This window comes from Meleagris gallopavo, chromosome 4, assembly GCF_905368555.1.
Source record: "Meleagris gallopavo chromosome 4, MGAL_WU_HG_1.1, whole genome shotgun sequence".
Classification (NCBI taxonomy): domain Eukaryota; kingdom Metazoa; phylum Chordata; class Aves; order Galliformes; family Phasianidae; genus Meleagris; species Meleagris gallopavo.
Genome location: NC_139407.1, coordinates 18,074,304 through 18,362,661, shown reverse-complemented (window position 1 = coordinate 18,362,661; position 288,358 = coordinate 18,074,304). Strand labels below are relative to the sequence as shown.

General features: G+C 37.6%; 2 protein-coding genes and 2 long non-coding RNA genes across 11 annotated transcripts in view; 2 read left to right on the top strand and 2 right to left on the bottom strand.

Moving 5' to 3' along the window:
- The first annotated feature begins 53,153 nt into the window (after positions 1 to 53,153).
- Positions 53,154 to 74,146, top strand: LOC104910659 (uncharacterized). Of its 4 annotated transcripts, none has more exons than XR_014882869.1 (10): positions 53,155 to 54,628; positions 55,017 to 55,095; positions 56,935 to 56,971; positions 58,181 to 58,317; positions 58,820 to 58,889; positions 59,404 to 59,526; positions 60,913 to 60,986; positions 63,806 to 63,919; positions 65,169 to 65,283; positions 72,483 to 74,146. It is a non-coding gene; the product is annotated as an uncharacterized LOC104910659 (long non-coding RNA). The 4 variants fall into 4 exon arrangements; XR_014882870.1 differs by lacking the exon at positions 72,483 to 74,146 and adding an exon at positions 70,067 to 72,476; XR_014882871.1 differs by lacking the exon at positions 72,483 to 74,146 and having other exon boundaries at positions 53,154 to 54,628; positions 60,916 to 60,986; positions 65,169 to 66,454.
- On the bottom strand, positions 58,995 to 228,445 carry DKK2 (dickkopf Wnt signaling pathway inhibitor 2). Of its 5 annotated transcripts, XM_085222309.1 has the most exons (12): positions 209,034 to 228,445; positions 202,886 to 202,996; positions 201,063 to 201,324; positions 198,403 to 198,486; positions 188,644 to 188,707; positions 186,003 to 186,086; positions 176,287 to 176,608; positions 162,263 to 162,302; positions 99,485 to 99,693; positions 63,366 to 63,516; positions 62,032 to 62,181; positions 58,995 to 61,510 (listed from the first exon to the last, which is right to left on the bottom strand). In XM_085222309.1, exons 9-12 carry the CDS (start codon positions 99,617 to 99,619, stop codon positions 61,260 to 61,262), a joined length of 687 nt encoding a protein of 228 aa, XP_085078435.1. In that variant the 5' UTR covers positions 99,620 to 99,693; positions 162,263 to 162,302; positions 176,287 to 176,608; positions 186,003 to 186,086; positions 188,644 to 188,707; positions 198,403 to 198,486; positions 201,063 to 201,324; positions 202,886 to 202,996; positions 209,034 to 228,445; the 3' UTR covers positions 58,995 to 61,259. The 5 variants fall into 5 exon arrangements, with proteins under 5 accessions (XP_085078435.1, XP_085078437.1, XP_085078436.1 ...); XM_085222311.1 differs by lacking the exons at positions 201,063 to 201,324; positions 202,886 to 202,996; positions 209,034 to 228,445 and adding an exon at positions 199,402 to 201,047; XM_085222310.1 differs by lacking the exons at positions 201,063 to 201,324; positions 202,886 to 202,996; positions 209,034 to 228,445 and having other exon boundaries at positions 198,403 to 201,047.
- Positions 228,446 to 228,594: 149 nt separating this feature from the next.
- Positions 228,595 to 265,238, bottom strand: PAPSS1 (3'-phosphoadenosine 5'-phosphosulfate synthase 1). The gene is made up of 12 exons (XM_085222308.1): positions 264,972 to 265,238; positions 257,981 to 258,095; positions 257,270 to 257,505; positions 255,852 to 255,990; positions 254,005 to 254,123; positions 247,004 to 247,117; positions 244,413 to 244,524; positions 242,367 to 242,572; positions 240,730 to 240,865; positions 239,124 to 239,392; positions 236,568 to 236,797; positions 228,595 to 229,436 (listed from the first exon to the last, which is right to left on the bottom strand). The coding sequence occupies exons 1-12, from the start codon at positions 265,029 to 265,031 to the stop codon at positions 229,298 to 229,300; spliced, it is 1,875 nt and encodes a 624-aa protein (XP_085078434.1). The 5' UTR covers positions 265,032 to 265,238; the 3' UTR covers positions 228,595 to 229,297.
- A 22,658-nt stretch (positions 265,239 to 287,896) lies between these two features.
- The window catches only part of LOC146544426 (uncharacterized), a 4,076-nt gene continuing 3,614 nt past the window's right edge, over positions 287,897 to 288,358 (top strand). The window contains exon 1 of the long non-coding RNA XR_014882775.1: positions 287,897 to 288,063. This is a non-coding gene — a long non-coding RNA (uncharacterized LOC146544426). The remainder of the gene's footprint in view (positions 288,064 to 288,358) is intronic.

Below are 288,358 nucleotides of genomic sequence, written 5' to 3'. Positions count from 1 at the left end.
GATCTGGGATGTTTCATGTTTGTTTGGAGAAGTGTTTGACCACAAACGCTTGAGTCTCCAGAAGGGCTGTTGGAAGTGCTATGCTTTCAGACTCCCAGTTCAAGACTTACGCCAGTGTACATCTGCAACTTCATATCTGTTACTGATGTATAAACTTTATCAAGAGATAGGGAACAATATCCTGAAGAATTACCTATGTTCATTACACTACGTCTCCAAACAGTTACAGAAGAAGATTCTCCTCCTCCTAACAGGGTCTGAAATAAGGAACTTGCCTAGTCAGGCAAATTTAATGTGACAACGTACTGTTCATTTTTACTACTGACATGTGGAAGTTTCATTCCAAAACTTAAAGGACATCGTTCTGAAGTCACATAGGTATCATTTCCAAAAATATCTCTTACTGACATTAATACTTCTACCCACATATTTTGGAGTCTCAAGATACTTCCATTATTTATTAATTAATGCTGTACTGGGATGCGATGCTTCTTGTGTATCCCACTGGCTTTCTCTCCTCCTTGAGCTTGTGTAAATCTTCTTGTTTTATAACTGGGAGAATTAAATCTGCTATTGAAATGGGCTTCCATCCATCCCTAGGAGTGCCATAAAAATTTAATGTCTTTGTTATTTAGTGTGCTGTGTAAGTCAGGAATAATTTTCTGTTTTTCATAGCACTGGACAATTTCTTTAGCTCTGTAGGATCCCTATTCCCTACAGTGTTCCCATCTCTCCTAAATAAACTGATGCTGTCTTGTGGCTATAAAGCTATTAGTTTGGAGATGGACAGTTTCACAAAATACGCAGTGTGTGTGGTTAATATTCACAGCACATACTTCATTCATAATTTATCATTAACTTACTCATTTTAATTTTTTCCCCTTGGGGTCTGGAATGCACCAACGTTATCCAGTTTCTCTCTTCTACAGCTCTGGCCATCTGGAACAGACTTGCAATGTGTCTTCACCTCAGCTACACTTTCCCATTTCTCAAAATTTGTAAAGAAAAATTATCAGAGCCAGTGTACTAAAACTAGATAAACAGTAAATGTGGCTTAGTTTTCAGAGTGAAGGCAATTCTGAAGTTATCAAATAAATTCATGAACCTGCCATGATGGCCTCTGATTGGTGAAGAAGAAAGCTGTGTATCTTGTGGCCTGGAGGTTTTGAAACCTGAAGGTTTGGGCTGATTCTTTTTCTGTTTAACATTTGCATTAATGTGTTAATGTGCTTTGAAATGCATCAGCTGCTTCCCTATACTTACCATGCATTGTTGCATATTGCGGAGCAGCCTGGCAGCATGTGAACAGGCTTTCATTCGGCTGCAAGTAAACCAGAAGTACATTCTAACCTGCTGATGAGCATTCAGCTTATGGAATCATGCTGTGGCTGCTCTGAACTGAAAGTCCTTGAAGGGCCAACAGTGAGGATATCTTGTCTTCAGTGCCAGTCACTTCACCCTACAGCTCCATTTCTGTTTTACTAATCTATGGTTATTCCTGAGAAATAGTTACCCTGGTGATTTTCTGCTAGTTTCTATCTATTCAAGATATTTCAATGGTGCTTTGGACAGGGGAGCAAACTTGAAGATAGATTTGTCTTCCCCGTTGCTCGTCTAACTGAAATAATTCATGTTGATACCAACAGCATTTAGCTTTAAAGCATTCTGATCTTTGGCTTTAAGAGTATGTTTGTTCTGTACAACTTACCTGATTAGTCAGCAAGACAAATCTGAAGCCACTTGGTATTTTTCTCAACTGTTGAGATGACCTGTCTGATGACAGTGTGCTAAGGCCTTAAAACTATTTTCCTGTAGAATTATTAGTCTTCTGGCTGTCGACATAGTAGAAAAAAGATGCATCAGAAACATTTTAAGAAGGGTAAGTCTGATTTTGGCTTTGGCTTAGTAAAGTGTGTGACAACATGCTGCAGTTCACCACCATCTGTAAAGCATATCTGTTTATGTAATTATGTGTTTTGCTGGACGTGTCTTCCTCTACACCGTTTGATAATTAAATTTGGTTCCTCGTGATTTGCTGAGCTGCACATACATAAATCCTGCTAGGCATTCATACTACTACACCTGTGCTAGTTCAAAACATACCAAAGATTATTTTCTTTTCCTGCACAGCTCACTCTGCTTGGACTTTCTCCTGGCTTCCATGTCCTATAGATGCACCCCGTGTCTTTTCCCCTTGGTTTGCAGAACAAAAGGTTTTCACAGGCCTCGTGTTGTTGGAAGTCCTATAGTGGGACCTGAAGAGCCACAGTCATAGTACTTCCTCAACATGAAATAAAATTTTTTTTGGACACGATTTGGATGTGTTTGGGAGTGCTAGTATAAAATGACCAGGAGATTTAGTTCTTGAACATCTGAAATATACCCTGCACTCTCCTTCAGTGGCTGGTAACGATTGTCATAAGTTGTATGTTATTACCTTTTGTTTCCTCTTGCTGGCTATAATTTTGTCAGTATAGAATCTCTATTTAAAGGCTCTTTTTTGCACATGTTGAACTTTATTGGATGATAACACTTCTGGGGCATGCTTTATGATATTTCTGGTTTTTGTTATTTGTTTTGTAGAAATAGAGGCGAAAGTAGGGGAATCTCTAAGTCAGGAAAGGAGACTTTTGCACTTCTGCCTAGTTGGAAGTAGAAAAAGATCTTCTTAGCATGTCAATTATTTGACACTATGAATACATGTACTATGAATACATGTACTTGGGGCTAAAAACATGATATGAAGGTTCATAAGAAAACACAAAGGCAATTTCAGCCAGTATCAGCATGGCAGAGCTTCAAGGATGACTAATAATTGTGACCTTTGGAGGAAATGGTATTTTACAAGCACTTGCAATGCAAGTCTCATTTCAAATTACTGTCAGTCTAATTCAGCTCATGGTAGGGGTGCTGGGAGTGCCATGGCACCACTACTGGAAGACACCCAAATTAACTCATTTACTCAACACAGTTGAGCACAAGAGCACCTTGGGAAGAAGTGGATGAGAAACCTGGATAGGACACAGCGTCAGGAAGAGGAATGAGCAAATGGTGTTGATGGTACATGTGTAGGGAAGAAAATGGATGGCCTACAAATGCCAAGTTATAGCCAGAGGAGGTCCTCAGAGACTAGTAAGAGCTTTTGGGACAATGTAAGGTCAGAGCTGTACTGAAGTTTCTCAGATTTCAGCCTGCTAGCAATTGGCTGTTTGCTGGGTTACTCTACAGAGGGAAGCATGACCCCTGCAAGTGGGGTTGGGGCTGTTTTTAAGACTGAGAGTTGGAGATGCAGCTGGAAGAGGAAGTGCGACTGTTGCCGGCTGCTCATCACATCCTTCCTCCCAAAGGTTTTCATCTCTCACAGCTGGCAGCTGACTTGGTTGTGTGGATGACCGTACACCTGGTTAAGCAGAAAAGGATCTAGGCTAGGTTAATTAGCTTAAATCATATGTCTTTGGTAACTTGTATCATTTTGATAGAAAGTAGCTGGAGAGTGTTCTGCCAGGCTGATCGGTGGAAGGGGAACTTCTAGCAGCAGCAAGATGGGGTAGATGGCAGCTGCTTCAGGTGCAGAGCTACTTTAAAAAAAAAAAAAAAAAATCCTAAATGGATCAAGGCAGGCAGAAGAAAGAAATTTATGTGATAGGGCAAGAAAAGATTAAGTAAGAGGAGGAGAGCATAGGTTAGAAATGAGGAAAATAACTTGTGCTCAATCAGTTTGAGATTTTGATGTATTCTTTGAGAGCTCCTGAGCCTGAGAAAGTTACAAGGCTTTGGATAGACTTGCATATGTTTTCTCTTTTGAAAATTTGTTAACATTGTCTATATTAGTGTACCAGTCGAAACCAATTAAAGACCAATTTGGAAACAAAAAATTTAGCGTCTATACTCAGAAAATGCAAACTTCAGATCAACTTCTAAATATTGAAATGTGCATAGTAGTTACATTACTTTCTACTTGCTTCCTTTGCTATTTGTGGGATACTGTTTCTCACTTCTAGCCTTGACCTATAAAGCCATCCCCTGTTCCAGGATGTAATGGTATCAGTTGCCTATCTAATCATGGCTGTTCAAGAGTTAATTACCTTTTGAGTATAACAAGCCAAGAGGAAGGAGAACCAGCACTGCTTTACTCCCTGTGTACACCTTGGTGTGCTTGAATCATTACAGTGTATCACAGGGGAGTTTAGTAGAGAACAGAATGAACATTTTATTTTCTCTAAAGCTTAGAAATCTTTTGTCAAAATTTTAATCAATTTCTACTTTGTGATTTCCCCTCCAAATACCTTATGTGCTAAAGGGACCTATTGTATTTATTCAAATTGGACATTTTTACAAGAACAGCTATTAAGAGGAAGGTCTCAAACTCGGTCCAATTTACTGCGTATCCGGAGGCTTAGCCAAAACTATTATTACATGAAAGAATGAAGGAAATTAAGAACAGGGCCTTCGGAATACCAAATGCCAGTACAATTTTTTTTTTCTCTTAATTTTCTTTCTGTCTAATTAATTCTGTCAGGAGTTTGAAAACAATTAGGCACTAAAAAGGAAAAAAGAGTAAAATAGTCATACCTAATTCTTCTGCGCGTGTTAAATACTTCCATGCTGTGTTGCAGTCATCTTTTGGACTAATGATCTCTCTAGCGGTGCTTCTGGAAAAATCTTGTCCTCAGTTACTGAAAAGTGTAATGAGAGCCTCCTAGATAATAAAATGAAAGGCTGTAAAAGTCAAGGAGTAATGCGGTATAGATCACAGAATGACCTGGGTTGAAAAGGACCTCAAAGATCATTTAGTTTCAACCCCTCTGTTATATGCAGGGTCGCCAACCACTAGACTAGGCTGCCCAGAGACATATCCAGCCTGGCCTTGAATGCCTCCAGGGATGGGGCATATTGTTCAGAAGAAGATAACCTCAAAAAAAGGAATACTATTTGTGTTATTCAGGCAAAAAAAATTGTGAGAAATGTTCACGGAAACCCACAGTATTTTTGTACATAGAGTTCATCAAAAGTAAATGAAATCAGATAGAAATGAGAATGGCTTGTGAGAAGGTGTTTTGTTAGGCCTGATTACTGATGATCTGCTTTACCTGATAATGCTATTGTGATCTCCCCCCTTCCTCTTAGCCTATTTTTTGCACTCCGTTCCTCATGCAATCTCAACATCTGCATGTACTCTGATCAGAGTATAAAGATCGTGGGCTTAATCTAATTTGATTATAATTGTAGGAAACTTCTGCATGGGTAATGATGAGAGCTGGTAGAAGAGAGGACTGTATGTTATCCAAGACTCAAAAACGTGCAGTCTGTTTGAATTCCTCTGCTTTTAAGTTTGAATAAAGTATATGTAAAATCTCACTTCCAGTAAGATTTTAATTACCTCATAAAAATCTGCCTATTTGTATGGAAAGTTGTGTCTGGGTACTGAAAAGCAGAAGAGGTCATAAACTCCCATCACAGTCAAGACTGTGAGGTTAGGAGACTGTGAGTTTAAATTCACATGCAATTCTTTATTGCAAGAGAAACTGAGTGTTTTTACCAAGAAATGCATGTCTCTCTTCCGTATAAGCCTCAGTGACTTCTGATGTAATAGAGTGTTTCCTCCAGGAAGGCTTTTTTACTGTTGTTTTCTGGAGTGCCTGCATGAGGTAATAGTATCTGGCCTATATAGCAAAAGGAAATGTCAGAAGTATTAACGTTCATCCATCAAGAGGACTTCTCTTGTCCCATTTACACTAACCAAGCCTTTTGTGTACACTTGACACAAATATGACTGTATCTTTCTTGGTTGGTAGAAATTTTGGTTTCCTTGCCTTTGGCTGTTAATTTGGAGCATTATTAGTTTTCTATTTTGGCAGGGTTCAGCTTGCTATTGGATGTTTCCTGTGAAGTATTCTAGGAAAAATAGAAAAGTACAAATTGCCTCAGCTGTATCAAGTGGAAGCATTGCGTGGCTGTAACCTTACTGTAGTGTCACTGTGTGTTGGGGGCTGTTGCTTTTGTCTCAACTAATGGCATCTTTCATTTGTATGCTTCCTTGTTTCAGGAAAGACTGTAAGACTTCCTCATGAATGGGAATGAGCTTTTCAGGCTCATTTTTACACAGCTTAAAGGCTCCGTTTTTAACATGCAGACTGGTAATGTGCTCTGCGTAGATGATACGCTGCAAAACAAAACCAAGACCTGAATTACTGCAAGGGTCCACCATGTAGATCTCTGCTCAGGTTGTCTGTGAAAGTACTTTCTTTCTATCCATTAACAAATAAATGTTTTTATTTTGATTCTTAATGAGTGTGGTAGCATCATGGTGGCTGATCTGCTTTGTGGCATGCCTAATTCATGAATTTCACTGAGCATTTCATAAAATTAGGAGGAAAACATTTGTTCTGTTCTCTGAGGAATTTTACAGCCTAAGTGAAAGAGGACAAGCAGGCAAAAGAAGAGATGGGATATACAGGTCAAAAGAGTTTGACTGAAGGTTATATAGATAAGGGGTGCTCCATAACTTCTTTTTTAATTGTTTAAGGTTTGTATATTTTGTGTTAGAATGAGGGTGGAAAAAAAGAGCCAGGAAATTGAGAAAGGCAAAGTGTTGAGTTCTGACCCTCCCTTCTTTAGCTGAGACCTTCTAAGAAAGTCTCTCTGTTATTAAGCAGCTGATAAGAAGTGTTAATCCTGTTCCTCTACTTTAAAAATCAGCCACTTGCACATGTTATGTTTGTAAGTTGATTTCAGTCTTGTAATTGCAGCAAGACTGAAGATGTTCATAATTACAGGCCATCACTACTTAAACTTGTTAAAATAATGTGACCTTTAAGAGTAACTGATATTCTTTCCATCTTGGTAGCATCCTTATTTTGGCTTAGCAAGTAAATATTTAATACAATATTTCACCATTTCATTTTTGTCTAACAGAGAACAAATACATTATTGACATATAAAAGTTCTGTTTGTTGAACAGAATAAATGTAATCCTGCTTTAACGTTGCTGTGTAGATGTCAGTAATGCTCATTTAAATATGAATAATTGAATCAAGATGAGAATATTCTGTCCATCTTCCCTTAACATTCAATAATATTTTTATTACTATTTCAGTTATCAGTTTATCATTCTTCACTGATGCAACATAGTGAATGAAGTGCCGTTCTTATTCATTTCTGGTTTTTTGCTGACTCAAAAGCAGACATCCCTAACAGATTTTTCCTTTTTCTATGTTGCTTGATAGTTGCCCTTTTAATTTTTAATTGTGTGTATTAGTTTTGTAAAACAGGTTGGTCTGATCGTTTAAAATAAGGTGAAATGATAGAGACGAATAAGCAAATAAGCCTAAGAAGAAAAAGAAAGCCTGTTGTGGGCCTATTGCTTCTCAGTTGAAGAGTACAGCGATTACTATCCTTTGACTTTGCAATCTGTTATGAAAAGAAAAAAGCTTGCCATCTTGAACCATTTGTACCTCTGCATAATATGTGAATAATCAAACTATATTGCTATACTTCAACTCTTACAAAACTGTCACAAAAATTTTTGCCCTTACATCTAGCATCCAAAGAAAAAGAGCAAGGGATTTTTTATCTTCACATGATCATTATTTTTCATGGTCTACAATACTCCATATCAAAACACTTAAGATTCTTGGGAAAGGATTCTAATTGTTACAGCTTCTACAAAAAAAGATATTTATTGCATGAATTCCTGCATTTGACTCTTAAAAGCCTTTAGAAACCTGCCAAATCACCTCAGAAAAAAGAAAAAAAAAAAGAAGGGAAAACAAGAAAGTTTTCTAGCTATCTAGCTATGTCAGTGACAAGTGACAGCTATGGGTCAAAGAATAGAGGGACACCCGGGATCAATTATTGGTGCCTGAATTTGATTTTAATCATCTTTGTATGTGAGAGTGAACTAATTTCTTTGTCCTCTGTACAGATGTTTTCATTGGCTGCTAAACAATATTGTTTTGATTTATGAAAGGTCAAAGCAAATTGTTGCAAAGAGGTTGCAAGATATTTCTGTAGTTAATCAAGTCCAAAATTCTTTTCCTTTATGAACGTATGTGTGAGGAAGGTGTGCCACAATGTTTTGTTTTTAAAAAGTATATAGTAGTGTGCTAGTAGTGTGCACTGTGAAAATCTTCCAAAGTTACACTTAGCATACATAATTCGTATGGCTTACAAAGGTATATGATGTTATGTAGACTGATGCATAAACTCACAAAGGGATAAGTGAAACAACAGCTTGAAATCTTCTTGAATAGGTATGTGTAAAGCCAGATTCAGCAGACTTCAATTTGTTAAGTTTCGTCATATATATTGTTTAGAAATAGATCAAGGACAAATGGTAGGTATATGCCAGTAAGGATTAATTTGTGGTGTTTTCATCTACTTTCATTCTTCTATTTCTCAAGAACAGGGATGGTGTGTGTTCTAGCCTGTATGAAGAAAAATGTATTTTCTGGAAAATTCTCATGGATATTAAAATTTTCTTTCCCTGTAGTTCTGCATGGTGCATTACTCTTGCATATTTTGTGCTTCCTTTCACTACAGACTTTCCATTGCCATCAATATATATATAAGAAAACCAGGAGGACCCGGGAGAATGAACGGCATGATTAATATTTGCCTTTTTTTTTTTTTTTTTTTTTCAGAGGTGAAATGGGTAACTACACTATCTCAGTGTTTCACTCTGTCTCTACAAGTTTAAAAAGACAGAGTGTGATAACTTTTTTTCTGTGAGCACCTTGCTCATCCTTACGGTTTCCTGCCACCTTTGACTGATTTCTTACTCTTAGAAATGCACCCATCTTGAGCTTGGAAGAAGTGGTCCTTGAATGTCAACCAGGTCTTGCAGGCCCCCTTATCTTCCCATGCTCTAACCTGCAGATACCTCCGTGTATATCCTTAAAGTTGGCTCTCTGTTTGCTTTATAGTTGTACAGAAACAAAAATCCCTTCTTCTGGGAGGATTGTTACAGTCTCTTAACATCCCTCAGGTAGCTCTATTACAAAGGATCTTACCCTTTCTTGTCAAAATTTGATTTAACTTAGTCCAACAATAACACAGAGAGCAAAAGCAAATGAGTGATTTCTAGAAAATTGAATTCTGCAATTAATAAAGTCTTATTCAAAGAAAACAAGAGGGTTTAGGGCTCCTGCTCTGGAATCAGAAAAACTCATGTTAGATATCAGTTTAGCTTCCACTAAAGTTAGGTTTTATTATTTTTGAGGAGTACAGAATCATATTTTCCGTTTTTTAGATCAGCTTCCTTATTTATAGATTCAGCTTTTTAATGCTTTCTGCTAACCTTATTAACTGCAAGAATTTCACTGTTTTGAGGCTTTCTAATTAGCAGCATCTTATATGTGGCATAAAATCCAGGCAAAATGGCAGATGTCCTTTGTTTTGCTGACCACAGTGTCATCTTAGGGGTGTTAGGTCTGGCTAGATACTACTGTTGTTGCAGTCTCTCAGGTGCTGTACAGGATGATTGTCTCTCTTGTCTAGAGAAGACTGGGGAGTGGAAAAGCTAGTAGTGATATTCAGCCTTCAACAGAGCAAAGATTATTTAAGGAAAAAAAAAAAAAGCTGTGAATAGAGGTTCAGGCTAATGCCTCTTTTTGAGTGTGTGACACTTGTTCAAAGACACAACCTTCAGAAATTCATGGAGCCCTTACTTCTGGAGCTTGGATGTGTTGGAAATAGCATTTCTTTACTTTTGCTTGCGACTGCAGCTGGCTCTAGGACTGATGGTTTTTCTTAGGTGTGGATCTTGTTACTGTGATCTATGTGTATGATACCTTGAGACAAGATAACTCCATGTAGAACATACTATAAACCTCTCCAACTATGAGCTGGTAGTGGAATAGTTTATGAGCAACATATGTTAATGGTGCTCTGTGATATGTGTCAACTGCCTGGGATTTGAGCATTGTCTGAAAGGGTGCTTTGTATTGATTTCAAATTCTTCTTTTTTGAAATATCGCGATTTCTGAGGTTGGGAAGCAGCAAAAAGTTGGTGTCAGCAGTTTTACTTCTCTATGTATTCTGTTCTTGGCAGTATTCCCTGTTGAATACTCTTGACTCTTCAAAGGCAAGTTTGGACAGTTATTGAAAGAGGAATTAGTTTTAATTTGATGAGCCATTGAACATGTTACTGTCACTAAATTGTTGCAGCTCAGTTACAAAATTCCTTGAATTCTCACCAGTTTGTTGCACTAAAGATCTTGTTCCAGGAGCACACACCTGGTACACAAAGCCAAGAACATACCATAAGAATAATTAAAGTCTTAACTGTCTAATCAAAGTTTATTATTTTTCTAGTAACTGTAATACTGACACATATACTTCAAACTAAATCCAGTTAAAATAATTTATAAACAAATTTTCTAGTATCTGTCCCTTTCTCTAATGTTGTATTCACCTTCCTCTTCGCACTCTGGGTCCTAAAGTCAATGGTTTCAATCTTGATAGAGCAGAGGTTTCTGGTGAGCTGTCTGCACCTTGGCTCAGTCTTTCCTTTTGAAGAGTTTGGAGTTGAGTGTGTGAGTTTCTCTCTCCTCACTTTAGAGTCAGTTTGCAGGCATTTTTATGTTTGTTAATGGGGTCTATACCTTACTACATCTTCCATGGTCTGTAATTCCACTTGAGAATTTATGATATGTGGTGTTTTTTGTATGTGATGGAGACGTTCTTTTTTTCTCTTGTTTACCCTTTCATCTGTTTTTTACTCAGCTTTTGAGTCACTGACCACTGGTTACCAGTAGGACCTGGGACCTACAGGATAATCCTGTGGCCCACATGCTGCATTGTGGTTTTGGTTCCCAAACAGTACTGCTGCCTAAAAGTAAGCCTAGCACCCTGGAGTTTTACAGATTAAAATAAAGGTAAAGCAAACTGGGCAGTAGTCATCTAGCAGCCTTCCTCCTGTGTTTTCCGTAGGGGACCATAGCAGGTCTGTGGTCTTGTTGCAGACAAGCAAACATTTTATGAACTTAGCTTCTCTGTGTGAGGTTTGGATTTTTTTCCTCCTACTTGACCAGTCATTGCTTCAACAGAGTTATGACAAAACCTGGAGTTTAGTGGGGCAATGAGGTTCAAAAACTCTGAGAAATCCAGGACCTGGAATTTATTGCCACTAAATTATATAACACTTTTGAGAAATACTTTGAGAAACATGGAAACTGGTTAGGCTATTCTTTAATGAAGAAAATCAAAGATGATGAGTTCTATAGGCAGTATTAAGCTAGTTGTCAGTAATTAGCTTCAGATGAGGTTGCTGTCTTTAATGCTTCCTAACTTTTCTTGGATGAGTTGGAACATATGATGAAAGTGTAATATTTTGGGTGAATGTCTCAGTGCTCCCTGAAAGCAGTCCAACAGGTTGTTTATCCAAGAGGTTTGTAGAGAAACCAGTTGCCTATGCAAATAAAGGAAGAAAAAGAAAAAGAACTGTTCATGCAGCAAAAGGCGTCCTCACATACATTTTATGATGTGGTATTTTAAATGCATCTAAGGGAAAGTCTGTCTAATGAAAGAACAAATATTTTTTGTCTTTTATGTGGATTATGTAATTTGTATGCTTATTGTTTTTTTTTTTCTCCAGTTCAAAGATTTTACTAATTATGAAAACATTAAATAAAAGATGAATGCTTTAAAGAATATAGCTTGTGAAAGTGGTGCCTGATAGTATGCATGTTGGCTTTGTGCTAGTGTGAATACTGCTGGGATTATAGCAGTGCATTCACAATACACACCAGGGCTTCAATGTTTAAAAAACATGCGTAATTTTGATCTGAATGTTTTAGTGAAGCTGTAAGCAGTTTTTTAAAAGATCTTGAATGTAAAGGCACTTAAAATGTTCAGATTTTTCTGTCATATTCACATTTAATAAGTCTTCTAATAGAATGTAAGTTGGGAAGTATAGACTAGGCTTGGTAAGTTGTAGAAAGAGGAAAAAAGTATATTGGAAACTGGGAAAGGTAAGGGCAGATACAAAACAGAAGTAAGCAGCAGGAAGTATTGTCTTAGATCCTCTTACAGATGCTTTATGGAAGAACAGAAGCGCTAAGTGTCTCCCATGGGTGTGAAGAAGTACCTTAGAGCAGACATAACATCTAGAGGGTTGATGCTTCTGTTGGAGTGCTGAGCTGGCAACTGTCACTTTTTTGTGAAGGGTAGCTTGGTCTCTTAGCAATCAGTAGATGGAGACCTGGAGAAAACCCTCAGCCTTAGTTACAGTTCGTACTTGTAGTGGGAAGTGTGAACCCACTAGAGGCTAACATGTCTGAAGCAGAGTTCTGGAGAGCATACTTTGTGGAATAACTGTGGAGGATCACAGAGCAAAGGTCGCCTGCTACATGTTGTTCTGGGGCTTTTGTGGGCGCACTAATCTCTAATTAACAGGATTTTTTTTGGTAGCACACTGAAAATTGACATGTCTGAGCTATTTGGAACAGCAGATACCTTTCCATAGCAACTAGCATGTCTGCCTGACAATTTATCAAGAAAGCACAGCACTGCCCTTACTCCTTGCTTTGTATTTGTATTTGTCAGAACGAAGGCTTGGGTCAAAACCATTTTCATTCTAAAAGACTTGAAATTTTACAGATATGTTTGGTAAGATAATTTACTTTGGTTGGATCTGTGGTAATGATTACTATTCTAGTCATCTTTTTGAGGATTTCTCGTGCATTTAAAAAAACCAACAATTGCTACTTCCATTGTACAGCATCTTCCTTGCAGTAATTGCCAGGAGGTAGAAGCAAAACAGACGAAGGATATTTGCTACCTGGAAATCAGGGGAGTGACTAGTAAATCACTAACTCTCTTTTCTCTTAGCCATGTGTGTCATTTTTTCTTTGCTGAATGTCTTCTTTCTTTCTTTTTTTTTTTTAATCTCTTTTTAGAAAATGATAAATAAAGCTCCCTCTGGTATAAATTTCTATTTGAGTGTATTTGGCATAACACAGGAATCTTAGAAATGACTGAACATCTCTTGCATCTGGAAGATGTCTAAATTATCACCAATAATGTCCCCACTACAAATGACTGAACAAGACTATAAGGCACTGTGTCAAATGTAGCCCAATTCTTTCTGCTGTTAAAAGAAGATCAACCAAAAAACTGAGGTCATTACAGTTTCTTAAGTCCTATGTAAAATAACAGCAATCAAATTTGGAATACTGGCTGTTTTTTAGCCACAAGTTGGCTTGATTTTAAATTGGTTTCAAGAGAGCCTTATCCCCCGTGCATAAACCCATACGTAATAGATTACGTATTCTGTAATAACTGTGGTGTTTATACCCTGGTGATGTTCCACTAAAATGTGCCTGAGATCTTACGGCTGCACTTAGTTGGAGTCATTCAGTTCATGGACTTGCTTGGCGTCTGGGAATTATTCTCTTTTCAAGATGGGCAGAGCCATGCCTAATGATTCTTCTATCCTGCGTGCAGGTGGCCAGCACATTTGATGCAAAATGTCCAGCCATGCTGCTGCTGTCTTCAATTAGGATCCATTCAAATCTGACTCATTTGTTACTGTGAGGCTCTCGTCAACCTGGCTGCTTTCAACCCATAAGTGTTAATGTGGATTTACCACAGTGTGGTTGTCAATCACTCACACCAACACCCCCTTGGCGAGAGCTGCTCCCTAGGCTGAGCTGTGGGGATGGGACTGCTTCATCCAACCTGCAAAATGAGGGACTGCAGTTCTGTTTCTTTGCATCTGTTCCTTTTGTTTTCCGTGGACCATGTAACAATTTACCACCCAAAGAGATGAAGGGGTGTATCCAATGCCTGATGCGTTTGGATACCAGTATAAAGAGAAGATGGTCTGTGGTAAAGTCTTGTGGTTTTGGAAATTGAACTGCTTATTTTATTTTTCCAGCAGGGTAAATCAAAGAAATAAATAGAAAATAAGTGACTTAAAAAAAATAATAATTCATTTTCCATTACCAAGCTTGTACTTGGAGTAATTTATGAGCATGCCTTTATAACCATTCCCTCCACCCCCTATGCGGTTTGCTGCTGTTCCATTTCCAAGGGGCAGAGAAATGGATACTGGTTTGTTTTGTGGACTTGAAGCCATTCTCAGGAAGCCTTTCTACTACTGCTCGCACCACCACGTTCTTGTGTAAGATTCATCACAGCTGTTTGTGGCATAGCATCAGCCACTGCTGCTCAGACCCTGCAGTTGAAAGCATGCCCTTCTGCAGCCTGAAGGCAAGTTAGCCCATCAACTTAATTCTTACAGGACTGTGGCTCTTAATTACTGGGCTCCTGCCGCAGAGGTGATTTAATACCTTTTGAGTCTTTCTGGATCAGGGTTGATAGAAGGTCATATCCCAGCTCAGTTTTTACATTGTCTTTTTTCCCAGTTTAGGCTCTGGTGACACTGATGCAATCCTCACCTTTTTTTTTTTCTTTTTTTTTCTCCCCCTTTCCTGTTCCCCACTTCTGGCTCTTGTAGCTTTGTCTAGACTACAGATGATGTGGGAATAATGGGCAAGTGTGCATGTGTGTACATGTACACGTGCATGCACATGCATTTTATGTCTTATAAACTTCACATTACCTATGTGGAGTACTTCTGCTTCAATGAATGAATTGCGTTAAATCAAAACAGGCTGTGAGGGGGAAACAACAGGAAATGAAAGAACAGCTAAGATAAGGTATTCAGCTGGTTTAATAAAAATGCGGCTGGTACCTCTCTCCATAGATGCTTTGCCTTACTTATATCCTTATATCCACAGTTAGAACAGTGTGGTGATCGGAGAGCTCATTGGGAGCTGGATTTGTGGAGAGAGGTTGCATGGTGACAGACCTGTTACCCAACCTGCTGAACAATTCAGAAGCACTATGCCAGTGTTTCTGCAGGCTTTGAGGATCTGTCTATAGCCCTTGTTTTGTTTCTATGACATCTTTCCCTTAATAGCTTAATGAGAAATGGAATTGATGTATTTTTTTGGTCTTGTTAGATCACGTAAGTACTTGCGCATACAGAAAATATTGTCATCTTATTGTTATACTTGGTCACAATCTGCCATGGTTTTATAGAAAGTGAGATAATTTATTTACTCCCAATTAAACAGCCAAATCACTCTCATAGCCAGAATTTTTAATGATCTGTATTCATGATAAGTCATGAGCTTTAAATATGCAGGGGCATAAAACTTTCATAAGCTTTTTCATTTTGTGTTGCAAATGCAACATTCAGCCATCTCTGTCTTCTACATTGTGTGCAGGGGTGGGAAAATATGAATTCCACTAATGCAAAACACAGCCTGCACACTTGTTTATTCCCCTGGCAGCAAGATGAGAGGGAATGAACTGCATGTGACTAGTACTAGTCACACTATGTCCTACTGGAAGGTATGTTGCTCTGAAGAGGCCGTTACAGGGAATTACACCCGCATGGAGCTGGGCCACCCATCCAAAATCATTAAGCACTTTTTCTGCCCTAATAGGATAGAATCAAACTAGTAGGATAAAAGTATTGAAAGCATTTAGAATGACGGGGAAAATTCAAAGATGTGGAAGTGCCACTAAGTGATAATTCTGGACTTCTCTTGCTAGTTTTCTCCACCATTATCATTTCAATAGACCATCATCTCTCGGATTACGATCTCTTCCTTTGCTTTTTTTTTTTTTTTTTTTTTTTTTTCTTTAAACTGACTCTCTCTTTGGTCTGCTTCATCCCAGTGTAAATTATCATTGTTAAACTGCCCTCTCTGGCATTCTGCAGAGTGTTGTTTCCTGTTTTCCCTCTGCTAGTGGGATACCTTGCACGGTGGGGTCCTTGCAAGTGGCAGGGCTCCAAGACTCAGTCATAATGAAAATAAAAAGGGTATGATACTTCATTATCATTTGCTTTCATCTTGTTGTCAGTAATTGGGTCGGTGTAATGGGTGAGAATATAGACCAATTGCCATGTTTTGATACTTTGAGTCTGGTTTGTAACAATTATCTGTCAAAAGAGCTCCATTAATGCAGGTTAAGGTTATGTGGAAACCGTGTGGCTAACAATATATAATCAAACCCAGAGAAGCCAACTTAATGGTACCCAGATGCTCCACATGATCACTGGCTGATCTGACTATGGCTGCACAATCATTTCTTCCACCTCAACTTGCCTGTGACCAAATAAATTTCTCAATTACCTTCCTTACTGTGCAGCTCTGTGAAAATTCCTGGAGCTACAAAAATTTGTTCCCATAGTGTTCCTTGGAGGAACACTTGGTGATTCTATGGTGCACAAGTGTGGCATAGTCATTCTACAGGAGAGGCTGTCATGCTGGGTTCTTTACTGTACCGTACTTAATTTTTCACTGCTGTGTTGCAAAACCAGATCATTGTGGTAGCCACATGAGATAAGAGAGGTTTATACCTGCTGTGTTCCCAACACATTCTAAATTATGCAGAGTGAAATCATATAGCAGTGAATCTAGCCCAAAAGTTGAAAGTGACTAAAAAAGCCAGTTTCTTATTCTGTTTATTTATTTATTTATTTTACTTTGTGTGTAAACATACCCATATTGATATTTGTTCGCATATGACAGGTTAAGGCATAATTAGCACCTATTGAAATGTAGGCTCAGTATTTTTAGGCAGTTACATAAAAATCCTGAACAAAACAGTTCAATAGTGAGTAGGTGGAACAAAAATTGAGTTAAAGTTTGGAGTGCACTAATTTACATTGTTGGGCTTAGTGGTTTGATATGTCTGCCACCATTCTGTCTTGTCTTTTTTATGGTCTTCTGGGAGGTATTTACATTTTAAAGTAATTTATCTGGAATAATTATTTAGCTGGAGACATTAGTTCACATTTACTTCTAGTGTATTAAAAATCTCTTAATCTCCATGACACTACTGTCTGGCGGGATTCCTCTTTAAAACTTTTTACATTTCACCTCAGTTAAACTGAACTTTGCTTAAGATAACTATGAGCATTAGTTTTCTGAATTATGATGAGCTTTAGTCAACCATGTCTTTCCATCATTTTGTACTGGCATCATCTAGTGACTTCACCGGAAAACTGTTATGTTGGGGTCTCCTTTTAGTCACTCAGTGTTTTTACGAGTGCTTAAACTGGTAGTGTTTATACTGAATATGTTTACTTATTCGTTTGGGTAGAGGCTCCAAAATATTTTTTGTTGCTGTTCTGCACTGAAACCAAAATCTGACCCTGTTTGGTCAGATACCATACAGAAAACCAGTGTATATTATGGAACTGTTCTTGTACCTTTTGGGCATCTGAATCTGCTGCTAATTGAGCAAAGTTTAATAATAATTAAAAAAAAAAAAAACAACAAAAACTGCAAGATCAAACACAATAGATACACATAGTAAGAATAAAACAATGAACAAGAAAAGAAATGGAAGCAGTATGTGTGATGACTGGGCCCAAATCCCTGATAATTTTATGAAGACCCAAAGTTGGCTCTGATTTTTGCCCATTCCAAGAGTGTCCTTGAATAGCTTTTTTTTTCCTGCTAGTATTAATCACTCCTCTTAAGGAAAAAAAATTGAAGTTCTTCTCAGCCTTTCTCTTTTTCCACTTTCAACTAGGCTGAATAAGCCACCCAGTTTTAATGTCCTAACTCTCTGTTCTGATAGCTCTGTTCTGGTTTAAATAAATGTTTTATGAGCGTGGCTGGCGGTCTTCCAGCAGAGGCCTTTCTAGTGTCTTTTACCTGGACACTAATCTTTGTCCCTCTCAAATTTTTCTTAAGATATGTCCAGAGTTGGGTGACATAAATGGCTGAGGTTCACCTTCTCTTTGGACTTTTCTGGCCTCTGTCACTTCCATCTGAAGAGCTCTCACAGTAGAAGTCTACACTAATCCCGTTCCTGATTTTCTGCTCTTATACAAACACACTTTTTTTTTTTTTCTATCGTGTCAATCCTTAGCATTGTTGATTATTATTATTTTTTTTTCCCCCCCTCTTTCCACCCCTCTACTGCACTTATGCTGCTGGCAAATTCACTAGCAAATTCTTCCAAAATGCCACTAAATGAAAATCAATTGGCTCCAAGACTGAACTCTCGAGGAGTTGCACTAACAAACTCCTGGCAGGTCTCATCTTTTCAATACTTTCACACAGTAAGTAGTTATGTCCCCTATCTGATTTTCAGTCCTGGTGCTAATCTCCATTTTTACCACTGAAATAATAACTTCCCTTATGGCACCATATCAAGGGTTTCAGTGAAGTCCAGTAGATTAGATTTTCATTGTTTCTTTTGTCTAGAAAATGAATTACCTTATCTGATAAGATAAAGTGTGCTAGCTGTCTGAAAAATGTTTATGGGCTTGGCTGAGGAGCAAAAGGGACGATGCTACCATCTGTGGGATTAAGACTTGCTGTCGTTGGAGAGTTCTTACTGATTTTTTGATAAGATCTGTGCTAATAAGTATCTCAGATAGAATATTTTGCTTTTTGTTGTTGTTGCTGTTGCTATTGCCTAAATGTTACTGGTAGTTTGCTTTTATTATCTCATTAAATTTTTATCCTTAATAACATTTGACCACTTCAAGTTCATTTTCATGGAGTTTCATCTACTCCCTATTAAGCTTGGTTATCCTCTGGCGATATGATAGTATCTACAATGCGAGTGGAAGAAAATTATGCTAAATGTGTAAAAGAAATTCCTTCAGTTTACTGTAGAGCAGGAAATGGTCTCTATTATCATTACTTGGACTATAAATTAACTACTGAAAACCACTTGGCTCCATTCTCTTGGTTTAAATTCTCTGATACTCTTTATAAAGAATAAGGCTGCATCATCTGGCCTAGTCATTATACCTTATAATTTACTACTCAAATGTTTATTGAGGAGCAGAATAGTTTCTTGTCCTGAGGCTGCACAGTTGCTACTCAGTCTTTTAACAGGGAATGTCAGTCCATTAAGTCTCAGTAAAAGGAGCAATTGAAAATTTGATAGAAAAATTCCATTACAAATTTGGGATTCTTTAGTATCTTGTTGCAGTTATCTGTTTGGTGTTAATCAAATAGCATTGAACCATAGAATGGTTTGGTATGGGAGTGACCTTAAAGGTCACTAAGGACATATTCCACTAGAAGGAAGATCATACTGCATTTTTGCAAAAACAATTGCTTGATCTTGTAGGTCTGAACAGAGTTGCATCAGTGTAATGCATGCAAATAAAGACAGTTACTTAAATACAATATTAATCTTTTCTTCTAGGAATTTATAAAACCAAAGAACGGAAAAAATCCCGTCGCACTTCAAGGGAACAAAATGAGAATTCTGGTGAGTAAATGTGCACTGGATAAATTATGTCTTGCAGCAATAAGTTAAAAGTCACATTATGTTCTGAGACATATATTATTCTCTTGCTTGTTAATGCTGTTGCGATAATACTAATGTTCAAAACTCAGTGACAGTTTTTCTGAAGAATGGTGCCAGTTGTTACACTGGTGAAAATTAGTCTGATAAATTAAATGACAGTGATCCTCTCTCATTTTTTCAACCATGATGAAGTGGTACAGTATTGGATTCCTTTTCAAAAGACTGTCAGATTTTCCAACAACTTTTCAAATTTTTTGATAACTTTCTCAATTTCATAGGAGAGCCCTAATGGTTTGTGCAGGGAGCTAAAACTAGATGCAATAGAATTATTCTTGCAAAAAGAGTACTTAACACCCCATGTGTATGAGATTCAACAATGGGAGTACTGAAAGCTCCTTGTGCAAGTGTTAAGTGTGAAAATGTACTAGGCTTTTGCAGAAGTATCCCCCTATATCTACCTCTTGAGATTTAGAAGCTGATATCTGTTCTGGTTCCTTGACCTGGAGTTTGGTCAAGATGCAATCAGTAAGGACTATTATTTCCTAGTGGCAGGCTGTTGAATATAAAGGCACATGCTCATGTTCATGTGACAAAATGTTAAAATATCAAACCATGGAGAATCGTTAACTTTGAGAAGATGCAATACTTAGAGGTAGACCCACATATTAGAGTCTGGAAAGTATCTTTCTGTGGGTATTTGGGTACTTGTTTGTTACAGAGGGGGAAACTATACTTCTCTGGACAGGTTCCTTACCAGATGTTTCTTACTCTATCAGATGATTGCAGAACCATAGTACATCTGGCTAGTAAAATATCTTTGTATGGTAATATGATTTATTTGGAAAGCATGGTTGAAACTAGTAAGTTTACAGCAATGTGAATAGCTCTTAGAAGTATCTGGATAAAGAGATAGTAAGCTTTGGAACTTAAATTAGATGACTGCTGTGAGATGCTGTGCATACTTACTAGGCATGTTTGTTTATTTTTAAAATTATTGCATTCAGGCAGCCATCTATTTACTTTATGCTATTTTGGTATTTTTTCCTGAGAGTCAAGGGACTTAAATAAACGTGGAGTCTCTCTGGATTATAGTTATGTACTGTTTTATATGTGCTGGAAAGCCATAAGCCTTCAGGCTGAGATAACTGCATAATAAACATATATTTTATGAATAATTTCTTTAACACATGTTGCTTGAGAAAAAGTCCAAGGGGGAGATACTGTTCACCTCTGTCTGCCACAACAGACTTCTATCAAATATAAATTTAGAAGACCTCCACTTGCTCTCCCAATTTTGGAAAGAAAATATTTTACCTGAGGTTTCCTTAAGGTAGCAAGGAGATTTTCTGAATATGTTCTCTCTCAGCTGAAGTGTCAAACAAGCTGGCACTTAAAGAGGAAGGAGGAGGTGTTGCTGGAAGCATGGGAAGGATGCTTTGCATTTTTGCCTGTCAGCTATTGCCTCTGATGAAGCATTGAATATTACTGTGTATGGCGTTTGCAAGGATGTAATGTACTTCTGTGTTATGGTACGTTTATTGGACAGGTATTTGATTGATAGTAAATGCTCTCTAACAAAGCAGCCAAAAAGATAATATGCTGTTTCTGAGAAGCTGAAATTCCTACTATTTCACATGCCAGCTGTGGACTTGCATGTGCTTAACTCCCTCGGCTTTGCTGAGTCCATTAGAAAGTAAAATGCCCTGTCCTTGTCACCTCTTCTGAGCGATTTGTGGATAGTGTTCCCTTTCCAATATCTGGATACTATCAACAAAGTATCCTGCAGTGACATACCACCTATGTATGTCTTATAACAGCTTTCTTGGCCTTGCACGCAACAGCATTGCTACAGCTGCAAGGTGTTATTTTGCCTAGCTCCAGTGAAGGATTAAGTCAAAATGTTTACTTTTTATGTTTTAGGTCCTCTTATCTAAAATTAATTGAAATAAGTAACTGATGTTTGTATTTTAGAGCTTAGTTTCTCCTATGAATTCAGGTAAACTTCAGTGCAGCTGTTCAAATAAAGATTTTCACTTAAGTACTTCATAAACAGAATGGTTCAAAACTTGTTCTTTTATAGATGGTGGTTTAATTATTGAAGGCAAAAAAACCTCTTTCTGACCTTATTATCTTTTCATATTGTATTTAGCCTTTGGCATTAATTTTCACTTACATTTCTTTCCTTTCCTCCTTCTTTACCTTAGCGTGTTCTTAAGAAATTCTAAGGTTTGAAGCTGATTTCCTGTCCCACAGATTAAATTCTAACTAGTAGCTTAAAAGATAATCTTTTCCTTAAAGAATAGTGAAGTTTTACTATCCTCAATTAAAATTTCCTTCAGCTCACATATTATGTCCACCACTGCAGTTAACCTATAACTATAAAAAGTAACTTAAACCATCAAAAAATGAGTTTTGCCATTTACTGCCAAAAAAGAAAACTAAGTAGCAAACTTGAGAGTATTTAATGTTTTGACTAACATATTTTTTTCTGAAATAGTGCCCAACTCACAAATGGAAAATGTACTTTAGCTGTCTCATGTTCTCTCTCTCTCCTCTATGGATTGGGTTTCTTGGTCATACGACAACATTCACAATAAATCATGGGCTCTCTCTTTGGTGAGAACAGATGGATAGTGAGAGGTGCAGCCCAGTCTGTAGAGGAAAGCATGTGGTTGGTGACTTCCACAAGGCAGAACAGCATACAAATGAATGAAAGCTAATACTTTAGTAATGTAGTTTCTCTTCTAGATTTTCATTTGTTATGCTGATAGTTCTAGTGACCTATCAGTAATTTCCCATGGAAAATTGATAGGTTTTGCAGAAATATAGCCATTAACACGGAAAACAAACTTCTGTCAGAAAGAGTTTTAAGGCTGAATGAATGTTGTTCCATTGGAAATTTTGGTCTTGCTGGGAGTAACTTACTGAAGTAGATAGATACTAGCTATGTTTTATGCTGGCTAGGGCTTCTGTATACAGGTAATCCCAAATGGAAACGTAAGGGTAATGAGTATACAGAGAGCTCCATCTTGATCTATAGTTCACGCTGCTCTCTCCAACAAACAGAACATTACATCTGGAATATTATATGACTTTCTTAGTTGTAATGAATGGTAAACTTCCATGATATTTTTTTTCACGGTCTTTTTATTTTTTGATTTATTTGGATATGGAGTTTTTTGTCTGTTACTTTGGGTTTGTAATCAAGATGCATGTTTTAACAAACATGGAGTTTGAGATATATACAAAATCTGGTGCCAGCTGGCTTGAGTAATCCAGAGTTGTACACATGGTGGTTACTTTTTGGCAAGATGATATCAGAGGGAATACACCCTAGGCTCAAATCCAGGCTTTACAGTACAGAGGCTGAAATACACAGCCTGTTAATTTCAACTTGTTTCTTTATACTCTTCAAATTCATTTTATGTTCTCTGAATTTGTATAGCTTGTATATTCTAGATTCTGGTGTTTTGCTTTTCTTGTTTGTTTTTATTTTTCTGTTGCCATTTTTCTGTTGCCAACTTATACTATCTTATAAAGTTATTTCAGCTATGCTGATGAAGGGCAGCTTCACTGCCGGCATTATTAACTGCTGGTATAATATATCCCTAAGCTTGTTTACTTTGCTGGGGAAACAACTTATGTAGATCAGCTTCCAGATATGTAAAGATTTCATAGCTCTGTTTCAGAGACAGAAAAATACCCACAATCTTAAATGTTAAGGTGTGTTCAAGCGTCTTTAAAAATGCAAAGGATTAAAAAATGCCGGGTCTTGTTATAAAAATGTTAAAAACATTTAGGAAAGTGCAATTCTGTGAATGTGGTTTAGTTTCTCTTGTATTATTTATGGGCATTCTGGATGGCTACTTACTCAAATACTTTTGTTTTGGCCTGGCTGAAAAAGTGACATGTTTGCACAGACTGGCAGTAGCCACAGGTAGAATGGTTTTACAGAGCAGCCTTGTGCTGATGACATTGCCTTGATGCCTGGATGAGGGTGACTGAGCTGCCATCTCCACTGGTACTCTATTAGATGAGACCCCGATTTCAGCCTTCAACAGCCATCTTTGCAAGTGTACCATTGTCTACTCCACTCTAAGTTTTAGTCTTTCAGGAATGGTGAAACATCACACTGAGTGCAGGCATGGGCTCAATTTAAACAGATTGCTCATTTCACATTGTAATAACCTGCTCGTGCCCTTGACATTTCCAGTGAATAGAGAATTGGGACATTATCAGTGATTAGTGAGGATGAAAGGAAATACTTTACCTCAGCTGTGGAAGCACCAGCATCTGTTATATTTTAGCTGTTATCTTTGGCCCAGGACCTATAACTGATCTCACAGCTGAGACAGGAACCATATGCATAAAGAAACTCTTTTTAACCCTCTCCTCACCCCTCACTCATGAGCACTCCCTGCATGTGCTAATGTGAGAGCCATTAACGCTCCCTCATCAGGAAATGCCACCTACTAGGCAAAAGGTTAATGACAAATAGAATATTTCTGATGATGGTGCAGGAAGACACGCTTCCTTTCTGTGGTCACAAAGCAACGATATGCCCAAAAGGCCTTATCCAGTTACTCAAGTATCTTATATATACTGTCTGTAGCTATACCAGCTTCTCCCTAGCTCTGGGGTTTCACTCAGGGTTTCATCTTCTCTGGAGAGATTTATATGCAATGGAAATATCAGATTATTAGACTTATCTAAATGAAATATGGATGAAAAGTGATTTGTTAGTTTTAAAGCTGCATTGGTAGTTTAGCAGGTGGTTGATGCATTTAAAATTGATAAATGGTGATGAAAGTTTTATTTTAAAATAAGAAAATCACACAGAGAAGCCATGAAATGTCATGTTGCTAATAATTCTGAATGCTGTAACTATTAAACAGGCTGTGGAATATAAAAATAGAAAACAAAACAAAACAAAAATTCTTCAATTAGAGAGATAAAATGTTTTATGGGTTTCTGTGGTTTTGTACTTCTGTTAATTGTTCCCCACACCATAGTCTTAAGCATACAAACTAACCCCACTCACCCTAAAATTGCCCTGCTAATGTCAGTCAAGAAAGTTTTTTAGCTTTAAGTTCTTAACACATAACTGGTGCTATCAAACCGCTGTACTGCAAGAGTTCCCAAGAACTGATTTGGGAGAAATGAACGGGGAGGGGAAAAAAAAAAAAAAGAAGAAAGCTCTTTACAGTACAAAACCTCATTACCTTTGATGGGATTCTCTTTTTCTGTTGTAGTTTCAGACCAGCACTGCATGCTGTCTTGAGGTGACTCTGTAGAATTCTGTCTTAAATGGAAAAAAAATAAAAACAAAAGCCTAAGGCAAGCCAAAGTAAATATTAATTTTGAAACTATGAACTGATATCCACAATGAAGTAACTTCTTTGGCAGACACCTGCAGTTTGGGGTATATTGTTCATTCTTATATTGAATAAGGAAAGATTTTTGATAATTGGGATAAGAAACAGTGATATGAAACACACTATAAAGATATTTCATGTGAAGTGAATTAAAAAGTAAACTTGTTATATTTCCATTGTAATGATTGATACACTCTTTGACATGACTGTAATGTCCATTTGTACAAATGCCAGATTAGATGCCTCATTTTTGGATGCTTGTAGCATTTTCCTAGTGTTCACGGCTTAAGAAATGCTCACAGTGCTATTGGATAGTGTTGTCTCATTTGGAAGGTAATACTGAATGTTCCCAATGTGTTGTTTCTTCACGTGCCTCTATAAAACTTAATTTAAATTCTACATGTTGTACATCCTATGAAACTAGAGTTAGAGCCATTAACTCACGTATTACATTTATTTTTTTAAGCTGAAACTTAGGGCAAGATGTGCTTTCCAGGTGTTCCCCTAGTAAAGCAATAGAACATGCTACTTGACACACTAAATTGCTTTTTGATGATCAAAATTTATCATTGGTTTCTTGTACTACGGAAACAAACTAGGCAGTTTCAAATGGTACAAAAAAAAATTTGTTCCTGCCGTTTCCTTGTGTAATGTTAACTGTAGAAGGGAGATGTGCCTGCTTTTCAAGGAGGCTGTTTGTAGCCAGTTTCCGCTCACAATAATCGCATGAGAGAATTATTTTTAGCCGTATATTTTAGTGTCAGCCATATATGAAATGTAATGCATAAAGACACCTTCATTTCTTCTGCAGATATTGAGCTTTTGTGGGAGCAGAAACTGAAAAACATTGCAAAGCAAATCAAACAGAACAAAAAAACACAACCAAAATTGCATGTAGCCTATACGGACAACTTCCCACTCATCTACTTGAATGACCTGTTTAGTGTCATGTTGCCTAACACTTCTTATAAGAAGATGCTTTTAGTAGAGATTCTTCATAAAACTTAAGGTTTCTGTGTTAAAGTTCACCTTTTCCTCATTTCTTGCCTTCTGCACTCCTTGCTGAAGAGAAAAATCTCAGGAAAAAAAATTCAATTATAAGTAAATTTCATTCAAGAATTTCAAGTTTATCCGTACAAGAATGAATTCATGTAAAATGTATTGTTTGCTTTTGCTAAAATGACTGATTCAGCTGCTGACAAAGCTGCTGAGAAAGGTGATCTTTCATTGAACATGGGAAATGGAAGTTGAACTATCAGTGTTTTTCTCTGTTGACACCCAGGAAGTCTGGCAGAGAAGGTGGAAACTGCTGTACCAGTGCCCAGATGAACTAGGGTGCAGACAGAGACAGTGTTTCTGGATGATAAGAATATTCTCTCTGTTCCTACTAATGATTCTTTTTAAATGGAAGGAAATGTTAACATGTGCTTTTTATTCATCAAGGGAAAGAGGCTGCAGTGCAGAAGTGTCAATGTGACATGTTTAATGCACAGCTTTTCTACCCTTGCAATTATTAATGACTTTTATAAATAGATGCAGTATAATTTAAAAGGTTTTTTCTTCTTAGACAAGAAGTTGGGGGTTGAATGTAAAGGGAGCCCAATACCTCTTGAAATCTGTGGGAGTTAGATAATTTCAATTTTTTGCCATAATTGTATCCCACCATGATTAGTCCCAAAACGATGTCCAGAGAACAGACAAGAATTTAACTTCAGCTTACATTGAAACCAAATAAATAGATAACTATTATTCTCAGGCATGTTTGTTCCCTTTTTCACAGTGCCAATATACAGGTCAGCAAAGCTTTAGGATTAAAATAAGTGATCCATGAAACTAATTAACAGGTTTACAAATCTTTCTGTATGATCAGACCTTTCTTAATTTTCGTGTCATATGCATGAAGGCCTGTGCAGTTGACAGAAACGTATTACAAGCATAGTGAAAATAAATAATCAAGAATGCTGAGAAATCATAGTCTTATTAAAAATTACTTCAGAAACAGATTAAAAAAAAAATTATTTGCACAATTCCTATACCCCACAACACCTGAAAATTAGATAATTAATTAATATACATCCGACTGTAGGCCCAAAGTCAATTGTTGAAGTCTTTGCCCTAGAGGAAAACCATAAATGAGACAAGGTATTAGAAATGATGGTCAGCTAAAGCTGCTCAAGGATCAGGACAAATGCTCCTAGATGGCAAGAACATCTCGGCAAAATGCATATGCTGTGGTCAAAAGCACACGGAATATACGGTTCATTGCCTGGCTCCACCACCCGACAAATAGCTGTCATTGTTTGTATGTTTATTTGTGCACAGAGAAACAAGCAGGCTCTGGAGCAAGATCTAGGGGTGTTGATTTTTTGCCTTTTTTTTTTTTTTTTTTTTTTTTTTTTTTTTTTTTAAGAGTACTAACTTCAAATGATCTCTAGCTGCAGTTCAGCCTATTGACTTTGAAAGAGTTCTCCAGGGGTAAGCTCATCAAAAGGCTGACATATTTTTCAACAGTTTTAATGGGAACTTTCTGTTCTTCTTGATGATTCTCACTTTGAAGCTAGTGACCATCAGTGTTTGAAATGTTAATTTGTTGTTGAGGAAAAGAATGAAAGAGAAAACTTTACTTGGAACTCATTAGGCCACATCTAGAGTACTCTGTCCTGCTTTGGGGCTGCCACATCTAGAGTACTTTGTCGTGCTTTGGGGATCGAGGACAAGAAAGATACTAACGGACTTGAGCAAGCTCAGCAGAGGGCCATGAGGATGGTCAGGAAATTGGGGCAAGGTCCCACTAAGGCCTAGAAAAGAGCTACTGAAATGCCACCAGGCTCCTTCTCTCCATGGAAGGAGGAGGAAAGACATAAATTTAAATGCGGCACATTCCTATTGGTCATAGAAAAATATTTTTAAATGAAGGCAGTCAAGTCTTGGAACTTGACCAGACAGGCCGTGCAGTCTCTGTTGTTGGAGGAGAAATGCTGGAAGAAAGCCTTCAGTGACATGATGTGGGAAGACTACTTCCCAAATTCATAGAATTGCCCAAGTTGGAAGGGACTCACAAGGATCATCAAATTAAACTCCTAGCTTTGCAAAGGACCACCTGAAATCCAAACTTGATATCTAAGAGCAGCGTCCAAGCGCTCTTTGAACTCTGGCATCTTGGGGCTGTGAGACTGAGGCTGACTCTAGGGAGCCTATTCCATGCCTACCACCCTCTGGTGAAGAGCCTTTTCCTAACTCCCAGCCTGACCCTTCCCTGACACGGTTCTATGCCATTCTCCACTTTTTGGCTGCTTTTCTTGCCATTGAAAGTAAAGAGTGAAACCTCTGCTCATTAAGAACTGATGCCAGAAACAAGCTGGCTGGTACTGTATGGAAGAAGGCAGAATGAAGTCTCGTTTCCCTTTGGAGCTACTCAAAGAAACCAATGCAAGTTACCCTACAAAAGGCCAATAGCAGATTGTTATAATTTCCTGCTTTTGGGCTTCTACTCTAAGAACAGCTCACATGTGACTTGGAAAACTATAGGTAAACAGTTTTCTTTTTTTCTTGCGTTAGTATACTTTTGCCATTATTCAGACAAGTTTTCTATCTATGCTTTCTGTATAACACAGGAATCTACCTCAGATATGAGTAGTTGAAGGATTCACAGTCTCATAATTTGTTTAGATTATTTAATTTTTCAAATTACTGTTACATCTTTAAGTTTGTGTAACCACTTTGGGAAACGTCTGGATCTGAGACCAGCATATCCATTTCTGCAAATAAATAAATAAATAAATAAGGATAAAAATCCTAAGCAACTTATGGAATATCCTCTACTGTAAAATGCTCTTAGGTGCTTTTAAACATTTGCTTGATAAACATAGCTTTTCAAAACTCTTCTTGCTTGACTTTCTGGTTAGGCCTAAAGAGACAAGGAAAAAGCAGGTCCTGATTCATCTTCTGTAGAAGCCATGGCTGCATCATCACAGTTTTCTTCTCTGCTGGCAAGCTCAGCCCCATTGTCATCTACCAAGGTTAAAAGAAGCACAACCCAGCAGGTATACCCATCATTCTTAGATATGTAACCGCACAGAAAGTCATGTGAGTTCACCTGAGAGAATATCTTTTTTTTGTTTGGTTGTTTTTTCTTTTTAACAAGTTTGATGTTTTGGGGAGAGGTAACATTAGCTGAGCTAATAAAGATGAAAAAGAAAAAAAAAAAACAAACATCAGAGTGTGCAGTTCACAAAGACCATGGTAAATGAAAGAGGTCATGGTTAAAGAAGAGAAGTAAAAAGGGGCTGAGTGGAGAATGAAGTTTTTTTAATCCTGGTTTATAACACAGCAATCCTAGTCTTGGCATTTGCTTGAGGCGAGGATGTGCTGCATTTTGCCTCTTCTTTTCCTGAAGTAGGAAAAAATGCATCCCTTGTTTGGCTTAGCTCTCATGAATAGAATTGCTAACAAGATTTCAGAGTCTGAGTGATTCCGAAATTGTTAAAATTACCTTATACTCCAATTTCAATTTTGTTAGCCATTAAATTAAAATAATCTTGAGACTTGGCCTGGAAATGACTTAAAAATCAATGATTAACATAGAATATATTGGCTTTATTTTTTGATGACTAAAACTGACTTTAAATCTGCAGTTTTGTAGAGACAGAGTGAACTTAGCTCCCTTTCCTGCTGCTTCTACTTGCTTACATACCAGAACACATATGTCATAGACTGCTGTGATTTCCATGTTAACAAAATAGTGACCACTTTATGAGCAGCATGGCAATTGAGTGAGAGGCATTCGTTTCAGTCTCTGACTCCTCAAAGCAAACCCTTCTCAGCCAAGTGACCAGAATGTCTTCCTGTCTCATTTTCTGTTTTCCTACCTGACTATCTTGATTTTAGGAGAATGGATCCTTTGAAGCCTCGTGGCTACAATACAGACTTTGATCTCAAAATGCCTCTTCTTGCTAATTTCAAGCAGATTGTTTCTTCTGAGGCTGGATCGAACCAATGCAGGCAGCACATAGAGCTGAAATTCACTGTTCCACGCCTCAAGTTAACATCCTAACCACCAGCCTACATATGTATTAAAAACCCATGCTGGAGTGGAAAACCTCAAATGAGCAATGTCCAATTTGACTGTGACTAAATGAAATTTAATTAGAAATGTTCCAAATAACACTATTCTCTGACTGATAATGCTGAGTTACCAACTCATGATTAAACTCAGACTGTCTCTCTAAACTGGCAGTGGAAAAGTGATTAAAATCTGTTAATTTCTCTTTGAATTCCCCAGCCAACTTCTATTCCCTAAAATCTACTGAGTGATTTGTGCAGGGGAAGTTTAACGATCTCCGTATTAGAAGGTAGCAGGGATGCTTTTTTATTGTCTGGGTCATTTTTGCTGTCCTCCTTGAGTAGGGAAAGAAATCAATCGTGCACCTTCAACTCTTCATTTATTCTATAAACATCTTGAGGGCTGCCTCAGTTTACTTTTTTTTCTGCATAGGAAGTAATCCACTGAATTCAACGTAACAGCCCTCAAGTCTTGCGACATCTGCTTCAGCCAGGCTGGTGGTTTCTGTGGGTGGGCTGGCTGGAGCCTGAGCTAGTGCAACAGGAGCAGAAGTCTTTGGGGCTACCCCAGCTGAGAGCCATAGCTGTGTTCCCATCTCATCTTTTCCCTTCTCTTGCTTGCATGACTGTTAGGGCCCTGGAGAAAACCCCTTGTTCTCAGGACAGGATCATGGCGCGGCACTCTCGTGGGGAACGTTACCATCTGGTGTCAGCAATTCTTGTTGTCCCAACTCTTGGAGCAATTCGTTTTTCCGGAGACATGGGTGGCGGGATTTTCTGTGGCTGATTTCTTTTGTCTCCTTAAACACTCATTCTTCATTGTGAGCCTCATGGGCAGCGGGTCTCCAGCCAAGGCGTGTAAACATGGAGGGGGGCTTTTCCACTAGTAAGCTTTTTACAATAGATGTCTATTTTTCAAAATAAGGAAGGCAGTTTTATAAGGCCTGTGAGTACACATTTCCCAGTCTGCTGCTTCTTAAATTACCAGGAATGCAAAAATAACCAATAGTTTGACCTCTTAAATCACAAATTGGATAGGCTTACCATTAAAGGATGTTGTAAATGTGTTTCCCATTATTTAGTTCATTTGGTGTGTTCAGCCATGAGTTTTGGATGTTTTGTTTTGTGTTGTTTTTTAAATTCTTTACAGAATTTGATAACTTTCCGGGAGTTTGATTAGGTCCTCTGGACCTACAATAAAAGAAACTGAAGACTATTTATAATGAAGGTTGGGTGGAGTTGTAATCATAATATTCTTGCTATAAAAACTAATGAGTTCCTATTATAAAGTACGAGTGTAATGAATGTAGTGACCTTCACAAATAAGATCTATCCATCTTTTATATTTGGTGACTGCAGACAAAGTTTATATAGAGAACTGTCCTGTATCTAGACATGCTGTGCATAGTTTACAAGAGATCACTTTCCTGCCTAGGCAGTAAGTAATTTTCCTTGAAGTTTCTGCAGAGTGGGATCTGTAAAAATTCTGAGTGTTGATCTAAACTTGTTGCTATTTAAATCAACAAAAACTTGGTGCATGTTTTGTGGAAGTCCTGCCTGAGCAATGCAACAGCATGCATCTTGTTTATTGCATCCTGTAAATTTCCTATTTTTCATCCTGATATCTCTTTTAGTTTTTTTTGTCATTGATTGTCTTTTTAATTTATGATCAGCTTTTTAAGCAGAGTTCTGTTCATTGCAGGCATTTCAATACAGAAATAATGGAAGCGAAAGTAATGCTCTGATTTTACAAAGTGTTCATAAAAAGCTTTTTATAAGAGTATATACAAAATATTTGTGGCTGACAGTGAATTTTGGAAAAAAAATTCATTGCTTTCTTATTTTAAACCTTTTTACAATTTTTATTAGAATTATTCTGTCTGCAGTCCCAGTACATTACAAATGGAGCAGGAAGGAGTCCTAATGGAACACGAAGTTCCAAATGTGTTATTAGAATTCCTGCCCTTAATTCTGGATTAATCAAGCTTTGTCTTATCTGCACTTGGGGAGTGAGTCAAGAGAGTAAGTGGCTATATAGCATTCAGACTGTGGTAGGTTTGGTCCCATGCGCATTGCCTACCTATATTGCTATTGTGTTTTGTACTGTAATCAGCAGGACTTCTGTGAAAGCTTGAGCAGCTCCTTAGTGGTTAGTTGCTTTTCATCAGTTAAACATGTACTAAAGCGTTTGCAGAGTGGGGGCTCATCTTTCTTGTGTTGCTGGGTTGGTTCAGTGTGCAGCTTGGAAGGCTCCCCATTGAGAAGGACGGTCATCCTCATTGCTGCCATGCCTCCTTTTGGAGATGAAGGTAGTAGCTGTCCCATGCCTCCCTGGCTTCAGAAGGACTTAGGTGGCTTCATCATAGCTGTGACTGTGCTGTAAAAATATTTAATGCATACACAGTGAGTGATTGCTACCCAGTTGGCTAGAAGGACATTCTTACAAAAGATCAGAGTGTTAGCTGACCAGGCTATGCTTTGAAAGCTCAGTTCTGAAGAGTGAATACAAAATCAAATCCTGATTTCAAAGGGTGAGAATGGTTAGGTGGGGTTTTTTTTTTGTGTTTTTTTTTTTTTTTTTCCCTAAATTTGTAGGACATTTAAAGTGACCTGCTGCCAAGCAGAGGAAATGAAAGCAGGATGAGACAGACAACTGGAAGTGCAGGTGGTTTTACTGCTTTAGTGATGAAACTGTCTTCTGCCTTTGATTCCTTTAAGGGAAGTATGCAGTACAGCAAACCCCTACTTTATTTCAGTGTATGCAAAGGTAAAATGTGTTTCATTAAAATGAGATTCCAAATGTGTTTCATTAAAATAAGATTTGAAAAATACTTAGATGATGACTAGATTCTCAAAGATAGTTTAAAGAAATGTGCACAGCATTCTGTGAACAGATAAAATGTCATCTGTAATTCTTTGGATATACTGCCTGTAATATACACTGTCATCTTCTGTTTAAAGTCTTATCAGTAAAGCATATAGAATAATATTGTTATCAGTAACAGAACATCGTTCTAAAATGACTTTGTCAAATGAAAGGCAGGAATAGATAGTATTTAACTGAGCAGATGCTTTTAATGGAGATATGCAAGAAAAACTCACAAAATGAATGTTCCTAAAATTTTGTTGGACCATGTTTCTACCTTCTTCTAAGATAATGTATCAGGAGAAATTTTACAGCAGAGAAACCTGAAGATGCAGAATTCCACTTTAAGTGGTTCCATAGGTTGGAAGGCTGCTGATATTTCTTGGAGTAGATAGGCTATGTCCACATAATCAGCCTGTGACGAGTAGAGACCAAGAGAAGGCTAGAGAGATCAAATCTCTGAAGTGGATGGAATTAAAAACTGTTTATTGACATGCACAAAAGAGAGGCGAGTCCTCTGCTGTCACAAGCTTTTGACTTTTTTTTTCTATGTACTTTTAGTCAAGTCATTTGAATTTTCTGTATATTTGTTTGGCCTGTACACCCTAGGGTACTCAGCATGTTTCTGTCACTTGAAATACAGCAAAATGCAGTGCAAAAAGACAGCCTGTGACCCTAAGAATTTACCATCTCTGCACTGGACAAGAAAAAACATGCATATGGCGGAGAAAGTAATAAAAGACTATTTGTCTGTAGGACAGCAAGTGGTCTCAGCATGTATTCAACTTAACCCTTGTGAAATTATTTTGGGAGAGCCATCTGTAGAAGCCTTGTGATACACATGTACTGAAATCCTCTGTAAATACCAAGACTTCAGTGCAGCCCAGCTATTTGGACAATAAATCTTTCTGGAACACCTTTTTTGTCCTGTAACAACTCAGACAATGAGTAGAACTAGGATTTGCTGGCAGCTGCTGAGGACAAGGTCTGTTGTACTACCAACATGTGGTTAATTCATGTCAGATCTGTGCACATCGACAGTTAATTCAAATTCATCACATGAGCCTGAAAGTTTATTTATATTCAAGTCTACTCATTGTTATGGAACTATTTGCTCTGGATAGGGTCATTGCACATGAGAGCTTAAGATCTACTCTCTGTACCCATTTATACCGTGTTCCAGGGAAGGTTTGTTGAAAGAAAATGGTAAAGAGTTCAAAACCGAATGTGTACACAGAAGTGATGCATATGTTGTTTAAAAAAAAAAAAAAAAAGATTCAATCAGGTATTGACTAAATACAGATAAGATTTCTCTTTTTTTCTAACAAAAAAAAAAAAAAAGAGAGAAAAAAAAGCAGTGGGCAGTTGCTGCAAAAAGAAGTAAAGAAATGGGAGAATGAATAAGGTGTAATTTACAGTGGAAATCTCTAAATAAAAGCATAAGGAAGTAGATTATCACGACATCCAAAGGGAAAACAAATGGAAGTGAGCTTTTAGGGTCGCAGTGGATAAATACCCTTGAAAGCACACCTCTGATTCCATGGAAAGAGTAAAACAGACAGGCTTAGGTTTGTCTGATGCAGCAGTGAGTTCCTGTTCCAGCCTGAGCAGATTGGTTCCCGTAATGTCCCCGATGACCTGTGAAGCTTCTCTGTCAGTGGAAACAGCAAGAAGGGGGTGAGTGACCTATAGTATCACCTGCCTTTGCTTTCAGTGACAGATGCTAATGCACAGCATCCTGCTTTATACAGGGAGGTGTAACTCACACTTTTGCCTCCCAAAGTGCTTCCAGCCAAATGCCTGTCATTATCAATACAGCTGTCACGCTGATCCTTGTGGGTAAGAGCTAATGGTAGGTGTTCGTTTACTTTATGGAACTTGTGGGGCTTTTATTGCTATGTTGGGTTTTTTTGTTTGTTTGTTTTTTGTTTTTGTTTTTTTTTTTTTTTAAAAAGAAACTACTCAACAATTCCCTTTATAGCCAAGCAGCACATTAGTGCACAGAGTAATAGTGCAATCAAATCCTTCTACGAGGCGGAGGAAAGCAATGCTTCTTTCTTCTAGGAATTTAGCAGCATCCAGTAATCACAGTGATATATGCTAAGTTCATGCATTCTCCTAGGGAGAGAAGGCAAGGGAATAATAACAGATGCTAGGCTGGGTATTGGTCTCTTGTGATAATAAAAACAACACTGAAGGTTTCAAGCGGGGAAGGTCTAAATGCAGAAAGTGTTGGAAGATCTGGTTGAAGATTAGTATTAAACCTCACGTGGGGGATAGGGAGGTGAACTCTTCCATAAATCATCCAGATACTTAATTTGATATCAAACATGAACCTTAACATGTGTCATATAATCTGCTTTAAAACACAGGGGTCTTATTAAAATGGTGTGAGCCAAGGACTGTGCTGATTTAGACAAGTTTGAGCAAGTCCTTTACAAGGCAGAAAACGTACCTTCAATTAGAGTGTTTTCATTTAGAAGCAGAACCTAGGACATTCATACAAATTTTAGGAGTTTCCTCATGAAGGGGATGATCCAGTGCTTGTCAGTGTCATTGCAAAGACTCCTATTGCTCGGTGGAGACAGATTCACCCCTTGGAACATTCAGGTGATGAGGTGGAGAGAGAAGCAGCACTGGAGTATTCATAGTCCAAAACCGGGGCACCTCACATTGGTGTATAAATCTGGATGCTGTAACACCTCTCTTTCCTCTAATTTTTTTATTTTTATTTTTTTTATATATATTTCTTTTTTCATTTCATGATGAATATCTCTTAAAGGGCTCACCATTTCAGACTCAACTGTGAAGTCTTTGGCTCTAGGGCAACCTGCTTCAATGGAGTAGGGGGAAATAGTCCAGGTTTGGAATAAGTACACTGATTATATTGTATCTTTGTGATTAGTACCAAAAAACAACTGGTTGAATAGACCTGTGCCATTGAGTAAGACTTTGTTAGTCTGGATTATGAGCCATGTTTCTCTTGAAAGACAAATTGGCAGTGAAACATGATTTAAGCCATCAGCTAACATGTCGATCCTAAAAAACAAAACAAAAAACCCAACAAGTAGAGTTATATATAGATGTTATATGTATGTACGATAATATGTAATAATATATATATTTAATGACATATACAGATATAATTCATTATATATGTAATAAAATACATGTTATAAAATGTATGTGGAAAGCTAAAATAGATATACAAAGAAGCTTTTGAGTGTGGAAAGAGGAGGATTCTGTTCTGAAGGACAAAATGCATGTTAAGTATTGCTAAAGATGTATCCGTTTATAAAACAGTATCTGTAACAGTTTAAAAATGAAGTAAAATCAAGGAAAGGAGGAACAGCAGGAATTCCTACAGAAAGAGAATTGTTGCAGTTGAATTTTCAAGCTGCCCTGCTTAAGTCAAAGGACACAAATAAACTTCTATACTGACGTTTTACAGAATTCCTACAGGAATGCTCATTTAAAAAAAAAAAAAAAAAAAAAAAAAGGTGGTTCTGGTGCGGTAGAACCATGTTAATCTGCCCTGTGAGAAAAGATTCCTGAAGGAAGCTGGAAATGACAAAGATCTTAATTTGAAGGCAGGAAAATCCTGAACTTCTGTGACCACGGCACAGGGAACTCAGCACTTTTTAAAACCATTTTCGTGTTAAAGATACGGATGATTTATTGCCATTGTTAGATGTAAGGAAACTTTAATCTTCTGGGATACCAGATTGGTATTTCTGATTTAATCAAAACAAACGCATAGAAATAAGGTTATGTCTCTGCAATGTATTTGTTTGACACTATCTTTGTAGTGTTTGAAGATGCAGTTTTTATTTTATTTCTTACATCTTGAAAGTATTTCAGTCCTTTTGTAGAGTCTTTTTTTTTTTTTTTTTTTTTTTTTTTTTTTTTTTTTTTTGGCATCTACAAAGCTCTGTTTCCAAAGTGCTGATCATCGTGAATAATTTATCTTATGACAGGACATGATCCAAGGCTTAACTGAAGCAAGGGGTGCGTTTGTATGGACTTCGGCTCCAACTGGGGCAGTCTCAAAGTATTGCAAAACTGATCCCTCAGCAAGCACTTCAGTTGTACTTCAATTGCCTGGAACTGAGAGAAAAATAAGTGATTTGCTATCTTTCCTCAGGCAGGACAATTTTATTTACTCAACAAAAAGTGATTTGAACGAGACTTTCCATAAAACTTGGTATTAATGTCAGGTTTATAACAATGTCTCATAAATTTTATCAAATCTTAGACACAAACAGGAGCTGTTGGTCATTTCTATTCTTAGAGCACAAAATAATATACTGCTTTAATTGTATCACTTCTTAAATAGGTGGTTTCATAAATATAATACACCAGACTCATAAGGCTCAGTGTGGTTCAAGAAGGTCTGAATGCATTGTTTGCATACAGGTAAGTTTTCATAGTTTCTTTTTCATAGAATCATAGAATCACCAAGGTGGGAAAAGACTGGTAAGATCATCCAGTCCAACCATTCATCTGTAACCAGTATTTCCCACTAAACCATATCCCTCAAGGCAACATTTACACATTTCTTGAACACCTCCAGGTCATTAACTGGCACCTCTCTGGCGGTGGTTTTCGTTTAACCATTTTCTTTGAAATAAAAACAAAAGTGAGTGCATTGTATTTAGCTGGAAAGTCTGTGTTTGGAATAGCTGATTAACTAGTCAGTGTTTTCCACAGAAGGACCTGAAGATGAAAAAGTCAGAACATGAATGTAATGATAAGAGAAGTTTCTCTAAGATAAGAGGAGTATCCTCCATAATGGGGAGAATGTACATGTAGTAGATTGACTTGTGAAGCAAAGCTGATGTTTGAAAGCAAATACAGCAGGTGACTCTCTTCCTTAGCTCTGTGGTTTCTTTGTTGACTGTTCTATGCCTGTTTGTTCTCTTTCTCCATGGTCATGTTCTTTTTTTCTCCACATTCTTCATTCTCTGTCCTAAAAATGGGAATCTCATGCTCTCTGATTCTCTCTCAAATATTCTCTTCAGCATTACTATATGTAACTCTCTTGCTTTAGTTTATTTAAGTGGCTTTGCAGACCCTGTTTTTTGGAGGGGAAGAATTGTATGCCTGCTTTATTGATGTAGAGATGTACGCTTTCTGAGAATACTTAATTCTTTCCTTTATTTGAAAGCACAGCAATCATTACACAGCAGTATCAATGGAAGAATTGTGATGGAAGTACAAAAAAAAAAAAAAAAGTAAAGAGTGAAAAGTAGATTAATAAGCGATAAGAATATTTAAAACTTGCATAGAAATTGCTTCTTTTTTTAATGGAAGATATGTAGTATACATTTGCAATATCTCAAACTCAGCTTCTGAGAGCTGTTTTTAGATTGTGCTTAGGCTGTTTGAGTCTCTATTATGCAAAGGTCGTGAACTGATAAAATCTTGTGTAGTGAAAATTATATGTGAATACGAAATGTTAAATGATACCTAACAGTAGTAATTAAGGCCTATTCTTTCCACTTTTTTCCAGTCTGCGGATAAACAGAAATAAAAACTATGTCGAAGGTATTTTGTTTTATAGCGTCTGTTAGAAAACTTCTAGCAAATTGCTTTTCATTCTTTCTTTTCATTTTGTAGATTAATTACATTGAAATAGAAAAAGAATATATCTAACTGATCAGTAGACAGAAAGTTTCTATATCATAAAAGCAAAACCTGATCTAATTTGAGCTTGTTGGTTGATTCCTGTTGCGGAATGTCTTCTGTACACAGTGATTTGATTTGCATACAAATGCAATGTTTTCCTGCTTGTGAAAACTGTCAGTTAAATTCTAAATATAGACCTCATTTCTAGTTTTTTGAAAGGAGCAATTCTGTGCTTAATGTGATATCCATTGGTTGCAGTAAAACAGTGTACTCAACTTTGGTATCATTTTCAGCTGTCAGAGATATTGCTCTAAAATCCTTTATTTCAATATTTCACCGAAAATATCATCCATGGGAAGTGGTTTTAACTGGTTTACCTATGTGCTTTCTCTAAGTTTATTACATCATGACTGTTACTTACAGACTAAAATTCTTGGTGTTATGAGAAATGTCATTAATGGAGAACAAACAGGCCGTTCTTTGAAGATGTTCATTGTCCTCGATGTAGCCATTTTCTATTTTTAAATCCACACAGTTACCATTCTGTATGTATTTCAGAATAATATCAATTCATGTATAAGATCTTCAGAACTGCAGTTTTTAGGCAAACTCTAATCTCAGGCTACAGAGTGTATTGAGTATAACCTCAAAGCTTTTTGTTTTTGTACAGATTTAAACTGCTTTCGTTTTTTTTAAGGCACTATGGATAGGCTTGTATTCTTAAATCAATGTCTTCATTACTATGCATTTACCATGGGTAGATTGGATCTGCTTATGTGCTGCTGCTTTTATATATAAGAACTGCTACTTTTGCTCACAAGCACTCATGAAGTGAATAGTGCACAATTTGGAGAATCATGCTGTAGAAGCAATTTAGAAGATGTAAATCTTTTTGGAAAAAATTCCAGTAAAAAATCTGCTACAAGTATGAAGAGAATGAACTCTGAATGTTGTAGGAAGATAAAAACAAACATTTGCTGCTTGTGGATTATTTCCTAATTTTTATTCACAATGTTGAAGTATTTATTAACTATTTTTTCTAAAATCTAGGTAACTGAGAACTTCTATAACAGGCCAATAAACTCACTGAATTTTCTCCACCAATATGTCTTACTAATGCTAATGTAAGGCATCTTAATGGTTGGCTTACTGTAAAATCTTGCTTTTGACATTTTAACTAATGCTTGCTGAGTACAAATCTAAGTAATTTAGGTAATTTATTGTTTTTAGTTACACATAATCAACGTTTCTCATCATTACACTCTTGAACAATTCTCTTCTTAAATGGAGAGATTTGGATTTGTTACTTATACTGTGCATACTTTTCCTAGATTGTCTAATACATTGGATACGATTTTATTTTTTGAAATGAGAAGATATGGCGTACATATATCATAGTTCAGCAATCACTTCTTTTATTAAGTTCAAAATTGTTCAGCGTGCAGCCTAGATTAATGCATGTTTATGTTGTGCAAATGAGTCACTAAATTCTTTATCATATAAATCCCTTGTGTGATATTTAAGACAGTGGTTCACACCTTTCTACTACCTCAACAACAATTTTATTTCAGTTTCTAATCCTGAACTGATTCCACATTCATGATTCACCATTGGTGGATTTTCTATTTTGCTTAAAATTCTCATATTGGGGAACATCATCAATTTACATGAGCTTATATTTTGACCTGTGGTTTATGTCCCAGTATTGCTATATTGTTTTATCTGTAAACCTGAGGACTAGAAAGGCCTCAACTAGGGAAAAAGCATTCATATGCTTATTTACACAGCCTGCCCATCTCTCTGCTTCTGTTATTTAACTTGCAGAAATGGGATTGATTGCACTTAACCTATCTCAAACTTTTTTTTTTTTTTTTTTAATAGCACTGTATTAGAAAATTGAGAAGGAAAACACAACATTTAATCTATTTGGCTTTTTAATGTATATTCATAGAAGCTCTGCAGACGTGACTTTGTTAGGAAGCCTTCCTTTTATGCACATTATGTTTGAGCACAAATGAGGCTTAGCATAATCATCTATTGGCAGATATAGACAGCTTGTATCACAACACAGAGCTCTAAAAACCTCTGTTCTCTAACCTTGTAAAGTGCAGTAACAAATATGTTTCCCGTTGTTGCTTCTGCATTGGAGGCATTTGCAAATTTGGAACAAAAATCTTCTTTAGGACTTGATCCAAAACAGATAACATATTGTAATGTTCCTTTAAAAAAACAAAACCTGTTATAATACAGTTGCCAAGTTTGAGAAAGAGCCCAGTTAAACCTATTTAAGTCCTCTCTCATATATCATTAGAGATTTTCCATTCAAAATCTCCCCATTAATGTTATTTATGGACCATTCAAAGTAATATTATTTTATGTTTAGGAGAAATAAAACTTTGGGGATTAAATATTTTACTTGTCAGTGTTCATTCCAGTAAATGTATTTTCCCCCAGCTAAATCCCAGAGTTCTTAAGATAATAGCTTGCATTTGTAAATACTTGTATCGTGACCCTGATCTCTCTTTTCTCATCAAAAATTGAAATAATTATATTCCACAGATAGGTCAGCCAGGCAACCTTTGCTACATTGTCCCACCAGTTTAGGTTTTGCTATAGCTTGAGGCTGACTTTTTTTTTTTTATAGTAAAATTAAGAGTGCAGCTATGTAGAATTGATTCCCTCTAGCAAAATGCTGGCTATGAATTCATTAAAGTGAGGATGATTTTGGTCTACTCTTGATCAAGTCCTTTTGGAGCATACATTGACCAGTGGGTGGACTGGTGGGTTTGAACACAACTTCTGCTGCTCTTCACAGATTATGAAGTAACAGAATCAAGGACTCATCATACAGCTCTGTGCTTTTGTAGGGAAAATCATTTCTACCACTCACAGCCCATTCAGGTACTGGCATCTCTGTATAGGATTGAGGGAGTGGCAGTTTTGGCTGTAATACTCTGTGATGTATAATGATTTTATATCTCATTCTGAGGCTTTCTGAATAAAAATGTGTGTGTTTGTGGTGCGTGGGCCATGAATAGCCAACTCTGTGTATCTGATGTACATCAAACTTACTGCAGATGCATGATGTAGACTTTGCAGCGTGAATTGGTGGTTTTGATGAGTCCATCAAATCCAGCCTGTGCTGAATCTGTTACACTGCTGTGTGGGTTGGTTTTGGTGTAGCAAAGAAACGTAGCACACCTGATGCATGCCGCGCTCCTTGAATGTTGCTGGTTCCCTGTGCCCGAGCCATGGTGTTGGCCTGTATGTGGGCAGTGATGGCTTTTCTGTGACTGTGTGGAGTACTAGACTGCACAGGGTGATGCGTACAAGACCTCTTGGAACAAATACACTTCTAACATAAGGGCAAAATCATTTTTGGCAGCACGAACTTGAAGTTGTCTTTCTCCTGTGGTGGTTTGCCGCTATACTAATGCACTTGTCCACAAGTAGACTTGTAGAATTGTTTGCATTTTAGTCAGTGTAATTTATTATCAGAACCTAAGTTCTCATTCTCACTGTTTTTAAATGAAGCTGATGGTTCTTTAGACTTATACCAAAACCACAGAACAGACTGCGGAAACAAGAAGTGGTTCAAATCATAGCTCACGAGAAAAAAATTATTGTTATTCTGCATTAGTTCCTTGTATTCTTAAAAGGCTGTCTGTAGTGGAGGTTGCTTCTCAGCTACCTGATCTGCAAACCTGCAGGGTCAGTGCAGGACCATGGTGCAGTGCTATCAAGTAGGATCTAGCTGAAACACAGCGGTGGGAGACAGTGGACTGATTTTTCTCCTACAGGAGAAAATTGGAAATGTGTTATCCCAGACTGGAAAGAACAACTGACCAGCAGCTATTTGTTGGAAAGAACTTATGCAGGCAATGAGCCACCAATTTCAGGCTTTGTTTCTCGTCCAAATACAGTATGACACATTTATCAAACAACAAGCAATGACCAGGTCAGAAAATCGTTTTCAAGCCACATGTGCAAGCAGAGGAAGAAGACCATTTCTGACTGATACCCATGATTAATTATGCGATACAAAACCCGACAGGTTGTGGGTTGCTTCACTGATCTGAAGTAGAATTGTGGTGGTGCACTGTTCAGGGACAGACAGGAATAAATTTTAGATTGATTTCGTATGCAGGTTGCCAGGAGGAAAGATTGTTCTTGAGCTGAATAAGGATATTTCATCTGTTAAGTTACTATAAATAAGGCATTTTTCTTGTTGCATACTGTGAATGTATTTAGCATTGTGATATATTTGTGTTGCCGTGGCAACACAATAATGTTATTTTAGTTGTCCTAGGAAACACAGAAACAACACCTGATAGTGGCTGTCATACCCATTTGGATGGACAGATGATTGTTTTCTCTTATGTTCATCAAAAAGTCTTCCATCCCCTACTGTACCTGTAATAACAGAAGTTCTTGTGATCATTATCTTTAAGTAGCCATTCACATAAAAGGGGCCAGGCACTATGTGCATGGAAATATTCAGCCTCTCTGGTAAGGGCTTTCTGTTCAGTGGCAGTGTTCCAACAAGTCACTTTTGCCCTTGCTTAACATCAAACTTGTGAGAGGTCCCACTGAAATGGATGGGGTTGCTCATGTGCTTAGAGTTAACTACATGCGTAAGTGCTTTGCTGGATCGATGCCGAACGACAAGTAAATGACCAGCCTTTGGTTTGGGACAAGCTTTTGAGAACTTGAGAGAATTTGTGGCTATCGATTTTGTTACTGAGAATCTATGGGCTGTTTGTGGGTTTCCAATGTTTCCACCAACTCAGTCATTAAGGAAAGTTTTATTGTTTGGGGAAAAAAAGGTTGGAGGGGCAGCTGAAGGAGAACTGAGTGCTTTACACCATGGGAAGGAATGAGTGTGTTTGTGAGGTTGTTGTGGTTGTTTTCTGGGTGCTTTAACAAATGTTCAGCTTCTGTCTCTTCTGCTACTCTTCTGTGAAAAGGAAAGTGGCAGGCTAACCATCACCATTACATTATTTTATTACTAATGAAGCCTCATTTTTAAATTCTAGCTTTTTGACCACGCGTGTAGCTGTAGACAGAGACTTGATTTTTCCCTGTGCCTCTGTAAGGTCTGATTTCACAGAATGCTATAGCTGAATAATTAAAATTTTTATAAAGAAACTTGAATTAATTTTATAATACTGCCTGCAAATGATAAATATGCAAATATCTTTTCAATAAGTTCAATTTCATATTCTTTTACATATAGTTAGAAAAAAAAATTTTTAGAATGCAGTTTGTGTCTAATATACTCTAGCTCACATATCCATACATATTTACTCATAGTCATTCTCTTATGACCATATTTGAATGCCTGTAGCAAAAGCAAAGCATTTCAGCATGTAGAAATATGTTTAGTCTGTATTTTTACATGGACCAAAGTTCCTGGAAAGAAAAAGTTGATACGTTCAAGCATTAGTCCAGTGTAATGATAAATTTTGATTCCCTATAGATTGCTTAGTGCTGAAAGAAAAAATACCCTGGAATCCTGTTGGCCTTTTTCCCAAAGGGCCTGACCACAGTTACTCCCAGTTTCTGGCTCCATACAGGACTGTCAGTGAGAATAACTGCTCTTTATTCTGTGTAAAGCTTTGCAATTTACCCAAAGCGCAGTGCATGGCCGTGAGACAGAGGCAGGCAGGGAGGAGAAAGGAGCAAAGAGGAGTGACTGGACTTGTACTTCAAGAAATGTTTTTTTTTCCTGGAAGTAGCTTTGTATTTTTTTTAGTATTCCTTACTCCACAGCTATTGTGTGGGTTTTTGTTTTTTTTTAGTTTTTTTCATTCTCTAAGATGAGTAGTGTGTGAAACAGAAGATAGACTATGCAATAGCCTAAGTTTAATGTTGGGAAAGAATGTGTCTGTGAAAGTGTGTTTTTCACTAGAAATGATGTTCAACAGGGGCTTAATTCAGGTAAATAGGCTGATTGGGAAGAAAAAAGAAAGCTTTGGATGCAGTAAATAAGCCCTAAAATTTTTACATGTTTTATTTGCTGGAGAAAGGGCATAGTTGTCTAATTCTTCAGAGAGGGCTTGGGTGTGGTGGACCTTTCTGGCTTCAATCTCGGTGGATGCAGCATTGGGTGTCAATAGCACGCAGAGCAGCACATCTGCATTTTCTGGCTGGGGATAGTTTATTTCATTGCTACATCCGTTTGTGGGGACTAGAGAGAGAGTGAATCTGCTCCTTAGGGGAGGAAATCCAATGAAATGCTTGTGTCAGAGTTGTTCTGTGCTTAGTGCCTAAAGTACATAACGCTCGAAGCATATAATTGAGCGCTGACTTCAGTTCTCTTCCGTATTAAGTTAATTTATGTAAGTTTCTACAATAATGCATTTTAATTTTATGGTGTGAGAGTGAGAAAGTAGTCTTCAGAGTAAAAGTGAAGGCATTCAGCAAAACCTGTGGATACGTGTGATGCTCTCCTACTTCCCTGGCTGACCAAGGATGCAATGCAGGGGCTGTTGAGCCTTGCTGCCGGTGCTTCCTGCAGAGACAGGGGACCTGCCAGGGAATGATTCAGACCACCTGAAGCAAGGGCTGAGTTCGCTCCCAGGGCTGTCAGGAACCTAGCTTCCTAATGTGTAAGCACTTGCTGCAGATGCCTGTAGGAAGTATGAAGTCCTCTGATATTTCTGAGCTGAAGGCTTGAGTCTGCAACTGGTGGACTTCTGCATGTGTAGTAAATCAGCACAGATAAGCATCAGGTTTAGTACTGGATGATGTTTGTTTGTGTGGACTGATTACAATTTACCACCAGAGCTAAATTTATTTTGGGCTTATCATGCAGAGACATTAGTGGAAATCCTGAGGACACTGAAGTTATGGGCAGTATTTCTGCTGACCTAATGCCAGGGCATATAAATGACTGGGCTTCAATCTGTGCTTCAGTTACATGGAGGTAAAGTTAATCTCCCGTCGACTTCAAGGAGCTTGAGGTCTCATATCCATAGAAAGTCCTCTTTCTTTTTTCCCTCTTGGCCTTCTCCAGTAACTTTTCTGACTTTTTTTTTCTATCTTTCATAGCTTAACATCTTTACTGTGCTATCCCACAGAATGCCTAGCACTTTCAGTTTCTCAAACACAAAAGATCTGCCTTTGTGTCATTCAAATCTCCTTGAAACAACTTTCTTTTCTGCAAAACATTCCCAGCAAAACTTTTTGTCTGTGGTGTGATGCTCCTACTGCTTTTATTTTCTTGAATATTTTCTAGTGAATGAGATGTGACAGTAACTTCAATTTAAATATTTCAAGGCATAAATCTTTATCTTGCATCTTGCTGAAATATGAGATGCAGTTACATTTGTGTTTTTTTATTTTTATAATTTTCACCAAAACCAGTTCCCAGTATTGAATCATAACAAAAAAAAAAAAAAAAAAAAAAAAAGAGTACGTTATCTGTGAAGAAATATTATTCTAATACAGGATTGATTCCCGCTGCAATCAAAGGAAATATTCATTGTGTTACGTTGGCATGAAACAAGATAGAAGGATTTTATGATCTGTAATTATCATAATAATTATGGATGTAGTCAGAAATACCATTTGATAAGACCTGATCCTATGCATGACAGCTCTTTTTCTATTCATTTTTAGGCACTTGAGTATGAAAGTATTGGCTAATCTAAACAAGATCAAGAACAAAGACCCATGAAGTACAAAAAGAAGGAAGAAGATATTTAGTCCGTAATAATGAGGTAAGATTAAAATACATAAAAATTCAGTGATGATGAAAGTACTTCTTGAAATAACATAGCTGTCCGAGCAGAACAATGCACATTCCTTTCAGTGGTCAATACTATTGCTATAATCGCTTCAACAAAAGATTGTGTATTGCAAAAAAAAAAACCTTGCCCATTTATTTCAAAGTCAGTTCATACTGACTCTGGGTGAAGTTCTGGCCCCATTAAAGTCAGTGGCGAAACTTTCACTTGATTACATAAGCCTACGATTGTTCCCTCTAAAATTTTGCATTTGTTTTTCTTTTCAACCGGGTGACAAAGATTTAAAAACTGGAAACAGTGTAAGCATAAAACAAGAAATATTCCATTTTTTAATGGAAAACCAAAATGTGAAAATTATGAGTTGCTGCTTAGAAGGTTCAATTCAGAAAAGTTTGGTACTCATATTTTATTCACCAAAATTACTGTACATCTACATCATACTTAAATGCACGCTGGTATTTTCTTTGGCTTCATGAAAAGGTGTGCTTCCTTTGTGGATATGTATTCATCCTTGAAGTAGTGAAAATGAACAGTGCCTCTTGGGTAACCAATTTGAAATGAACTGAATTTGATCTTAGTCCCTTGCGTGGTTTTTCTCATCCCTGTTTCTTTCTGCACTGCCAAGTAGTGATCCAGTAGGAGCTGACTTGTAGAACAGTGGTGCTGAGGACCAGTTTTAGACAGTGAGGAGCTACTTTAGGCAAGCTCTAATTTGCTCCTATTGACTTACTGCCCATTAGCAGCTGGAGCACATCTGCTGCTTTGGTTTCATCCAGAAGGAGTCCAGTTTGCATATTCTGAGGTTGTTCTTGGATATGAACTGAAGCACGGTAAGTGCTTCGAAAGCTTACTCTTGATCCAGACTACATAATGTACGTGTGAATGAAGACTAAGCAGACACACCTCTCGTTGCCTTAGAAAATTTTTCCTTACTTAGAATTTTTCTTTGCTTCTGTCTGTCTTTCTTTCTCAATTAAATTACAGTCATCTTATTCTCCTCTTGTGCTGTAATATTTTCTCTTCCCCACATAATTCCATCCTTGGTCTTTTCTCAATCCATCTGGGCTAGTGCTATATCCTTTACTTCAAAGCAAGAAAAGAGGCATTTCTTTGGCATATGGTGGAAGATATATCATCTATTACATGATAGTCAAACACGCAAACAAATATTTCCAGTCTGTAAATTAGTCTTCTTTATTATGGTCATAAGAAGAAGCATCTATCTTCTTTTCATATATTCACTGTTTTTTGGGATGATGATGATGATGGCCATTAAAGTATACCAGACCTCAGTTAGATATTACAGTGATGAAACAATAAATTGACTTGCACTTATGAGGGTAGGCTTGCTAGGTAAACAAATATGAAGAGAAGACAGCCTAAAGTTGTGTTGGGTACTTATCAAAACTTATATAGTTAGAATAGTCTATAGTTTATTAAACAGTAGTACTGTTTAAGTAGTTCATATGTTCTAAAGGTGAGCGCAATACAGTGCAAAAAGCAAGTATTCAATGAACTTTGATGGAGGTAAGCAAAGAGACAAGTTAAAATGCAGGAAAACACTAAAATTTGCACAAACAAAAGTGAAGTGCTGTGATTAATGATCAGAGAATATTGAAAATACTTTAGGAAAGAGGTGTTGCTGAAAGATAATTTAAGTAAATTGCTAGACCCCAATATCTCATGCCCGAGACTGAGAGGAGAGCTGCAAATTGCTTTGAAGTTTTCTTTGACTATTGCTATCTTCTGCAAGCTCGTGTTGTCTTCTATCCTTCCCACAAATTGCAAGTTTGTAAACTAAGAATTTCCTCACCCAAGAGAGAAGAAACTTGAAATTATTTAAAATGAAGAAGAGCCTGAATGAATTGGCAGTGATGAGCTTAAGGCACAGTACTTGCAGATGAGTTTAACAGTTGGACTACTTAACAGCACTGACATGTATTTATAGCAATGCAGCTAAAGTCACGATCACCTGGGGATTTAATGGGTTTTTACTCATAGAAGTTTGCACTGACAACAATTTGGCCTGGATCAAGTATTTGTTTTACAGGTAATACAATGAGTAACTCATTAAAGTGACAATGAGCAGGCTTCTTAATTGGAGAGAAAATTCAGAATGTGGCAATGTGTGCGAAGGCACAACTCTGCCATCCTCATCTCAGGATATATCCTTCTTGCTCTTGTGGTACTTTACCATGCATCACTATGCTGCCAGCAAGCAATTATTAGCTTATCATTATAACCAAAATTAATATGGGATGAGAATAAACTATACACCGGGGAACTCATTATTTGTCTTCCAGATGCAGGGGGTGAAGAATACATGGGAGTAACTGTTTGCCTTACAATAGTAGTATTCTAATGGCCACAATCCAGGCCCTGACTAATATCTTTGAAATGCTGAGGACAGAAGTTAAACAGGCATCTAGATCCCAGACCTCGCTAGGGAACCACTAATTAGCACATGGAGGGCGAAAAGTGAGGGAAGCACTGAAATTTGAAACCAGGCCAAGAGAATAAAACCCACAGGGCTTGAGGCTATTGCAGGTAATAACAAAGGGACCGTGTCCATAGAAGGGTGAAGGAGAGAGTCCAGGGAAGGGTAAATCAAGAAACCAGAAGATCTGAGGAGGCAGATTGGAATCTGGCAGGAGAGGGTTCTGCTGCATGTTTTGGTCATGACTTAGGGAAGGCACAGTCACCGAGCGATGGATCTGCACGAAGACTTGCCTCGGTCTTTGCTGCATAAGAACGTGTGGAGGAATGATTGTTGGTGCAAGGGGAAGCCATGGAAAGCCATGAGTGCCTGTTCAGAAATCCAGTGGGTAAGAACGTTGCAAAAACTGACGAACACTGTTGGGAGTTTGTTTAATAGCTTTGCTGAAGGAGATTTTGCAGATTTCCACAATGCTGTGTTCTTCTCATAGTGTTTAGTTTTTCATTGTGAATCTTTCTTTTTCTTTTTCTTTTTTTTTGAACTTGTAAACATCTGAACACAAAACAGAAATTTCTCCAACTGTCTGACAGACTGCTGACTTTGGAGGCAAAAGCTCTCAATTTTGGTGTAATTATTCAGTTTAAAAATGATGTTGAGCATAAAAATGTGGGAGTTTGAGACAAACGGGTGTCCGGGTTATGTTCTATTTTCTAGATTTGTAAAAAGCTAAATTTTGTAGGTGTACTATCTCAACAATAAGGAGAAATTCAAAGGAAAAAAAAAAAAAGTTAGAAGCATCTTATTAGTCTATGGCAAAGAATTACAGACTCGTCCAAGAGTATAGATGTCCCATTTAAGTCAAATCACTAATGAGATAAAGCTTCTACATTGTGAGACCGTGGCACTTTCTATCAAAGTTCGGATTGAGAAAAACATCTCATCACTCCCAGAAGCCCATGGAAAGGCTGCTGTTCTTCTTGCAGAGATTTGATTTTGTATGTTATTTAAGAGTCACCAACCAAAGCCAGGCCTAGTTTGCTGGACACTGTGTGATACTGGTACAGTAAGAGAGAATCTCCATGGTGAAAAGATGTGATATAAATACACAAAATGCAAAGGAAATGGAGAGAGGTAGAATATAATTATCAATGTTGTGATGAAAGATGACACTCTAATTCTCTATTTTTGGCAGAGGATTGTTACTTTGGGAATAGAAGAAAAAGGAGAAATCTATGGAAAACAGAAAAGGGGAGGAGAGGAAGATAAGGACAGCTGGGGGGTGAATCAGAGGTGAAGGGACAGGAAAGTGAGAGCAAAACAAGCTTGGATCAGAGGAAATCACCTGTGACTTTTGCCTTTGGGATGTCTGAGTGCCTGTATTCATGCTTCAAGGCAGGGGAACAGGCTCTGTCTTGATCCCTAATGAGCTGTTCTCACTCCTTGGGAGAGAAAGATGGAGGCTTTCAAGTGTAAGGAAGAAATGTTTGTTGCATTTGAGTAAGTGGAGTTACATGGTGCGCAGGATTTATAAGCACTGCAAAAGTAAGTAGACTCTTCCTACGTATAGCATTAGAAGTTTGTTGTTAGGATTTTTTGCTGAAAGTTTGTTTGCTAATGTTGTGAAGGATACAAGTGTTGGAACTGAAACAAGTATTCCAGCAGTCATAAGAAGAACTTGTTTAATGAAAATTACTGAAAAGTTCATCAGAAAATGCAGGAAAGATGAGAAGAAGTCAACATCTCTAAAGATCTTGCTGGATTTGTCTTTTTTTATCTATTATTACACAAATGACAAATTAAAAATGTCCTATAAAGCTGACAGCTTAGGACTTCTGAATATATATCCCCAAATTTAGATTCTTTTTTTCTAGCAAATGTTCATCGTATAGGAAAGAATACAGGGAATTTTGTTTATTTTCCTACAATTATAAATTCAATTTGATTATCATAATCACTGTAATATGATCTCATTCAGAGTCAAGATTAGTTCAACTTACTGCATATATAGGGAAAACTGCAGTAGAAATTTAGCCCTTGATGTTCGATACGCAACATTACATCAATTTAGAGATTGGAGACTTTTTAGTAAGATCTAAATACAAGTATTTGATTGTTGGATACGTAGCTTTAGCTTATGGCTAAGAACCTGCCTTGTCTGAGAATTGCTAAGTAATACAAATATTTCTCTTCATGCTATGAGTTGTCTTGAACATTCCATTGTTTTTGTATTATATAAAGTGGCCATCTTTCCCTGTCTAAGCACTTAGTCTCCTATAACTTAGTGTTCATGCAGATTTTGATCCAGCATTTATCCCAGAACACTATGCTCAGTGAGTAAACACCTGCAAACAAAAAGCAGTAGATGGGCAGATACAATCTGACTTCCTAGGAGATACCTGAACAGTCTTGCTTCCTGGCAGCAGCCTTCCCTGTTCAAAAGTCTGAGCCTCCCTTCCCTTGTAACCACAAAATAACCAAGCTGGGAAGAGGACTGTCCTGTGGCAAAGCAACTTTTTAAAAACTAATTTTTAGATTTTAAAGCATCACATCTCCTTGAGGGTTGCATTGTGTTGGCTGTAAACCATATCACACAATCTTACTGAGCATGGACGTATCATGCTCCTGAGAGCCTGGTTGGGAGTTTTCACAGAATATCCTGAGTTGGAAGGAATCCACAAGGAACATTATGTCCAACTCCTGAACTCTGCAGAGGAGAATTAGTAGGAGGAACGACTAAAATTAAAACCCTATTGCTGAGAGTAGTGTCTAGACGACCCTTGAACTCTGGCAGCTTGGAGCTGTGACCACTTCCCTGGCATTCAAATTTGCACACTATTTTTAGGAAGAGTGTGGAAGCATATGGTCTTTTTCTTTCCTGAGGAGACCCCTCCTCAGGGGCCATGCCATGGCCATGCCTTGCCACCTCACTTGGTGATGTTTGTGGCTCAACTTACGTTGCTGCTCTAGAGTGCAAAGAACCACCTTGGAGGCACCTGTCAAGAGGAAAGAAAGAATGCATATCTTTAGCACATTTCTGCCTCGGGCCTCATTATAGAAAAACAAGGGCTGCCAGTTGGACCAAAGTTAAGCAAAGCTGGAAACTGCTTCTCTGGGAAGAAGTCCAAGACCACCAACCATCTCGAGGACAGAGTATTTTGCCGTCACATCATCAGGACAAGCCGGAGTCCCCTTGGTCATGGCTGGACGTGGACCAGGGTTCTTCAGGTGACAGGTCAGAGGGTTTAAAATTGTCTTGTCACAGTGTCCTGTTCTTCCCCAATCCCAATTAATGGCCTTGTCTCAACCCTTCTCACAGTCGGCTCCACCGCTGTAGCTGGCTGGCCAAAGCCTGCACCTGTCTTCGTCCCCCCTAGCAGGCTGTTTCTAATTCACAGCCCTAGAGTCATCCTTCCAATGGCTGGGGTTAAGTTGCTGCGTTTTCCAGGCAATGATTAAAAAATGAAATTGAAAAATGAGTTTAGCATATGACTGTCATGTCTCACTTATTCATTTATTTTTTTAAAAAGCTGGAAGGTCCATCTACTGCTCGTTTGCCTTGCATATCTGAGAAATGAAATTTAAATTACCATGTTGCTTTAGGAGCAGTTCATAATCCCTGTGTACCCAAGTCCTCCAATTTTCGAGTCCGGAAGAGCAGATAATTGGAATTTCTGCAGTCATCAGAAATGATGTCAAGTGTAAAGACAAGATTGTTGTATGTGGAAACACACAGCTGTAGAACCAGCGATCGTGCCTTTCTGGGAGGAGACTGCAGGATTTGCTTGCATCATCTTGCATGGATTTGCAGGGTGTGTATCTTCTGAGATAACTACAGCTTGATTGATATTCTTGCTGAAAAGGTAAAATCACTTCCCAGAGTTTTTAACAGCCTCAAGTTTACAAAGAGTATGAGTTTTTTACTCTTGGCTTAGAACAGTATTTTTTTTACCTCTTTTTGATTTGCAAACTAGTTATTTTATTTTCAGCTGGCAACAGGCATGGTTTCTATCTTAAGCTGCCCAATCACAGGGGTTTCATGTACTACAAAATGAAAACTGCTGTAGTGTGAGGCAGGACAGTGTTTTCCTTACGTTGTATTTAAGGAATCATGAACAGAGTCTATCCCATCTGATATATTTGTTTGCAATTATATATGGTAGTAAAAATAGTAAAGATAGTAGAGCTTTCATAGTGGACCAGAGTACTGTTATACTAAATGTTGTACAAACACAAAAGAAAAAGTCAGTCCCAGCACCAGAGATTTAGACTTCAAGTAGAGATAAGTGACTGCAGATTGAGAAAGGGAATAGGTCAAACAAGGCAATAAGTCCATACTAGTGCTGCTGTCAGAGATGTTTGTGGATGCCCTGATTGTTTACAGGAATCTCTTCCAGAAAGGATTAATTGAGAAGTAAAAACTTAGGCAGTATTTCACCCTCTCTTATTTCCTGCTGTCCTCCACGTACTGCTTAAACCCCTTGCTTCTATGCAGCACATGTACAGTTCATCTTCCCTGGCTTTACCCATTTGAAAGCTCAATATCTGGTGTAAAATAAGTGTCACTGCTCTACCTTTACTCAGTGGGGAAACAGAGACACGGAACAGACAGACATCTATAGCGGCAGCCTTTACCGTGGGGCAGGTAAAGTATTTTCTTAGCATCTTTTGTCTATGTGGCTAGTTCTGTTGGGTTATCTAACTTTCATACAGTTAGAATTAGCTGAAAGGAATCCTGTGCCAGGTCTCCTTTTTGACTAAATCCCTTGTTAGGTATCTATGCATTTTTCAAGCATTACAAATAATAATTATGAAAATGAAGTTAAACTTCAAATTCCCAAGGATACCCAAAACTACTGCTTCTAGAGGTAATGTATTTGACCCTGAAGTGAACAGGGTTGAGCAGAAGTTGCACTCCATTTCCCATTGCCGATGTTACCCATATAATAACATTTCTGTGATGGGGGCTTAGGCAAAGAGAACCAGATTCTACATTTCTTTCTATGTCCTGAGGAAATTTTCTAAATATGAAGGCCTCAGTATTATTATTTTGGAGAAAAAAAAAATAAATACAGCACAGGTTATGAACACATTATTTGTATAAAATCTATTTTTATCTAGAGTTGACCTAACATGAAAGTCCTTAGTCAATACTGTCAGTACTACTGGGTGTCTTCTACACCCAAATGGAAGTAGTGAAAGCAAATAATTTTAAAAGTCTTCTGCACAGATGTTCCTACCAGCTGTAGTTCTGATGATCTCTAAGCTGCAGCATTTATCTGGGTTCATCCACAGGCACCAGTCTAAATGTCAGCCACGCTGATACAAGTATTTAACTGATGATCATTTTATCAGTTACCATGATTATCTCAAAATGACGAGCACTCTCACTGATTTCCCAAGATGCAAAAGCCTCTGGTGTCTTCAGTGCAGATGTCAAAACTACCCATCAACTCTCTTTAGCTATCCTTTAATGCTGATATGTGCTCCCAGCAAAAAGGACTGTAATGCAAAGACTGTTAAGGAGATCGAGATGTGGTTTTCTATGTTGAAGTACCTTAACGAAGATAAACGAGTAGTTACTAGGTGTCCCCTTAATTTGGCAAAAAAAAAAAAAAAAAAAAAAAAAGTCTAGATAAAAGGAAATGGGAATAAGCCAGATGTGCTTAAGCAAGGATCTAAGCCACCTCCTGTCTTGGTGAGTTCAGACTGAGATTACCATGAGGAACTACTGTTAGAACTCACGCAAATTGTGCTGTAAATGTATGCTCATATGTTTAGAATAGCTAAGTGGCTGAAATACAGTAGCTTTCCACGCACAGAAACAGCACGATAACCTAAGATTGCCTGCTGATACTCAGAATTTTGAATTCTTGTATGAGGTTACCCTCTCACAACCTATCATTATACTATAGCACTTCATCATCATCTTCACAGTCATTTTCTTCCTAAAACAGCCAATAAACCCTCAACCCCCAGGCCCAAACCTCCTAGCTTCTTGTACAGCTTTTTTCCTGCAACTGTTCTCACTGCTGATCTCCAGAGCCTTTTCAGTTCTACAGAAGGCATTTCCTGATTTTGCTTTTGTTTTTCAGGGGAAATGATTCATGCCATGTGGTGACACAAGGGCACTGAATAATAACATTACACAAGTGCTGCGCTTCAGTTGTTCCACTGAATTCTATAGGACTTTCTGTCTATTGGATCACTGGTAAGTCAGGCTCCATATACTGAAAGCATTAATGTTTCAGAGAGATGTAGGAAATGTTTGGGCTGTGCTTAAGGAAACAGGAATTTTAACATTTATTTCAACCTCTTCCAAAGTTCATCTCACATTTCCGTGACCATTTGTGTAATCAATTTGTTGGTGCTCGGTAGAAATTAGAAAAAAAGGATCTGATCTTTCCTCTACATTTTATGTAATCGCTTCTGTTTAACAGAGGTGGAATCGATTCTGCAAACCCTAGCAGATTTTTTTATAAGCAAAAATGTGAAATGATACCGTAGAAGAGAATTATAATTGAACTCCTGTAGGAAAATTACCTCCCTGTTTTGTGTTTAGGACATGTAAAAATTATTTTGATATTTCCTTTTGCCAGCAGAGGAGTCCATTAAATACAGTGAATCTCTTCACTCATGTCAGGGAGACAGTGATAAAGAAGATGACCCTTACTAAAGGTAAGACACAATTTAAGTAATTTTATGTTTTTTTTTACAATGTTTGCATGCAAAAAAAGATTTCTTCATGTGAGCTTATTTTTCTTTTTTTGGCTTATTTTGAGAAGGTTTTTCACCAGTGGTTATAATGACCTTCAAAACATAAATTACATGGCTAAGAGCTCAGATGTGATGGGAACTGCCTTTTTTGTTTGTTTTTTCTTTCTAAATAACTACTTATTTTCAAGTGATCATCATAGCACACCCTAGGTGAACTTGTGTTGCTGTAAACCCTGAAAGTAATACAGCAGTGGACTGCTTACCTTGGTGATGATTTTTAGTGTTGGTGTCATTCAGGTGTTCAGATGGATAGTACTACATACTAAAGCATCTATGCACTTTTACTTTGAGCCATTAGGATAGACTCTGGAAAATACAAAGCAAATGTTAAACAGTTGCACTCTGTCATGAGTCAATTTTAGTTTTCAGCATTAAACTTTAGAGGGAAATTTTCTTCTTTTGATTTCATCTGGTTTTTGAAAGTGTATTTATTCTGTGCATTGCACAGTTAAACATTCTTTGAAACAGAAGAATTGATGCCTCTTTGAGAGAATGAATGTTCATAAAGATTTTCTTTTATCATCACCCATTGTTCTGAAAAGCCATTTCTTACAACATCCATAACTGCTTGGCTAGAGAGAGAAGATGCTATCCAAATTATTTGCAGGTGCTTTTTTCTAAAGCTTTGAGAAGCCATTGAATTCATTAATGTGGCACATTCCAAACGTCCTTGCAAATTTCTTGCAGAACCTTGTCATTCATTATTTGTATGTATATATATGTATTTTTATGACTCCGTTAAAAATTACTATAATGAAGGAAAGAGATTTAGAGATCTAGGCTTACAATTTCACTGAATTATTGAATGTTTGGTTAATACTTGATATAAAAGAAAAAAGCTTGCAACCCTATTGAGTGAATGTTGATGAATCACATATTCTCAGAAACAAAGAATAGCTTGTAAGCAGCAGAAATCAAGCATGCATATGCCGTAGCAATCACACAGCATTTCTGATTTGTTGACCGCTGTTCAACCAAGTTTGATAACAGCAGCAAAGAATTACACTATGAGGTTTGCCAAGGTCTGAAATACTAAGACGTGTGTCAGGAAAACTTCTTGTGTAAATTCCTTACTACTCCTTTTTTAAATGGAATTTTCCTGAAAAGAAAAATGAAGGAAAAAAAAAACAACTGCATGCTTCTTAAAATGTTAATTTCCTCTAAAAGATTTCCTCCACTTCAGGAATCTGGCATGCAGCAAACCACTTCTAAATCAAGCTGCAAGCTGGTACTGTAAAAAAAACAAAGAGTTTATTGGTACCAGACATTTGTAAATAAGTAATTGACACTCATGCTATAACAATGAGCAATTCCAAAAAAAACAGGAAGCTGCCAGGATAAACAAGTTTGCAATGAGCTCCATCCAGTGCTGGATATCCATCAGGGTCAATCCCATCAGTGGTGGTCACAATAACAGCTCTGGGACCAGCTGGAGTTCTGCAGCGCAGCCGTCTCCTGCTTTTGTCTGCTCTTCCATTCAGATCCCTAGCCACGGGCAGGCTGCTAGCTGTGGCAGTGGTATCTGCACAATGTTCTGAGGGCTGGTGACACATCCAAAGCCTTGTGAATAACATCAAACTGTAGGCACTCTTTGGTAGCAGTGAACATGTTAAAAACAGTACTAGAAAATAGGGCATCTGAGCAAAAAGGTTCTGTTCAATGCGTAGCAAAACGTTAATTTAAATGGGAGAGTACAGACCTTCTGAATTAACTCTGTTCTTTCACTGTTGTTTCCTGCAGCTTCAGGTAGATGCTGTGCATCAGACTGGTGAGCAAGGTAAGAAAGCATAACAACTTTTCTTTCTTAGTTTGATCTTAAAACAAACTTAATGACAGCTTTGAATCGAGTGAAACTCTGCCCAATGCAAAAAAAAAAAAAAAAAAAAAAAAGTCATATTCACTTTGTCATGGATTACATGTGAGTTTAGCTTTTTGCATTTATTTTACTTTCCCCAGTATGGACAGTTGTTTTCAGAACAGCTTACCATTCTTTTTTTTTTTTTAATAAAGTCTTACTGTCTATAAAACTCTCTTAGAGTGAATTTTTGAAAGCCTTGGCTTAGAATACCTGAGTTTCTGCTGGCTTTCAAGTTCAGGATACCATTTTTTAAGTAAGTGACTTTACTAGAAAGAAAGGGAACAGGAAGGGATGAAAAAAACTTTTCTTTGAGTGAATTTAATTTTCTGATTGGGGTGAGGATGCAGGTTTGTGAAATTAAGAAGGGCGGGCAGGTTCTTGACAAGGAAAAGTTGAGGAATGTCTTTTCTCACCCCATCGTTCTCCTGTTCAAGAAGGTTCATGTGTCTTGTTGTTTTTCTTTACTATTTTTTTTAAATTAAGACAGAGCAGAAAAGTCAGAAAACAGAAGATGTGATGAATTCCAGTGAATTGTGTTTTAGTGTCAGATGTTGGGTGTACAATGTTGAAAATAAGTACATGAATCTATTTTAATAACTGCTTTAATAAAAAAAAAAAAAAAGTTTTAAATTATAAATACTATGGATTGCAAACAACATAAGACAAAGCAAATTGTACAGTAATAGACATGCGCCCACATATATATTATAAATCAAATATATGCTGCTATGGAGTAGAAATCCATTATTTTTGGAAAGTTAGCAAGTATTTCCAAATAGATGTTGCATTGCTGAGGCTATTCTAGGCTAATAGGAAGAGTATTTGAATTGTTCAGCAGTAATCTCTTCAGTACTTGTGTCATGACAGCAGATTTCTGAAATGTTACTAAGCCAAAGCCGTTCTTAATTCCTTTGATGAGTGCAACAGGGAGTGAGAGCAATTATCTCTAAATTTAGCTGTTCTTTTATTCTTAAACTGATGTATGTTTCCCCAAAATGTTAACAGAGTAGCTTCTAAACACTCAACATTCGGCCTTGCAAAACTGCTTGCATGCCATTCAGTTCAGCTATGTTGCTCAGTGTTTGTGGTGTGCAATGAGCCGCCTGTGCCTATTGTTTTTGTTCCCAGATTAAATCTCTGAAGGCTTTGGCTGTCTCAATCTCCATTGAAGTCACTGGGATCTGGAGACACTCATAACTTTCTTATTACGGTGCTGTTTGCTATACGTGTTAATATGGTCAAAGGAAGACTACCCACCAAAGACTGTAAGGAACAGTAGCAAAAGCTTATTATTTTTTACAAACACTAATGCTACCTGGGGACCATTTCATTCTCCAACTGTACATCTGTTTGAGCAAAGGATTCCCAGAAACAAGTAACAAGAATATTGAGACCGTTGCTCAATAACCACAGCTTTTATTTAGCAATAGTTATTGAGACCTGGCAGGGTTTTCCTGGGCTCAAAACGTGGCTGTTTCTTGTAGCAGTGTTTTCAGTTGGGTCGTATGGATTATTTCATGTTATTAGAGCTGAATGCTACTTATCTACCATTTCAGATTTGCTAGTTTTTTTTATCTTGTAGCAATGTATTTGTATGTTGTAACCCATAGCAAAATGTCATTGTAATTTTAATGTCAGGTGTACCCACTGTGAGTCTCAGATTTGTATTAATATTTGGGGAATGTGTCTGAGCTCTTTCCTTTTTAAGCCTAGTTGAAGCAGTGCATCCAGATGCGTTACTTTCAAATCTTATTCTCAAATGTTTAGGTGGAAATGACGTGATCATTTTAAACTGTGTTTGACTGCAATTCAGCCTACATAGTGCCACGAGACAAGGGTGAGTGGATGCTTTTACTTTTAAGCCAAAGTATATATATTCTTCCAGAAAGAAAGAACTCATTTTCTGAAGCAGCAGGTAAATAAAAAAAATGGGTAAAAGATGTGTGGAGAAATGGGAAAGGACATTTAATATATTTAATCTTATTATACATTTTTCTACATTAGAAGTCAACAGGCTGCAAATATATTTTGCTACAAAGCTTTTTGTAAGAAATATCTCTATAAGAAAATACATCTCATTAAACATTTCCTGTAAATAAATTATCACACATAACTGTGTTTTGTAAGAGGAGAAGGGAGAGGGTCAGATAAGAAGAGCCAAAAATTGCTGAGCCCATTTTTGCAACCCCACAGCTCCATTTGGATTACACTTTCTTGTACACATAGTTACAATGAAGGCAACAGAGCTCCTCTGCTGAGCGTGTGCTGTCAGTGTTAATAACACAGATTTGGTTCCTGTACTTTTTTAATATCTTGAAATTATGCTATTTCTAATCTTATTCCTGTTTCAGGTACACAAGAACTCCTTTGAAATAACCAAAGCGGAGCTCATAGGACTGTGAGATTGAAGTCTAACTGAGACTGTTAAAAAACCCCAGAACAGTCCCTTATGGCAATTAAAAAACTCCTGTAAGGTAAGAGATTTGTGAATTACTCTTAATTTTCTTTCATAACAGTCTAAAGGCAATGTATTCTTATTAGGAAATCTGAGCCTCAGTGGGTGCATAAAGTGTAACTTTAAAACAACCACTGGTGGAGATGTATCAGTGGAAAAAAGTGTTTTAGGTACAGGATGACATGGTCTCAAAACCACATATTGGTGTATATATGTTCAGAACTGATGAAACAGAAAAGTCCTGTGTGTTACAAAATGTGAAACTAAGTAGTTACAAATGCGTAATTACAGATTAGCAGTAGGTCTATTATAAAACCAGACTTCTTAAATATCAGACTCTTTATCAACATCTATACAAAGGAATTAGTTGTGAACAAGTAAATAGACAAAAGTTTAAAATGAGCTGTGAGAAAAAAAGGATAGTCTCCATCCTTCAACTTCTAACTGCTACACAGACAACACAGAGCTGTTTCCATAGTCCAGATACTTCCAGAATTCCTGACAGAAAAATCCAGAGAAGATCCCTTTAGAAGAGATCAAGCTCACGTTACATACATGCCAGAAACCGGTATGCTGCATCATAACATGATGCATAATAAGTCTTTTGTGGCTGTACTGTGTTTTCTTGCATTGTTTTCTGCAGGAGAGGAAGTGCTCACAAGAGCCAACTCTTTTTTTTTTTCTCTTTGCTACCCCTAAAAAACAAATCCATTTGCAGAATGCAATCAGATTTAGCATTAATATCAAACTCTAGCCCATTGCTACCATTGAAAAGTAAAACTTTGAGTTTATAGCAGTACAGTTGAAATTCCCCAAGTGCCTACATCCTCTGGCACAATTTCATATCTCTTAGTGTTAGATATTCAACACTCCGCTATCTTTGGAAATGTCTATAATGCAGGTATGTTTAGGAAAAGAAAGTATATTTAGGTCTAATGAGCAACTGCCTGTATATAATTCTGGATTCAGCATGCATGTATTTGTTTCATCTGTTCAATCCAATGTATACTAGCAGTAAACCGAGACAAATACAAGCGATTAAGTGCCCTACTATGACATTGAACTACATAAAGCATTTCAGTTTGCCTAAATATAGGAAAGAAAACCCTGTTTAAATGACTCTGATTAGAGAAACTGCTTGCTGTCTTGAAATGATGAGATGGCAAGTTTTCACCATTTTGTGAGGGCCTACAAAATTTAGGATTCTTGTAGCAGTCCTGCAAGCATGCTTTCTTTGCTGAAGTGTCAGCCCTGCATGACAAGTGTATGGAGATTCACAGTAACTGTATTTCCATCCCTCGCACCTGCAATGTATAATATTTTAGTCACTGATAATGTGTTGGCAGACAAATCTTCCTGGAATGCACAGCTTCCTATAGGAGTACAATGTATACAATTTATTTAGCAGGCATTGCCATGGTGGAAAACCACTGTAGCCCTTATACTGGCCCCTGGAACATCATGGGACAACACAGCAAGGTAAATGGCATTAATTTCCACTCTACTTATTTGCGTACTAGCATTTCCCACAAACTGTACGAGTTATTTACAGAAAACCTGCACAGTGGGAAATCTCTGGCTGCTCTGGTGTTTTTCACCAGCTCAAAAAGAAATGCATTTGATGTGACTTTTTTCTACTCCCACCTTGTTAATTTAGCCATTCCTCTTTCACATGCAGTCCTCATTTCCCAGCATACTGTAACACATTAAATACAGAAAACCAGTCACTTAATACTTAGAACTATCTACCCTTCAGATTTTCTGACACACGTGAAGTCTTGATTTAGAAGAAGAGGTTGCATCTTTCCATACTTTGCAAGACAGCCCTTTGGCACAGTCACATCGTTGGAAAATCTCTAGTCCATGGGAGCCTTTCTTGCGCTGCTTGGTGCACACCTCCCCCTGATGCAATACAGGCTTGCAAATTTTGGTCCAGAAATGGCGAGCACAGCAGTGTCCCTCAATACAGTCTGATGACCGCAGGCAGGGATCGCCTTCATGTCCTAAAAAGAACAATCAAACTGTTTTACCTCAGGGGAAAATGGAAAAGGACAAATTCAGCGTAGACTGATGCAAATGAAGCTCAGAAAAAGGAGAGATGACATTTCCATCTGTGGCTTTTTTGAAGGACATAAACACAAGAAAAGAGAATGATTTAGGGAAGTTCAGAAAAGTAACTGTTAAGATCTGCCAGAAGACTTAGTAAGGAGAAATTCAGCTACAGGTTTGCAGACAAAATGACAAATGCATAATGACAGTACTCTTACAAGGGGAGGATGTGCACAATCTTGTACAACTGAAAAATGAATTTTCATTCTCCTCTAATACGGGGAAGAAAGGAGATACTATTTCAATCAGAGGAAAGTGGTGGTCAGTATTACCTCGCTTTTAGAATTGTGCTCTGAATTCTCTTAACAGAGATTCACAACCTATGAAATTACTATGTATTGCTGGTGCGTGCTGCTGTATTTAAATAGCAGAATGTTATTGATAGCAGAATGGTGAAGTACAAATGTGATCTTACCTTTAATGTGTGACAGCTTGGACTGAGCCCTCCCTAAGTTTTGCCATCCCAAATCCTTGCTAGCATAATGACTGTTCTTCTTGTTGCGTGGCCCGTCTAATGCAGGGATGTGAGGTGTGAGGATGTTTTCAGTTACTGGTACACAAATACCTGTGAGGAAAAGTCATCAGTTGTAGATTTCAGCAAGAGGAGAAGAAGCTGAGGAACATACTTGTACCAGGATCAGTATTGAGACCATTAAAGTGAGGGGGGTGCTGGTCTCAGCTTCGGTGACTTTCAGCTCTGTCGCTGATCCCTAGCCTGTCTTCACTACAGCTGCACTTCACTCCCTGTCACAGAGTCTTGCAGTCTGACCTCCTGGAGACTGTCTTGGAGACATCTCCTCAGGTCTCAGGAAAAGAGTATGGGAATGCAAATAGTACAATTACAACAGAAACTCCAAGAGGGAGTAACTCAGGGATTCATTGGGTCTGTTTTGCTTCCTTAAGAATATGGGCTCTTTGCAGATTTCCAGAGGATTGAGCAACACTGAAAGTAGTTCTGGAAAAATGCTGTGATTTCTGTCTGTGGCTTCGCCATTTGGGGGGTTTCTCTACAACAAAAGAGGAAACAATCTAGTAGTACAGAGGCCTTAATCATAAAAATACTATTAAAGAAAGCAGGGAAAAGTGTTAAAGATACATTAAAAAACAATTAATTGCTAATGGAGTAAAGGAAATGATATCTATGGCCTCAGGTATGGGTGTGCTTCAGGGAGAGGAGGAAGGAGAAAGAGGCAGGGGAGACTGAACAGCCTCTAGCATGGCACAGCTCTTGGATTTTGGCTCACAATGTACTGTCTGTTGGAGCTGATTCTCTTTTCCCTCCTCTCCTCTCTTTCCCTCTCCTTCCAAGCCTAGCACCACCCAGTTCTACTTTAATATGACAGCCATGAATCCATCACTCTAATTTTACTCTCACGTGGCTGATATTTCTACTTGGCTAGTTCAGCACCAAATTTCCCCTGTCCAGCAGCACAATGGATAGATAACTTTTATACAGACTGATTAGACTGGTTACTTATGCAGTTTTGAAAATAAGATCTTAGTGTTTTTTAGAAACAGAAGAAAAAGATCATTCAACAACTTTTCTAAGCCAAAGGAAAAGGGGAGGACAAGTGGACCTTATAGCTGATGTTATTTTCAATATCTGAAGGGATTTTATCTTGGTTTAGAAAAGGAAATGCAGTCACACAGGAAAAATACCTCTGCTGAGAACACTCAGAAATCTATTTTCAGTAGACACTAACAAAATGCTGATTTTTTTGGAGGGAAAACAAGAAATGAACGACATACCGTTGTTGCAGCGATTCCCCGGGCAGCACATACCATCTCTGTGGCACCGTTTCTTCTTCCTCCGGCATAACATGCACGCAGACGATGCTTGATGAGGACTGTGGCAATACCGCCCAACTTCACATTCCTTGTCATTGGTGCACGGGTAGACCTGGAGGATAAAATAAAAAGTTTGCAGTGACACAGTATATATACTATGTGCAGTATAAGACATATGTAGTACATTATTAAAAAAAAGTTGAAGAAACATACAAGTCAGTTACCATTTACTAAGCTAGGAGATGCAGTTATCTTCACAGCAGCCTTGTCCTTGGGCTCAAGCTGCTGGTGGAGCTGGATCACTGCCTCAAGAATGACAAAACTACAAGCCGTTCCTTTGGTGGTTTCACCTTTTCTTGCCTTAAATATATGCTGTCACAATAGAACTTATATTTTTGTAGGTTTCAAGATACTTGGGCCTCTCATTCATAGACAAGAGTTTAAAATTCCACAATGAAGAGAAACAGAACCAGAGAGTGACTCCTCTCAGTCACTGGAAGCACACTCTGCAACAGGTAACATTTGCATTTAGATAGGAACTCCAAGGAAGCATTTTTCTTTGACAAGTGACAATAGGATAAGAAATTCACATTCTCACAGTGAAAATAGACTCATAAAGGTTGGTAAAGACCAATCATCAACCCATGAACAGTGACTCCACCACCTCTCTGGGCAGCCTGTTCCAATATCTCACCACTCTTTTGAGATCAAAGTTTTCTTAATATTTAACCTGGACCTCCCTTGGCACAACTTAAAGTCATTACCAAGTTGTGCCAGCTTATGAATTTTGAGGCACATCTTCACCAGTCTGGTGCAAGCTTCTTCACAATTGTACCATTCCACTCCAACCCATACCATTCAGACTCCTTGGAAGTGAACAAACATCTCTAATCAGCATTTAGCTTTGATAGCCTTTACTTCATTTAAGTACATACTATTCTCCTTAAGCTTACCAACTGCTGAACAACATCCCTAATATATATATCACAGACTATGTATACAACACAGAATCTCTTGAACATATAATTGACTGAAAGCACAGACACAGACAAACCAATGTTATCTTGTAGAAAAATTGACTGATTCCTAAAAAGAAGATATGAAGGCACTGTATTCTCCCATTAAGAAGAGAAAGGTAAATATTCCTACAAAAGAAGAAAACATGATGCTTTAAAGAGACATAACGACACCACCATTTTCCAGGATCCCTTTTGCTGAATCCCACACAGCTTCAACTATGCTCACTGTCTGCATCTAATTTTACTGCCCATTAAACTAATCATAGATTTTTTTCATTTCTCAAAATTATCCTTGAGGAATTTGTTTAGATAAAAAGATGAGAATAATTTTGGGCATTTTCTGGAAAATGTTTCCACCTCCTCAACTGATTCTCTCCAGCATTTTAAATGAATCAAAGTGTTGCTTTTGCTGTTTTCAAGATGACTATTGCAATTATGTATTCAACACAAACAAAAATCTCAATTGACCAATTTTCTATGTAGAATGATTACTTTTAAAATATTTTTTAATCAAGTCTTGATTATACTGCTCTCAGAAAAGAAAAACTTGGACGATGTTGAGAATTTGCTATGAAAAGTGTTCTTTTAGATAGAGGACGGCCTGTTTCTGTCTGCTATTCTCTTGAAAACTGCAGAAGAAACAAGAGGTCAGATAAAAACACACTAGTGCCTTTAGCTGGAGAGAACCATGCCGGTTTCCATATGATTTCATTAATTGCATTCTTTTTCAAAATTTATTTTACAGTAACTAAAGAGATGGCTGAATATTTCCAGAGTGCTGCTGTTCCATTACTTCTGCCCTATGAATATATGCATCTTTGAAGAATGAATAGAGAGTGCAGCTGTTTGGAGAACTTGACGTATGTAAAAGGCTTTCTCCCTTAAGAATAAGTATTTCCTCTCAAGTTCATCCTCATTCATCAAAGAAGGTCAAATCTTTTAGCTAGGAGCAGTGATAAGAGACAAATGCAAATGCTCACCTTTGTGGTACTCCCAAGGTATAATTGGATTTTCCTTGTTCTAGCAAACCAGACCTAGATAAAGTGCTCTCCCTTCAACCTTTTCCTCATTTTTCCCAGCAAAAAATAATTAATCCTAACAATTATAATATAATTGAATTGGAACCTTACTAAACTAAATAACAGAAAATTCAGAAAAATTGTGTATGAATCTGTGCATGGTTTTACTGAGTTTGGAAAATATTAACACTGCTAGCAGGGGAAAATGCAAATAAAAAACAGATGAACAAGCTGTAACCTGGAGATGAAGGCATTTTATATCCTTGTCTGTCATCAGGACCTTCATAACCGCATCTTTTTTCCAATATGGGCATGTGGTATACACCTGCAACTTGTCAGCAAGAAACCTACTTGCAGTTTTCTTTGGTTCCTCAAATAACTTTTTGAAAAAAGCTGATCCTAAATAGTGTTAATGAATATCTTGCATACCATATCTACTGTCTGTTTTACATACTTATGGCTTTTACGCTGAGTGACATTTAAATGATGCACCTAATTGCTAGCTCTCAACTCAATCTTTGGGAATGGTAGAAGTTACAAAAGACGCTTTAAAAATTGCTGAGATAAGAGACACAACTCATCCTTAAACCTAACTCTCGAGCCCTGGCCTAAGTAAAGATGACATTTCTGAAATTAAAAAGTAATCCAAAACATTTACCTACCTAAGGGAAATGACTGCAGCATACCCACAAATTGTCTTGTGTTACATGCAGATTGTCAAATCTATTCAAAACTCTAAACAACCAGCTGCCAGCCAGCTCCATGAAAAACCTTCTTGCAAATTACCTGATACCATCAATTGCCTTGATCTTTCTTTCAAAACCACCATCTATTTGATATCCTAGTTATCAGTCACGGGGAGCTTAAAATAAAAATGCCTACACAGCCTTGTCTCCTAATCACTAGACATTCATTAGAAATAACTCGCCCCTTTTGCAATGCAATTAATCCATCTTCACAGTATTCAGTGAAAAACGAAACAAAATATAGCGTAGCTAGTCTTGGCTAACAGCAGGGAAAACACGTTCATATTTGTCTGGTTGTCAGTAGTAGTTGAGCATCTTTGTATAAATAAGTATATATATTTTAAAATACAGGAGTAAGAAAGTATATTTGCAGGAAAGCATATACTAAACAATTGTTCATGGACAACTCAAGGTTTTCAGAGTTTCCTACCTCAGAGCCTAAAACACAGTCTTTACACTGAGAGAATAGCAGAGAACATTTCCTATATGCGATGCAAAGACCCAAATCAGTCCCAGATGGAGAGGGAAAAAGCAAGCTGTAAACCAGCTCTACTTCCCCAGCAATGATAACTAATTCTACAAGGCACTTCATCCTTTCACATTCTTCAGCTATACATATCATTTTCGGGTCGTAAATCTCTATCCACTAAACATGGCTTTGATATTATGGGAAACCAGATGAAACTGAGATAAAATACGCAGCACTCCCTGAAGCTGCATTTAAGCAATCTTATTTATTTTTTTTTTTAGCCCAGATTACAGGCAGTCATGTTGTTGTAGCATGGTATAACCTACATTTCCCTGTGATATTCACATTTTCAGATTGTTTAGTTTGACGAAGAGCATTGAAGAAGTAAGATGTTTTCTCCTCAGTCATTCCAATTGTTTTGTATTCTTTTATAAAAGATAGATACTGAAATGGTGCTGCTCTTTCTGAGCCAAGATACCCACTCTATCTACTGACCAAAGCTAACCTTTGCCAGCTGGGTTAGTGCAGCACACAAACATAAATCTTTTCTTTTTAACAGAGAGGGAATATGAAACTCCATTCCTGTCCTTCCTAAATTTACACTCAAAAGAGCAAAAGCACATTACAGAACTATAGAAAATGATGCAGATGATAGAAGGAAAAAACCGTTTTGTTTTTTCCAATCCTTCCAGGACTACCACTAAGGCACTTATTTCTGCATTAAATTCACAGTGAGGTTGAGGAAAGGAGTGACTGTCTAGCTTTCATATCCACCTAATGCCATTCCTTTAGTTTGCAGAGTGTACAGAAGTGAGGCTTATTTTTATCTTTGCCTTCCCTTTTGCCAGAGATCTAATATAGCACCTTTTCTCAGCTAACTGGCAATGAGGCTTTCTCAATAGTTTTCCTGGAGTCATTTACTCTCCTGCAAATTTTATGTGGTCACCCTGAACCACAGAGTTTCACCACAAGCTGAAATAGCACAAGTTCTGGAACCATTGTGCTGTGGAGTCAATCAGCCCCAGTCTCTCTGTCTGGCACTACAAAACATAATGCAGAAGCACAAGGGAGGAAGACAGATGCTGTGATGTGCTGAAGGGTGAGTGAATAGTCTGATGGCAAGCGCTTTATTGAGCTGTGGGAGATAAGGGTTTGAATTTCAGCTTGGCCTCTAGCATATATTTGAAAACAGTATTCCCAGCCAGCGCCCTTAGTCACCAGGCTCTCATTTGCTCATATTATGAGGTCTCATTTGTTTTCATGCTAAAGCTACTCCAATATGGTACTATCAAGATATGTCAGAGAAAAGCAGGAAGAGCAATTGGCATTTTCACCTAAGCTGTGTCATCACTTATCCAGTACAAGTAGTCCTAAACATTGCTGGCTTCAGATCTACCTCCAACACTGTAAAGAAGTGATACGGTAGAACAGATTTCACTACAGGCTCGCCCAGAAGCACCTCACTTTTTTTTGTTGTTTTTTAAATATCGTGAAGTCCAAGTGCACAGTCAGTCCTGACAGATGATCATGGCTACTACTGCTTCCAGCAGAAGAAGCAGCAAGGAGGTTATTCAGTACTCTTTTTCTATGGATGCTGAGCAGCGCTCGAGAATTCTCACATAAGGAAGGGGCTACAAAGGGAAGTGGTGGAGTCACCACCCCTGGACGTATTTTAGAGACATGTGGTTATGGTACATAGCCTTGGTAGTGTTAGATTGGACTTGATGACCTTGAAGGTCTTTCACAACCTAAACGATTCTATGAACAATATGAATGATAAGATAGCTGTGCTTACTGTACTGAACACCTGGTCAGCTTCTCTGTCTAACAGCCGTCAAGTGCTGGTTACTGAGAGCTGTGCTAAAGAACAGAAGAAAAGCCTGTACAGCTGGGAAGTAAGAGCACTGCAAATCTACCACGTCAACCCTTCATTGCATACACAGTTGTCAAAGGGGTGGCAGCTATTGCAAAGTAGAGACAGAGGGCACCAAGGAAGGGACGCACAGATTATCCTTGGAATAGCCTTGATTCCTAGGTATCAGCATATTAGAAATCAAATTTAGGCAACTACACACAGGCTTGTACATTCCTTATGACCCTCTAGTTACTACTACCCCGTGCAAATATCTATACCAGTAGGTTAGGCAGTCACATCCATAAATGCCTTTTTCTGCTGTTAAAAATAAATAAATAAATAAATAAATAATCTGTTTTTAGCTCACCAAAGATTAAGTAAATAATCTGTTTTTAGCTCACCAAAGATTCACACACCATGTTTGTGAGACAGTTTACCAGCAATTGGTACTGCAAATTAGTCTATTACTCACTTCTTCCTAATGAAGAAAAGGTTGTTTTCCCTATTTACATTATTTTTATAAAATTTAAAATAATGACTGTAAAGTGAGCTGAAGCCAACCTCTCTACAGCCAGCGTGCTAGCTGGATGATCACAACTGGCCTGAGCTATAGAGGAGAGAACAACGTTTCCTCCATCCAGCTACAAGATGAGCAATAGAGCTTGTTGGTCATAGTCTCAGGACTGTGCACATTGCTTAATATCCCACAGCCATCAGGCATGATGAAGCAACCAACTGGCTCAATCCTAGTGATCACCTCTGCCCTGCCTAAAGCAGGACAAGGAGGAGAACTCTCTTTCTGATCAAGGACTTTATCCCTGAAGAGTCAACACATGAAATAGCCACAGGGGTGTTGGGTCTGCTTTTGCTTTTCTCTCTCTGAAGAATTAGTTAATCCAAAGTTTTAGAAATAGCCCACAGTCAAGAACATTTATAAAGAAAGCAATTTGTTGAATGACTCCTTGGTTAGACCTGACCCTGAGTGGGGATCTCAACATCCTTTTGTCTTTTACTAGATCTACATTGATGGGACAGATACACACACCACATGTGGCCTGTAGATCTAAATAAATATGTCACACGTAGGATTGTTTCCAATAGCCAATTTAGAGAAGGAATGAAGATTCTATCTGTGAAAATCAATGAGAAGACCTAATGTGCTCTCACAGGACGCAAACCTTTGCAACAATGGAAATAAGAGCACTTCACTCAAAACCACATAAATTGGATAAAGAAAAATGGAAGAAAAAGATAACAAACAAACAGAAAACTCTCTTCTCCTATAGCCTTTTTTTTTTTTCTCCTGCAAGGCAACTGAACTGCTCTCTGATAGCTTCTCAAACATATTCAGACAATCCATGTCTAACTGACAAACTTAGCTCCTCTTTCTCCTAGCTGTGAAACGAGCATTTAAATTAAGATGCAGATGGGAAATGATTGTCATCTAGTACTATTTTGTTTTTAATTCCACATGACAAAAGAGCTTATCAGCAGCCATCTGGAGTAGTACAGTTTTCCCACAGCATTGCTGATGTTGCTATTTTCTATTCTTAGCTCAACACAAGCATAGATGATAGCGATGGATCTCACTGTGCACAAGCAGAATGCCGCAGTTAATTTATCCCATGGAGGAAATCACGCTGTGCTCTCAGACAGCTCCAGACATGGATCCTGGCTCAGACTGATCTCACCAGAAACTCTCAACTCCCTGTGACTGCTATGGCACAGATTGCTCCTGAAAGTAAAACTTTCTGTAGTTGCAATGAAACAAATTTACTCCGTTCAGTTGCCATGATAAGCTTAACAATTCAATTTTTCTTACCAAGCCTCTTTCTTGTTAAAACAATAAACATCTCTAACCCACTTCTCTGCCAGACCGTGAGAGAGAAAAGCACCATCTTCTGCTGCACAGGCACTTTCTTTTAGCAACAACTTATTTTTAACTCTTCAACTTAAAATAACACTGCTGTTTATGAGGTCTGATTCACAGACTGACATAGTGCTACATCATGGATGTGTATGCTGCAGTCTCCAAAGATCATTCCTTCCAACTGCGTGGCTAATGGCCCCAGAAGCCTGCATTATTAAGACAATAAATATTCGTATTTGAAAGTAATACTCAATCTACTGCTAGACCACCAGGGGAAGAACATTTCTAAAACATGCAGTAGTCCAGCTCTCATGACTTGCTAGAGCCAAAGAAAACTCAGATCTTAACAACCCTAAAACAAACCTCAGCGAGGTCTCTCTGAACAGGCAAGGCTGCAGGACTCACTTGGGTCCTGACTCAGGCTTTCCTCAATCCCATCAAAACATCATGGAAAACAACCTCCTGTTCTGCAAGCTTGGAATGAACTATATTTTCAAATAACTTAAAGGCAAGCACACTATACCCAAAATGTATTCATATGTATGTTTTTATGATACAACATAGGACTAACACCAGGATATAGTATATCTATGTATCATAGTTCCCAACGCAGCACATCTATGGGTCTTCCTGTTCTATCACACCTTTAAGACAAATTATCAACCTCAGAATCATATTGGTGTCACTTTACTGAATCATCCCATTTCAGAGAAAACATATTGCATTTCCTCTGCACTGTGCACACTGCATACATGTGCTCAAGTTTTCCCTCCTTCTCATGTTTCATGACCTTGGGATTACCTAGCAGAGCTTCCATCTCAACATTTGGAGAGACCAGGAGCATCCTATGTTGCAAACATGGATCTTGATGGTACCTTACAGAAGTGATTAAAAGAAGCTTCAAAAGTTTGGGGTCAGTTCGACTCCACATTTTACAGGCACTGTCACTGCATGATTCATACTGCCTAGCAAACGACCAGCAGTAGTGTTACAGCAGAGAGCATCAAAACAATGTTAGGTAATCTTTGAAGTCAACAATGTAGTGATAAATCAGTGTGACAGGGAAACTCTAGATTTTATGTCATTTTCAAATGCATCACCAAAGACTGCTTGAAGAATAAAGGTTTGTTAACACACACTTTGTTCTATGTCCAGCCTTTTCAGCAGACTGTTCTTGGCCTTTTATCTCTATCTTTTCCCCACCCCTTTTCTGATGATTTTGCTTTTTAGTTTTGTCTCTAATTGGCTATTTATAATCTGTTTCAGAGTAGGATTCTTCAGGCTTTTTTGATCAGCATGTTTACTGCTATGGATGAACAGTGGGTTGCCAAAAAGAGCTTTCCCTCTGAATCTATTAATTCTAGAAGTATGGGTTATTTTATCCAGACATATTACCAGATGCAAACAGCTAGCAGATGCTACAGCACAGAAAGCACCAGGCATTAAACCACAGGTAGATATTCAGATATTGCGGCTGGGAGTAGAATAACATTGCTGGGAATGGTAGCAAGTTGCTGTTTTTGAACACCTGAATGGGGGTGCTGGGAATCATCTCTGTGCAAGCATACGTTCAGCAAGAAAGATGAGATGACAGCTTTACCTTGTATAGAACTGCTACTGAGGAAATGAACTTCCTTTGCTTTTAAACTTTCACAAAGTCTAGAAAAGAGGGAAACCTTGTCATATTGAAGTCAGTGCAAAAATTCCATTTGCCTGCTCTGAAGTCTGGAGACAGAATGCTTCCAAGTTAGGAACATTTGTGCAATGTCTGCAGTCCTCATCCTGGAAATTATTCATACGTATTCCTTGCAGAATACACTTTACATTGCAGAATGCATAGCATATAAGACACCAGTTTTCAAGATGCAATTTCTCTAGTCCTCCAATTTATAAGGACAGCTCTGAAGAAAACATGAGTTCATGTAAGCTGGAGAGACAGCCAGATGCTGAATGTCTGAGAGGGATGAACCGCAGTCTCCACTTCAGCAGACTGCTGACTGCAATCTGACATTGATACTGAATGTCAGCATTATTAATCCTCTCCCCGATGGTCGTTTGTGTGGGAACACCTGGCTCATATGCTTCTCCTTCTATCCCCAGTTCTTTCTCTACACATCAAAAACCACCACTGTCATCTGAGATTCAAAACACCCCTGGCTCTGTCTCTTCCTACTCTGCATGAAACCCTCTGCAGTGTGATAGTTGTGACCACTCTTTTGGAGGGGGAGAGGTAAAATGAGAGGGACCAAGCCAAGCATCTCCAACTCCAAAGCAACTACAAAGAATGGAAATCAGGCATCAAAGCAAGCTAGCCCAGCTTTACTATCAGAACAGACTATGCACCGGTTCCCACTCTTCTCATCGCAACTGCAGGAAAACTCATGCTATGAGAGCCACAGCTCCTCACCCTGGCCTGCTGCAGCAACAACTGTGCATGTACAAGGGGCCAGCAGTGCCCATGCACAGTGGGACCACCTGCAATGGAGCAGCTGCTCTGGAGAAGAGCTTGGACACAGAACCCTGCAGCTCAGGCAACGTCTGTCTGTGGTTGGACATGCACTGCTGCCTCTTTGACTCTTCAGCTACAGTAAAAGTAAAAATTGTAATATGAGGCTATTAAGGCAAATTATCACACTCTACTCAAAGGAGGACAGAGACGGCAGAAAAGGAAAGGACCCTGACAGACAGTGTCATTAAAAAGTCATCGTGCTCTTATTATATGATTAACTTAGAGCTGCCAACCCAACTTCAGCCTGTGGTAAAAAAGCTTAGCAATCAAGGTTTCAACACTATTTACCATTTTTTTCCTGTTCTTTTAAAATGCTCCTAGCTAATTTTGCACAAACAAGAAAACATGAACACCACAGCAAGGCAAGAATAACTTGTGAGTAAAACCAGATGAACACTAACATATTTACATAGTGTAATGACTTCACTATTAATTCAAACAAACCCAGGCCCCAATTCTCAGAAGACAGCTGAGCACATGCGGTCCAGGAGGCAAGAACAGGGTGGCTCAGACTGCACTGATGTCTGCAGCCCCTGAGCGAGTAGGGGCTGCTCAAAGTTTCAGTCTACAACAGCCACTGAGGGACCATCTTTCATTCCAGACATTGTACTCTGGCTACACCCTCTTCTTGCTCATGAATTAACTATATATAGATCGGATCTGGTCCCCATCCTCAGAATGAGCTGATTCTGCAGCTAAGAATCCTATTTATCCTCCTCCCTGCTACATTTTACCGTATCTTCTGAAAATACATCTTTTAAAGCACACTTTTCTGGTCTGAAAATAATATTCTTTATGTGGATCTATGGAATCTCTTCCTTGTTCCTAGATGTCTTGGAAGTTAATCAACATAAAGTCATTAAAAAGCTTAATCCCCTATGCTTGGCACAACATCAGTCTGAGAACGGTTTCTTTGTAACAGCCTTTGGAATAAATATCCATTCAAGATTTGTTTTTTCCTTATACTGGTCACCCGCACTTTACAGTGGGTGGCCCTTTCATTTATCCCATTACTGTACTTCCACTTCTGAAGCTAAGCCAGACACAGCAACCTGATATTACTTTTTTGTTCGTGCAACTCTACTGTAATGAAAAAGTTCCACATATAACTGATACCTGTTAGGAAAGCCAAAGTAACAGGAACCATGGTTAAAATTACACTGCCTTCTTGACAGCTTTTATTCTGAAGGCTCTGGGTTCTCCAGGAGAACAGTTTGTTGGCATGCATTTCTCACGTTTAGATGCCCCCGACAGCAAACATAGTCAGCCCATTCCTGAATACCTCTCGTTGGTATTGTTTGCATGACAGCCCTGCCCAGAGGCAGAGCTTAGATGCTGTGCTTCCCTGTAATTGTGTGGTCAGTTTTTTAACTGCTGCTCCACCTGATGAGAGTTGGTTTTGTTTGCTACTTTTTCCCCTTTTTCTTTTACACAGATAGAAAGAGAACAAAGGAAGTTAAATGACTTTGCTATGCCAAGCCCACATAAGAAGTCCACATTACACAGGTAACTGTTTTTCAGCCACTGTCCAGTTAACAATAAGATTATTTTCCTTTTTCTGAACTTGTACTCTTCCTTTCAGATGCACCAAATATAAGTGACTCTGTACCTTTGACAATTATCCTCTTTACATGGGGTACAAGTACAGACCAGGACAACCACCCAGTCAAATATGAAAAAATATATTCCTAGTTTCAGGTCTCACTCATGAAGTATATTGTACATAAATAAATTGAATACCTAGAGCATATTTTACAGTTGAACATACTCAGCCTATTCAACAGCTGCCATACATTTCTTAGAGCACAGCTTTCCTTAAGTTCTACTCTGAAAGCAACTGTTGACCATGTGACTGTGACAAAGGAAGATTTCCTCATTTACTTTATTTGCTAGTGTTAATAGATTTAAAGGAGATATGATTTATTATTTTCCTTGTATTTTGCATGCAATCCCAGATGAAGAAGAGGGAAGAGGAAGATTTAATTGATAGGTAAAAATATTTATAACTAGGTCCAGGATTATTCATCTGGCAGCAATGAAGCTATTCAAATGCTCAATGTTCTTTTTTGTTTCTGCTGTAAGAAAACGAATATTTGCAATAGCTTACTATACACAGAACATGATTTACCTCTTAAGCAATGGATTATTGTTACATTGCAAGAAGGCAGAAAAGCAGACCAGACTGATGTGAATGAAAAGTATTTCATTGCTAAAAAGTAATGAAGTAATGCTAGATGGCTTTTCTCAGTTACAAACTATTTTTCTATGTAAAGCAATTCCCTTTCATTTTCCTGCTCTTCAAGTTCTTCAGGAGACAGGGCTGTACAAAATGCATTGCACATGGTACAGGTGGGACCACACATCTCCATGGCAAGGTGCCCTTTGAACCATGTTCTGGAATTATGCTCTGAAGTGCACTCAGGCTCAAGGATTTCTCTCCTCTTCCTCTGAGCCTGCACTTACATCACTGCTGACTGCACACCTCTGAGGAAAGAGTTGCAAAACCCACTAGGCAGCTCTCCATATCTGCAAGATTCTCAATTCATCTCAGTGTTTACAAGTTCCGTGAAAAAGAAAACAAGAACAAAAAAAAAAATCCCACCAAAACTCAGACATTGCAACCTCTCATGTAGACCACTCAGTTCCGAAACAGGAACAATTCCTATCGGCTTTAGATATTTTCCCAAGAAGGAAAACAAGCCCATAGTTCTAACATAACAAAGCATCACCGTTAAAGTGTTAGAGCATCTTCTAAATCAGTTGCTGCTGCAACATAGCATTTTGAATCCTGTCCAGATGAGAATGAGTAGAAAGTTCTCTCCCTAGAAAAACTGAAATGGTATTTTCATTGCTATTCGTAGTAACAGTGGCAACAAATTTATCAGCTTCTACGGCATCCTGCTTTACAGGTGCTAATTCTCCTTTGGAGTGCAGATGCTTAAGCTAACAAAGGCAGGAATAACTCCCTTTGTCCCAGGGGAACGGAAGGCTGCTGCAGAATCCCATTTCCCGCAGTGGGAAGCTGCTGCTCCGAACTCTCCTGTAAATCACTTTCCAGCACCTGGGCTATCTGGGGCCTTGCTGAAGTTATGCCGTTACAAATTTGCATGCATACAGTCATAATGCATTGCAAGCTCTGGTTTTATTCCTGAAAACCTGCTCTTGGTCCCTTTGGTGCACCATTCTCATTTTAATCAACAGAACCTCATTTAAACATGACATTTTCAGAACGTTGCTGAGCGACAAGACAGTGCTCTGCCTTAAAGGGCTGACAGTTAAAATACATACTGTGAAAAGACATGCTTTGTCCCTAAAGGAAAAACATCTTCATCATTATAATTCATAGAATCGTTTGGGTTGGAAGGGACCTTAAAGACCATCTAGTCCCAACTTCTGCCACGGGCTGGGTGCCCCCTACCAAATCATGCTGCCATCCAGCCTGGCCTTTAGTGACTCCAGGGATTGTGCATCCACAGCTTCTCTGGCCTCTCTGGCCATGGCCTCATGGAGAAGAATTTCTTCTTTGTATCTAATCTAAATTAGATACTCCTTGTCCTATAATTACATCTCCTGGTAATTTAAATGATGTACCAAAATTGTTACTTAAGGGTGTCAAGTTCTAGCTGAGCTCAAAACAATACGACATATGAATTGATATTTACCAATTACTTAAAACTTAATCTAACTTGTAGATAGTACATAGTGTACTTACCAAGATTTCATATAATTTAAATAAGTTTGTCTGGGTTTATTCAGTAGAAGAGATCTCTTTTTCAAGTAAACCAATGCAAACATGCTGAGGCCTACAGATTGAATTTGTAAAAGAGCATTGCAGTTCCTGTTATCAGTGTAGACACAGGGAGAAGTCCCTCAGTAAGTCCTACAATACAAGTACTGATCATCAGTTAGGCTTTTGTGTACTGTAAAACTGCTAACTGAACATGCAAATAATACTACATTTCTTTTATGACATTTTTCTAGAAAAATTTTAGAGAATATAAACACTCTTCTCCAAAACATTCCTCTCCAAATATTTTCATATTTTCTCCCGGTTGATATTGACAAGATTAACCATGCTTGATCATGAGATCTGGAGAAATAAAGGAAGAAAATAACACTAATGCAGTTAGACCACTTTTCTTTAGAAACAGAACAAAGTCTGTCTGCACAAGCCTTCAAAGTCATTGAACTCAATATTTCTCCTCTATATTTTCAAGATCTAGATACAAAACCCCATGAAGTGCAAATGGAGACACTGATAAATGTCAGCATTAGCAGCAGTGCTACAATCAATTATACCAAGAAAACCCAGCAGTTTCTAGACTAATGGCCAAAAGGGACTGCATGCTAGGAGCAAACTAGAGAAAAAAGATCCCCTGATGCCTCTTTGAGCTACTTACACAAACCTCTGCTGACCTTCTTTCCTTGTTTCTATTCACTGCCAGCTTCTTTTTACTCAGAGCTAAGCCACAGTTGTTTACCATATACCAAAAGATTCAAGTTAATTATCTTAAAGTCTTCAAGTCAAAGTCCATATGATTTCGAAATGAGAGTCTGTCTTAAGCCTGTCTTTCATGTAAATACACACACACACTCAGTTGAATGGAAAATGCCTGCATGTTACAGATTTGCCAAGGAACGTGCAGTAGTACCCTTATCATTCTTATCGGGTGTAACTCAAGAAAGGCTTTTGAAAAGTTCAAAAGAAAAGCAGCAAACTGTTGTTTTAATGAGGCTCCATTAGGCAGAACTCTGTTCATGACTCTCCCAGATCACTGTTTTCACTAGCACGCTACATGAATAACAGCAAAGCTATTTGTACAGCACTGGCTGTTCGGGTGCAGACTCCTGCTCTGAGAGCGCTGTCTTTTAGACATGCAATCCAGTGCTACTATTATCTTCTATGGAAAAAAAACCCCAACGCACTGGTGCAGAAAACTGCAGAAGAGCAGTTTTGTGGCTGGCCAACAAAGGGTCTTTCCTAAGCCAAAAATCAGAAGAAAGGTCCTAATTTATTTAGGAACTCAAAGGCTAAAAGGCATGGTCTTGCAAGTCTCTTCCTAATGTCTGTAGTTATTGCTGTGGTATGTAATCTCATGTGTTTGCTTCAATGGTTTCACCCACTGAAGACTTAACACTTGAATTAAGATTTGAAGAGCAGACCATAAACATGCGGCAGCACAAAACTATTATGTAGATTACAGGTTAGTTGGAAACACTCACTTCTAAATCAGAGCAATTTGGGAAAAGTAACAAACAAACAAACAAAAATGCAAGCAACTAGTCTGTTTGTTCACAGACGCTATGTGAGTCGATTTTTCTAAAGCAGTACTCATCTGCACCCAAAGTAAAGAGTCATGATCCGACAGTGCCTTCAAAAAGTCAATTTTGTACTTCCAGTACAAAACTCTTGCAAAGCTTAAACAACCTACTTTTATAGGCTAACCAAGCTTATAAATATTTAAGTCATTAAACACGTTTGCAACTCTAAAAATACTTTTAAAACCATTACTGCATTCAGAAATAGCAGCTGTACAGCACTCCATAAATCAACTCTCTTTTCTGCATGTTCTGAGCAAAACCTGTTTAAATTTCAGAGTTAAGATCTCAGTTCAGTACTTGTAGAACAAACACATCTGAGAGAATAAAGCCCACTGCTTTTTGATCCCGAGTCTTTCTTCATATGTAATTACAGCAAAGATTTAGATTGCTCTATGCAGCCACAAAACTTACTCTAGCCCAAAACTCCCACATTCCCTCAATTATGGCTCTGAATATCTGGCTCCTGATGGGAAGATAGAAAATACGTTCAGATCTGTAGTCAAACCCCAGCTAAGAAAGATGCTGGACTGCTTTGCCTCCTGCTTTCAACTCTTCGTTTACCACCAAATTTGAAGAGAGGAAGGGAATCTTGTTTTCAAAAGTCGGAAACTAACAACACTTCAAGCAACAAATGTTACCTCCAAAAGCTCCACCACTTTTTAACATTAAATCGAAACATTACCTAAGAGTTTACAACTGAGAGGTTGACGTAAACTCTCAGAAGAGAACCACCAGAAAACACAAGCAAGAAACAACTTTTAACAAACAAATAAAGAATCTTCTTTTCTGTAAAAGCCTCAAGAATAGCAAAAGGGAAAACTACAATAAAAAGTGCTAAGAATGAGATTTGGGTGCTCTTCAGAGAGTGATTGACATCCATAACCAACACTTTCTTCTAGAAAATCGGGATGTCACAGGTTCTGCCAGGCTATCATGCGACCACATTCAGGATTTCAAGCTTTTGTGCTTGAAAAAGCGTACCATCTATCCTGTATGCACATGCTAAAGCATGAATGCAGCTAAACTGATGATTTGCTTTTTAAAGTCTTCACTTCTCTGAATCTATATGAGCATATAGTGGAGAGAGAACATGGTGGACCACACTGCTGTATGATGAGTAACAACAAAATGCCACAAAGAACACATAATTTGCAAGTATTATTATAGCAACATCATTTGTACTTACAATTTCTTTCAACAGTTTCAGACTAGACCTGTGTTGCCCTAAGCAGACTAGGAATAGGGACTCCAGTGTAAATGCCAGAAGGGTTCAAAATTAGCTCTGTAGTGGATTTACAAAGAATGAAGTCCAAAGACTTTTAGGAAACCAAATTGAAAACACAGCTATTCCAACAAGGAATCTGTATATACTTACATAACAGATATTGGCATACTTGCCATGTAAGAATTGCGTTTGGTTAACGTAGTTAGGAAACTCTTCATTTAAATTTTATTTGTATCTCTCTTTTGAAAGGAGCTTACTATTTTCTTTTTTCTTTTATGGGCCACCACATTACATGTGACCAAATGTACCTATTTAGTGAAAATGGGTTCCATTAGTATGTAATCTTATCCTTGCATTGTTTTCTTCTGAAGGAAAATAATGGGGAACAGGTGGTGATGCTTAGCATCAGGCTCCTGTTTCTAGAATTACAATCTACTGGGAGCCACCAGCAACCTCTGAAAGCTGTCATAAGCACTCGGGAACTAGTAAGATCCAAAGCACACTCAATACATTAAAGTGTCTTTTTGAAAATTTAAGTAGGTGTGACAGGAGAAAACTGGCTGAATGGCACAAGGATCCTAACGTGTCCCTGCAAAAGGTCACAATTTCCTTCTGCATCCCACAATAAATAACTCAACCTGGCCTCCATTTCCACAGCAGAAATTAGACATTTTAAAAATTCAAATAGGTACCATATGCACTATAAACCTTTCTGGTTTAGCATTCAAATGGAACCGCATTCATGTTGATGGAAAATATGGGATTTAGATTCTCCTGAAAGAATATTAAAAAGCTGTTCCTTTACACTTATTTATACCCCCTCAGTGTCACAAAAATAGCTGTGTCGATACGTATCTCCTTGATTTAGTTGAAAACCAACTATGTCACACTGCTCAAATAGGTTTACCCAGTGGGTCTCAACACCACATGACAAATAGGCACTTCTTCCAAATAATTCCATATGACCAACCACTGCATTTTCCAGTGCATTCTTTTGAGTCAGAAATAACACAACAGCATCACTGAGAAAGAGCTAAACAAGCATTTAAAGCCATTCTTTAAAATTTGGCATCAAAGCTGAGGAGACAACATATATTTGGCGCGGCACATTCCAGGGGCATACAACTTTCAAAACGCAGTTATTGAAGGCTGGCTGGTATCCCTGACTTTCTGTACCACATCTGCCAAGATACACACTTGCATGAGGAAATAGTTTATGCAGGTTTGGTCTGCAACGCTGTAGTTTGGGAACAACAGAAATTAAAGGAAGATAAAATTATTTGCAGGGCTAGATTTTCTGATTCTGGAAATTGGCAATCACCCACTGATTTCCACAAATGTCAAGTTACACCAAGTAGTCATATTGTATTTCTTGCGCAGATGTAGAACAGCAGTGTTACATTATGATTACTGCAGTTATTTATTTTGGAATGCCTTAATCAAAGTCAAAGCAGTTCCTGCACATTGAAGTCAGTTGAATTTGGACTAATTTCAGCAAATTTGGGGCTGGAGCATATGCATATTTAGCCATCTTTGGTCTCACCTGAGTTAACTTTCCTTTAAAACAGAAGGCAGCACGATGAGCTTCAATTCTACAGAAATCACATCCTCTTTCAACAGTGCTCAGCGAACTCCTTTACTGTACCTGATTTTCCTCAAAGGTTTAATGCAAAGAGAATCCCCTTTCTCTTAGAGAATATTCCATAAGAAAATGACAAGGTGCCTGTTGTTTTGAAGACACTACACCAGGGAAGCTGCCTTACAGAAGCCGGACAATCTTAGTCTGTGGACTAAGTGTGGACCCAGGAGAGATAGCAAAAGACAGAAGTGTTAGGAAGAGGAAGGCAAATACATTTATTCCCTTTTTGGCATCACATTAACAACAACATTTTTTTATCCTTAAAATTTGCTTTTAGGATGAATAACAACTTTTTGTTTTGTTTTTAAGGAACAATGGGTTTGTAAAAGAAGTCTCAGTCTTAATTAGTCTCTCTACTTGAAATCAGGTTATTGGTGTAAGAGATTATGTTAAAATGCCTCTCATCGGATCTATTCAGAATCAGCAGAGTTCTTAATTTTCTTAATACAGTAAGCATTTCCCCACACTGATGACTCCAGCTAACCTGCATCCAGATACAGTAATGGAAATCCCTTTGGGCTTCTGCAGCACCATTACAGTTCTCAACTAGAAGACAGCCATAGAATTATTATTACTGGTGATGACTGAACCATCAAAATTTCACAATTTTATCCTAGGGAAGGATTCAACTCTAGCAGATGAAATCATCTTCACACTCATCTTGTGAAATGACTAAATTTAAACTTTTAAAAATGACAAACAGAAGTTGATTGAAGGCATTTTTCAAGAAACTTAATTCAGAATCACTCCAAACATCAAACTACTCTTCTAAAGGCATATAGAAAAAGTTGCTATGTTTTTACAGTAATAAGAACGAATACTGACTTTTTTTTTGGTGCAGGGACTAAATGCTTGATTTTCATGAGTCTCATTTGGTGCTCAGCTTTTGTTACCTTCAGTGGATAATGTCTCTGCCATCTTTCTTCAAAGAACAGAAATCTTCATTTTCAAAACCATACGTTGCCAAATACATCTCTCATAAACTGCATCATTCTGAACTAGCTGGGGAAGGGTACATATACAGGAATATACATATTACATGAGGGATGGAGTTCACGGTACTGTGATGTCAACAGTTTGCTGATAAACTCATTACTTTTGCCAGATTGCACTTCTGCATAAGCAGAACACGAGTGCTTCATGGCAACACATTTTGTAGACAAACTGCATTGCCCTACATTTGACACAGTCGTTCACCCCTCTCAGTTTGTAAAATCTGGATCCAATTTTCAAATGAAAGATCACTTTGCCGAACATTTATTTTTACTGTGGAATTACTTTACCAATGTTTGGCAAATAGGCCCTTTTCAACCTTGTAGGTTATTTATTTAGATTTTTTTCTCTTCAAAACGTTGGTGGAAAACATTTGCTCGAGGGGCACCACATGCTTCTGATCTGATGGCTGACTGACTTCTGCTGTCTTAAAAGCACCTTGTCAGCAAGTAGAGACGGGAGGTTAAATGGTTGATACATATCAAAATGAACTGGGAATCACAACCCCAGCTTCAAAAGCCTGTCAGATAAATTGAGCCTCCAGTCTAATTTGGAGTCCTGGGAATTCAGATTCCTATATGCTAAGGAGTTTGCAGAAACAAACTGCTACACTGCAAAGAGATAGATGAGGAAGAACTAAACACTCCAATGCAAAAGCTGAGATGGATGAATCCAACAACAACCTGCTAATAAAAGCACAAATATAGGTTCCCAAAGCTAATATTTCTCCTAGCTACAATAAATCGCAATGAAGGAGAAAGTTTCTTAGAATCGGTAAAAAAAAAAAAAAAAAAAATTGTGAATACAGCACTTTTTTATTGTTGTTGGGATTAGAAATAAAAAAGCTTTTTATCCCAAGAATTTTTATAGGGAAGTGGAGCAGTCTCAATGAAATCTTGCTGTTTCCATTACATTTTTTTTCTGTTTCTACTTAACAATTAAATGCACTCACTCGAGTTCTGAAGCTTCCAGCAACACTGGAACCAGAATATTTTTTTTTAAAGGTTAGAGTTCCGAAACTAGATGTGTTAGATATGTACCTCTAAAAATAATTATTTTCAAGGCAAGTTTAGGAAAACTACTGTGTATTTAACAATATCATTTTCAACCACTGTGCTTCCTACTGGGTTCTTTGACGAATAACATTCTGTATTAATTTCATCCATGTCCTTCCTCCCTGAAAACACTCTGTAAATTACGTAAATTGTCATCTAAGTCATCATCTTCCAAACGTTTTGAGTTCCTGAAAGTATGTATGTATTTCAGAAAAGAGCATTTCCACACACTGGGGAAATTCAGGTGGCATATAAAATCTGTGAACATCCTTTTTCTTCTTAAGCAAAGAAATGCTACTGCAGATACAAAACAATCTCCAAAACTCCAAATCTGTGTTACTCTCACCAGTGCATTTCCAGCAGCAATAGCAATGCTGTGGTGACAAGACGCAAGTAGCAAACCATTGTTTTTATTATGAAGTTATTCACATCTGTATTGCTTTGGGTTGCTGACATTGCACCAGGTAGAGGGGACATGGAAACTTCTCTATTTATGAGTCCATCAATACTCACAAATAGAGGAGATAATCGTTATCAGATGCTCAGTACTAATACAACTTTTTCCTTGAATTTCTTTGTGCGATATCAGCCCACGCATTCAATTGTTTAACAACAATTCTTTGTTTTAAATATATCATCTTACAAAAGCATGATACCACTGTCCTGAAGGAAAAATGTAGAGGTTTAGATTTATTTTTGAAAATGCTTGACTTGAGAAGTGACGCAGACAATGGACTAGAACAGTGAATCAGTTCAGATGGAAAAGACTCGATCATCAAATCCAACCATCCACATAACACTACAAGTCCACTACTAAAACATATCTCTAAACACTACATTCACATATCTCATAAATGCCTTCAGGGATGGGGGGACTCTGCCACCTCCGCCGGCAGCCTGTTCCAAACCCTTTCCATGAAGAAAATATTCCTAACATCCAATCTAAACTTTCCCAGGAGCAATGCGAGTCCACTGCCTCATGTGCTATCCCTGGTTACCCGAGAGAAGAGACCAACATCCACCTCACTGCAACCTCTTTTCAGGTAGTTGAAGGGATCAACGGGGTCTCTCCTAAGCCCCAGTTCCTTCAGGTGCTCCTCATAAATATTGTTTTCTAGATACCTACGACGGCTAGGTAAGTGGGCAGATTTTCAAAAGCCAAAAAAAGAGGATGTTAAAATCTGAGATTTTAACAAGCAGCCAAACTCAGGATAGCAAGTTCCTTCTAACTCAGCTTTAAAGAAGGGAGCAGACTGGACTTGGTTGCAGCTATCTGAATACACGCACCATCTGTGCCACAAACGTTAAAGGACTCATTATGTCAATCATGAGTCACAGGACATCACATCTTGCTCTCAAGCACAGCAGAGAGGCAGTGACTCTGCCAGTCTACTTATTAAGTGTGGGTGGTGGGAAATGTGTTTGAAGAAGCAAGTATTTTAAACACATGTATTAACCATGGCTCTTGACTGGTTGGGAGCTTGCAGCTGGAAGAGGAGATCAAAAGAGTTTTCTGGTGCATTTTTGTTGCTGTTGTTTGTTTTGTTTTTAATACTAACAATTCATTAAACTGAAGCTTGTAACAGGAGACTGAATCTGGGGGGAATGGCAGAGAAAATAGTATTTTCAGGCTATGTGAATTCCCACTTTTCCCTGATGTGGAGGAGATCCCTGTCTTCAAACATCCCCACAAAATTACAAGATGTATTTAAGAAGTTTCTATAAACTGTGAAGATACTCAGACCTACCTATAATGATAATTTAAGAGGAAAGTATTTAATCACAAGCAAAAAAGTACTTCAGGAAGTAACTAAGGAAAGCCATTCCCAACCTGAAACCTTCATTCCAAGTGGTAAATGGCATGAAAATCAGAACCCTTTTTGAAAATGTTTACTTCCCTCAGCTGACCAAATAGTAGCAAAATTGTTTGAAAAGTTTACCCCCACTTATGTGTGCTACATACTTTGTAAATCTGTCCTAAGCCTCTTTGTCTATTTCTTCTTTTTTTTTCCATTTCCTTTTCATTACAGTCATGTTTTCCATTCACTGCAGTGATCTCACTGGAATATTTAATATGTAGTCCAGAAGTCTCCCTGAATGAAAAACCCACTCTGAAGTCCATGGGATTATTCACACTGATTTCAATGGGCACTGTCCTGGACTCTCAAGCTCAGCACAGTATTTTCCCAGCTAATATCTATGTATGCATAGATAAACGAGATAAACGAGGCAACATGAATGCTTACATCAAACCACATATGCTTATGCTACTTGATTAACTGGGTAACAAGCTGCATTATTTATGACACTGATAAGATATGAATTGATGATAGTGATTTATGATGTTGATAATAAATTCCTGATAATTTGCCACTGTGTTTAGTACCTACCAGTGCAATTTCTCTTCCCTGCATTTGTCTCATTTCTGTTTGAACAGTAACATACGGGTCCCACAGCATCATGGGGCAATGAGCCGTATCATGTGAAATAGTAGTTCAGGCTGTCTGATAATTGCACACTGTCTGCTCTTGGTTCTTTTAGGAGAAGAATGAGGGATTGCTCCCCACTCACCTTTTCTATACCATTCCTCTTCTCCCATGGGAATCTCTTTCCCAAGCTGTGTTATGCGTTCCATTTGATTTCTTCTGTGTCAAAGCAGTTCTGCTCTGATCACTCCCACATCTTCCCTCCCCCTTCCAATCCTGTCTTCTTTATACCCTTTTTACAAAAATGCACAGCTACTCAAGATGAGCAAAATGTTTAACTTAAAAGTAGTATAAAATCACCTTTTTTGTTCTCAGTTCCTGATATTCTGCTTGGATTTTTTTTTTTTTCTTTTCCTGTCTCCCTTTGCTGCTGCTTTGTGATAGCTACAGTGACTCTACTTAAGAAGTTATCACTATGTGTGCCTAACTATTGTCACGTTATTCATACATATTGCTCTATACCTACAGAAAGGGAATTTTACCCGTGGTTTTATTTCCCAGATGCTCAGCATACTGAATTTTACTGCAACTCTTTGTGGTCCATTTCAGTTCTTATTGTTCTGGATACATTTCATTAAAAACTTATGTGGCTCACTAATTCTGTTTTCCAGATAAATTTCCAATATGTTGAACAGCATCAGCCTCCAATGATTTGTATGAAATTCCACTTACATCCTCCCTGCATCGCAAAAACTGGCTATTTAGATCTGCTTGTTTTTTTGTTTTTTTTTTTCTCTGTACCCTTATTTCCTATTAGATATTTTACTCTGTTGTGAAAGGGGCTATCCCTTGGCAATTCAGTTTCTTTAAAGCTTTTCTACTTAAGCTGGAGCTCTGTTCACACATGTATTAGAAGAGCAGTGGCAAACTGCTTGCCAGAAAGAGCATCATTTGAGTTAGATCTGTCATTAGCCTAGTAAGAGAGCTCTTTTGAAACATTAACCTTCATGTTATCTTTACAAATAAGATTAAGGCTCAGTAATAAGAGAGCATTTTAGGAGGCAGTCGGGAAGGAAGAGGGGAGCCTCAGCCTCACACATGTTAGCAGGACAGTAGAGTATTTGAGGTTTCTTCTGGAAAATATTCAGGTGGAACATACTGTGAAAATCAACTTTAGAAGAAGCAAATGTTCACAAAATGTCTTCTCGCAGCTACAATTTATGTTAATTTCCTGCCACTGTGGTCATTCTGGATAGGAGGGGATCAAAAGTAAAAGCAATGCAAAACTTTACTAAGTTTTCCCAGCCTACAAGCACAGACTTCCAGTGAAACCAGCAGTCCCAGGAGCATCTGAGCTCCCTGTCCTGTGGTAACACAGACACGTGTCGTATGACCAACAGCACTGCAAGTCACCCTCAGGGCTGGTCCTGTACACTTATGCCACTTCAGCAGCATGGATTGTCCCCAGGGAAATTCTGCCCACCACCACCACCTTCATTCAGCTCTCCTACAAGCTCATCTTCCTTCAGTTGAGGGGTAAAACCTCAAATTTAAGTGCTGCATCTCAAAAGACTTGTATGACAGGGGAAAAAAATAAATTTCAGAAGCAAAACAATATACAGAAACTGAGACCAAGTACTGACCAGTAGAGAATACAATACAGCCGGAAATACAACCAGAAGGAGCACTGGAGGTTGAACCAGGGAAAGAGAGGAAATCAAATCCAGAAACCAAGTGTCAGTGTCAGTTGTGCAATCTGTTTTCACAGAATCATCTAAATCTGAATTAGTGAATTCCACTTCAGCTTTTGCTCCTACCCACCACGACATACACGGTATCTGGGAAATGTGTGAGGCACATCTCTGCAGAACAGCATGAGTCCGGTGCCTCCAAAAGGCCGAAGTCAATACGTTCCTGTGTCAGATGCATGCACCAGGGTAGCCATCCCAGCTGCACAACACATGATGTGTCAACTGCTTTACATAGGGTGGGTCAGGAAGAGGCTCATTAAGGAGAAACTCTACAGCTCTGCTTGCAACATCTTTGCATCCTCGACCAGTTTTACACCAAAGCCAAATTACACTGTTTTCAGAAAAGTGTTATTCTACACGGAGACAGAAATCTCTAGAGAATTGCCAGATGAACAGTGTCTAGTACATTAGATAGACATATGCCACTCATCTTTCATATCATTATTTCATTGTTGAGGAGAAAACATACACTTACCTTTTTAAGTTAAGTGTAATTAATTAAACTTAGTAATGTTTACAACAAAGCATTCCAAATTCTGATTATCGTACATAGGCGATGACAGACAGAGCTTCTCCACGAGTACACTTTGCAGTCAGGGAGTCTCAGCCTAACCATTTCCTCTGAGCTGAATTTCTCTCCTGTCTGGAAAGGCCATGACTCCACTCCCTAGAGGTATATACAAAATAATTCCCTCAAAAACAGTCAGTGGAGTTCAGTACACAAATCCCCTTGAAATTCACCCTATTTATAAACTAAGAGCTAACCTCTGAGATGGCTTTCCACAGAAGTATGGTTCACCAATTGGCTAAGACAGACAATGACAGCACATTTTACAAAGGCTGGAGCATTTGCGTGGCATTTCTGGGCAGTGTGAGCTTGTTCCTGTGGCCACATTTTTTTGGTGCATCTGCTGGGAAGCAGTGCTGGACAGAAGTGAATTACATCATTGCTTTGATTACTGAACAGTCCCCACTGTGGAACTTCCCCACAGTGGACCTGAAAGCTATTCCTGAATAATTGGAGGTACCATCACATAGCTGTTACAGATGATAAACAGTTTAGATTTGCTTTTCCCATCCTTGACCCTTCCGTTGACCTTTCAGCTGTAAAATCGGCCACGGCATTATGTGTGAGAAACAGTGTAAATCCCAGCAAGGCCAATGACAATTGCACTCCCGGAACTCTTACATCACTCTCATATCTGCTTATACAATGAATATGCTGGCTTCTATTTATCCCAAACCTTTAAAACAAAGCTAAAACTGTATTATCCTACTGTTGATCCAGTTCTATAAGAGGAAGATTTTGTGAGTACCTCACTGAGATAAGCACCTGAAAGAAGACACCCCCTCCAGCGTTGAATGGTACCTTGGCTAGTCTGTCCTGTCTGTGATACAAGCCTGTTTATGAAAAATGAAAGATATTTGGAGTGCTAATTTCTGTTCCACAGACAATCTGCAGTCTATTTGCTATTCCTTTTTGGCTTTATTTTTAACGGGGCCTTAAAACATATTTTTCCTTAAAATGACAACATTCTTTTCTGCCCTCTTTGTTCATGGGGCTTTGTGTGCTCATAAACAGTTTAAGAGTTCCCTTCACACCTGTGATGCACATGTGTGCCTGTAATAAAGGCTCTCTTATCTATCCTGCAAGGATAAACTTAACAGCACAGTGTTTAAGAAAAAGCACTGTCCTTGTGATTGCAATAAACAGAAGTAAACCCAAACCTACAGCAGTGACATTAAGGTCTGAGCTAGGAGAGAACTTGACCCATGAAGCTCATTAAAAAATCTGCTCTCTCAGGTACTAGGGGTGTCTCTAGTTTGCACTCTGGGATTTAAACTCTCTGTAACCTGAGTTCATTGAAGTGCACTGGTAATAGAAATCACCACTTGTATTTCAAATGAACATCTGCCTATCAAGTGTCTCCGTGCATTAAGGTCTTTAAAAATTCTACAAGTATTTTTTCATGAAGCCATCCAAAGTCTGGATAGCTTTATTAAATCTAAGCACTGGGTCAAATACATGCTCCTCAGTATGGCAAAATCAGGAGGGAAAGTTAGGAAAAGCTAATCATGAAACTTGGACTTTCAAACTCATTCTTTCAAGCAGCCTCTCCTTTCTTCAGCACTCCAGCCAGTCAATCCTCCTACACTTTGAATGACATCCAAAGATAAAAAAATTTTTACACATTCACTAACCATAACAGTGTTGCCTTTCAGCTTATGATCTGTCTACCCCTGCTGTTTAGTCAATGCTTACACCAAGATGCATACAGATAAACAAATAGGTAAATAAAGCTGGAAATTCCTGCATATGAGACCCTTATAAAAATTTTGCACCACTTTGCACATTTTACATGTTTATACCATACAGAAAATTAGAACTTCCTATTTGTCACATATTCTAGTCACTTCCCTAGAGAAATAAAGGGACAGAGTCTTTCTTATTTCTTCTCCTGGCTCCAGTGTGGGAGCAGAGAGGCCGTGGGGAAGGCGAGCAAACCTGCAGCTCCTGACCAGGCAGCAAATCTTGCTCAAAGATGCAAGGCAGCAGCTTGCATCATCTCAAGGTTTTGCTGCATCCTTCTTTTGGGTCCCTGGACTCCGTGTTCCTTACTTGGAAAATTGTGCCAAAAATGCCAGTTAACATAACCTGAACTATGCTAAAGCCATGCTGCTGCTCAAAGACAGCTCACTCAGAAAACGCCCCCTGGAAGCTCGTTTACACAGTGGGGAGTGGATTGGCATGCAGTAAGACTTCCAAGCCGCGAATTCTCTTTTCAGCTGCCTGCACTGCTCCTGCTGTCCAAGCTCCAAGTTGAGGTCTCAAAAGGAAGAAATCCCCAAGTTGGCCTGACCACAGGACATTTTGGGATCTGCAAGACTGTCTCAGTCTATTTTAACTTAAGCACTGGTACAAAGTCTGAGAGAAATTTATCTTCACAGAGAAAAGCTTAATCTTCTGGTTAGACAACACCACACACTACAATTTGATACTTAGTAAATACTCTCAGAGCTATAATAGTAGTATTTACTTGGTCACTTATCCTTTTAGCAGTAAAAAACAACTGAGACTAAAGTTCAGTTGCAATGTTTTGCAGCTGCTGTGGCGAGGACCCCCTCGGAAAGTAATTTCCAGAGGATTCCTGTTGTTAAAAAACCATTTCCTCAGTGAGGAATGGGGTGTCTGGAAGATAGCAATGGGGACAAAACTAAGCACAGAAGTTTAAAAGCATTCCTGAAGAGCATTTAAAAAACCCTGTATTTATTCAAACAACTGCAAAAACATTTTAAGCTGTTAAGCAGTATAGCCTCTCCACCAAAATACAGACTTGTTGGCCTACCTTTGGATAGATGTTTTTCTTCATTGTCCCTAAAAGGGAAGGTATAGAGGAGAAGGTATAGAGAATGGATGGCAACCTCCTATCTCCCTCAGTCCTCCAACAGCTTCCAGTATTTCCATTCTCAAACACTGACCCACAAGAGTTTCCTGCCCCAAGATCTGGTTGAAATACTTTATTATGAGTAATATACACTGCAAATTTAGTTTTATTGGGAGTAACAGGAACTGAGAGGGTCTGGAAGAACAACTTCAGCCTCACTGAGTAATCTGCAGTGTTTAGCTCACACATCGCAGAGTATGGTTGGTTTGGTAGGTCAGATGGCATCATTATTGCTACCTGAAAGGGTGAAAATCTTACATTTCAGAATTAAAAGTCTGATAAAATTTTCAGACTATGCCAAAAGTGTGAAACACCTGATGTCTACATGTGTACTTGACATCTCCCATCATCACAGGCTGTTGATGTGATGATCCCTCCACACAGAGAACAATAATGATGCCATGGTATTTATCTCTGGAAACACTGCCAAATTTATCATCAGTAAACATACCAGCTGTGCCACCTTTGCTGGTCTGCCAAACAGTCACCCTGTACCCTGTTAGATGACAGCCAGCTTTTTTCTCCCTCCCTGTTTCTTTTGTTATTGTTATCCCCTCACATTACTCAGTGTACACTCTCTCTCTGTGTGAATGTTGTCTGTTAAACATTAAATCACAATCTGGAATTCCTTCTTTGGTAAGGAATGTAATTGTTCTCCCCATCTCTAATGAGGGGATGGTCATTTCACAGCTCCTCTTCCCCTCCCTCCCTCCTGAAGAGCAACAGGGAGACAATGCATGAGAAGGAAGAAAAGTTCCCACCCCACACTCCTCCTCTCAAAGAGACGTAAGTGGCTCACAGCTCAGTCTCTGTATCCTGTGCAACTTAACACCCCAATGTAGAGAAGTGGATAAACTTTTATTTTTATCACAAAAAACAAGAGGGTGTCTTAAGCAAGTCCGCTACGAACCAGAAGGGTGGAAGGCTCTGCTGTTTTGCTGTCAACCCAAAAAAGAAGAAACAAACAAGAAAGGCAAGTCTGTGCTGGCCCTGCCAGCTTAGGTCATCAGAACCAGCCATTTTTAACCCAGATGCTGCTGAAGACACATTGAGGAGATAAAATGCATGCCAAGCCCAAAGTTCCCTAACACCACCTTTTGCTTGCAGCTCTACATCATGTTGGACAGAGGTTTTCCTACTTTAAATCCACACTCTGTAAGAACTTGCTATGAACAGAGATCATATACCCTGCCTGTGGTAGGGGAGTTGGGACTTGATGATCCTTAAGGTCCTTTCCAACCCAAGCTGTTCTGTGATTCCATGGTATGAGCAACAGTACTGCTTTGTTATGCTTCACATGAACAGACCCATGGTAAGAAAATTACAGAAGGCACTGCTGCCCACCAGAAAATCTAACCATCCAGGCAGATGGAGTCTTCCTTAGAACTTGGAGCATTAGAAAGCCCTCAAAAGCTGCTTTTATTTGCAACTTCAGGAAGCAACCTCACTAAGCTATGTGAGATGGGAACCTAGCTCCAATTGAAAAGGACTTAGATATCTATGAACTGACTTGAATACTTGACACTGGCCACCTGGAGTACCATGGTGTCCTCTGTAAAACAACAGAGTTCTGCTGAGAGAGAAGAAAACCAACCAACAACAACAACAAACTCCACCAAACTAAAAGGAGAGGATGAAAGAATATGAAAGCAAAAGGAGTAAGTACAAGATGGCAGCACATCTGTCACTACCTTTTTTTGATACAGATTAAATCTTTCTGACACTTCTGAAAATGAACTCAATTAACTCCAAAGAGATCAGTTACACTAGTTTCATTTCTATTAGTGGCTTTACGAATGATTTGCTCTCTCCCCCCTTTCAGAGCCCTCTTACGCCAAAATACCAAACTTCAGCATCTCTACAGGCTGTCCTGAAGAGATTCACCATTTTGTGTAGGAACACACAATAAAGAACATCCAAAAGCTACTCTGTTCTGTGCAGGGGGGAAAAAAAAAAAAAAAAAAAAAAAGGAAAATAAAGGAGGTTTTTTTTTTTTTTTTTTCCTCAAGAGATGCATTACTTTCAGAGTATTTTCTATCTTTCTACTTACGGTTGAGATTCCAAGAATAAACATTTGCCACATAGCAACATAGGCATGTTCTGTTTGCAATTCTTTTTAACAGGTCCCATTTTCGTCATTTAAGACTTGCAGAAAGAGATCGCACTGACAGAAAGTCTCTGCTTCCCTCCATGAGAGCTGCCAAAATGCACAGAACTGAGCCCTGTCCTCTCGCTCCCTGGCCTGATGAGTACGCCTTTAGAGGCATGCACAGCCTGGTTCACACTTACATGATGCACAGAGAATGAGGCAGAGGGCTCGCATAGTGAAGCAACACCTCATTCTCGAGCATGTGCAGAGCAGTCCACCTTCGCTTACTGCTAAAATCACTAAAGCAGTGCCATTTGCACTGCATATGTGCAACATGCATGTCTCCAAGATTCATTACTGCGCATATGAAAATTCAATCATATCAAAGCTTAGCTTTAAGAAAGTCCCAAGGGGCTGAACCATGTGCTTATGCACTTTGAGGGGGGGAAAAAAACCACCCTTAAATTTTTCTTTTTTTTTTTCTTTTTTGGTAACATTGCCCCAGTCTTTTTTTTTTTTTTTTTAATAAGAATAAAATACATGCTGAATGAGTGAACTCCACATTCCTTCTGTGTGTTTATCCATCCATTTCATAAATCAAGTTTTGTTTCTGTGCAAACACAAGTATATAAATCATAGATGGATTTAGAGTCAATCGCGAGAAAACTAGCTTTAATGAATAAAACTAATTATTTCATTTGAAAACTGCTGTGCTTTTGACATTTAGCACAACAACATGTATACTTTCATGTTCTTTCTCTCTCTACTTTTTGTAGCTCTTTCAAAAGCAGACTATTCTGCAATTTGGAAATCCCACATATTCACCTATTTTCATTACAACTTGAAAATTGCTTTTTTCATGATGCTTTTTATGAAAGTAAATTTGTAATTCAATCAAAAAAGAATTATTGTACTGAATTGTACTGACGTTCTCTAAAATACTTTTTCAAGCAAAGTTCATTAAAAAAAAAATATATATATAAAATGAATCTGCTCTTCCTTCTTTTGTATAGGCCATTCACATCCATGGACGTGAATCTCATAGAAGTTGGTTTCAACTTAGAGATACCAGAAATGCAATGTAATTCATAGTTGAAAGACAAGCATTTTCAAAGGGTCAACTCTCAGTTATCCAAAGCACAATCAAACTGCACACGAAGCTTTACCAGTGGAGCCAAAGCAAGGAGGCAGCTCCTGCTTTTCTTCCTCATTCCAAAACATCACACAAACCTTGACTTCTTGGACCTGTTACCAACATTTGGTGGCTGCCATGCAGACCCTGTTGGCACCATGCACTGATAGGCCAAGGGGGGGCATGCTGCTGGCTGCAACCTCCAGCCCAGGTGGGAAGGAAAGGTCTCTGCTTTGAAGGTGCTCCACAAACCAAAATTTCTACGTGTATAAAGGGTTTTTTTGGATATAGTCTAACAAGAACTACAGAAGTGGAGAGCCACGCAAACAAACAGAAGCAGGAACTTCATGGGACTCCTTTGTGGAGTTAAATTTTTCCAGAACAGCATTTCCAGAGTGATGCACTTGTACAACTGTGGAAGGATAAGACTCAGCTGAGAAGCCATGAGATACAAAGTGCTTGCAAGACACAGCCAGTATTGAGATAATTAAAGACAAAATTAAGCTTGTGCTATACTGGCATCTGCAAAGCATCAGTTAATCAAACAGTGTGCTAATCAGAGTCATTTTTCTGAGGGAAGAATGAAATCAAGCTTCATCATCTTTTCTGTTGTCCTCAGACTTTGACAGACTTTCCAGACAGAAACTAAATTTCCCTAAGTATTTGCACACCAGGCACTGCATCAGAACCCAAGACATTTTCTAGGTGCTACTGCAACATTAGTAGGAAGTAGTGCTAGAGAAGCCACTTTATAGGTGCTTTTGCTCTGTATTAAGACGTCAAATAATAATAACAAATTAAAGTAGGCACCAAAGCATTACCCAGGAAGGAGCTAATACTCCACATCCCATTTTTGCAATCAAGAGACAAGCCACTCAACTATTTAGCAAGACTGCTGCCAGTAAGCCAGTGTTTCCCAGATTCCACAAAGAAGAGCAAAGAATACATTCTCTAGTGACCTCTGCAGATTTAGCAATCCTGTGCTTTTTTGGTTTGGGTTTTTTTCCTGGTATTTTTTCTTTTTTCTTTTTCATTTTTGGACTATTGCTGGATGTAACTTCTAGGTATTGTAATCAATTTATTTTTAATTCAATGGAGAAATAATTCATACTGTCTTGGTTGCTAGCTATTCAAGATATTGTGGTTGCCTTTTTGGTGTCTTTGATACATTCTTTTGTAACGTTCTCAGGGCACTGAAGTCAATTACTAAATTTCATGCTGTTTTACTTGCTACAAAGCACCATCCAAACATTTTCTAGCAAGTCCTTGTGGGTAACTACATCCTGTTTAAGAAGTGCATGCATGTCCACGTGCTGATAGAGATGAGGTCAATGTCAGTGCAGCCATTTTGATTAATGCCTTTATGCTTTGGTCTCTGTAGGCTTAAGCCTCTTAACACAAGAGTAAAAAAAATAAAATCAAATTAAGCCAAGCACATCTGAAACACAAAGACTTCGCTGGTATCTGTCCATCATGCCTCTGTAATGTTATAACTTGTTCCAGCTTTTCTCTCCCTTTTCTCTGTTCCAAACCTCATCCTCTCTCACCCACCCTGCAGACATACCCATCTCCTTTCCTGGCTGTCCTACTTCTTCCCTCACTGCTGCTGCTCCCGCTGTGGGGATGTGGGAGGGCCCGTCCTGGTAGGAGGCACAAACCCAACAAGCTATGTAGTGATGGGGGAAATGGGAGATGCAACCTATTTGGAAGAGTAATGCAAGAATGGCTTTCAGCCAGGGCTTGGGAAAGGTAGAAGGTCATGGAACCTACAGGTTGAAGAAGGGAAATGGCTGGAAATGGAGCTCGGTAGCTCTCAGCCTACCACATCACTGTGCTGGAGGAGGAAACAGTGCTGATCTAGGGAAGAGGAGAGAGGGAACACAACCTGGAGGGAGGAAATCTCAAATGTGGTGAACTGAAATTACTACAGTGCCACCATAAAGAAATCTACGAACAGTTATGACTTGCAATCCTAATTATGATATACAGGCATTTCCCTTTCAGGTGGTGTCACTGTAGCAGAATGACGACACAGTAGAGCTTTCCCTACTAATGCAGTGAAAACTGTATCTAACATGCAGAAAAAGTAACACTGCCAATCCGGCCTCTTTTATTTATGGCTCTATTCACTGCATTTTATTTATTGAGAGAGATGATGTATCCAATATATCCATGACAACTTTCTAGAAGAGGCTAACTACCAAAATGTTGGCTGCTCCCAAAAGTCATTCCTCTAAATCAAGTTGTGAAAGGAAACTGGTGGCAGACAGCATAAAGAACTGAGCCCTCTGAAAAGTAACAATCTCACATGCACCGCACACTACAATTTCTGAGCATTCTTTTCTCTTGTGCACATGCTGTAGACACCTTGTGATTTTCTGTGAAAATGGGAAAACATTAACAGTCTGCAGAAAGGAGAAAACGGAAATAAAAATGAAGAACTGCAATGACAGTGAAGTCTCACTAATTTAGCATATCAGTACTCCTCATTCTCTACTGATCCAAGGCAATAAAGGGAATGAGAACAGAAAATAAATAATATTCCTCAGAAAGACATAAAAAGACAAGTCATGGTAAGATCCGCGCTTGACCTGCCAGTCTCTCTAGCAAGCCAAATCAGCTTACTTTGTTCACACAAAGTAATTTCTATAGTTTGAACTGGAACTTTGCCTGACAACGAAGCACAGGATCTTCCTTTTCTGGGTAGATGTACTGTAACCACCAGCTGAAATACATCAAGACTCCAGATAAGCCATGAACTATTGTATCCGTTGATTTATAGCTGATTAAAAGACTCCCAAGTTGCTCCTAGTCCCAAGAATTAATGTATTAAAGAAACCTTCTGCAAGCCTGTTGGTCTACCAAATAAGATGCTGGCTGTTGGAGCTCCCAGTGGTTTTGGTGACAGTCCTCTGATTTCCACTGCAGGTATCAGCAGATAGGTTACTGCACACCTCAGAGCTGTCACAGCAGCCCTTGCAAAATCTATTAATTTAAGATTCATAACCCTACTCCTTAATAAAATTATTTCCTATTTATACAAATGACTCAATTCACATTACCAAAATATGAAAGGTACTTCCATTTTCAACGTATTATAAATTCCATTAATGCAAAGGATTGTTTTAGAAAAAAAGGCATACACATCTCTATTCTTTTGGCAAATGGCACAGAAAATTTCAATGCAAAGTCCCATAACCTAAACAAATCAATAACTAATCTAATAAAAGAGTAATTTACAGCAATTATTACAATGTCATGTCCTGGTTGAAACCATGTGTCACACCACTGTAAAGAATGCAGCGGCTTACCAATCCAGCAACTAGAAGCAACCAACAATAAAGTCTTGTAGCAAAATAACTTTTTTTTTTTCCTTCTACAGCAATTCTATGTTAATTGTTTTGCCTCAGAGTGGAGGATCGGAAATAATACCTCCAATTACTGCCAGTAAATCTGAGTCGTTTTCGTGATGTACAGCAGTGTGAGAGCACACGGCTCCCAGGGACAGTCCCAGGTAGAGAGAAAGGAATCATGATCAACAGCCTGACAGGAGGTGAGGCTTCACTCCCTGAGAAGCCACAGCCACCAATCCTCAGGGAGTTGCTTGAGGAAAAAGAGCATAGAGAGGCTTCCTCAGGTAAACTCACAGCAAGTGCTACGTACAGGACATCTTAATGTGTGTACCACCTCTTCCAGGATTACAGACACTTAAAATGCTTTCTCTGGCTTGAAGTATACCCTGAGAGTTTGTGCCAGTAGCTAGAAATTTATGGCAAACAATTCATGTTTACACTGGCAAAACCTTGCAAATGTAACTTGTGGTCAGCGCACCCTGTTTTCCAGAAGCTAGGTAAATTACACCCAATCATCCTCATCAATGCGATAAATATACACTCAAGAAATTAGGATGGTGCATGCAAAGAAAGATGGCAAGACTTCTCCAAAAGGCAAAATTACCTATCGTGAGTGGGCTGCACAGCATAGCCTCACAAGGACCTGCACTGAAGCACATGAGACAGGTAACATTCAGTGGGAAAATGACCCTATGTACTGACTTTTGGTGAACACAAACAAAAGAAAAAACAAGGCAAATGTAAAAGAAAGCATACCATGCTCCTGTATTTCCTCAAGGTGATTTTGCATGATATTTATTACAATCTGCACAAGGAAAGAGTGCAGTACTTCAGTAATATGAAACTTGAGCACAGCATCTGTTACTAAACTTTGCTCAGAGGTAAGGAAATGCAACCAAATTCTGGGTGAATTATAAAACAATTGAGTGGCTAGGGAAAAGAAAGCCCGGAGTAGTTTAAAAACAAATTTACCATGTTTGAAAACAAAAACTATTATCATTATTATTATGCCTGCACACAGAACCAAGTGGTAACGTTCAATTATTAGGAAGCTGATATGAAATGTAACAAATTCAGTGGGTCATTTAAATTTGCAGCTTCTCTGCTGTTTTAAGGAGAACGTAGGCAAGACAGAGACCCTTCGGGCACTGAGTATTTTGCCTTTTTAGTGCTGAATGCTGGCAGCTTTCTTGCTGCTACACTGTTTGTTGTTTATGAAAAGCAGCTGTATTTTGAGGTACTAATAATAACCAATAGTATAAAAACTGTGTTTTCTGGAGAAGTCTAACTCCTTCAACACCACAAGTAAGTAACATTCATACTAGAACTAGAGGATCAATAAGGATTGACAGCTTAAAATACTGCTTTTTAGTTTATCAGAAATAAAGAATGTTTCCTATCAGGCTCTCCTATTTTCAGGTAGGCTTAGAAGGAAAGAGATGGCAAAATTCACAACCAAGTCTGATTTTGGTTTTGCTTTTTTTCCATATAGTTGCTATAATCTTTTATTTTTCCATACACTCAAACTTCATATTCAAGTCCGCAACTCACCACCTATCCCAATTGGTTATAACTAAATAAAACTTCCACAACCGATGGAGTGTATACTGGACAAGAAACCTAGAATTTATTTTCTATCATATTAAGCAAATGAACATGCCCTAAGCCATACCGCCGGAACAGAATGCCTGTTCATTCTCACCACAGGGAAAGATATTAGAGATTAATTTAGATCAACTTACTAGGTAAAATTTTTAGAAGCAAATTTGCTTCACCACTAGAAACTTTTCACCTTGTGCCGCCAGATTTTCCTCATCTATTTAAAATTCTACTCATTTACTGTGTGAGAGTTAACAAGAAGTTTCTTCCTTTACTTCCAGCTGTAGGCAGACAAAGAGATACTGAAGATGATTTTCACTAGATTACTCTTTCTTCCATCAGTTATTGATCCTACAGATAAAAATCAAAGGTTTAAGACCTTCCAATGACTACTCTCACAGTTCCTAACACTTATTTTAATATTATCTCGTGCCAGACAACCCTGAAGAAGTTAATTAATGCAACACAATAAAGCTTTGGAAGCAACATGAGAGGGAGACTAGCAATTCTTTGCATATAGCACGCAGACGGACAGACACTTGAGCAATGAAGCAATGTCCTACCTCTCCTTGCCGGTGATAGTGCTTGGGAGGTTTTCTTATCTGCTCTAGCATTTTCCCCTTCTTACTGCTAGCAAGCTTCAGTCCCTGGTGGATACCTGCAGATCTGTTGGTTGCCTGAGTTGGAGCCTCCCCCATCAGGGTGGACTTGATGGAGTTCACCTTGGAGCTGGAGCTGTCTAGCTGGGAGCTCTCCACGATCAGGACCGCGGCTAGTAAGAGGAGACAGCAGGAGCACTTATTCCACATCAGCACGATCATCTCCCCTCCCCCCAGAAGGCTTATCTTTTTTCTTTTGATTTTGATTTTTTTTTCTTTTTTAAGGAAAAGGGGAAACGTTTGGAAAAAATATCTCCCAGTGTTAATAAGGCAACAGATTTCAATGCCACACACTCAAGGAGCTGAGAGAGACGGGAGAAAAGTAATAAAAAAAAAAGAATTCCCTAGGAAAAACAAAAACAAAAATGTGTCAAGTCTATAGGCACTGAGCAACTAAGCGGGTCTGTGAAGTGGTGGCTTTTTCCTCCAGATTCTTGAGCAGTCCAAGCAGTTCTCTAGTAACTCAGAGCAACAGGCTGCGAGGCAGCGCAGCCGGGCAGCTGCCGCCGGCACAGTCCCCAGCACGTTTGTTCAGCTCCAGAGGAAGGGCGGCGAGCAAGTTACTTCCCCCACTCCTCCTCTCCTGCTGTATAAGCCAGCAGAGAGGAAACTCAAACCAGATCCAATCCAAGCAGCACCGGCAGAAGCTGGGCTTCGTTTTCTTTCACTCTCTCTCTCTCCCCCTTCTCTTTACTTTTTATTCCCCTCCTCCTTTTTTTCTGTCTTTTGCCCCAGCCCATGCAGTCAGCGGGAGCGAAAGCACAATGTCTCCTCCTCCTCGTCTTCTTCCTCCTCCTCCTCCTCCTGCTCCTCCAGCCCACCCGTGGCAGGGTCATGAGGCTGGGGGCAGAGGCTTTTGGGCACTCAGGCTGCCTGGCGATCCCCTTGCACTCACAGGGAAATCCAGCAGCTGCTCACTGGCTCTTACTGCTGCTTTGCCCTTCCTGGGATCCACAAGGCAGCCTGCTTGTGCCAAGCGCGTTAAAATTTCAGACTTAAAATTTCATTTTAATTTCATTTCAATAATTCATTTCAATTTTTTTTTTTTTTTTACTCAGTTTCATGTAAGGGGTAAGGAATGACAAACTAAGTAAAATAAGTAACTCCTGATGACATTTGGAAGGAAATGTTTCAAGAAGACCAGAAAGCAGTTTGCAATCTCACAAGACAATGATAAAAGCCAGTCCTTTCTGATTGCTTTAGACTTGACTTTTGCCACCAAACCCTCACCCCTCTCAAGCCCCAAAGCCAGTGCAAGCAGCTAGCAGAATGGCAGGAAAGGCTCTGGCAGCCAATTTTCTTAGAAGCTGACAGCAATCAACACACATACAAATCTGTAAAAGCACAGAGAAATAGGCAACTTGGACATGTATGAGCAGTCTATGTGCCTATGTGCATGGGTAGCCTCACACAAGGGAGTAAGTTGCTCACCCACCTGTTCACACAGGCCCAAGCTGAGATGGGGAAATATAAACCAGTGACAGCTCCCTGATTTCTAATAAGAAGTCAATCCTGAATTTCCTCTTCCTATTATCACTGGCTGACATAGTCACATTTTGTGTTCTTGCTGGGAATAACACAAGTTACAATTCATATCTCTTCATCATGTTCTCCATATAAGTCACAACAGAGGCTTAGTGCTAATCTGCCCCGCTTTATATATGGTACCAAATTCATATAACACCTGCAGGTTTTGCTTCACTGGGTGCTGTAAGACCACATGTTGTATCTGTGCTTTGGCTGTGATATATCACATCTTTATAAAAAAATAAAAATAAAAAAAAAATCCACCTGTGCTTTTTTTTTTTTTTTTTAAAAGAGGAAGCAACAGAAATTTATAAGTCAGCAATGGAGCACTGACCACCAAAGTCGCCTTGGATAAGGGAGGATTACAAAGAAGGTAAAATAAGCTGATGAGACATACAACGAGAATCCATGACAATAAGAAACACAATACGATGACCTCATGCAAGTATCATCCAGCTCTTCTTGAAATACATGGACATGTGTGGTACTGAAGGGAGGCACGTAGCATGTAAAAGGGCCAGAAGACCGTAAGCGTCTGAATTAAATATCTATTAGGAACGTATTAAAATTACATAATAAATATAAGAAGCAAGTTGCATTCAAACTTCCTTGAAGTAAATAAGAGAATCCCCGTAAATTCAGATCCTTAAGAAATGTGAAGACAGTGAGGAAGAAAGCTCAAAGCTTTTCAGACATTCAAAGACAGATACCCAAACTCTTTTTTTTTTTTTTTTAATCACTCTGGATTCAGCTAAGGATGAATAAATCATCTGGATTCAAATGACTTTAAAGATATTAATTTAAAATTAGTAGGTATCCTTCCAACAGAGCAGGACCTATCTTGTAACTTGCTGCTCTGATGGAAGGACAGCTTGCAGCATTTCTGAAGAAACAGGAACAGACTTAGCTTTGCTGTCCCAACAGACTGAATCCAGAGGCAGCAGCAACCCACCTCACTGCAAGGCATCTGCTGAGCAACAAGCTGCTCAATCAGAAGGCTGAGGACTCCAAATATATGTTTTGGGGGAAGCCTTTTCCTCTTTCTCCTTCCTTCCTTCACAAAAGCATGAAGGTGACTACTATAAGATCTTGTTTGCCTCCACAGTATTTGTGCAAAGTATAGATAATACTTGCAGAGAAACAGGGTATCATTTTTTCTTTTAATCAGCATTCGGCCCGAGTTTCAAAGTGGTCAAATGCAGACTCCCAAACTTCACTGTGGATTTCCTATGCTTCTCATTGCAGCAGTTATTATGTTTTTTAAAGACACAGAACTACCTCACAGTATCAACTAAAATAAAATAAAATAAAATAAAAATGGTATAGATGCAAAAATACCAAGAAGCATCTGTAATTTTCAGATGTATGGAGGCACTACAATCTAGAATTTCAAAGGCACAAACAACTTCTAAAGCACGTAAGTACCATGCAGGATCTACCAGAGGAACCAAATACAAAACCTCATACCTTTAACAATATGAAACGCACAATGCAGAGGCTGACCTACTGATGAAAATAGTCTGCCATCAAATCCTCCACTAAGTTTGAGTGGCCAATTTGGAGCAGCTAAAGAGTAGGTATTTGTGTCTGTGTGGTTGATTGCTGGTGTATAACCTGGCAGGTGACTCAGCACCACACAGCTGTTCTCACAGTCTTCCTCTTCTCAGTGGGATGGGGGAGAGAATTGTAAAAAAAAAAAAAAAAATATATATATATATATATATATGAAGTAGAACTTTTGGTTTGAGATAATACTGTTTACTAAGACTTAATATTTACTAAGAGAAAAGGAGAAGGATAATAATTATGACAAATATATATACATGAACGTATATTATAAGTGATGCACAAGCAATTGCTCACCACCCCTCGATCGATGCCCAGCTTGTCCCCCAAGCAGTGGGAGAGAGCAAGATGAACTCCAACCCCCTTCAAAACTCCTTTCTCATGATGTCATACGGTACGGAATTATCCCTTTGGTCAGTTTAAGCCAGCTGTCCTGATTATGTTCCCTCCCAGCAACTTGAGCCCTTTGGTGAGAATGGCCTTGGCTCTGTACAACACTGCTTAGCAGTAACTATAAACATCAGTGTGTTATCAACACTGTTTTTCTCCTAGAACCAAAACACAACATCGTACTAGACACTCTGTTCCATCTGAAACAAAGACATTGGGTAAATGCTTTTTAGTAATATAATCTTTTGCTCAAATCCATATCTAGCAACAAACTGTACAGAACGATGGAAGAATCATTACCCTGAAAATGATACTCAGAGCCAAATGCTATGTAACATACAAGACAGTCACTAGAATGACACGAGACATCATCTAGTACTGCATTACAGAGAGCGAGCCTACTCTATTACCTATACAATCATGAGACTTCTTGGGTTTGTAGATATCAAGAAACCACCATCTCAGCACCTCCCAGCCAGACCCTGTGATTCAGAGAACTTGTGTGCTTATGGCCACCAAACACACAGGAGAGTCCAGGTCCACCCCATCGGAGTTCAGGTGGCTGGTTGGCATAAGCTGTCCTCATGAGTTGGTACCTCCAGTGCCTGGAATCCATTAACACAAACACTCATTAACCACCAGTGAACATCCAGATGCAGATATTGAGAACTGCCTCATTGAGCCACAGTACTGATTAAATCAACAATTACAGGTAATTGTTAAAATGTATTTCAATATGCAATTATGCATTTATACCTCTCTTAGGCTAAATTAACATACATTGTATAAAAAAGTTGGCTTTTCTGTTGTCTTATTTGCATCCTTAAAGAGGAGAGACACAACAGAGTAAAGTTTGAAATTAGATCCAAAACAGGCATTCATACCCTGAACAAAAGTTGGAGGATCAAGTGCTCCAAACATACATTTCTGTTTTACATATGCTTTGGTGTTTCTGTTAATTACACTTACTTACAAATTTAATGAAAAAAATTGAGTGGCCTTAAACAAACAAAGATTTTCATATAATTTTTCCAGTCTCATTACTAACTCTTGCCAAAATCAAAAAAGGCCAATGAAGTATTTCAATGTGTTGATACTTTCATTGAGAATTATTAATATTTTAACTGCTTTTCTACTAACTCTTTATTTTTCTGTATGAAGTTGTGTCTGCCTCTTTATATTTTTTTTGCCAAGGAGTTAAATTAGATTGATTGCAGTCTTTCTTCTTTTCTTCCTTTTTCATTTTTGGGACGCAGACAATGGAATTTGATGGGAAAACATGGAAAAGAAGAGCAATCTTTTTTCTTTTTCCTTTTTTCTCACTCTGCCCCCTTTCCCCCCCTTGAATTTCTTTTCTCCTTTTGCCTCTGAAATTTTTAAGATGAATTGTTTGGAAAAGAGTCTAGAAGAAATGAAATGAAGATAAAAGCAAGAAATAATGGAACATAAGAAATTAATATATTCAATTTAAGGAAGAAAATGCAACACAATAAAATGGGGAGATCCTTCACTAGACCTCCTTCAAAGGGCCAAAATAGTCGACTATAAATGCAAACTACGATAGGTCAGATTATAATCCTGTATATTTTACAGCAACTATATTTTAGGCCCCTTGACTTCAATTGAACTGGTTTTGATTTATACCAGCTTTAGTTCAGACTAATGTCCTATGTTTTTCTTTCTCTTAAATAAACAAAATTACCTGTTCTTCAAATTAAATCTGTTTTTAATTCTATTTAAAGCATTTTGGGATACTTCTTGAATGAAGGACATTCTCTAACATAGAGGTGTATTGTTTTTTTGTTATTATTTTTTTTTGTTTCACCAGCTGCACTGAATTTCCATTGCCCCTTACAGCAACTCTCACAACTTGGCTATGGCCAGATTTCCCTTAACTCTGCCCCTGGGGCCTACTCTGTGCTTTATTTAATTTCTTACTAAAACTACGCAATCAAGACAATCAAGTGATAGCTAGTTTTTCTAAGACTGCAGCACAACAGTACATTTTATTCTAAAAAGCACATATAAGGAGTTCCTTCCTCTCCTCTGTCCTTCATGTCTCTATGGGACAAATTTCGGGTTTGCCTCTTTATTTCTTCACCACCTTTATTTCTTTACCATCATTCAGTTCAAATCAAACTCCAGCAAGCAACTCTTTCCTCCCATAGGGAAGGCTTTACAGTGGGGTACAGGGTCAGGAGACGGCAGGCACTGGATGTCGAATGGGGACAAATAACAAAAGGGGCCCTTTTCCACCAAATGCTTCATGTCCTGGGAATATAGCCCCAGCAAAGTGCCCAGAGGATGGGTTGGGGTGTGCAATTCCCGAAAGAACAGATGGGTGCCAGCTTCAGAAATCCACAGTAATGCAGTCTATGGCCACCAGAAAACTCTTCTCTGCCGGTGGTATTTCCATATTAGCAGCAGGGGAACCATTCTTTAGAGCTAAATCTATTTTCCCACGAGTATTTTAGAGGGCAAGACTTATGAGGAGCACCTGAGGTCGCTTGGTTTGTGCAGTCCAGAGGAGAGGAGGCTAAGGGGAGGACGCATGACAGCTGCAGCTCCTCACAGGCGACAGCAACAGGACCAAAGAGAACAGCATGGAGCTGTGTCAGAGGAGAGTCAGGTGAGGGTTAGGGAAAAGCACTCCATCAGAGGGTGGTTGACATGGAACAGGCTCCCCAGGGCAGTGGGCATGGCCCTGAGATTCCAGAATCCCTTTTGGACAGCCCAGCCACTCATGGAAGTGCTGCATGGCCCAACTGAGCCACAACACAGTCTTAACAGCAGCCAGAGCAGAAGGCACAACCTCAGCCCTGAGAGGTTCTAAATCCTAACTCTATGCTCCTCATGAGCAGGAGGGAGGCAAATGATGCAATAAAACTGTTTTGAAATATTTATAATTTTTTGTCCTGCTGATCATTTTCTCCACGAAGATGAGTACTGAATGTTATTGTTATCCCCATAAATAACTCCTTTTCTTAATTAAAACACTCCTGAACGGTGTTGCAGTTAATTAACAACACAGTGTGCAACTGGCACAGTCACTCACAGCTCAGGATTTCAATCAGCTCCTCTGATGACCATTTACCCTTCATAGGGGAAATGCCCATTCCTGGAGAGGATGACAAAAGCAAAGGGAAAGACTCCCAGACCAGTGAAAATAATAACCACTGACTAATGTTGTCAAACATATTAACCAGTTGATTAAAATTACGCTAAGTTATTTAATTATTTTTGCCAAAAAACCTTCATCGTCTAACTGAACTAAGCAATGGAAGATGGTTGACTTGTTATGGCAGCAACTGAAACTTCAGCATCCTTCTCCCAGCTGCATATATTGAAGAGTTGTTAAAAAAATAAAAACAATTATCAAGTTCATATACATTCATTTTCTTTGCAATATTCTTTGCAATATTAGAGCCAAGTTACTCAAATTTTCCAAAGAAAAACAACTGTGAGGAGAATTCCCTTCTCAGGAATGAAAGCAGCAGAAAAGGCTCGAAAGGGAGTTAGAATGGAAACAATTGTGGAACCTTAGCTATAACATGCAATGAAAAAACTGTTTGCTATTTGTTACATCTATTCTGTGCTTTCTGATAAAAGCAGTCTCTATGTCAAGCATACAAAACAGCAAATGTAAAAATATCATTTGCTTTGGCTTAAAAACCTGACTTAAGCAAATGCTTCTGAAGCTAGAATGTTACATCTACAGACTGTAAAATAAAATATAACTTTCAGAGGAAGAGTAGCCTCTGCCTAAGAGGGAGCCGAGGAAGGTTATATCTCTGTATGATTGCTCAATGTTATTCCATGCCTTTATTCAAGAAAACAACTTGAAGTCAGAGATGCTCTTCTAGAGAAAATTCCCACAGTTGTTGGGCTGTTTTTTTGGGGGTTGTTTTTTTTGTTTGTTTGTTTTGTTTCAGTTTATTGCTGTAGAAGGAAATTATAATATGACACAATCAAAAATCTTCATCCACAATACAAGAATTTACAATGGGTTATCATTCATTAAATAGCACTAAATCATATTCTGTCCTACTAAAGGCCTGACATGACTCTACTTGATTAAAAAGAAAAAATCTGGTAGTGATCACTTAAGAGCTAGGATGTTTCTATTCTGATTTTTTTTTTCTGTTGAATTTTTTTTCCATTTAAATGCCAACATAAGGACTGCTTCCTATCACCTATAAATGTATGCTTTCCAGGAGATGCGATGCTTGATGTGAATGAAGAAAAATAACATTCTATATGCAATTTCCATAAAAATGGGGAAAGAATGAATAAGCATTTCCCTCATTTATAGCAGAGAAAAGCACTTAATGTCAGTGCCATAGATAACCCCTCTCTTTGCTGTTGGTGAAAGTGGATAGAAAAAAAGAAAATCATAGAATCATTAAGGTTGGAAAAGATCACTAAGATCCTCTACTCCAACCATCAACCCTTCACCACCATGCCCACAAACTCATGTTGAACCAAAGGGCTCAACACATAGTGCTTTAATGATGCAGCCTATATGGCTGGCAAGTAAAATAGCAGCAAAATCAAGAGATACGGCAATTTCTTCCATCTTTTAAGAGGGCAAAATTAGGACAGTCATTCCGCGAGCTATGTGAGCTGTCTCCCTAGCTAGCTATGCACGTGATGGAGGGCAACTGTGAAGCTCAATATCTGCAGACAGAAAAATGCATTGCGGCTTTCCCCCTCTGCATACGCTTACTCGCCATTCTCTGGTTAAAGGGGACTTCCCATTTTTCTCTCCGCATAAGGAGAAGTCAAGAACAATCGGAAGTGGAGCCTTTGGAATATAACCAAGTGTGATAGAGAGAAGGAAGCCTGCTTCATTGCTCAAAATACAAATACCCAGGGGAGTATCTGAATTTATTACCAATCTAGGACTTGGTAACTCAAAGACAATAACTGCATAAACAACCTAAGCTTCCATCCCAAAGTTTGGCTCTTGTGTTCCAGTACCTGTCAGATTCTTTCAGCTGAAAGAGTTACTGGGACTTTTTTTTTTTTTTTCTACCAGTTTTACATAGCATATAAATCCTCTGAGCCTAAGCAGAATCATTTAGTACCTGTACCTTAAGTGGTGACACAAAGTATCCTCCTAAATGAGCTTCTCAATTAAGTCAGTGGACATTGATGGCATTACAGGAAGAACAGAACTAGTCCTTGTGCCTTTTTTGCTAGTATCCATAATAGGCAGCTTTATTTTTCTGTGTAACAAATACCAGAATACTGAATGTACTGGCTGCCAAGAAACGTAGAACAAACAGACTTACATGTTTTTCCCCTTATTTCCATCATTTGACCTTTGCTTTTTATGTTTTAGAAAAAAGTTGCAATTTTATTTACATGTACAATCTAGATTAAATACTAGTTTGTATGTAGAAAACTATGCAGACTTTGATCTTAGAATTAGACTTTCCATTTTTTGAAAGCAAAACATAATGGATTAATGGAAATCTTGAAATGTTAGGTTTTAGGATGATTCTCATTTCATATTTCTGATTCCTTCAGCCCAGACAAGTTCTCTTTGGGCTCCCTAGAGGCCTGAGGTATTAGTTCATAGCCCCCAACATACATCCTGACATAGTAGGTACTGAAATGACTCAGACTGCCCAGTTCAACAGCAACTTTAAAATCTGCAGAAGTATCACAAATTAGAGAGAGGATGAATGATTAAAACAGAATTCACATGATGGGGAACAGAGCAAAAACTAACATGGAAGGAGCAAAGGTATGAGGAGAATAAACAGGAAGAAGTAAATTAAACAACAGTTAGGGATTTCTGTGGATGCTTCCTAGTAGTTTTTACCGCCTTGAGGTTTCAAACATGCAAATAACTTACTAATTCTTTTTTTTCAGTAATCAGACTCATCAACTTTAAACATTTCACTTTCATGTAAAAGTTCACATTTTTTACTTCTATGTATCTGCTTAAACTTGATTCTCACTGCCTGTATACAAGGAATACCTTACTTCTTTTACCCCATACTTAATGTCTGCCCCATACCATCCTCCTAATTTTACTAGTTTTCTAACTAATTTTAATTAGTTTTCTCTGGTGCCATGCAAGAATGTTCTTAATCTTTTTTAGCAAGGGATTTTCACAAAATCACAATAAATAGTCCACAATATTGAAATAGAAAGGAGGTGAAGAGGAAAGAAAAATTTAGTGCCAGCGTCTACACAAGGTTTCTTATTAAAATAAGGTATCATTTCTGATGTTAATTTTCCAATTCCACATAAATTTAATGGAAAAAAACCAAACCCTAGTCATGCCTCCAAGTATCACCAGAATGTTTGTGCAATAAAATACTTATTACCCTAATACTTCACCTAAAACTGTGAGTGACACAAGGTTCTTCATGAAGAAAGTGATATGGAGTTACTGCTATAAAATGTGTGGGTTTGTTTGTTTGTTTGTAACGGACTTATCTAACTACATGTCATTTTTGCTATCTCCACCTGCACTGGTTTACAGATGACCAACAACTCAGCACCACTGGGGCAGGAATAGGGAGCATTTTTGTGGAAATAACCCTTCCCAATTCACATGAAAACAACTGCAAGGCAAATGCTGCTTCATTGAAAGCCACAGCCTGCTACCCACCCAAGACAGAAAATCCCTTCCAGAAAAAAAAAAAAAATTAATCAAGATATTAGAGGCTCTTCCTTACGTACACTAATTATACTGAAAGACTAAAAATTACTGCTCAGTTCCTTAACACTGAAGTTACAGGTGATAAACCCATCACGAAAGCATTTGATGACCCTTTTCTCTGCAGTAAATCAAATATCATGCCTAGTTTTGACCTGGAGATTGACTTCACTTTCAATTACATCAATTAAACCCAGACTATATTTAATGTTTTCTAGCTGTAATTCTTGATGTGATCTTAGGAACAGGGAATACTTTGCCAATACTACCTTGAAAATTAGCTCTAGATATGCATAATTTTTTCCCTATAGGTTCATTATTCAATTCAAGGCAGGGGATAATGGTTAACACTTTCAGAAGCCAAGCACGGTAGCGCCCAGGTTACAATGCAAATGCAGCTGAGCTGAGTTAAACTGCAGTTCAGAAATTAACTTGTCATTCAAAGTGTACCTGGGATGAGGAGAGCCTTCTCAAAAAGCAGCTTCCCCTCAAAACCAAAGACAATCAGTGTGCATCCCTGCCTCTTTTAAAACCTCTTGGATTTGCTTTGCAGACCTCCTTCTGCTTGTCACATATGAGCTTCCCAAGACATGTAAAACTATCTCCATTTCACAGTACATATAGAACAAGAACGTACATAACCTGTTTTCTCAAAAACACACGTGCTGCAAATAAAGATATCAAGTGTACTGACATTTCTGCATCGCAGCTTAAAATAACATCCTGTGCAATGCCTGTATACTGTGCATTATATTAACTCAGATTGGATTTTCTGAATGCTGGGTGTGCTTTCAAAGAATAACACCCCAGTTCCTGTACAATACATGACTATACTGGCTCCTAAGCTGGGAAACAAAGTTAAGAATGTGTGGGTTTTGGCTTCAAAATTAACCATGCTTTAGTAATCTAGTATACTAAACTGTTTCTTATTAATGTATCATGCAAATACTCTCCAGTCCTCCCGCAAGTCTGACACTTTCCCAACATATCAATAGCAAATGTTCTGTGAAATGCAGCTTTTCTGATGTAGGCCACCCTGACTTTCAGTGTGATCTCAACCCACCATCCAAATCTTCATGGCAGATGCAGAATGGGGTTGTTCTTTAATAAGGGAAACAATATTGGAAAAAATTGTTTGATACATCTTGTTTAGTTTTCTTCAGTAAAGACCCAACCATCTTCTCCCCTCCACCCTTCCTTTTTTTTTTTTTTTTTTTTTTTTAAATGACAGCTGAACAGCTTGTGCTTTCTGAATCAGAACACAGGTTAATTCAGGGAGGTAGCTGGCACCAGCCCCTCATCAATGTAACTGTTTACCTTGCAGTGTGATCTTGAAATGTGCCAACTTAATGCAGACAGAGGCAGAAGGCACCCAGGGACAGTTAACAGAGTATAAATGAGCTTCATAGAGGTTCTGTGAAGTCTATCCCCCTCTTCCAGAGCATATTTTTGTTTAATGCTGCTGTTACATCACCTGGCTGCAGCAGATCCCTTCCCTGGGTTGTAGGCATGGCTAAGCCAACAGGTGGTAGCACTAGAAGGTTTTTAAGTGAGTTCATGGAATGGCTTCGGTTGAAAGGGACCTTAAAGGTCACTGAGCTCCAATCCCCTGCCGTATGCTGGTTCTCCCCCACCAGCTTAGGCTGCCCAGGGCCCCATCCAACCCAACCTCGAGCATCTCCACAGATGGGACATCCACAGAGTTGCCCAGGTGCTTGATGCAGAAGGCTGAAGGTTAGACTGCCCACTGTTTGGGTGACTTTGTGGCTTTCCCTGGGCTGACAGTTGCCCCACCTGAGCTGTCACAGGCGCCAGCCTAGTTCTCATGCTTCATTTCAAAGCCCTTCTCTGGACACGGGGCTGTAGGCTGTGGCACAGACAGCACTCTGGTTTGTAGCCCAGGCAGGAGACAGCTTAAAACCACGCATGAAGGGCAAGGGAGGAGCACATGGTCGATTTCTGTTTAGTTTTCATGTGTTCGTGTTTTGCATCTTTACTCAGTAATTAAAGCCATAGTGTTATCTAGTCTCCTCTGCCTCAGCCGTCTCATCATTCAGAGGCTTTTTATAGGCACTGTAGTAAAACAGAACCTCAAGGAAGGATTTTAACCTCTTCTGATTTTAGTCATTACAAGTCCAAAATCCAGCTTTTCACCTCCCCTTGTTCTTAAAATTATCTTCACAGATGAACTCAATTTTTCTTCCATAAAGCCTACAGCTCTCCAATGAAATTACAGCAATGACATTACACAGTTCCTCTGCTGGGCTCCTCACTGCTAGGCGCAAGAATTGCTGGACCTTTTTTTTCCTGTTGTCTTCCAGATGTAGCTCTCAGAGTGGGAGAAAATGAAGACTGATGGTTTGGAAAAATACAAACTACTGTTCAACCAAGTTCTGTTTGAATTGTTAAGAGATTGAAATAAAAATCTAGGTGAAGTCCAGGACTTGACACAAGACTTTCAAAGCAATGTCTTCTGCCAGATTTATTCTGTCTTTACCCTACCAGTGCAACACCTGAATCTTCTCACTAGAGAGGATAGGAAATAGTCACAGCTGTAAATAACAAATGGCTTTGCACTCAGGAATGATACAAGATGCAAGAGAGGGAGGAAACCAGTTCTGTCAGACTTACTTCGATTATGTCTTTTTTTTTTTTTAAACTCCCTAAATTGAAAGCAACTGGAAATATTTAGGAAATTCAGGAGATTTAGCTCTTGTTTACACAGCAGATGAAAACAACTGACCCAAATGCCTCTATATTTTGAAGCTCCAAGGTAAAGAAATAGTTTATTTATTAAAAATAACCAGATCCTCTAGTTTCTATTGCCCACAGAAAACTAAAATCTGAAATAATTGTTTTTAAAAATTGATTTCCTTTAACATGTGTACAAGATTAAGTGGTTACAACTAGAAATGCTAGATATTCTGAAATATTTATAGGGAATATCTGAGTTGCTTATTCTGGCAGCTTCCATAAGAAAGGGGATCAGTATGGTATTTGCATTTCCCTCCCCCTAGAAATATTAAAAAAAAAAAAAAAAAAAAAAGAGAGAACAAAGAACTGGATACAATGAATTCAGTCAGTCTATTACAGAGCATACCTCTGCCTCCATTGGCCAGTAAAGGCACCCATCCATATATTAAAAGACAGGCCTAAACTTCCTTTCTAAATCGAATCAGCACTTGAAATAAGCAGACAGCAAGTCTATGATTTCCCTACGTGAAATGCATTTATGCCTGATTTATATCAGGTTTATTCTCTTAAATCAGGATTTCTTTATTAGTGCGATTATCCAGCACTGTCACATGCCCCCTAGTGAGCTACACAACAACTGCATCTTGCTAAGTGAAGAGCTGCAGTCTCACTTGAGTTGCCTCTATACACAACTATGCACTATTTCTCTCAAAGATACTAAAAGCATTTTGAGCTCGAGTCTCCTGAATCCTGTAGTTCTCTGTGAGTCTCTGCACTGAAGGCAGGAAATGAAATAATTCAGTACCTTGATTTGGGCAACATAAATATCTGCTCTAGTGAGCAATATTTAAAGCAAAGCTAAACTGTTTTCAGTTTTAGTTGGGACTACAGAAGTCCCAGTGCTCCATAAGAGCTAAATAACAAAACTCAATGTTTCAGTAACTCTTACGAAAGAGTTTTCATATCCCAAGGGACAAAAACCTCCTAACTTGAGAAACAAAGATGTGGGATGCTACCGATTTAGAAGCTGTAAGAACTGTACCAACAAACACAGTTCTATCAGGTATGTTCTCTCTACAGACACACTGTTTGGAGAAGCAGACTGAAGCACATTCCCTGTGAGGAATATCTTCACGCCTTTGGACATCCCGTGACAAGACTCTGTCTTGTGCCCTTTAAAACTAGATCATTTGTCCAACTGTAGACAATTGCCAAGCAGAAATAGAGCCCCGCTATCTGAACAAATGTCAGGTCTGTTGGGGAAACAGTATTCACAGCAGGTTTGTACCACCTTAATGCAGGGCTGATGGACATTTTGTATCATCAGTGAGCTTACATCAAAGACATCAAGATATTTCATGGGCCATATATGCCTCCTGTGCCACCACATGGACAGCTCCCGCTTCAAAGCAATGCTCTTTCCCTGGCTAGATATTCAGGTCTCAGCCAGCAGCTTTATCATTCAAACAGATAAATTTTTAACATATGCTTAAAATTTTAAAGAACTGAATTCAAACACAGGATTTAATCAGATCTTGCTACAGCTCCTTTTTGCACATTTGTGTCCCGCTGTCCATCATTACACCCAGATCCTTAAAAAAATTGATTCTGTCATTTGGTTGGGTACTAATAAAGACTGATTCATGTGAATAATAACTGCAATAGCTACTGCCAGTGGTAATAATAAAGCATCCTCTTCACTTCATGCAATTTACAAATGCACAGAACATGTGATTCCTGTTTTATGGAAAAGATTATTATTTACTGAAATTAACAAAAAATGCACTATATTTATTCTGAAAGCAATAACAAAAATAAGTGGGTTTAGCATAAATCCTATTTCTCTAGATACGCTCAGAAAATGATGTAACACATCAGAAAATTTAGCTGCTGACACAAAGACTGAATATTACATTTGGAAAGTCAGTCTCATCTGAAAGGTATAAAGTATTTTTTTGGAAATACTGATTTTTTTAATTTTATTTTTATTATAATTTTTTTTGAAAACGGATTGAGAACTGTTGCATCCAATTTATGTGGTACAAGTGATTGCTGTGCACTATTTTGTGAGACTACCAGCTTTAAAAGCAAGAAGCGGCATAGCAAATGTATTTTCCAACTTTTAGACTTTGGAATGTTTTCTAGCCAATAATTCTTGACCTATACACTTCTATAAAGTTATTCTTCAGCTATGATAGGTTTGGCTGTGCACTCAGCTGGTGCTTTAAACATAATTCAGCCTCATTGTATAGACTCACCTAATTAAAGAGATGCATCTGTTGCAAAATTCCCTTTCTGTTGGGAATAGCAGCTGGGTTATAAATATGTTTTTGACTTAAATCTATTTCCTCTGCAGAGGAGTTGATGTAGGAGTTAATACTACTGTCCGAAAACCTTGTCATCCCTACTGGAGTAGTATTTGGAATTTCTTCCTGCTGGGCAAAGACAAATTATCTTTATGTAAAGATGCTTATCTGGACACAACAAGGTAGTTATTCCAGGGGTAATTATGGCTGACAGCATAAGAAAGTCTGGTTAGTAATCCAAGTGACATTCTGGAATATGCAAACAATTAAGTAACAATGCGTGGACTAGACCAGATCAAGACAAATCAAAGTCCACTGGGAAACTGACCAGCTTAAAAGAACATGAACTAATCTCAGGAATCCATCTGCAGACTAAAGATGAAAGCAACTTTATTACTTTGCTTATAACCCTTCAGTCACATACCACAGTTTTGTCTTTTGTGGATGCCTATCTCTTCACCCAATATCTAGCATGGATCTTTATCCAATACTCTATTATAGTTATTCATCTATTTAGATGAACAAAACCTATGATTTACAAACAAAGTCTGATTCTTACCAAACATGGTCTCCTTTCTTTGGAGAATCCATCATGCATCATAATCAAAGGAAAACAAACTAATTTTTACTGTTCACATTAGAAAACCAACTGATTAGCATTTATTTTCACAGTTTTCACGTAGAAGTAGAGCTCAAGCTGTACACTGAGACATACAACTACATTTTTATACTTGGGAGAATAAGTATAACCTTTGAGGAAGCAAGACCACCTCTTCCATAGGGACAATCACCCGCCCAATTTCCCATTGGTACTCTAGAAAGCTAATGATCTGTAGATAACTACCTGCTTTTGGAAATCTTGCCAAGGGTGCCTTGACCTGAGACATGCAAATAGAATTTATAAACGTACATTTATTTCTAAGATCAAGCTTGCTGTCTCACCTTCCCATCTTACTGAGAAGTAAAACTTCGGAATTCATCACTCTCTCATTATTAGCCTCTCTGTGCAAATATGTTCTTCTCATTTCCTTAAAGGGGAAGAGAATGGAAAGAATGTGTTCTGCTTTACTCAGAACAACAGTTTCCACTAAAGTTACAATCAGGCAACATAGAATGGCAAAATATTTCATCTATAGATTTCTAAATAAAACAGCAATTCTAAATAAAACTACAATTCATCTCTTCTCCCATCTAACTCCTTTCCTTTATAATTAATTTAGCTATCTGTTATCACCATCTGTTATCAGTACTTATGTAAAATACTTTCAGGGTTGATAACAGTCAGAACCTCTGAGCTTTTTAAGCATAATCACCGTGGTAACTAAGTTAACACAGACGCAACTTCCAAAAACAAAAGCTTGGCGCTTTTCTTTGAATGGTTTTTCTGTTCATTCTTTTTGGCTGTCCATGCACAAGTTAAAGAATTTCACAGGTAGGTTTCAGAGATACCAAGGCCTTGCAGCTCATGTGCCTTGAAGAAGATTGCTCTGTTCCTCACAACCAACACATCTGAAGAGAGCAATTGTAACTGCGAATCTGAGATTACAGCTGGAGTCCCAGTAGAAGACAGACCTTAGCCATCATCCTCTCCTCTGGAAGTGATTCAGCTATGTTGCCTCCTACATTTGAATTCACATGTATTTTAACTGCATAAAGGTAGTAGAGAGGGGACTTGGGGTATTTATGGACCACCATATGGACAGTAAGAGAGACTTTTTCTGCAACATGAACAGCAATTGTTATAATCTTTGTCCTTCCATCACTTCTTTCAGGAATTGTTGTTCTGCTTAGAGATTACACTAGCACAGGCTCACAGGCTGCTCTCTAGGTCATAACAATAGACCCTGTGCATCTTCCAATTAGGTCTCAATAACAGTCCTACCAAAATCTTATGGTGTAAGACTCGTCTCCAAAAACACCCTCCCAGGCAATAAAGGATAATCGAAGGTGCTTCAGAAGAAGTTAAGCAGAGCTCTGAAGACCCAACAAGAAAGCAGATTAGATTTATTACATGGTCTATGTCTCTCATTCAGAATAAGGTGCTCAGTTCTTGCTCTAATGAAGTACAAGGCCAGCTTATTCTACCCACTCTCATTGAAAGCCAGTAATAAATCTGTATGTGTCCCTGTGCATCATCAAAATAGATTTCACATGATTGTTTTAAATAGCAAGAGGACTGCATGGAAAGACATCTGTATTTTCTTAATAGCTGTAACCATGCTACATAGCGCATGTCAAAATTCTGAAAAGAGAACAGATTCCTGATGCTTTGTACAGCGTATATAGTTTCTTCGCTTTGATGTCTCTGTTTCTTTATTGTATTAAATTATCTGGATTAAAAAAGACAAAAAATAAAAAGAAGGTTGTCTTTTGTCTTATTACAGAACTGTCAAACATTATTTGAGCTAAGAGAACAGCCAGGCCCTCTAGGACTATTTGGGGAGTGAAGGAAGGAAGAAGAAAAGTACTTGAGCAACCTGCCTATTTGCAGTTAGAGATTTCAGCTACAGAGGTTGCAGGGGGATGACACTTTGTAAATTTGCTATAAGCAACTTCTTAAGCTCACAAAGAAAGGGATCCTACCCTATCATTCTTTAAGGGAGTCCAGCATCCTTCTGCTATTCTACCTCTCTTACATTCCTCAGAATGGTTTTTGAACTGCAGGATGCAGCACTGATGGCTCTCTGGTCACTACTCTGGGAATGGGAGGATTTCTCACATGTTTTTTCTCCTATCAAATAAGCATGACAGAAAGATAGATCAATTTCTCTTTTCTTCAGTATTTAGGGAAAAATGCCGGCCAGCAGGACTTATAGTCCTTCCACTAGCTTTTTTTCTTCACCTGGAGCATCCTTAAAATCAATACCAGCTGTTGTGGAGGATTTTGTTGCCCTAAACAGAGATTTATGACTTCAAGGAATAAGCAAGAAGAGCATAGAAATCCCAGAAAGAAAAGAATCTTCTGCCATGGCAGAGAACTGTACATCAAATAGATCTGTCTCTCCAGAGGAGCTGAAAAAGCCCTCCTTCAGATCACTCATGTAATTGAAGATATGGATAAAAAGCGGAGCCCTTTGAAGTCAAAGGCAAAACTCCAGATGACTTTAGCCTGGCCACAGTTCCAGCTTTGGACTCAAATTCGAATGCAAATTTAACAAATCACCAAGAATAATATGGTTCAAGTTATTATAAAATAGGCACAAGAGAGAGAACTGACTTTGCTGGATACTGCATACTGGATTTGAGACCTCTCTTGCCCTTCACTCTGGATTACTCAGGGCAAGTTTCCACATGCTCTGCACACTACGCAGTTCAAAAAAAGTCAAAAATTCCAGCCTCTAACCCTGAAACAGAGTTGGGGTTTACAACTGAATGGCCCCCTTTGTAAAAATAGTCCCTAAAGTTCACATTTAAGGAGCTGGGAGACTGGGATTTGCCAACCTGGCCTGAGATCATCTAGGCTCTAGACGTGCGCAAATCTCTGCCTAGAACATCAGAAACGTTGAAATGCTAGCAGATTGTGATAAATTACTATTTTGAGGTCCTAAGAGGGAGAATTAAAAGTTTAAACAGAAAAATGTTAGTGGAAGTGACATAGACGTACATGTCTGCAATTGATCACATTTAATAAATGTTGCTCACATATTTCTTGATCAGCAGCCAATGGTTAATACAAGCATGAAGAAATGTAAGCTCCTCCACCCTCCATGTGTTGCTTCTGAGCCATAAACAAAGCCTGACAGACAGAGGAAATGGATAAGGTCGGTATTTAGCACTGTATTACAAGCTAAGCAGAGGGTATAGGCAAGAGAGTGCAAAATTCTTGCAGTACTGTGGGGGTAAATCCCTTCCCGGAGGGCTCCATGTATCAATGGCTAGACTGCTTCCTCTAGCTCAGGTACATTCTGCCGCTCTCCCTAGCACAAACAAAATGTATGTTTGCTTTTTAGGCTCTTAAGTAAAATCATTGATACGATACAGAAGCAGAGAAAGAAAGGTGACTGCTAGATTTGTATTACTCAGGAAGCTCTAGTACTTTTTCTCTTGAACTTCAATATTCACGAGTGTTCGATTTAGGACATAAATTTATGTTCGTGAATTCTCTAAGAAGTTGACTATTTTCATATTTTTTATATGCTCTATTTTCACAGAATGACAGGAGTTGGAAGGGACCTCTGGAGATCATTGAGTCCAACATCCTGCTAATGCAGGTTTCCTACGGCAGGCTACATAGGTAGGCATATTTCCAAAGAAGGGGACTCCACAAGCTCTCTGGGCAGCCTGATCCAGTTCTCTGTCACCCTACCTTGATGTCTACAAGCAATGTCATTGCTAACAATTGAAAGTAAGTTCAGATCACAAGTGAGATAGAGCAAGTCATGGGAACTTGGTGAGGTAAAGCAGAACAAGGAAGTCTGCTCTGCTGCCCAAGACAGCATGCTATGGAGCTACAGATGAAAGCTCCAATTCAGTGTGCACCCTGTTAGCAGCAGAGTAGGTTCAAGCAAGTATTTCCTCTTGCTTTCTTTCTGTGCCATCTCTCAAGTAAGCTAGATTATGTGGAAAACCAGGAGGATTAATCTCACACAAATACAAGCAGGTTGGAATTACAAAATATTTTAAAGCCTGTTATAGGGGAGGAACAATTTCACCAACAATAAAATAAGTACAGTATTTAAATACTGAGCATTAACCTTTTTTGATTCTTGGCTACTAAAGTAGAATGACTTGACTAGAACTCCATTTAACAAGGCCAAGAACTATATCATTTCTCTTAGTAAGGAACCTAATTAAATTGAGACTGGAAAAAGTCAGGTAGGTTTCTTCTAATCTTCTTTAAAATGCTTTCTCCTTCTTACTAGCTAAAATTTAGACTGCAGAGGCTTCTGTGTTAATGTGAAAAGGTCTGTTGACATGCAAAGACTAGCATTTGAGATGTCCTGAATAGATTTGGCATTGGAATAAAGTCACCAACAAATTCACTCACAGTAACAAGTTGTTTAAATACTACCTCATAATTCCACGTCTAACTTTACTCTAATGGAGACACTTGTGGTTTAGCAAGCATTTTATTTGCCACAGAAAATTAAAGAACAGTGTAAAGCAGCTTGCACAGACTCTCCCAAAGACACCTGACACACAACGCTCTTGGTAAAGGCCAACAAAGTGAGAAGTTGATTAGCAAGCGAATCATGGCGCATCTTTTCAAGGCTGAATGGCAGGGTTTACACTAACAATGCTCACATTTAAAAAATCAGTCCTTAACAAAAGCAACTGCCAAAATAAACACTTCTGTTATCATTAGGAGATGGACACAATAGCCATGGGGAAATTCCAAGCTGCAAAATCACCCTTGGTGGTTTTGGCCTCAGCCATATCCTGCTCCAAGATATGGGATGGGAACAGCACTCTCACAGAGTGGAAGGCAGGAGACATCTGGGGAGTATGTTGTCCTTCCTAACAGAAAGGAGGAAAACCAGGAGTAACATGGCATGTTCTACAACATATATATGTATAATGATAGGTTTTTAACATACAAACAGAAGAATAACAACTGCCTCTGCAATTTCCAATATCAGAAAAGAAACTAAAAAGTAATTATGATTTATGAAATTGCTGTGCTAGCAACAGCAATATTTTTTTGCAGAGCTTTGCTCCAGTTTACGACAGGAAGTATGCAATGGCGGGGACTCCTCTCTGCAGGAATCAGAGTTAAAAAAAAAAAAAAAAAAGCCATCTCTACAACCAAACAAAGAAACATGTCTTTTTCTTTGCCTGCCATTCTTCCCCATACTCAGCAACCTCAGAAAATAACACTGTAGCATAATGTGGAGAGAAACAAGGAACACATTTGTTTACTTTCTGAAGTATCTTGGGTATCAACTGATGCTCTGTGCTTAATGCCTAAGACAAGAGGATTACTCTCAGCCATACACTAGAGAACTGTCAAGGGAAAACTTGAATTCTACTCACTAAGGCAATTAATTAAATCTTACTAACGGTTGGCTATCGGTCCTCTTCAAATCTTATGTCCAGAGAAGCCCTCCTCCAGGAAAGATCCATGAAAAAAAATGATTTCTGCTCACACTTGTAACCTTTCAGGAGAGAGATTTTGCTTTTTTAACTAATCTAGTTTTTGTCCACCTATTTGGTGACGTGTTCAGACTAGAAAATGAACACTGAAGCAACATCATTTAAAACAATCCCTTACACCTTTTACTTGAAATCTTTCTTTACGGATACACCTAGCCTGCTCTGTGGTAAAGATTAGCATGCGTAAATGTCTGTCCCGCTGCTGATCCATCAATTTCCACTCCCATTCCTCACATTCTGCTATGTTCTTATATTTCTCCAACAAACATGCATTAAATTCATACCTTCTTTTTCTAAGGAAAGAGAGAGAAGAGATCAGTGTGCAGAGAAGAGTGCACATTCAAGACTTTTCCACCTGTTGAGATCTTCTCAGATCCTTTTTTCTTTTCTTCCTCACTTTATATGCTACTTTGTGTCTTCCCATCTTTTAGGTTCTGTCTGCAGTTGTACCCTTTGAAACGGTATTGGTGTCCCAGTCTGTGCTTCTTCAACTGCATCACGTTTCATTTCCAAAACAAAGTACTCCTCTGGGATACCTTTGCTCTTAGGTAGTACTGTAAGTACTCCAGCTCCCCTGGTTTTCCTGTATCTTGCTCTGAGCTTCCATCTGTTGTTGTGACCATGTTTTCACGTAACGTGATGTATGGACTGAAAAATGAATGTTAATACTGCTAGCGTGACCTGATCAGCTTCCATAACACTGCAGTCAAACATCCCTCCTTATCTGTCTAAGACAAATTTTCCTTCAGAAGGAAAAATCAGTCTTAATTATACCAGATAAATTAAAATTTAATTCTCTGGACTGTTCATAAGTTTAATAACAAAATCTTACATAAGAGCCATACAGGGTCTATGGCATAATAAGAGAGAACTTCTAGTATCAAACCCATGAGTACACAGATTCCTCAGACTTAGGTAATAGATTTTCTTTGATCATGAAATGCAAATACACACTTCAGGCTTAGCTCGACATACTTTGAGAATTCTCTGGCAATGTCACATTCTGAAACCAAGGTATTTCTATAAAGTTAGGACTCGACAGCTGAGCATTTCTAAGGCTGTTTTCAATTACAACATTAAGTCCAACAGTTTAAAGCCAATACTCCTAATTTACAACAGTACTTGTTAATTTACGACACAGAGCTTGTATAACGTCTAAGTAAACACTGCACTTCTGGATGACAGAAAGCTAAACAATGAAATAAAACTTCAGAAACATATCTACTCCTGCAGTTTTCAAAGTGCTTCCAGTTCTCCAAAAACAAACAGCTTCCAGCTGCCCAGCATTTATAGCCGTGAGCCATGCCTCTGTACTGCTAAATATGTAGAGAGTAGAAAGGGACCAATGGCTTCAACATTTTTTGTTCAAAAGATCCTTCTACCAAATCAGATTTTAAAGGTAAATTTTGTTTTCACTCAGTGTAGATTTCTTTTGAAGAGAGGAAAAGAGACACAAAACATAAAGGATAAACAGGAAATGTCCTATATTCTTTACCAGGGAAGAACTTGATCAGTCCTCAGGTCTTTTTTTTCTCCAATTAAGCTAAACTCTGTCTTTTCCTTGAGCCTTCCAGCTGGAGAAGAGTAATCAAGTTGCAGGATCCTCTTCCTCAGCCATTGCCTCACATTCTTACTACAAAATGTCCCAGTTACCTTTCCCCTTCCCCCCCCCTTCCCCACACCATCCTCCTTTTCTCACTCTCGCCAAGCCCTCAAAAGTAGAGCTGATCAAACAAGCAGGAGCTGTGCAGAATGTCAGTTTTTCAGAAGAATATCTACAACATATTTGTCTAAATGTCCAAAATGAGGCAGCATAGAAAACATACTATTTTTAAGTGACTTACTGAAAGTGTCAAAAGAGGCATACACTTTACTTAAGACATCCATGTAACCTTTTGACTAACCCATCCCAAAAGCCTGTCAATTCAAAAACTCTGTGGAGGACAATTCTTTTCAAGGTCCTACTTGGTTTTCACCTCAAGTCTATAAAACCAGAGCTTTCATAACTTTTAAGCTTTGTCCTTAATAATGCATTCTGGAGAACATTTCAGTATGGAAGCCTTCAAAGAGGCAAGAATGCAGAAAACGCATTTCACAATAGTCTTCCATGGTACAGAGTATGACAAAAGGGCTTGGAGACTGGAAAAGCTGAGGCACGTTCAAAGAAGTCGAGAGCCTGAGGGTGGGTTTTGCAAAGCCCAAATAATGACTTGAATAACACTTCTGAGCCACAGAATAGGACCAAGAGCATCAAAGGTCTCTTAGGGAGAAATGGTATAGGATAATGGCTTCACAGTGGTTTTGTGAATATGCACTGCTCAGGATCTATAATACAACAAATTAGAAAGTGTTTAATACTCCCTACTCTTTAAGGGAAGATGGGAGGGTGTGTCATGTTACCAACAACATTTAGTCCTTTGGGAATATTCTGCATATTTGTGAGCAAAGCATTGAGTAACAGCCTAGGAAAATGCCCTCCAGATTCTTCACCAGGTCTGTGGTGCAATCCAGCTTGAAACATATACAGCTTAGTCCAGAGAAAGGACAAGAGCAGCAATTCCCTCTCAAATTAATGGGATTTTTGAGTGTTCAGCAGCCCACAGTTGGCCAAGCTCCTTTATATGGCAGTAGTTGCAGGCAGCTCTCCAACTTTGGCAGGGAGTGAAACTCATAGCTGACAACCTGAATAGCACTGCTTGAGTGGCTCTTCAGCTGTTATCATAAGGCATTAATCCTGAAATAATTGCTTGTTCATTTTGATGGCAAAATTCCCAAGGACACCAATGGGATTTTGCCTATGATAGAATGTTTGCAAGGATTTCAGGTTTTGAATTATGACTAATAAAGACATTAAAAAAGAATTAAGATACTCTCCTGCAAGATCAAATGTCACACATACAACTTCAAATTTGGAGCATTTTGTCCTTTTTTATGACCTAGAATGAAAATATATCGTGTTGAGGTCTTCCTATAAAGGGCTGAGAGTCACTTTTAAGTGTAACTGCAAGTAATAAAAGCTTTCAATATACTAATGAGCAACTAAATCAATCCCTACTAAAACCAAACAAACTTACAACTCAAGAGCATGACAGGAAGAGTATTACCACAGTACCTGAACAGGACTTAAAAGCAAGCATTGAGCACTAATACAAATACTGGGTCTTGAGAAGCTTGAAGCAGAAAGCTTAACATGAGCTTTTGTTTTTTTCCAGGAGTATAGTCATACTAAATGGAAATGTTAGTATTTTACGTAAGTAAAATTACGCAGGCCTAAAGGATATGCACAAGTCAACAAAAGTACACTTCTGTAACAGCATACATTCAAGATGGCAGATGCAGTAAATATCATACAGTTTCAGCGGAGAACAGCTTTTAATACCATCTCCCTTGACATTTTCATAAGACACTGAGAGAGACAGACTAGAAGGGATACCAGATTCAAGGAGTTCTTATTAATGCCTCACTAACTGGAGATACATACATATCAATGTATATATAGAGAGAGAAGCTCCCAAGGATCCTCTACTTCATTAGATATTTCCAGAATTGTTAATAATGTCTTGAATTATGATGCTATTCATGGAGTTAAATAAATGTTCCAAGAAGGGATCACAAAGATACTGGACAAAGTAATTATTTTTCATAGCAATACTGATAATGACAAGAAGTAATCTGGGTTTCAGGGAAAAAGAAAACAATTCAGGTTTGTGACTAAAGAATACAAATTGCATATTAATATGCTTTTTTTTTTTTTCATTTAGCAGAAAGAGAAGCACGTAGAGCTGATAAAATTTACTCATACTTAGGCCACGCAATGTAAGAAACATGAAAAATCAGAAAGTCAAAGGCCAGAGAAATGTATCATTTTTAATTAGTAAGAACACATAGGGCTTCAAGCAGGTCTAGAGAAATCAGAGAATCACTGAATTGCAGGGGTTGGAAAGGACTTCAAGTAATCACCAAGTCCAACACCCTCTGCTAAAACAGGTACTCTACAATGGGTCACATAGGTTGGCGTCCAGTCTCCATAGAAGGAGGCTCCACAGCCTCTCCACACAGCCTATGGTGGTCCGTCACTGTTATCATAAAGAAGTTCTTCCATATGGTAGCATGGAACTTCCTACATTCGGGTTTTAGGCCATCACTCCTTGTCCTGTCACTGAGAAGAGCCTGGCCTCATCCATTTGCCTCCCACCTCTCTTTAGATATTTATAAACATTAATCAGATCTCCTCTCAGTCTTCTTTTCCCCAGGCTGAACAGACATAACTTACTCAGCATTTTCCCTAATAAATGCCATTGTGAAAGCATAAATCACAGCTAAAATTATATAAAGTGGCATAGACGAGATACCTGTGTTCTTTCTCTTTCTGTGTCTTGCAAGTTCATGAAGAAACTATCTTCCAGTTACACTTCCCTTCCAACTTACCCAGAACTACCCCCCCCAAGTTCATACCACAGCTAGTGGCATTGGCTAAAGGTTGGAAACAGAGAACACAAGGTTGTGTAGGGGTGCCAATAGGGAAACAGAGCAGGGGCTCACGGTGCCAACCTGGCACAGTGACCTCCAGCACTCCTGCCTCCCCTGAGGAGGCTCTCTACCAGCCCAGTTTCTTTCCTCACTTGCCCTCCTTTCTGGGCTAAGAAAACCCTGTCAGTATGCACATTCCTCCTGCATATCGAGGAGATATTAATACATTCCTAACACAGCTCTAAAGGGAAAAAGCACGCCCGCAGGATGTAATTACATTCCCAACTCTCTCAAAGTGAAACATGGTATACTTATATCAGGAGGTACAGGCAATAGGAGTGACCATGCTGTGTGCCTCATGAAACTGAAGTTCAGCATGGTTTCTTTGAATAGATTTTTTTTTTTTTTTTTTTAAACTTTACATCTCCTGAAAGCATAAACAAGCTCCAGAGATCTGTAGCAGTGATAAATCCCATGGACAGCAGTAAGACTGCCAGCAATCATGAGATTCACCTAGGCCTGCACATTCAGATATAAAAGCAGTATCTGACTGGATCAAGTGCCTACGGGCCTTTAAGTTACACTAGTTGACATATGCATGCCCTCTTGCAGTAAATCAAAATGAGTTTTGCATTGCTCCATGGATAACTTGGTTATCAAGTATTGGACACAGGCCCAGATCTTGCACTGAGAGCTGAGAAGTGCAAGGGTATGTCAACACAATTTTCAATGAAGTCATAAATCTGTTGAATTGCTGTGTGACACCAAAGATCAAATTGAGGTGAAATGCACATTCTAGCAAAATAAAACATTTCATATAGATTACTTCTACAGTGTGCTGCTTTATGTTACCATTTGCAAAATAAAAATCATATTTTGCTATTCCATAAAGTTGTGTAAGAAAGTTACAAGGTCATTTACAGAAATGCAAAAACAATGTTTTTAAAAGGGGATTCATCCCTAAGGGCTATGAGATAAAGCTCTGATATAGCATCTTCAAAATGTTTTACTATTAAACACGATGCAAACAGGACTTTGACTTAAGTGCAGGGATTTTCTACAACAAATGTTGGTGTTTTTAATTCCTGCAGCACATATTTTGTCTCAAGACTGGTTTCTTTGCTAGTAACTGTTGGATCACACTGACTTCTCACTCATATTTCCGGAGAAGTCAGTATGATAGAGGCACACACCTTGGGCTCTTAACCCATCTTATCTAAGAGAATTCTTATAGACAGCCTTCTCTTAATAGAATTTCATCTGTTTCTTAGAAGACATAAACAGAATATGACTTGAAAAGTACACAACAAGCAGCATTATAAGATGCTTCTGTTATTTTAAAGAAAAAGATGCATGTATCTTTCATGTTTCACTATGCCATTCTTAAATGGCTAGAAAAGCCTACCCCTTAACAGCAGTTGCTCTAAAAGCACACAGTATTTGTGAGTTATGAGCACATCAGTGAAGGAATTAAAGATATTTATAAGCTAGCTTCTGACTTTGTGGACTCCTCTGTGGTTTTCTAATTTAAAAAAAAAAATAATCTACTGAGAACTTGTTAACTCTTTAAAGAAAGATAATAGTATTCAAGCCACATAAATACAATATTCATTTCATTTACTAAATATACTCCAAATATACCCTGAATCAAAAAATATTTCAGAATATACTCTAAAATACACTGTATGAAACAGCAAGCTGCTTATTCTTTTTCACTATTCAAATAAATGCTAAGATGTTTAAGGGGGGAAAAGGGAGGGAAAAAAGCACAGGCAGCCGAAGGAGAAAGTAGGCATGTATTATCATGACACTAGTTCATTCGTTCTTTTTAATGCATCCCAGCCTGTATGACAAAAGCCTTCAGAGGCTCCACAATCAAAACTTTGTTCATTTTCTCACTCAGAAAATCCTAGCGCAACAAAATGAGCCTTGCAATGTGACCCAAAGGACAATAAAGTAAGTTTTTGGCGAAACGATAAAAGATTCAATTTCCATTGCTATGGCCCTCTAACTGAGAATGTCCCTTTTTCATTAAACCAACTATGAGATCATCCCCAGCACTGAGCAAACAACTGCTATATTGTCATGCCAGGAGTATGTTGCTATTTGCACTAAGGCAGGAAGACTTTCTACTTAACACTTAATTTGTTTTTATTTAAACATTACATAGCTCTAACATAAAACAAGAACCTGGTGCTGAGAGGTGTGATGATCTCTACATTCCTGTGTCCTAGACAGCTTTTGGTCTTTTCAGACCAGCAAGTCACCCCACTAAAGGAAAGGGGTGATTTCTGAGGCATCATATTCCCAAACTTTTCAAAACTAGTTGCAGGCAAAAATTTACACTTAGTTCTCCATATAAATTTCTCTTCATGCTTTTTGTTATCTTGATCAAAATCCGTCTTGGGACAGATATTTCTCAATAAAAGTGTCTTATTTCATAAAAAAATGTATTTTTATAGCATATTTGAGATTTGCCGTTGCTGCTTTGTGCTAAGAGACTTGCATAGGAGGGAGCTTAACACTCAATTAAAAAAACCACTGACATAAGATAGTTCTATAGATAAAAGGAAAAAGGTGCTTCACAATCAAAAATAAGGCTGAATAAGAAAAAAATGAAAAACCTCTACATCTTAAAATGAATAGAAGATACAATATTAAAGTAGTTGGACTGAACTTAATCTATTTTCTTCTAATGCTACATGCAGATCTTTCATCAGGGTGGTAAGACTTAAGAAATATAATCACCATTATTTCCCACTGTTTATTTCCAAGAAATAGAGCTAGTGTTCAAAAAACATGGTAGAAATATGTCAATAATAATCCAAAGCCCTAGCTTTGCATTTAAAATCCTACAATTTCTTATCTTAGTATCTGCTACTAGATCCAATTTTCACATAAGGGCTAGAAACTCATACTATTGCTTTCCATCAATGTTCATTTCAAGCCTTAAAAAAATTTCTTGTCCAGTTCAAAGGATATTTAAAATGAAGGCAGAGGTATCTGTGAGAGGCAGTGTAATAAAAGTTGCTGGTGAATGCTATCAGAGTTGCTGTCCACTAGCCCTATTGCAAATGTGTGAATAGAAAAGGATTAAGCTAAAGTAAATTGCACAGACATCTTCAGCCTTATTATAGATAAAGGGACACAAATTGTAATTGTCTCTTTCCTTAATATTTCCTCTTAAACCTGTGATCCTCAGCGATACCTCTACCATGTAAGAAACACAACTTTCGTTAAGAAGATACTGCAAGTGAGAACCGGGAAGAGTAAGCAAATCCTTGAACTTCTCATCTTCCATGAGATTTTAATTTGGAAATTTAAAGCCATAACACCCTTCACTTTGAAGAACATACCAATAATAAGATTTTATCCAGATGCAGAATCTAATTTGCCATTCACTTATGAGAGAGAGAGATGAAAAACATTGCCACTTGTCCAATCCTACAAAGCAGGAAAGCAGCAGTCTTTGAAACATCCTCCAGGCCATTACATACCACCATATCATAAGCAGTTAACATCAGGTACCCCAGAAAAGGCTTACGAGAGACTGACCACACTTTGATGACATGAAATATATGCTGTCTTATCAACATTTAATATCATTTCCAAATAATCCAAATAATAAAGTGAAGGAAGAGAATCAAAGCTGACAGAGGAATTGAAAAGGGACCAGTGATGATGTCAGTACTGCTAACTGCACTATGTTATTTTTTTATTTGATCCCTTTCCCATAAGTAATCTGGGCTGGCATAGGAAAGCTTTGTGGTATTTCAAGTTGTGATACTTCAAAGCTCAGTGCAGTAGCAATGGCAGAGCATAAAAACAGTAACTTGGATCCTCAGCTTCGGCTCAGGCTCCATGTGCACGAAAAGCCCCTTCCGATGGCCTCACTGCCTGAAAAGGTATCCTTTAGAAATTTTAGAACAATGGCTCCAACTCATGTTCTAATGGCGCTTACTCTTGCAGATGACCTTGTGCCTGTGAAAACGCATGAGTGTACTGATTCTATTTATCAGCCTCCTGGGACTTATTGCTGCATTAATCACATACAAGTGTTAATTAAAATTGCTAATGCAAAAAGCACAATATGGAAGTTTTCAATCAAAGCCTCAAAAAAAAAAAAATCAGTGAAAGAAACAAGAAAGAAAAAAGTTCTGTTGCAAATATTCTTTTTCCAAGTGTGAGCTGTAAGTAATTTAAAGAATATGTTAGAATTGAATGTATTATCTGTTTACTAAGAGCTCAAAGACCGGGGCAAATAAATGGCTCCTGAGACGGCAATTCTACAGGATAGCCAGTAATTTCCCTGGTTCACAATCAATCACAAGAAATGTATCAAAATAGTTACTCTCTCTTGCACTTAATAATTTTCATTAAATTGATTCAGCATCTTAAAGCAAATATTGTGCTGATTCATGTTAGAAGACTGAAAGGATATCTAAGGATGTTCTCCTCGTAAGATACTATGACTAATCACAGATTGGTTCAATATTGCATTTGGAAAGTATCTTCTGGTATTGAAATTAATAAGATGCATGGATGACCTGATTTGCTTTCCAAAAAAAAAAAAAAAAAACCATAGAACTTTAGCACTTCAATTCACCCTTAAGCCAGACCTTTAAATACAAATAACAGTTTTACGTTGGTTTTGAAATCTTGGCCTGTGGACTTATATTTTGAAAGACAGCTGACATAGGGAAATTCCCAGTGTATAACTCCTATGCAGTAATGCTCTCACCCAGACACAGCTACTGATCCTTCCTTTAGGCTTCCATCCTGTAATATTCCTACACAAAAAAACTTGGAAGCGTCACAACATGAAATATCATGTAACATTTTATACCACCATGGATTACATATGGGAATGGGACTGAATAAAGCTGGCACTTCTACACATAGACCGCATGCTTTCTATGAATGTTCTACAACTATCATCAATTTTTCCTGCTGATGAGAGCAACTTGTTGCATAGAAGTCTAGCTTGCACTGGGACTTTGCATGTTTGCACATTATTAGTCTTCAGTGAAAATAAGGAAGAAAATCCCTACTTTTGCCTGTTTTATGCAGCAACAATGCAACTATACTCTCACTTTTTAATCTATATTATTTCCCATAAGAATACTAAATAAACAGTGATTTTTTTAAAAAAACAGAAGCCCAAGGCAATACACAAAGAAGTTATATGATTTTGTATCTGAACTTGCATGGAATATGCTAACCAAAATATAGAAATGGATCAAGAGTTAAAAAAAGAAGTTGAACTGAGTTCAGGTAATAAGTTCGCTACTTTTGTGGTTAAGTTCTGTTGTCTATTCTTTCTTAATTACAATGGCTGTCAGAAACAGCATTTTCTTAATCAAAAAGATTCTTAGAGTAATGATTTTGCTACCACAATTATATGAGTTTTTCCACAGTGAATATAATTTCTCATCTATAAAATTAAAGAAATATGAGATTCCAGAAATCTTAAGATCACCTACTGGTTCCATATCATAGGCTGAAATTCAACATTTTCCCAAACTAGCAGAGGGGAACACAGCATTGCAAAGTCAGACACGTTCACTCCTCAGGAATAAAATGTAACACCTTTCAGATCCACAGGCTAAAGATAATTGGCACTTACTACACTTACATTTTTTTGTCCATAAATGATTACTTGCATACTACATTAAAACTTAACTTCGCTAAGAGAAAACAAGCACTTCATGGCGAGCCGATCTTTAATTTCCCCAACGGTGTCATCATTCTGCAATTAATAGTTTTTGCAGTTCTTTGAACTGGTATGCATTAAACAAGCCAGTTGCTTTGAATGCTGGCATTTCTAAGAGTGCAAATCTCTCTTAGAGCTCGTGTATGTCTCACTCTTTGATTCTGACTTACTTTTTTTTTTTGGCCTATCTTATAAGGAAGTGTATGGGGCTGCTGAATCACAGCCTGAACCTCTGATTGATCACCTGAGGCGAGCAATGAGTCAGCCATAGGAGCACAGGTGAAAGCAAATCACCTGTGCTGCAGGAAGGGGTGGAGCCTGGCTGCACCTCTCCTAGACCCATTTAAGAGCTGACTGCCAGTGGTGAAGGATCTCTCTGGAGATTCGCTCCATCGGAGTTCATCTCGCGAGCCCAGGACAGGGTGAGTGACTTTCTCTCATTACTCCAATATAAATTATATTAGCCAAGCTCCTGGATATACATACATATATACACACACACACACACACATATATATATACACACACACACATATACATTTATACATATATATACACACCATCTGTATATCCATTGATTATACAGGAACCAATATGTCCCAGACCTGCCCCAAGCCTCTTCCTGCTTTCAGAAAGCAGCCAGGATCCTGACATACCCCTGGCTATCACTGACTTCATCTAATGAGGATGGGGCTCTCCAATTCTTCCTCTCTGCAAGAGTGCAGAAGGATGCTAACTTCTAACACATCAGAAGGTTATTCTTATTTCAGATATTATCTCAGCTCGATCATCACAGCACGCCCAATTCTCATCCAAAACAGAATCCAAGTGGAACCAACTTATCACCACAAAGTTCCTATGAGAGCTCGGATGTTTTCCTGCCACGCTACCGGCTGGGATGCACTACTACTCGAGTACAGTAAACACTGGCATCTGGTGGCAGCTGAAGGAATCACAGACCTCTCTCTCCAAAGGCATACCGGGGAACATAAATAGAGTTAAATCTTCAAAGAAGATTGCTTATAAATTAATTGATATCCAATGGTAAGATGACCTAGCTGATTGCCACAGAAGTTAGATCAACAGCTCCTCTCATAGTGTATTTATATTCCTGGTAGGAAATTTGAGTCAGTTCAGCTAGTTTCTAGTGCAAATCTGTAATGAATGGCTTATCCGTAACCTATAGAAGGAGCTGTAAGGACCATATAGGTGGATGGGGTTTCTACAAGAAGAGCTGAATACTGGAACTTAAATGATGCTCCACATAACTCCTAGATTAGCTTCAGGCCAAAGCTAAGTCATTCAGTCAACCTCACATCAATTTAAAACTGCTCTATTGACAAAGATGGAGGCTGCAAGCAAGAGTTCACAAATCAGCACAAACTAGCCAGCACTTAAAACAAGCCCTTGTTTCTCTTTGAATCTATTATCATCATAGGCTCAGCTTTGCTCAACATTACAGTCTCAATACCATTAGCGAAAGTGGATGTCAACAGCATACAAGCCATGCATCATAGGTCTCCTTTCTGTGAGGAAAAAGCAGACAAGAGTTTGTTTGTGTGGCTACTGACATTCCCATACATCTCCTATTGCAGTAGAGACGCAATAGGAGATTCTGAAACAAACAGCATCAGGGAGTTTCTCTCCAGAAAGTCTAGCCTGATACTGCATATTTTTAATAGTGCAAGGAGTTTGGAATGAGGTTTGTTTATGCGTCTGGAATTTCATGTCCCTATCTGAACCAAACTGCTCATACTTCTGAGCTTTGCGCATCATGGCTCATCAGGAAGCTGTCTCTCCAGACAAAGCACATTTCTCCTAATTTAGAAGAGAGAGTAAACAAATTTGAAGCATGGCAAATTTGGAAGGGGCTAATAAAGCACAAAAACGATTCTGGGTCTCATATAAATTCGTTTTCTTTCTTCAAAAGCAAGACTAGACAGGAATAGATATGTGACCTTGTATGCCTGAGAAGGAAGTTGACAAAGGCTATTGAAATAAGGCCCAATAGTAGATTTTGAACAAATTCAGATGAGAGATTGGAAGATTTTTCCTTTGTGAAGGTTAGCCATTCAAACAGCCAACATAAGGCTATAATTGACTCTATTACTTGAAGCTTTTAATTCAAGATTAGAAGTTCTTTCGAAGTACTTCTTCAGAAGTGTCTCAGGTAGCTCCTGACAAATCACAGAAATTATGCCTGAACTGTACAAGGAGCCCAACTAGATCACTTTAACAATTTCTAGCCTTAAATATTTACGTCTATTTTGTACCAAATTGAGCACATGAATAATTTGTTCACCATTTGCTAAATTCAGTGACTTCAACAGGCCAACTGAATGGCTTCAATGTGAGCATGGGATCACATGTAAAACTGACAAAAGACTATAATTAGAATCTGTAGAAATCTACAGATGTCTGTCCAAGAAAAGTTGATCATATGTTAGTTAAAAATCCAACAGCATTCTCAAGCAGAATAGAATGTATTGTCCTACATTAACTGACTTTTTTGCACTTGGGAAAATCTCTTTAAAGATTCGGATCTTAACAGCTGATAGTCAACTACTCTTCATGGAAATTATTATAATCAGACATTTAAAATTCTTTGAAAGTAAAAGAATTTTGAAAAATTAACTTGTATTTCAATGTATCTCTCTTTAATACTAATCTGTATTGCCTACTGCTATTGATTTATATTTAAGGCTTGTTTTAAGAAGCAAGCAGTATTCTGGTGGTCCATATAATTTTTAACTTGATGTTTCATAAACTATGGCTTTATAAGCAACATTGACTCGCTCATGCCTAAGGCATCATATCACAATTATGTTACACTCTTTCCCCCAATGCTTTATTGCTTTAATCAACTCTAAAAGGTAAATCAATTTAAGCCAGGGACTTCTCCCATCAAGAGCCTCAGGCCCAGGTTTTCTCCAGGTATTTCTCCCATAAGTAAGATACTTGCCAAGGGTAGAGTCCAAGCACTATGTCTTGCAATCCAGTTCTTATAGATGAGCTCCATGGTTACCATAAGGACTTTTGGCATGATATCAAAACCTGAACTATCTATCCTTATGTACACTGTAATAATAATAAAAAAAAAAACAACCCTGCTACTGAGAAGGAAATAAAAAATAAGAATGAAGGAAGGCCATTGCAAAGCTAAACAAAGGCAAAGAGCAGACTTAAAAGTCATTTCATCAAGAAAATATAGATTCTAAACCTGTATTTCTATTATTTTAAATACTTCCTCTATGCAGTCAATTGCACTTTCCAGAAAATGCAGGGACAGCAGGAAGGCAAGGTAGCGACCATTATGCGAGTGCACATACACATGTATTTAAATACATAAAAGCAACACACCAAAAATCATCCGAAGTCTTGTGGTCTTCCTAGTATGAGAATTCTGAAGAAAAGTCTCCAGTCACCTAATAGCAAGAATCTGCCTCACAGTGCAGTAACTGAGTTGACTTCCACATTTAAAACAAGAATTCAGTGGCAAAAATGTGTGTGCGTACGTACACACACACACACACACAAGCAAGTGGATGTGTATGCACAAGACATGCATGTAATGTGTACCTTGCTTGCATTCACAGGGAATTCTGCATGGACACTCCACTCTCCTTGCCTGGAAGCTGACAAGGTACCCAGAAGCCTCTGCATTGACCACAACAAACTTGACTCAGGCCTCCCAGAAAGCAGCAAGAGACAGTTTGAATTACAGAATTAAACTGCTTCAAGTGGTTTCCAAGAAGGCAAACAAGAAATTGTTTTATTTTTCCCCGATCACAGAGCCTTCTGAACTTTCTGGGGAAGCCTTTGAACTTCCATTACATGGTAATTTGTTTAACATTTGGATCTGTTGAAGGAGAATTGGTTGGATAAACTAGGTTAATGTTAAAATGACTTGCTTCCAACACCTCCATAGCTCAATAACATCTCCCTAAACACCTCTGTAGGTAATTGAGATAGACATTCAAAAAGATGACTGATAAATAGAAATAAGGCAAATAAAGATAAGACTTCCTTTTTCTAGGCATCCAAAAGGAGGAGCAACAAAGAAACTTCGTGTTTTCCACTGCCTCCTGTATGCTTTAAATTCTTAATGGTTGACATGTCCTTGGAGCCGAAAATTGTTGGGAAAACATTTCTTGCTTTTGTATCAGTTTAGGAAAAAGATATTATTTCTGTAATAAAGTACTCTGAAGCGAGGCACTTGCAGCAAAGTAACTTGCCATATCCATTTGGTAACAATAGAAGAGACATGAATTTTCAAAATCTTATCAGAAGTCACCAGTCCGTAAGTATTAGTGGCGCCTACTGAATTTTATCCAGGGGCCTAACAGAAAACATCTGCTCTTTTATTTCACAGCAAATCAATAGATTAAATAAATGTTCTCTTCCCTCCACTATTCTGTTCAATAAAGGCATAGGTTTTCTTTCATTTTTCTTTTATTTCTTTTAATAACTTGCTTTTCCTTGCAAGTCAAATCCAAGTATATTATGGAGATTTCTGTGTCTCCTTCTGGGCTTACTTGGGAGACATATCTATGCCACAGCAAAAGACAAGCAGAAGTAATTATTCTTGACGCACATGTTTACAAAGAGCTTGGTAAAATTATACCTAGTGTTTGGACCATAGCTCCACAGTACTAAAAAATAGTAAAAGGTACTAAAATAAAAAACATACTAGAGAAAATAAATATTTCCTTTTTTTCAAGTCTATAATTCATGCTACAAAATGTGATATTATTGAAAATACCCAACTCTGCTCTTATATATTTCATTAATGCGCTGCCATGACTTGGCATGCTTTCCAAGTCACCCACATTATGATGCTTACTTTGATAATTCCTGGATTGTATTTATAAATATTGTATCACTCTACCAGTACAACTCACTAGGTTTGCACCAGGATATAACAAACAATAGAGACTAACACCCAGTCTAACGTATTTATAAAGGACAAAAACTTGTCCCTTAAGTAGTAGACAAAAACTAGGTCCTTCAGAACTGAGAGGATAAAGGATTAAAGAAGAAGGGGTCAAAAAACAGAGGCAGAAATTGTCACTTCTACAGCAGAATTGATATTAAGAACGACCAGAATAGCAGAAATGTACTTGCACTCCATTAAAAATGTCTAAATACGAACAGAGGATTACCTTTCTAAGAAGGCAGGTCTAGGTAGAGATCCTTAACATTGATCTGAGAACAAATTTATGCGCATAGTTTGCACCTTTTCTCTTGTATGTGGAGATTCCACATGGCCTTTGCAGTTTAATATAAAGTCCCAGTGACAAAGTGCAAATGAAGACACCCACTTTTCCCTCAGATAAGTTTGATTTGAAGTTCTATTACATTCACAATAAACAATGCAAAGGTGCTATGAGAAGTGTATGGCAGCTTTACTCCCAAACATGTGAAAAGATGATAAACAGAGCTAGCCTATAATAAGCTAAGTATATAACATTTATATTATAATAATATTATAAATTTTATAATTTATTTTATATAATATTTGTGTATGTATAATATTTATATAACAAGTATATAAAATACCTTAAATTATGCAATAAATTGTTTCCTGATTTAGATTACAGCCCAGTTCTGCTAGCATACTTTGTGGTATATTGTATCCATACAACAGCCTGGCAGAAACTCCTACAGAAAACCCGTAGCATGAGTATTACAGAATCCACTCTCACAGTCTTACAGATTGAAGTTTTTGCCAGTAGTGTTTGTCAGTAGTGTTGGCCATGACATAAGTTACAGTAACTCAAAACTGACCTTGGCTCTGTGACTTTGAAATATGCAATATAATGACTCCAGAAACATGTCATCTGAGATTTTTCTTTAGCTCAAAAACATTTCCATTTGAGCCTTGCCACCATTATCACCGTGCTAACGCTCATGGGAACATTCATCCACAGCCCTTAGGAGAAGAGAAAGAAAAAGGTATTGCTGGAACTTAACTATGATTTCAAAACAAAAAGAGATGGACATAAGTAAATATTCATTAGGACAAGAGAAGAAACCAGAGACAAATAGAGGGAAAAATACAGAAGTAGCAACCCACAGTTTATATGGATAACAGCAAATGTTATTTTGGAAGGATGCAATGGCTTGAGCAATTCAAATTTGGGCTATGTTGTCAGCCAGAAAGGGAATGGATTTAATTGTGACAGAACAGCAAAGTCAGTCTAAAAGTGGGATATTGTCGCTTTCTATCTCAGTTCCCATGAGCAAAGATTTTTTTCATTGCAGATTTCTCTTTGTCAGCTATTAAAACGATGCCTCACTTGCTACTGAACAAAAAACAATAAGAAAACTGGAGGACCTAAGATGACTGCAACAAAAACCCATAAAGTAATTAAACCTCAGACCTACCCAAATGCTGACATCAAATGTGTAAGAGTCATTGATAGTTCTCTGTCTTATTATGGAAAACAGAGATTGATGAAACACAGCTGTGTTCACAGGAATTGATGGCATACATCATCATTTCCACAGCATTCACATTAAATTACTTAGCAGCTATAGTGCCAGCATAGATTATGGGATAACCCAGCCCTTTCTTTTAATCTCAGGCATCTGGAATTTCAGGGTCAAATGAACTCTTTCCCCTCCCTTTTTTATTTTTTTTCCCCTGTCTCAGTAAGAGAGACAAAGCAGTAATACCAAAAGCAAGAGGATACCAAATCTCCTCTAAGGGATGTGTATTCACAACACACTCAAAAATAACTTTAGAAGTAATTCCTAAATTTTAATAAATATTAATGTCCAACCACAGGGTGCAGGAAAAGGGAGAAAGGCTTACACTTACGAGAAGTTCAAAAATATCTCATAAAAGCAAAGGCAACCCAGAATCCTCTATATGAACCCCAGCTGTGTGACTTGCATATTTTTACTGTATTGTATGAAACGGGAGCATCATACCCAGAAAGGCAGCTGAAGTGTCAGAAGGTTCAAGTGATCCGTTCTAACCAAAACTATATGGTATCTAAATGCACGACCATTCTGGATAGCATTAAGTTGATACCAGAATTGCAACCAAGCTGCTTACACAGAGGAACTTTAAGCAGTGAGCAAATTAGCTAAAATTCAACTAGTCTGGTAATAACTGGGCAAGTACTTTATTTGCCAATTCAAGGAATCAAAGACAGGTAATCAAAAAAAAAAAAAAAAGCTAATCCAAGTTAGCTTTTATTTTGAAAGCAGACAAGACAAATAACAAGCACCATGATTCTATTATGTTAAGAAAAAAAACCAGCAGCAGAATACATGTTTAAACAAGAGGTCAGACTAATAAAAAGAAAATCCTGTATTTGCAGGTTACTGTTCTGCAAAATTAAACTCACCATGGTACCTAATAGAGCAATACTGTAAGGGGGCAGCCCCACAGCAAAGTGAATGTCTTCTAAAACCAGAAAGGGGTAGTTTAGTCTAAACCACAGTATAAAGGTGTGAACAATAAAAACAGGAAGCTTGGGACTAATCTTTGTAAAATAGCAATAGCCTCAGGAAACCATAAAAATAAAGCCACTTGACCATATTAATGATTTTATGAAAATATGTTCCAGAGCCTCTCCAACTCAAACATGTACACATTTCCACACCATAAAGAACATTTATGTTGTACAAAATTTGAGTTTCCCACCATTCCACCATTACTGATCTTAGTAGAGATAGTCATATTAGAACTTTTCTTTCCAGTGTGGTCCCTTGGTTTTCTTTGCCACATGCATTAGAGTCATGCTCTCTTACTTGTTATCAGCTCTATTAGAAGACCGTTTTTACAATTTTTTGGGGGAAAGATTTTAAAAATAATTACTAACTTCTTTATTTCTGAAACTGTTAAACAATTTGACCTAATGTCAGCAAAAATCATCAAGGTCATTAAAAACACAGTGTTCGAGGCAGGTTTGTTGTTCAGCCACTAGATTTGTGTAAGGGGAGCTTACATTTTGAACATTCATTACACCATTCAAACAGAGCGCAACTCTGCTGCTTTGAGCCCAGCTGTTTTAAAACATATCAAACTAATTACTTTAAGTCCCATTCAGCACGTAGATTCAATATCCTCAGGAAAAAGAAGGAAAAAACAGAACACCATATTCCTTGAAACTTTTCTACCGTCATTTATGATACATAATGACTTTGACCTAGCTGGTTAGTTTGTGTTACTTGCACAGCTAAAATTTTAACCTGAGATCTTACAGCTCCGTCTGCACAGCCAACCCCAATCTTCAGACTGAACTGAGGGCACTTTGGTGTTCCAGCACATTAGTAAGGAAGCTGCCATAATAATCGAACAAGGGGGATGATATCCCACCAAATATCCCTTCAAGCCTGTTGGAAAAAGCCAGATCATACCTACTTTCAGAAGCTGTCAACTGTAGTAACTACACATAACAATGCAGCAAATAAGAACAGAAGTAGCAGAACAAGCATTCAACATTATCTTCTGGATAACTCAGAGAGGAATTGATATAACTACTGAGAGTATCACAGTTATTCCCCTTAATCAATATCACATAGCAACCTAAAGTAAAAGGGTAGGACAACTGACAAAGAAAAATATAAGCAATGTTTTCCAGCCAGTTGAGATACTCTTCACACCTAGGAAGATACTGCCTATCTGAAAAGTCCTCTGAATGCTTTTCTTTCAGTTTTAAACAACTAACCAAAATCACACACTGCAAATATGCTCAAGGAAATGCTTTATCTGCCTTAGCCTACATCTTGGTAGTCCCCAGACATTCACAAACCCAGACAACCTAGGGGAGTCAAAACACCCTACAGAGCAGACCATTCCATCATTTCCTGAGAACAAAATAGACTCATCAACCTATCACATGTATTTGTATGCATACAAAAATACAGCCGTGCCCAGCTTTCCTCAGGGAAAGGAAAAGCAGCCTGGACCACTTTTGAGGCTGGATGGCAAAGTTTCTGGCACTTTGCTACATGTCACAATGATATTTCTGTTTTCTGTCAAGGCCAGGCACAAGTTTTTGCTACTTCCAGCATTTGGGGAAAAACCTCCCTGTTCTGGGAACTTTGTGCAGCCAGCATTTCCCCACTTGAAATATTTGCCCTAACTGAAAAGACACTTAGCAATCCCCGAATCCTCATTCTAATCAGGGGTCCCAAAGTTTGATGTAAGTAGTAACTGAACCCTGTTGCGCTGCGATGAAGCCATTCAATAGTCACACAGTCCTGTAGCAGCTCAGCACATGGCTGGTTTTAAGTGCGATTGTTTGCTCCATTGGTCAGATGCCATTGCAGAGCCTAGGGAACAATGATACATAGCAGTAGACTATATTTTTATTTTGATTCATTTCTGATCCTCTGATGAGTTATAGCATAACAAGCATTTGCTGCTTTACCTAGGCTGGATTGAAATCCAGCATTACACATTGATTAGAAATGGCATATTCTCTCTTACGTTCTTATTTGCTGAGCTCCCACATGCTGTTGAAAATAACAATATGAATTCAATGCAGTTGGCTGATGTCTTATGCCTCAGAATAATTTCTCCTCATGTCTTTTCGGCTGCTGTCCCAATTAAAACTATGTTTGACCACCCTGGCAAGAAAGTCCATTAAAGAGAATCATACTATAAACCATAGTGCCTATCCATGGCCCCTATTCCACAGGATCAACTGCTTCCAAAAGAGGTTACTGTTTCTTGAATATGTTTCTTGAATATCTTTTAGCTCCATCTGTCTATTTTACCAGATGTTATATACCTACTTACCTCAAATGAAAGTGTAATTCATAGTGCTTCCTCACTACCTGCTGTCCACAACTTGCTCAAGCACAAAGTTCAAAAAGGGATGCCTGGTCACGTTACTCCTGCTATAATGGACACGAGTGGCAAGTATTTTCTCCTGACCCCATGCTCTCACATAATATAAGCTGTATCTCTGAGAAGTGAGCCATTTAGCATTTCAATCTATTTTATTCTTCTCCCAAAGTGCTCTCTCAGTGTGGAAGAAGATGACATCCTCCACAGTATTTTCTGATACACAAAAGGGTTGTGTTTGAAACTACGAGGGTTGCTCTTTGGGTGGCCCGTCTCCAAGATGGGAAAATCCCCAAGACTAGCTCCACAGAGCCCAGCAGTGCTTATGCAGGGAGCAAGACAGCAGCAATTGATATTACAGTAACTATGCTGGAAAATTCCCCCATCCTCCCCTGAGCATCTGTTCTACACGTGTCGAACAGACCTTTTTTGTCTGTTGTCCAGCAACATGTGAGTGAACCCAAGTTCCCCTAGGGAATGGAGGGATACAGGAGAAGTCAGCATAAAGATTTGTGCTGGAAGGATAAAAGATAACAGCCCATCAAACTCCAGACCTTTAAAGCTTAACACTTTCTTTCAAATTTGCTCTCACACAGCTGCACTGTGCCAGAATATAAGAAGTTTATGACCCTGACTTACATTTACTGCTTCTTATCAAGACAATTCAGAAAGAAAAAAAAAAATATATATATATATAGTAAGCAGTTAACAATAGTATTTTTTTGGTTATATATCTTAAAATTTTGTTGAAATCTGTTCAAGTTGTAACAATCACAACTGTACAAGACAGCATAGACACTCAGGCAAATATTTTAGGTTACTTCTTTGCAGAACTGTCTTTATCATCTCCGATACATGCCTCTCAAAAAATTTTAGTTTACAGTTTATTCCTGGTAAATTCAAAATGCCAAGGCATCAGATCCCATCTAGTTTGATATCCAAGCCACTTAGTCATGTGAACTTAATCCCATTTCACACAGAAGCACAAAGTAATCTAAGATTATTCAAAAAAGCATGAATTAAAATGTTGGGGTTCTTTCTTTAGCTTTATCCTGTGACATTTTACCTTCCCAAACTCCCTGCAAAAGAGCTGGTTTCAGGAAAGTAGAGCTAAATCAGCACAGAACACTTGAAAAAAAGTTCTAATGACAAGTGAAATTAGCACAGTATCATAACAAGACCATGTCTTGTTTTAAGGTCCCAAGTCCCTAGGGAGGTGCTTATTTGGTAGCTTCTATGCTGGTCCTCCTGGAGTGAACATCATGCTGCAAATTCATAGCATGGACAAATTCACTTAGGTTGTCAGTCTGAAGTATGTGTAAAAGCATCACTATTTCACACTAATTCACACAGTTCCTGTAAATATTTTGCATAAAAGGAAGAACAAATGATCTGAAAAATATTCATGCAGCAATAGAAGAATAGGAAGACCACAAATGCACTGCTTGAGGGAAAAAAAGAACAACTGGAGAAACTGTTGTTGTGGAAAAGAACAACATCCCAGGCTATTTCTTAGAAGTTGAGAAAACGATAGGTATGTGATGCTCAAAAATGGTGGCCCACCATTTTAACATTATTTAATTGAATTAATGAACATTCTGCATTTTGCTCTTAAGTATTTTTATATAAAAGCACTGGTCTACTCTCTTCTCAGGAGATGGATTAAATTTGCATGAGACAGCATAAACATTATTTTAGAGCCCACGGGGCATCTCATTTCTAAATGCCATTTAAAAATACAAACGCAAAGCAAATGATCAGCACAGGAAGCACCCGCAAGAAAAGCAAAAAGGGGAAAGGCAAAGGAGAAACAAAGAATGCTGGAGAGCTGAGATGATGAGAGATGGAAACTGTACCCAACTGCAGCACCAAGGAAACACTGCTCTCACTGTACCCATCTACACCTGCCGCCCACATGCCCTGGCATCACTCTTAGAGTTTTCAGCAGCAAGGCATGGGTTGGTAAGATGTGCTGGAGCTGCTGGCAATCATTTCACTGTTTGCCTTGTATGCACCTGGAGCCAGCCCTGAATGAACCATATGGGTGACAGGAAGTTGGCAGCTTCCTTAAACATCCATTTATGGCAGAAATGGTGCAAGACAGTAGTACCAAGCCCTATAAAGCCACCTGTGACCCCAAGGTCCACCTACAGAAGAACATGCAGCATGTGTCTACAATTACATGGATCCTCCATCCCTCCTTTCGGGTGCTTACTCATTGCAACTACCTTTTCACAAAGGCCACCCAGGAATGAAGAGGAAAATCTATTAGCTGCTCACCTGCTCTAAATCTGAAAAGGTGAACAAGAGGGTCCATATCCTATTATGAATCCCCAGTGCTCTTCAGTTCCACAGACTATTCCATTATTGCATTTCTGGTTGAGTACAGATCCACACTGGAAATTGTGCATGATGGAAATTCTCTTGGTTTTCTGGAATTCATTACAACCTTGATCCACTCCAAACACACAGGAAAGCATGAAACAATAGAAAGAGCCTTCCAACTGTCACCTTGGATTTGTCATCAAATGTGGAATATTATGGGAAAGCTTTCAAGAAGTGAAACATATATCTTCCAAATTGGCAAAATATGCAAAACAACACTTCATCATGTTTAACTGGCTCTCAGGTGTCTCCTTGTACTGTTCACAGTCACTGACTTGAGGCTAGATACAGTAAGCCTGTTAGAAGTGTTTTAAGCTTAGCAATACCCAAAAATCAAGCAAACAAAAATTCCACTCTTTTCAGTATTTACATAGTGTTATAAAATATATATTTTTGCAGTAAGACTACTGCTTGCTTATATGCCACATAGTCCGTAGCACATCTTTAAATACAGCAGCTAAAGCTACTGAACTCAGTTCATTTCTAAGACAAAAAATTCACTGCAATCTATTAACAATATCTATACAATGGAACTTTCCAAGTCTGTTGTGACATATATACAAAAGCCTGATGTATCTACAGTAAAATCAAGGTTGCTTTTACTGAAACTTGAAAGACAGTGACGAGTTTCTGGTCTGAAGTAAAACATAGGTGTTGCCAGGATTTGAATGTGTTGGTCACAGTATTTTCTTCTATGTTTTAATGCAGTGGAGTGTGTATTGGCTGAAACCCAACAAGGATTTTTTCACAACTTCTATCCAGCTAGAATCATCAAGACAATTTTAAATGATCAGTATGGTCAGCTAGATAAAATTTGTAATACAGTAGCTAAACAGAAAGAGTCAATAATTGATTCTGCAACTATCCCTTGTGGTTATTTTTCATATAAATAAAAAAAGATAGCTATCGCTATCTGCTGATAGCTATTTTTCCTAGTATAGAAGCATCAACACCCTAAAAGCCTTTCCCTTTCATTAATAAAAGTATAGCTCTATGTATCTATATATATCTATATATTAATAGCATAACATTTGAAGATGCTGAATCTTGCCTAAAATGAGTACATCTGTTGTGCTCTGAGTAAGATATTCCCATAAAATACAGATGCAATAAGAGATGTATACTTGCAGTCTCATGTTCTGGAGTTAAGGAGAAAAAGCTAAACCTTCTGTCTAAAAGAAAAAAAAAATCTAAGGCAAACCAACTAAGCACAAATGGCTTCATCTTTTGATGTTGCTGGATCAAGCATTCTTTGCTGGCATGTTCGGAATCAAAAGAAACATCCTGATAATGAGACATAGTGTTTTTGTGATCTTTTTTGATTTCCTGTATTAACATTAATGAAATAAAGAAGGCAACATCTGAAGTCTAAGGTCTTCATTCTTACATAGCAAAAAATCCTTTGTGGCCAAAACAGAATTGAAAAAAAAAAAAAGTCATACCTCTTAGACAAAAAGCACAAACTTGTTTTGCAATATGCAAACCTATTTCTTATTAAGTTTCATGTTCCCTACTTGTTTCCATCATCTGTTTTCTCATGCTCCATTTACGTGAAAATTCATGTAATGTTCATTTGCATTGTTCATATCCCTGAGACAAGGTCTACCTGAAGTTAAAATATACGTTCATACACACTGGCCTATACACTACATGAATTTCAGCCCTTGCTTGTACACTTTGTGACCCTTCTTACAGAAGGAAGTATTCCTAAGAACCACCTAGTTGACCTACCAGAAAAAACGTTCTAGGAAGAATAAAATCTTGTTGGGTACCTATGAGCAGCAGATACGATGCCCAGAAAAACAAGAATGAAAATTATCTTCTCTCAAGTGAAACAGCTGCAACACAACTTTCGCATGTCCCATTGATATGCCTATCATCTCTAAATTAATTCCAGAGGAGTCTCTATTCCTGGTTTTTTTTTTTCCACTCCTGGTAGTGTGAAAATATAACAGAGCCAATTGTAATCATAGAAACTTCAATTTGAAAATCATTCTAACTGTTTTAGAAATATTGAAAGTTCTCAGTTTACTGAGGCATTTAGACCCAACTTTAAGGATATGAGTTGATTCTATTAATTTCATGTAAGATTAATCCCAAAGCAGAGTTTTGAATATATGTAACTTTCATTCCACCATGAGTTAGAAAAACACCTCATTTGACTGATTTAATCAGGTACAAATGCACATATGCTTAACAATGATACCTTGCCAGGGTGGCCAAAGAAGGCAAAGTCAGCCATGGCACAGAAGCCGTTCTTGTTGTAAAAGTCCTTTATCCACACTGTACGAAAAGGTCTGTTTTGCATGCAGCTTTGCAAAAAGTAGTCTTGAGTATTATTGCCCATGGAGCCTTCATGAGCCTCCTGTTAGCCATTCAGGATACTGTGCACACAAAAAAATATTGGGGGAAGGGAGCAGGGGGCGAAGGGGTGCATTTTTGAGTTCTCTCTGTTATTGTTAACTAAATAATAATAAATAGGACTCAGAGTCAGCAATAATAGCCCTAAAGAACCTGCAATCTCTGTGCTTCCCCAGGGAACATCCTAACAGTTATACACAGATGATGTTTGCAAGTCCCTTACATTCTATACCTGATCCACAAAATAACAGTTTGTACAAGAGCAAAAACTTGGTCTACCACCACAGTGGGCAAAAAAATTTTCACCCAAGTTAGCCAGAGTCTTCATTATACAAATCTTGAGATGGTACTGAAGGACTGACACCGCCTACTCTGCTATGAAACACAACAGAGAAAAACTTCTCCTCTCCAAACACATTTCAATGCGCAAAATGATTGTCTATCAGTTTAATCCTTGACAGCATTTACCAAAAGACATATTTGAGCATGTACTAAATATGCTAAGGCTGGATTTGCCATCTTATTAAACTACACTTTCATTTTCACTCTTCTTGGGTCTCCCATCTACTATTTATACCAATTTCACATTCAAGTGATTCTGAACAGAGTACAGCCTTCTGTAATACCACCCAAATGTAACAAAAGAAAAAAAAGAAAACTCCCACTGTTTTTAAGATTGTACAAAAAGTTACCCCTACACGCTTTGTTCCATAAGAAAACTGTCCTTCAAATGCCCTACTCTTACACAGCAAAAGTATTAAATATTACGTGACCACTGACTGGACTGACAGAATGCACTAGAAAAAAAAAAGAACATCATTCTTCGGGTTTCCACTTTACCTACTTGATCATTCCTGGTAAAGCCTTATTTTTTGTATCTAATTTCTCAAAGCTTATGCCTGTATAAATATTTAAGCTTCTTATTAATATGGCTCAGCTTATTTCTTTTTATCTTAATATATTCAGTACCTCAGAAGGCGCCACAGCTGGAATGCAGCTCTTGGATATGATCATAAGTGCTTCAAAGGGAATGCGAGAGGTCAGCATGCCTGAAAGAAAAGATATTGCCACTGCCAAGGACAAAAGAGATTGTGACAAGATGGGAATATGGAAGTTAATACAAGAAAGAAAAAATAGCTAAGAAAACCAAGGTCAGAACCAGTGACGTTCTAGTGGTAGGAAAGTTAAAACTCTTTGCTTTCTCTAAAATAACCAAAGCAAATGCAACAAACAGAAAAGGCTTTCCCAAGAGGCAATTAAAGGCTGATAACCTAATGCAGGGCTACAACAAAAAGATTCATCACAGAAATATAAATCAACTCAGGGAAAACCAAAGCACGTTATAAATTTACATTATTTCTGAGAAACAGCCCACACTGTTGGTTTTTTTTCCCTAAGCTAAAACACTGTGCAGTTCTGACATATTTGAATAGTTGATTGGGCAGTTTGTGCACACATTCAATTTTTGGCTTTTAACCCATTTGAAACTAATGAAATACCTTAGGAAAATGCTTATTGCAAAAAAGCCATGATGTATCAGTTTCATTCAAAGCAATATTAGTAAATCAGCAAAAATGAAGTCAGTATTTGCCCCCAGTTCGTTCATAGTGAACGCAGTTCTAAACTTATGAAGAAATTTCAAAGGCAGTATGGAAAGGAAAAGGACTCATTAGAAGGAGCATTTATATAGAGTTTCAAGTAGTTTGTGCCCATATACAAATATTTGTTCAGGGATTATTGTTAATGAAAATTCTTCTCATTGATTTCAACCTCTGCAACATCTTTCAGTTTTCATAGATCTAGAGACATCCAGCAAAACAAGCACTCCCAATGTTGCCATGTTTTTATGATGCAGACTGATGTCTTGTAGGTAAGGTCACCTCGACCATTTCTATTGCAGATGTTCTGAACCACATTGTTCTCATAACAACTGTATCTCAACACATAGAAAGTTAAGCTCCTTTGAGATAAACTTTAAAAAAATAAAAAAAATAAGGATTTCATACATTCATACTTAAGAGTCCAAATATACAAGGCTTACATTTATTTTCAGTTCCCAGCACGTGCGTAAGTAAATTCCCTCTAGCAACAATTCTCATGTCTGCGAAATTTTCACATAACAGGTGCTACATTTGATAGACAAGTCCAATGACAAACTGATGAAGATTAGAAAGAGAAGACATAGCAGGACAGGCATTTTTCCACCAAATGAATCAAGATGACATATTAACACAAGCCAGAAACTTCAAGTGATAGCATCAATGGCCCAGAGTCAACAGCAACCTTCATCCTTTTTTCCATGAAAAACATTAAGTGTGATGAAAAAATAGAATGGAGACTAATTTTTGAAGACCAAATATTCTACCTTTTCCACCATCCCACCAGTACAGTCTTTAGATGAATTTAGAGTGTGTTGCTCTCCAGCCACAGGTACATCCTTTTCCCCCTGAACTCAAACACATCGAGGTTCATTCATAGCAGGTGCACTCCATATCCACTACACCTGGATACTAGATCATGTCATTCTTTTGCTTGTCAGCATCCTCCAAAGTACAGATACATTTGAGATGAAGACATTAGTATTGAAAATTGACCTTCCAAACCCCTACGTATAAATACAGTCACTGTATTAATTTCAGACACTTGGAAATTCAACAAGGCTGTTAAGAAAACTGATCAAAAAGATTGCTTCTAGTCAGAAACTGCGTTATCAAATAAAGTTATGCCAATAAAACTAAAGAAATACAAACAAGACCAATAAATATGAGCTTTTAAGTATCATAATAAAAAATTCGTAAATGGAAAAAGAAATTAACAAAAAACATGTTGCTTTAAAAAAGCTTCATCCTGTTCTCCATAAAACTTCCAATCAGATTGTTTAGATTAAGATTATTCAGATTAGCAATTGCAACTAATAGATTCCTTGGGTTAGAGACTCTCGCAACAGATCTCAATAGCTACCAAATACTACTTATTTTAGGATGCCCAAAAGTCCATCTCCAGCAGTAATGCACTGGTGGTAAAGCCATCCAACCCAAAATCCAGATTTAGGACAAATCCAATGTTCCTTGGAAAGATTTCTGTCTCACTCTCACAATAAATCACCAACACGTATTATATGAGTCCAGAGATGTTGAACAGAAATACCTATTTACTCTTGGTTCTGCTGAGAGAGAATAACTGAAACATGAGCAAATTTCAGAGAGAACCAAGTGGCAAATGAAGACTGCAAAGCAGCCCACCAGAGAGATATTGTATCCAGCAATATTTACACATACCTCTTTGTGCCTTGCAGAGGATTGTAACCAATGGGATAGGCATAAAAACTATCGGGATTATCATAAAGATTACAAGGTTTACCTATCCTTATTTTGAATGAATTTGAAAACATCACTGTTAAGGTTTGGTGTTACATGTTATACATGTATTTAAAGAAAAATTTGCAAGGCAGTAGTTTTAACTGATTTTAATGTAATCAATGACAGCCTAGAAGTGTCTACTAATTTGGGACAGCCCACAAACAATAAAAACCCTCAACTGATTCCAACTGCTCTATCAGTTTTTCCTGGCTTGCATCGGAACAGTCCAGCTATCAAATTACAATCCCTCACAGTATTGAAGCCAACTCTAGTAAATAAGAAAAGCTGAAATTAGACTTGGATCCTCTGGTTACAGTACTAAAATTGTTTCGTGAAAGAAGTGCCCTTTAAGCTGAATGCCTCTTAAGAAAACGTGAAGCAAAACTTTTCTATCAGATGAACTAGCATCCTCTACTGACTCATTAGAAATATTTTTTGCAACATTTGAGTTTTCTTGCATGACTCTTCACTTGAGTATTGGTCACAGTTGACACCACTTGGTTCACAGTGGCTGGTAATATCACACACACAGATATAACACAGATCTGCTGATCTGTGTTATAACATATACAAAGATAATCTACTTGAATTGACGGTTCCTTGGTAAATAAAGCTAAACCACAAGATTAGAACACTGGGACTGTATAGAAGGGCAACCAGTGACATAGGTTATTTACTGATTGATACTTCCCTATAGTAATAACACAAGTTTCCATTGGAGAACATCTGGAAACATTACCGTGCAATAGTTCCTCAAAATAATGAGGTCTATCAATCATTCACGTAACCACTGAATATGAAAGAGCTTAATGTTGTCTATAAAACAACCAGACTTGATACTACTCGCTCATGACTGGTGATTTCACTTTGGCCAGGACAAACAGGTATCTGCAGAGCAGCTGCTGTAATCATAATATAGAGTATCTTCTTTGAATGGATTAATCTGCCAAGACCAGAGAATGCATGATACAGAAAATAGCTCACCAAAGAAAAGAACAAAGCCACAGCTCCAAGATAAATAAGTCAAAGAGACTTAAAAAGATTTATAGGAGTTACCAAATCTTGGGCATGACTTCAACCGTCCAAATGCTAACAAAAAATCAGAGCCGTTGTTTTTTTGGTTTTGTTTTTGTGTTTTTAAATTATGCCACTTCAAAGAACACATATAAGTTGTGTCATTATTAATTCTCTTAGTATAAACTAGTAAGACTAACATGTAAAAAGGAGATGTTACGATATACAGTAAGCAAAGACAGACCAAGAAAAAGAGAGCTGGAATTCAGTTTTGTGAGAACTTATTGCTCAATAGCAGCAATGTTATTTCAGAAAAGAAAACCCAAATGCTAACATGAATGTCTTGCACTATTCAATATAACCTTTACTTAGTTCCGCAGAAAAACAGATTGAACTGTCAAGCCTTCCCAGCTGATTCCTCTCCCCAGTGCGGCACAACTGTCCTAGCCTACCGCATTTCCTGCTCACTGCCACAATGCAATATGTTCTAGTGAGCATGAGCTGACTCGGTGAAAGAGAAGTTAAGGAAAGGCAAGAGAGAGAAGAAAACTTAGTATCGAGGACAAGATGAGGAAAAATGACACGAGACATGCCTGAATTTGCAAAGACAAAATTCAGAGTTCACTGTGGTAGGTTAAGAGACTCTGCGCTGCTTAGTTAAGTTTAAAACAACAACAACAACAAAACAACCATTTGGCTTTTTTTCCAGTTCAGAATTTTCTAGATTCAATTTTTTCAATAGACGTTAATCTCAGATTTCACAGATAAAATCCTTGATCCAAAATATTGCGGGTTAGGCAACTAACATTCGGTACCTGTATCTGCAAGCAGACATTGTATCAAAGGTCTGAATTTTCCTTACAGCTATGACTAAAAGAAATTGTTTCAAATTGCTAGAATGAAACATAAATAGAAGTGCAATTACTTGGTCCCAAATTATTACCGATTTATGTCTTTCCACATCTTTTTTCCAAGAAAATTGACATAAGGCAAATAATTCTCTTTCACTAACCAAAACACCATTTCAGAGAAACTTTTTGCTGGCAAACCTGTGTTCAGGCAACTTTCAAGTTCAGTACAAAGTCCATTAGAATTTCAGTAGTATTTTCTCTATTACCTAGACTCTCCTTTTTTCATTAGATTTTCCTGTCTTTGTTTCCTTCTCTTTGTCTAGCTAGGGAAGAAAGAAATAGCTAGCCAATCAGATTTCTACTTCAGAGTAGAGAAATCAAAGCCATATTCCTGTAGTGCTACGTGCTACCTCCCTCCCCTACCCTAATAATTTAGTCTTTTCTTTCAAAAGAGTTATTTTAAGAGGGCCATGGAAGAAAGCTATACAGAGCAAAGTACAAATGCTTCAAAGTAAATTTGTAGAATATATTAATTTCCTAGGCAGGCAGAAGGCTAGTGAATTACCTGAGTCATCATCAGCAAAAAGAGTTATCAATTTGTATACGTTTTCACCCATTTTGGAGGTGAAAGAAGGATCTTCCTTTATACATTTATACTGTAATATATGCTCCACAGCATCACTTAAGGGAAACCCAACCAGGACTGTGACACAATATGTTACCGAATTCATAACAGGCAGCACCTTGTGAGTCACGGTCTGGCTTGCATAAAAGCCAGCCCTAGACAACAAATAGCATAGAGCAAGAGCATTCCAGAATACAAATTTGAGGTTTTTGATTCAGTGTTTTCTTGCTACTAACAAGCAACACAAGCGTTTGTTGCTGTTACTCAAAGCCTGTGCTACTAGAAGCCTTTATCTTTGAAAGACCCTTGCTGGGAAACTTTCACATAACATATACTCTCTTGTATTGCCTGAAGGAGGCTTACTCCTCCCTTTTACTTCAGCCAGAGCAGAAGGAGGACTGAAAAAGGGTTCATTTCATATCAGCTCTACTTGCATCAGCAGCCATGCTCACATCACCTGGTGAAGGACACAACTGCCTTAATAGCAAACAAACAAGAGCAATGAGAGCTCGCAAAAGAAAAGAAAGCTGGTAAATAAATCTATTTCTCAAGCAAGAACCTGATGTACTTCTACACACACAGCAACTCAGTGCTTGGAAAGTAGCTATTTATAAACATAGAGATGAATTAGACTCATGTTTCACTTTCAGTACAAGACAGTTTCTCAAGATCAGATTGATGATAGGGGTGAATGCTAACTCTGAGGCCAGATGGAATACTGCCCTTTCAGATCAATGTCAAAAAATGATCTTCTGCCAAACAAATAAACAGAGAGGGGAAAAAAGAAAGCAAGCCTAATTATACCAACCTTTCTAAGAAACTCTTCCAAAAATACTTATTGGCCTTTCCAGAGAGGAAAGTTTCAGAAGAAGCACCAGAGGTGTTTTATTCTAGTTTGGCATGAGTCGTGAAATTATAGGAAGGATTTCTAAGTGTGGCAAATGCAGCTGCTTCTCAAAGACATAGTTTTAAGGGTTCTACATAAAGCCATAAATTCCCTGAGAAACTTGTAAAGGGCTGGCATGGTTTCATGTGAATTTAAGAACGTTATTTAAAGAGGCAGTTGGATCCTGTTGTAACTGAGCTCAAGGCAACACCATTAAGACAACAGTGGGAATACAGTAATCGATGGCCCCAAAGCATTGACACATCCACGTCTAGGCCTCTAAAATTCCTACCAAATTACATCAATCCAAAGATTTCAAATAATAAGAGGTTAACCTTTGCCAAGAATAGTCTCCCTTAGTTTTAGCAAATCACAATTACCTTAATGAAACAAGCAGAAACAAATCTGAAGCAAAAAAAAATTAAACACTAATCAAAGCCTGTCAGGCTCATGCTGTGAATAAAAGTCATGTTCTTGTTGCGTGTGAACTTTGAGTGGGTAGAAAGACACCAAGGCTGCTTGTTTCAAACACACTTTGGGCTAGGCAGAAGTAACATTATACGGGCACTTTAATGAGTACTGATAGCTTTTACTCTGTACAAGGCAGGCAATACTGACAAGTGCAGGATTGAGAGGAAATCTTCTACACCTGCAAAAATTGAGGTTTTTAAACATGAAAACACAAACAATAAGGAATGTAAAACTGATAACTTCATTGCTGAAAATAATTTCGTTGTTTGTGATGTTGACGCAACCAAAGACTGTTTCAGGAAGTACAATAAGTACATCAGATTCCTATCAAAGCTAGGCTCTGAGGGATAAGCCACAGACTGATGACCTTTAAGTGGAAAGTTTGTCCTCTGAATTTTTTGAAAGATGTTTTCTAGCAAAACAAATACTTAACTATAGTAATTTTGTGAACAAAATTCAGCCTGAAAGGCTGCAGTAGAGTAACAGGGGTTAGTATGGCCTAGGAAGTGGGCACCAAAACATTAGCTGACAAGATGCAAGCATATTTTACATTCAAACTAGGGAAGTCCAAGAAAGTTTCTTTGGATGTCACAGCTCACATCAGAAATTCAGAGCATTTCTTTCACTTTCTCCTCAGCACACATTTTGTTTTTTTCCCCCCCGTTATCTCACAGGAAAGCAGAAAGTCTGTTGCAAGATGGTTCAGGTCTGTTCTGCAGACCTACAAAGCACTTGCATTTAGGTTAAGAGACAGATGAGTATTTAAAGTTTGAGAGGCTGATGATGAAGATGGGACTTTCCCAAGGTTCATTCAGCATTCATTTCACACGTAAAAAGGAGGCTGTGCGCATTTCTGAGATTTCAGACCTGCACTCCTGCACAATACAATAGAACCATTCATTCTAGTGTTTCATATAAAGATGAAAAATGATTGTTTCTGAAAAATGTGAATGTCAACAAATGTTGCCTCTGCAACACACTATGACAATCATAGCTCCCTGAAAACACTGTCTTACACAAAACAATTATATTTGAGATCAAAAATGTCAAGGTAGCACTAAAATTGTCACATTTTCACATAGGGTATGTGAAATGACCAATACAAATCAAGACGCTTTCATCCAGTATAGATTAAAAGAAGCATTTCTGACAAGATTGCATTCAGAACCAAATTATGAAATAAGCACAGCATATCAAAGTGGGGTTCTTATCACTAGTTCGTATCATCAAGACAAAAAAAAAAAGTATTTTTTACAGTTACATTTCCAGGTACACTTCAGGTATGCCTTTCTTGGTGTCAGGTCACTAAGAAGCTTGCTCTTCTAGCAACACGTTCACAACATTGCTCATCAGCTAGATTTGAATATAAACAGCTTCAACCTTCACAACGTGATGAAAACAGAAAAAAATGTATAGTCCTAGAGTACCAAAACTTTGACATCTTCCACTGTTTGCAGAGAACAAACAAGCACCAGTGTTGGCCATCGGGAGTCCCTGACTATCCCTTCTTTTGAGAATGCCTAGAGTTTTCATAGTCTACAGCAACAGAACACTGCATAATAATCAAGAGTAGCCTGCACACCACCTTATTTTTTTTCTTAGAGGCACAGAGAACAAGATAAATTAATCTCCAGTAAATTCATAATTGTGTGTTTCATTCTGAGAGTCCCTTCAACAGTAAGGATGATGACTAACTCAGATTAGGCACAACTGAATGATTGCAACCTCATAGGGCTTTCCAAACTTTTTACTTGTAGTAACAAGTACATGATTTTTCCCCTTAAAATTATGTTTCCTCGGGTACAGAATGAGCAGACTAGATATATTTTATTCTATCACTCAATCCCCAGATCACTGGCTTCATTTTAAGCCTCTTTGTTAGAAAATTAACCTCTGTTTTTCTTCAGAACAGATGATAAGTAATTGTTCATACAATAGTGGTAAAGATAACCAATTTCTCAGGCTCTGCCAAAATGAAATGTGTCTGCAATATCCTATTTTCTAGGTCCTTTTTTTTCCCCCCTCACATCTATCTGAAGCATCAACTTTCTTCATTGTTTTGCTTCACTTCAGAGAGATTGTCAAGATTCATCATTCCCTGCTTAAGAAGCAATCTAAACCAGACCTTTTAATCAGATTCTCTATTCTGAATCTTTTTTCCTTTGTTCTTTTACCTAAGGTTCATGCGAGAATTAGAGAAGTGGTGGTTTATTTCCATTTTCTCTTCTAACTTTCAAACATGATTTAAAGGTGAGTATGCATTAAAAAAAAAAAAAAAGATGATACTTGATGCTAGATGAGGACACTAACTAAAATTGTCAGTTTCTATATATAAATTTATAGGTAAGGTTGGGTTCAAACCACCAATTTGATACAGAAACTATCAGTCACAGATTCAAAAGACCAATATTTCACACAAAAGTATTTTAAAAATAAGGTGCGCATATTTCAGAGACCCTTTTGCCCAAATTTTCAGCTCTTTGCAATTAATTACTGAAGAACACAATTTCCCTATGGATTTTCTCAATGGTTCTTGTAAGAAAAAGACAGAAAACCAAATTTAGTTAATCAAAAGTTCCATGCAGCAGATTTTCTTTTAATATTATTCCTTGGACGCAAGAAGAAGAGATTTTCTGTATTCAACGCACAATTGTAACAACAACAATGAAAAAGTTTAAAAAATGGAATAATGAAAGCTTGGAAGAAGTTCTGCTTATCATATGGTGATGACAACAAAGAAGGCTTCTATGACTCTCACTGGCAACACAGAAAATCTTTGTGCATCACAGACTCAATTCTATATTTTCTTAATTCATTTGCTAGTTTACCAGAGAAACAAGATGATAATTGTATGTTTTCAAAACCTAATTTGCTGAATACCTTCATTGGGAGTTTATGAATAAGCAACACTTTTTACACTGAAACCTCTCAAGCTGATGCTCAATGGCTACTAAACGCTTTATGAACAACAGCCTTGTTCATAATGATTTTGGGAAAACCACAAAAATACTAAACCTTGTGTTTTTTCCTCATCCATTTTCCCACAGTTTATTAGCAGTCAGTGTTTTAAACCATCCACATGTCTATGTTACACTGTAGAAGCACCCTGCATATGGCCCCATAGAGAACCCACAGTAGACTGTACAGACAGGGGCATGGCAGGGACATGAGACCAAAAAGAGGAACAGGAGAGGGACTGATCACTTGTAGGCTGATAAATACACCATCAGGAATCATACAATACATAAACAATATTGATTTCAAAAGTGCATAGTATTTTTTTTTTTTTTTTCTTTTTCTAAACATCCTAGCTCCTCAACATTTTCTTACAAGAGAAGAAAGCAGACCTCTTCTAGGAATCTGCCTTTCTCATCTCTCAAAATGGGTTATTAGAAAGAAAAGCGTAATGTAGCAAATGGTCTGACAACACATATTTTCTTTTTCATGTTATAATCCAAACAACACATGCTTGAAAAACTAATTCCATGTTTTATAAGGCGAATGAGAAAATAATTCATAGATTAAAAAAAATCATTTCCTCACATGTAAATGAATGCAGAATATTCCCACCGTTCAATATATCTCTATTAGTATCAGCTGGCAAAAACTGTTTTCACATCACAATCTGTATAAATCTGCAGAAATCCCACTGAAATTACAGCTTTAACAAGGAGTAATTTAGCCCAGATCCACTTACTTGCTAAATACAGTAACGATTATATCTGAGAGATGGTTAAGACAGGCCATTATGTTGGTCTCTTAGTCTTCATTAAGTATTCTTACAGATGTTGTTCATTTGAATATTTTTACTGGGTTACCCCCAGAAGATCCTGAAACCATATCTTGGAAATGTCTAGAAAATCAATTGCAAGGTAATTATACAAGCAAATTTTGTCCACCTTATGAAAAAGATTTATTTTACTGAAGAGATGAATTACACTGTTAGGATTAGCTTAATATGTCAAGTATGTCAAAATATCTTGCAGGATCTGTAGGACTGAGAATAGAAGTTATCTGCTTGTAATTGCAAGACTAAGTATCATCCCTGAAGAATTATTTAAAATCAATACTTTTTTTGGTGATGAAAAAATTTAGATTTGCTAAAGCAGATAGTGCCTTGAAAACCAGTCTCTTCTATGGTATTTGTCCTGCTGTCAGGTAAAAGATCTTAGTCATGCCATGCTGATCTCTTGTATTCATGAGACAACAAGTATTTTTCTATAGAAAGCAACATGGAATTAACAATGCTACATCATTTAAGATGCTGAATAGATCACCAGGATGCATACAATTCCCAGTAACGAGTACAGGTCAAAAGTAGTTCACATGTCTACACTTTCTTGACCTACAAAAAGCCTCATAAAAGATGCATGCAATAAGGGAAGTTGACCAGAAGTTGCTTGCAGAGCAACTGAATAAATCATTCGATTATGTACTAAAAGCCGCTGAAGAAAAGCACAGAGAGCCCCAAAGAAAGGTCAGTACCTCCGGGAAAATCACAACCTGAATCTCTCCTATCTCAATGACTGCAGAGCTTGTAGGCTTACAGAATTACGACATCTTACTTGTAACATAAGTAGCTCAATACGAACACATTGCACGCATGAACACTGCACAATTACAATGGAAGCTGATAGGTGAACTCCTTTAAAAATAGTAAGAGATAAGTCTGCAAGGCTACCTAGGCTTTGACGGGCTCCTATATTGCAGCCTTCCTATAACTCCCACAGGCAGAATACACATTCAAAATACTGCTCTTCACTGTAAGTAATTCAAATTCAGAAAGATGAGGGAGTCAACAGTGATATTAAGGATCACAAAGCTAAGCTGTTGGCAAAGTTCTAGTACATATTAAACAGAAAGCAAAAGTCTCTAAAATACAGATATTTGCTAGTGCAAAACATGCTCCTAAGGATTATTCACAAGCAGTTTAATAAAAACTTTACACTAGTAGTACTTGTTTATAATCCTTTTTATTAATATTTCTCTAAACAAAATGCCAGTAAAGTGAACATTTATATTGGCACTCATGAAGGACTGTCTCTATAACATGATTGAATTTCTCAGGTCATGAGTGGTAAACACTTTAAGACTCCCCAGGTGTAGGGTAGGCTACTCTGTGGTATTCACCTTTTTGTTTCTATGGCATGGATTCTTTTTTGACAAGTCATCCTACAAAGATCTTTGAACTTGCAGCTAACTTTCTTCCAGAAGCCTGTTCCTGTGGAAGAAGCTGAACTATTTTCCTCCGGGCCATTTTACTCCTTTGAATGGCCTTGCATGTGTAAACAGCCAGCTATATATGTAAGGCTTCATGTAAGATTCAAAACCCATTCACCTTTACTTACTACACTACAGAATTTTTGATCAAGTCCCCAGAGGATGTGAAACCACCTAGATTGCTTCAGGATTTGTACTCTGACAGAATTGTTTCAGCTCAGCTTAGCTTGCTGCCTTTGACCTTCGTCACCAAAACCACCTCCCATCATATAAGCAATCCTCTATCTTCTCTCCTCCTGTTGAAAGTATTTTTGAATCTCCTCTACTCCGCCTTACAACATCTGGCTTCTTTGTTCTGCTTTTATTAGTTTTCCACTACTTCAAACCTCCTGCCTAAGGACAGGAAGAATAAAATCAGGGTCTCTCAGCCTGCTGTCACTAATTCCAGCTCAATTTCCAAACGGTATCCCTGCAAGGAATGTAGTGCAACCACAACCATAAGCAGCAGAAGCAAGATTGAATAAGATTTAAAAATAAAAAGTCTTATAACACAGTTAAGCCAACTAGAATACATTAGCTACACATAGATTCTGCAAAGTTATCAGAATCATAACTACTCTTACTTGGAAAAGTTCAGCCCAGAAATGTTTGTGCATCCTTAGGAAATGCCACTGCTTTCCCCCTCCCAAAGTTTATGGAAGCTTTATCTATGAGTCATGACTTAACACAAATTCATAAATAATGAATAGTGAGAGGTATTGCTTGAAATGCTCTCTCAAAAGTTTCAAAACAAGGAACAAAATTATACATGCATAAACATCCCAGACTTTCACTTTAATGAAATAATTCTGCATTATTTTGTTATCTAAAACATTCAATTCGTTTTCCACTCTCACTATATTTCTGTCTTCTACGACTTAAACGTTGGAGTTCCCAACCACATATTATGTTGGTATTTCTTTCTATCAGTTTTGAATCTGCTTCTTGAAACTGCATGAATGTTTCCGTGCTGCACTATCCTCTCTGAACCTTTTTTAATTTAATTGTTGCAGTTCTTTTTTAGCATCTTGTCTATAGGAAACAATCCTAGCCTTTTCATTTCGATTTTATATTGGCACAAGTAATTTTCTACAGGGTAGCTAGCACAAGGCATTAATCTAAATGATACAGGTTAGTAGGTTCCCATACAGACATTTAATGTTTTCTGTAAGATCTTTCACTCTTTACTTTCTAGTGTGCAGATTACAGTTGCAAACAACTACACACTAGACTGTCTATGGTAACATATTGATCAATCTAGATCAATCATCGCAAGTTATTAGTATATAAAATGAATGCAACTATGTTTTACCATAAATCTTTGGACAACATAGAATGCTCAGTATCCTAGCAGATTCATTGATGAATCCACTTATCTCTAATTTTCCTTCTTTATTTCTTCAGAAACTCCTTTTTACCACTATATGGTATCACTAGACTGTACTTGGTGATCTGTCATGAACTTCAACTGAAAAAAAAAAAAAAACAACAAACATGCTGTCAAACTACTACACTGAGTAAAAATCCACTAAGGGAGTGTACCTGGAAAGGGAAGGACAGCCATTTAATTATATTTCTATGCTGCGAATTCCTAAATAAAAGCAGAAATGTGTTATGAAATAAAGCTGCTCCAGAATAGCTGAATCACAGAATTAATAGGTTTGTGTTCCCTTTGCACTGGAAATATTCAGAATAGGAGCACTCGAATGAAAGAGAATGGTTTGTGCCACTCAGGAATTTTTCATTTGTCAAAGAAATTCCTCAGGAGCCTTTGCCATTGTGTTTGCAGATTCTCTGTGACAAGGCAACCAAACAAAGCACCAGGCTAATAACTTATGTAAAACATGCCCATGAAATAATATGTTAAAAGAAAATAAATACAGACATTAGCACATACAAAGGAAAATGATGAACAAATCAAAACCTAGTACAAACAGGGAAGACCAGCTTGTTTCTCAGCTGCTGCAACCTGGAAAAGCTACTTGGAAAAGAGGTTCTGACTCGACATTTAGGAAGTATAAAATGAAGATATCTTTCTAGAGTTCAGAGAAAAATTTTTTAAAAAAAAGAGAGAAACAGAAGGAATTAGTGCTGAGTCTAGTCTCCAGGGTCATGGACCACCATGCAAGAAATGCTTTGTGTAAGGATGAAAACAAGTCGTACGTCACACTCCCTGCAGTGTTCTTAAGCAGTGATCAATGAGAGCTCTGGGCTGGATCTGATAACTGTGGAATCTCTGTATTATTGCAACAGTGAGACTTAGAAACATTTGAGAAAAAGCTGTGAAGAAAGTGAGAAAAGAGCAGCAAGTCTCACTTCAGCTGCTAAAACTAGCTCTCACAAACCAGCAGCTGTCTGGAGCCAGAAGTTTTGAGTGCCCTTTAGGGATCACTCTTATAACCACGAATGCTCTTTTTATATTCTCTCCAAAGCAGAATTAAGTCTACTAATAGACTTTTTCTTTACCCTTTGACCAGAGTTTAGACCTCGCTTATCCAGCTAGGTTTGTGATGTGCTGCAATTGCTGCTTCTAGTGCTATGTCCTGTTCCTGTCCTTCCCAGTTGTTCCTTCACAGTAACTGTCATGAACTATTCAGCTCAATTTCAAGTAAACGTTACTACTACAAGCATAGTGCTGTCCAAAATCAGGCCATTTGTTCCAGAACTTAAATATGAATAAACCAGAAAGTCTACCTAGAGACCATAACCACCATAACTTCAACATAGTCGACGAGATGTGGGCCTAGGCAGCAACCAGACCTAGATTTCTAGATCCATTTCTACACAAGTATTTGTCACAGAACATTCAGACATATCTTGAAATTAAATATTTATTAGGGTTTCTTTTGTGAACAATCTCAGGTTTTGGTACCTTTAGGAAATATACCCAAAATATGATATTTCAATGAACACTAGGAATCCATATAGTAAAGCGCACTGTACTGTCACTATTTTTCTTGTTATGAAACGTACAAGAAGTACTTTCACAGGCTAAAATTAACAACACAAGTCACAGTACTTTATCAGAGTAGGAAAACTGCCTCCCTAACAAATGCATTTATTAACACAATACCAAGAGTGTCGACAACATGAACTACTAGGGAGAAGTTCAGTCTTGAAAAACTATTTAAGTGCTAGGCAAATCAGCTTGTAAACCTGTATTTTCTGCCTGGAGCAAATTTCCCACTGACTTCAGGGCTCATTTCCTCCCCCAAATAAGGAGGATAAGCCTCTCTCAGAAGACACTAGAATACAAGGCTTTTTGAGCAATTTCTTTGGAATCTAGTTTATGCTATTAAAAGTGCCCCTATATTTCTCACCCAATTAATCCATCTTGGAAGGCTTAGCTCTGTGTAGATATTATACTGTTGTTTTGTTTTTTAATTTGATATATAGAAGCCCTGTGATATTATCAACTTAAAATTCATTTTTTCTTTTTTAATATATATATATTAAAATATATAATTTTATATATATACACAAATGTTCTTGAGGATTCATAATAATAGCTACTTATGCTGTATAACTAACCTTATGCACATTAGAGCATCAATACAAAAGATCATACTTTCTCATGGATTAAAAGTCCTGACTTCCAAAGATGACAAATTAGTGAAAGTTTTTACTCTAATGTACTTCATGTGTGTGTGGAAGTAAAAAAAAAAAAAAAAAAAAAGTATTCAAGCATCCACACCCTTCCCTCAGCAAGCAAGGATCTCCAAAAGTCGAGTAACACCCCAAACGTCAGAATCTTTGCCAAACACTGCTGAACAGCAACACCCAAGCACTTTTAGTGGGAAAAGAGGTGATAACAACTGATATGTGGAACAACATCTATTGCTTTGGAATATTTGCTGTGCATTGCAGATAACAGGCCTTGGCACTCCATCCAAGTCACATTCTTACCTCTTCCATTTAAATCTTACCATTCTGCTGAGTTATGGACCTTTCAGCTGGTCACATATTGTTTACTTAACACAGCCTGGACTGCTTACTTGTGTAATTTAATAAAATAGAGCACAGTACATTGCTAGAAAACACCAGAGATCATACAACCTGCTTGTGCTTTTTAGGCATAACGGACATGATCCGATGAAAGAAATTCCTATCCATACTGAAGACCTGGATGAAATTGCTTAAAAACCCATTTGCAAAGCAAAACTCTCATCAAAGAAGAAAAAAGACAAAGAAAATAATTACAGGAAATAAGATAAAAATGATAACTCACCACCATTAGCCACTCAGTTTCTAGGTGTTGTTTTCTTTTCCTGTGGAAACAAAAGCATCACATCAAGACACCTGACCTGAATCTGCTACACAAAATATTCAGTTATTAAACATCTTGCTATCCATCTGTCTCCAATTTAGTGTACTACTTCGATCCAGATTATTCTAAAACAGCAGGAGAATTATGTTATCCATGGCCCAATGCTGCTAAGCTGGAGCAAGCTAAAATAGCCAAAGGTTTGACCACCCAGTATTCTTAGATGAACATTACCAGTTCCAGCTCCTTTATTCAGACTTCAGATGAAGCATCTTTGAGTCTTTCATGCAGAAGAGCTGTTTCTTAGTATTACACTGTCAACAGAATGACAGTGTTTAATAAAAGTCCATAATAATAAGAATATTTTCAACCAACGAATTTTGTGCAGCAAGACAGGAGATAGGTTATGACCTATTTTATTCCTTTTCCTATATTATGTAACACAGAAGACCAAGAAGCCAGAAGTAATAAGACAGTTGAAAAATTCCAGGCCTTTTGAATTCTGTAGGACTCTTCTTCACTGACCAATCTATGACCACATTTTTACATACATTCATTTTCTAGCAGATATGTTCAAATAATCAAAATACAATGAAGTAAAAAGGCTAGCTGCAATAGAGTTTTGATAGGTAAAAATGGGAAATGACAGTAGAAGGGTAAATTTCAAATAAGCCATAATTTACTGAACAGTATCTATATGGTTTGTATATGTGTACTGAAATACAAAAGCTCAGCAGTGAAAAATGACTATCACATTTAGTAAAAATTCTAATCGTGGAGTTTAAGCTAGTATTGCTGATGGAGATGAACTGCCATTATTTTACTACATGTAACAATCAAGTCTTCTTCTTCACATAATAAGTAGAGGGGAAAAAAGAAAAAGAAATGGAGGGGGGGGAAGAAATGCCCCAGAAAGTGTAATTAGCCAGAACACAAGAGGCCACAATACCTGTGAGTGTGCATGTGTGGGGGACAGGGAGAGAGAGAGAGAAATGTTTCATTCTATGACACAGAAAGGAAAATAAGTTACACAAGAGTTCCTGGATGCAACTTTACATTACAAGCCTTATTTTGGTTTAAATGCAAATTTTATGATCTACTTCCAGCTGCCTAAAATCTATAAATAAAAAAGAAGGGAAAAAAAAACAAAACAAAAAACCACATGGAACACCAATCATGAAATGAAATAAAGATTTCTTTTATCTTGAGATATGTTTTGTGTATAATAAAAATGTACTGTTGAAATTGTACTCTGAGAGAATAATTCTTCTAGCCTTGGTAAAACGTTAGCTGCTCAAATTCCTGTACAGATCAGCACCACCCATCTGATTCTGTACAAATATGCCATTTCACATTTTCTTTATTTTTTTCTATCATTGTTATTTATCCCAGTTACAGTGATCCTTAGGCATCCAATTTTTCACAGGTATCTCAACAGATTATTTTGAGGAAAACATGTACTGGGCTACATAACTGGAGATCTAGGCTCACAGAGTGGATGGAATTGAAATTTTTGGTCACATATGTGACTGAAAGATGAATTGTAGGGAGGAATACCAGTATCAGTAACAACTACATCAAAATTCAGCGCAGCATTATATGCATTTACATTTTCAGCAATGCATTTTTAAGATATGGGAAACTTCTCAATAGAATAAGCTCACACCTAAAGAGAGAGAAATCCTGCTCTACAAGACGATTTATCAGCAACTGACATTTTAATTTAATTTTAATTTTTGTGAGTGGATACCACAATAAGGAAACTCATTGACATCTATAATTGTGAATACTACCCAACCTATTAAGTTTTGTGTATGTGTGGCAGGAGGATAGCGTGTACACCTGCCAAAGACTGCAGGAATTGGTACCATTTCCATTCCCGGAAATAGAACTGGTTGAATCTGTAATGAATATTTTAGGTATTGCCTACCTTGTTTTGGAATACAGGAATAAATTGATTATATTTTGATGTGTTTTTTTAGCCCTAATTTCTGTAATAGCAGTAATAGAGAGAAACACTTCAACATCTGCATTCTGAGCATTGATTTACACACGGGTAGCACAGCCTGTACAATTAGTAGAATCTGAAGCATGCCAATTCTTCTAGCAGCATTAACACAAATAATATCTGTTTTCTTGGTATTGATGTTGACTGAAGTAGAAAGATCAACAATAAAAACTGAGCCCTTTGCTTATCCATCAGTAGCACACCCATTTTCTACTCCTGAGACCTTCATGGCATATCTAGGTTAGGACCTTACCTGAACTTGGCATTAATCTGTCACTACCATGTGTTTTTCCCCACGCAAATCATAATTCAACATATGCAAGACTATTAGAAATTGTGGTTCTGTTATTGCAGTTCGAATTCACCCTACTGAGTAGACCCATCCTGCACAGAGCACAGAACCCAGGAAAATTTCTCTCTCACAGGAGAACACCAGAATGGAGTCCTTCTTAGGCATCTGGAGCCTATTCACAGGAGTGTTCCCAGAATCCCTCCGTATTTCCAGCAGTTTCCCTGGAGCAATTACAAACAAGATAAACAATCCCCAGTTCGATCACTGAACAATTACTGTTGCAATAACCAAGCAAAAGAAAAGATTTGTAAACAATAATGTCCAAATCCCAGGAGACAAAGAGAAGGCAAACATCAGATAAGCTTGTCAGCCTCATTCCCCACTGAGGGAAGAATTAACATTTGTTCTTGGCTTTTCATTAATCATATGCTCTGATGTACATTTTTTTTCCCTACAGCTCTGACCATAGTATAACATTTAGTAATGGAAAAGCAGAGACATTCCTAATAAGTGTCAATTCTTCAAGTATCATATATGCACATAATAAAGCTCTTGGGAAAAAAGTGAAACAGAGCAAAACAACAGCTGCAAAGACAACAACACTTATGGAGTTAAGACACTGTAAATGTCTTTATTTTGCTGAAAATCTTTTGATGAATCATTCATTTTAACTGCTAGTGACACCGATTAAAGTGATGCACCTTAAACAGCAAAGCTTTCATCAAGGATGAAGTGTTTTAAAATAAACCTAAGGTTTATTTTGTATGTTAGCATTTGCTAGAGGTTAATAAAAACATTGAGGAATAAAGGTAGGCAAGCATCACAGTAGTAAGAATTTGTTTCTGATGAATGGAAATACTGCAATTTCCACAGAAGTGTTATTCAATCAAACTGGAACACCACGTAATCCAACATAACACCATGAATTAACTACAGGAACAAACAAATAACTACAGTTTGTTACTCACTTGAGTAATCTAGATCATTTGACTAAGGAAGCATTATAATGCAAAAATTATAAACAGATGACATTTTCAGCTACAAGCATGGTAAATCAGGTTATCTACTATACTGCAGATTAAAAGAGATTCTTTTTTTTTTTTTTTTAAAAAAGAGATTCTTAAAAAATGGATGTAGATTCTACTTATCCAATGTAGTGATGCAATTATTTAAAAACAAAAAACAAACCAACAAAGAAAACTAACCCACAAAGAACAAGTGAGTTTCTCAAACTACAGAAGAAAAGTTTCTAGTTTATTAGAACAGCCTCATGTGGGCACTCTTTTGATTTCATTTTCCATTTCATTTCAATTCAAATTTCAATTTTATGTTGCAGGTGAGTAATCAGGAATACAAATTTTCATCTAAAAAAATATTGTTTGTTACCCTTTCTTTATATGTAGATAGTTACTTGTATGTAATTGCTCAATATTATCCAACCAAAAAAAGTTTATTCACTGGAAAAATCCCAATACAGCAAATCATACACTAATTAGAGAAAACTCAAAGAGAAACAATAGGTAAATATGACAGTAGACAGGATGTACTTAGCTTTTAGAGATGTGATACGTAACAATATTCACTTAGCTTCCAAAATATCTCACAGAGCAGACTCTGTGCACTATACAGAGCTTAATACCAAAGTTTCATACATGTAACCACAGAACAGAAATGTCATTCAAAATTGTTAGCACTCATGTTAATAAATTCTAAAGTAGACAGCTAGAAAAAGAATAAAAAAAACAACAAAGTTATCTTTTTCTACAAATTCAAGATAGATTTCCCAGTGAGTTCTTTCTGGTACAGCCAGAGTTCCAGTAAAGAGGAGAGAATCAGAAGGAGAATAGACGACAATCCTGAAAGCTGGAGTGAGATGAAAGATGATAGGCACCTGCAGTTGGAAAGGCAGAGAGGAGGGTAGCAGCTCCTGAGTGAATGAATACAACAGTATACGCTCTTGGCTTTTCTCTCCCAGACAGTCTTCACCTTCTGTCATAAGCCCATGTTTTAAACGATTGCACAAACTAACACTGCTGTATTTTATGCAAGAGGAACCAATGTCCAGCAGAGAACATAAAAAGGTCTCTTCCTGACTCAGAAGCTGAAATGTCCTTTGACCTTCCATGCCTTTCAAATGAGCCATTATGCCTGTAGGACAGCTCTATTTGGCCCATGAAAAGTTTACAGGCATTGGTATTTGTCACTTAAAACTGACATTCAGTCGATGTTTTAAAGTATTCCAAACTGTCGTCTTCCTGTTGGAGCTACCACAGAATACACGTGCTCAAGGTATACCAAGACAAAGCACTGGGTCCAAACCAAAGTACCCACGTTACCTGCGCTATTGCTTTCTCCTACAGCAAGATAAAGAAGAGAGAAACTGGTAACATCTCTGAGCTACAATACTGGGAATTGCTTTGTTCCCATTCCCTGCTCTCACTGTATCTTAAGAGATCTCTGCATCTCTTCCTTTTCTTCATGAGGTTATCAAAAATAGCACCATGTTCTCTCTAGGCATTTGGGAGGATAAATGCAAGAAAACTTGCATTTTAATTAATAAAGTGTTTGGGAACCAAATTTGCATTTGCTAACGGTGAGCTAAATTTTGTAAGGATTATTTTTTACCCTAAGCAGGTTGTTTCAAATAGCTGTGCCCTGCAATAGGCACCCAAAAAGAGTGCCTCTGTTTTCGTTCCTAAACAGACTGTGTGTTCTGGAGAAGAACCACCAAGAAATGTTTTCTTATTAATAGTTTCCACTTGATCTGCCATGATTAATTGTAGAACACACTATTTCATTATGTTTTTCTTCGTGGCAGCCTGTACAGTAATTGCACACAGCAGCTAGAGACAAGTGGCCTAGGAGTTCTGGAATGATGAACAGGAAGGATGAACAATTTGTAAATTAATCTCTTCTTCTAGTGGAAAAAAAAAACAACTAAAATATTTATATTTAAAAAAAACGTTTATACCAGTACTGCACACTGAATCATGTCAACCTATTATGACACAGTTTGTATCATTCAAATAATGAACGGCCTCCAGCTTTTTCCTGAAGTTCATTATTCTCCAAACTTGATTTTCATGGGGGTCTAAAGGAAAATAAAAAGATTCTTGAGTAAAAGATGCCAATCTCAAATAATTGAGATTAGAGCTTTTATTACGTTGTTCCTATTGTACACGACACTGGAGAATCAAGAATCAACTAGATCAATTCCAAAATGTGGTTTGTTAGTGGGGTTGGACTGCTTGTGGTATGTAGCATGGAAGTCACGCCTGTGAGAGAAAAAAAAAAATAGCCCAAAGAATGTGGACACATTGTTTTTTCCTTACTATAAAAGTGAATCTCCTTATTGTGGTGATAACTAATTATTTTTCTTCTGTTTTACTGAACCAAATCTTCAGAAATACCACACTACAGATTTTAACTGCGGATGAGTTGATGTTTTTTTAAAAATGTAAATAAATTTTTCTTATTAAAATATGCAGGAACTACCTCTTAACATCCAGATTAGTAGGTGGGTTAATATATGTCAATATATGCCATGTACTGAGATCTTCAGAAAAGCCAAGTTGGATAACCAGAACCAAAGTCCTTTCTAGAGACATACACACTGAACAGAAGAAACAGACCACTCTGTTAGAGAAGCTGTATTTCCTAATGTCCAACACCAATCTCCCTGACAGAACCTTAGGCAATTCCTTCTAGTCCTACCACTAGTTCCATGAGAGATGAGGCTGACCCCCACCTCACTACAACCTTCCTTCAGGTAGCTGTAGAGGACATGCAGGCTCTTGTTGATCACTGGTTAAAAAAAAAAAAAAAAAGCATAACTAATGGTGGTGACTATACTGAAAAAGAGTTTTTTTGTAGCTGAGAATTTGCCCTTTCAAATAATATTATTGTGTAGTTTGCATCTGTTGTAGCTTCCATAAAAATAAGTAGGAAGCATTACTTTAAAAACAACTATCCACAACCAACTATGTTATCAGATTCCACATGAATGAAGGAAAATGATCTTAATATCTTTGAAACATTCACTTTTGGGGAATAGTTACCTTCTTTTTGATGCATGATATGAAACTGGGCGAGGAGGAAAAGTGGGACTCCTCTGTATCACACCTAAGAAGATTTCTTTCAACAAATTATTACATTGGCCTTTTATCCATCCAGATCTTGTTAATACTCAGCCAAAATAGGCAGGCATAACACTGTCATTTCAGGCCACCAATTTATGCAAAGGAACACACATTCCTGATACATCTTGGGTTCCCCAACAGTGTAACCACACAAGCACAGAACTACCCTTGTTAACCAAGGCACTCAGAGAGGCAGCTGCATAAATCCAGGCAGACTGTAGTGTGAATACAGCAATAGCATTTATGGTATAAACCTACTCCACCCACAATTCAGTCACTTCCGTGTAAGTCAGAATCCCTCTGGGCTTGTTCCTCCGAAAATCTACAGTTCAAGAGGTAAAATACATCACAAAGTTTTATTTAACTGCTGTCTCTATAAACATATTTAAAACTCCAGATCAGGTCAGCATATCTCTGATTTTGCAAGATTTTTCCATACACAATCTTTTTGACACCCCTACTTAAAAATAAGACATCAAATGACAGGGTTTAGTCAGGAGAAATTATTCCACAGTTTCATCCATCTCGTAATTTGGATATTTTTCCCCAGATGTTTTTTCTAGAATTTGTCACCATTTTTCAATCCACTGTTTCTAGTTTCAGCACCTTTTTACAAGTTCAAGTTTTTTGCCCTCTCTGAAATCTACAAATATCAAATATACAAAGTCATTGTTAGCTATCTTGGAAATGGTTTGGTCAAATTTTTCCATGCACTGTTGCTTTTTTTTTTTTTTTTTTTTTTTAAATGTTCTTCCACCTGTCTTCTTTATGGCCACATTTAGAGCAAACAAAAAAAAAATAAAAATGCTCCTTTCCAGCTAACTCAATTGTTAAAACTCATTCAAGATTGTCCTAGAAGAATATTTCCATAGATGGAAGATAACTGGTTATGAATAGTAACAAACAATATAAAACAAAGCCATTTATCCCCTTTGTTTGGAGCACTTAATTCTAAATATTTCTAGTAATTTTCATATGGCTGACACAAAAGAAACTGATGATATATGGTCTTGCACCAAAAGCCTGCATGATGGGTGGCTCTTAGAGCTGAAAGTGAGGGTAAGCAACACAGGAGTGAGAGCAGTGTCTTAGAGGCTGATCACGTAGTAAAAGCTACTCACAAGACAGAGGAAGAATGAACATCCAGAAGGCAAATCCAGATATACTTAAGGAGCACTGAATCTCAAGGATGAGACTAGTGCTGTAAGCATTAATGCAGTATTAAGAGCTTCTAAGATAGAAATTTCAACAAAGTATTCTGGCATGACAGTTATCTTCTGGATGCGTCCAAAACAGCCAGCTTATCTTAGCTAGCAAAGCATGTATCAGACTAACAGTCCTAGGATAGTCAGTAGTCAAAGTCTACTCTCAGCTGCAGATTTTTTGCTGTGCACATATAAACTAATTTTAATTGAATAGCATAGATACGTCACAAGTTGTGAGCATTCATCCCATCACAGTTGGGCATACCAACCCTAGCTAAAGATGTAGATTCTATCTTTTTCTTCCTCTTAGAGTTTGAGAATTACACACTTGTATGGAATTGTATTAATTCATATACACGCACAGATTTCACAGACACGGACCTAGGGTTCAAATTTGAGGGTGACTCTGGTCCATGGTTTTTTTTTCAGATCTGTATCTGAATCTAGGGGAGTAAGTGCAGGGAATTGAAGGATTTGTTGTTCTATTGTGCAGCAATATAGAACCGAGACATCACTCGTGTAATTAAAGGAAATAAAGGTACACCTACATTAAAACTGAGGCATACTGGGTTTGAACTCTTAGAAAAATTGGAAAACGGTTAAAAACAATGCTCTACAGGTACCATACAAACATTCTATCTATTTAGACTCAGATATCTTTCACCTGTGAAAGTCTGCTGCTTCAAACAACTCCCAGCAAAATCACAACCCTTTTTGTGCTTGCAGAGACAGAAAAAAAAAAAAAAAAAACCTTCTTATATCCAACTTCCTTTATTTGCACACAGGGATTTCTGATTCCTCCACTTGAATAGACTGTCTCTCTATTAGAAACACTAAGACTATCAAAGAAAGAAATTCACAGCTTGCATGTTTCTAACATAGCATTACATGTGGCTAATGCAACAAAAGACTGTTTTGCAAAAGGACAGAATTTCTCTCCTGAATGGTGGGTCACATTATTGACAATCTAGGGTGCATTAGTCCCAGTGCTGCTAGCCAGTCAAGGGCACTGTCTCACTCCACTCGGTGTTGGTGCGGCCACACTTTCAGCCCTAAGAGCAGGCGTAGGCGCTACAATGTAAAAAGAATGTAAAACTATTAGAGAGCCTCCAGATGAGGACTACAAAGACAGTAAACAGTCTTAAAGGGGAAGACACACTCAAGAGAGGCTGATGTTTCTGGGTTTGCTTAGCCCAGAGCAGACGCCTCGTGGCAGTTGCAGCTCCTCACAGGGAGCAGAGGGGCAGCGCTGAGCTCTGCTCTTTGGAGGCAGCAACGGGACTCAAGGGAACGGCAGGGAGCTGTCAGAGGAGGGTCGGGTGGGGTGTCAGGTACTTCACCAGAGGGCAGTACCTCTGGTGTAACAGGCTCCCCAGAGCAGACATCACAGCCCCAGGCTGCCAGAGTTCAAGGAGCATTTGGGCACCGCTCTCAGAAATATGGTTTGAATATTGAGTGGTCCTGTGAAGAGCCAAGAGTTGGACTTGATGATCCTTGTGTATTTCTTCCAACTCAGGATATTCTATGAGATTACACTGCTACCCCAAGGCAGAGCCAATGCCTGCAAACCACAGACTCACTATGAACTGTACAACAAGCTGATTCTTTATTCCTTTTCCCAATCTGAAATCTACATTAAAAGGGGTAATCAAAGATAGAGGACTGTACCAAGTAATATGCAAGACAACCAATTTTTCTGAAAGTTCTTTTGAACACTTTCCATCTAGCATTTCCTTCTCTCTGAGTGCCAACCCTAAAGGTTAAGCAGTATAAAGGACTGTTTCATGCAGAAGAAGAAGTCTATAAAGATAAGTGAACCTGAAGCCTTTACAGATAAATTTTTGAAAGGTGGGTTCCTGAATTCACTCTACTGCTATATTAATGCATTACAGGTACAGTCTTAAACACATTTAATGTCATTTCTTTCTTGCATGGAATAAATTTTAAGAGTTAGTGCAGTGCATAGTTCAGTAATTTAGCTAATTTATTAATTGGCTAAAACAGTAATCAGAGTTATAAAACAAGGGAATAGAATCATTTAAATACATATACTATCTTATCTGTGGCCCCATGGAACTGTAAAAACGTTTCTACAATTCTGTAATTTAAGAACGAGGACCATTAGTGTGAGAAATGCATGGGACGTTGGTTAGGAATGCAGACATACATAGGAACTAACCCATTAACACAGTAGAATGTGTGAGATTTGTAAGCTTCAAAACATAACCAATATGCTTATTTACCAAGAATTAGAAAAGCACTTGAGAAGCAAATAAGATAGTAAATACATAACCAGAGGGGTGTTATACTTTATGACATCTGACTGCTCTTAAGAGTTGAGATGCAATCCTGTAAATCCATCACATAGTACTTGAATGCAACTACTGCCAGAAACAAAAGATTTCAGAACCTAGCCTGGATTTGAAAAATATCCCTACAAATATTTACATCAGCTTTTCACATGTTGTCACAGTATACAGGACTGTAATGTTGTAGGTATACTAAAAAAAAAACTTTTCTAATCTCCTTGTCTCAATGCATCATCCTTCTCCTCATTAACCTTAGGGTCTCGTATCATTTCTTTGATAAAGTGGTATAATTAAAGCAGTCTTAAAATGAGTTTGCACTGCCCTTCCTATTGTTGGAATAAATTGCAAAAGACTTCAGTGTCAAAAAAAAAACTTAAGGTGAGCATATTTTAGAACCACATAGCTTAAAATTTCAATGCCCTCCCTCAGCATCCAGAGTTTGGTGGTATATACAATTATGAGTAAGATCAAACAAGTCCAGTGAAGGATTCTTAAAATAATCACTTCCATAACCTGTATTGTGTATCAGCTTGAAGCAATTCAGCAAAAGCACACGTATCAACAACATAAAAAAATTTTCCTGTTTGACAAAATAAGCTAGGTTTTTTCATTTATACCCTCACAGTTCTACCTGCCAAAAGCTAAAAGCTTTGTAAACAAAATATATAATATAGCCGATGGAGACCGATGTTTATCAAGAGGGACACAAATGGACAGAGCAGGTGGAAGCTTCCAGGTCATGGGTACACATAAAACTTTATGTGGGAAAACCTGAGAAACAGGATAGTCTGTTCTCAAAACTGAGATTAAGCTTTAAGTGACTAGCAACAGCATCACAGCTACAAATTAAAAACTCCTTAATATAATTGTTTCTCTATTAATGAAATCCAGCCCAATTTCAGAAAAAGTTTTTGGCGTGTTTATTTTTTTCCTTTTTCTCCTTAACGCAACTTTGATTCAAAGCTATTGGAAAAAACACTGTGGTTTCTGGAGCTATTTAGTCTAACAAAATGTGGGCAGATCCTGCCGATAAAGGAATGATTTAGCCAAAATGAATTTCTATAATCAAAAATAAACTAGGATGGGGAAATCCAGACCAGCCTAAATGAAAGAGAACTTTAAAAACATCAATTATTTGTTGCAGCACAGTTAAATATTAATTCAGCCTCTTTAAACTCCTTCCAGTCAATCACAAAAAAAATGACAAAACACAGGGCTAGAAGGGAAATAAAATGTAATGTCTGGCTAACTTCCCCTCTCTGTTACATCTAAACACTGGAAAGACTCAAATAATTTACACACATGCAAGACAGAATCCGGCCTTCAGAAACATATAGCAAAGCCAAGGATTAAGCCAATTTTAAGCCTCTGTTAATAGAGAACCTTCTAGTGTTATCCCATTTTAATTAGTCTTAAAGAGAGCTTCTTAAGTCAGTTTGATAGCATAAAAAGGAACAGCCATTTTCTCATCACTAAAAAAAAAAAAAAGAATTCTCAGAAAAACTAAACAAAAGCAAAAGTAAAAAACCAACTAACCTCTCCTGGCAGCTCCACTCCCCACGCAGCAACACTCACTACACTAGCTGCAGCTGAAAGTCATTAAAGAAGATGAGGAACACCTGGTCTTCCCTCACCAGCTGAAAACTATCTGTTCTTACCCAAAAGGTGCCACAAAGGGTCTTGGTTACTATCCTGCAGATGTTTTGGGATACTGTTTAAATGTTCAGACTGGGATGTTTTCCCTGTCTTTCTAATTTAAACCTGCAAGCCTGGGAGTTAGCTATTCTCCACTGTGTCAAAAGCTTGAGCAGAAGAGTTAAGCAGGTCAGTACAGCAAGGCAATATCTCTGGTATTACCTGCTGGGAGAGGTCACGTAACTCCTACCCTCTAGAAACCACACTTTCTCCATTGTTTGTTTGTAATCTGGTCAGTCCTTCTTCAGCTTGCTGGTTACATCACACTTGTAGGAGAAAATATCTTCAAAGCATTCCTTACCCTGTAAGCTATTTGGCAAAAAGAGAACGAAGACAACTCTTCCTTCTCTGGCTAGACTGAGAAACCCTCTGTTTCCTTTGCCCTTTAGATGTTACGACCAAAGACCAAATTATATTTGAGTTGCTTTGAATGCCTCTTTCACCTGCAAAATTAGGGTAAAATTTGAAGTTTATGAAGACATTTACAGGGGATTTTCAAATACATTTCAAAGAATATATTTGCCAATAGAATATTTTTAAAACTGCGTGTACTGCACAGATTACTCCATGCTTTCCTCGTTCTTTTGTGCTGAGTACTGTGTCCCAGAACCATTTCCAGTAACTGCCAATACATTAGAAACCATGAGCAGACTCACAGGTAATGAGTTTTTTACTACTCAGCCATCTCTTCTATTCTGTGATGTTCTGTTTTCTCTGTATGTGTTTCTGAGAGGCATGTGTAGGCAGTAGTTACCAACTCATAAGCCATCCTTTTTTCCTTCTCTCTGAAAACTCTTTAGTTCTAGTCTTCCATTTGTCTTTAGCCACTGAAACAAACCTGCACTTTCTTCTACAAAACATTCAGCAGTCTATATCAAATAGCCATGGATATCCCAGGGCTGAAGGCTATACAGCATATCAGTATTCCTATTACATTTTGCCTCCAGCTACTCCTCTTAGCAGCATTTTCTTCCTGTTATACACTGCCTACCTCTCCATTTGTTTACCTTGGAAAATTTCTCCCCACTGAACATCCCTGCCTACCTGTCTTTCTCATAGCAGGTCTGGAACTCAAGCAGATTCTAGATTAAAAAGACTAGTAGCAAGTGTGCAGAAATACAAAGCAATAGAAAAAGAGAGAAAACTAAAAATACTTGAATGAGGTCAAGCTTTCCTCCTGGCAAATTAATAACCCTCAGATTTAGACCACTGAAACATCACCTGTGGCATAGTGGAGAAACTACTCTTTTTTCACAGACTAGTGTTTCCTGCCACACAGTTTCCTATGGATGTTTGTGACAAACATCCAAAAAGCTCTTCTGACATAAGAATTCTATTTGTTGAGTCCTAGTTAAAATCTAAGATTACTTTGCTGTCTTGATTACAGTAAATTTTTTTATTTCTTTATTTGAAACACTGTAACAGTAAAAGAAGGCACAAAATGTCCAGGTGGTTCCTGCAATGCACTGATAACTTTCTGACACAGGTGGTAGAGAAGCTAATGAGGGGTATGCTACTTGGCCTTGTTTTTACTAACAAGGAAGGGCTGGTTAAGGATGCGATGACTGGGGAAAGCTCAGGATGCAGAGATCCACAAGATGGTGGAGTTCAAGATCTTGCGTGGAAGAAGCGAAGCAAAGCAATAGGTAGAATTGCTACTCTGGACTTCAGATGAGCCAGCTTTGACTTATTCAAAGACCTACAAGGAGGCATCCCATAGGCTAGAGAATTTGAAAGTAAGGGGGCCCATAAGAGCTAGTTAACACTTAAAAAGCACTTCTTCCAAGCTCGAGATTGGTGCACCCCTAAGAGCAACAAGTCAGAAAAAGGTGGCAATACAAACAGAGTATGGATATAACTACCCACAGCACTATTTTAAAGTTTTCAATTGTGCTGTCATGTAATTTTTTTCTTATAAAATCCTGAACAATGCTGCTTGTTCTAGAGTAGAAACAAGCAGAAATTTGCTTGTTTCTGAAATAGCAAGGAGAGAAAGGAACAGATTTAACTCTGATCCCTCAAAAGCACATGTGTAAATCACTGATATTTTATTCCATATAAAAGGGAGGCAACTCCTTGGCATTCTAACCACAGGACTCATTAATGAAATCGATCACATTTAAGGTTCCCTCCAACCTGAACTATTTTTGATTCTATGATATCTAATCACTAGAGGTCAGTTATAAATACATGGAAGTAGAAACCAACACATGATTTCCAAATTGATAACATGAGATAGTGTATAATCAATGAATATACAGATGTTATAATTATGAAATAAACCAGAGAGTTTGGCTAAGCCAGTTAAAATAACAAAAAGAGAATAGATAGAATGCTTACCCGTGTCCCAAGCTCACTGCAAAACTCCAGAAGAGAAATCTCCAGAAAAGATCCTTCCCCACTGGTAGTCAGCTCTTAAATGGGTCTAGGAGAGGTGCAGCCAGGCTCCTCCCCTTCCAGCAGCACGGGTGAATTGCCTTCACCTGTGTTCCTGTGGCTGACTCATTGCTCGCCTCAGATCAATCAGAGATTCAGGCCGTGATTCAGCGGTTCCCATACAGATAGATATTAAAAAAGTAACATAGCTGAACACTGTTCTGGGAAGGGTGAGTCTTGATATTGATTACATCTGTTATGGAATGTAGATCTTTTTATGATGGAACTGTAATAGACCACAATTAGAAATAGTTAGCTGGTAATTTTCTATGGAAACATAAAATACTGATATGCAACTCAAATGTCAGGAATGTAAACTGAAAAATAAGATATTATTAACAGCTATTGTTTCTTAAAAATGTTATACACCATTTGGTTTTGAAGCCAGTTATCCCTTCAATAAATACATTGGAAACATCTACAATGTAATTTTGCAATGATGTTATAGTAATCTGTTGTGGTTTAACCTAGCAGATGGCTCAGCACCACAAATTCGTTTGCTCATTCCCTTCCTTCCCAGTGGGATGGGGGAGCAAATCAAAAGGAAAAAATAAAGCAGAACTTGTGGGTTGAAATAAAACTATATACAAAGATAGAGAAAAAGGATTATAATTATGACATACGTATACATGAATGTATATAACAAGTGATGCCCAAGCAATTGCTCATCGCTGCCCAGCCAATTCTCAGCTTTCCACCCCAAGCAGCAAAAGAGAGCGAGATGAACTCCTACCCCTTCAAAACTCCTTTTGCATTACATCATATGGTATGGAATATCCCTTTGGCCAGTTTAAGTCAGATGTCCTAATTCTGTCCCATCTTAACCCTTTCTAATTATGAGCTGAGAAACTCATCCTGACTCATAGAAATGGCCTTGGCTCTGTACAACACTACTTAGAGGCAACTATAAACATCAGTGTGTTATCAACACTATTTTCTCCTAGAACCAAAACATAGCATCAAACCAGGCACTCTGAAGAAAACAGTTTCATCCCAGATGAAACCAAGACACAATCCTAAACATTTTATAACTTGCTGTAACTTCATGTACACAATTCCATTTCCAAGGTGGGGGAGAAGAGACAGTAAGAGAAAATGGTTGTCGTGGATTAAGATTGGATTAGAGAAGAAATAATTTAAAGGGACCAAAAATGCTGAAGATTATTGTCAGTTACCATTTTACGTAACTCATCTTTCCCCCTTTTGCAGAAATAAAATATGTATTTTTCAGGCTTTGCCAGCAAATACTTTATTTCTACAGGAACCACTTGAGTGTTCAGTAGATCAAAGGTAGTCGTAAAGGTCAGTGTTCTTGCAAATCTGGTGAGTGTATGTTTACCTTACACAAAGGTTGTGATGTGAAACTTACAAAAGGGATGATATACACAAGAATGAATAAATTGATAGTTACATATTTTCTTAAAAAATTCTGCATGATAGTTATACAAGAAGCATTATATTGAGGAGAAAAAAAAATGAAAAAAGTACCTTACATTACTTACACTGACATAATAATGCTAATCTAGCCTCTTCTTGCATAGCCTTTCCTTATGCTTAAGTCTGCGATACTGAAGACAAAAAAGAATTCATGTTCGTATATTTAAGCATGTTACTAAATGTGCCTGAGCTTAGACTCTACCTTTTTTATAAATTAAAAAAAGAAAAAGTAATCATTGTCTTTCCATTAATCTAAAATATTATTTTATTATTCTAAAATAGTTAAAATGCTTTGTGGTAGGATAAATAAATTAGAAATAGGTTTTAAAATTGCTATTATGAAATAAGCTGCATTGCTCTTCTTGCACTACGTTAAATATATTAAGCATCCAGATTCACAAGACTCATCTGCAATAAGGCAGATTTTTTAATAGAGAAGCAAAATCTGGGATGAAACTGACTTTTTGTAGTCATGAAGATGAAGAAACTGAGAAAATAAGCATCCATTCTGCATGAAAACAATACATCTAATCACTTCAAGAAATAATTGTATTGTTTTACATAAATGAAAGTATCTTAAATCTTCTCTCACTTCACCTCCTTTTTTATAACCGTTGTCCCACTGCACTCAGCAGATTTACTCTTGGCTTATGTCCTGTTCACTGTCAGAGCCTAGACTTCAACTCAAAGAACTCTATTTAGCCTTCACAGAGTGTGGATCCAGACCTGACTTGCCAAATTATTTTCATCTTTCTGAGTTGTGACCTTTGACTTCCGGAAAAACTAGTGAGCTTCCCTCAGTGCCTTACATGTTCAAAGCAGCACAAGAGCCAAGACAATGACAGCATAATCACTGAAATCAGTGCTAATCACTGAGATAGATTCACTACCCATTTCCTAAATAGAAACAAAGTGAACGTATTTCTTAATTTGGAAATAGAACCGGGCAGTTTCTAAAATATTATGCAAGGTCACAAAGTTAAAAAAGAAAACTAGCAGTAAGATAACACCTCAAAGACTCCTTTTAATGAGATAAGTTATTATTTTACTCAACTTCTTCAAAATGTATTTGTCTGTTCCAGTCAAAGATGAAATATACTATTTCCCAGGTGACAGACCACAGCAGTGAACTGCCTCATGTCAAAGCCAGAGATAATTACAAGGACTGCTTGAAAAATAATGCCTCCCATTTTATTATGTTGGCCTGCAACATCAGAAGCAGATGTTATAATTTAAACACTTCAGATTAATTAAAAATTCAAAATCTCCAAAGGAAGTTTTTTTTCAGAATAATCCTCACAATGAAGATTTCAGGCAAAACATTTACAATTGGCTGCAACTTCAAATTAGAAATGGATAAGTCATTCTGCGTTTTACATTCAGCATAACATTATATGAAGGCTACTTATTTTTCCTCCTCAGACCGGAGCAGGAGTTTCTTCTGCTAATATGAAACACTCCTTTTTTCTGTTTCAGACAAAATGTCACTGGAAAGATGGAATGCTCAAAGTCAGCTCAGATCAGCTGCAATTTTATGCATCTGTGTGGTCCTCTATGTACACAATAGCCCTCTGTAGTTATATGATTTGCATCCCAGGAAACTGATCAAGGAGAAGGCTTATAACTAACGACCTTTGAATGGTCATTGAATTCCTCACTTCAGAAAAAATTGCACCCACTGACATTCATCAATGAATGTTTACAGAGACCAAACAGTGGATGCGAGCACAGTGAGGCAGTGGGTGGTGTGTTTCAGCAGGGACAACAATGAGTTCACTTCAGCTGGTGCAGTTTTGTATGAGTGCAGCATTCGGTGACAACTACGTTGAAAAAGTAATGATTTGTAACTGAGAATTTGCTCTATCAAATAGTGCTATTATATCTTATCTATTGTAGTTTCTGCGGAAATAAATAGGAGGCATTACCTTCAGAGCCACCTACTTACATTGCTGAAAGAGAAAAGAGAGGAGTTGGCTATAAAACCTCAGATATGTCACAGGGAAGAAATGCTTTTGGAGAAGCTCAACTTGAGCACAAAACGGAGGAAAATAACAATCTGTGACTACCTACAGCAATCTATTCGAATCAGAGGGAGATTTCGTTACAGAATACCTTATGCTTTCTTACATTCCATGGCCTACGTTTTTTATAAAAGCTTTGAACTGTGTTGTCTCTTCCAAATAGTGTTTGCATATTTCTATCAAGCTATAGATAGTGGGCTAATTCTTCAAACAATTATATGGTAGATGAGAGAGTGAAGCACAGTCTGTCAACAAGTGTTAACAAGTTCCCTCTAGATCATCCTACATTGTCCAAAAACTACCAGGTTATAACAGAATAGGATTTAAACAAATGGATTGGACTGGAGAGTTGATATCCCAAAAATTACATATGGAAGGAGAATCTTTAATGACTAGCAATAGTCAAGAAAGCCAGTGGGTAAATGGCAATGAAGTGAAGAACACCTGATCCTACCAACTCAAAAAGAAATTTATAATAATCGTATTCTTGAGACCAAAGGAATTATCAGGTCTGATGTCACAAACTTTTTTTTCCCAGGTTACACTGTACAAGACTGTGGAAAAATTCTTCTCATGCACAAATCAATGAGGAACATAACAGCTGCTTATGTTCCGAATGCTATACGATATTCAAACATTGCTATTTTCCTCTCTCAATTTCATCTCCTGCTCAGACTGAAATGCTTTATATAAATGCTTTATATACACAATTATTATTAACAATAATATTAATAATATTATTAATAATTATATATAGTGTATATATATAATGCTTTATATAAAGTGATACGGATACTTGGGTGAAGATATGATAAGGTATACTAAATTTCCTTCTGCGTTGGGAGCTTCTGAAATCCAAGCTACCCAATGCAAATCTGTAAGACTATACAAAGTGCTTTCTTCTCATCTTCCTCTGTCCAAGCTGCTGCCAAATTGAGATTCTATCTTCCTTCAACTCATATTATGTACCCTTAATCTCAGACCCAGAAAAAGGACTTTAGTTGGTATTACAGCACCGAGTAAAAGAAAGTATCACAGCCACAAACTGTTTAGAAGAATAGAGTTATCTGGAAATGCAGCCTGTGAACCAGCACTTGCTCTGAACGCATCTCACCAGAATGTTTTAGGTTAACTTCTATTGAAATAATGTACATAATGTTACTCAATTAAAATGGAAACTGTCTTAATAAAACTCTGCTATTTTGAAAGAATCCTAATAGACTTGCTTTCCCAGATAATTTGGTAGTGGAAAAATTCTGTGGAACCGGCATGTCTGACAGGATGGATGCTTTCCACTTCCTAAAAAACTCTGGTGCCCTAATAGTTTGTGTTATTTATTTATTAGACTGTGCTCAAAACAGAGCCTAGTAATGTGAGTTCTGTTAAGATTCTAAAAAAATTTTTGGCTTTGCTCTGTTTGAACTCTTACTGTCAATTCATTTGGTTTGAATAATATGCATGATATAATCGTAGATTTTGCTGTGGAAAATCCCTTTAATAAAGAAAAACATCTGAGACCTTGAAATATGCAGAGGGTTTTTTGCAAACAGCAGAGTATAGAAAGCCTTGAACGCTTACCAAAGAGGGTGATGCGTGTCTACTCCATCTCCTAAAAACACTTCCTCCTTCAGATTTACAGTTACTAAGAACAGAGCAATTTTGATCAAAAGAAGCAGCAGCAGCTGTAAGGGAGAAGTTCAATTCTGATTGCTTCATCTGGAATGAAGGGAGTAGTGGTATAACTTTATTATACCAGGTGCAGTAAGTGGCTTTATTTCATTTAATCTGGAGAACAGAGGAATTTGTCACATACAAAAGATGAAAATCTTGTCCTTCTCACCTCTGCCTAGGCATGATGATTATTGGCTGGGTCTTCATAAGAAGTTGGAGATTATGACGACTGTTTACTTTCTCCTGCATAACTGTTGTAAGAGGGCTGGTATTTTGCTTCACTACAAAGGCATGCTGAAAAGTTACTTTTGTTTGGCATTTGCTGGAATGCACTTGTTTTGGGAATGTGTGCTTCTGGGATTCGTGGTGGGCTTGAAGTTTCAACTGTACATCATAGTACACTACTTGTTACTTGATACAGGGTTTATTAACACTTATTCTAAGAACATTCTGTATACCAAAGTGATTTTTGACTGGCAGCGTACGCTGATAACACAAAATGGGCTCAGATAGAATTTTTTTTACTCCTGTTCCTTTTAGTGGTAGTACAAAGGATTATTTAGCCCAGTAAATGTATCACCAACTTATCAGTATTATCTTTGTTTGAACTTAGTTATGGGGGTTGTATATTCTATAATTGTATTTATGCCATTAATTCAACAATACGGTTCTGTGTGAGGCTGAGCAGGAGCTAAGTTCAAAGTTAATAGAAAAGATTTATCCATCATCTACTTCCTTGAGAAATAGTTCTTAAATGCCACTGTTTCTGACACATTAATATAATAAAACCTCATAGCACGAAGGATAATAGCTATACAGAATAGAGAGCAGGAGAAAGTCAAGCCCAGTATTTCTAGGTTAGACAAAGTTAGAAATTGCATTTTCTTGAAAATAGGAAAAACAAAACAAAAGTTATTCACTTGTTTTTTCTCTCAAGGGAAAACAACTTATTTTCAACAGATTGCAAGTTCATTAACACGTACACAATACGGCCGGGAAAATGGAATTCAGATCATCTCTCTTCAGTACTGTCCAATGTCACATCACCAGGTTGCCCCTATTTCAAATAATGAGTATACAGGACCATTACTTCTAAGTCAGATACAAAAATATAATTGTGTGCTCAGTCTACATGTAAACAAGAGCGAGTGTGCCATACAAATCAAATCTTGAAAATGTGACTGACAAATAAGAAACCTTTCTGCTCAGATTTCGTGAAGATGAATTCTTAATAGCCATCAATGGATCTCAGGCAGAAGCAATTGCACAATGCTAGGAGAAAAGAGTGATACAACTTTTGGCAGACAAGAATTCTATGACAGTTTGAGATGCTCCTGAGTTCAGCTTTGTTGCCCATCACTATAAAAATTAAGCTCTGCCACCCTTCAGTAGAAAGTCCCTTAGTACATAGTACTCATTTCTATCACAGTCTCTATCCTATTTTCTTCTGCCATGACCATTAGACCAAAAATCAGTATTAGTTAGAGAACTCACAGGTAAACCACAAGTAAAAATTTGTTAAAAACACACAATATCTATTTGCACACATACTTCCAAAACATGCCTAGACAATTTTTTTTCTAGCATTGTTTTTATATTTTCATTACCAAGGAAAATCAGTGCAAAACTTACAGTTTGCCTGGAATCCCACTTACTATTACGGCTAATGATGTATGACACTTCATGCTTGTTATCTTCATAATACTTACAACCTTCCCACTTTCCTTAGTTTAGTGGCCACATCTACTTTCTCCATTACCTTCTACTTTCTCCATTACCTTCATGGGAAGCCAAAGCCTATAAGGTCTGCATTACTAATGCTCCAAATTGTACATTACAATTCTAAACATTAGTGTTGACTGTTTCAGTCACTAGAGCAGGCAGTGAGCATAAGTATAAAAATCACTGCTGAAATTCTCATGTTCTGTTAGGTAGGACAAATTAAAGTCACGCTTTTGCAGGATTAAACCAATAAGTTAGCACTATGAAATCCTGCTGTGGATTGAAACACCTTTCCTGTAAAAGATAAAAAGCATCAAAAGTCTGACTATAATTTAATACAACTTTTGACTTTTTTTGTGCAAAAATCACCACTGTTTCTGCTTATCTGTGAACCAGCTATTTCTATATGCTGATTTCATTCATGTTAATATATATTTTTGCTTTATTTAAATGCATTTGTTATGTAGGCAGTCCCCAATTACGGAAAGTACTTCTTACTAAGAATAGAAAGTTTTGAACAGCAGTCACACCCTTTCCTGAATCAAGGCCATTCCAAGCAGTGGAAGACTACAGCATTCATAGAATCAGAGTTGCTCAGGTTGGAAAAGACCTTAAAGATCATCAAGTCCAACTACAACTTAACCATACTACCGTAACTCTAACAGCCCTCCGCTAAATCATGTCCTCGAGCGTCCAAATGGTTCTTAAATACATCCAGAGACGGCAATTCAGGCACCTCTCTGAGGAGCCCATTCCAGTGCTTAACAACCCTCTCAGTAAAGAAGTGTTTCCTGATATCCAACCTAAACTTACTCTGCCGCATCTTGAGGCCACTTCCCCTTGTCCTGTCACCAGTGAGAAGAGACCAAGCCTGCTCTCGCTGTAAGTGCCTTTCAGATATTGGAAGAGAGCAATAAGGTCTCTCTTCCCAGACTAAACAGCCCCAGTTCCTTCACTCTCTCCAAGCCCTTCAGAAGCCTTGCTGCCCTTCCTTGGACCTGCTCCAGCACCTCAATGTCCTGTCCGTACTGAGTCCCCAAAACTGAACACAGCACTCAAGGTGAGGCCTCACCAATACCGAGTACAGGGGCAGGATTACTTCCCTAGTGCTGCTCACCACACCATTCCTGATACAAGTCAGAATGCCATTGGCCTTCTTGGCCACCTGGGCCTCTGCTGGCTCATATACAGCCGACTGTCCACCAGTACACACCAACGTCCCTTTCCATAAGGCAGCTTTCCAGCCACTCTTCCCCAAGCCTGTAGGGTTGCCTAGGGTTGTTGTGACCAAAATGCAGGACCTGACACTTGGCCCTACTGAAATTCACACAGTTTACCTTAGCCCATTGATCCAATCTATCCAGGTCCCTCTGTGGTGCCTTTCTCCCCACTGGCAGATCAACACTCCCTCCCGACTTGGAATTGTGCTAGAAGCTCATGCCTTAAAGAGAAACAGTCCTTATAACCTAATTTAACTGATTCCAAAAATTCCTTTCTTGCTTCTCATCCTACGTTTCCTAGGCTATCACTTTGCTTTTACACAACTGGTATCAGAAGACAGCGATGTTAGCAGGGCATCTTCCATGGGTTGCACAGAACCCGTGATGTAAAATCACAGGAGTTATCAAATACTGAGTGCATTTCAGGGACTCAGCGCCACCTGCTGCGGATGAGGGGAAATTTGCTTCCCAAGCATGTATGTCCAAGAGCTTTCCTTATGAATGTATCAACAATACCCATATGAGCAAGCGATTGAAACAGCCTACCTCTTGTGGGCTTGTCCAACTTCAACGATTTTGTCATTGTTTGAACTAACTGTCAAAGCAAAGGTATGCAAATAATTACTATTCCCACACTCCCTTCCCCCCCACCTAAGCATCAGTGCTATAAAGCCTGTTCTAAATTTTAAATAAAAGATGTTTATTCCTTTTCTCAGACTACTGTGAAAGATTTTGAACCAAAATCTAGTAAACAGCTGACGATACACAAGCAAAGACCATGAGAAAAGGTCATGTTACATATCCTCCACACACTCTTGGAGAAAATTCTGCTGCATACCACTTAAATGCAAACTGTATTCCTGAAAAGGAAAACTTTAATTCTAATCTCTGGCTATTCTGCCTCAGACTTAGCTACCAGTTTCATGAGTCAACAGAGAACCTTCAAGAAAAAACAGTCATCCTGAGGACACATTTGCTTTCCACTCTCATTCCTGCTGAGGACCTAAATAAACTCAGCGAAGATGACCCATTAGTGAGTCAGAAAAACCAGTGACTACTTATGTCTCTCAATGGAAAAGAGGAGAGCTATGTAGCGCGCATCATGCAGAAGGTAAGTCCAGACTAGTGATGAGAAGAGCAGCCTTAGCCTAGGAATGATTCCAGAAGAGGCTCTCCCAAGTGCTGTGATATAGAATTTCTCAATTCATTAGCTATATCACTCAATGAAAATAAGGAATTGGAACTGATTGACATTATGAGAGAGAATAATAGAGTGGGATGAAATTTCCAGCCATTCTACAAGCAGCAGAAAGTAGCTGATGATGAACTACTTTAAGAACCCACAAAAACCTGGAAGCAGCAACTGTGAACTTGTTCAGAATTTGCCAACTGACACACTCACTGATCTTGAATGTATGGTCAGCGGGCTGGTGCCTGAGTGTAAACACTGACTTGTTGCTGCTTCTCCATAAAAAAGCGTAATAGAGTAACATATGACAACAATACAAAATTAACTCCTGCTCAGATAACCAGTATTCTATCCACTCACCCTCATTTTCACTTCAGATCCTCTTCTGAGAGTAGAATAAGCATACAATTCTTTAGTCTCCTGCTCATGAATAAATTTCATTCTCTGAAAACATAAAAATGAGAACGAGTAATGGAAAACCTGTTAAACAAATTTGCGTTGTATCCTACACATGCAGAAGCTGCTTTCACAGCTACTTTGGAAAGAGTAGTTTGTCCTTCCCTTTAGGCCATGAGGAAAATACCTATTTGTCTAACTCAACTTTTCTCAAGCCCCAAAAGATACATTAACAATTCCCAGAGTGTCAGCAACAGTGGCTTGCTAGTGATAGCGGGAGGAACTAATTGCCCTACCTACTGATGAGCATATCCTGCAAATCACTCATGGTTATAGCAGATGTTAAAGGTTTACAGACACACTTGTTCTCCAGACTTCCATGCAGCGTGATCTTACTTCTGAGAGGTATGAACAATGTGGCATGGATGCATTAAGAGTATGCAGGAACACAACTGAGTACCGTGATACTCATCAGTACACTCATACTAGCCTACTGTGCAATGAGCAACATCACAGCTGCACACCAAGGAGGCAAACAAAGACAAAAACAAAAAAATGCACTTCTCGTTCAAGTTGATGTGTATTTCTGCTTAAATTTATTCAGGAAGAGAATATTTTTTTTTTTTTTTTTTAGCACCTCTTATCTTTCTGAAAATATTTTAAACATTTCCAAAGCAAGATTTTGGTACTGATGATCTTGGTTTGCACTTTCTTCTGCAGCTCCACAGCTAGAACACTTACAAAATAGAAAGATGGGGGAAAATACCTAGAAACCTAGACTCTGAGTTACAGTTACAGGAAAACACTATTTCTTAATTATATCTGTTCAGGTCCTTGATGAGTTTCAGGTGGGTTTCTGTCTTCTTTACATTCACTTTCAACAGATACTCTAGCAAAATGTTTAATGGGAGACAGCCACTGAAGCAAAGATTTGTAAAAAATGGGTACAGAAAACGTGCCTAATGTGTTTTAAAGTGGCAGTCTCAAATGTCTGTGGTGAAAAATAGGTTCTACATTTTTTTCTGAATGCCACTGAAGTCAGTGGAAGTCATTATGGAGAGTCCAAAGTCAAACTACAGGAATACCATAGGTGATTCATACTGCTACTGATTTGTATCATCGTAATGCTTTGGTGTCTCGTTTGTGAGACATAGACACTTTGAGTAAGGGAACAAAGACAAAGAACAAAAAAACTGGTTCACCCCAACTAGTGAAAAATACACTCCATTTGAAGTATATTTTGATACTTTTTACAAATTGCTTCTGAACAAACTACAAGCCAAACTATTCTGCAGACGCTGTTTGGTGAATACTGCTGCATAATGAATACATTCTAGAAGATTGCAAGCAGAAAGGCAGAGCACACACCAGATAATTTTTTCCTCATGCTTTTTTATCTGTATCTCCTCAGTAGATACATCAAGGGCAAGCTGCCATGGGTGGTGTTGATTTATTTGATTAATAAATGTCCCTTCACTTACTAAGCAACCAGTAAAATAAAGTTTCCTGCAATAAAAGTATTTTATACATTATAGTAAATTAAAATGAATATTTTAATACCTCAAACAATAATGTATTCTTAATGATCATGTTCCCATCACATAGCTTTACTATAAGTAGTTCCATCTTCAAGCGATTTTTAAAATAAAATGAGATACAGAATTATAAGTTGCTGCAGCTGGTAAGAAAAAAAGAAAAATCTGTTCCTTTCATACTTGGTCAGTTCCTTTATGGCTTCAAGCATGACTCAGGGCATACTATGTATTACCTAAGCATGATACAGAAGTAAACCTATAAATGTGGTGCAATAGGATGTTTTAGCATCAGAAGTACCCCCAGGTTTATTGTCAACCGAACTTCAGTACAGTCATCTCAAAATCTGCCACGTTAAAGTATACTTGCAACAAAAGTAAACTGAGATATCACAGATGAAATAAAAAAAAAAAACACACCATCATTTTAAAACCAAAACATTTTAAAGGAGAAAATTTTTGTAGACATGAATTTACTATGCCTTATAGGCATACCATACAAAAATGTGTTTCTACAACATATGGAAAGTATCTGAATCAGTTAGACAATGACCTTCATAAATCACTTCTTATTCCAACTTTAAATTACGTCTTGTTCTCTCTCATGGGGTATTCACTATCTCATACAAACTCATAATTGTCTATGCACAGTATTCCTACCTTTATAGAGAATTATGTCATATCAACACAGAGAGGGTATGTAAAACAAAGAGTAAACACATTTTTATGAGACTCTGACCAGATGGACCTACATACTTCACTTTTTATCACTTCCCTTTGGCTTAAGGGAAGATTCTTTTTTGTTGTATGTGATTTATTAAATGGACTAACCAAAACTTTGGGGCATTCCTCTTCAAACTTTATCAGCAGAGCACTGAAATGCTCTGTGGGTGGCCAAGCCACACAGAAGAATAATGTGGGATGAAAATCCCATTTCCCTACTCTCAGGTACATGAAGGCTCTAGGTTCATTCAAGGCAAAATTCAACTACCTATTAAAAAATGAAGAATTGTGGGATTTTGTGCAAAAGCGTGTTACAACAGAGTGAAGGCTACTGCTTGTGGTTGTCTTACCTTTCCCTTCCTGTCACAGCTGTAGTGAACAAACGTTGTCTATAGTATTGTTCTTTTGTTTTGCCTAGAACAAAAAAATATTCCTTTAACAATAATAAAGATAGTATGTAACTGAATGCTCTAAAATTTTATCCCCTGCTTTTAGCAAATGTCTACCTGTTGATCCTATTCACATAGTCTCAAACAATCACCTCACATCAACACAACCTTCCTAGAGATTTTACATAACAACAACGCAGCTTTACTTACCTGTTCAGCACGTTCTGTTTCTTCTCTAGAGCTTTCTTAACCATAAAAACTGACAGAGAAAACTTAGTCATCTGAGTCAATGATATAGCATTCAATACTTAGAAATATCTCCCAATCCAAAGGTTAGTACTAGCCCCAGAGGCAATTATCTGCACCCAGATACTTTAATTCAACAGCTATTAAAAAACATTTTCATGGAGTGTGTATGCAAAGCTCTACCTGACCATTGCTTTTGCAAAGACAGATTCAAGAATACAATACTTCATAGACATAATAAATATTATAACTGAGATATTTCTATCTTTTTTTTTTTTTTTCCCTTTACTTTTGAGGTTGGAAAGAACTTCTGGAGATCAACTAGTCCAACCTCTCTGTTCAAGCATGGTTCTCCGGAGCACATCAACCAGGACTGCGTTCAGACTGCTTTTGAAGACCCCCATGGAAGGAGATTCCACAGCCACTCTGGGCAACCTCTTCCAGTGCTCAGTTACCATCACAGTAAAGAAGTTTTTACTCCTCCAGACAGAACTTCTCTGTGTTTCAGTTTGTGCCTGTTTCTTCTTGCCTCTTCAGTGTGTTCCACTGAGAACCCTAATCCTAGCCCCACCCTCTTGACTATCTCCCTTCAGATACACAGTGATGAGATTCCCCAAGAGCCTTCTGCAAGCTGTACAGGCCCAGGTCCCTCAGTATTTCCTCCTGGCAGAGATGCTACAGTCCTTTAATTGTTTTAGTTGCCGTTGACTAGACTCTCTCCAGTATGTCCATGCCTCTTGCACCGGGAAGCCCAGAACTGTACACAGTACTGCAGGTGAGGCCTCACCAGGGTTGAGTGGAGTGAGAAGATCATCTCCCTCAACTTGAGGGCAATGCTCTAATACAATACTCTAATGCAACCCAGATACCAATGGCCTTCTTGGCCACAGAGGCGCATGGCTGACTCATGCTCAGCACACTGTCCATCATGATATGAGGATAACATAGGAGACAGTATCAAAAACCTTGCTGAAGTCAGGTAGACAACATCTACTGCTCTCCCCTTATCTGTGCAACCAGTTGTCCCATCATAGAAAGGACTTAGATTAGTTAAGCATGATTTTCCTTCGATAAACCTGCACCGACTACTCCTGATCACCTTCTTGTCTTCCACATGCTTAGAGATGGCCTCCAGATGACTGTTCCACCTCCCTTTTCAGGGACTGAGATGAGGCTGACTGGCCTGTAGTCTCAAGTGTCTTCCCACTTGTCCTTTGATAACTAGGATCACATTTGCTTTCTTCCAACCCTCAGGCATCTCTCCTGATTGCCATTACCTTCTAAAGACGATAGAGAGTGGCCTGGCAATGTAGTTCACCTGCTATCTCAGCACTCAAGGATGCATTCTATCAGGACCCATGGATTTGTGGATGTCAAGAGTAACTGAATCATCTCTAACCCAATCCTTCTTAACCAAGGGAAACTCTTCCTTTCTCCAGAATTTCTTCCTAGTCTTCTGGGTCAGGGATTCCTGAGGGTTGGCCTTGGAGGTGAAAACATTCAGTAAGAATATAAGTCTTTGAAAAGGCTGGAACTACTACTACTACTACTACTGCAGTTATTTATGAACTAACTGAACTTGTTCTACAATATGCTGACACCTGATAAACACAAAATGTTAAAACTCTCGGAAGACAATAATGCTTCAGCAGAAATTATATATTTGATTTGTCTGGATAGTTCATTTGTATGTGGTAAAAATAAACATTCTACAGATAGCTAACAAGGAGTTTCTGAACTAATAATGTCATTGATTTACTTAAACATTTATATCTCTGTGTATCATCTTTGGCTCTAGCAATCATAGATTATTTAAAATAACTAGACCAAAGTGCAGAAAATCATAGTTATAAATAACAGCTGTCTGAAACGCTGAACAAAAGTTTGCAAGTTTTCTACCAAATAGGAACAACCAAAATCAAAAGCTGCTCTCAAAAATCTGATATTCTTTAAAATCTAATAAATAGATTAATTAATGGTGACTAAATTTACAACAAAATGCTAACTGTTTATTTTAGTGACTAGGTTTTTGAATTGAACTTTAATCTGAAATTGTTAGTAGCTGTATGAACACAAAGGGATGGCAATGAGATGTCACTCTGCACTCCAGAAATTATTTTGAGACCAGAGATTTTCATAAAACAGCTTTCGTCCTTCCTCTCAAACCATATTCCTAGGCAATATTAAGAATATCAAACCCCAGATGAAAAGAAATTATGATACACAGTTTCAAATCAAGATGTAGTATGGTTGTGCAGTATATAGGCAAAGCACACCCACACTGTAATAAAAACAAATGAGTGAAGCACAACTATAGACTGCAGGTAGCTGTGAAGAGAAAGAAGGTATCAGTGCTATTTCTCAGTGGAGAGAAAACATGTTTAAGAGGATATTTAATCTGCCAAACTTCACAATTCATCTTTCCCTATGCTATATGAAAAAGTGGTAGAATTTGTCTGTTTTCAGAAATGCAGATAAAACTCTTCCAGCCTTGTTAACAACTTACACTATAAAGAATGAGCTAAAGCTTTGCACAGATTACCTTTAGCTTCACAGAGATGAACTTTTCTGTAACATCATATTACTTTTGTAATGCATTTAAGTTAGTAGAACTAGAAAATACTTCTCCAAGATTCATCATGACCAAATAAAGCATTTCTAACATTATGATGTCAGCTTTCCCTCACTGAGACTCATCATATGAATGCTGCCAAATTAATCACTTATTCTTGGAATGCCTCATTTGCATAACTGACTTCTCATATGTTCCAGAACAACTAGATCAGGACTACCTCAACCAGTGTCTACACAGCATTCATCAAGTTTCCTGGGCAACCGGACTTTCTCACCTGAAGTGGAGGGATGAGAAAAGTTCCTGAATGTAGCAACTAGTTAAATCCTTTTCCCCACACACAATAAAGAGGTCAGACTAACAACTCCATAGCCAACAAAAGAAAGAACTTCCTATAAACCATAATCCAAACACCAAATTCCTGGGGAATTTGAGGGAAGGAAAGCACCATTCCACTTAAAATGCGTGTTTTGACCATTCACAGAGATATATGTGTCATATTTGTGTCACAATCAGACAAACAAACCATTTTTTAAATTATGAGACGCCAAAAAATAGACAGTTTCAGAGTTTGGGCGAGTTTCAGTTTTCCCTGTTTGAAAATTACACTCTTATTTCTCATTCTTTTTTTGCTCCCTCTCTCCTATTCAAAGGACAAAGAGTACTGGAAATCAAAAACTTACAATGCAAACAAGTCCTCAATGGGCAAAAGAGTCTATTTCCAAAAAAACACATAATAATTTAGGGATATGTGATATGAATGGAAAAGTCATGCCTCATGGAAATATTTTGTTTGTATTTTACTTGCCTAAGTTTAGCCTTTCAGAACACGTTTACTGACATAAATAGTGCATTTCAGGTCTGTACAGCTGCTAGTCAACTCCTGCATCACTTAAGTCATGATAACAATATGGAAACTCAGCATCTTTGGAAAAAATGCTTCTGCTTGTATGCTTAGGGCCTAATAACAAGTGTGCAATCTGTTAACATTTCAGAATGGAAGAAAATCAGAACACATAACCAGCCACTCAGCTTGTAGATCTGTCAGTTTTTTTCTCAAGAGTTACAGATGGCTCACGTGACCAAAACCAACTTTACAGCCTGTAGCCTAAGCAGGTAGGCCTAAGCCAGGTATATCCGACTCACACTCCAACCCAGCTCTCCCTGCAGCTGCCCCCTGCCCCGCTGAGCAGCCTGACCCAGCCCTACTGCTCAGCATCAACCAAACCTTGGTGTGTGCCCTCGGCACTGTCTAGGCTGGAATCAGGGCACGAGGAGGGCACAGAGCAGTGCTAACTCAAGTTATGACAAATACATTTATGCATCGTGATTGATTAGCTAAACGCAGTCCCTGAACAACAAAAAACATGCAGCCATGCTTTCTGTTGTGATAACGGAATTTGAGAACAGGTTTTAAGGTTGCCAAAAAAAATCATCAATATTTTGCTATTTTTGTGACTCCATTTTCAGTTGACATAAATAAGTTACCTGCTTATTCTCAGACGGAATGTACACAGTTGCAGATACTCCAAGAAAAAGGTGAATATACTTCTTTCCCAGACTTGTGTAAGCCCTCTCTTAGCAGAGAGAGCTATCCCTCACTTCACAGTCACACCTTACGTCATCACTTCAGGCAGTAGATACATTTGTGAACGACAGTTTTCAAAAGTGAATTATAGGAGGAGTAAGATTTCATCAAAAAAAAAATATGACAAACACTTTGAGACCTCACTAAGAATTGGAGCCACTGCCATCAAACTATATAGATGTGTTAGTTTCACAAAAATAAGGTCAAGTATCACACTGGTGTTACGGTTTTGTTGCTCTCTCAAACAAAAGTAGTTCTGTTACTTATATAAATTAATTATATAATTATATATTTTATATCCAGTTCAAGATGACTCCTCTTCAATCAGTGCAGCCCAGGCAAGCCAAAAGACTCATGGCCTAAGCCCTACAGTTGTCTTACAGACTCTCATGGCAGCTACCATATTTGGTATAACCAGAAGGATTCTAACCCATAGACACAGGCTGTCCCTGCTGTGCATTAACCACTACCACTTCAGTGTCTCTGCGAGGCTAGAAAGGTCTGATAGGGAAAATGCTTTCTTAAATTATATATTCTCATAGGTGATGCTATTGCCATTTAGATCTGTTTCTTTCTTCTGACTTAGCTAGGGATACGCCATCTACAGAGCTAAAGGGACCAGTGACAAGTTTCAGACAATCATCAGTCACTTCCCCCCATTCCATATTAAAAACAAACAACAAACCATTCTCCCTCCAACTTCAATGACACAAAAATATCAAGGGAGAAATGTGAAAACTTAAAATGCCCTCACAGTCCATTGCCTCTTAAATAAATGTGCGACATAATGCTTAACATTGCACATTCCAGAAATAACCTTCTTGCCCTTCTCATTCTGCCCTGCTTCATGCTATTGACAAGAACCCTCATAAACCACCACTCAACAGCAGCATCTGGCAATTTTTAAAGTTCTGTAATAAAAACAAGAAAGCGTTGATAAATTTACTTGACACTTAAAAATAAATCTAATTCAGCCATGGATTAACAATAGAATTTTTATACCAAATAAATTTGCAAGCAAAAATTTTACTAGAATAAAGGCTGACAATCATATTGCTAGTGAACTCCTGATAGGTAAACTACCATCTCGATAACAGTGTTTTCCCTTTGTAGTGCAGAATAAAAGAAAGTTTCTTTGTTAGGTTTGCTTTAGGGTTTGGTGTTTGCCTGCTTTCTGACCACATGCAATCTATTTCAGGCTTTTTTTAGGCACAAGTTTTGCCAAAAAGCTATATGCTTCATTAGTTAGGCATGAAATGTGCTCACAGAAGTTGTAAGACCCAAAAGTTGTGCCAACAAAGCTTCAGAACTTCTGTGAGGCTTCCAGAACTTCTACCGTTCATGCTGTTACACGTAACGTGATTTAAGACAAAGTTGAAGAATAACATATCCCCATCTTTAAAATATACGTCCCTTAAATGCCACAAAACCTGGAAATTTGTAATCAAGCTTCTCATCTGTGATCCTGTACTTTCACTGTCCTCCTATCTTTGCTACCAGATTACTCTCTCCTTGCATTTGCTTTCTACATCGGTCAGCAGATTACCCTCATTCAGTGTCTTCAAGAATTAAAGAGATCATGGTATCTGGAGGCAGACTTGCTCGGGTGCAACTGGTACATGTGAGAACAGACTACGGTTTGACACTGGACCTTCAATTTGAAGATGCAGTTTTGTGTTGAACTTCCCAAACTGCAGGCATAAAGTATTTTCAAAGTGATAAAGAGTAAATCTCTGCTTAAATTGCTTGGTGTAGTGGGTCTGGCTGGGGATGGAGTTTTCTTCACAGAAGCTCAAAGTGTTGTTTTAGATTTGTGACCAAAACAGCGCTGATAACATACCCATGTTTTAACTATTGCTAAATAGTGTTTACACAGCATCAAGGTCTCTGTTTCTCACTCTGCCTCTCATTGAATAGGAGTTTGCTGGAGGTTGAGAAGGGCCATGACTTACTAAGTAATGTTTGCTTTGACCCAAAGTTTTCTCGCTTTTACTTTCTTTCTGCTTATTCTAATCTTCTGAGGCTGGCTGGGGTGCATGGGTAGAAGTGAGCAAGTGGCTATGCAGTGCTTATCTGCCTACCAGGGTTATCCCACAGCACTCAGATAATACGATCTACATGCAAAGTGATTTCAGATAAAACATGCCAGAGTTCAGCTGGGATAAAACTAGCTACATTACTTGTGTAGCTTTTGCATTTCTCTCTAGCTCTCTTTGCTGCTGATTGCTACCATTTGGTTTCAGTTACCTTGGGCATTGGTCCATCCAACTCAAAATTAATTCTAGCAGTGGCCAGAAAACATAGGAGACTTCTGTAGTGAGGTCCCCAGCCTGTTTTGAGAGACCCAATAGGCTCAGATCAGCATCTGCACTTTTTACTGCTATCCAAACAAGAAAAAAAACCTCTGAATATTTTAAGATTCACACTTCACCACTATACTATTATTTCTTAGACACTCAGTGTTGCCAGTATAAATTAAGCAAGCTCTGTAACCTATAGTTATGACTACCCATGTAATACAGCATGAAGTACAACGCAGAGAACACAGCTGCACTCACTTTAGTTCTAAAGGTCTACACAGTTTTGACAGACTTGATGAACTCTAATTGCATTGAGTCTCTCATGGTCAGAAATCTTCCCCTTATGTGCATTTCTCTGGGTAACGCTCTGCACGTAGAGGACACAAGGAGGATGACAGCCTCACCTTTTAACTCCATCTGTCCCAAGAACTGAACAATGGCTCATATCACATTGCAAGCAGTTTTATGGAGATAGGGTGACCCCATGGCCTACTAGGAACATACCATTTACCACACAGGTTTCTCAACTATAAACTAAAATACAAAAAAAAAAAAAAAAAAAAAAAAGGTTTTTTTTTTCCTCATTTTCCACTGGTTTCCCACACTGAAAATAACATCCTGACTGACATGTGGGATGAGGTACCATACAGCTTCAGTAAGGAATGTTAACACAAACATAAAACAAAATGTGATGAGTAAGTAGGACATGGATCATGGGGAAGCCTGATCTCGCTGGAGAAAAGTATAACTGAATAGTCACCAAGTTAACTCTTGCCTTAAAATCAGAACAACACACCAGAATGAAGTACACATAATAAACAAATCACTAAACCCAATTATGCAGTCTTACGTCTCTTGCCAGCTAAGAGGAGACAAAAGGGTTCCAGCTAGTTAGAAAACCCATCCACACGAAAACATTTTAGCTTAAAGTATGGTAGTCTTTTCATTGGCCAGAAGCACTGAAACTGTCCTCTCACTAGCTTCTCTCTTGCATATGGGAGCAAGGTACACCAGCCACTGGCAGAGACGACAGTCTATTCCACTCTCTGCTTTAACAGGAGTCCATCCAGAGATGTGGATACCAAACCTGGGATCTGCATATGTGTTTCTGGTTTGGAGGCTGCTCATAAGTTGGTACAGGTAAATAAAAGGCAGCTAATACATGACACAGCCTAAATAACACTTCAGAAGTAAACCAGCAGTTTAAGGGGACTGTAGGGACTACTTTCAGGATCAGGGTTGTGTGTTTAGTGGGCTTCTACACAGATATCATAATATATATAGAAAGCAATAATTTCATGTTCACGTATTAAGTAAGATGGACTAACACTGTTGACTTCAAAATAGCAATCAGTTTACACTGACCAGGAACTGTTTGTATCAAAATCATAGTAGTTTGAGATGCAAATTCCTCCTTTTTCTTCTGATCTTGTTAGAATGGCTCACTGCTTTCTAATTTAAATATTATCGGTCCAGGGTTGGTTGCTCTCCTTCAAATTCCAACCAACATGATAAAAGTGACTGGAATTGAGAAGAATATTTTTATAGTAAGTAAATGCAATAGGCTCTGAAAGGCTCTAAAATAAACATTTATAAAAGTGAGGTAGGCATTTCTTTGTCAGTTAAAGTACTCATGGCTCAGAAGTTAACATATATTTTTATGTGTTGGCTTATTGGATCAGACATAGAGACTTTTATTAAAGAAAGTGGAAACAGATTGTGGAAAAGAATGTCAAAAATGCAGATGTAAAAAAATTTAACTCACTAAAATTGTTGGTAGTAATTGGTTTGACTCTGAGGTGTTATACGTACAGTGGACTGAAGTGAGATGAGACAAATTTAAACCTTAAAAAAAAAAAAAAGAAAAAACTTCACTGAGGTAGACTTCCGCAAAAAGAACTTCACCATAAAAAATAAACAGCTAGAGAATGAACATTATCATGAAAGGAATGTAGTGCAACTGCAACAATACATTATGCAGATTTCACAAACACTTCCTTTCGAAGTCATGAACTTACATTAAATCTTCAGCAAAATTAAATGTACAATAAATAAAATCAAGTACTCTTCAGATTATTTCATTGATCTACTCATTATTATTCTGAAAAAAGTATTTCTAGTTGCACTTCATCTTGCAAAAGCAAAATGCAGAAATTCCAAGATTTAGCGTGTTTTATGTCAGCCTCTCAGTTGAGTAATGGTAATATAAATAATAAAGCTTACTCTCATTTTCTCTTGCTCCTCTAAAATAAATGAAAGCATTACATTAGTCTCCTCTGAACTCTGTGGCTGGTGAAAAACCCCATGAGACGTATCTAAAATTTCTTACAACTGGTGTATGAATAGTACTTCTGTGGTTATAATAAATAACTTTGCCTGAGACAGTTTTAATGAGAATGGATCTCCTTCCAATTTTATTCTGGTTAGCATAAAGAAAAAATTCCCTCATTCTATGCAGTTTCATTTTTTATGGTGAAAAACTGAATGCTCTATAAAGAAATGAAGACACGTTCCTTCATGTACTCATGAGAACAAAAGTTAAGGAAGATGTCCAAATAAAAATATGGAAGTATCTATTTTTCCAATGGTATTTATAGATACAAATGAATCTGCACCAATTGAATTAGCAGTATATTCTGCATAATCTGTATCAGTTAAAATAATCTGTAAAAATCACTAGCATTTCAACTCAGATTTTTTTTTTTTTTTTTTTTTTTTTTACCATAGCATTGAATGCAGTGTCCTGCTCAACTCATCAGAAACTGGAAAGGAGCAAATATAACAGAAAAGAACTCCAAGATCATCCATTCCAGTCATCCACCACCACCACCACTTCCCCCCTAAAACACATCCTTTAGTACATCTGAATGTTTCTTGAACACCTCCAGGGACAGTGACAATCACAACATAGCAGTAACTTACTAATGATTTCTAAGACATAACTAGCACCAACCTTTAAAAAACAAAAAAAAACCACCACACAGAGTCAAAACTAAAGCACATGTCAGTTATACCTTGGAATTCATTCTTGCTTGTTTTAGAAGGTTGCGGCTCATCCTGAATCTCCTTCATCGAAAGATTGGTCTCCCTTCCCTTTCCTGGAAGAAAGGCTCACTAGCATCAATAGGTTTTTTCCCCAGTATCCACGTACATTTAAAAAAATTAAAAAATAACTTTTCACAGAACACAGGAAAAAGTGACAAACTGTTCCCGATTTTCAGCGTGTAAGCAGAGCTTAGGAAACAACAAGCAAACTTGGTTGTCTGAAAAAGAGAAGATAATTCAGATTTTTCTGCATTTTTCACATTGAAAACTGGTAGACTCTTCTAGCAAGGCATCCACTGCCACTAGTCACTTTGGAAAATCAAAAGCTTTCACACTGCATTCCTCCAGAACAAAAAGAATAAAAAATGGTACAACTGCAATTAAACTGAGACATGAGGATTGCCCTTTTCAAGGTGCAATTCTCCAGTCCTATATTTTAGTGTTTTGTTTTGTTTTTTTTTCAACGAGGAAGAATACAATTAATTTTTTCATAACTGGATTGCAACAATCTGATGAAGATTGCACAGTGGATGGAGAATCAAACATTTAGCTGCAATATAATTATACACAAAACCAATGTTTGTTTCTCAGTGTTCTAGGAGACATAACAAATTCACACACAGGAAGAAAGCAAATGAAAGTAATTTTTTGGCATTTGAATCTTTTTGAAAGTTTACTTAACAAAAATAATGCTTTTTATTTATATGCATACATCCATTTTAATTTTGCCAGAACAAACCTTTAAAAAACAAATGGCCGCAGAGAACGCTACACCCCATTTAAACATTATATTTCAATAAAAAAGCCACAACATTCAGAGCAATAGCAACCAAGTCAGTGCCTACTTAATAGTTTCATGTGGGATTTGGACTAATAAAGTCATGGTGATATTAATATGCTTGCTGCAAACAGACTAAATACCAAGCAACAAAATAAGTCCAAATAGAAATATATCTTTGTTCACTCACTATTCACTGCTGGAATGCTGTTTCACTGCTGGGAAAATGGCTCCCAGCATCATCTTGTCTCTGAGTTAAATAAAGAAACTCCATAGTGTAGGTCATCTTCTCTGCAGAGTCACCTTTTTTGTGCACATTAACATCAATTCATCAAAACATTCTGCGACCAAGCATTGAAAAACAGCCTTGGTAAAGTCCCTACTGCAAAGCATATCATTCCCCTACTGCACTGTTTCTTCTCTATCATGATACTCTTTCAGTCTTTTCTAGTCCACATCCCTATCTTTTCCCAAAGTTGCATGAACGTAAGTTCTAAGATCTCAAAATTTTATGCCAAATAGAATTCTAGCCAGACGTAACGAAGTCAAATCTGGAGAAGATAATGCAATTATGTGACTACTAAATTAAAGCAGAAGAACAGCAGAACCGAAGCCTGAGACATATGGTGGTTCACTTTGTAGCTACACCAGAAAGCTGCTGGTGAGGAGAGACATAAAGGCTATTAAGTTTTGCCAAAGTCATCAGACTTAAAGCCTCGCCTCAAATATGGAAACATGAACATGAATAAGTGTGAACGAGCTTTTATGAGACTCTCCTATGCAAAGGTGGAAATGGATTTCATTTGCATCCCTTCTCCTTTATCAGAATTCCATCAACAAGATGCCTCTCACTGAACACTGCAGTCCAAGTTCAGCCTTATCACAGCAATACACCGTAGAACAACAATCAGGATTTACAGATCACCCAGGGCCTTCCAGGGTCTCCAAATCAGCAACCATTCAATAGCATTTGGCTGAAATACCACCTTATTTATTTTTAACTACCCTTCCTCTCCATTCTGTACTAGAATTTTGGGACTTCTGTTTCACACTGAACATGTGTCTTCCTTTTCTTTGTATTTATTTGGTTTTGGTTTATATTTTTAGCCTTTCATTTAGCAAAGACTATCATTTTCAATCTTTATTCCTAATTTCATGGATTCAGGGAGAGTTGGCATTTCTAGCTTATTTTTTGTTCAGCATTGTCAAAAACTTCAGTAATTAGATGTTACCACATATTTTCTAGGTGATTAAGAACTTAAGGCCCAACAAACTTGACAGAAATTGCAAAATCTGATCTTTATCAATTCTTCTCCCAGTTTCAATACCACAGCAATTAATCAATTCTTACTCTTTGAAATCAATTAGCTGTTCTTTTAGAGCTCACCTTAGTATAACAACACACAGTAACTGAATTTGGAGATTAAGTCATAAAATTCACAAGTCAAGGCACATCATCCATGACACTATGTCCTCTCGATCCAATAATCTCGTGAGTTTGTCACGAATTTTCTTAATCTAAGAAGCACCTTGAATAACACAATTCAAATTCTGCACATCCACAACACTCACAACTTGTGTTTTATTGGTGTTTATCCCACTCAAGTCAAACCTTATTGTGCAATAAGGGAGAGTAAATCACACTCAATTCCATGAGTTCTATGCTAAGTAAAGGGGTTTTTGGGTGAGCATCGTTTACTGTTAACACCAAGACACGATGACACAAGACCATAAAGTAAGACAAAGAGTAATCTCTTTATCTGAGCTACACCTATTGAATACAGATGCAGAAATGTGGGTTACAAGGTAACAGATACAAAGATGAAATAAAAGAAGCTTCTGTAAACTCACCCATCTAGAAATTTCCTCATATTATCCTGTATTTTTACGTTCAAACTTTTTCTGCAAGAACACTCACGATGGAGACAATGACAAAGAGGAACTTTGATACTACAGCCACACTTCCACTATCCACCACATGCTTCCATTTTCATAGGTAGTCTAGAATCTGGAAGTAGATAACTCGCAAGGCTCACTTCACATCTATCCTGCTGACAACAGCCACAGTGAACGGGAAGAGGACCAATCACATTTACTCCACCCTCTACAGAGACTAATGCAGACAAAGAAGAAAAAACAATTACACTACCCTGAAAAATATTATTCTGTTTTTTTTTTGTTTGTTTTTTTTTTTTTTTTTTTACAAAGGTAAATATGAGAAGAAAAATGCATACACCAGCTACACAGTACATGATCTCATTTGCAGTGCATTACACAAAAAAAAAACACCGTAACAGCATACTATTTCAACACATGGGTCACTCTGATTTTTTTGCCTGAATATCAGGAAATGCCAAATATGGGTATTTAATGGAAAGCATTTCCTATAGATACTTAAAATATAAGAATCTTAAGGAACAATTTGTTGGCTTTTTTTTTTTTTTAAAACAAAATCCTTAAAAGTGTGAATTCTGTCAGCAAGAGAGCAAAGAAAAAAAAAGATTAGAGATTATTATTGATTGAAGATCTCCCAACTAAAGAACGCTCTAATTAAGCAATGATAAAACGTTATCATTGAACCCTAGACATTTCCATTTTCTACATTAATTTTTAATCTTTAGAAAGCGGACTGATTTCTCAAATTAAAATGGAAAACGTTAGCAAGTTTTGGATCACTGTTCTCTTTGGTGTATTTATTTTTTATTTTTTTAAAACAATCTGAGATATAACTTGCGTTAGGATATGTCATTATACCAGTGCATTCAAGCAGTATCAGTGAAAGACCTCACTGTTTTTAAGCTTCTCTGGTGCTCTCCTCATTTAAGTCCATTATCCTTTGATGTCGTATTTTATAAACAGAAATATTAATACAATATGGTGGTCTTTCAAGAAACACAACCAGTACTTTCAGCGTGTAGAGCAGATTATAAAAATTATCAGGTGAAAGGGAGTTAACATGGTTACTTGTTTTTTTTTCCTGCCCAAATGAAGGGAAAGAAGCAGGAGCAACTGCAGTTCAGGTCTTCATTTTATATATATTTCTTCTTGTCAGCTTAGCTTCCTTACGTTCAAACAGTATTACAAGTTTTACCAGCCCTTCATATAAAGAAAAGGCACTTTATGACAGTTTTATATGCAATACACTGAAGCCAGGTTGGTAAACATATCTATTCTAATAAGTGAGATACAAATAAGGGTGGCATAGCTACTAACACGCAGAACTTCAAATTAAAAGGCAACAGTACATAAGGCCTTATTCTCAAACTAGAAGCCCTGAGCAATTCAGCTAAAAGTGAAACCCCTGACAGTTTGTGACAACTATGCAGCTGTAACCAGTCATCATTTCCTCCTGAAATTCAGTAGATTTTTAGTCTCTAATGTCAGTAACTCTGTGCTTTTATGGACGTCATAAAATAGATTTAGTTATCTATGCAAAGGAGAAAGCGTTTCTTTAAGTAGTTTCCCAAGCCTTTCTCAAGGCATTTAATAGGGATACCAATAATTAAGTTTGGATCCTGAGTGCAAGTGCAGGAAGACCTGTAATTTGTTTAGATATGTCGGGATTTTCTTTCCAATTGACCTTAGTCAAATTACAGTGTCAAATTGTTATCCCTCAAACACTGAGTTTTCTAAGAATCTGTGGAAGGCTATAGCCTTTAATTAACAGCACATACCTGACTGGGGAAGGAGGAGGAAATGTCAGCAAAAACAGTATTGCAGATTTGTATTATGAACATTTATATCTGTCTTCTTCATGTGGTTCCCATTCAGCTTTCAAAATGTAACTATGGAAAAAAATAAAAGATGTGTTTAAAAGTTTTGCTGTTGCTAAACTAAGTCTTATTTGCATCTGCTGACAAAAAGTTTTATTAACATGACAGCGGAAAGTCAATAAACCAAATAGAAGCAAAAGAGCAAATTCTCCGACAACTTTTGTTAATGACAAACAGAAAGAGCTACGTGGTCACTGTCAAACAAACTCTGGGGCAGATCCAACTCACGCTGATGCCTGCTTCCCAGGTTTTGACTTCAGGAACGTCATTACTGGACCCTGAGTTTGTAACACTGGCATGTATTACAATTCCAAAATATAGATATTCTAGGGAGACAACCTGATTGGACAGCTGTATTAAAAGAAGTTTGACATTATACACAAAGTTTTCAAATGGGCTTTATCAGAACTCTAGGAGAAATATCATCTAATTCTCATTTTCTCAGTTAAGTTTCTAAGAGATTCTGTATCTTCATTTCTATTTTCTTTCTTGCTTAATGCAAACTAAATAAAGTATATTTTGTGGAAACTTCAATGCTACCCCTTAAATTCCTTCTCTTCTTTGTACAGATACATACATCAAGGAAATTTGCGACACTGGCAGAATGTAAAAGCAGACATGAGCCAGCAGCATGCCCCCACACACCAGAAAGCCAACCATACCCCATGCTGCATCAATAGAATCACAGCCAGCAGGTCAGAGAGCTGATCCTGCCCCTCTGCTCCACACTGTAAAACCTCACTTAGAGTAATGTGTCCAGTTATGGAATCTTCAGTACAGGAGAGACATAAACCTGTTTGGAATGCATCCAAAGGAGGGCCACAAAAATAACACAAGCGATGGAACACCTCCCTATGAGGACAGGCTGAGAGAACTGGGGCTGTGCAGCCTGGAGAAGGCTCCAAGGAGACTTTCAGTATCTAAAGGGGGGCTATAAGAAGGAAGGGAAGAGACTCTTTAGCAGGGTCTGCTACAACAGGAAAGAGAAATGGTTTCACAATGAAAGAGGGGAGATTTAGAAAGGAAATAAAGAAATAGGTTGGTTTTGGTTGTTGTTGTTTTGTTTTTTTTAAAAAAAAAAAAAAAAAAAAAAAACAAAACGATGAGAGTGTTAAGGCACTGGAACATGTTGCCAAGAGAGGTGGTACATGCCTCACTCCCTGGATTCCAAAATAAGGCTGGAGGGTCTCTGTGCACCTGATGGAGCTGTAGGTGTCCCTGTTCATTGCAGATGAGTTGGACTAGACAGCCTCTTTAAGGTCTCTTCCAAATCAAACAGTTCTATGATTCTATATACAGTCACATCAAGTACTCCATGGAGCAGAGTATACTTTCTCCAAAACTGGAGAAATGATGGCAAGGTAACTGTACAAGAAGAGAACAAGTGGATTGTTACACTGTCTCATAGCATACTTCCAGCTGCTAAAGTTTCTCAACTTCTGATACTTCAAAAGCAGTATCTTCATGGTATGTTGAATTATGGTTTATAGTAAATGACAAAGACTCATTGACTGCGTTGACTATTAAAAGCAATTTTCTCTATAACCATGCAAAAATAAATATTACCCTACACAGCTTGCATAGTGCAGACCACACAGGCATTGCTACAACATACCTTCTTCCACATGAAGGGAGTAAGGTTAATCTCTGGTAGATAACTGCCAACCATTGTGACAATTTAATCAACTCTGTAACCAGCAGTCTCCAAGGAAACAGAAGAAAAACAAAACAAAAGCAAATCCACAATCGCAGAAGGTATCACACTGCATAACAATGTTTTACGTCTCGATTATGTATTTAGCAATCTACTTGTCTTTTAAATTGCTAACACCAAGAAGAAAAGAAAAAACACTGAACACTATATTACTTCGGAACATGTTCTAAACCCCATTAACAACAGAGAAATAATTTTAAAATGACGTAGGCAAGATAAATAGTTAATTAAAATACATAAGGGAAGGGGAGGATGGTAAACTAGTACAGTACATTTGAAGAAAAAAATAATCCATAAAGCCAGTAGCAGCTTCTTGGAAGAAGAATGCACTACATAAAAGAGTTAGTGTTATACCTATCTGTACCACAAAAATGCCTGGAAGGCCTGTTTCAGATCATGGCCCTACTGCATTAAGCATTATATAAATCAAAACAAACTTAAGAATAAATAAACCAGATAGAGTTCAGTCTCCAAAGTCTCCTCTGACAGCAACAGGACTTAAAGTTACATCATATCACAGACCAAAATTACAGTTCTGTGCTGTTAATTAAGTATAAAGTCACAGCTGTTAACATCTTGTTATTCCCTGCCCTTCACAGTTACACTATTAGAAAATAGGGTTAAAGGAATTCAAGTTTGAGAATTAAGAATAATTTGAGTCTAATTTACACAGAAAAATTGAGAGAGTAATTAGTAAAGGTATTTTAATGTTTGATATTAACAAAGATCACGTCAAACATTTACAGTAAAATCTTGGGAATTTGAACTGAAAATAACAGAAGTAATTTTAAAAGGCAGAGAATTAAAAAGTGTTTAAGCAACGTGAATAAAAAGCCATCCTCGAGGGAAAAATTCTACAATATCAATGTATCAAAAAGCAATTTGATAGCTTTCTCCTAGCATAACAAGATCAAAACTTCATATTTAAGAGTAAGAAATGATAACTACTCTACCAAATACGTAGCATTGCCTCATATAGCTTAATTGCTACAGGAAAAAGATCCTCAAAATGTCACCAAGTCTCTATTTCACCTTACACTAATGAGAAACAAAGTTTTGTTAATAGAAATTTGCATTTTTAAGCCCATGATACACATCCTTGTGAGTATATTTATGTATATTAAAGCAGATAGCAAGAGACTTTGCTATTAATTATGTTTAGGCAAATGACCCAACTTTAGAAGTTTTGACTCCTTTTGAAAAGAGTATTTTGGTTTTAGAATTTTGCTGGCTATAGGTTTAGAAACAGAATTACAGATAAATGTTTATTTTGAATTTTACAGCTGTGGTAGCTTTCACCCCCTTAAGCCAGGCCCTACTTTTCCTGCTAAAATGTGCAATTACTTGATAACTAGAAGAATTTGACTTAAACTTGTATCCTCAGTACTGACTTCCCGAGTGGCTATCATAAATGGCCACTGAAGAGTAATTAAACTGACAAGACTTCATCAAGTGGGAAGCTTGCTTATCATGTACTTATCAACATGTACACAGCAGTTGTCCTCTCTGCCAGGAGCCCCTAAAGCTCTGCAAATTGGAACCTCCTGCTTCAGCTGACTGCTTGGCAAGTCATTCTTGTACTACAGCTGAACACTGGTTTCCTGGATGGAAATTTATTTTATTTAAAATTTTTGAAATACAAATCACTGAAATTAATTTTTTAAACATACAATTTTACTGCACTGTTGGACAGATGTGTCTTATATGCAATTCTATTCCAATAAAAAGACTGCTTTTACTCCAATAGTTTTGGATCTGAGCTGAATGAAAAAAACCTTTTCCAAATTTCCAGTGATTCAACAACAGCTCAGTGATGCGCATCCACTAATTGTATCTCTAATATTAAGAATGATCCAACAGAAGCTGCCATGCTTTTACAAGCAAATTATTTTAAGGAAAATCTGGTAGCTGGGCCAACTCTGAAGTCAAAGACTTTCCAGCCCAAGCTCTAGAAACCAAGACATTGTAAATACTGTACTAATACACAGCTACTGAACTAAAGCCACAATATTCTATGATACTACTCTCATATCATATACAATATGATATTCTATGATACTGTGAACTATGATAGAACTATGGTTTTATCATATTCTATGATATTACTGTGGTACTGATACAATAATGTAATTCACTAGTGTATCATCATTAGTTCAAACTACACAATTGTGCATATTAAAAGTGGTGTAATTTATCCATTGAGGAGACAGGAATAATTTAGTCATTTATCCTCTGCATTAACCTTACCAGATGTATTTTTTAATTTCACTATGTTAAATGATAATTATGCGCATTATATTATTCACTAGTAGTTACAATAGAGTGGGGTCACATTCATGCATAAAGCTGAGCACTTGAATATGAAAAAGTCAATTTATAAGGACCCAACAGATAATGCAAGGCTAGATACAAGGAAACATGTAGAAAGCAGATGCCTAAGATGAGGTGTATTCTCCAGCAAAGTAGAAGCAATAGCTGTGGTCGAAAAGCATGAGCTCTCCATCCTGTCAGACAGCTACCTCCCATTCAGCTAGGCACCTCCAAACATTTGTCCACAGAGCCTTGGTCCAGGTTACATAGAATGATGCAGTAAATCCATTTCCTTCAAGATCCCGCCTAGCTCTTAATTGTAAGAGAGCCCTTCCTTTTTTTGTTTCATTCACTAGGTTTAGAATAAGAGCAACATACCCAAAGCAGTATGACACAGGACTGAGGGACATAGATACACATCTTTTCCCTTGAAGCAGTTGCAATTGCAGTCAAAAGTTTTGGAGCATTCTTGACTTCTGTGGTTTTTTTTTTTTTTTTTTGGTTGTTTGATTGTGGTTGTTTTTTTTTTTTTTTGGAGGGGGGGAGGGTGAAAAGGAGGAGAAGGAAGAGGAGGCAGATGGAGGGATGGTTTCAGGCATTAGAAGGTACAGTAAGATGGCTCCACGCTTATTACCTTATTATTGCCACAAATAATAAATGATACTTGTTATCAATTAACCCACAAAAAACAACCCACTGTACAAGGACCAATTGTGGTAAATAGAGGATATTCACACACAGAAAAGACATTCTGGACAATATCTTTACAAACTATATCTGACTCACTAAATTCTATCTTGTCATTCAATCAGTATTCCCCCATATTACTTGAAAAGTAATACGATACTCCATGCAAATAATGAGGACAGTGGAAAAACAATTCTAGAAACCTTTCCATTGACTTGAAGGGAAAGTGGAATAAATAGATTTCCTGGGAAAATATAAAAACAAATGGTTTAATTCCTGCTTTCATTAGCGTCACTGTGGAACAAGAAAATGTTTCCAAAACAACTTAACTTCATTCACAGCTATTCAACAGCACTGATCCAGAAGGCTTGTTGACATCAACCTGTCCCTCACCATTCAGGAAGTTTACTTTTTCTTTCACTTCCACTCTCTCTACAATGTAATTTAGAAGTAAGAAATTTGAAAAGTTTACCAGCATAACATCTACATTTAAATCCTTCTCCATCAGCAGCACGCTATCAGTTCAGTAGAAAGTGGCTAGAACTGTTTGCAACAGCATTCCCAACAAGTCCTCCTTGGTTTCTCAGTTAATGCCAGAATAACTGATAGCTGAACTGCTACATCTTCTGTTTTCTTGTGTAATAACAACTCAGTTTTGCCTTAGTTTGGGGATGTTAAATACTGAACAGACGGTTTTAATGCATTATTCTATTTACTCTCTGACCCACCCAGAAAAAACATCATCTGATGGGCATGACATATTGGAAAACCCAAAATTAGGAAGTGACAGCCAAATTAAGAATAAGTGAATTTGCAGAATAATTTTAATCTAACTCCAAGTTTTAAGAAGGTTTCAAGTTTGACCTTCCTCCCAGCATCATTAAAGACTTTTTTCTTTCCCCAAGTATCAATCAGCAGATATATGCTAAAATAATCCCACAGGATGGGATGAGCTCATACTTGGACTTTCTGCTTCTGCAACATACTTGTCTGAAAATGAACAAGCAGGTTTACTTTTTCTAAAGGCACTTCACTATTTTCTGGGAAAATACAATAGACATTGAACCTTACATTCTCATTCCTGAAAAGACTGTTTTTAGTTCACTTGGTCACCAGCCGTAAACTGGATGATGAAGAGGTATCATAAGTTCTTATCTGACATGAAGACTGACGTTGAAGTCTGCCCTTAGCTTTTGAGTTCCTTGTCTGTGCACTGCAATGCAAGTCTGCTTTTCATAACAAATATAAAGAATCTTGAAAAAGTACATACAACTGTATTTGGAACTACTGCAGTAAGTGTTAGAACTAATCTATTCACATTTTTATTAACATTCTTACCCTGTAACTGAAGCATTACTCAACCAAACTGCTCCTGTTTCGAAGGAGTCTCCTTAAACAACATTCAACCTTCAGTTCTCCAGCTAGGAAAGAATTATCCACGTGCATTATTTATCTACTTCTGGCTGATCATAGTCAAAGCTGTTTGATTTGTCCAGGAAGCTATCAATTCACCTGTAACAAGTATATAAGGCATTTATTAAAGCATAGATGAACTTATAGAATAGTTAGGGTTTTTTTGGTTACAAAAATAAATATATTATAAGGAACAAGAAGGGACAGTATTTACAACACAGAATCAGTTTCATTACTCCGAAACCAATTTCCTACCACTGAATTTAAGGAATTAAGAAGTTCTAACTTCCAGCTTGCTTACCAAAAAAAAACCCAAGCAGAATATTTTCATTATTTAGTTTAAGAAAAAAATAAGTATTTCTGAGTCTTTGAAATAAACATTGCTCAAATGAGTCAGATAAGTTCACATTAAAAAAATAAAATCAAATTAATACTGTTCATGGTATTTTCTTAATTGTTTTTCTATGTGAATACTTTCCGGGTTCCACCCAACATCAGGATCTGGCTAAGATATTGAAATAAAGCCAGAAAGGACACTTTCATGCTCTTTCCAGCTCACAATAAGCTTCTGGCATGCAACTGATTCAGCTGCCTGTGGAACAAGAAGAAGAAAGTGGCAGGGAAAAGAGCATATGCCTGACAGCAGTTAGTCAGAGTCAGCCACCCAATGAGGAAACAAATTATGGCATTCAGAGACGCAGAAATAAGTAGAAAAGAAAAACACATCCTAACCCAGAGTAGTCATCCTCAGATGTGACCTTCCTGGGTTTGCTTCATGTTCTATAATATGAAAGGGTACAAGACTTTAATTGTTCATGCCACAAATGTGTTTATAGTTGACATTTTGAAGATACATTTTTAATGGTCTACGGATCTCTTTATGAGGTTGATTTCCAAAATGCCGAGTGCTTCATCAGAAATCAAAAATATTCAGTGCTGCTTAGGATTAGATGCTTTTAAGAAACACAAGAAGATAGGGAATTTGGTTGAAAAGAGGTAGTAGTCTGACAGCTGCTATAAAAACTCGTTAGTGGTTTCTGACTGCCCAAAGGAAAGTTCATAGATATTTATTTGGAACGGACACATCTGGAAAAAAAAAACAATCATAAAAGTCCAAAGAAAAATAAAACAAAACATTTTTAATAGAGTTATTCAACACAGTTGGGTTCTGACATTAAGTACACTTGATTTTCACATTGCTGTAAAAATGGTAGAGGTGAAGGGAGTTAGTGTTCTTTCCCTTCCTGAGTACGAGTTTATAGCAGGAGATAAAATCCAAAATATTCACTCCTTAATATTTTAATAACAGGTAATATAAACTCATCTGTCCAATAACCAAAGTAAATCTTCCTCAAACTCCGATTTCTTCCTTTGTCCAAAAATCAGGATTCTAAACCCACGTCCTTCTTCCTACTTCATGGAAACTCCACGTACCGTGTCTCTTAATCATTTCTCATTTACTTTATTCAAGAAGTTGATTAATCTAATTTTTACTATAGCCATTAAGCTCAAGGCTAGATTTTGCATTTGAGAATATTTTTTCATAAATCACAGGAAGTCGAAAGTTTGCTAATACTGAGCAATCTTTGACCTCAAAACCTTTCCCCTTCTCCTAGTTTGCAAGGATAATTTTCCTCATTAAAGTAAAAGACTACAGTGAGAAAAAGCAACTGAGATCCAATTTTTTTTTTTTTTTTTTTTTTTTTAAAGCTTTTCCTGAAGTTGTTGTTGGCTTTCTTTTTTCCCCCACCACTGGAAGATGAAGATTAATGAAAAAACAGTAATGTAGTAACTCTCATGGAAAAGATGTTCATCTCTAGAGGAGGCAGGTAATACAGAACAAAGAAATATTTTTTCTTGTCTAACACAGGTGGAAAGTTGTACATGCAACTTTTTCACAAAAAAAGAAAGTCATTTTATTCCAAAGCATGTTCTGCAAAAAAAAAAAAAAAAAAAAAATCCAAATTCTTCCATGGATGAGTTTTAACATCACAACAAGCAATCAATTTTGATCAGAGCAATCACTTTTTTTTTTTTTTTATTAAAACCTTCTGTTCTTCCCTTTTCTTCTCCAAGGTTCATGGAATAATTCAGGATGGAAGGGACCTCCAGAGCACATTTGATTCAACTCCCCATTGAAAGCAGTTTATTCAGGTCCTTGACTAGTTGCATTCTGATTACCCTAAAGAATAGAGATTCCACCTATTTTCTAGCCAATTGTTTCTGTTATTTAATTACTCTGACAATATTTTTTTCCTAATAACAATTCCCCTTCTTGCAAATGGCCTTGCCTCTTATTAATTGCTATGTACCTCTAATAAAAGTCTGCCTCCATCTTCTCCAAAATCTCCCATCAACAGCTGTAAAAAGTAACAAAGTCTCCCTTTAGCTTTCTCTTAAAGGCTGAAAAAAAAAAAAAAAAAAAAAAAAAAAAAACCTCAGCTCCCTCAACCTCTCCTTACACTTCACGTGTTCATTCTCTGACCATCCTGATAGCCTTCTTCAGGACTTGCTCCAGAACGTTAATACAAGGCCAGATCCCCTGACTCATGTTTTCCTTGTCCATCAGAAGCACCAGATCCTTTCTGGCATAGTTGTCACCTAACCCTAAATAAATCAACAAAACCAAACCAAGCAACCACAAAGAGTTATATTTATATAACCTATATTTATAACATTAAGAAGGCATTCTGGTGAGATTTCTTGGTGTTTCGCTTTACCATTGTCTTAGAACTCTATTGTTTTGTTGTTTTTTTAAATAAATAGCTTGAATTTTGAAGGGGTCACAAATTGTAAAAAAATGAATGGGCAAAGATTCAGAATCTTACAAGTGTCCTTAGAATATACAAACTACAATTTTAGCACTTATGTACGTTATTGGGGCTACGCTGTCATTGCGTGACCAATAATGAATCTGCTATCTTTATTTCTCAGCCTAATGTCAGAACTTAATAATCTCATTTTTATAGAAAAATGAATTGACTCAATGTGAGTAATAAATAAAAGCAATTTACAAATAGCCTTGGGTTGAAACCAAACTATTTAAACTGTTGTTTAAGAAGGTCAGCTAACTAACATTTATTATGGTCAAGGGACTCATTAGCTTACATAATACCAAGACACAGGAGGAATTTATAAAGAAACTGTTTTAAAAGAAAGGCCGTCTGGGGAAAGGTTTCAATTGCCCTCATCCAAACTGGAAAGAAAAAAAAAAAAAAAAAAGAGAAAGTTTCCATTAGTCATTAAAAATTTAGGAAACCCTTACAATGTTTTTTAAAACCATCTTAATTGTATGAAATCTCTCTATCAGAGAAGACTACATATTCTGTTTGCTTTTTTAATTTTGCATGTTATAGAACAAAGACATTCTTCAAAACAGCTAATTAACAAAAAACCCTGTACTTACAATAGTAAAGCCAATAGACCCAGATGCTGTTCACATAAATCTCTGACCAACTCCTACAAAGTATGTAGCATTACTTACCAAAATTAAGCAAAACATCTCCTCAGACGTTGCTCCCAGAGTCAGTGACAGTTCAGTCTTCTTTCAAGCACAGAAAGACTAAAGGAATTCAAAAAGCTTATAGTTCTGAAGGCAGGATACCAAACATTCTCGGCATTCATTGTTCATCATAGGATGCCTTATTACCATCATATTTTCTTATCTTGCAGTATTTAGTTCTCCTATTGTACTGAAAATAGAGCTGTAAGTTCTCGGCAGGCTGCTTCCCAGTTCACTCAAAACACAGAATCACAAAGTGATGTGGGTTGGAAGGGGCCTTACAGATTACCTAGTTCCAACCCCCTGGTTGCCCCCCACCAGATCAGACTGCCCAAGGCCCTATACAACCTTGCCTTGAACACCTCCATCGATGGGGCAGCCACAGCTTTCCCAGGCAGCCTGTGCCAGTGTCTCACCACCCTCTGATTAAAGAATTTCTTCCTTGCATCTAATTTATATCTACTCTCTTTCAATTTAAATCTGTTATCCTTTGTCTTGTTACTATACTCCCTGATAAGAGTCCCCCTCAAGCTTTCTAATAGGCTCCCTTTAGGGGATCTACATTGTACTCATTTTAACAGGCATGCATGAGGCATGCCAGAACAGAACAGCTAAGGAGAATTCTATAACTGCTATCATCCTCAACAAATGGACATAATAATACCACCTCTTGTACCATAAAATTTTGCATGTCATCTTCAGATGTCAGATATCAGTTTAGAAGCATGGATATAATATCCCATACATCCTGGATGGACACCCTAGCATATCAAATACAAGAGAGATATTAAGTTAACGCGCTTAGAAAGTATAAACAGCTTATATAAATTTTAATAAATTTAGATCTTTTTACATAGAAATTTTTACATATCTATCCTAATATTCTGTATTTCTAAGAAGTCACAGAATATTTTATGCAGTATTTCATGACTTCTACAATGAACAGCACATTTGGGCAACTAGCAAGTGTGGGCAACTGCATGAAACGAGATAATTAACACCAATTCAGAAAGACAATATGTAGGCAGTGATGTGGTACATACATGCATTAGATGATAACAGTGTTACTTCACATATTCCTCATTTTCAACCAGTTAACGATTTATTCTTTAAACAGCAACCCTGTGATTCTGAATGCTTGTGCTAGTCTGAAAGAACTACAAAGGAGCACTCTTAACTCACATTAGTCCTTTTGAAAAAGGGGTAACTTACCATGAGGCAGTGTAAGTTAGAACTTACAAACCAGTAGTTTCCATTGGGCAACTTGTTCCCTCTGCGTTAACATCAGTGCTTTCTACAACCAGTCTCAGAGTCTGCACCACCAGCCTCTGCTAGTGAATCACTTTTTCCACTGGAAGACATTTTGTGTACTACAAGTCGTAGCATGCAGATGCAGAAGCTCCATTTGGAAACATTAGTATCAAGAGTATATTGAAAGGAAGTGACACACTACTTGATATAAAGGTTTGTTTGTTTTAAAGCTACAATGAAGAATAATCTGCAGTTCATGGGTAAGAACTTGCCAAAAATGAGTGTTCCAAACCTTTCTCCAGCAACAACAACAAAAAAAGCCATAGCATGCCAGCTGCCAGCTCTGGTTGCTAAATGTTAGCTGGGTATAATTAGAAAAACCTCACATGTGGGAACTCAGGAATTAAATTTGCTTAGCAAAAATGCAGCAATCCTGCAAACACTTCTTCTCTAAGAGGTTTTAAAGTCCCTCACTATCACAGTTGTTTATTTTCATCTTTATAAACTACAACAAACTATTTTTTGTTCTAGACATGTCTTAACATCCTGTTACAAGGTAGACTAATAGTTACTAAGAGTTATTATTTTGGTCTTTGCAATTGCATCTTTTGTTATGATCAACTTTTGCAAAGAGCTTAACTAAAAGCATCTTCCATCTTCATAAGTTCCTTGCTGAAATCAAGGTATGCCTCTCCTGAATACTGTTCTTTACTTGATAAAGTTCATCTGACATCCACAGCGACCTACTGGCAGTCAGCTAAAATTACAAGTGATCAGCTCCTTCCAGCACAAAATGAAAGCAGTATATTAGGATCACTTAGCATGCATTATGAATTTCTTATTCGCCAGACAAAGGCATAATTGATAATATCAGTTAATAAATTGCATATGTCCAAGTTTTAATACGCCATTAGCAACAATGGTGGGGAAACTGAAAGCTAGATTTAACAGCAGTAAGCAGCACTGTCTTTTGAAATTAATTAAAAGTCTTAAAATAGTTTTGGAATTTTAATCACGAAACTGGAGTTTTCACTAGAATTGCCTGCCTGCCAAGAGAATCACAGAGCCTCAACTACTGCTGTTTACGATTGCCATATTTGTAAATGGAATATTTAATAAAACCACAAAACCACTAGGTATTTATTCCTATTGGCTTTTTCCTAAGTTCACAGCTCCATCAAGAATCATCTTCAGGAAATACGTTGTTCGTCTTTGACATCATTAGCCTACTTGTGTTCCCTTCAACCTTTTAAGGAAGAAGAATTTGGTTACAGATGAATGCTTCTGCATGTCACCTTTCTTTGTCATTACAGCATCAGTGCACCACGTGCAATCAAGGAACTTCTTCAGGATAAACCAAAGAGCAGATGAATAAATTCAGCAGATGGTCCCTCCTGTGAACCTAGTCCACATGGTGTAAGTCTGTATAGTCCTTCCCTCCCATGTATTTCACATGGATACTCCTACATCATACATATGAAAACAAGACAAAAATCACTTCTCTAGGTAATTTGTTCTAATCTGCAACCATATCCACTAATAAATACAGCCGTATATCTCATCTGAATTTCTTTGACTATCTTTAAGACACTAACTGTAGCTATATCTCTCTCTAGATCAAAGACCTCTGCTCATCACTAACTTAAATCTCGCTTGGAAACTTTCTTTCTTTATCAATCAAATGACTGATGGAACACCATGCCTTTCTGTGACATACTTTCCACTTCTAAATTTATTATGATACTATTCTGATTTTTTGGCATCATCCCTCTCCTCCTGTGGAAACAAAAGACTGCGTTTGATGTTAATCTTTCCAGTTCTACAGAAGTTGTAAAGAACCATTCTTTCCCTCTTTCCTGCTGCTGCTCTGTACTTATAAAAATCAGGAAATCTACTAGCTATTATAGTCTCACTGTGGAAAGTACAACAATAACAGCAAGGTAGCAAAGTCTTCGGCTGCAACAAATGAGGACAAGCCCAAATGCAGTAGCTACAGATGCAGAAATGAAGGAAGAAAGCTACTTACCTTCAGGCCTCAAGCATACAGGAATCTCCAGAGCAAGACACCCTTACTTCCACTGTCAACCCTTAAATGAAGTCTGGGAAGGGGTGGCTCCTAGCTCTACCCGTTCTGCTCACTCAGATACACTGCATGCACCTGAGCTCCCCAGGGTTGGCCCTGCCTTCCCACCAGGTGGTCAATCGCTGATTCAAGCTGTGACTCAGCATTTCTGCTGCGCACTGCAAATTAAGTCTCAATATTTTTCTCATTACAATGCCACAATACTTTTTAGCTTTCCCACCCTACAGAATTTTCATTTTATATTGGCCTTTTCACTGTTTGAACCACTGCCCTTACAGAAAATAAATGACCAACTTCTTGTCCCACACAAAAACAAAGCAAAACAAAAAAAAAGCAAGGTCTTAACGAAGGTACAAAATTTGCTGCTTATCCACTGAGCTTGGTAACTATTAGTTATAAAACACTAAAGCCTATAAAAGTCATTTTCCGTAACAGAAAGATCTTATATTTTGTCATTAGTCTTAGTAAATGAAGGCAGATCTAATTGATTTTTTAGAAAGATAAAAATGTAACCCAGAGCTATTAAAAAAAAATTATTAAATCTCATAGTTTTGTCTATTAGAGCTACCATAAATGCTCTTTGAGTTATATTTTTATATAAGTCATATAAAGTTATATTAAGTTCTATCTTTAAGTTATATTTAATTTATTTTGGAAGACAAAAGGCACATCCATTTCTCTTTCAAATCTCCCCAAGATATCTTGATACAATGGTCAGCATGAAAGAAAACTACAGCAATAGTGTTTGCATTTAAAAAACAAAAAACAAGCAAACAAAAAAAAAACAAAAAAAAAAAAACAAAGCCACCACACCCACCAGTATTCGATTCCCTTCTCTATAACATTTAGCAGTAGGAACTGAATTACTATCTTCTACTCAGTTCCTTATTATGTTGCCTTGAGCAGTACAGGTGCTCAAAATACAAAATACACTTAGAGATCATCCATGTTTTCAGAGATCACATGTTCTGGGTTGTTCCTTTCTTCTTCCTTCAAGTAACCTACAAGATTCCTAGCTATAAATTGTTCTTTCCAGCAACCACATGCCATGATTTTGCTGGCTATTTTTATTCATTAATACCAGCTGCTTCACAGTGCCTGGAAGTAACAGAAAAAATATGCATATATGTTTTAACCATATGGTAAAACCTGATGAAGGATGGTCTTTTATGTAGGATAATTCATAAACCTGCAGTAAAATTCAGTCTTATGCAAAAGACAGGGTTAAAAATATGTTCTCCATTTGAACTTTCAAGGACCTGCATCACTGTAAATTTCTGAGACAATTCTGCTCCCATAAAGTCAGCAGAGCAATATCTATTTTCCATCATGGTGGACTTTCTGATCAAGTGGAAAACAGGATTTACATTGATCTTCTGTACAGAGATAGATTTTACCATTGTGCTTGAAGATAGCAAAGTGTCATGCTGCAAGCTGAAAGGTTCTCTTTCAACTCCCACTAGTCATGACACACTTCAGTTCCAAAAATGTTCTGTTAACACTATTTGCAGATATTACCATATAGATAGAAGTTCAAAAGGGATGAGAGTTGCAAAAATTATGTATTCAAATGACATGTCCGAGTAGTCTAACAGCAAACAAAAATTAAAACAAAATTAAGAACATTACGTTCTAGCACAAAATTATATGCATAAGACTACTTAAGCAAATATTTTTTCAATGCACAAATGCACATGAAAGGTTTCGTACCTCGTAACCACAATAATCCTGAACACAGAATCATAGGACACATCAAAACAAAGTAAATCAAAATAGAGAGGGAACTGGGGTTTACAGAAGAGTAACAACAGAAGGTAGAAAAGAGCCACTTATGGATTAGGAATGTTAGGATCAGAATCTAAACTAATTCCAGGAAACTACTTCTTTTTCCAGAGGTTACAGACTATTGTAACATAAGCGTTATCTTTCCAGGATGATCTGCCAATTCAATTAATAGGTTATTTTTAATTTGTTACATAGCAAAAGAATAGGGCTTTTGTTTGTCCTCCCTCTATTGTTTTGTGTTGATGTTGTTTGTTTGTTTAAGACTATGTACATCTGCGAATGTTCATTCACAGCAGTCTCCAGTATTTTCCCTGTCCCCACTTCCTTCAAGTTTAAAGTATTTTTTCACTAATATAGCCAGTATATTCTCCAGCATAAGAGAAATGGATACTCGAAACCTGCAAAGGACTGAGCATTCATTTCTCCTGTAACTAAATTAAAAAACTTTAAATAGAAAAATATATCACCTGGAACACAATGTCTTCAAGACTTGCCACTGGCTTAAACAATAAAATATATATATAAATGTGAAACAAAATTGTATCCAATTGGATGGTTAATTGTCATAGAACTCAATTGTCAAACTTCTTTGACAAAAATTGTCAAAGAGTAGAATTAATCTCTTAAAAATGACAAGAAATTCAATTTCACTAAATGGTTATTAAAACCACCTAAAAGAACATTAAAACATGAAAAAGGATTTTTTTCATTATGTTCTCTATGAACATCAAGATCATTCAAACCACAATTTCTCTATTCTTTGCGTATTACAAGAGAAAGAAATGTAAGATCTTTAGAAGAGTCTTTGTGAAATCCTGAACAGTAATTACATCTAATAGCAGGGAGAATCTCTTCATCTTTGGCTTAACGATGGTATTAACTACTCTTTCTTTGCTATTGCACATGTACACCATTATATTAAAACCATTGTGGTTGTATGTGCACTGATAAGAATTGCAATGCCACACTGAGCATGCTTCTCCGAGTAGGGAAGATATGCTGAATGCTAAAAAGCTTCCTTTATCTGCTATATGTTTACTTTGGAAATACTACTCATTGATACAAAACACAGCACACATTAAGAACAAGTCTTCTCAGCTTTACATACCCAGAGGTACCTATTTTTAAGGTCACATTAGCCAGCTAATACCTTCTCATAGAGCCATTGAGAAAAAAAATCTTCCTCAGAGGGCAGTTCCAAGAAGGGTTCACATTTTGAATCACCACATAAAGAAACCAGTGCATGTCTCTTGCTCTCTACTGATGGTATTAAGGTTTGGTAGGATAACTTTTACAAGTAACACTGAGTGACCTGAAAGAGCTTAGAATATCTTGTATACTGCCTTAATCTCAAAAAAATCCTACATTCTAAGTCTGAAAAAGACTCTATTTGCTCTTCCTCACTGATTTTCATACTACTGACTTTTGATATGCAAAGCTTGGCTGTGTGGCAGAAATGTTTTCCTAACCAACAGCAGACAAAGAATGACACAAGATCTCAAAAATCATGTATTATTTTTGCCAGAGGCTAAGCATCTGTCCCCTGCACAAAATAACCAGGCTAACTAACTTGAATGAACTTATTAAGCAATATGGCAAACAGCTCATTTTTCCATATCTGTACTAGCCTGCAATACCAGTCAGGATAATCAAGTGGATTTGTCACTGAAAAAAACAAATGAAAATCAGTGGAAACATGTTGTGGTTAAGATACTTTCTCTGTTTTCACATCTCTTTATAAGAATATACATGTATTTAAAAACAAGAATATTTTAATCTCTCTTGAACGTGAATATTAAATATGTATATATATGCTTCCCAACTGTCTCCTCAGAACCAGATTTGTTTTCTTTTGCAAGCAGTGTTTTCAAAAAGTTCCTTTGTATTTCACATAATCTGATTTCTACATTTATTTACATTTAATCCTACAGTTACTTACTCTTAGTACTAGAAATCTATAGAACTAATTCTGCAGGCCAGAAAGGACCAATAAAAAAACCTCACCTCCTGATCAGAAGTTAGGAAAAATCTCATCTAGTAAAACAATTTAATCATATTAAGTCCACTTTTTGATCACCATCAGGCAACTTGTTCTGTGGACAAAGGCTGGCATTTCTGGTGCACGCTCCTTGTGAATGAAAAAATCACCACTACATGAAAAGCAAATACAAATTTAGTTTGAAATTTTTTCCTTCTAAAATTGCTGAAAACTTACATGTGTTCTTGATGTTAATTTAACTATTTAAACCACAAATAAAACCATTTATGGATGATGAAATAATAATCTTCTACATATGAATCCAAATAATCCAAAAATAACACAATGATAGAAGTCAGAAGCAATAATTTCTTCTGAGAAGGGATGAAAAACTCAATCTAACAGTAGAAAGATGAACATAATCTTATGTCCCTTAGGCTCTGGTAAAAAAAGAATTCCTTAACACGAAACAGTACTCTATAAAACCAGGTGACTCAGAAAAAAGTAAATCAGTATGCAAAAATATTTGCTACAGATTTACAGAGAGAGAAAATTAATCATTTAATTTGTTATTTTCATTATGACAAAGAGTGCGTGGTGTCATTGTGCTAAATATTGGCTTCCACCAGAAGGAAATGAACTGAAGGCCAACAAACCAAAAATCAGTGCCTAGGTACTTCTTTCTTAAAAAGAGAAAATATGCAGCAGAAGGAACCATGTTTCAGAAGTTTTACCCAGATAAACAAACTCCACAACTGTCTGCGTAAAAGAAAATTTAAATAAGCCTGTAATTAAATCCTATTCAGTTCCTGCTTTTTTATTTGGGCAAAAGATCAGAGCAAATGCAAATAAGTGTGTCACATATGAACGGCAGAACTAGTTGGTATTTCAATTTTCAAAGTTCAGCAGAACTCTGTAAAGACTTCTATTTTTCCACCCACTTTTAAGGGGAGCATTCAAATAGGACAGAAGGCAAAAAAAATCCCTCAACTGAATTTTTCAGGTAATATCTCCATCAAGTCATTCTAATATGTAAGACAGCGAGGCTTGTTTCACAGCATCAGGAAAAGACCAAGAACTGACTCCTGCAGTGAAATTGCAATGTCCTTTTTTTTATATTTATATTTACAAAATGACTTTGCCATGGATGGATTGACCTCAGAATTCAAGAGGGTATCTGCCAGCACTGACTGCTGTAGAAAAAAGGGCCAAGTGACTTCAAAGCCTACCAAGGCAAGAATGCAGTAAGCTAGCTGTTCCCACAGCAGCCTGTTCTCACAGAAACCCACATCGCATTTTGCACTGCACCCATTAAGTTAATCCCAGAGCATGGCAACAAGGGCAGATCTGCCGTTATCCCATTGGGAGTGACATCTAATTAGTACAACATCAACTGGCCCAATGAGAGGCTGTGAAGGAGCTCACAAACATACACATGTGTGATGCCTATCAATCTGCAAGACTTAGCTTTTTATTTTCACACTGGATTGGTACAGACAAGAAAACTCTAAAACAAGAAATTTTCCACGTTCTGATTGCACTTTCCTGTCCTTCTAAAATTTAGAAGTGTATATAAAACAAATGTAGCAGCTCTTGGGTAACTGAAATTCAGTTCTAAGAAAAGAAATGATGATAATTCTTATAACAAACTTGACCTTGCAGTTTTCACATCATCAGCTCTTCAGCAAAGACCGCTGCTTAAGATCAATAACAGTGAAAACAGTTAATTCCTGTAGCCTTTTCCTGTGTTGAAGTTTTTGTGTCCCCTCATCCTTCTACCCATTATAGAATTTAAATGTTTCTACTTGAAAAACAGCAGGCTTCCTTTTTGCTCTTTGCTTCTAATGAAGCCTGTAAAAAATATGAATTTTTCTATTATTTCCCAGTTTGTGCATGAGTACTGTGGATGTTGTTATAACAGTTTTGAGAACATTTTGCAAATGAAGTGCTACCAGCTGCAGCTCTGCCCCACTGCAAACAAGGACACTTTCCCAACTACCATGATTATTTTAAAATTTAATCTTGATATCCTGAAGAATTGGGGCCTTTTTCAAACTAGGTTTAATCTCTTTGATCCATATTGCTTGTCATGGAAACAGTAGAGAAAACAAAATACAGAGGTAGGGAGATACCAGGTCAAAAGATGAAATAAGTAACATGAAAAGGGTAATTGCGAGCTCCTCGATTGTTTCATTTCAGTTCAGAATTTCAGTGGCTTCCATGTCACTTTTCCAATGAGAAAAGCAAGCAGCGGAACATTAATACTCAACATGGTTTCTTCTTATGCCAAGAAGGTGTAACATTTTGTGTCCATAAGACTACTGCAAGCAAACATTCCACCACATAACGCACTGGCATTTGTCTTGGCTCCAACTCCATATCCATTGCACAAGAGAAGCACTCCCAAGTTTCAAGGTCTCAATTCCTCTTTCAATCCATTTCGTTCACTGAGTCTTCTAAGGCTTGACAGGTTTTTGGAGTTGTCTTTGCTTACACTGGGTTCTCCCCCCTGTCTGTAGTAGCATACAAACACTGAGTACAAACCTCTATCAGCTTTCTTCTAGATAATGAGTGTAAATTGAATGTAGACTAAACAAAAATCCAGAAACCTCTCAGATATTGCCTACTCCATCTGTAATTGTTTTTTTTCAATTATTTTCCTTATATTTCCTTTGATTGCTTCTCTATTTTGTAATTTTGCATAAACAAAATTAATGAGTTCACTAGCTGTTATTCCAGAGCAATAATTTTAAATTTGTGAGTTGCACTTAGCAGAAAAGCTCACAAACAACTGTTAAGGGAACCTCAGAAGACAAGTGAATAAGATCATTTGGCTAATACTTACTAAAATTAAATAATAGAAAAAAAACCTACACTCATAAACCATAAGTAGTCTGCAAACTGAAAAAGACTATAGGCCAATACCAATACTATAGTAGCAATATTAAACCAGCCCTGAACAAAACTAGAAACTCCATAGATGAGTGGAACGTACTAAGAAACAAATTGTATCAAAATTGCTTGTGGAGATTTGAGCAGATATTGAAAATTCCGCAGAAACTAGAAAGTAGATAACAAACTTGTGCTGCAGAGAGTCCACTACCAGGCTGGAATTGTTTACAGCCAGTGCAGGTCTTCCAGTGGAGCACAGGTCTTTGGGTTTTACAGACAGGCCTTCTTTGACTTTTATCAACAATAATGTAATCCACTGGCTGAAAAGCTTTTATCTCATGCTTTTGTCTACAATCAGCCAAGATTTTTGTTTGAAACTTGCATTATTACATCTCAGGAAAAAGTGTATTACCCTTACCTATCAAAAAGGAGACTGTGTATTCCAGCAATCACTCACAAACTTTAAAAAGAAAAAAAGTGTACTCTCAATGCAATCAGATTCATGCTTTCTTGAAAGACAGTGAGATCTTAATTCAAGTTCGTTTTTTGAAAGGATTAAAGTTCAGCTGGTATCTTCCAGAATTAATTTCACAAAATCAATGTGGAAAGATATCTACTTCCTCTGTAATAGTTCCAAGATCCACAAACATATGTAGGATAATAATCAACCAAGAATGGTAAAGAGACGGAATTTTCTTTGTAGCAATTACATAGGTATGTGAAAAAACTGAAACAAAGAGTTGTTTCAAAGTAAATACAGGTGAAAAAAGTCAAATGAGTTGATCTAAGATAAAAGGCAAGATTGCTTCTTTTAAAGCATCCAGTGTAGAATTGGACTACATAGGCTAGTATTTGCAGTTCATTGCCAACGTTCAACAAAACCTCAAACTGAAAACAATGCAACTCTTTGAACATCAGAAACCACGTTGTTCCTCATGAAGACACATCTTTAAGTATGAAAATGGAAAGACCTGAGAGCTTTTTTTTATTTAATACACTAAAAGTGTGAGAAGGAATTTACTTTCATCTCTCCAGAAAACAAGTGACCAAAGAACCTTCATCTCTTTCTGTAAATCTTGTAGACGGAGCAAGCTGCTTTGAATTTCCATTTATATCTCAATAATCATTAAAGAAAAAGCAAAATATTATATTGAAAGAATTACAGATTACAAGAAATGTGGCTTTTTTATTGTCAGTGTTTGAATAACGCTGTCCTGGGACTGTCAGTGATTGATTCATCACCTTTCCCTGAAATTATACTTTTCTATACTCTTATCCAGCACATGAAGTGTGTCACAAGAAGTCATCACAGCATGAAGGACAGACCTGAATGAAAAGCTTTTATGAAAAAGTCAGCCATAGCTGTTTTAATATTTCACAAAAATTGTGTACCCAATCTCTACATAAGACTGAGCTGTATAAAACTTTGTTGCCTTTTTTTTTTGGTTTGTTTGTTTCAACAGAGAGAAAACTAATGGTACTGTAGGTAAAATAGCCAAGGCCACTTACACAGAAAAACTTTAAACCTGTAATACTCTTTGCAAAGCTATTTTGTTGTGAAGCTCACAAGCATGCCTTTCAAAATACTAACTGAAAACAGTATAAATTATGAAGAGTGTCATTCTGAGTGTCTCTAACTACCAAGTAAGGCAAAGAAAGAAGCAGTATTTCTTTTCAGAAAGAAGCAGTATTATTCCTTGTAGAAATAAAGAACAAAGGAGTTATAAATAACTATCTCTAGTGAAGAAGAGCCAATAGTAGTTTGCATTTTGCATTGTACTTTTGATGTTGACACTGATGGTATGTTTATTGTTCTGCTGTCACATAGCATGACAAGAAATTTTTGCTCACGTAATTATAACAGTGTTTTTTTCAGACTGTGCCACAATTTAAATATAAACAATAATAGTGGTAAGTTTTCTCCTGGCAGAAAGTTATGTTTAAACATAACAGATCTTATCTCGATTGTCTAGGAAAACAAATGAAACGAATGACCAAGACACTCCTTTTCACAGATGGTAGAACATTGTGCTCATCAGCTAGAAACAAGGCAGACCTCAATGATACATTATCAATGCTCTTCCATGGACTGACTGCAGTCTTCCATTCTACAGCAGACAGCTCTTTTGAATCCCATATTTGAAGGTCAAGGAGTCTCTTCTGCTTCCACACAAAACCTTTAAGAAAACTGTTGATGAAATAAAATTAATAGTACAAAAGCCTAAATGTTTTCTTTCTCTGAGTAGCACAGAAATGTTTCTAAGTTAGAGGAGTAGATTTGTCCTTCTGAGTGAAATGTCATATTTTTTAATAAGTGCAACAATGTTATCTAGAGAGTGTTAACATATGGATAATGCTTTCTCTCATCTGTCTCATCACAGCTATTGCAATAAACTTAAATATCAATCATTACAGAAATAACTGATGTGTAGTCCACAAAAATTTGGACAAAGGTCACCTGGGTGGAAAGACTGGAGATCTGCAGGTGCTCAGAAAGAAAAATAAAAACTCACAGCTTAGACTGCAAGCCTTTTACTTTCAGGAGATGAAAATAAATGGACATGGCCAAAATGCTTATTTTCTTCTTATGAGGTGCAATTTAGACTGATGAGTGTAGGACTCCACAGACAAAATAACTTTGCAGAGGATAAAAGAGATTCAGGCACTATTTCCATTCCACTGAAGATTAGGCTGAAAAGGATATAGTTTTTTTCCCGCCTTTTATATACAAACATTCTGCAGTAGCATTCTGACTAGAGGTATACTTCAAAGTGTTGTATAGTTTGATTTTAACAAAAGGTTGGGTGACAGTTCTTATACTGAATCCAAGGCTCCTTGAGTTTTATGATATATTAAAATCTCCACATTCTCGTTTTAAGTTGCAGTCATTTACTGTCTAAGAATTCCAGATGTGGCTTTAAAGCACTGTTTCCTAACTTTCAGGGAGTTGCCTTCCCCCTTCAGCTTCAAAATTATATCAAGATGAATTTTCTAGGGCAAAAAGTTCTGGAAACGTTGAAGGTATAACTCTGGTCCATGCACATATACACCCTCCCATAATGGAAAAAAATTGATTTTAATAAAAGACTAAATAATGAAAATGGATACAGGTAAAAAATTTCCAATATCAGAAGAGCAGACCAAGATCTTGCAGGAGACACAAAGAAAACTCCTCAGTGGACGCTTCAAAAGCCTGCTAGAAATCTAGTGCTATGTTCATAGTCAAAAAGCTTTTCATGAAAGAAGAAAGCAAATAAAAATGAGGCCCTGCTACTCCAGCCCTCAGGCTTTCTTCAAGGTAAAACAGTACAATTGAGCAGAAACCTTAGCACTGACTTCCTTTAAATCATGTTTAGCCAACACCTGCCTTGCTGCTGGCAGGAACTCCCATATCCAACAAAAAGGACATGGAAAGCTTTAAAGTTACCCTTGGCAACCTATCTTATATTATTAAAACTTAATGTGAAGAAAATTGAACTAACATCACTCTCCTTCACAGCAACTGAAGTAGGAGTTTGGCAACATAAATTTCCAAGATCAATTAATAAACTAGAAACAAAACATTAATTCTGAGCTCCAGTTGTATTAATTGTAACATTCAATTCAGCCAATTCATCCAGCCTATTAAGTCCGTATTATTTTGCGGGTGGTGCTGAAGGATTCTGCGTCAGGTTTCAAGAATAGAACACCATTTCTACACATTTCTTATTACTGTTCAGTTACCACAGTCAATCATGTTCCTGTAAAAGAATAAGCACAAATTCCTGCATAGAAACTGAATTTTCATTATCTCATTTTCTTTTTCTTGTGAATTCTCCAACTTCAAGAACAGCAATAACTTCTCCTTTCCCTGCCTTTGGAGGGAGGTGAGAGCTTCTTTCTCTGTTCCTACAATCCATAACAGAAAAACTTAAAGGTCCATAACCAGAGATGACAAGGCACATAGTGTGTGTAAATGCAGAAGGAGACACACATGTAGCTGTCTTCAAAGCTGTCAGCTTATACTGGGAAAGGGAATACACTGATTATTTATACTGATTAGCACTTTTAATTCAACAGGAAGGGAAAAGCATCTAGACTACTGTTAGAATTTTGTCAGGGTTACTGAAGTAGTTTTTATTCCTTCTGTAGCACAGAAAGTTTAAACCTCTGCATGACCCACATGTGAAACTTTCTGAAATTAAGGATACACAAAATACAAAGGAGGTCCAAACTCAAGCCACATACGGTAGCCAGCATTGCTCATGCTAATCCTGCTCTGTTTCCACCACCAGTCCAAGATACCCACTCAATTCCTCCCACTCCTGACTTTGTATGTCTAATGTATTACTAAGTCATTAGTGTTTCAAACCCCCTATGGAAATAAACCATATAAAATCCAAACCCCTCAGCATATAGCCAGTATTTTTCTATTGAGACTCTCAGATTCTTAATTGAAAAGTCACCCTGAATGAGTATTTATACTAGTCAAACATAGGCATGAAGTGTCTCACACAGGAAAACAGAAGAGAACAGTCACCTTGGGACTACACAAACAGCACTGGATAACAGACAAATTACTCTGCACAAGAGCAGCAGGTAAAGAACCATTTGGGAGGTGGGAGGCAAGGGGAACATTTTTTTTAATCACTTCTAGGGTAGCCCTTTCTGTGAAGTACTTCTTTCATACACAAGAGAGTAAGAAAAGAGGAAAAATTAGAATTCTGCAGTGAAAACATGTATGGAAAAAAGTTGTACAGAGCAAGTCCTACCCACAAAGTGACTAGATGTTCTTGTTCTTAATCATGAATTCCTTAGGAATGCCATGGCTGTTACCTTCAAGTTAGAATAAACATGAAGGCTTCATTAACACAGAGCACTGTAAGGAATGCTTTCCAGAAGCACTGTAAAAACAGAGCCTCAGCACTGTGCTTGAGTATGAATATTGGATCTGCTTGTTATCACTGTATTAAGTTGCTTATTCCTGCTTCTAAATTAATTTTAAAGGATGATTCAAATTCATGCTCACCATTCAAGTGATTTTCCAGACTTCATATAGTTTAAGTAGCACTTGTAAAATATCTACTTCTGTACTTTTCAACCTGTGCTTGCCATTCTGCTAAAACACACTATGATGGAAGTTATTTTTAATAAGAATCATACCTGACAGCAACAAGTCCAAACTCTTAACTTTCAACAGCAAATCCCTTTTTAGCAGCTCATAACTTTTGTTCATCTTTGTAGATGAGCATGAAGTATTGCACAAACCCCTGTACAGAGAGGAAGTAACTTTTTCTTCAGGATTGTGCACAACCTATATATTGATGTGATCTAAAAAAAAAAAAAAAAAAAAAAATTTAAAGGCAAGTTTGCAGAAAACGTGTTTAGTGATTCTAAAACAGTAAGCTTTATGCTACCAAAATGCAGTCTCAATAATCATTGTGGTTTGCTGATAAACATGCCTTGCCTTTTCCCAACTTTTTCTTATTTTCTTGCATCGGACAGAAGCATAAATCCCGCTAAAAGTTACTATTTACCTATTTTCAAGGAGACAGAAGAAGAAAAGAGAAGGAAGACACTCCCAAAGTATTTGTCTTAAAATTATTTTGAACAAGTAAATGAAGACTGCAGTTAGTATTCATCCCACTCATTACACAGGTCCCTTCACCACAACCTCCCACAATCCCCCCCCAAAAATTCTGTATGAACATACGCTTCATTCAGGTTCAGTAGCAGGCCAGTTTCAATGTTTTAAAAACAATTTTTTTACTCTTTCCTCCTATGTACACCTTCTGCTAAAGAAGAGAGAGTTTCAGTGAGAAAGATATGAGAAGTTCCTAGTCAATAGCTAAGAAAAGTTTGACTGCTCCTCTGATTACCTACAAACACTGGAAAAGATGCCAACAGATCAGTACTATTGTATGCCTACTGTTGAGCGTAACAGGAACAAAGACCAGTAAGTGAAATCAAATGGGAACAAATGATCCCTATTGACATTCACCGCAACAAGTGCACATTAAAATAAATATCTTAGTTTATTAAGAGAAAATTAAGTATTTTCTTTTATTCATTACTTGGTCATCTTTACAGGTCCACAGCAGAAGAAAACTACCGGACAGAGCTCCAAGAATTCTAAAACTAAACAAAGAAAGCAAAAGAAGTTAATTATGCTGCATAAAGAACTCTGCTTTTTATGATTACACATACTGAAAAGTTAATTTTAAATGCTTCTGGAGATGCTGATGAGAATAAGAGTATACTTTTAAGGTAGTTTAAAACTTACTTACTTTTTTCACTTATAGAGCATCTATCCATAGTTAAGAGTCTAACTATTACATTTTCTCCCACAAACTACTAAAACCAGAAAATATTCAGCAGTTTAAATAATATGAAAAAAGCTGCATCTATTTAACAGCTGCAGAACTCAGAGGACATAGGCAGTAAAATAATATAAAAAAAACAGAGTTAAAAATCCCACTGTAAGAATATTAACTGTAATGAAAGAAAAGACATTAAAAACAGCAGCTAGTTAGGTGCCAGGATATAATAGAACCCATAAGGACAGGCAAAGAATGATGCTAAGTTAGAGAGAAAGAGTCTGTTTTCAGAGAAGAACTTCCTGACAGATACCACAACAAAGCGACATGAACGGTGACTGTGTGGTCCCTTTCTCGTAAATAAATCAGGCGTCAAAGGTTGATCTGCAGTTAATAAGAGGCCTAAGCCTTCTCCAAGGATTTGTAGTATTCTGTCAGCACAGTCCAAGCCTTAGGAGCCATGAAGCCTTCTGGTGGGTTTTGTCCTTCTCGAGCCAGCTTGCGCATGCGGGTCCCCGATATAAATTCAAAGTCTTCATGGCTGAGAGATGGGAGTGGGATTAAGGGGAGAGGGGGAGAGGAGCAGGTAGGGGGAAACAAGAAAATATTTTTAAAAGCAGCATGAGTTATTCGTATTTCTTCTGCTTTTTTTTGATACTTCAATGAAATTTCCTCTTGGAATTATAATTCTGGAAAGCAACTGTTATTTCTAGACATTGTGCATCGATGACAGTACATCTTCAAAAATACACACCCTCTACAAATGTACATTCTCTACAACAAACAGCTTACGTAACTTCTGAGTTTAACAGCTTAGTCCAACCAATCTCCTGCAGGTTGAATCGAGTCTGTGCTTTCACCTAGCATGGCTTTCTCTCTAAGAAGAAACAAGGAAACTATATGCTGTTTGTAGATTATGTCAGTGCTGGCAGAAGATCATTTCAGTTCCACTAGAGAATGTGGAAGAACAACATGGCAGAAAATCGCTTGATGATAGACAGTTTGCAGAACAGAAAGTAATAGAGTCTAGAGGCAGGTTCTACAGTTTCAAAATAAAATTATGGAGTTTTATAATACTTTTTTTTTTTTTTTTTAATTGGTAAGACAGTAGCATGGGTTGCCCAGAAAGGGGGTGGATACCCTGTCCCTGGAGACAGCCAAGGTCAGGCTGGAGGGATCTGAGTACGTGATGGAGCTGTAAGTGTCCCTGTTCACTGCAGGAAGTCGGACCACATGGCCTCTAGAGGTCCCTTCCAACTCAAACAATCCTATGATTCTATGTTCTATAGCTTCTGCAGCTGGGCCAGTGCAAGCCACATAGCATGCATGTACATGTATATATATATATTGACATATATATGGAAGTACACATAGTATATACAGATCCAAAAAAGAAAATAAGTATAAAATTATCTGGAGGAATAATAAAACTGCCTTCCCATAAAGATGCTTTTCCTAAAAAAAAAAAAAAAAAAAAAAAAGATTTCAATTGGGCAGATAAAAAATGAACCCAGATGAGGATATGAGGATTGTTGATTATTGCTATTAACATGACAATCTAAATCAAAATCAACTTCTCAGGCATGTGGTGATAAGCAGCAAAAGCTCTAGTCAAATTAAACACTACTCCTCATAGAAGTGAAAAAGTATAACCAAGACAAGAATGCCAGAATTCTACCAAATGTTCCAAAGAAAAATGATTTATTCTTAAATTAAATATGGCAATTTTACTTACGCCATTTGCTCAGTTTGCAACATGTAACCATTACGCACTCTTTACTTGTCTGTTTGAAATAAAAGCCAAGTATTGATCTCAGATGCACAAGCCTTAGACAGAAACAAGAGCCAAGTGTGTGCATCAGAGGGCAGAACTTGGCTTTAAGTGCTGAGCTATGCTCAGCAGGATATGGAAGTTAGCAAGATGCAGAAAGCATTCCACAGTTTCCTTTCACAAAACCACTAACCCCATAAATTTTTGATTTGGATTGTGTGCATCCACACAGCAGCAATGCCATACATGCTCTTTTCTTATTGCTTCCAATTTAGGACTATGTGTTCTTGAAGTGCAAAGACAAGATAAAAAACCCTACTGTGCTTCAATTTTGCAAAATATAAATGACACAAAAATAAAAACCCTTCAGCTTATGTAAGCCCATGAAAGAGTTATGTCACAACCACTCAGAACACCTGCAAATGTTGTTCCTTGGTAGGGTGATGTCTAGCATTTACTAATGCTGCTTGAAGGTTACTTGATTGTTTTGAAGACAGCTATTTCTACAAAACATACGCAACGAAATGCTAAGTCTGGTTACTATTCTAGCAAAAACAAAATATTAATTCTCTAGACAACTGGGATGGAAGGAGTAAAGCATTTTCAACGTTTTCTATGATATCAAAGTCTGAGCACGAAAAACACATTCGCTGATTTATTCACTCCCTGCCTGTTTGTAGAATGAGCCTCCTAAGTGCCCTAACAGTTTAGTAAAAAATAAAGCTGCCAAGAAATTTACATATACCATGTAAGTTTGCTTCAGTAAGACCCTCCTTCCTTCAGCTTCCTCCTCCATAGCTGGGCAAGAAGCAGTTCTAAGAATTAGAAAAACATATACATGCAGAAAAAAAAAGAAAGAAAGAAAAAAGAAAATCCATAGAAGCCTTATAAAGAGAAAGATCTAAGTGAGGATCATTTAAGAAACTAATTAGATTCAATGCTACAAAAAATTTCAAGAAATGTTTCAAAAATACTGTTTTAAAAAACACAGAAATACTAGGTGAGGCCTTATCAATGTCCCAAATTCTCTGTCAAACAATTTTCTTGAAAAACCTCCTAAATTACTAATCATTAAACTGACTCATAAGGCTTTACTAATGCGTACTGTATACTGAAATGGCTCGGTAATTTTTGCCTTTTTTGTAAATTCCTTCATCACTGATTTTGCTATTTAAGTTTCCAGCTTAATCTCCACATTCATACCTAAAACATTCTTTCTATAACAGCTAAATACTCAATGTCTTTACTAATTGTGAAAACTCAATTTCCAGAGTAACAGAAACTAATATTTCTACTACACAGAAACATGACTTCTTCACTCTGTTGTGACTCCAGAGCAACTGCCATGTTCTACTCAGCTGGCAAACTTTCAGATGCAATTAATTCCTTGAGCAATTCACAGGCTTCTTTTTCTCATGTTCAGCCTTTTAATAGCTCTATTCCTCCAGCTTCATATTCCCTACTGAACAGGATCAGTCAGGAGGTGAAATCCATCCTTTTAACCACTCTCAAAAGGATTTCCATTGAACTAAAATTTGTATTTGCAGCATTAAATTGTGACTCCACTTAGGTCTTGGGAACGCTCTGTCATGCTAAGTAAACCAGGTAGTATCAGACAGGTTCCAAACCTAGCTGGCTGTTAACCAAACACTGTGTGAGGGTAGAACGTAAACAACATACTTAGTATCAACATAAGCAAGTAAATCCTTTACCTGACACATGTTAGACTTCTTTTTGACTAGAAGTGTTTTAATCATTTGAGCTGCTGTGATATGTATCCTAACATATCCTAAATGATGCACTAATATTTACTATTTCACATAACCAAATGAAGGAGGACAACCAAATGTGTCTTTTTCAGTCTCTTTACTACCACTTTTAAAATCAGACATCACATCAAACAAGTCTGCAAACACTACATACTTGGTTGAAACAGCTAAGTATGACTTGTCAGTATTAAGGCAGCTGTGACAACCACATTCTATAGTATATTCCCAGGACTTTTAAAGTTTGAAAGTCACAATCATCCCTACCCTTCAGATGCCCATGCTTCATTCACACTTTACAAAAAGCATGAATAGTCTGCTCCAGTAGCCTTATTCATGGGCTCCTTTTAGCTGAAGTGACCTCATTGGTTTTCCTCAAGAAAAAAAAAAAGCTGTTCTTTTTCCAGACATTGCTGAGGATTTTTTTCCCCTTTTATTAATTTATTTATTGCTTGTGCATGTGTGTTGGGTTTTTATTGTTAGTAGCTAGACTAATTTTCTTTTTCCTTTCTTAACGGGAGTTTTTTTTCTCAGCAGCAGGCTGTGGCTGCATTTTTAGGACTGATCTTCTGCAGAGAATTGGGAATCTCTGCTCACCCAAACAACTATTAAGCCACCAATACTAAATTACATCTGCCTGTGGTAACTAAGCGGCCCTCCTGGCTGAAGAAACATACTGACTGCTTCTGAAAGGATTTCGGCATTTGGTGGTAGTTTATGTTTTTTACTTCAGTTGCTTTGGGGTTTGGGGTTTTTTGGTTGTCATTTAGGGTTTTTTTTGTGGGTTTCTTTGTTTGTTTGTTTATGTTTTGTTGTGTTTTTTGTTTTTGTTTTTTACACTTCAGCCTGAACCACTTCAGTGATTCTCAGATCAAACATTCGTTTGAAAGTTCTCCATTATAACAACAATTCCTTCTGTGCACTTCTTCAAATCATGTTTGGACTCACTCAATTATTGATCCCCTTTCAGTTCTCTCTTACAGGAGCGTTTGAACTTAGACTACTAAAATGCAAGGAGTTTCTTCTAATTCTTTTTTTGTTCTTACAGACGTTTCCATTTCAGAATGCTGTTGGTGGCCTTCTAACATCTGTTCCATCGATTTATTGACACTGTGCAAGTCATACAATGAACAGAACAATGGCAAAAATGGCAAAGAAATGACAGAACTTAAGCCTCTTGTTTGCAGTTACCAGTGCACATGCCATATATCATCCAAAGGAACTTCCTTGGCCACTGCTTAGCTGGAAAGTGATGTGGCCCCATGGATGACTGGTGAAAAGCAGGCACAGTCACTAGGGGAAGGTAGCAGGGCAGCACCTCAGATTTCAAGGCATGAGCATAATTGCTCTTGCCTGTAGGACAAGAACTGCAAAATCAGAAGACTAAAGTCTCCCAATCTAGGATTTAAATATCTACAGTGGCTTTCCAAAGTTGTATCATGAAATACACCTGCTGTTGTAAAATTAAGAAGCCCCAGGGGCAGCAGCTAAGAGAGATACAGCTCAGATACAGCTTAGTCTCAGGGAAACTCACATAATATGTGCTTGACATAACCTTCCACACTTCTGTTAGTGTTGCAAATTCTTGGCTATTGGCTGTGAAGCTTCCAAGCCTCAAGCAATTAAATAAGATGCAACAGAAATCAAGTTATCCATTTCTAAAATAAGTCAGAGTAGTGCTTTTTTGCAAATGAACTTCTTCCCCACATTTTCAAGTTGTGTTTTTCATGAGTTAAGTAGTGTGCTACGAAAAGACTTTCACGAGGAGTAAAGTCATTACTTTACTCCTGAGGTCCTCCACCAGTACTGACCCTCTCACATTTCCAGACAACTCTCTCTCCCTACTATTCCTCTTGCAGAGTTGAAACATCACTCGGTCCAGGAATCTGACAGGTTTTTGGCATTTTTAGCCTGAAATACAGCCAGCTGCACCCACCCAAGCTCTGTCTGTAGCCTACCACAGTGTTCTGGCTGTGGTGAGTAGGAACAATGCTGGCTTTCTCTTCAGGAAGCTTGCATGCAACTGCATTGCCATCTAGAGGATTGCTGTCATACTCCAGTCTGTCCTATAGTTAACAAACAACATCTAGAGGACGAGTCAAATAGTCTTGTATTCGAACAGAAGAACGGTAAAGCTTCATGCTAACAGCAGCATTAACTTTTTTCCAAGATAGTGGCAGAAACAGAAAAAACTCCTGTTGTGGTTTAACCCAGCAGGTAGTTAATTACAACAGAGTCGCTTGCACCCTTCCCCTTCCCTATGGGATGGTGGAGAGAACAGAAAGGAAAGAAAAGAAAGAAGACAGCTTACAGGTTCAGATAAAACTATCTACTAAGATAGAGAAAAGAAAAAGGATAGTAATTATCACAATTTTTTATATATTAATGTATATATACACACACATACAAATGTATATCTAAATGTATATAACAAGTGATGCACAAGCAATTACTCACCATCCCCCAACCGATGCCCAGCTAGCCACCTCAAGAGGTGGAAGAGAGTGAGATTAATTCCCACTTGATTCAAAACTGCTTCCGCTTGATGTCATACAGTATGGAACGCCCCTTCAGCCAGTTTAAGTCAGCTGTCCTAATTCTGTTCTATCCTAGCTCCTTGGGCCCTTCAGTGAAAATAGCCTTGGCTCTGTACAGTACTGCTTAGCAGCAACTATGAACATTGGTATTTTATCAACACTGCTTTTCTCCTAGAACCAAAAACAGCATCGTAGCATCATACCAGACACTCTGAAGAAAACAATTCCATCCCAGCTGAAACTAAGACAACTCCAACTCAAGGGGTGCATACAGATACCACAAGAGGATAAGAGTACACATTCCACAGAATCTAAGACAAGATCTAAGACAAAACCTGTTACAAGAGGTTTTATTGGGTTTTGGTTTGGGTTTTTTTTTTTTTTTTTTAATTAAATCATCTGTTCCAGCTAATGACAGAGATAAAAATTTAACTCCCCTCAATCTAAATCAAATCTATCCTGCCAAGAGTACAGTATTAATAATCACAATCAATATACTATAAAATTTTTCTCTTCTGTGCAGTGAGAATTCTTGTGTCTCGTATCGTTAACCCTATTCAACATAGTAGAAAGTGACACACCATTAGACCTACTCCATTTTGATCATGGTGTACTTACCTTTCAAAACAAACATGTTGAATCACTTGGATAACAAATAGGACAAATACCCATTGAATCTAGTACAACAGCCTTTTGACTCTTACGTATAAAGCATAAAAGTTGTAACAAAGCTAGCAAAATTTACATCACAGTTTAATTACTGTGCGCAGCAATGAGAATTTCTAGGGGCATCTCAGATAACAAATTGCACACACGCGCTTCACTCAAGTGTTCATGAGCTAGCTGTCTAAGTGGCAATAAACACAGGAAAAGACTTCAATGTCCTATATGCTAGAAAAATGCTTCCTTCTGGTGTTATTCCTTCTAATACAATTATCACTATGTAGGTCTGGTCTGATGCTACTGCTCACAGCTTCATTTACAAAAAAAAAAAAAAAAAAAAAAAAATCATGCTGCAGTGCTATCCAAAGAAATACCTCAGAGCATTGAGGAGAGCCTCGTGTTAGACTACTGCCTAAATTGGAGTTAAGGAAGAGCAAACTACAACTGCTAATTAAGCCTCCTTGATTAGCTTCTATTTCAAAACATCTGCAGTATAGCAAATCATCAAATTTCTAATCACCTATGAACATCGTAGGGTAATACACAGTGAAGCTATGTTAATTCTTACCAGGTTTCAACACATTTGCCATTGTCCTTCTACTCATCATTTCCAAGGAACGCAAGAACATACCATAAAATTAGATTTAGTTATGCAAAAGATGATAATACTTTGTAGCTTTCAAAAACTAGAGTAGGTGAACTCACATGCTTGGAATTTAAATACGGGAGCTTCCAGTAGTAACTAAAGTTGGATCAAATAAGTTGTGCTGTGAAACTACACCCAAGTCATCACTGAAGTCAAGTTGCATTAGTGTCTAAAAATGTCTCTAAAAATATTGCAGCAATATTCATTTAATACTTCTTTTTCCTTGGGGAGTGAGAGCAGGAGAAGACAGTTGTTGTTCAAAATGTTTTAGAACTAAAAAACAACTTACTGCTCAGAGTCATAGTAGTCCATGGACTTCTTTTTCTTATTATAAGCTGCAACCCTGAAGGGCACAATTTCCAGTGCTCGGAGGCCTGGGGCCATTGTCAATACTTTGGCACCATGAGTTGGTTCATACAGATCTTTCCCAGTACCAGGGTGCGGCATCCCTGCAGGATCTCGGCCTACAATGTAGAAGTTAGCTCCTGCAACCATCCGTGATCTGCAGTGCCACTGAACCTAGAACACAGACAAGGTGAAAAGTTAAAAGAAAACAGTTAAAAAAAAATTACGATCCTTAAAACATGAGCACTTTCCACCCCCCAGCCAAACAAATATTCTTTTCACTACAGAGCCACACCCAATCAATTATACGAATCACCAAATATACAACTAAGACATACCATTCCCTGTTTCATTTGCACAGCAGAATGCTATAAAAAAGACTTCACTACAGAGTTTGGAATAACATCATCCGAGAATTTAGGTCCAGCCTAAAGCTGTCTCAACACTAAATTACTAATAATGGTTTAGTAAGAATTTAAACTATGAAATGTCTCAATTCTTACATTCTTACTTGGGAGACCAAGGTACAGCTGTTCTTAGGAAAAGCAGTCACATTTTTCTACTGCAAATAATTTATATAAAACAAAACGCGATCTTTCATATGTTGTTCTATCTTAATTTTAGGTAAGAAGCTCTAAAAACAATATCTCAAAAGAGAAATTCTTGTTTTAGTCACTTAAAGTTCTATAGCTAATTGTTAGAAAGACATCAAGGAGGACGGTTTACAGTCAGTTTGAAGATTCCTATAAACCAGTACTCAAATAATGGAATTAGGAAGTAGCCATGAATAATGAGGTTACTGGTATCAGCTTTCACTTTGACCACATCCAGATGCTACACCTGATGGACTCAACTGCTATTCAAACATCTGGGTGTTATAGATGCTGATAGATGCGCTAACTACTTTAAGCACAGAATGGGCCAATCTCACCAAATGCCAACACACCACAGCAGTAGGTTTTCCAAAACTATACTACTACAGTTTCAGAATTTAAATTTCATGTTGTCGTTTGGGTAACAGAATTGAGTTCTTAAATGATGCTGTTTGACTAACTTTAAGAAAATTTAGAGCAATGCAAATCACGTGTTTGAGATACAAACAGCTTGTCCATTCTCTGTGCTACTTCAGAAGACATTTACTTTCTTACACAGGTGAGCTCACTGCAGTGTGATAAGGATTTTTTCTCTTTCTGCTTTCTTTCAAAGTAGTTATTAGGAAAGTTAAAAACAGGAAAAAAAACAGAAAAACACAAAATTCACACTCATAAAGCATATGCATCAAAATCCTACAAGCTGAAAGGTGATATCAATCCTATTGATAACCATGTTGACTCAACAGCAGCTTGTATTCCTGTAAATAATGCGTGCTACAGAAATAAATCTGGTATGTATGCCTTTTAAATGACCTATAGAAAACCATTAGAGGAAGAATCTCCTATTTCCTGGCTACAGATGATCTTGTCAGTTTGTATTCTGAAATTATTGGTAATATATTAGGAAAAATTCTTACTCTATTCAGAATAAAGTTTGGGGATTTCATTTCTTCTTGTATGCTTGTGAGTATGAGATTGAAGTATAATGTTTCTATTAATTCTTACAAGAGGTCTACGGGGAACATTGCAAGGTTCCCTACAGAAACTCAGTTACATACCTCATCCGCATCTGGACTACAGTTCTTCTGGGCTGAAAAGTAATGCAAGCTCTGTTTGACTAGTCAAACAATCACTAGAAAAAAGTGCCAACTACCTACTTTCTTCCCACAAAGGTATCTCTCCTATCTATCAAAAAGCTACCACAGAGTTAACCACTTGAACCTGGTCAGAATACCAACATTCTGTGACTCACAAAAGAAAAAAAAAAAACTGTTTTGAAGTGGAGAAACAATTTTGCCTAAATGAATTGCCCTCAATCAAGAGCATTTGTTTTTCCCATTGCTTCCCGCAGCCTATACGAGTTTTAACCCAAATCTTGGTTTCTAAATAAAGCATTCCCAAATAATTATTTCACATAGAAGCCTCAAAACAATTCTAAATTAAGCTTGCCAAAAAAAAATAACAAAGCCTTTTCTTCTGAATTTGTCTAAATCTCCAATAGACACACTTTTTTACTTAACAGTTACAAAACTTAAGATACTTAAGATTCAGGACAGCTATCTCATGTGCTAATTATCTTTTGAAAGAGATTGTAAAAAAGGAGAAAAGATTACACTATTACGCCCATAAACTGTAAGGAAAATGAGCATGCAAAAACCATATTGTCTCCTTTCCATAAAAATTCTTCACTGCAGAGGTCTCTTCAAAGGATATCATTTTCATTGATGATGGAGGGATCCTTTACAGTCTGTTTTAACTAGGGAAATTAGTTTTCTCTGCCCTCTAAAAAAAAACCACAATCCACAAGTCTCAGGAATAACACAAAATATTTCAGTGCACTACTAAAGGGGTTTTGTTCTGGTTTTGTTGTTGCCATTACCATTGATTTGAACTCTTGACATGCTTACCTCCGTTGGTCCAGCATACATCATGGGGGAAGGGAATATAGCCACTACCGTTGTTTCTGGATTCAGGACTCCCTCCTCCAGTACTGCAGCATGCTGTTTCATGCGCCACATGAGAGGGACGTCATCCTCCTTTGTCCAGCCTCCAAGTGGATGCAACAGCAAAACTGGACGCCTGTAGCCACGTTCCAAAAGCTGCTTATGTGTATCCTGCATTAGAAGTGCATGCCCATTGTGCACTGGGTTGCGTAACTGGAATGCAAAGACAGCATCTACGGAGAGGAGAAAAAAAAAGAGAAGACAAACATTAAGGAAGGCAACTTATTTAATCAGGAGTTGTACAATCAGAGAAAAATCTTCAAATGGTACAATCTTTACTCAGAACTCCATTAAACAAGTGTAACAGTAGCAATGACAGGTCATTATTCTCAATAAGCAAATCTAATAAAAAGCAAACTAAAACATTTATCAGCTTCCTTCATTTCTGAGATTTCAGTAGAATTACTTCAGTTTCTCCAACAGCAACAACCTCTTCTTCAGATTTTTAACTGCATGAGCACATAATATAGACCTAAATTAAATTGTAAGAGGAAAACAAACTACCTATCCAGTAGCAGTATACCCAGGAGGTCAAAACTCAGTCCAATCCTGTTTAATATCCTTCAATAATGAGCTGGATAATAAGGCAGAGAGTACTCTCAGTAAGCTTGCAGACAACACAAAACTGGGAAGAGTGAGTAGTATCACAGGAGAGCTGTGCTGTCATTCAGAGGAAACTCAACTGGCTGGAAAAATGGGCTTAGAGGGACCTCATGAAGTTAAACAACAAGATACACAAAGTCCTGCATCTGAGCAACAGGCTGTAGTAAGCTGGAAAGCACTCTGCAAAACAGGATCTGGGGATCCAACTGGACACCAAGTTGAATGTGAGTCAACTGTGTGCTGTTATAGTAGATGCACCTAACTGCACCCTAGGCAAAGTAGCAGCATGAGGGAGGTAATCCTTTCCCTCTCACTGCTCAGCAATGATGAGGCCACAGAGAGCGGAGTTCCTTGACACAAAAGACTGGAGAAACTCTCCAGTGAGGACAGGCTGAGAGAGCTGGGACTCATCAACTTAGACAAGGCTCAGGGGGGAATTTTATCAATATATACAAATATCTGAAGGAAGGGTACAAAGAGGATGGAGAAAGACTCCTTTCATTGGCATCCAGTGACATGACAAAAAGCAGTGGACACAAACTGAAACAAAGGAGGATCCACTCGAATAGCAGGAAACATTTTTATTGTGAGCAAACACTGACATAGGTTCACGAGGAGATTATTGATTATCTCTCCAGATAATAACAGCCATCTGGATGTGGTCCTAGGCAACCAGCTCTAGGAAAGATCAAATTCAGAAACTCAAGGGTTACCAGTTTCTCTTCTCACTCAGGCAAGGCAGAGCCTGAACTTATAAAAATTAATACCAGTAAAAGGCAAAGAACACCACTTAAAAGAGGGTTCAAAATTTATGTCTCTGAAACAAGGCTAGTCTTTGCAGTATCGAGGCAGTAGGCATTTGGATAAACCTTTGTATGAAGAAACAAAACAAGAAAAAGTTACTCACCAGCATTCATTTCCTTGAACTTCTGTCTTAGTTCAGCTGGAGTGAGACGGTACTGATCAAGTCCATCATTCCAATAAATACGATCAAGGACCTGTAGATCTCCACCTACAAGCCAGTTCCCTTGCTCCATAACCATCTAGGAGAAGTAATGAAAAACTACTTGCTCTGAGACCATTGCAAAGGGACATGATCTTTACAAAGGAGAGAGTTCCAGGTTAATTGTATTTGATATTCTGAAGCAAGTGCCAATTTAAAAAAAAATAAAATAAAAAAAATTATGAGCTGTGGGGGTTCAGTGGTACTGCATTCACCACACCTTTCCCCGAGTAAATGTCAGATTTCAATCTCACCTAGAAGGAAGGGGAAGGCGTGAGACAGATAATGAAACTGAGAAAACTCACCACTATGTAAGTTCTGAGGCACCCAAAGATTTCTGACAATTTCAGAAGGGCCACCAGATTGATGCAGTGTCATGAAACTACAACACACACATTCATATGCTGTTGTGCTACTACTATACATGCCAGTATAGACACCTGAACATAGTTTCTCAACTTCTACATGAATTTCAATAGTGACATTCTGAAATGGTTAATATATTGTAACAAGTAAATCAAATCTTTTCTGTCCAAGATTCTCTCAGCATTTCTTATATTTGTGTTACTTTTCCAATAAAATGAAAATCTTACATTCATCAGCACATTGAGGACACACCTTTCTCAACACTCTTACTTGTATCTAGCAGATGTCCTTTCCAGATACATTCCTAACTGTATAGTTGGTGTTGTGTAACTTTATTCAGTAAAATGACATCACTACACATTAATAAGAAAAACAGGTAAGATGTCAAAAAAAAACCATTTTTCACATATGTGTAACTATTAGTCATACAGATGCTTTTAGAACACATAAAAGGCTTTATCTTTCCATAGGGAGATCATAACTTGAGTTTTGTTTGATTTCTTTTTATCTGATTTTAAGTCATACAGTAAACAAAAAGATATTATAAAGAGTAATGGGAAGAGTAATACATTGATGGCTCTTCAGAGTTATAATGTAACATTTACATCAGCTTTCAAAACCAAATATAGTATTGCAATGAGTGTGTTATGATTAAAATATTTCAATATGACATGCACACAAGATCAAAATAGTAAAACATATTTAACACACTAAATGGGAAATAACTCCTCAGAGAGTTAAATCATGAACTCTTCAGGAAGGGTGTCTGTTTCAAAAGAATTTAAACAAGGCAATTCTCATGTGCTCCACATGCAGTCAGAAAAGAACTTTTTCTTGCCTTCACACTGCATATTAAGGAGCTTTGATGATCCATCTGGGTCCACAGGGGAATGGATTTCCTAGGCACACAGTAGGGCAAAGTCCTCCGCTCTGCAGCACAGATTCTATATCCCAAATTCATTTCACATGTTCATATTTTTATCGGATTTTCACACCAAGCACAGACTACTCAAGAGCTACATTGAATGGAGGAGCACTGTTGTTCCCATTCAAATGTTTTAATTATTTCTCAAAGAAGTTTTGTTCTCAAAATGCACAGACACCAACTTCAACTAATTTGCATCTCCATAGACAGGACAATTTATCAGACTAGCTTTTCAACTTCACATGCATACCTTTATATAAGGATGATCCTTGCATGTCGTTCCCCACTGCCTCGCACAGCGTTCCTCTTTCCTATGCTCGTAGAATTCTGGATTACGGAGAATGGCCACGCGGCGACCCTCGTACACTAATGCAATTGCTGTACAGCCATCCAGTCTTTCTTTGTCTTCCTGTGTAGCTGTCAGCACTATAGGCACTGAAAGATTAATGACTCCTCCTACAGAGTGAGAAAAGCCATTATCCATATTATCAGCTATAGTCCCGACATCAAATTTCCTAACAAGTTACAGCACAACAGTTAGTTCTAGGTTTTACAAAAGGACAACTTTATAATGCACTTTTGCATTAGATTCATGTGCTGTAAGGATGTGCAAACACTGAGGTTTAGGAAAGAGCAAAGACACTACTGAAAATGGCAAGTACTTATAGCTGCACACGAGTATTCGTACTGTGAAGAAACTATGTTTAGGGGATCTCAAAACAATGAATACCTTGTTCAGGCGGCAGTACAGGAAACTGAACCAGATAACTTAAAATATTACTCAAGATTGCTACTACTACGACTATTATAAATAAAAATATCACCCTCAGTAGCCATAATTTCAGTCTTTAAGAAAAGCTCATTGTGACGGAAGCAGCAAAATACATCTTCATAGTTAGTATACATAAATCAAATATTTCAAAAGGTGACTTTTGCTGTTTACATCAAATTACGTTCAGTCTCAAATGTATCTACCTCAAAAGAAACTGTAGAGTCAGATATTTTGCATTGTTCATTCAGCTGAAAGCTTACCAACTACTAATTTCCAAATATATCCAAAAATATATCGAATATATCTGAATTCAAATGTTAGTGGTCTTCATCTTCAAACATTCACTTCACTGCTAGATCCCAGAGACACTGTTTTTCTTGACTACAAGTGTAAGATCTGAGAAACCAGTGAAGTAAATACCGTAAATATCAAACAGTGGAAAAAGTCTAATAAGTACAGGCATAAAAAAAAATTTTTAAAAAGTGCAAAACTCTTAGGTGCTCTCCAAGAGAAAAGTAATGGCCCTCTTGAAGTTAACAGGAGTTTTGCTATTGGTTGTAATTGAGGTGAGATTAAATACAGCTGGTTTCCTCATTATTTGAGCAATGCATTTTTTTTTTTTTTAAACCTTCTTTTAATCATATCTTAAGCAAGATAGGAAGTTAAATATGACAAGGCTGGGTGAAAAGGATAATAAGGGAAAAGAAAAAAAAAAAAAAAAAAGAAAAAAAATAGGGTCCAAGACAAGTGGCAACCTTTTTCTGCCGCTTGGTTGCCAGAAGAAAATAGTGACACAGAAGGAAGCAGGACTCCTTACTATCCCTTTTATCATATAAACCATGCAAAAACACAAAAATCTTCAAAGAAGAACAAATGAAATAACAGAGAATCACTATCGAATTTTAAACTTAATGATGTTATCACTTAACTCTTTAACTGATGTTTGCTCTTAGCCTATTGGGAATGCAAAATAAAATGTATTTGTTAAAACTGGGTAGTTATTAAGGCACAGTCATTCAACTTCATGTGACAATCATCCAGTCAAGCCCTCTTCCCATTTCTAGTTTTATACTCGACAGAGCTACAGTACTCAAGTCACTTTATTGTCTCTTCCTTCATCACCGACAGGGAAGAAACCTTTTTGCATTCTTTGCACAAAGCTGAACAGCAGCTGAATTTCGATTCTGAGTTCTAAAACAGATTTCTTCAACACAAAATAGAAATGTTGATATCAGGTTTAAAATTTTCTCCAAACTGAAAGCATTCAAAAAATGTAAACTGTAATTTGTACAGGCAAAAAGATAAGGTGCTGATTTTTCAAACGCGATGGTACAAATAAAAAGAAAAAAGTTTTAAAAGTAATGGCTTTACAATTCTATCTTCTCATCTCAGATGAGATGAGAAGCAAAACCTGTGCTTGTGCACAAACCTGAGAAATTTTCACCACACCATTACTAAGAAGCAAAGCATCAATCATATTTTAGAAGTAGTAGTTGCTCAGATTTACTAATGGAAGTATTTTACCATCAAGCAGACAGTCAAAGTGAAGGCACTGCAGGTATTCTCTCTCTCTCATAAAGCCACTCAGGGGTGTTGCCCAACCTTCAGCCAACACTTGCACCCACTGCATATCCACCTTGTAAAGAAACAGAGAAATTGAGCAGATAAGAGGTGTTGCTCAATGACTGACGGTAGGCGTTAATCATAACAGAAGATGATTTATGCATAAAACGCAATGTGAAGATTTCTCAGTGTGATGGTCTTAATCAAAGAATTTCAAACTCCATAAGTAAGGAAAATAACTCGCTCCTCAGTGTTTATAACTACTTTCCAATTCTTACACTAGATCAAACTTGATAGTGTTAAAAACAAATAAGCTTTACTTATAAACATTTGATAAAGTTTATCTTAACAGAACTAGAGAGTTTCATTTGTATTTATTTTTCAGTAAAGCAAGATAAACAAGAGCTTAAAAAAAAAAAAAGACAATAACACATACAATAACTACAAAACAGAATTAGGGAGAGAGGAGACTAGTGGGTCTGGTCTTAGTACAGATTAGAAAGGAGATTTTTATTCCAGAAAGTAGTGAGAAAACCCAGAACTAAAATTCTCTCAGAAAAGTATTTATTTTAGCTTAAGATGCAACATCTTACAGGGAATTTCCTTCCTTACCATTTAAACTGTCACGCTGTGACTTAGTGTGTGGCCTTTATTATTTTTGCATGTGCATTACTAAAACTTTGTCAAGAGTCTTTGACAAAGGACAAAGTCCACTGACTCCACTTGTGCAAGTCTCTCTTGCAAAGAGCATGACTAGTTTTATTACATCATTTAGTTTATGTTCAGACAAATAAAACACACATTTTCTTCCCTAGTTGATGTTGTATACTTGCTGGTATCTGAAAAAAACACCAGTTCGGAATGGAGGGGGAGAAGGCTGGTTTTTTGCTAGATGAGAAGCACTTCAGAATGGGACCCTACAGAAACTCAATAATGGCGACCCTAAATACTTATTCCTCTGCAAAGCGATATACAGTTTTACTGATGCATGTGAAAGGAAATTTAGTAAGATGCAGTGAGAGGAACTATTAAAATATATTAGAAATCTAAGCAATTTTAAAACCATTTAGTTTAGTTCTTGGTATGATGTCTCGATACTTCAAAGTCATTCACTGCACATGCTTAGTCAGGTCCCAGATACAATACTTAAAAGTTTTAATAGAACAGAGAAGTTTAGTTGGAAGGAACATATAAACATCATCGAGTGCAACTAACAGGCCTGATCAGAGCCAAAAAAAAGTTAAAGCATATCATCAAGGGCATTATCCAAATGCCTCCTGAACACTGACAGGCATAGGGTATCAACCAGCTCTCTAGGAAGCCTGTTACAGTGCTTGATCACCCTCACGTTTAAGCAATCTGTCCTAATATACAGTCTGAACCTTACCAGTACAGCTTTGTATTGTTCCCACAGGTCCTGACCTCAGCTGCCAGGCAGAGGAGCCCAGAGTCTCAATTCCTCAGGAAGGTACAGAGAGAAATGAGGCCTCAGCCTCCTCTTCTCTAAACTGGACCAACCAAGGATTCTGAGCCTCTCCCCAGAGAACACGCCTTCCAGCCCTGTTACCAGCTTTGCTGCCCTTCTCTGGATGTTTTCAAGAACCTTAACATTGTTTTTGTATTGTGGAGACCAGAATTGCACATGAAATTCAAGGTGAGGCTGCACCAACGCTAAATAGAGCAGGAGAATCATCTCTCTTGACCAGCTGACTATGCTGTGTTAAACTCAGCCCAAAGGGCAGCTTGCTTTTTTGGCTGCCAGGGTACACTTTTAAAACAGAACCATTAAAAAGTCAAAAGTCAATGAAAAAAATCATCTGTATCTGTGTTTAGGCCTAATTCTTCATAAAAAGATGACCAGGAAGAACAGAAACATAGTCAGAAGCAGCTTTGTCAAATTAAATAGCAAGTTGGAAAATCACACATTTCACTGAAGTAAAAGCATTACACTGATCCATGCTTTTCCAAGTTATTTTTGTCCTGGAAGCCAGAACATGTAGCATGAATTCATTCCAATTAGAAAAAAAAATGAAAGCAAAAACTAATGAAGTAGGTCTGATCATCTATTTGTAGACTTAAATTTGCAACTGTACATACAGTTGCCTGATATACAGCGTTACTACTTTAACCTGAAGGTTACTAACAAGGAGAATACTCCTTGGTCACTACAATTCAAAATAAAATTGTGTAAGCAATCTAAAAATATATGTATTAATAATTCATCTAGAAACAACTACGCACAAGATGCACGCAAAGAATGGTTTAATCTATGGACAAGAGGGAAAAAAAATTACCAAATTTTATTCTCCAGACTTGGGACAAACTAAGTAGCATTATCTGAAATTCCAGCCAATATTTATGAAGTTATTAGTCAACTGCTATCTTTAAAAAACAACAAAAGAAAACATGCTATTATGTTCCTCAAGAAAAGAAGGACAATGTGTGTCAAGTTACAGTCTGTAACTAGTACAGGTGTTTTGACTACACGTAGTTCTGCCAAACCAGAGACTGTTTTGTCAGCTTCAGTAAGGAGATAAATGAACACACAGTACCTTGTTTATTTCCAAGGTTAACAGAGATTCAGCATCAGTTTTAGCCAACTTCAGTTTGTTTTCTGGCACATAAAGCTCTTTCACCTCATACGAGGCATCTACTGGTACGATGTCCTGTATAAAAGGAATAATCACACTTTTATGTTTGCAAAGAATGTCTCTTGGACACCAAATATATAGTCAAGAAGTAAAATTCTATGTTGTGCTGCTCTCTATCAAGAATATGTGCAGGAAGGAATTTTTATTAACTTTTTAAGAGCACTGGCTCAAGATTTGTATATATTACCAGCAAAGCTGCTGGCTTGAGTAGCAACAGTGAAACATTCCGTCAAGAACTATTTCTAAAACCCATATCACTATAAAACATTTACCTAGTAAGTATTTAAGTACTGAATTAAGTGCGGTTTTCATGACTTACTAATGTTTACATTAGCCATAGCAGAAAGAGTTTACAGTTCTATGCATGCTAAATAAGTAAAACATATATACATAAATGCTCAGTCTCTGAAATCTTAGGTAATCAAGTATATAACAGTGCTAATATGAAAATAAACCGAAATTGATTAATACACAAGAATAAAGTGAATGTTCTATCTGACAGGTAGGGAAATAAAATCAGTGTTCTAATTATAACCCAAATACAACAGAATATCACTACTAACAAAAACAGCATTTTTCCTCTGTGGTTTTTAAGCAAGACATTCTCACTTTATGATCATCTAAATCTTAAATCCCTCATAAGGACACAATTCCAAGGGAAAAATGGGTAGAGAAAGGAAGGTCATCATGATAGAACTTCAAACAGTCTCCTGACACAGGTTGATGTCAAATGTCAAAACCCAGTCAAATTACTCCAGTAGTGTTTAGTAGGAAAATATTCTTTTGAGAACAGTAAGAAAATGTTCTTTTGAAAACAGGTTTTCAAGATTTTTGAAAGCTTCTGTGAAGTAACTCTTTCTGGGGTGGAGGGAGGGGCTCACCCATACAGCAAGGTACACACAGACCTATAACAAGAATACACTGGAAAAATAAAAACGATTCCTGTATTTGCAGTCCACAGTAGACAGGTGTGTCTGTAGAAACACCAAGTTTGCCTAACAATGTTAAAGCACTTAGCCAAGCATTTATCTGATGTCAGGCACCAATTCCACGGAAAGTCAAAGGAAGTGGCAAGAAGAGAGAGAGATAAAATGACTGCAGTCATGAGTGAAAAGAGCTGGTGTGACTAGCAAACTGCTACTCTATTTGTGTCTCCAAAGACAAATAAAAGAAAAATAAACTAGCACTTAGACACTGCGTTGTATTAGGAAAAGTTGAATCCATTACAATAAGATTTTGATTGAGAAGTGATTTTATTAGATAGTAAATGAGGTAAAACCTATCTTGTCTTCTCTCTGTTTAGAGCAGAAGATTTACAGCCCAAGAGAGCCATAGCAGACTCTCCACAGCAGTAAGCTTGGAATCGAATAAAAGTGCTGTCTGCTGGTAAGAACAGCAGATTTTATAAGCAAAGAGTTATGTCTGGGTACACATTATATAGCTTCACAGAATATTCTGCTCTGGACCCTAGTTTCTTACCACAGTATAATGCTCTTATTTTACAAAGCACCAAAAGCTTTAAATAAATGTGCCTATTGAAAAGTTTTCTCCAATATTATCCTACTTTTAGTGTCCCTCTAGTGGGTAAAACAATGGAAATAATAAACGTTACAAAATGTATTTTCTGTGGACAATCTCTCTGCCTCATACTGAGGGTGTACACAGTATGAAGGCAGCTATAGATACAGTGAAAGGCAATAAATCCAGAGTAGGCAATTTAGCCCTGCTTGTAAAACAGCTCAAGCCCCATCACCATTATCTAAAGCACTACGTAGAAAACTACAACTACAGCCATGGCGACACACGCATTTGTATTTCTACCCAAGCAGATAGAACAGCCAAAGACATCCTCATAATATTTTTAATCTAGGGTTACATATGTTTCAACACAAACGGCCAAAGAGGTTATATGGTTAGATGTGGGATTTTGATGTTTTGTTGGAGCTTGTGCTATTTGTTTTTTGTTTTTTTGTTTTTTTTTTTTTTGTTGTTGTTTTTAATTTGGGCATTGTTTTTTTGTTTTTGTTTGCGAGTGACACAAACATTATGGCACGCTAAGACATTAAATAAAAGCTAAATATCTAGAGGATTTGCAGGATTAGTAAACCTAGAGTCATCAGCAGACATAAAAATGGAATTTTAAAGCAGTATTTTTGACTTAACACATAAGCAAGAGAAGCTCATAGGTCGTTAAACTGAATGAATTTTAGTTAAATACTAGGCTAGTAGGCCACCTAGTGACCACTTTAACATAGTCACTGACATCTTAGACGGAAGTGACAGTTCTTTGCCAATAGCAATGCCCTTCTCAGTCTGAAAAAAAAAAAAAAAAAAAAAAAAGAGCCTTCAGGCAAGTTTCTATTAGACATGCGTTCATAAACGTCAGCTGATTTATAAGACCAGTCATTCAGTAATGTAAGTTTGTATTAACTGATGGGTAGGGCCACTAAATGGTTTACATAAAAAAAGAGACACAACTATTTGCTTAACTGTAATCACTGTTTTACACAGTTACTGCTATCTAGAACTTGCAGGGAGGTTTATCAGAATAATACAGGAAAGAATAAAAAGTGCAGTGACAGTTGCAATCTTACTAAAGGGAACTAAGATTTTCTGTACTAACAGCTGTTTTGTTCCCATCTCTGTTACATTTTCAGTTCACTTGAGCCATAAAAGCACCCCTCCTTGTGTCAAAAAAAGAAATTTCTGACCCCAGTCATTCACTGCTATTTCTGTCCTGACTATTGTTTCTACACATTTGTTTTGGTCAGAATAAGCCATGTTTAGCTTATATAGAAAACCTTAACTAAGACAAAACTTTTAGATCTCAACACATTGAGGAAATACTCATGTAAGCCAATTAGCCAGGAAATCCAACTAGATGATTACCTTCCAAATGGACTCTCTGAAGCTTACAAAATTTGTGAACCAAAAAATTGCTACTCCCTTTTCCCGGTACACAGAAGTTAAAAAACAAAGAAAGCAAAAGTAATTTAGCAGCAACAAAAATGACACCATCATTGTCTCTAATTACACAATTCAACATAAATGAAGTTTTGTTTTTTAATAACAACAACAAAAGTATATATGCTTTTTCAAAACAAAGAAAACACAGTTGGAGCTGCTGAAATCCATTTCAATAATATCACTCTGTGCTACACTTCCAATGGAAAATAGTAATAACCAAAGTACACCTATCCCCATAATAAGAAATCCATAACTTAAAATACAGAAGGTTGTGCTTACTTCCCTAAGCAAGAGAAGAAATCAATGTTTTATTGATGCAGGAATTACTGAAGTTGAATACTGAGGTGGGTGGGGTTTTTTTTAATTATACTTGAAAGCGTAATCATTTTCTCCTCACTGTGGATATAACAATAAATACATATTTATTTGTGTGTAAATCTTCACTGTGGAGTATAAAACTACCAGTACAGCCTTGTATATTGTTTACACTGGGCATGGTTTGTTGTTTTTTGCGTTTTTTTTGTTGTTGTTGTTTGTTTGTTTGTTTTTTGCTTCTCACACAAAATAACGACTAGCCTTAGCACAGAATCACAGGGACCTCTGCAGGTCACCTAGTCCAGTTTCCTGCTCAAAACTAAACCAATTACGAGAGGCTGCTCAGAAGCTTGGTCAACCAAGTTTCAAATATCTGCAAGGATGAAGTGTCTCCACAAAACTCTCAGGGTCACCTGTTCTAACCACTTCCCTTAATGTGGTGTTGTACCAGCAAGAGTATAGCCAAGTTTGCTATTGGCCCTCTTTGTTGCAAGGGCAACTGAAAAAAAAACTTATTTGCACAATTATAAATCATTTAAAATCCTCATGATTTATCTTATAAAACCCAGAAAGTCCCACTCAATCACCTACTGCTGTAGGTATTTGGTATTATCATCATGCTCAAAAAAGTAAGAACAATTCAGACAAATTTTCCACTGAAGTAGTTTTGAAAGGAGATAGAAAACAAGGTCGCATGTAAAACAATTATTCCATACTCAGCCAACAGATGAGTACAATCAGCTGTGTCAAATACACACTGTATACTTTGTAGTCAATTAATTGTGAATTGAGCTGAAGATGTGAAACGTCTGTTCTACGTAAACATTAGAGATACTAAAAATACTGATCTGCCACGTTTGTAGGTTTCTCAAAAAATAGAGGAAGACAGTTTCTGGCCTGTTGCAACCCAATTTCATAACCAAGATGATCACACAGAGTATTCTTTGTTACATTTTTGATCAATAAACAAATGAGGAACTTAGATAAGACAGAGAACTTTGATCCAAAAAGAATCATTACGTGACAGTGATAGCTGTCATATAAATGAAGGAAAATATATAGAAAGAGATTATACAGAACAGAAGAATTGACTTCCATGTATTTTCCTGGAATTGTTACTCTCCATTTCTACTTTGTTCTGAATATGCTTGTAAAGATCTGTATGAATATAGTTAGGAAATCAATGCTTTAAAAGACCATATGGAGAACCTCCCTCCAACAAGTGTAGTACCGAATCTCAGAACAGAAAGTCCCTGAGCTTCGATAAGAATTCAATTCTTAGCTATAATTTGGGGGATGGGTGATAAAAGGAAGAGTGAAGGTTGATTGATCTAAATAGTAAAAGTATAAAATTAGATTCCCAAAATTTATGGTTTGCTTTTGTGGTATTTGGAGAGCTGCGTTATGTCTCCAAGAATGGGACTTCTGTACAAAAGTTGTTCAAAGACACTTTTTCTCAGTATGTTGAAAGTTACATACTAGAAATGCAATACTTGCTTTATACATTTTTGCACTTCCTTAACAATAAAGGTGGCATTCCTGAGAGGTGACTTCTTGAGAAAATATCTCCCTGGTTAAATATTGAGCTGATATCATTACTGCAAAGTCCCAGCTTTGTTTAATGAGCCAGATCAGCGACAATTGTTGACAGGAAAAAACAAATGGAAACAATGAAATCTCTACAGCCAAATATCTACACTAGGCTTGATTTACTCCATTGGATGGTATCAGCACACTAAGAGCCAAATTTATCAGGCCCAAAGCCACACATGCCTTTCTGACTGAAGAAAAAAAAAAAAAAAAAAAAAAAAATTGAGCAAGAACTTATTTGTATGGTATTGAAAGCAGTTAGGAAAAAAAAGAAATTTTCATGACTCAGACTCTGTAGCTTTAAGAGATACTCATCAGTAGCTCACATTCTAACTCCCTGAAAAGAACTTTGAAGTGTTTTACTCATTGCATTTACATGTAAAGAAACCTATCCAAGTACTCCTCAAAACTGATTTACACCACACAATAACTTTCCAGATTCCACAGCTGCTTATTAGTCTTCTGTGTGGTTACCTCCCTTTTCATCCATAAGGGAAGAAACACATTTCTGGTGAATACTAGATAAATTTGTCAGAGTTCTTTGCAAGTATTATGAGAAAGTTTTAAGAACTAAGTCATTCCATTTCCTATGAAATAAAAATATTCCAAACTCTCAATATATATCTGTGCACATCCATCTGTCTAGCTCAACACATACATACAGTTCAGCCATGTTTAAGCTCTTGAAATTCCAGTATTACCAATACTGAGCGGACTTCTGAACCACGTTTTTCTCACTACGAACATCCCAGATGATTTTTAATGCTGCTGGTTTACAACCCTTTCCCTAACTAATCACAGTGAATTGTTTAAGACCATAACCACTGCTTGTCATTTCAAAAAAATCCTAAAGAAATTATACTGTCAGGGTATCATTGGGTTATATATGGCCTGAGAACAAGATGTGCCTGTTCAGCCATGCCTTGGTTTCAATGTCTTATTGAAGTAAGCAACCACCAAGACACGTTTCTATTCATGGCATCATTCTCTTGAAAGAAAATAAAATACTAAAATGTGCTTTAAGAAAAGGGTAGAGCCAAGCTGACTGGGCCACAGGCCAGCATTCAGTATTGTGTAGCAAATGTACCAATGCAAGAGTCTGGGGATCACTATGTTAGCACACTGGTTTATAGAATTATGAAATGTACTGAATTGGTCTTCTGAACAGGAGGCTCAGGGCCTCTCACAGTCAGGAAGTGCCACCTCCTATAGTTGGACTCAGGCAGCTCTTTCCTTATTCCCTCCAAAAAGTATTCACATGAGCACTAGGGTACATGTCTAGTACTCAGTTGTGGCTTGTTGTCCTGCCAGACCTCCCAAGCAATACTGATCAAGCAATGAACTGTTAAAAGCATTTTCTTGAAAATCTGGAAACAGGAACTAAATGTCTCCAAAGCTGTACTGGCAACAGTAGACTAAAATGAACTCAAAGCTGTCTATATAACGAGGTCTTTTTTTCTTGGTGGAGCATTACTCAAGCTATTGCCTACGCCTTAAATGTCCCAAACATCCACCTCACAAAAAACATGAGGAACAGTCTGTTGGAGGATCTTAACTAAAATCACGGTCTGAAGTGTCATCCTGCTATCCACAACGAATAAGAATATAAGGAGATAAATTAATTCTACATAAATACTAGCAAACTTCATTGTATCAATGTGATAGGAAGGCAAAAAGTCTGGCAAATGAAAGTCAAACAACTGAACTTGCTATTACCTTATTACTCTACTATCCTTCTATAAATCTCCTATGCTAGCAAACAATTTAAAAGTTAGCATTCAGCAGTGTTTCCATATTCTCCCTTACAGTTAGCACTTATGGCAATGAACATAATTCTCTACTTCTCCAGAACTTATTCCACTTGGTGATCACTGTTGTTGCAAGGCTTTGGTCAGAACAGGACAATTTTAATAGTTAGAACTTAAAAATGTGGAAGTCTAACTCTAAAATTCCATCTGCATTTCTCAGTGTGTGTATTCAGGCCTCATGCTTTGAAAAAGTTACTAAGATACACCTGCATTGCTGCTCACCCTCTCTTGAAGAAGTTCCACGACTTGTTGAACACAATCATTCACATCACAGGAATCAGTTTTCAGCACAAGCTCTGGGGCTTCTGGTTTTTCATACTCAGAGTCAATCCCAGTAAAGCCTACAAAACACAAGACAAAGATCTTAAATGATTTCTTCAGAAAGATGACTGTACTTTAACACTGTTCACGTAGCAGTTTCCTTGACATAAGCCAAGCACGAAGTTTGAACTTTAGTAAGAAATGACTTCATAGGGAAACCAACTGCTTTTTTCTTTATTGAGCCATTTGCTAATCCCTACCACATGACTGTATCTAAATTCAGCATTCTGCAGCAGGCAAATTGTATGTTTGCTGATATTCAAGAAATCAAGAAAAGTACAAGAAAGACAGAGAGCTGTTGGAGAGGGTCCAGAGGAGAGCCACAAAGATGATCAGGGGACTGGAGCACCTCCTCTACGAAGACAAGCTGAGGGAGCTGGGCTTGTTCAGCCTGGAGAAAAGAAGGCTGCGGGGTGACCTCATTGCAGCCTTTCAATACCTAAAGGGAGCCTACAAACAGGAGGGGAATCAACTCTTTGAAAGGGTTGATAACTGCAGGACAAGGGGAAATGGTTTTAAGTTGAGGGAGGGAAGATTTAGGTTGGATGTCAGGGGGAAGTTCTTTACAGAGAGAGTGGTGAGGTGCTGGAACAGGCTGCCCAGAGAGGTTTGTGGATGCCCCTCTGGAGGTGTTCAAAGCCAGATTGGATGGGGCCCTGGGCAGCCTGGTCCAGTATTAAATGGGGAGGTTGGTGGCCCTGCCTGTGGCAGGGGGGTTGGAGATACATGATCCTTGAGGTCCCTTCCAACCCTGGCCATTCTGTGACTGTGATATTCGATTTACACTGTGAATAAAATGGTAGCAGTTATGAAAGAACAGTGCACTTCAACACATTCATCAACTGTCTGTCACTACTAGTTGTGATTTCTTTTTACTTTTTTTTTTTTTTTTTAAGATAAGTTTTAGGTGTTTGGTTTTTTTTGTTTGTTTGTTTTTAAAGATCTGATTTTCAACAAGTATATATTTAAATTCACACAAGCAATACCTTGCAGAGTAGGGAATTCAATTCTCTATTGCATTAGTTTGCAGTTAACATACCCATTTTAAGATAGCTAGATGGAATAAGGTAGACATCTGACTCTTGTGGTGTAAGGACTGTTTTCACAGACCGTGTAAGCAATTCACAACACCTCTTAGAAATCTGCTTTGAAACAGGAGATTCTAACAAACCATGTATGAACAAGCAGCACAAAAAATAAAAAAAATAAAAAAAATAAAGCCAATGGCAAAGCAATCTTCACTCGAGTGTGAGGGATTTAAAATTATATTCATGGGCACTAGTACAATACCTTAACTTCAAAATAGAAGGTTAATCTCTTCAGATGCATTCTCAGTGAAGAGTCTTTACAGAGGGATGGTGACTACACTTTACTTTTTGGAAGAAGAAGACAGTAATTCTTCCTAATACCATTTTGGTATTGGACTCAAAGAGAGAATCAGGCTCTTTTTTAACTAGTCAGTGGACACAGAAAGATAGACTAATCTTTAATTCTGAGAATCTGCAAATGAAAACCTGGAGCAAATTATATTTTCTGTGTGAGGATAGACGTTTTTGCTCTGTTATTGTATTTTGCATTTAAAGCAGTCAGCTCTCCCAGCTGGAAGTTAATCCCAATTTCCTGCTCAATCCTATCCCCATTTCACCTGTTTCTGCTTCACATTCAGAGACTTCAGCACGGTGACTTATGTGTAGTCCAATCACAACATGTCACTTACGTAGGAAGGATGAAACTATATCTAGGTTTACCTTTAATTTCTCCAGCTCTGGCTTTCTTATACAGTCCCTTAACATCTCTTTGTTCACAGACATGCAAGGGAGCATCCACAAATACTTCAAAAAAAGGCAGGCTGGCCCCCTCATGAATTCGTCTAGCATTATTACGATCCTGAAAGAAAATGGGAAAAGAAATACAAAAGATTGCACCCATATAATATCTGTATTACCTTTCTGCTTTTGAACTTCATTTTAAAGATACTGATAAGTAAAATGTAAGCAACTTTGAAGAAAAAGAACAAAAATGTAGCTCTGCCAGCTACATTAGCTTTTCTACAGTTCTTCACATGTTAACAGTTCACACGAAGATGAGAGAGGTTTTACATGAACCAGTTTTGCTTTTTATTGACAGCCACAGCGTACATAATTATCTATACCTGTTCCAGTACTAAGAGTGCCAATCCTGAGAGTTGCATCTACCTCATGTAGTAAAGCCAGATCAAATATTACCTGCAGCTCCTGTTATGATCAACCTTCTCTCCAGATCACCAAATTTCTGCACATTCACTTATCGGACAGACTTGTACACTGCAAATACTTTATTTGCATGGCTTACTGATCGTTGAAACAATTAGTGAATTTCTTATGTGAATTCAATAACAAAAAAAACTCTCCAAAAATCTAGTAAAGCCTCCTTTCCTAAAAGGCATGAGAAAAAAAATAGCTACTTTAAGTCTTATTGCAGGATCTCAAGTTCCACAAGTCATTATCAAAAGAATTGTTTATTCTTCACTATGACCAAAGAAATAACATCTTCTCATGCTATGTAGCCGAGCTACAGCCATCGAGGTGTTCTTCAAGATACTTCACATTCATGCATTCTACTCGTCTCTGCCATCCTGTTCTCACATATCAAAAAAAAAAAAAGTCTTCAAAAACAACATGAACAAGAATCTGCAGATTAGCTAATGTTCTGATGAACTAAAGAAGAACTAAGAGCAATCACACACTTTTTACTTGACTTGGTAAAATAGAGTTCCCACCATCAATTCACTAAGGAAGAGCTGCTTTTAAAAAAACAGTTAAACTGAGGATTTAGGTGAAGTGTATACCAAGTTTTCACATTCATAAAGTACTGGCATTTAAGTGGATCAAACAAAATATTGTAATTTTGGACAATTTCTTGTAGTATCTTTTACTTTTATTCCTAATGCTAAATTAATAATTCTACCTAGTAAACTGAAGAACTGTTCCAGTTTTAAGAGTAATCTAATTTTTTTTTTTTTTTTTTATGTTTTAGTTTAGTGCTTATGACTTTTGAGTCATTTTAGAAGAAAAAAAGGAAGCATTTCATCCTGGCTAAGTTCAGCGAGGAACTCCTAAAACTCAAATTCAGGATGATGTTTTGTATTTTGCTTTCTTCACAATATCTAGAAGGTTTTCGCATTTACCTGAGCATAAGGAGAGATGAAACTAGTGATGCACACCAAACCAGCATCTGCAAACAGTTTAGCAACCTCAGCAATCCGACGGACATTTTCTTCTCTATCTTCTGGTGTGAAACCCAGATTCTTATTAAGGCCTTGGCGAATGTTGTCACCATCCAATGTGTAGCATGGAATGCCATGGCATACTAAATATTCTTCCAGGGCCATGCTAACTGTGGTCTTCCCAGCACCAGAGAGACCTAAAATATTAAATATCATTATGTATCATAAGCAACAATAAGAAACAAATTAGGGCAAATTGCAGTGCATGTATACTGCTGGTGTGAAAAGCCCAATAAAGCGACAGCAACAATGCATGCTTTTGGCCTTTGAAGATACTTACCTGCAATAAAAGCTAAATGCCTAATGCAGACAAGAGATATAGGGAGAATAAGACACAGCTAAGTGTGCCATTTGAAAATACGAGTTTGGCCTTGACAGCTAGTGGTAGTACCTATTTCCCAGTTGCTGGCAGTTGTTTCTACCTGAGCAAACTAAATTCAGAAACACAAAATAAAGTTGGGGATATGTCACATTTACATCAGAAAAGGAAGATCTCACAACCAAGTGAATTTCAGTGAACAGAAAGGGACCACACCACACTCCTTGCGGAGTAACAGCACAGAAGAAAAATAAAAACAAAACACAAGGAGCTTCAGAATTCCATAAGTATACCTGTTAACCAGACTGTGCATCCACGGAAACCACTTCTTGTTCCTACCACTTGGCCTCTCTTATTTCGGCTGACATGATGAGCTTGGTAGGTAACATTGGTTGCCCTCTGCATTCCCTGTAGAAATAGTAGTTGATTAGATCTTTAACTTCTAAAAAGGTAAGCTGGCACAGCATATTAACTCTTATTCACAGGCACAAAGAAAGACTTAGAGACCTGCCAATGGAAGTAAAAACAATACCTAATCCATCTGCTGCAGCAATTCAAAGGATGAAAGGAAGTTACAAAAGTCACCTACAGAAAACCATATACTTTGTGCTCCTCCTCTGAAACCTGGCTTTACGGGCTAGTCACTTACTGTTTTCAAATGCGGCTGGCTTAAGAAAATTAAACAAAGAGAGATGAACTGCTATAATTGAATCCTACTCAAGTCACTTAAATCTAATAAGATCAAGCGGATTCCTCTCACAGAAATTAAGTCTCCTGTCATAAACAGACAAACATTAGCCCACTTTCAACTCACAAAAAGACACATTTTCACTGCAAACTGCATGCGATCCACCTTTCGGTTCACATCTCTGAACCACGCTGCCTTTACCCAGATCTTAAGTCTCCAAAATTATGAGGGCTGCTCTGAAAGTAATGCCTCCTATTTTATTATATTGCCCCAGGATGTCAGAGATGGATGTTGGTGGTATGGCAGCAAAGGCTGAACCTTGCTACCAATATTCCATTGCACGTTGTTGCTGTGTGACAGATGGCAGCAGAGGGGCGGTCTGACAGAACGGCTTCTGACATGGAAGTGTGTGTGAAGCAAAGGTGTGGAGCTGAATCCTTCCATGGGAAAAAATGGCATCCATTGACATTCATCTACACTTGTTGAATGTTTATGGTGACCAAACACTGGATGTGAGCACAGAGAGGCATTTCAGCAGTGCCCACAGTGATGTGACAGGCAAGCCATGCTCCAGTTAGCCATGCAAATTTTTACAAGCACAGCATGCACACTCTTGTTCATTGCTAGTGAAAATGCATTGCTAATTGGTGGGTGACTATGTTGAAAATAGTGTTTCTGTAGCTGAGCATTCATGCTATCAAGTGGTGTTATTGAGTTCTGTCTGTTGTAGTTTCCATGGAAATAAACACAGGACCTTACTTCAGAGTAATCTATCCGAGACAGTTGCTGTATATTCTGTGTCTATATCAAATGATGTTTCTAAATGATTTTTTAAGGAACTTACTTACAAAGTTGATTTTCTGACAAAATTCTCATAACAAATCTGGTTAAAGACTTTCTTAAAACTATCTAGTCATCAAAATAAGCTGCTGCATCATCTTACACAAGATGACAACGTTGTCAAGCACCTTTCTTAGTGTAAGCCAAAGGAACAGGAAAATCAGCCTCAGCATTCCCTTGAGCTTTGCTGGTACCTGGTTACAAGAACTCTGTTCATACAAGATCAAGATCTTAGATAACCAGACCCAGTACAAACAACCTAACAAACAGAAATGAAAGCTTCAAGAACATGCTGAGGGTGGGACTGTTTCCTTACGTAATGTTGTTTTGACTTCTCTTGTGTACAAACATATTGCAAAATATTTGCATTATTTTCTCTTCCATCATTATATCAATGCTAACTGTCAAAAGATGACAATGAAAAAAAAAATGAGGTAGGATATCAATTAATGGAGTACAAGCAGAGAGCTGTTCACAGATTTAGAGCCATCACAAAATAGGGTTAACAGAAATACAGTATCTACTTATGACTTCAAGAAATATGTTGCATCATTCTTTAGAACAGTTTTTCAAAGTTTAACTTATTATTATAACGTAATAGGATTGTATTTATTTGAGTGGTTGTGTCTGTCCCTGCACAGCTGGGCTCATAGCTGTTAAAGAAACTCGAGGTAGGAACAGATGTTCAGATTTTTAAATAAAACAACTCCATAACTCAGCAGTGACAGTCAGTATCTAAAATTAGAGGAAGACTGAGTAACAATCCATAAGAAACCACCACCTGCACAGGGTATAGCCACGTAGAACAACATTCTATTTGCCAACTGCATTATCTTCAAACAAATTATCTTCTACTTGCAAAGCTGTTTTGCAGATAAAGTCAGTGCAATAAAGCTAACTAAAACTAAAAGTCAAAGAAAAGTAAAAAAAAAAAAAAAAAAAAGTCAACAAGTCTTTCTTCTTGTAGTAGAAACAACGATGCACTACCTAAAATCAGAGAGCTCTGAGTAGACACAAACTGTGGAACCAAAAATAATGAAAACTGTTTAAGGACTTTATCTTTAGTTAAAAGGAAAGATACACTGTGGACAATGAATGCACACATCTGTCCAAACTAATCGGTTACTAGAAACATTCTCTCTCATTTAGTCAAGCTTTATTGTATTATTACACAGCTCCCCTGCCACTGTCTCAGTAGAGCTGCAGTAGATATTCATAACAAGTAACATTTCCTCCGGTTTCAAACATGAGGTATCTTGGTTTGCCTAACACAACTGCTTTATTATTTGTACTTAAATAATTTCCAAAAATAAAGAATTTCCATAAAATCTCCCACCCTTCAAAAAAAATTATATTTGAAAAAAACCACACCCATGCTTTGCTTTCAACTCATAGCATGGGCTCAGTTATCAGCATAAACGCTTTGGAGGTTAAGTGTGCTACACAACAAGACTTCTTCACTGAATACAATCTGGAATTACATGAAGATTTCTGTTTTGTTTTGTTTTCCAGAACTAGCAAAGCAGCAGCAAAACTGATCCAGGTACTGTACTAGCCCTATACTTAGAAAACATACAAAACCCTGAAGAAGCAAGCAGAGGTAGTTTTTAAAATGATAAGAAGGACATAAATTTAAAAAGAAAATACAAGAAAAAAAAAAGGCATCAAGAAAGGAATTAGCAAACAAGACAAATCACAGCAATGAAAAGGCACACAAGCGCAGTAGAACAGTCAACAAGTTCAGTGATGGGACAAAAATACACCTGCATTAATACCTCTGAAGCAGGCATCTGAAAACTAAAATGCCCAAATAGTTTGCACACATCTAGAGACACACCCACGCCCAGCAGGATGGGTGCACACACACGTACACCAAGTAGGCAGCTCAGTGGCAAAATCCTCCTTAACTTCCAACAGAAAAGAGCTTCCTATGGAAACACATTGAAGTGTTAAAATCTAGCAAGTTATTCTCATTGCTGAAAAAAATAGCAATGCTTTCTAATCACGTCTACTTACCTACTAGGTTGTCCACTACCAACACTGAACAGCAAAAGCTGAGCAATCAATCACTGACAATTAATTACTGACACACACATTTACTACAAACACTGCTGTGGCACAGAAGAGTACTTAGGAGCAGAAATCAGTGGCTGAGATTGGTTGTGCTCTTAAGTTACTTTGCCAGTCTTCAAATTCCTGTACTTAAAATTTGATGAGTATCGATTAGTGAAATTTAATGGTCATCTAAAACAACAGCAGAAAAAAAGAACAATCATTTCATTTTATCCTCTAGCAAAGCACTGCTTACCTCGGAGAACCCTACAATGGATGTTAAAGGAAATCAGGCATATTAAAATGAGTAACCGAAAAAATATTCATCAATGTAATATCAATGTTATGAGAAAAACTTTTTTTTTAAAAAAAAAAAAAGCTAATTTAAACCTGCTAGCCTAATTACAGTCCTTATAATAATCTCTACTGGAAAGACACACTAGATAGTTTGGGATTTGCTTTGGTTGTTTTTTTTCTTTTTGTAAAGAAAAAAGGGCATCAATCTCAAGGGCCTACTTACCTCTTTTTTTCCCCACAACCATCGGTAATTTCATCTCTTGATTTGCCCACAAAATTCTTTCTCCCCATGTTACAGATCAAGTGCTTCCATACTGCTTTAAAAAACACTCCCTGTTCCCCATGTTAAATAACAACAATGTAACAGGGGACTGAAGCATTATAACTGTAATGTCAGACAAGATGTGTGACATCCTTTCCCTTTCTTCCCTTGCTGGTTTGTTTCTCACATGAAATCTGAAGTGCCATCATAACCTCATATTTTTGCATAAAAGATGAAAAAAAAAAAAAAAGGAGAATTAAAATAAAAAGTTCCATCGTGCTTCAGCAGTCACCTGTCAGCAAATCTTAACTTTTCACAAAAGCAAGACCTTTGGGTTAAGAAGCAAAGCTTCCAATGTCAACTAGAGATTTTCCAAGCTACAGTACCAACTCCAGACAGTCAGCTTTGAGGCTGGAAGCATCAGGAAAGCACCATGTACAGAACAGGTGAAGTTTCTAAACAAATCATTTATATTCAAGAAGCTTGGACTAACTCCATTAAGAACACAGTGTGAATACCCTATGCTAAAAATTTCCACAAGCTAACAACAGCAAACACATCCACCACCTTCTCCCTAAAGTAGTCTTATCTTCAATGCCTTCCCCATTTCCCAACCACTCCAGACATTTTCTAGGCCATTTGCTTACTTGTTCACCACCCATCCCTCCACCACCCATCAGGGATATCCTGATAACAGTATATTTTTATGACATTTACACTCAAATTGTATGCTTCTTTTTCCTTCCAACCTGTTCTCTTCAATAGCCAAACAGCAACTTAAACACATAGAACATTTCCCATCTTCTCTGTCTGCACAGAAACAACTTAGCAAAATTGTAATATCACATGTGCTACAACAAATGCACTACAGCTGACAGTCTGTCTGTACAACTCTTCAGTTGAGGTATGAAGAGCTGTTGACTAAAAGATCTGCCAAGAACGCCTTCCAAAACTACCTTTTCAAACTCAGGTTTGAACATTTGTGCTTTGGAATAAAGGGTGAGTCTAGAAGTGACAGCCAAACACTAAGATTTTTACCATTGTTAAAAAAACTTCAAAAGCACCAATCCATATTCTGCCATAGCCCATAGCATTACATTTTCTCCCACTATGATTTACAGCAACAAATCTTACTTTTATCCCGATATCTGCTCGCTGGAACATGTTTCACTACAGTGACGCTGATACACTATGTACCTAAGTATGTACCTTAGTACATCACCACCCAATTAGCCAAACGCACGCACCCCTGGCACCTACACAGACTAGACTCACACAAAGCTACCTTTGTCAGGAGTCTGAATGCTGCGGTGGTTTCAAAAATCATTGTGACAGAAAGCAAGCAGAACATTTTAAAGCACTGTGGATATAAGCGACTCTGTGACAACCAGATAACAAACGAGTTTATCTTTACTCATCAGCTGCTGTGACCACCATCAGTAGCTTATTCACCAGTGTTGAATCCAGTCATTAGCTGGCAGAAGGAATTAACCAAAATGAAGTACTAACTGCAGAAATGCCTCAGCCAAAAATAAATACTGGAGAAAATTCTCATTGCCTCATTTTGCAGGTAATTCCTAACACTGCAGGATTTGAAGCTGCACTCAGGAAAACGTTACACAAGTTTTCCAACCGAGTGAGCCGCAAATACTGACATTGTACTGTGCTGTGTGCTGCTCTGTAACTCTGAGCATGCTGTGCAAGTCCACAAATACACGCAGGGGTTTACCCAGATGGAGGGGCATTCTGAAGAGCACCAGGTGCCCAAACAAAGTCGGGATGACACAGCTCTACTTGCTCTCTTAAGGGCAGCCGGTCCCAATGGGACATCAGAAGCTGCCATGACCTCATTCTGCAAGGAACAGACATAGCCAGAAGTGCCAGGACATTGGAATATTTGCAGAGTGCATGAATCAGGATTTTTTTTTTTTCCAGTAAATCATATTGGATTTAAGGGAGCACTTCAGCCGAGGCCTACTGAAGAAAAAGGAAGAGGCGGAAGACTTCCTCTGCTTGCCACGTATCATTTGGCCCTTGCTGACATTCGATGAACTCAGCAAACTGCTAATGTTAATTAACTTTTTTTAATACAATCTCCCTGCTTTGAGCAAATCCATCACAATTCCGCTTCGGACAAACTAAATGATGTTGTATAACTTTAGAATAAATTTTGTTGCCTCCACCCAGAAAGGATTCATTTCACTGACTTCTTGATAATATTTGATTTCAACTTTTCCTCACAGAAGCTGGAAGAATGTGATTCACCCATTGCTCTGTTATGTAAACAAGTTGGAACTCGCACATGGCAGAGGAGGACCAGAATGGCACAGCACCTACTGAACCACTTACAGTACAGAAACAGCTTCCTCATTTTTCCAGGACAGCGATGACGATTTCTTATTCTTTTAGTAGAAAGCTGGGGCCTGTTCTGCTCGCAGCAAGCATCAGCGGCAGCTCTGCAATGTTGCTACCAAATAACTTCCAGACCTTATCTCTCATCCGCTTCAGCTCAGCGTGCTTTGAAAATAATCACACATCTATTTCTCTATTTTTCCTCTCTTACTTGCTTTGCATCACCAGAAGTATCAAATGTGCCCAGTGAAGGCCTGCCATGTGTCTGCTAAATAGCTTCATTCTGATCTGCACTGTAAGCCAATCTCCCTCCTCCTTGCAGACAAGAATGAAGGCTTTGGTTAAGTTTTTTCTAAGCCCTGTCTCGACAGTTTTCCACAGAACACCCAGCATACAAAGAACCTCAGTCCTGGCCACCCTAGCTGTGTGAATGCCCGCATTGTTCGTCGCCTTCTTGACTCTGCCTTCTGCCACATCGCTGGAAGAAGAGTGCGGGCGGCGAAAGTGGCAGGGACGAAGCCCCCAGCCCTTCCTCACAGGCGGCCCGGGCTCCCCGGGGCAGGACGGTGCCCTCCAGGGGGGGACCGCGGCGACGCCGCCTGAGGGAGCGCGCGGCCGCTCTGGTAACGGTCCCGGCTCGCGCGCGGCTCTCCCCATCCCTCCCGCTGCAGAGCAGGGCAGCATCCAGGCCGGCCACCACATCACCTCAGAGCCTTGGCCGCGTCTCCCTCCTCCCCACACTCCTCCGCACGCCCACCTGCCTGCCTGCCTGCCCGCCCGCCCGCTCGCTCACCCAACTCGGCACCCTGTTGCTCAGCTTCGCTTTCTTGCACTGGCTCTCAGGCAGCTCCATGGCCGCGGGAAGACGGATGAAGGGAAGGAGGGAGGGCGAAGACGCGCGGTGCCCGCTGATGCTCGATGCGGACGAAGCTGCCGCCACCGGGTGCTGTGCAGCGGGTAGCGCAGGGAGGAGCCGCGGCCCGGCAGGAGGGAGGAGGAAAAAAGAGAGGGAGGGAGGGAAGCGCGGTGGGAAACGGCAGCCCGGCGTGCGCAGCGCCGTGACGCGCTCGAGGGGTGGAGGCGGCCGCGGGGCGCCGCCATTTCCGCTGCCGCCGCGCTGGGCCGGGCGGAGCGCTCTCGGCTGCCCCCGGAGGTCGGCGGGGCTCTGCCGGCACGGGGCTACGTCCCCGCGGGCCGGCACCTCGTCGCAGGGGGAGAGGGGGCCGTGCCGCAGAGCTAGGCTTGGAGCGTCGCAGTAGTGGGCGCTGATGGCGATGTGGCCCCGGCGAGTATGGTTTCCATTCACTCCACGCCTCAACCGGACTTCTCCATCGAATAAAGCTAGGAAATGGCTCTTGCCCTGAATTTACAGCTGTGTATCTCTGGATTCTTACTTCAGAAGGGAACTGCTCTCACACACCCAGGTGCTAAGCTTTCAGTGGAGGTGATGCTGTACTGGCACGAGTGGCATTTACTGTGTAAATATTGGCCTAGTTATACTAGTTCAAGAAAGGCACTGCTTTAGCACTTAGGTGCTAAAGGTGAAAACGATATCATGCTGACTAACCCAAACTGCATTTTCTGTATACGTTAGCCCATTTACATCTGTAGATTTCTTGTCCTCTGATGTTTTCAACAGGAAATTAAAAGGCCCTACTTGCGTTTACTGCACTTTGTCAAAAAGACATCCTTCCAAAGATCCTAATGCAAGGTAAATGACCTTTCTGAAATCAGCAAGGAAAAAAAAAAGCTGTTAGGTAATTTGAAGGACAGAATTATCATTGTGTAACTAAGATATATAGTGACTGAAGTTGATTGTTTGGACTTGACTTAAACAGTAACGTTGTACTGCTCAGTGCCCTGAAAGAACTGTCCAACAGATGATCCCTTGTTGTATAGGGACATTCTGACAAACAGTGACAGGGAGAGGGCCTGGATTTTATTTAGCCAGATCTCACACATGATGTTCTCCCAAGTGTGGAATGAAAACTATCTTGCTTCTGTGGAACAGTAAGTTGGGAGCTCCTCTGTTGAATCACACTGAAGGCAGGCTTGGTTAACTGCACACTGCACAATGTTGTGTTATGTGGCTTAAGAATAATCCTAAATCTTATTTCCAATCATAAAGACTGGAAAAAGACCTCTAAGATCATCTGATCAAACTGTCCACCTATAACCAACATTACCCATTAAACCATATCCCTAAGTACCACATGTACACGTTTCTTGAGCACCTCCAGGGACTTCAGGGAGCTGCATGATTCCTTCAACAAAATATCGTGAGAAAGCTGATGGACCTTATATTAGTGAAATATGTAGATACAGACACCCACGATCAGAGAAAGTACGTGATCTTGAAGGTAATAAGCAAACATTTATGAACAACTTCTAAAAAGACCACCTTTTTATCACACTAATTTTATAAAATTATGTATACTTGTGTATGTAGTATAGTAAAATATTAACTATATAGTAAAGCCACACACATGGATTAGATAGATCAGGCAATCTACGTTTACCTGCTTTACTGAGGCTCACGTCACAAGCATAGGCCATTTCACCAGTTCTTGTTAACCGTTTCAGTGAAAATGTGATGATGGTTTTGATATAAGAAGATAGATGTGTGAGTCCATCCAGAACTGCCCATGCATTTTGCTTAACCATCTTAGCCTCCTTAAACTGTTGAAGAGGGAGATAAGAACAACATTCTTTAAATGTAGGAAATAAAGATATGTTTGTTTATACAAAGATTTGGAGAAAAAGCACAGCCTATGAATTCTTTGTGAGGTTATATGTATGGCTGCGTGGCTATTAAGGTGTAAGATCCAATTCCACTTTCCTGAAATCTTTCCCAATGGGTTGATTTAGACATACAAGCCAAGTGTTTTCTGGACTCCAAAAACAAATTTCTATGGGAGCATAGTGAAATTCATAGTAATCATCTCTGATGAATTGCTGTTATTTTCTTAATCTGATTCCAGTCAGAATTCAAAAACCATTCTCGTGGTGGCAGATGCTCTTGCAACTGTTCTCTATCATGCTGTGTGCCTGTGCCTTACTAAATGTTGTCTGGCAAGAAAATGAGGGGCAGAAATGATATTATGACCTTCAACCTTTGGCTAGTCTGAGACCCCAAAAGGAAGTCACCACTCTGCCTTTGAAAGAACCACCAAGATTCAGTATTCTAGAATTGATTGTGAAGCTGAATACTTCTGCCAAACAGCTACTCTGTAAAATTAGCATAATAAGTTTGAATTTAACGTTCTTTTCAGAGCAACAAAAATAAACCATGCACTACTATTTGTGATAAATTTCCAAAAAGTAAATCACATAACCAAAGAAGATATTTGTTATTAGAATCTAGTAATTACTAGAATCTAGCACAGAGAATAATGAAAGAAACTATGTTGGATTCTAATTTGAAAGCCGAGAAAAAGAGGCTTGAGCACAAGGGAAGTTTTAGACAAAGTAACACAGCTCAATACCAGGAAAGGACTGAAAAAGGACTGTCAGCTCAGAGCACATTTTACATACAGAAATCAGAAATCACAGAATAATAGCTCGCAGGGAAAACTTTTTAATTTTATGTAGCGAGAATGCCACAGAAAATAGCTCTCTACTGAGCCAGTTTCTATGTGGCCACTTACACATTGCAATACAAATCAATCCTAAACATATAGTAAAAGTTTCAATCTGCAGTGCATGGTCTGACAGATACGTGGTGCCATAACACTATATGCATAACTGTATTTTGCCATACAGTTTCAGTCTTCAGAAAATTTGAGCTAAGTACTAATAACAGTAGGAAAAGGATGTATTGATTTGTTTTTAGTTATGTTTTGATGAAATGCAGGAAAAATAACCCAATTATTTTTAATGATTTATATAGTCAAAATATTGAAATATTTTGTCTGATGTTCTTAATGTAGTGCTCCAGGAGGCAAACCTTCCCAAGATTTCAATGAAGCAACACGGCTAAATCAGTCTTTAAAGTGTCCAAAATTAGGCAAGATTATTTCAAAAAGATTCCAGGTATCAATAACATAAAAGGAATGTCTGAATTAGACTATATATAAGTAATATATGACTATATATCCAGTTCCAGTAACATGACATGTCCATGTAAACATGCATGTATTCAACACTTTCCTTTCTATGGGGGAAAATAAAGAAGGCAAACTACAACAGTATAACTCAGGAGTCAGGCAGACAGTTTTCTCTTTGCATTTTATTTGAGAAAGATAACTTTAATATAGATATTGCTGCCTGTGTAGAAAAGGCTTATTGCTGTTCTGTCAAATACTTTTAACTCCAAAAGTAGGACCAGGAAGCAACCTTTAATGGCTCTTAACCATTGGTTGCTTATTCAATGGTCTCCCATTGGAGGTGCAGTTTTTCCAGCATACAGACCTTCTGGGAGAAGAAAAGATGACAGCGAAGACCACTTTTAAATTGTTACCTGACTTTAATCAAATTAATGTGTGGATAGCTCTCTTGTAATGCAGCTCATGTTTGTGGACAATATATGTTAATCTAAGTACAGAATACACAAATATTGGAAATTCTTCGTATACCTGAGAAAGATGATAATACAAGAAATATTTCTGGGAACCAACTCTCCATCTTCAGCAAAAGGATTCAATAAATTCTCTAGTGTCTGGACTGATAAAAGCATCCAGCAGAACAATCCAGCTCAGCTTTTTAAAGAACCTACAAAAAGATCAGCAGAATTGCTATCAAAATCCTTGGTGATGAGAATGCCATTTGCTTTCCAGTGTGCTGCTGAACGTTCAGCTGAGATTTCTTTTTATGTCCTACAATACAGGGGATTAGAGTTCTCTGTCCAATTTTGTTACCAGTATGTCCTCTGCTGCGTTCGCTCTTTGGACAGATAAACTCACTCCTTGTTTAGAATGAAGTGGTCTGCCTTGATCTATTTTGGCTAGTGGAGAGAGATTACACTTGGCAGCCAGTGCCAGGTAATACCACAACATTAGGGGAAGCTGAACAGAATGTTGTACATGATAACAGGACAGACAGCAATGCGGCATCATCCAGAATGCCATCTCTATGCATACCTGAGAAGTAGATGGGGGAGGTATTGCAAAGAGAGACAGAAACGTTGGGAACAGCTACTAGAACTCTAGCTTAAAACTACTATAGAGGTAGTAGAGTGTTAATTCATTAAAGTCAAATTTAATTTTACTTTACAAGTACAACAAGGAAGACTTTCAGGTGTAAAGCAATAGCACAGGCTTGAAAAGTTAATGTGCACACTCCATATTTTGCAAAAAAATTACAGAACTCCTCTGGAGAATGACCACTAGGGGTCATTCAGTGAATAAGAAATATTTAAGGCAGTTGCTTTTCACTTCAGTTGTTTTGTTCATCGTTAAAGACAGAGTTAATTTTACAAGAAAACTAAGTACTGGATTTCTAAGGATAAATGTTTTTTGAACAATTATCTATCCCTGTATTTTATACACCAAGTGACTGCTGACGTTTTCAGGAGTGCTGTTACTTCAACTGGAACACAGGCATACAGCATGATACCTGAATAGTCAGTCTGTTGTGTACTTCTGTCCTTAGGTAAGTAACAGCCCTAAAAATTCTGGTTCTAATTCCAATGTTGGAAAGTTTAAAAGTATTAATCTGTTTGGCGGATATGTGTATTCCAAATTACACTGTCTTTTTTAAAATTTTTGTAGTATATAATTTCACTCTGTTTTATCAGTCTTTAGTAGATAAAAGGACTGTGTTTTTTCCTTAAACATCAGGAGCAAGATGGACAAGTTCCACATAGGGTTTCTCTGGTGAAATGAAACTAAAGATAGAATAATTAAAGACTTTTTTTCTCTGTTCCAGTTAAAATATTTCTTAAACACTTGAAGAAAAAAAAAAAGTGGGTATGTGTGCAGAAAATGCTTTTTATATGGGAAAAAAAACAAGTAAACAAACAAAAAAAACCATGACTACCCTGCAGATAAGCTAGATCTGTTTGGAACTCTACACTTAGGGATGAAATAAAAGAAGGCACGAAGACAGGTATGTGTTTAGGGAAGAAAACTGGGAAAAGGATGAGCAGATTCAGCTCATCAGGTGAGAAAAGGCTAAAAACACAATCGTTCTTACCCAAAAGCCAAGGAAGGAAGAGCTCTTTTGAGCTATGAAACAACTAGGAAAGATGAGCTGGGAAACAAAGCAAACATGAACTAACAGTTTGTTTTCTTAGAAAGGAGGGCATACAAAGGACTTTCACTCTCATCAACAAGTCTAGGACATAACGTCCTTAGAATGTTTTGCCAAATCAGTTTTGTTTTCCGTGTTGAAAGTGATGTTTCTCCCATTAGTAGATGGTTCTCACCTGAAGTAAAAATACTGCACATAGAAATCTGCAGAGTAAATTCTTATGGCTCTGTACTTCAGATTTGCCTTCCCACCAGAGTTTTTCATAACTGTTTTGTCACTTTCCTGTTTGGTACTCACTGCATACATCATTTAACTTAATTTTTATAATTAGAATGTAAACAATTTCCTTAATGAGAGAAGACTTTTCTCAGAAATATTTTAATGTAGTTTCTTCCTCAGCCATTTGATTTATTGCAAATGGAAAATGAGCTATTAGAAAACTTTTCAATAATTTATTACTCATAACTTACAAGTCCATCATCTAAGTACAAGACATTTAGGAGCAAAATCTCAATCCTGAAAAGATTTTTGGGCTGCTAAATAGAGAACTATCTCAATCTTAGCCACCTGCTGTGTAACAGCCTGTTTGCCAGTGCAAAAATGGCACAGCTCAGGAATGAAACTTGATTATTACCCTTGAAATTACTTATTTGAAAGAAAATTTAATAAAAATTGTCTTTATTGGTTTGGGCAAATACATGGACTTCCAAGTTTTAAAAGTACTCTAAATGGAGCTAGCAAGTCCCAGGATAATTCATCTCAAACACTGCAGTTACAGCTTTAAAAGACTGAAAAACATTCTGCATGGAAGTTTTATAGCTACAAGTGTTGTACACAAGGACTCTAGTAGATCAGTGAATTGCCACAGAATCACTAAGCTTTGAAAGACAGGTTCATAAGAGTCACTGCTGAAAAGTGCGTTAAAGGCTTCCAGAAGAGTATGATCTGCTTGTTAGAAAGCAGGACAAGGATCATGGAATGCATGCTAGCAAGGAAAAAAAAGATGTTTACACATTGTATCTCCATTATTTGTCTCTGAATATCAGACCTTTTGATGTAAATTTTGGAGAAAAGCCTGGAACCATTAAAAGCACATAGATGTTAACCATCTTTGAAAAACAGAGCACTTCAAATAGGTCTGCACAATTACTGCTTGACTGTAAAGATTTCAGGCTTATCTTTGGGTTTCAGTTTTTTGTTCTGTAGCATATGAATATTCATTCTTTTTAGTATTTTTTATCTCTTTAATTTGAGGAAAAAGCTTTGAAAAGGAAGACATTTTATCCTAAATATTATTCTGTCATACACATTAAATAAAGTTTTCTACTGTGATAGCATTTATTAGTATTGAATTACAATGAATGCATTTCAGTGGAGAACATCCAAGGACCAAAGCTAACAGGTTCAAAACACACTAATTCAAAAAGGTGCTTAAACCCAGCAATTCAAGTGAAGAGCAGACAAAAATTGTTCCATAATCCATATTTTCTCAAACTACAGACTTTTCCTAAGGATTAAAAGCACAGAAACATTTGCCAGATGTGCAAGCTTGAAACAGCTTTAACTAGGAGTCTTTGTTCAAGACATCTCTGAGGAACTTAAAATTCATATTTTCCCAGTGTAACTGCTTGCATTACTAACCAGGGTTATGGCAGAACCACTGCAGGCTGTTTTGGTGTCACTTCATACTGAGATTTGGTCACTTCCTGCAAACCTTCTACTGATTAAAGGTGCCAGCAGCAACTGCTGGCTAGATAACTGACAGCTAACTACATTCCCAAGTAGCACTGGTCTCACCTCCCAGCTTGACCTTACTGTGACTGTGAGCAGAGCAATAGAGAACAGCCTGTGAAGCATTTGCACCCAGATCTCTCACCATGACTTAAGCTGGAACAGATGATTAGTGCATGTAATCAAATCAAAAGGAGCTGAAGGTTTTAGCCCCTTTTAAGAGGCTTTCAGCCCAGTAGCTGAGGATCAATCTCTTAATGCTAGAGTAAGCATTTATTTTCTTTTGCTCCCTTTAATGTTCAAGATATTCTGTTATGCTGACAGACACACGAGCAAAACTGAAACTAGAGAAAAATCAACAAAAGAACTACTGGCAGTTTAATGCTTCCTGTAGATACAATTTTGATCAGACTCATTTACCTAGTTACTTGCATTCCTCTTTGTTTCCTCGGATGTTCTCTCTCGCAACTAGAAGCAAGGTAAAAACTGGGAGGGAGCATTTTATAAAGGTCTCTGAAAAGTAGACCTTACAATCGTTTACAGCTTTGCAATCTCATTGGAATAACTTTTTGAAGCAGTAGAGGTTCCTAACCACAGAGCTAAACAAGATCACAAGGGAGAGACCTGGAAAAAGGTCTAGGAATTGTTGTTACTGTCTGAAATAGATTTGCAATATCTTGGGCAAGCTATGCAGGCCAGATAGGATCGCATCCAGAATCTGACATTTTGTTCAGAGGTAGCAGATAGTATTTCCAGGCTGGTACGTGTCTGTTCTGCAAAGCTTGAATTTTGGCAGAAGAAATTCTGAAAAGCACAGCCCTGTGAACAATGCATTGGAAACCTTCAAAACATCACATACTGAGGTGGGAAAAGAGTAGAAAGAGTTCCTTTCATTGCCATGCAAAGAAGGGAGAGAGGTAGAAGGTGTGTATCTGGTTAGAAAGTTCTCCTGAAACAGACTGTGAAATATCTCAGTAAGAATGAATCATTACTCCATAAGAACTGTAAACATTTGTTGTTCTTATTATTTATTTGTCATAATACTTTCCTGCCACTTATCCTATCAGGCCTTCTCTCCAGTGTCAAATAGTTAGAGATGTGCTACAGAATTATTCACTGGCTACAGTCAGAATGGGATTGTCCTCCTCATGAATATTCAGGCAGCAACTACAGTGAAATGTCTTTATGTTCATCTTTTGCTCTTTTTACCACTCAGAATTTCAAAAGTGGAAAAATTTCAGTTCCTCGCCTTCAGTTCAGTTTACCAAAGCATTATTTTCAAACTTTACAAAAACAAACAACTTGCACAAAATGCAATAACTCACTCCCATATCAAGAAGAAAATATTAAATACCAAATGCTTAAGCCTGAAAACTTTTATTTCAGTTTCACTGTCCACCTAGAACCAATGGGCATATACACAGCCTGCTTCTCTCCAATTTATGAAATAAGAAACTCAGCTTTCCCTTAATAGAGATTCCAATCAGGTAATCTGGGTGACTGCTAAACATTTATGATTAAACAGTATTTATGTAGAACACATTCGTACTCATGAAGCAGATGTAAAGATTCGTATAGTCTGTCTGATTATGAGCTGTGTTTATCTTGGACTTCAAACTTTGGTTCTAAGGCATGGGTCATTTCTTTACCTGCTTTTTGAAGCAGAGTTCTAAGGGAAGTTGGCACAGGATCATAGCATTTTGATGATGATCTTTTGGACAAGGAGATGCCTGTATGACAACATATCCTTTCTAGTCTGCAACAGGAGAAAAAGACAGTTTAAACCACATATCACTTGGTTAAGAAGATGAGCAAAAGACCAAAAAAAAAAAAAAACTTACTGTGGAGAGGCAAAGAGCATGAAAAGTAGAAAGAATAGATCTCCTTGGGCATTTTGACCAAAAGCAGGTAGATCAAGTGCAGGAAGAAGTCCTTCATGCTGAAGGAATACAATTTTAGTTCAAGTGAAGAGAAACGCACATTACACTTGGGTATTGTTTTCCTACCAATAAATTTGGTACACTATAAGTAATAACAGATGATATTTTAGGGTTTTTTGGCAGCTTCCTAAGACTTTGCTTTTACATCTATGCACGCCCTGAAATCTAAAACACTCTCCATGTGAATCAAACTCCTCTTGTAAGTTGTTTAAACAAAGAACTCTGAAGAGTCAACAATAGGCATAGGTGTCAGTTTGTTGAACTGCATGTTCGGTATCAAAAGGGAGCATTAATTTGCACCTCACAGTACAAATACAAGCACCTGCAGTCTCTTTATACTACAGAATCTTCACATATATCAAGCTCAGTGGACTGCGAGCAAACAGCACAATCTGGTGAGAGTCCAAGGAGCAGACTGACCTGGTTTCAGCATTTACTCATTTATTACATTGGGTTTCATTTGGTCATGACTGATGTGATTGCATTTTGTTTGGTATCTCTAAATCCTTATAAAGGTTGTATTTGCACGTGGCTCCATAATCCACAGTTAGCGTTTAAAATATATTCACTTCCGTACTAATTTACAAACGACTCAAGTAAGTTTCAGCAGAATGCTTAATAGTTACTAGGAAAATTTTAGGAGATTATGATGATGAATATTTTTTCATATTTACGGTATTACTCAGAGTTGGATTGAAATGACTGAAAAAAATAGAACTAAGCAAGAAGAACGCTCCAACAGTATGCCTTTGTTCACAAGAAAATTGGGTTGCAGAATCATCTTTCAAGATGCTATGATAGAATGAAAAACAAAGCTCACAGTAACTTGAAAAAAAGAACGTTTGGATAGGAAGGACAAAGAAGCATAACGGAAAAAGTTAAAGTAGAAAACAAAGAAAGCTTTGAATTTGTAGAGTGAAGCGTACTTCTAGCAGACTCATCACTGAATTCATATCCAGTTTTCCTCTCATACAAAGTCTCCCATTTCAATTTTCTGCTGGTCTGGAAATCAAAACAGACAATCAAGATAAAATTACTTGAATTATATCTGTTTGTGTACAGAGTTACCTTTTCAGTAAAATTGTTCTTCCTAAGAAAATTTTAGAGAAAAGTGTCAGCATCCCATAAATATCATTTGCAACAGTTCCAGTGTTAACATATTCACTGATAAATTAAGGTAATTAATAAACATCGTGGTTGCTTTGCATAGGAAGAAATTGTTACATTTCATTTAGCTTAACACATCTAAACACAAGCTATGTACTCGTCCCAAAGTGAATCAACACAGTGCTACCTACATTCAATCTAATAAATCAGAGGGGGTAGCAGAATGAGGATTTAGTTGGTTAGGTTCTTTAGGTTCTAAGGCAAGATACTCTGACCTCAATAATTTTCCTAAATAACTATATTGACTACACTAAAGTAAGGTACCTTTAAATTCCCTCTGTAGTAGCTGGTCAATGGAACAGATGGAAGAGCAAAGTCTTGTTACTGCAACAAGGTTGTTTACTGCCAAAGGACTACTTCACCCATCTTTCAATCAACCAGGTTTTTTGGAGGGTAGTGGGATAAGGTTGTCATGTAGTATTTTGTAGAAAAAAATAACCTGCAATGATCACAAGGAGGGTCATGACAGGAAATATAGCTATTTCTTGTTTACGATAGGTACAATCTCATAAATCTCTAGCTAACTCAAAATACAGTCCAGACAGAGATGGAAAAAGTTCCTTCTAATTGAATTATTTAAACTCTGATTGTTAAGTTTTTATCCTTTTTTTTTTTTTTTTTTAAGAGCATCATTACTCTTTTGCTAAAATGCTTTGATTTAGGAATAGTATTTTCATAGCAAACATATAAAACTTAATTTCAGCTCAGGTTGATTTTAGTCCATAGTTCAGTAAAGTTGTTACATGACTTAATCCAGAACATGTTTTCAAAGCTGCATATGAACAGCTGGCTACCTGCTGTGGGGATAGCTGCATGTGATCCTGAGCCTTTGTGTCTAGTACCTTTGTTCTTGTTCAATTGACCTGTATCATAAAATTACTTCATTTCTTGCTGCCATTCACATTCGCCTTGCCTCATGTGCCTGGAACAGTCTCCATTCTCTTGCATCCCTTGCATTTGTCTATACTTGCAGTTTTATAGCAGAGCTAATAGTGACCTGTCCTCAGTGTGTGAAGAGAAAATTTAGCTACAAAAGTGCTTGTTTCAGAGTGCATTTTTAGCACCTAGTTGTTCTCTACAGTTTTTTTTTTCTGTTTTGGTATTGCAGAGCTAAAAACGAGTGAGGAGGGTTTTGTGGAACCTGTCATTATAGCACTCCATGAAAACTGCACCAGATGAATGCCTAAAGCAACTATTGTGGGAAACCACATCAAGATCCAGCCTGCGTGTACTTACATAGCAGCCTATTACAATTTATTCTGATCTGATATATGACAATGTCCTCCATAATCTCCGTGTAATCTAAAATTGTAGAAGTACAGTTGAACGTATCTTTTTTAGCCCAGAGAACACATTTCATACATTTCTTGGAAAAACTCCCAGAAGGGTAACTAGGAAGGGATGGGCTAACCTGACAAAAAAAAAAAAAAAAACAAAAAAACACAGAAGACGACAAAGCCAAGATAAGCAAATTACAACTTCTCTTAAAAAAAAATCTTTTTAAGTGTATAGGAGAGGTATAGATACAGTTGAACATTTGCATTCAACAAAACTATAAAACCAGTTCATTTCTCTCCTACAGATGTCATGAGAGGGCTCAAGGCACAATGTTCACTGCCAGTTCCTTCACACAGAACAATTTGTTTGACATGTAGAACACAAACTTCTTGCAGACTTTCCCACTTTCCCCTGACCTTCAAACAAGGCAAGCTTTTCATGTTATTTACTCAGAAAAGTGTAGCTGGGATCCAGCATGTGGTTTTCCACATTTCCATGAGATTTACAACTCAGATAACAAAAATCTTGTTCTGAAATGACACAGCAATATATCTTCTGACTGAAGGAAAACATGGGAGCATCCATCCCTATGCACACACTTCTCCATACTTGGTACTTCTTAGAGTCCATATGAGCTGGTAGGTTTGGATAATTTCTTTCACTCCTCAATTCAGCCTCACCCTTTCCATCTAAGGCCACAGTTATCAAACCATTAGCTTGAAAGGCTCTGTTGTAGGAATAACATTTTTAGCCACCCTTGTGATACATCAAGACAGTACTCCTCTCAGAATCTGTAATCTTTCGCTTCATTTGAAGCCCCTGATTCACTGTGGTTTAAAAAAAACTTGGAAGGAAAATGCATTCTTCGGCACTAAGGAAACCCACAGGCTTTTGGCCCTTGTGATTAATCTATCTGATGCACAGGAAAATAGATGCCTTCCTTCACTTTAATAGGCATGTCCCCAAAATAGCAGGCATGGTAAACATTGACCACCTCTTTACATTTCAGGACATTAACAGAAAAATCTCATTCAAGAGACATTGTTTTCAAAAATGTAGAATAAATTGCTGTATCTCCTTGAATACTATTGTTAAAAAAAGAAAGGCATCAGAAAAGAAGAGTTTTCTTTTCAGGTGTTCTGGTTCAAGAGAAACAGCTCTGATCTGTGGTAAAGGCTTTGCAGTATCCATGGAAGATAAGACAGACAATGATGGGAGAGCCAGAGCCTAGTGGGAAATATTAAGGCCTTCTGCATTTCAAGGTGAATGGTGAAGCTTCACACTCATGCCTTACAGAAACTTAAACTTGACTTTCCTTCTTTACTAAGCAGAAATCAGATTTTGCTGGAATCATTACTGGGAATGGTAAATGGCTTCATTTATAGATGCCACTGCAAGGGAAAATCCAGTTCCCTTCTCAATGAGCAGGAGTTCAGATTCCTTCTTGAAATTTTTGCAGTTCTCTTTCATGATCTCTTTCTACAGCACGGGAAAGAAGGTAAAATTATTTCACCCTGGAACTGTATTTTTAAAATAAATTTCAGATGGATATTCTGAGGATCTAATATGCAAGTTTTAATATTTCACAGAAAATAATAGAAATGCAGGATACCTTAAAGATTTCAGTTCTCCAGTGCTCTATCTATTCAGAAAAAATCAGTTTCAAGTATCTGCTGCACAGCAGATATTTGATCTTTGTATTTGCTTGTGCTTTCTGCAAATTATGACAACCTATAGCATGACGGTCAGTAGAATACTGCGCAGTTGATGCATCATTCCTGTTCTGTTTTGATGTAAGTTCTGTTAAAAAAAAAACCACCATGAGGTAATGAGGAAATATGTTTGAGAAAGTCAGAATAATATTTAAAAAAAATGAAAAAACAAGCAGCATCTTTTAAGAATGTAGAATACAACAGAGATGCATACGACCAAGCTGATTAGTAATTGTTATGGTAAATCACAGTGACTTCTAATAACAAAGAGAAACAGGCATTTCTGTTGTCATGTTCTGATTAACTCAAACAAGATAGTTATAGCAAGCCTCCCTCTTTGATTCTCTTAGTTTAGATACAGACCCTGCAGATTTACTGACCATTAGGCAGGCAGCGAAATGCTTTCCATTTATGTGCTTATTATCACTCATGGAGGGTGAACTTTCTACCATAACTGATTTTAAAAGAACATTTCTATGTTCCTTTCAAAAAGGAGTAATTTGCTTTAAATGCAGTATAGGATTTTTAAAGTTATCCTTAAACCATTTATGCCTTCCTCACTGGTAGAAAGTCTATCTTTAGCCAAATTTGAAATGACTGTTTTTTAAAAATAAAGTATGTGGCTTCTCCAGCTTTTCTAAACTATTTTGAAAATTATTCACTTAAATAGTAGTAACTAATTTAATAAAAAATAATGTGGATCTCTTGGATCCTTGAGAACACACTGCTTTGCTGCTTTGAGAAACTGGTGTATGTGATGCATTCTTTGCTATATTAGTGATCAAGATGGCTCACTGAAGGGCCTAACGAGCTCCAGAAAAAAGGCAAGAAAGGGACAAAACTTGGCAGTGAGCAGTGGAGAGAGGACAGAAACAGTGGGAAGGAAGAAAAGAGACAGAAGGAAGACTAAGTCCACTGTTTGTAGACAGCATTATATTAGAGCAACACAAACATTGTTTAATTGGAAGCTGAAGCAGCTGAGCTGTTACCATTCCTGTTTTCTGTGCAGTTTAAGCATCTTCCATGTTTCCATGTAGATACTAGAAAAAAACACCAGTATGTGTTAATTAGGAAACACATCTGAGAAAGACAACAGAAACAAAGGAAGTGGCATTTTATGAGCCCCTCGCTGTTCTCTCTGCTTCTGTCTCCTATCACTTACACTTATAAGTGAGGTAATCTTTCCTCATGCACTCACTGCCTGGCTTAACTTGATGTGTAGTTGTTTCTTCAGGTAGCTCAGTCCCGCTTCAAATAGCGCAGTACTCCATCCTGAGCATATTTTTGTAATATATATTTTAACTCTGTTACTATGCCTTAAATAGTGACCTGAAAAGCAGAAGACTGGTTAATAAAGCAAACAAGGCAAGCATTGTATCGTATTACTCAAGATAAGCAAATGAAATAAGGATAGAGAAAGTAACAAGTAAACAACAAGCCTATTAAACGAACTTCAGTAGTATGCAAGGTTTTAAAACACCCAACGTAAGAATAAATTTGAGAAGTGAAGGGTAAAGAAGCCTTTCATGGGAAGAAGACTATGATTCATGCAAAGCAACCCCTTCTTTTTTTCCTAGTTTAAAATAAACCCAGTAAGCCTAATTTTGATGGAAATCATGAAATCTTTTGATACACTAGCCTTTCAAAACTTAGCTGAAAATGAGAAAGACTACAGTGTAAGAGAAAATAAGAATTTAGGGCTGAGAAATGAACTGGAATCAGATCAAAATCACAGAAAAACATAGATTTCTTGGTGTTAGACAGACTATACTATCTTCATTACCACTGCAAAAATAAAAAGTTTCAACATGTTACACTGAAACGGGAAGTGTATGTTTGGAGCGAAGTTACCAGCTGAATTTTCTAGGATTAGTTTGGAGACTAAAAATAGTGGATAGTATCATCGCTAATTTTGGCACACCGTAAGTGCGCTTATGACATTTTCTGATGACAAAGTTTAGAGGCAGTGTCAAAGCAGAAAACGCCTAGAATATCATAAAGGTCATTGAACTTCAGTTACAGAAAGGAGGCGAGTTGAAAAGTCCAAAGTCCAAAGTTGTACCCTTTGAAATGACTAACAGGAATTTTCTATTACCTGCTAAAGGTTTATGATTTAGAAAAGAGTCTTAGGTAAATAAAACAAGAAATAAATCAGTATTTTCATCCATTGGAGCAAAACCACATCCCCTCAGGCAGAACTAGCTATGAAAAAAAATGTTTCCTTATAGACAGGCAAGTGTTCGATCCATTATGTAAGATTTTGATATGGCCTTTTCTGGAATAGTGTCAAATGGACAACAATCCTGATGAAAGAGATTTAAAGGATTTATCTTATTTAGCTTATAATCTTTATCTTTTATTCACTTGAAATCTGAGGAAATGTGTATTATCACTCTCTGAATACATTGGAGATAAAGAAAGGGGGAAAAAATATCACCAGAAGGAAAGAATTTAAAAACAACTCAGTTTCAGCGTAAGATCACCTGCGTGTATTGTCATAAAAATGTATCTGGAAATTACAAAGATTTCCATATGTCTGGGATACAAACTACTGCAGCAGCTTCATTATAAGAGTATGGAGTAGAGAAAAAAAGATCCTGTGTTCTTTTTAGAGAAAGAAAAGCAGGTAAAAAGGCAACAAGATTTCTGTCCAAATATAAAGAAATAAAATTTAAATGATATGCAGCTGTGATCTGATCACCAGGACCTGGGTTAGGTGGCAATAAACTGGTTTCTCTTACTTGAAACTTTGGAAAACTTTACTATTCTGTTTCTTTTACAGCATACCCAGCTGCTCTTGTAACTACTTTTGGGACATTTCCAATGCAGTTACAGGAGGTCGATCTGTGTCCTTCTATCTGAGCAGTTCTACTTTCGTTTCCATTACAGCAAATAAGGAATTGTTTTCACTGTACTAACAATTCAGAGACAGAACCTCTTACGGTAAAGCTCTTGTATACCACCCATGAAAACAATTTGCTCCCCAGGGATAGCACCTCAACAGAAACAGCTTTCAAGTTTTAGTGAGTTTTTGGCAGAATGGAAAGGAGTGCTTGAATTTTATGTACCTATGACACAGATACATGCAGAGAGGGAGTCATCAGTACAGCAGAGATGAGGACTTACTTGAACATGTGCAGATGAAGGCCACATAAAAGGCCCAAGGGTTGGAACACCTCCCTGGGAGGACAGGCTGAGAGAGCTGGGGCTGTGGAGCCTGGAGAAGAGAAGGCTCCAGGGTGACCTGAGCGCGGCCTTTGAGTATCTAAAGGGGGGGATGTAAGGAGGAAGGGGACAGACTCTTTAGCAGGGTCTGCTGTAACAGGACAAGGGGAAATGGTTTCCACACTAGAAGAGGAGTGATTTAGCTAGGACATAGAGAAGACTACTTTTACACAAAGGGCATAGAGGCACTGGCACAGGTTGCCCAGAAAGGCAGTGGATACCCCATCCCCGGAGACAGCCAAGGTCAGGCTGGAGGGGCTCTGAGCTCCTGATGGAGCTGCAGGTGTCCCTGTTCAGTGCAGGGGGTTGGATCAGATGGCCTTTAGTGGTCCCTTCCAACTCAAACAATTCTATGATTCCATGACAGCTTTCTACAGCTGCACAAACCCAGAGGTTCTGTTTGTCCTAAAGCTCAGCTGGTTTTGCCAACACAAGCAATTGGTCTAATAAAAACCCTTTCTCATTAAAACCTTGCCTTAAGCATCTTGTAAGCAACAGGGGAAAGCCAAAACTTGAAAGCTCTTCTTTGACTGCGTTGTTTATGATGGAAACAGATTATAAAAGTCTAAATAAAGTAACTAATGGACAGCTCTATCACTCCCAGTCTTGGGCTCTATGTTTTGGTGCCCTTGTTCAGTAACAACTGACTTCCACAGATGCACTGCCCCCAAGGCAGCCAGTAACTGTGCTCATTCCCCTGGAAGGTCTGTGGAACAGCTCCCTCAGACAACCTTTCCTCCCATCCCCACAGCACAGGCAAGCTTGGGGTGTGCTGAAATCATGTGGCTCAGTACCTGTGCCAGCTTACAGCCCACTGCTGCAGCTCTGACATGGTAGCTCTTGCCTTCAGAGGCTCCAGGTCATTGCTGCACACCTGGGAGTGCCTGCCACTCAAGCCTTCCATTCTGGGACAGACACCTTTTTGTCACAGGGCCTTGGAATTAGGGCTTGACACTCCCACAGACAGAGCGACTATCAAGGAGGCCATTTTGGTGGTACTGTTGGCTCTGCTAGGTCAGGAAACATGAAAGGCAGTGGGCATCATGGGGCCTCACAGAGGGAAGACCTCAGAGTCCCCAGGAGGCCCCTTGGCTCTATGAAAGTGAGTAAGTTTATCCATAACTCCTTGATGCAAATTCTGCAGCTTCTGCTTTTCCAGAGACATTTAGCTCTAGGTCACAGCTTGTAAACTCTTCGGGTGGTCTCCTAAGGCAGCCAAGCACATGGGCTGTGCTTTTATTTTAAGGAAAAATGGGAAAACCGTTTGATTACAAAGGATGCTCAAGCAGGCCTCTTTAATTTTGATTTCTTCCCACTTTAAGCTATAAATATAGCTGAAGATTACAAAGGGTCCTTAAGTAAATACCAAAAGACAACATTTACAATTTTCCACACAGCTACACCCTAACCAATAATACAAGGGAATCTGTCCAAAACTTTGAAGTGTTATTACAGTTTGCAACATGGCAAAACACTGGAGTTTCTATGTATTTAGCCAGCTACCACTCCCTCAGCAAGTTTTTACATCTGTTTATTTGCTACATCAAAATACACACTGTTAAGAGTCGTAGTAATTTCAAGACATTTGTATCACAAACTCACATTCACAACGTCTCTTTAGCTTTTACTTACATGATAAAAAATATTTGTATTTAAGCCATTTTGAGAGGGAAAGGAAGCCTTTGATATGATAAATCTATTTTGTCCTTAGTTGTTTTCTTCCCTCTGAATGTTTTTCCCATGGTTCTAGCAAGAAATTTTTCTAAAACATATTTCCTGCATTGGATCCTATTAAATAAACAAAAGAAAGCAGAAGACAATAAATTAGTATTGTTGTTTGTAACCATTTGGTAGCACATAAAAGCATCAATTGATACAAATTATGTAATTTACCAAATGATATAATAAAACAATTACAAGTATGGTGATTTATTTTATTTCAATTGTCCATCACTTGGATTACAGTAACTTGTGTGCCTTCCAAAACCAGATTCAGTGACTGAATTATTTCAAAAGACCAAGTTTTATGGTTTGTTTTATTGTTGGTTGATTGGTTTTAATTTGTTCGTTCATTTGTTTAAGTTCAGAATTTGTCAGGTTCTATTGCTTATGTTTTAATCTTTTTCCAAAGTGACTTTCACCTGCAGTAATGCTCTGTAACAAACTCTGTAACATTCATACCCCAATCAAAATTGCACTCTCCCTTCTGGTAGACATACTGCATTGCAATCTCACTTAAAAGCATTTAGTATGACTAAGATGCCAGCTCTCTTCTTGTGTAGTTTGGGGTACTAAAGTTTATGGAAACACCTTAATGGACCTCAACATCTCAGTCAGGTGCAGACTAAAAGGTCAGAATGTTTATTTCTCAGAAACAAATAGTAAGCTTTTCAGTGGGAGTGAAGTTGATATTTACCACGTATTGCAGCTTCTCTTTGCTACAGTTATAAGAAAGCCATTAAGTTTATGCAAGAAAGCCCAAACATAATCCACTAAAGTCACGTGCAGTTTGGTTTCTAAGATTTTTATGGAAAGTTAAAAGAAAACATTTGGATAGAACACTGAATTGCAATGTTAGGTTCTTGGAATGAGAACAAAAATATTTTGCTATTAAATGGAAATATTTTAATTCTATTAGAAACCACAGAGTCTGTAATGCCTGATCAAACCCCTGGTTCTACAGAAATGCATTAACAATGCATTTCAAGTATTTCTATCAGATGGGTACTATGTATTTGATGGCTCTTAGCATATAGAATTCTACAGTACTATGTAGTAATCCCATCCCAGTGTTATTAAAAGCTACGTTACTTCATTTGAACAGTTCTGACAGTTCCTTGGTAAAGTATATCCACACAAAAATTAGTCAGAACCATAGTGCTATATGGATGGCTGTGCAGCAGCATAGACTGGTATTTGCTTTAAGCACCCCCATAGGCAGCAGGATTACTGAAGAAAAACACACTTTTTATGGACAATACAACAAGCATTTCTGAAACTCAATATTTACAAGCAAGCCAACCTGAAATCCTGTGTTTCTGCAATAGAAAGTTACAGTTTGCAAAGAGCACACAGTTTATTTCTTCTGTAATTTTAGAAAAGCATGGAGCAATGCTAAACCAATTAAAGCCACAAAGCCAACTGCAATTATTAAAGCAACTTACTTAGACTACCCAAGAATGTAAGTGTGGGTATTCAGAATGTGCTGTAGCACTTATTACACCCATAAGTGTTCTCACTCTTATGTTCCCTGCTCTAATGTTCAGAGATAGAGAAATAATTTTCCAGTAATTTTTCTTAGCCAACACAACGTATTAATTGTAACGCTAACTTGATAGATTTACAGCATGTTGCTAAAACAGAATATCAGTTCATTACCTAGAATTATGGAAGAATATTTGAACTGCAACCATAGAAATAAAAAGAAAAAAAATATTCTATGAAATAAACAGAACAACTTCAGGAAAACAAGAAGAAAAAAATCTTTTATTTTATATTATATATAATACACAGGCTGCCCAATTAAGTGATAGATTCTCCTTCTCTGAGGATATTCAAGTATTATCTGGATGTCTACATGTGACACCTACTATAAAAAAAAATACTAATCAGGCAAGATGGACTCAACAACCTCTGGAAATCACTTCCAAGCCCTACAATTCTGTGATTCTTTGCAATATAATGGAAAAGAATGACAACAACGTAGCAAGAATCTAAGCTAAAACAAATAAAGACTTACTCAAACACAACAACCATAAACACAGCCATAAAAGAACAAAGATACTTACATTCAGAAGATTTCAAGTGTGCAGGAAACTCCAACAAAACACCCTCACCTGCACTGCCAACTTTAAATGAAGTCTGGGAAGGGGTGGATCCTAGCTACACCCCTTCTGGTCACTCAGGTACATTACATGCACCTGAGCGCCCCTGGGTTGACCCCACCTTCCTAGCAGGTGCTCAATCACTGGTTCAAGCCCTGATTTAGCATTTCCACTACATCTTTGAATGTTCCTAGTTCAGTACTCAAAGAAGGTAGCTTTTAAAATATTTATTTAGTATAATATTCTTGTAACTGCTAATACTGTCTGAAGGTTTATTGACATAGTCATCTCTATGGGAACTATTGCATCATGACCTGAACATCTGATTGATCACCTGAAACAAGCACTGAGTCAGCCATGGGAGCACAGGTGAAGGCAATTCAGCTGTGTGACCGGAAGGGGTAGAGCCTGGCTGCACCTCTCCTAAACCCCATTTAAGGGCTGACTTTGATTGAGGAAGCTTTTTTCTCTGGGGATTGCTCTTTTTGAAGTTTTTCCTGCAAGCCCAGGGTGTGGGTAAGCTTTTCCATTCATTTTTAATTAGCCTTTTCTTGTATGATAATCTTTCTAATTACGTAATTGCTAAAGATCAGTATAACTTCTCTGTATATTGTTGATTATACATCATTGTATTGACCAGAGTGTTATGGGGGGGTGTATATGTAAAGATGGCCCAACTTTAAGAATGGTCAAGAGAACTGCTTGTACTGGTTTTTCTAAAAGCATTACTGATGGTAATCCTGATTAGAAACCCTTCCTCAATACTAATGCTTTTGGGAGTTCTACAGATTAGGTGGAAGAAAATTGACTAAATTTGAAATAAGAATCTGTTTATTACTGTCTACTAACTTCAAGGTCAGATTATTTTAACTTCAAGCTTTATCTCATTGTCTCTCTTAGGATACAGAAAATAATCTACTAAATTGCTCTTCAGAGAATCCAGTTCTATGTAACAAAGTTTAATCAATTTTATTTAAATTCAGCAGATTATACATCAGAATTAAGATGGCTGTCTAGTCTGTATCTTTGACTGTGAGGAGGAGAAGGTAAATGAATTACCAAAAGTTACTTTTTGTGGATTTTCTTATTTTCTGTCTTTTTAAATTTGCTAAAGAAAGTTACATGATATACAGCAAATACTAAAGTCTTAAAATTTAAGTTGGTCAAAATGGATTTAATCTTTTTGTTTTTGTATGTATCTCTTAACCAGCACAGCTTTAAAAGTAACTTAATCTTTGAATTGTCTTCTTGAATGTGTATTTATATCTTAATTTTTTATAATAAACAATAATAAATATGTGGTATGTAAGTATTTAGAGGACATTATACTGAAGAGACAAGACAAGGGGAAGTTGGAATAGAATATTTAAATCAAATTATAGACTACTGTTATTTGATTAATGTTGATCTGTTCTTATTATATAAATAGGAATGATTTAAATACAAAGCAAGTTAGATGGATGGGGACAACTGAAAAACAGTGGGTTTTGTAATGTATTTTGTAAAGCGTATTTTATTGATCTCCTTCCTTTTCATATGTCTTCTGGACACACTTCATTGAAATGGAGAGTGAATAAATATATCTAGGTTTGGTGCAGAATGGTACAGATTTCAGCAAACTGAAAATCAGTCTAAAACCAAGCTCCATTTTTCAGAATGTAGCCAATTTACCCATTCAGTAGCACATCTTTACTTGTAATAGTGTGACCTGCAATGTCTTAAATGTAGGAAAGGCTATTCTAGAGCTGGAGCAATACTTAACAATGAAGTTAAAACAAACAATTAAACAAAAACCTAAATCCAAATAGGTTTTACTTGTAGATGCTAAGTTCCAAATGATTCTTCATAATGTAAATAAAAATCTTGGGATGCCTTGAGTATTCCCTGAGGAGTTCATGTTGTTGAGGCACCTTGAGAAACAGGTCTAAATCCAGATGTTTTTTTAATGCTTTAGCAAGTAATCCCTCCACAGGATTTACATGTAAAATGTTTTTCCTTGTTGATATATGTAGCCTACTGCTTCAATATTTTATATGTTACAGTATGCAAACAAAAGTAATTCAGTGACAGCTCAAGCCATAGACATTGTAGATTTGCAAAGTTATTTCTCTGTTGTTTTAAATAGAAATGAGAGCTACATTCAAATGAACTAGCTCAGCCACTGAAAGTAGTGTAGCTATGGCAGCATGCAGTTCAGTGTCAGCTGTAAGATGTTCCTGTGAAAGTAAGTAAATATTTGGATAACTTGTTGGCAGAGTTCTAGTGCTGCAACAGTACCCAGCCAGCACATGTGGCACTCAGAAAGAGCTCGGCCTAAGGGCATTGCTGTACCTGTCAGCTGCTCAGTGCTGCAGAGCAGGCTGTGGAGCTCTCATGAACTGGCTAAGAAAAGGAAATGAAAAACTCTATTCTGCTTGTGAGTGTGTGTGTGTGGTAATCTCTTAATCAAAAGTGTAAGACTAACAATTGCTTCTGCCCAGCTTTGAACTGTCAGGTACTTTTCTCTTCCAAGTATTCCAGTATAATCATTATCAGCACATCCAAACAGTATTACTGCTTCCTCTATATGCATGTTTTCTATAAATACGATGTTTATCTATTCATCTAATTATTTATATGATCACTTTACAAACTTATTTTTGTTTCAGTACTACTACACTGAGGGGCTTTGCCAGGAGTGCTTCAAAATGTTCATGGAAGGCCGGATGCCATTCCCCTAAAAAACTGCAAACCTGGATCACTTAAGTTGCTTCATAATGCAGCCTCAGCTCGGGGCCAAAATACATGTGACCAGCGTGTGCTGGTCTCAAACATACAGGGTTGGTCACTTAATATCTACGTGGGTTTATTTTCTGCCTTGGAAAAGTGTAAGCAGGCTAATGCTTTGAGGCCAAACTGGTATCCCATTAAAGTGCATTCTGAGGCTTGTTGCTTAAGCTGAGGCACCAGTGCCTTTACATTTGGTGTGTGAGGGTAGATTTAACGAGGTGATTGAGGTATTATTAGCAACTAAATGATTGTTAGAATGATTGTTAGAAACTGCTCTAGCAAGTCAGCTGACTTAACAACTCTGCTGCCCTTAAAATTGATTTCAGGAATGCTTTTTTTCCTAGC

Coding starts and splice junctions, on each gene's coding strand:
- DKK2 (XM_010709802.4), bottom strand. CDS start 99,742: ATGATCGTGCTGATGTGGAATAAGTGCTCCTGCTGTCTCCTCTTACTA. Junction 63,517..99,484: donor ACTATCACCGGCAAGGAGAG/GTAGGACATTGC, acceptor TTTATCCTCCAG/GTCTACCCGTGCACCAATGA. Junction 62,182..63,365: donor GGGGAATCGCTGCAACAACG/GTATGTCGTTCA, acceptor TTTTCCTCACAG/GTATTTGTGTACCAGTAACT.
- PAPSS1 (XM_085222308.1), bottom strand. CDS start 265,031: ATGGAGCTGCCTGAGAGCCAGTGCAAGAAAGCGAAGCTGAGCAACAGG. Junction 239,393..240,729: donor GTTCAAGGAAATGAATGCTG/GTGAGTAACTTT, acceptor TCCTCTCCGTAG/ATGCTGTCTTTGCATTCCAG. Junction 236,798..239,123: donor TGTATGCTGGACCAACGGAG/GTAAGCATGTCA, acceptor TCTGTGTTCTAG/GTTCAGTGGCACTGCAGATC.